The sequence below is a fragment of the Pelodiscus sinensis genome, chromosome 17 (assembly GCF_049634645.1).
Source record: "Pelodiscus sinensis isolate JC-2024 chromosome 17, ASM4963464v1, whole genome shotgun sequence".
In the NCBI taxonomy this organism is placed as follows: Eukaryota; Metazoa; Chordata; order Testudines; family Trionychidae; genus Pelodiscus; species Pelodiscus sinensis.
In genome coordinates, this window is record NC_134727.1 from 28,367,039 (window position 1) to 28,655,396 (window position 288,358).

Sequence of the window (288,358 nt, forward strand, 5' to 3'; positions counted from 1 at the left end):
CCCCGCGGGCGGTGTGTAATACAGCCGGGACAGACTGAACCCTCTGGTTCGGGGCACTTTCGCCTCCTCCTCCCACCATTTTCCCTGGGGCGGCTCATCCCCTCTTTGCAGCTGCCCTCCCCCCCGGCACAGTGGCTGGTGAGTGCTGTACCTGCATGAGCACTGCTCCGACGGTGGATCTCCCCACACCGAACTGGTTCCCGACGGATTGGTAGCTGTCAAGCGTGGAGAGCTTCCAGAGGGAGATGGCCACACGCTTCTGGAAGGGGATGGCGGGCCTCATGCGAGTGTCCCGTCACTGCAGAGCAGGGGCGAGCCACTCACAGAGCTCCAGGAAGGTGTCCCTCTTCATCCTGAAGTTCTGGGTCCACTGTCTGTCTCCCCAGCGCACCAGGACGATGTCCCACCAGTCGCTGCTGGTGTCCAGACGCCAGATGCGGCAGGGCCCGCTGGCATCCGGGCACTGCTGCGGCTCCTCCACGGCCCCCAGGGACGCCAGGTGGAGAGGTAGGGGGCTGACGTGCACCAGGTGGTGCCAGGCAGCCTCCAGCCATTGCTGGCAGGCTTGCAGTAGCAAGTCCAAAAACTGCACCAGAAAGCCCAGGGCGAGCTCTTGCTCCATGTTGCCAACTGCGGCGGCGGCCCCAAAGGGAACCACCGACACAGGCAGGCGCAGAGAAAAACGCTTTGCTGTCCCTCGGCGAGGTAGGCAAGCAAGCGGAAAAGCTGAGAACCGGCTGACCAGAGGGGTCCCTTTAAGCACGAGCATCAGACAGCAGCCACACAAAGCAACTACTGACCTGATGCCCTGCCAGAACTGGTTTCAGCTGCCCTTAAATGCGCCCCAGCGTCCAATCGGTGTGGACGTGCTAGTTTGAATTAGCAAAACGCTAATTCGAACTAGTTTTTAAGTCTAGATGCGCTAATTCAAATTAGCTTAGTTCGAATTAACTAATTCGAACTAAGTTAGTTCGAATTAGTACTGTAGTGTAGACATACCCTCAGATATTATCTGAACAGGCCACATTACAAACCTGCTCATTATTTACTGAACAGTGACTGTGCTAGATTCTGTCCAAACATACAAAAAGTTACTGTCCCTGGTCTTAGGGCTTCCATTCCATATTAATGTAGCAGTTACAGAGTTACACATTTAAAAGTGTAAAGATACGTCTATACTTGCTCCTAGTTCGAGCTAGGGATGCAGATGTAGGAAACCGAAATTGCTAATGAAGCGGGGATTTAAATATCCCGCACTTCATTAGCATGATCTCGCTGGCGCGTTACTTGGCTCAACAGCTGATTCGAACCAGGAAGTGCGCTCCTGGACGCGTTAGTTCGAACCAAGCCCCTTGGTTCGAACAAACATTACTCCTCCAAAAATGAGGAGTAACGTTAGTTTGAACCAAGGTGTTTCATTCGAACTAACGTGTCCAGGAGCGCACTTCCTAGTTTGAATCAGCTGTTGACCGGAGTAACGCGCCGGCGAGATCATACTAATGAAGCATGGGATATTTAAATTCCCCCTTCATTAGCAATTTTGGTTGGCTACATTTGCATCCCTAGCTCGAACTAAGCAACAAGCGTAGACGTACCTTGAGAGGGAGAGACGTATTAGTCTGTAACTAAAAAACTACTAATGGTCCTGTAGTTTTGGTTAGTCTTGCAGAGTATGTCTACACTACAAAGTTAATTCGAACTAACAGATGTTAGTTCGAATTAACTTTGACAGGCGCTACACGAGCGCTCCGCTAGTTCGAACTTAATTCGAACTAGCAGAGCGCTTAGTTCGAACTACGTAAACCTCATTCCACGAGGACTAAGCCTAGTTCAAACTTCCTAGTTCGAATTAAGGGGTGTGTAGCCCCTTAATTCGAACTAGTGGGAGGCTAGCCCTCCCCAGGTTTCCCTGGTGGCCACTCTGGCCAACACCAGGGAAACTCTATTGCCCCCCTCCCGGCCCCGGAGCCCTTAAAGGGACACGGGCTGGCTACGGTGCCCGTGCCAGGTGCAAGCCTGCCAGCACCCAGCTAGCAGACCCTGCACCTGGCACGGCTCGAGCCAGCCACCCGATGCCCCCCAGTCCTCCCCCTCTTCCCGGGACCAGGCTGGCGGCTCCCGGGAGCTTGCCCGGGACCGCAAGAGGCGGGCATCCGCCTGGTTTAGTGCGGACATCGTGGACCTCGTCCACAACCTCCGCACTAGGCACAGGAAAGTGGCCATCTAGGGCAGGAGAGCTGCCAGCCTGGCCACCCAGGAGCAGGTGTGCATGAAAATCAAGGTGGTCCACTGAGACCCCCGACCCTGAGCCCTGAGCTTACAATGGCCATCCTGGGTCAGGCCAAAGGTCTATCTAGCCCAGTAGCCTGTCTGCCGACAGCGGCCAACTCTAGGGACCCTGGAGGGGATGGACCGAAGACAGTGACCAAGCCATTTGTCTCGTGCCATCCCTCTCCAGCCTTCCACAAACCTTGGGCAGGGACACCACTCCTACCCCCGGCTAATACCACTCCATGGACCCAACCTCCATGACTTGATCTCACTTCCCTGTAAACTCTGTTCTAGTTGTAGCCTTCACAGCCTCCTGCAGCAAGGAGTTCCACAGGTTGACTATTTGCTTTGTGAAGAATAACTTTCTGTTGTTAGTTTGAAGCCTGCTACCCATTCCTTTCCTTGGGTGTCCTCTAGTCCTTCTATTACGGGAACTAATGAAGAACTTTTCTTGATGCACCCTCTCCACACCACTCATGCTTTTATAGACCTCTATCCTATCCCCCCTCAGTCTCCTCTTTTCTAAACTGAAAAGTCCCAGTCTCTTTAGCCTCTCTTCATATGGGACCTCTTCCAAACCTCTGATCATTTTAGTTGCCCTCCCCTCTCCCACCCTCTCTCTTCCCCTCTCCCACCTCCTTTTCCCAGTTTCCCCGAGTTTTGTTCAATAAAGAGAGATTCTATTTTTGACCACACGTTTTCTTTATTTTGTACTTCAGGAAGGGGGGCTAGGGAAGGGTAAGTGGAAGGAGGTGAAGGAGGAATGGGGTACGAGCCCCCGATGGGGAGGACTGGGCTGGCTCTGCGGGCTTCTGGGGGTGGAAGCTCTCCTGCAGCCCCGCAATTGCCCCCTCTCCCCAGATGGCAGCCTGCGGCAAGTGCAGCCGATCTGATGGCCGAGTGCTGGCACCCCTGAAAACTGTCTGTCTGGGGTGGGGGTTGGGTCCCTTTAAGCACAGCCCTCGGTTAGCCTGAGGTAGCAGCTCCACGCTCTAAGTCCTCCTCTGATGCCCTACTGGTACTGCTTCCGGCCATCCTTAACCCCGGTTCAGGGTCCACTTAATGTGGACATGCTAGTTCGAATTAGCAAAACGCTAATTCGAACTAGTTTTTTAGTCTGGATCCGTTAGTTCGAATTAGCTTAATTCGAATTAACTAATTCGAACTAAGTTAGTTCGAATTAGTGCTGTAGTGTAGACATACCCTAACATGCTACAGGACCATTTGTGTTTTTTTAGAGTTACATGTTGTGACTCTAAACCACTATTCATCTTTCTGCATGCTGACCTACTGTTACACATTGCAAACTATAGCTGCAAGATGCACAACAACCTGATAAATGTGGTATACATATTTTCATCCCACTTGTTTAACAATAATCTGGGTTGCAGTTAGGTTTAAGAATCAATTAAGGAAATGCCACTTTTTGTGGCTACCCCAGTAAAGCACTAAAAGTTAATAGCTCAAAGAGCACATGTTGTTTAAGTAGTTTTGTCTTAATTTTATTTGCTTTAGACTGCAACATTTTTAGGAGGCTCATAGAAGGAAAGAAATGATTGTTTTTAACACAGTCAGGTGGATAAAAAGGATCAAGAGTAAAAAGTCTTAAATTGCCAAAAGTACTTGAAAATAAGTACATTTATTTCTGTTCTGCCTCAACTTCTTTGTTTATAGCGACGTTTGTATTACCATTGCTCCCACAATACATATTGGTGACTCACAGTGAAAGGTCTATAATAATGTTTAATTGCTCTGACGTCATTCCAGAACCACTATTTATTGTCCAATCCACCACCTTTATAGGCATTTTATTATATAACTGGCAGTGAGAAAGAATCAGTAAAATTATTTGTAAGAGAATCTGAATCAAATAAAATAAGCAACAGAAGAGCATAATGAAGTAGGATGTACCAAGAGCTTATATGCATCCTGCATATGGTGGTACATAACAGAAGGTATGTGAAAATTCATTGACATACTTTGTCATGTGATAGTTGTCAGTAAAATTGATATTTTTCTTCCTCTAGTTCATATTGTCAGTTTGCCCTCAGACCTGTGCTATCATTCCCAATGACCTTCCACTCTCAATTTAGCCTTGCATCACAATCTGATTTTTTTTGCCTTGCCTGTATTGTAAGATAATATGGCTTCCTCTGTATTAGCAAGGGGACATGTAAATTTACAGTGCGACAGAAATTATTTTTAATAGTAATGGCCCCCATTTTCCAATGTACTCAACACTTGTCAAGTCCTATTGTCTCAGTGAGGGTATGTCTATACTACAGCACTAATTCAAACTAACTTAGTTCGAATTAGTTAATTTGAACTAAGCTAATTCGAATTAGCGCATCTAGACTTAAAAACTAGTTCGAATTAGCGTTTTGCTAATTCGAACTAGCATGTCCACACTGAGTGGACCCTGAACCGAGGTTAAGGATGACCGGAAGCAGTGCCGGCAGGGCATCAGATTAGGACTTAGAGCATGGAGCTGCTGTCTCAGGCTAGCCGAGGGCTGTGCTTAAAGGGACCCAACCCCCACCCCGGATAGACAGTTCTCAGGTGTTCCCCGCTTGCAAAGCAATCCTGGCTTGGAGTGCCCTGAGTGCCCACACTCGGCACATCACAGCACTCGGCCATCAGCCCGGCTGCACTTGCCACAGGCTGCCATCCGGAGGGGGGCGTCAATCAAGGGGCTTCAGGAGAGCTTCCACCACGAGGAGTCCGCAGAGCCACCCCAGTCCTCCCCATCAGGGGCTCGTACCCCATTCTTCCCTCACCTCCTTCCACTTACCCCTTCCTAGCCCCCCTTCCTGATGTACAAAATAAAGGACACGTATGTTCAAAAATAGAAACCCTCTTTATTGAACAAAACTCGGGGAGACTGGGAAAAAGAGGTGGGAGAGGGGAAGAGAGAGGGTGGGAGAGGGGAGGGCAACTAAAATGATCAGGGGTTTGGAACAGGTCCCATATGAAGAGAGGCTAAAGAGACTGGGACTTTTCAGCTTATAAAAGAGGAGACTGATGGGGGATATGATAGAGGTCTATAAAAGCATGAGTGGTGTGGAGAGGGTGCATAAAGAACAGTTCTTCATTAGTTCCCATAATATAAGGACTAGAGGACACCAAATGAAATGAATGGGTAGCAGGCTTCAAACTAACAACAGAAAGTTGTTCTTCACAAAGCAAATAGTCAACCTGTGGAATTCCTTGCTGCAGGAGGCTGTGAAGGCTAGAACTAGAACAGAGTTTAAAGAGAAGTTAGATAAATTCATGGAGGCTGGGTCCATGGAGTGGTATTAGCCAGGGGGTAGAAATGGTGTTCCTGGCCTCTGTTTGTGGAAGGCTGGAGATGGATGGCACGAGACAAAAGGCTTGGTCACTGTCTTCGGTCCATCCCCTCCAAGATCCCTAGGGTTGGCCGCTGTTGACAGACAGGCTACTGGGCTAGATGGACCTTTGGTCTGACCCAGTACGACCATTCTAAGCTCAGGGCTCAGGGTCGGGGGTCTCAGTGGACCACCTTGATTTTCATGCACACCTGCTCCTTGGTGGCCAGGCTGGCAGCTATCCTGCCCTAGACGGCCACTTTCCTGTGCCTAGTGCAGAGGTTGTGGATGAGGCCCATTATGTCCGCACTAGACCAGGCAGGCGCCCGCCTCTTGTGGACCTGGGCAGGCTCCCGGGAGCCGCCAGCCTGGTCCCGGGAAGAGGCGGAGGGCTGGGAGGCAGCAGGTGGCTGGCTCGTGCCGTGCCAGGTGCAGGGTCTGCTGGCTGGGTGCTGGCAGGCTTGCACTTGGCACGGGCACCGTAGCCAGCCTGTTCCCCTTTAAGGGCTCCGGGGCCGGGAGGGGGGCAGACAAGTTTCCCTGGTGGTGCCCAGAGTGGCCACCAGGGCAAGCTGGGAAGGGCTAGCCTCCCACTAGTTCGGATTAAGTGGCTACACAGCCCTTAATTCGAACTAGTTAATTCGAACTAGGCTTAGTCCTCATGGAATGAGGTTTACCTTGTTTGAATTAAGCGCTCCGCTAGTTCGAATTAAGTTCGAACTAGCGGTTCGCGTGTGTAGCGTCTATCAAAGTTAGTTCAAACTTACATCTGTTAGTTCGAATAAACTTTGTAGTGTAGACACACCCTGAGAGCTTTGGGGCACCAAGCACTTTTTGAAAATTGGTCAGTTTTTTTAGGTTACCTGAATGGAAGACGCTGGGTGCTGCTCAATAATAATGAGCCCAATCCTGTTGGCTCCTTACTCACTATAAAGACATTCTGAGTACAGAATTTGGGGTTTGATCCAATAATAACCCCAGTAACTTTGGTCAGAATTTGGTTCCAGGTTTTTAGTTGGAATTGGCATTTAGTGAGACTGCTGTGACTGCTCTTTTGCTGAAAGGAACCCTTTCTCATAGCAAATGTTGGCCCTGGACAATAATACTACAGAGAGTATCTAGAGAACGAATGCCAGCCTAGCAGCATTACATAGGCCCCTCCCAAATCACATCCATTTCTCAGCTGTTACCTGCCTTAGGTGTTAGCAAAATCATATTTATTTACTTCGCTATGTTGCTTTAATGAAAAAGCTACTTAAAACAAATAGAAGGACATTTGCAACCAATTACAATATTGCTGATCAGTCAAATTATAAAATTATGGTTAGTTATGGGCCAAACTCTGTGCTCACTTATATTCCTTGCTATCCCACTGAAGCCAACCAAGTTGCGACAGTGTGCAAGTCAATGTGGAATCTGGCTCACTATTCTGTAAATATACCCTTGGGCATATTTAAAATCATGGTTTTAAAGCCTTTATTTCTCTCAACCACAAGCGAAGTTAATACTCCAGCACCAAATTCAGGGTTGATCAAATTGCTAGCAAGCAATCTCTTTAGGGGGAAAACTTGCTTTATAATCTGACTTCTGGAGAGGATTGTAGCAAAATTGCTGCTTTCTCTTCCATGGTAGAGGCACTTCTTTGGTGTTTTAAGCACTGCTCCTTTTTTCTTAATGAATTCTGACATTTCAGCCTTGTTTTGGAATAAAGTACTTAAGAAACCAGGCTCTTCTGAAGCAAAGTTTGATTTAAATTAATTAAAACAGGGAATTTTCTAGTAACCTGAAAACTCTCATACAGGGCTAGAGCCAAGATTACAAGGATTTTTTCACTATGGGATCCACGAGTCACACACTTTTCCCCCAAAAAACAACTATTTATATTGCCTGTCATCTTGTATTTAATTCTTGTTAGTGTTTCTGTGTAGTATTCAACAGCCTGTGTGGTTTGCACCAGTGGTGACTGCATTCTAATGGTACCGGTAGCTCCTGTCTGCTCCTTTTCCACCTCGCCGGCATGTTGTGAGGCTTCATTAGCTAATGGGACATATGTGTTACCCAGTTAGAGTACATCCATTGAGCCCAGTGGGGTTTCACACCTGGGAGAAAAGAATTTGTCTTACTGTGTGAAAAGTGCCTTAAAATGCTCATAATAAAAAATGCTATATATTGTGAAGTGTTATTGGGCCCAATCCTCCCATCTCTTGTCTGTTTTTACTCATCATAGTTATACAATTGGAGCTCCCATTGGGTTTGGCACTGTATGGAGGCACAGAGACATTCTCTGCCTGGAAGGGCTTGTAGTCTAAAGACACACACAAGCAAGGGGTAAGAGATGGGGGTACAAGCAGTGAGGCATTGACATCACTTTGTTAGTTACATGGATTGTAGTGATTGGGTGTGGGTTTTTTTTAATTGAAGGCAGATACAGAGTGTAAGAAAAGGAAAGTACCATGAACAGGGACAGTCACAGCTCACACTTCAGCCATGCTCCAGGCTAGGTTTTCTAGGCAGCCTAGCAGAAGGGAATGTAGAGGAAGGGTTCGAAGCAGGATAAAGCAGTGGCTGTTGGGAATTTATCAGGGAGTTCTTCCCACATAAGGGGCAGCGTGGGGGAGAAGCAGGGAGATGTTTAAGGAAGAAGCTATGGCAGTAAAGGCTGGCAATGCTGTTGGAATCAGGTTGTGGTTGGTGACATGGTATGTTTGTGGTTCAGCTAGGACCGGTAGAGGGACTATGTTCTGAGCTTAAAGGGAATGACAAGAAGCTTGTGTTTGATACAGAGGTAAAAGAGAACCAGTGGCAGGATTCAGTGGGCTGATGAGGTCTTTGAGGGTAACAAGTTTGTAGTCAAGCCCTGAAAAGAGAATGCTGTGACAGTCCAGTTGTGATAAGAATTGGATGAGAGTTTTGGCTGTGTATGCTGAGATACAGGCTGGATTTTAGGGTTGTTGTGTAAGAAAGTGTTGCAAGATTTAGAGAGGTCCTGGACATGTGGATCCAGTGAGAGGGCTGAGTCAAAGAGGGCACTGGATTATGGGCCTGAGAGACTGGGAAGATGGTAGTGTTGTTCACAGTGACAAAGAAAGGTGGAAAGAGGACGATTTGTGGGGAATGATCAATAGCTCAGTTTTGGCCATGCTCACTTCATACAAGGACCTGTTGAGCCCCATGGAGTGGGAATACAAGGCCAGGGTCCTTGCATAATGCCCTTTATCCCTATGTGATCTGCAGGTGTGAAGCCGGGGGGTGGGGCAGGTCAAGCCTTTCTCAGCCTCTACATTAGGGGTCAAACCATGCCAACCCTTGACAGAAGAATTGCAAAGTAAATCTCTCAGTGGTTCCTTTTCCATATATGAGAGTCATCTGGCATTCCTCTGGAATTCATTCTTCAGGGGTGGGAGCTTTGACCCCTTTGGAATAAGTCAATATTCTGTTTCCTAAAACCATAGTTTCTCCCATGATCCATGTGGTTCTCAGGGATGCCTCAGAGGAAAAGACCATCCACACAGAGATCCCTTATCTTTGTTCTGCTGTTCATGTTCCCGATCTCTATTGGAGCTGTGCTTTTAGGGACTTCTCTGGCCACTGCTGCTCCCAGAACCCCAATCTGGGAAGGAAGGTGGTTTTTCATGACATGGAGGGGGGACTGTCTGTGGGTTTGATTCAGGGGAAACCATCTTACACAGATTATCATTCTTTAGCAGGTACATTAGGGTGCTTCCAATTCCCTTTTCTTTCCATTGTATTTGACATTTCTGTTTGACTATTTTTTCCCTGAATTCTTTCAATGAAAGAATATTCACTTTTGTATCATTGTTTTTCTCATGGCTTGTCCCGTGTAATGAAATATTAACAAAAGTGGGTGGCATGCAGGGTTAGAAAAAAAACCCCAAACTTTCCAGTTGGTCCAGTCTTTTACAGTTTGTAAATATGTACAGAAATCTCACACTAACAAGCTTTCTCTTGAGATTTCAAGGGCTTCACGCTACAGTTGTGGAAGAAATACTAAGAGAAAAGTTTTATCCCTTCGGATTCTGGTCAGTACTCAAACCATGATTTGCTGAGGTACGGAGAAAAAATAATAACTAAAAATAGATGTGCAGTAAAACATGACCAAGCCACTGAAAAAGGTTCCATTGATCTTGAATTTTGCAGAAAGGCTGGTTCTTATGTTCAAGCTGCTTTGCCCATTCCTTTTGAAATATAAAATCTAGTGGTGATATCTTCCTAGAAGGCAGTGTGATGAGTAGCTTCAGTATTCAGGCAGGATTCTTCATTGATGTCCTGCTGACTGTAAAAGATAATCAGCTGTTTGCTCTTCTCCAAATCTTTACATCTAGAAATGGAACAAAGATAATTTGTTTCCTTGATTAATGTATTGTGGTTTTTTTGTTTTGATTTTTTGTTTTTGTTTCTAGTGCAGGGAGATGGTGAAGAGATGTGTGTAGCTACGGTGAGGAAATGGGTGGTGTAAATATAGATGCACATTATGTTTATAAATCAAAGCTCAGTGAGTAGAATTCTGCCCCAGTTATATCAGGGTACGTCTACACTACAACGTTAATTCGAACTAACGTAGTTCGAATTAGTTAATTCGAACTAAGGTAATTCGAACTAACGGATCTAGACTAAAAAACTAGTTTGAATTAGCATTTAGTTAATTCGAACTAGCATGTCCACATTAAGTGGACCCTGAACCGGGCTTAAGGATGGCCGGAAGCAGTGCCGGCAGGGCATCAGAGGAGGACTTAGAGCGTGGAGATGCTGTCTCAGGCTAGCAGAGGACTGTACTTAAAGGGTCCCGACCCCCACCCCGGACAGACAGTTCTCAGGGATGCCCCGCTTGCAAAGCAGTCCTGGCTTGGAGTGCCCGGAGTACCCACACTGGGCACATCACAGCACTCGGCCATCAGACCGGCTGCACTTGCCGCAGGCTGCCATCTGGGGAGAGGAGGCAATCGGGGGGCTGCAGGAGAGGTTCCACCCCAAAAGCCCGCAGAGCCAGCCTAGTCCTCCCCATCGGGGGTGTATACCCCATTCCTCCCTCACCTCCTTCCACTTACCCTTCCCTAGCCCCTTTTCTTGATGTACAAAATAAAGGACAATTGTGTTCAAAAATGGAATCTGTCTTTATTGAACAAAACTGGGGGAGACTGGGAAAAGGAGGTGGGAGAGGGGAAGAGAGAGGGTGGGAGAGGGGAGGGCAACTAAAATGATCAGGGGTTGGGAACAGGTCCCATATGAAGAGAGGCTAAAGAGACTGGGACTTCTCAGCTTAGAAAAGAGGAGACGGAGGGAGGACAGGATAGAGGTCTCTAAAAGCAGGAGTTCGGTGGAGAGGGTGCATACAGAAAAGTTCTTCATTAGTTCCCATAAAGAAGGACTAGAGGACACCAAAGGAAAGGAATGGGTAACAGGCTTCAAACTAGTAACAGAAAGTTGTTCTTCACAAAGCACAGAGTCAACCTGTGGAACTCCTTGCTGCAGGAGGCTGTGAAGGCTACAACTAGAACAGAGTTTACAGGGAAGTGAGATCAAGTCATGGAGGTTGGGTCCATGGAGTGCTATTAGCCAGGGGGTAGGAGTGGTGTCCCTGCCCAAGGTTTGTGGAAGGCTGGAGAGGGATGGCACGAGACAAATGGCTTGGTCACTGTCTTCGGTCCATCCCCTCCAAGGTCCCTAGGGTTGGCCGCTGTCGGCAGACAGGCTACTGGGCTAGATGGACCTTTGGTCTAACCCAGTACGGCCATTGTAAGCTCAGGGCTCAGGGTCGGGGGTCTTAGTGGACCACCTTTATTTTCATGCACTCCTGCTCCTGGGTGGCCAGGCTGGCAGCTCTCCTGCCCTAGCCAGCCACGTTCCTGTGCCTAGTGCGGAGATCGTGGATGAGGTACATGATGTCCGCACTAGCCCAGGCGGGTGCCCGCCTCTTGTAGTCCCGGGCAAGCTCCCGGGAGCCGCCAGCCTGGTCCCGGGAAGAGGGGGAGGGCTGGGGGGCATCGGGTGGCTGGCTCGAGCTGTGCCAGGTGCAGGGTCTGCTGGCTGGGTGCTGGCAGGCTTGTACCTGGCACGGGCACCGTAGCCAGCCCATGCCCCTTTAAGGGCTCCGGGGCCGGGAGGGGGGCATAGATTTTCCCTGGTGGTGGCCAGAGTGGCCACCAGGGAAACCTGGGGAGGGCTAGCCTCCCACTAGTTCGAATTAAGGGTCTACACAGCCTTTAATTCGAACAAGTAAATTCGAACTAGGCTTAATCCTCGTGGAATGAGGATTACCTAGTTCGAACTAAGCGCTCCGTTAGTTCGAATTAAATTCGAACTAACGGAGCGCTAGTGTAGCGCCTATGAAAGTTAGTTCGAACTAACATCCGTTAGTTTGAACTAAGTTTGTAGTGTAGACATACCCTCAGGGACCTTGTAGCTTTGTATGGAGAGAAGGTGAAATCCTGACTCCATTGAAATGAATGGCAAAACCCTCATTGGCTTCAGTGGGGCTAAGGATTTCAGTCAGAATGTTTACATTACTGTTGCACTTATTATATACCTACAAGAGAAAAGACTGACTCCCACCAAAATACATTAATTGGCAGCCCCATGAAGCCAGTAGCCTTGCAAGGCTGCCAGCTGGGCTGGAGCAGCTCCCTGTCCATGGAATCCATCTTAATTGGTTAAACGTTATGTAAATGTACTGTTTAACTGGTTAACTGATTAAACGGGATTTTACATCCCTATATTGGAGAACTGTCGTCTGCTGCGATTTCTATAGAAGGCAGCTGTGTGGTTGGCCGAATAATCTTTTGAATCTGGTGTCCTCTAATCGGTGAGGTTGTCCATTGACAATATTTCAGGAGGTCCCATAAACTCAGAGAAGGAGGTTCTTTTCCTCTCAAATGATTTAATGGAGCTTCTGGGAGATCTGAAAGCATTGTTAGAATGATTTCAACAAGGCTAGCATTTGCCCCAAAAGTATTTGCCGCAACAAGGCTAGTATTTGCCGTTGCGATCATATACATCCATTAGACATTGATACTGTATTTTAGTAAGAGTATTTGGCAATTGTGTAATAATTTTCATGCCTAGATTTCAACATGTTTTGCAATGGTAAGTACCTACCAGTTTAGTGCCACTGGTAGTCATGGTTATTATCCTCATTTTACAGATGCTGCAACTGAGGTATACAGGTGAAATGACATGCCAAGGTCACACTGTGACTCAGTGGCAGAGCCTAGAACCTTGATCAATGTTCTGTCCAATGAAATAGACAGCCTCCAATGTTATAATATGGCAAGCCCACTAACAGTTCTGTAAGACAATTATCTGTTGTATAATGCAAGTGGCCAGATTGCTGAGCTTCAATGTGCACTTGTGAATTACATATTTATACCAAAACAAAAGGAAAAACTATGTAGCACTTTAAAGACTATCAGGATGGTTTAATAGGTGATGAGCTTTCGTGGGCCTATGAAAGCTCATCACCTATTAAACCATCTTGTTAGTCTTTAAAGTGCTACCTAGTTTTTCCTTTATTTTTTAAGCAAGATCAGACTAACACGGCTACCTCTCTATTAATATTTATACCAAGAGAGGTATTTCCAAAAGCCTTTGATTCAAAACGTTTGTCCTCCTAACCCAGAAAGACTGTATTTGTATAAGAGGCCAAGTAAAGTGAACAATACCTGCTTCTGCAGAGACATTAAGTGCTAGTATTTTGTGGTCACTTGCTGCTTATCCTGGGCAGGGAAGATGCACCTTCCTCAGAAAGCTAACAATGAAAGCTTTTGTGGTAACATCTGTTCTTTGAAAGTGACAAAGTCGAATCATCTGCAGAAGCAACTGTTCTCCTATCAGACTAAGGGATCTTTCAAAAACAATTAACACTACAGCTTAAAAAAAACACAACTAGAGTCTTCGACCCTCTTTGTATGACTATTCTAGGTCCTTATCTCATCCCTATCAAATTCTAACAGATCAATTTTCTGGAGATTAGTCATGGAGTTAAGGAGGTTTTAATCTTCAAGTTGCTGATTTTAATCCTACCCAAAAGGGCAGTGATCAACAGAAACTGGCTGTTCAATGACAGGGTAAACAGAGTTGGGAGTATTGGCCCAATTCCGGTGGACAGGAGTGCATATTACAAAAACATGACAAATGGCACTCAACTGGGACTCATCTCAACAGTGAGGCTGAAGATGTATTAGTATGGACTTTGAACACCTCCCCACAGGTTGAACCTCCAGGTCTGGGTGAGAATACATTGACTGGGCAATGTGTCGAAGCTCTCAGTGCTCCTGACTGCACCAAAACTACATGCATTTGCAAATATGTACGTGTAGCTAACTGTAACATTGTAAGTCTTTCAGACGTTACCTGAGGAAGTGGGTTACTAACAAAACACTGTGCTAATACAGCTTCTTTATTTACTGTGAGAATCTGAACATCACACTCATTTTCACACCACCTAATATTAACATTCAGGTGTTTGGGTAAACTGGTAACTTAATGCCCCAGGGATTTAATTACCACTACTGTGTAATCAGAACTAAAATGTAGAGAAAGCTGTAGCTTTTAAAATCAACAAGAAATGTCATTCTCTGCAAAGCAGTCACTAAGGAGAAGTTACACAGCGTACTCTTAAATGTTGTGGTTCTTCCTATAACTGAACTTACAAGTCTTCTATTACTAACAATTTTCTTCCAAAGCTCAAATTTTCTTTAGTGATTATCAGACTTCACAATCTCTTGTCACTGTGTTTTAATTTTGCTCTCTCTATAATTTCCATCTTAACATGTGTGGTATTGAATTAAAAGGCATGTGCACTGTTGGAAATGGAATTCCTGATTTTCATGTATTGGCAGAAAGCATTTGTCTGAACTATGGCCTTGGAAAAGAAGCCACAAAAGGCTAAATAGTCGCCTGCCACAAGAAGGTAGAAAGAGCTTGTAGATCTTAGCTAATGGGATCTGGGTCGTGTGACATTGTTCTCTTTTTCTTGGGACACCTTGGATGGTTGTCTGCTGGAGAACTTTAGGGTTAGAACTCTGTAGGTTTAAGGCAAAGGCCAGGAGGGATTTGATTAGCAGACCAGCATGGCACATCATTCCCTGCTGGCTCTGCAGATATCCTACAGAGAATGCTTGAAGTAGCATGAACTCTATTCCATCCCATCCACAACCACAGCTGCTATTCCTCAACCACCTGGGGAACTCAGGAGCATGCATTCAGGGACAGGGCACTAGTGGGGCGACATAGAGAGGGGCCTTCCATTTGCATTCTTTTGTCTCCATAATTATAGTGTTTCCATTCTCCACAAGGGCTATGAGAAAGAAGGCGAATATCCACAGTGCTCAGAGGGTGTACTCCACAATCTCTCCTACCTGCGGGAACAAAGGGTTATACACAGTGCATCTTCTGGAGGAGTTCCCTAGGCCCTTGGCCCATTGCTGGATGAGCCAGCTATAAATTCTTATGTCTTGCAGATCAGAGAGATGACTTGGTTCATATATATTTATGTTTTGTCCATTTCCTAATAAACAAAGGGAGACTTAGCTCTAATATTGTCTGCTCTCTCATTGCCAAAGGAAGGGTTAACTGGTTCCCTGTGTAAAAAACAAACCAAGTTGCATCTCCGCCCCTATCTGTCAGAGGAAATAAGAGAGGCCCTATTAACAGGCCTTGTACAAACAAAGCATTGGCCGGGGCTAGTGCCAGCTATTACCATCCAGTAGCATTGTTTGTTTTTCCATGCGCTTTATCTTACAACTGAAATGAGAGGGCTAAAAGGGACTTCCTGAATGTTGTGTAACATTCAGTGTCTGTCAAGGTGGAAGACAAACAAACTTGACTTTGACCTTAGGAAACTTTTCACAGGCCAGGTTGGTAGATGTCTGCGGGAGTCCAGCCAGGGAGGCTATATGCTTTCTCCCTTAGGCTACGTCTAGACTGCAAGACTTTTTCGAAAGAGGCTTTTCTGAAAGATACTTTCGAAAAAGCTTCTTTTGAAAAAGAGCATCTAGACTGCAATCTCTTCTTTCGAAAAAGTGAGCCGCTTTTTCGAAAGAGAGCACCCCGGCAGTCTGCATGCTCTCTTTCGAAAAAGCCCTGTTTGCATTCAAGAACGCCTTTTTTCAAAAGAGCACTTTCGAAAAAAAGCATTCTTCCTTGTGAAATGAGAAGTACCGCTGTCAAAAGAAAAGCCACGTTCTTTCGATTTAATTTCAAAAGAACGCGGCTGTACTCTAGATGCAGGTGACGTTTTTTCGAAAAAAGGCTACTTTTTTCGAAAAAACCCTGCAGTCTAGACACAGCCTTAATGACTGAAGACTGCAGTGGATCTTCCCTGGCAGCTATACCCTTTCAGAACCAGCTAGGAAGTATGAGATTTGGGTCTTCCTAAATGGACTACTGTTTGCTATTGGTACTGGAGAACCCCAGGAAAGAACTGCAGTAAGAGGAGGCCGATATCTTACCAAGAAAAGAAGGTGACTCCAGTTCACACCTAGGCCAGATCTACTCTAGACCTGGAAGACTGGATTAAGGTACACAACTCCAGCTAGGTAAAATATGTAGCTGGAGTCAGTTTACCTTAAGCTGAGCTTGGCACTGTCTTCACAGAGGGAGGCTGATGGGAGCAAACACTCCTGTCAGCTTCCCTTACTTCTCTCAACTGCGAGGACCAGCACTGACCGAAGCCTTCCTCAGGTCTTAACTAGACCTGCTAAATCGAATGCCAGAAGATCGATCTCCAGCGTGGTAAATGGAGACATGGCCCTAGACAAAGAGACCTAGTTAGGCTCCCCAGCAATGTTCCATCTACATTTTTCCATCCACGTGCAGAATACATTTTGTTATGTGTGCCAAAGCATGTGAAGATGTGCACCATCTATAGAAACACACGCTGCTGGCTGTGGGCAGTGTGGGTGCTTTACTAATCAGGTGGGTGGCATTTGAATCTCTCGTGGATGACCGCTCAAGCACTCAGCTTACAGGGAACACTGCTTCCCAGGGCACCTCTACACTGCATGCTTATTCTAAAATAAACTATTTTGAAATAGAACGTCCACACTCATTGGACGCTGAATCATATATAAGGCCACCCGGAAGCACTTCAGGCAGGGTATCAGGACAGCACTCTCTTTCTGGAGCTGCTGCCTGAAGCTATCTGAGGCTTGAGCTTCATGGGAACCTTCTGTACAGCCTAGTCTCAGGCTCTTCTCCTTTGCCTACCCCATAGAGGGACAGCAATGCCTTTCCTTTGCCTGCTGTGGTTGCCCTTGCAGACACCTCAGCTCTCTAGCCATGGAGCCTGCCTGGCCTGTGAGCAGTTAACGGCTTATATGTCTAAGTGCACTTCCTGCTGCAGTTTCTGCGGACTGCCTTTCAGGCCCTGCAGGAACAGGACCCCCAGCTGTTTGTGGGGCAATACCTCTCTGCTCTTCAGGTGCTGCTCTTGTAGCTTGACCTCACCCTTCCTCCACTGCACATCAGGCACCGCTTCTTGTGGCGACTGGACACCAGCGCAAGCTGGCAGGACAAGATTGTCCTGGAGTGGTGGGATGACCAGTAGTGGCTCCAGCATTTCCGTATGCAGAAGGACACCTTTCTGGAGCTGTGTGAGTGGCTCAGCCCTGCCCACAGGTGATGGGACACCCACATGAGACCTGCCATCCCCCTTGAGAAGCAGGTAACCATTACCATCTGGAAGCTGGACAAGTACCGATCTTTAGGGGACCAGTTCAGCATGGGGAGATCAACTGTCAGGGCCATGGTCATGCAGGTATGGCGCTCTCGTGCTATTGTCCCAGGAGGGGAGTGAACTGTACTGCTAGAGAGGGGCTCCATAGGCAAGGGGGAGAGCGTGATGGTGGTTAGGGGGTGTGGGGGTGTGGAAGCCCCCTATTTGGGAGGGCTACAGAGGAAGGGAAGCTATAGAGTTCTGATGAGTGTGGAGAGTGACCAGCAGGGCACCTGTGGGATTTCCTGGAGGCCTCTTATTTAGAAATAATTCGAACTGCCCCTTTCATATACTTCCTGTTCCGAAATAGCTATTTTGGAATAGGCGTTATTCCTCCTAAAATGAAGGTTACAGAATCTGGAATAAGGCACCTAATATTTTGAAATGATTTCAAAATAATGGGCTTGCTATGTAGACGTTCGCGTAGTTATTTTGAAACAACGCTAGTTATTTCGAAATAACGCTGCTGTGTGGACATGCCCCCAGTGATTAACTAAAGGCTTTAACAATTCTTATTTTGAATCACCAAGTTCACCTCTCCCTCATTGTTACAAACAGCTCCATACAAAGGGAAAGAAGACTGCTTTAGAAACCTTCACTGAGAATCTTCCAAATATTTCCCTGGGTGTTTTCTCTGTGTGGAATAGCACCAAGGATATGGCTAAACTACAAGTTTTTGTCAGAGAAAAGTAGGCAAAATGCGCTCCACATTTTGCGTACCTTTTTCCAATTCTTTTGTTGGAAGAGGCTTTTCCGACATTTGGACCAGTCTAGGTGGGCCAAATGTCGGAAAAAAACCCTCTTTTGAAAGCCCCGTTCTTCCTTGAAGATCGAGGAATACAGGGACTTCTGAAAGATCACGTTTTCTCTTCTGCAAAAAAAAGTGGAAGAGCAAACACATTCTCTGGACGCAGCAGAGTTTTTTTGGGGATACCTCTGGTATCCCCAAAAAAACTCACAGGCTAGCCATACCCAGAGAGGCCAGACTTCGATTTCTCAGCAGCAGAGTGTGTCATTGCCGAGAACAGCAGTAGATGGACCCAAGAGTCAGCAAACTCATTTCATGTAAGATGTTGATTCCACGGGGATGGGCGCATAGCTAGTTAGTTAAACAGAACCTGAGGTAATTGAAATTGTAAGCTGCTGTACTAATGAGCTGTCATAGTCCCTTCAGCTAGGTGGGCCTCTTCCTAGCATTTCTTTTAATATTTATTAGCTGGTATTTTTACACACAGATTTTTAAATAGCTAGTGGCAGTCCTGGCCCAAATCACAGCAAAACAAGTGACGTCTCTCTGGTCTTCGTCTCTGGGGCAACAAGAGGGACCCATATACAAGGACATTTTGCAACTCATGGACCATTCTGGTCTCCCTTTCTTCCTGCAGGACTAGAAAGAGAGGAAACAACACAGTGAGACTGCCTTCTCCCTCTCTGCAAGCATGACCAGAAAGTCTGATTTTACCCGTGCACATGGTTGCACATGCTTGAGCCCTCTTGTCAAGGACCCTGCAGATCATAAGGCCCGCCCGGCTTGTGCATTCCTCTTCTGACTCTTACCTATTCCATTTTGGATTTCTGCTGCTTACACTTGATTATTGTAAATCCCATAGAGATCTGATTGCCACAGGCCCAGCCAGACCAGATAAAAAGCATCCTTCAGGATCCCCAGCACTATCCCAGAAACTTTCCTGACATTAATGCAAGTATGCATGGAGGAGAGCGGGAAGGGGGGAAGAGAATACATTATGGAAATGACAAAGCAGTACTGGGCAAAAAACAGCCACTGCTCTCCACTGCTACAGCAGCCCCAGAAAACAGAAAAAAATGTTTCTACCCTAATTGTGAATACCTGGCTGCTGTAACCAATGGGATATGGGGAGATCTGCACTAGCCAATGCTGGCAGTCCAACAGAACCCATCAGTAACAGGCACCCTAGTGCGCACTAACACTTCTGGAAGCACAGCAGACTGAAAAAAGCTTAGAGCTCTATTTTCACCAGCACATTGTCCAGGTTGGTATGGTACACCAGCCCGTTCAGCTTGCAGTGAATTTGTAGTGTAGCAAGACAGTTCGGGAAAAACCTTCATGGCCTGGTTTTGCTCTTACTCTTAAGCTCCCCATTGTTATTCTAACATTTCCCTTCTCCTCCTTCCCCTCCTCCCTTTGGCAGGACAAAGAAGCCTAGGAGGCTTATCTGCTCTGTCTCCCTGAGTATGAACAGTCTGTGTGCCGAAGTACCTGTCACTATCACATGCCAGGTTTCCTTTGTGTATTTGTTTTTCCCCTCAGCAGTTTGGCTTCAGGCTCTCAGCCCTGCCTCAGGATCTTATGCCAAGGCTGATGCCACCATCTTGGGGCAGGGCAGGATGATATATATACATTGATCAAGGTTCCCATCCCTTCTTTTAGGCCACCTTCCCCCCATCCCTGGCAGCATAGTGTAAACCCCAGAGGACCCTTTTGGAAATTAAATGTGTAACTCGTAGAATCTCATTTTCTTCTGATGATAGAGATAAAATTAACATGAAATCCTCCTCCCACACCTTGGCAGCTGCCACCATCACTGCCCCAAGGCTGGGGAGTGTACAGCCTTTGCTGGGAAGGTGAATCTAGCTTTTGTGACATGGGTGGGGGGTAGGGCTAGTGCAAGTGACACTCGACTACAGTGGATAACCTGCTACCTCGTTCCTCCCCACAAATTGCAACAAACTCGGATTTCCAGGATCCGAGGAGGGGAGCATCTCAAAGTCTGAACCCTGATTTCTCATCTGACAGCACAGAGCACTTCTGTTAGGCCACCAGGCTGAGATCTCATGAGTTGTTGCAGTTCTGCACTAACTGATGGTGACCCTGGACTCACCTCCCAAGGTAGCAGCTAAACTCTCTTTTATCTGGTCATTAGCCCATTTCTCTCCATAATAAGAAAGTCATTAACATTAACTTTAGCTACCAGGTACAATTGATTTGAAAATTATAACCTCCTTAAAGTGTGCATATACTGCGTATCCAGTGTGTTAGAAATCTGACATGTACAAAGTGCCGCATTGATGGTTGTGTGTCTATAGTACGACACATGAGAAGACTTCCAAAATATATGAAACCTAACTTCAGGTATTCCATTGATGGGAGAGTTGAGCAGCACGAATGTTGTTACTCTGGCCCACTTCCTAAAAGTAATTTTGGTTTAATAGCTGATGTGTATCAGGGCCTACACCTTGCCCTGGTGGGGAAATGGACTTGATCTAATAGGCCCTTGTTGTGATATTTTACAAATATAGGGCACAACCTATAAGTCCTCATATTTTTCATGCAGGCCTGACTCACATAAGGACCCACTGACTTCATGTTGCTTTTGTCGAGGGGTTAGTGATATCAAGGTCTTTAGAATCTGGCCCAGATGTATTAACTCTTGAAGTTATATTATACCTCACTGGCAGAGTCTCTATATATAGAAACCATCATCACACTTATCTAGGTGCCAATTCAGCAGAATAACCACCATTGTGCTATCCATGCATGATGGAATTCAGCAGAATGGATTCTTTTTGCTGGTTTTGACAGTGCAATATGTTCATTGCAATAAAGACCGTATCTGGAGAAGGGGGAAGGTTTGGGAGAAGAGATGAGTTCAGTTTTCCCATGATTAGATTAAGCTGCTGATGTGACATCCAGGACTGGAGATATTGGAAGTGCAGACTGAAATGTGAATTTGGATGGAGGGAAATGGTTGAGAATGAAAAGATGGGTATACAGATTTATGAAGCATAAAGAAGGTAGTGGAAATTGCCCAGAGCACAAGGTAGGAGGGGGAGAAGAAGTGGATGCATTAAAAAAGATGCTAAAGGAATGGCCAAAGAGCTAGGAGAAGAACCAGGAGAGGACAGCAGCATCCAAACCAATGGAGTACACGACTTTGAGAAGAGCTTAACTGATTGCCAAAAACAGCAGAGATATCAAGGAGGATGAGGCTGGAGCGGGACCTTAAGATTTTCTCATGAAGAAGTTGTCCTTGAGGAGAGCAGTTGCAGTGAAGTGGAGAAGGTGGAAGCCCAACTGGAGGGAATACAAGATGGAATACCTGCAGAGCTGTAGACAGCGTATTCAGTAAGTTCAGGGATGAAGAGGAAAAGAGAAATGGGGAGAACCAGCATGCTCATACTGTGAGGAGAAGACACCAGGGGAAAGCAAGATATTAAGGAGGAGAGCAAGCCGGGGGGGTTAGGGAGGTCAGGAAGTGGGGAGGGGTGAAATGGAATAGGTCTCAAAATATTTTCCAGAGATGAGTGTCATTATCCCTATTGTACAGATGAACAAGCAGAGTCAGAGAAGATGAGTTAGCAGCAGAGTTAGAAATAGAACTCAGGTATTTTAACTCCCCAACACTATTTCCCTGTACCTTCTGGTGCTCGGTACCTCTCAGAATCAGCCCTCAAAGTGGTACATTCGATAATGGATGTTATTATGTAGGAGCAAAGTTCAACTATAAGGGTACATATACACTGCACGGCTATTTCAGGATATTGAAGGTATCCTGAAATAGCTACACCGTGTCTACACAAGCCACCTGTTATTTTGAAATATTTTTCAAAATAACGGGTGTGTTATTTCAGCATCCTGGGATCCTTTGTTCCAAGAGGGTTAAGGGATGTCTCAGAATAGTGTGTTATTTCGAAATTTGGCACTGTGTAGATGTGTCAAATTTCAAAATAGAATAGAAAAAACATATCTTATTTCGAGTTTAGGGTGCTGTGTAGACGCACCCTAAGAGGGAATCTCTTACAAGCATCTTTTCTTCTAATTCCACATGTAACCACATTCTGCCATACACTAATCCCATAGGGTACGTCTACACTACAACGTTAATTCGAACTAAGCTAATTCGAACTAACGCGTCTAGAACTAAAAACTAGTTCGAATTAGCGTTTTGCTAATTCGAACTAGCAAGTCCACATTGAGTGGACCCTGAACAGGGCTTAAGGATGGCCGGAAGCAGTGCCGGCAGGGCATCAGAGGAGGACTTAGAGCGTGGAGATGCTGTCTCAGGCTAGCCGAGGGCTGCGCTTAAAGGGTCCCGACCCCCACCCCGGACAGACAGTTCTAAGGGGTGCCCCGCTTGCAAAGCAGTCCTGGCTTGGATTGCCCAGAGTACCCACACTGGGCACATCACAGCACTCGGCCATCAGCCCGGCTGCACTTGCCGCAGGCTGCGATCTGGGGAGAGGGGGCAATCGGGGGACTGCAGGAGAGCTTCCACCCCCAGAAGCCTGCAGAGCCAGCCCAGTCCTCCCCATCGGGGGCTCGTACCCCATTCCTCCCTCACCTCCTTCCACTTACCCTTCCCTAGCCCCCCTTCCTGATGTACAAAATAAAGGACAATTGTGTTCAAAAATGGAATCTGTCTTTATTGAACAAAACTGGGGGAGACTGGGAAAAGGAGGTGGGAGAGGGGAATAGAGAGGCTGGGAGAGGGGAGGGCAACTAAAATGATCAGGGGTTGGGAACAGGTCCCATATGAAGAGAGGCTAAAGAGACTGGGACTTTTCAGCTTAGAAAAGAGGAGACGGAGGGGGGACAGGATAGAGGTCTCTAAAAGCAGGGGTTGGGTGGAGAGGGTGCATTCAGAAAAGTTCTTCATGAGTTCCCATAAAGAAGGACTAGAGGACACCAAAGGAAAGGAATGGGTAGCAGGCTTCAAACTAGTAAGAGAAAGTTGTTCTTCTTCCCAAAGCAAATAGTTAACCTGTGGAACTCCTTGCTGCAGGAGGCTGTGAAGGCTACAATTAGAACAGAGTTTAAAGGGACGTGAGATCAAGTCATGGAGGTTGGGTCCATGGAGTAGTCTTAGCCAGGGGGTAGGAGTGGTGTCCCTGCCCAAAGTTTGTGGAAGGCTGGAGAGGGATGGCACGAGACAAATGGCTTGGTCACTGTCTTCGGTCCATCCCCTCCATGGTCTCTAGGGTTGGCCGCTGTCGGCAGACAGGCTACTGGGCTAGATGGACCTTTGGTCTGACCCAGGACGGCCATTGTAAGCTCAGGGCTCAGGGTCGGGGGTCTCAGTGGACCCCCTTGATTTTCATGCACACCTGCTCCTGGGAGGCCAGGCTGGCAGCTCTCCTGCCCTAGATGGCCACTTTCCTGTGCCTAGTGCGGAGATCGTGGACGAGGTCCATGATGTCCGCACTAGCCCAGGAAGGTGCCCGCCTCTTGCGGTCCATGGCAAGCTCCCGGGAGCCGCCAGCCTGGTCCCGGGAAGAGGGGGTGGGCTGGGGGACATCGGGTGGGTGGCTCTGTGCCGTGCCAGGTGCAGGGTCTGCTGGCTGGGTGCTGGCAGGCTTGCACCTGGCACGGGCACCGTAGCCAGCCCGTGCCCCTTTAAGGGGTCCGGGGCCGGGAGGGGGGCATAGAGTTTCCCTGGTGTTGGCCAGAGTGGCCACCAGGGAAACCTGGGGAGGGCTAGCCTCCCACTAGTTCGAATTAAGGGGCTACACACCCCTTAATTCGAACTAGTAAGTTCGAACTATGCTTAATCCTCGTAAAATGAGGTTTTCCTAGTTCGAACTAAACGCTCCGCTAGTTCGATTTAAATTCGAACTAGCGGAGCGCTAGTGTAGCGGCTATGAATGTTAGTTCGAACTAACGTCCGTTAGTTCGAACTAACATTGTAGTGTAGACATACCCATAAAGAGAACTTTTTTTAAATAAAATTCTACGCAGAACATTTTTTTTCTACTGTAAAGACAGTACCCGTTGACTTAAGAAAATCATCTTAAATTGTGGGTGTTTTTTGTAGAACATGTTCAGATTAATCTGAAACAAAAAAATGCTACCTGTTCTTTTCTGGTCCCTGGCAATAGTGCAAGTGAGAATGTGTAGGAATTTAATTCTTTTAGACATGCATCCTGAAAGTGTTACACTTACAATTTTCCTTCAGAGAGCCACATTTTGTTACCAGCTACACCACTGTAAATCCAGAGTAGCAGAAATAAAGACAGCGGAGTTATTCCAAATCACACTATGTAAATGAGGAAGTGGGTCTGGCCCACGAAAGCTCATCATCTAATAAACCATCTTGTTAGTCTTTAAAGTGCTACATAGTCCTGTATTTTGTTTCAGCTACACCAGACTAACACGGCTACATTTCTATCACTATGTAAATGAGATTAGCCAAAATTAATTATTAGCCCTATTCTGAAGTTTTCTGCAGTGCTGCTGTGCACTACTAAACAGCTGTTGAATTTTGCATTTGGGTGACTGCATTTCTTTTGTGAATTAAATGACCCCTATATGTAAGGTAGCATTCCCCACACGTTCTGCACTCAACCAGTTGGCAAACTTTGGTATCACTGCAATGCAAGAAAGAGGGCCTGTGTAAATAATTAGGTTATGTCTACACTACAATGATCCATCGAAAAAAGGTACGCAAATTGCGCTCCGCAATTTGCATACCTTTTTCCTATAGTTTTTTTCAGAAAAGGCTTTTCTGAAATTTGGCCTGTCTACACTGGGCAGAAAAACCACCTCTTTCAGAAGAGCTCTTCTTCCTAATGTGAGGTGGAAGACGGTGCTTCCAAAAGAGCACATCTCCTCTTCCGCTTTTTTTTGCAGAAGAGCAGATGCATTACACGGAGGAGTTTTTTCTAGATACCTCCTGTAGCACGGAAAAACTTGGTAGTGTAGACATAGCCTCAGATGGTGATGATCTTCACATAGTCTGTCGCTCATTTTGGGAGGCATTTTGTGGTCCTTTTGAAAGAATGGCATGTGGGCCTATTTCTGCTCACACTGACTTCTATGGGAAATATGAAGATTGGAACCAGATCTGGATCAGTACTTCTCAGGATTCAGAGAAGTAAGGGATGGGGGTTTGGATCCAACATTTTGTTTATTGTCAACCTCTAATATAAAATATTAATTGTAGGGCTGATTCTCCAGTCCTCAAAGGGCCACATAAGCATATATAAGATTGCACACTAACAACCTGATCCAAACCCCAGTTAAATTAGTGGGAGCTGCAAGATACACAGTACCTTTTGCTATGCATTTACATGATTAAATATGGAGAATGAAAAATCAGTATCAACTCCCACTGGTTTTATCTAAATTCTTAGACCAGGCCATCTCATTTTATTTATGTCCAAACATTTGTTATAATGGAAATAAAGTAACTGTGAGACTCTTTCGGACATGATAATGGTTTTCCATATTGAAAATAAAAGTCCCTACTTCACCATTTATATTCTATAAAAGCTTCACATTTATATTACAACAGGAGACGATTCAAGTGACATTATCTGATAAATATCACATTAGACAGCTGCAATTTACAATGCATATATTTTTAATGGTGCTTCTAACCTAAATTAAATGCTCCTAAAATATGGCACTTATGGAAAACAAATGTGTGTTCTAGCAATTTTGTTGTTCGGGGTACACTATTCTTTAAAAAAAAAAACAGATAACATCTTTATCCTGTCATACAGTAAATTATGCACTTTCGCTTTCCTCTGAGAATTTATTCACTGAAATGGAAATGTCTTTTTTACATGTTCATACCTCCAGAGAAATAGAGTGAAATTGGCTAAGTTAAGTTATATACAGAGCATCTCGAGGGAATCCATATAAAATATGGAATTTCAGCAGTCTTAATACTTGTATTGTTCATGTATCTTAAACTCAAATGGTGCATTGATGGTGGCTCAGATCCTTAATCTTTAACAAAAGTGGGAAAATAACTGCATTCTGTAAAAATACCAGACAAAGCTGGTGTTTACTCATCTACTACTGACATCCCATCCCTCACTTCCAGGAAGTGATATCACAGAAGAAAGGGGGAAAGCACCATTTTTTCCTCATATGCTGTTTTTTGATGTCAAAGAGTAAGGCCTGGTGTATACATTAGACCAGCAGATCAGTTTAAAGTACACAACTCCAGCTACGCTTACCTTAAGCCGCGCTGTGGTGGTGTCCACACAGCAAGAGGCTGATGGGAACTGGTGGGGGCTACCCTCAGCATTTGATTTATGGGCTGTCAGGGCTGATCATCTCTCTGGCACTCTGAGTGCAGAAGATGGGGGCCCGCAAGAAACCCTGAATACCTTGACTCTATAGACTCTGCTTACAAAAAAAAAAAAAAAAAACAAAAAAACCCACCCAGGCTACGTCTAGATTGCATCCCTTTCCTGTAAAAGGGATGCAAATTAGACGTATCACAATGCTAATGAAGCGGGGATTTAAATCTCCCCCGCTTCATTAGCATAAAAATGGCTGCCGCTTTTTTTCGGCAGGGAGCTTTGCTGGAAAAAAGCGCCAGTCTACACGTGGATCTTTGGGAAAATAAAGCCTTTTCTGAAAGATCCCTTATCCCTTATTTTAAGAAGGATAAGGGATCTTTCAGAAAAGGCTTTATTTTCCGAAAAATCTGCGTCTAGACTGGCGCTTTTTTCTGGCAAAGCTCCGTGCTGAAAAAAAGCGGCAGCCATTTTTATGTTAATGAAACGGGGGAGATTTAAATCCCCGCTTCATTAGCAATTGCGATACATCTAATTTGCATCCCTTTTACGAAAAAGGGATGCAATCTAGACATAGCCCCAGAGTCACAGATGCACTGGCTCTGAGAAAAATTTTCTTATTTTCATAATAGCTTAATACGAATTAACTATTTTGAATTAAGTTAACTCAAATTAATGCTGTAGTGTAGACATACCCATAGTGAATGAGGGAGGGAAAGCATAGATTCACACAGAAAAGTTTAACCAAACAACCAAAACTAAGAAAAATGCTGTGATTCTGACTAAATACACATTTTCCCTTTATTTACTCACAATCCCTTCCTGGTTCAGTCCACTTCCATGCTCCGAATTCCTTGGAGGCATGGTAGTTCTGCCTGGGTTTAGTCATTCTGTGTCTCAACTCCGGCCTTAATTTCCCCACACAAAGAAAGCAGGCAATGTATCTTATACCATTCAGATTTCAGCTATGTATCCCCATTGGTTCTTCTGGCCCCCTGCTAACACTCTTGCTACCTGAGTTTAACCCCATAGTCACCAGGTGCTGGCCAGAACTCCTCCTATCCTTTACATGGCTCTACATTAGACCTACTAAATCGAATGCTAGAAGATTGACTGCCAGAGAGTCAACCTTCTTGCTGGTGGAGACATGCCCTTAGGGATGGAGCTTCTTGTATTTCACTTTTATTCCCCCCCCCCATAAGAAGTGACAGCAAGGTGTGTATGTGTGTGTGGGGGGGGGGGGGGGGGATAAAATTGCTAGCTTCCATGGAACTTGGGCCCAGGAGACAGGAGCTGCCTTTGCAAATAAATGGCTCTATAAGAGTTTATTTTTGGAATATGCCCAGGGATGTTCAGGGCCTAGACCAGGATAGCATTCCCTTGCTGGAAGCCGATGTTGGGAAGAAAGAGCTACTTACTTTCCCTTTTGTCCAAGCTTTTAGGCTCAAATACCTTCATTTTTTAATTTTGTTTCTTTTTTTATTTATGTTTCAAACCATGTTTTAAAGATGAGTTGGAATGCTTTATAAAACAAATCCTTATTTTTCATGTTAATTATTATAATTAATAAGACCTTTTATAACTGTTTCTTTGATTGTGTAAACTGCACAGCTGCTCCTAGCACTGTTCATTTTGGAGTCTACAAATGTTTCCTTTATTAGCCAAATGTCGTAAGTGCTGCACTCAGTTGTATTGTAGGGGCTTCCCTCCCCCCATTATATTTTAATTTTAAAAGTTTAAAATGTTTCCAGAAGGTGAGAAGAGGAATAAAACTGGGGTTACAAGAAAAAGTACATTGCAATGGAATCTATTGTGATGCCTAAATTATCCACACAAAGCATAAGGAGATATAACAGCTCTCCAATCACAGCCACAGCTCATAAAGCTGTTCAGCTCTCTCACAATGCTTCTGATTTCCCTAAAATGACTTTTTACACTTGTAGTTTCCTTGAAAACTGTAACTCTTGCAATGCAGGAATCAAAGGAAAGGTTTGCTGCATTTGACTCCAAGGTAAATTTGCTTTCTAATAGAATGCAGCAAGAATGGGAAGAAAAAACGGTTCTTTTATATAAAGACTGTAGGATCTATCTCCCCAGATCATTCTATTATAGCTCATACTAGAAGATAGAAATTATTATTTATTACTAGAAAATTTACCTGGTGTTGCTTGGGTCCTTAATTAAGTTAATGCTTGTTTTTTAGAAATGAAAATGTACATGCTTTCTTTAAATCATTGCTCTGGCATAGGGCAGGGGATGAGGGGTTCAGTATGCAGGCTGCCCCTAGGAAAGAAGACTACCCCAGCTTCTCACTGCAGCTTGGGGCCAGGTGAGAAGCACCTCTCTCCGGCTGCTGCAGCTCCAGCAACCACAGACAGGGGGAGAGGTACATGTTCCCCTGCTGGGGTAGATCCAGTCCTACAAATCTATTATTTTATTTTTTGTTTTTCTGTATCTGTTTATTATCCTGAAAACTTACACTTATCTTAAAAAACAAAAATTGCATAGGCCCAAATCCTCAGCTGTAGCCAAACAGTTGACAAGGCAAATGGGAGAGGGGTACACAAATGGCATTAAGCCACCTTTCTGCTTCCCAATCCAGCTTGCTATGTGCCAGTCCAGTCTCCAGATGTAAATTAGAGCAGTTCTCAGGTGGTTCTAACTTCTGCTGACTGTCAGATCCCCCACAAGGCAAATATAGCAGGCAGGAATCAACAGGATCCTATTGCCTACCCCAGCTGCAAGTTGTGCAATGCCAGAAAAGTTAATATGCCAACTCTGTGTCATCAAGGATCTCTACATTTTGATGACCCTCCAGTGGTCATCAACTCTGGCTTTAGGCCACTTTGTGCTGATGATGTGGAGAGAAATGGGCCCACTTGCAGCTCAGAATCTGAAACTTATTTGTTCATTGCAATGCTTGTCAGGAATTTCAGAGCTCTTAAAAAGTCATAAAGAGGTTGTTTCTGAAGGTCTTGAAAGTGATCTGAAAGTGATTTCCGATGCTATATTGCAATTTCATATTCTGTGAAGAGTGCAAGCTTACTCTTACTGACCTGTTCTGCTGTTGAGTCCAGTGTTAATAGACACTGCAGATTTTAAATCTGATCCACAAGTAGACAAAGTTTGTTCCTCATTTCTCTTCTGTGAGATCAGTCTGCCCCATGATGATTAGTGGTCTTAATCATGGTGACAAGGGTTAGCATATGCAATTGTCATGAGATAATTTAGATGCAGTATTTTATGTCTATTGTCTTTGATGCTGTTAAAATATTTCTGAAATCGTAAAAATGAATGTTCACTAGATATAAATACTGTAATCCAACACTGATGTCAATGGAGTTGTACCTGCTTATGAATGCAGTTAATTTGTTCCAAAGTATATTATTGGGCACCACACACAAATAATTTTGATGGCAATTTCATGGTGCTTTTAGGGACCCATCTTTACTGAACTTAATTTTTGATGCAAATTATATAAAATATCAGAAATATCTTCATGTAAAAATATCATGTTAATTCTAAGTATTTGCTCATCATCTCAGACCTTCAAATCTATAGGGAGTCCACCATTTTTTGCCATTTATTTTGGTGTTGTGCTGCTCTGTTCAGACTTCTGAGTGTCATGCTGACAGATTTAGCTTCTTTCTCTATTGTTCTGTGAAATGTTTCAGTTGCCGTCTTTTTCTCTTCCCAGATGTTGTCCATAGTACCACTAGCATTGGCAATTGTGTTAGTGGATCCTCAAAACATGTCCTAAATCTGTCCATTGTCGTCATCTTAACATTTTTGATTATTTAAATTGGTTTGCTCTACTTAGAATTTCTGATGTTGCAAGAAATACTTTCCAATGAACTCTAAAGACATTTGCTTTGGGATGAGTTGATCTTGTCAATTTTTTGTAGGTTTCTAAGACTTTTCTCTATAAAGAAGGACAGCCATACTGCTGGTGTTAAAAAATCCAATTGTTGACAGTACCAATCATGCTACTTCTTCATATCTAAAACTTGTTTGTTCCTCTCTAAGTTGAAGGTCCACATTCTATGGGCATGTCTAAACTTACTGGAAGATCAACGCTCTGAAGGTCGATCTTTTGGCATTCGATTTAGAAGTTCTAGTATAGCCCCGTAAATCGAACACTGAAGGCAACCCCCGCTGGTGTTCAGTACTCCTCTTTTTGTGATGGGACTGTTGGCTCCCATGGGCCTCCTGCAGTGTGGACGCAGCCAAGGCTCAGCTTAAGGTAAGCCAACTACAGTACTTTGCATAGCTGGAGTTACATACCATAAGCCAGCCTTCTGGGTACAGTGTAGACCTAGGTTAGGTGTTTCTTGAAAAAAATTCCAGGATAATGTTGCACGTGGTTTTCCCAGGCACTGAGCGTCACATGATTCCTCTTCAAATTATTGTAGTCAGTAAGGTCACCCATCTTTGGCAATATCACTATGAGGGTTTTCTTCCATCGGATTGAGTTCTTTTTTTGATTTCATGCTCTAGCCGAAAATACAAGGAAAATCTGCAGGGGTGGTTTTGTTTTTTAGTTATGCAAAAATAAATACTAACAGTGTTTTGGTGAATGAAGAGGAAAGAAAAATGTTGCTTGTTTCTTCCCCAGAGATCATATTTCCTCTTGTTGCAAAAGTGCTTATTTTAACATCAATCATATTAGTCTGTGCTGTGTAGACAACTCTGGGGTTTTTTTTAGAGGATTTGTGCTACATTACTTCTTCTACAATGTTTTTCTTTTTTTACTATTAGATTTATTTCTCTGATAAGCAAATACCAACTGACAACATTCTGTCAAAGATCTTCATAACTGTCACATAAATGTCATTTCATATACATAGGCTATTCAGTTTACATAACATGACATATATAACAATTATATACACAAACTATGTTAAAAAACATTGTAACCTTAATAAAGTGATGAACTCACAAATTAAGAAATGACAGAATTCAAACTGCCTTAACCTTAATTTTATAACCTTAATTCAGCCCCCTGGTGCACACAGAATCAAAGAAATGTAAGACCCGAAGAGACCACGATAGATCATCTAGTTCAGTCCCTTGCACTGAAGCAAACTACAGTTTGCAGGCTGCATCCAGCCCACCAGCCATTTTAATTCGGCCCTTGAGTTCCTGTTTGGGTGCAGAGGTAGGGGGCATGTCATAGTTCTGTGTGGCTCCTAGAAGCAGCATCATGTCCCCCTTCCAGTCAGCTCCAATGCAGAGGGGCATCCAGAGGACGCCATGCACTGCCCTTGCCCCTTGGCTCCCATTGGCTGGGAGTCTCAACTAATGGGAGCTGCATGTGTGGCACCTGCAGATGGGGGACAGAGCACCGAATAGCTTGGCTGCGTCTCCACGTAGGAGCTGGCTAGAAGGGGGACATGCTGCTGCTTCTGGGAACAGCTTGAGGAGATAAGCACTGCCTGGAGTACCCTAGGGTGCCCTGTGCCCCACCCCCCTGCTCAAGCCTTGATTCCCCCTCCTATCCCCTGAACTCCTTGGTCCCAGCACCCTAACCCCCTCATTCCCAGCTCCATCTCAGAGCCTGCATCCCCTGCCCTAGCCCACAGTCTCTTCCTGTACTCAGTTCAAGCCTGGAGCCCCCTCCTTCATCCCAAACCCCCTCATCCCTGGCACTATCCTAGAGCCTGTACCCCCAGCCAGAGCCCTAACTACCTCCTGCAGCCCAACCCCAATTTCGTGAGCAGCCCTCCATACAATTTCCATATCTTGATGTGGTCCTTGAGTCAAAAAGTTTGCCCATGCCTGATCGAGGCCATCACTGACAGGTGTTTGTTCAACCTATTCTTAAACCTCCAGTGACAGATTCCACAACTGCCCTAGGGTATGTCTACACTACAACGTTAATTCAAACTAACTTAGTTCGAATTAGTTAATTCGAACTAAGCTAATTCGAACTAACGGATCTAGACTAAAAAACTAGTTCGAATAAGCGTTTTGCTAATTCGAACTAGCATGTCCACATTAAGTGGACCCTGAACCAGGCTTAAGGATGGCCGGAAGCAGTGCCGGCAGGGCATCAGAGGAGGACTTAGAGCGTGGAGATGCTGTCTCAGGCTAGCAGAGGGCTGCGCTTAAAGGGACCCGACCCCCACCCCGGACAGACAGTTTTCAGGGGTGCCCTGCTTGCAAAGCAGTCCTGGCTTGGAGTGCCCTGAGTGCCCACACTGGGCACATCACAGCACTCGGCCATCAGACCGGCTGCACTTGCCGCAGGCTGCCATCTGGGGAAGGGGGACAATCGGGGGGCTGCAGGAGAGGTTCCACCCCCAGAAGCCCACAGAGCCAGCCCAGTCCTCCCCATCGGGGGCTTGTACCCCATTCCTCCCTCACCTCCTTCCACTTACCCTTCCCTAGCCCCTTTTCTTGATGTACAAAATAAAGGACAATTGTGTTCAAAAATGGAATCTGTCTTTATTGAACAAAACTGGGGGAGACTGGGAAAAGGAGGTGGGAAAGGGGAAGAGAGAGGGTGGGAGAGGGGAGGGCAACTAAAATGATCAGGGGTTGGGAACAGGTCCCATATGAAGAGAGGCTAAAGAGACTGGGACTTTTCAGCTTAGAAAAGAGGAGACGGAGGGGGGACAGGATAGAGGTCTCTAAAAGCAGGAGTTGGGTGGAGAGGGTGCATACAGAAAAGTTCTTCATTAGTTCCCATAAAGAAGGACTAGAGGACACCAAAGGAAAGGAATGGGTAGCAGGCTTCAAAGTAGTAACAGAAAGTTGTTCTTCACAAACCACAGAGTCAACCTGTGGAACTCCTTGCTGCAGGAGTATGTGAAGGCTAGAACTAGAACAGGGTATGTCTACACTACCCCCCTAGTTCGAACTAGGGGGTTGGTGTAGACATACCCACAGAGTTTAAAGGGACGTGAGATCAAGTCATGGAGGTTGGGTCCATGGAGTGCTATTAGCCAGGGGGTAGGAGTGGTGTCCCTGCCCAAGGTTTGTGGAAGGCTGGAGAGGGATGGCACGAGACAAATGGCTTGGTCACTGTCTTCGGTCCATCCCCTCCAAGGTCCCTAGGGTTGGCCGCTGTCGGCAGACAGGCTACTGGGCTAGATGGACCTTTGGTCTGACCCAGGACGGCCATTGTAAGCTCAGGGCTCAGGGATCAGGGCTCAGGGTCGGGTGTCTTAGTGGACCCCCTTGATTTTCATGCACACCTGCTCCTGGGTGGCCAGGCTGGCAGCTCTCCTGCCCTAGACGGCCACTTTCCTGTGCCTAGTGCGGAGATCGTGGACGAAGTCCACGATCTCCGCACTAGCCCAGGCGGGTGCCCGCCTCTTGCGGTCCTGGGCAAGCTCCCGGGAGCCGTCATCCTGGTCCCAGGAAGAGGGGGACGGCTGGGGGGCATCGGGTGGGTGGCTCGAGCCGTGCCAGGTGCAGGGTCTGCTGGCTGGGTGCTGGCAGGCTTGCACCTGGCACGGGTACCGTAGCCAGACCGTGCCCCTTTAAGAGGTCCGGGGCTGGGAGGGGGGCATAGAGTTTCCCTGGTGTTGGCCAGAGTGGCCACCAGGGAAAGCTGGGGAGGGCTAGCCTCCCACTAGTTCGAACTAAGCTTAATCCTCGTAAAATGAGGATTACCTAGTTCGAACTAAGCATTCCGCTAGTTCGAATTAAGTTCGAACTAGCGGAGCGCTAGTGTAGCGCCTATGAAATTTAGTTCAAACTAACGTCCGTTAGTTTGAACTGACTCTGTAGTGTAGACATACCCCTAGCTACTTTACTCCAGCACTTAACCCTTGTAGTCCAGAAGTTTTTCATAACATTTAACGTCAAACTCTCCTGCTGCTTTTTAAGTCTGTTAGGGTATGTCTACACTACCCCGCTAGTTTGAACTAGCGGGGTAATGTAGGCATACCGCACTTGCAAATGAAGCCCGGGATTTGAATTTCCCGGGCTTCATTTGCATAAGCGGGGAGCCGCCATTTTTAAAACCCCACTGGTTCGAACCCCGTGCAGCGCGGCTACACGGGGCTCGCACTAGGTAGTTCGGACTAGGATTCCTATTCCAAACTACCGGTACACCTCGTGGAACGAGGAATCCTAGTCCGAACTACCTAGTGCAAGCCCCGTGTAGCCGCGCTGCACGGGGTTCGAACCAGCGGGGTTTTAAAAATGGCGGCTCCCCGCTTATGCAAATGAAGCCCGGGAAATTCAAATCCCGGGCTTCATTTGCAAGTGCGGTATGCCTACATTACCCTCCTAGTTCGAACTAGGAGGGTAGTGTAGACATACCTTACTTCTTGTCTTCTCCACGGTAGTTAGGAGAAAGGGGGACCCAGACCCTCCCACACCACTGGGTTCCAGCCCAGGGCCCTGTTGGCAGTGGAGGATTCCGCTGCCTGCTTGGCGGGGATGCCGGCCAAAATGCGCCGAGCTCCCGGAGGACAATCCTCCACCCTGGGTTACGTCCTACTGTTCCGGGCACGCTGCTCAGCTCCCGGGGCATTGCTCGGTGGGTCGGGTCCTCCCAGACAGCCCCCCCGTTGGGCAGTCGCTGTGGCTGCTGTGGCTGAAGCTGTTCTGAGCCTCAGGCCTGAGCTCCTTCCCCTATGGAGGTCAGCCCTGACAGGGCTGCTCCAGAGGCTTTTATAGTTTGTCTCCAGTGGGACATGCCCAGCAGGGCTATGGGGGCGGGGCCTTCTCAGCCAGTTGTGGCTTCAGTGCTGGGCTGAGGCGCCCTGTGACACTCCCTTCTAGTCCTGTGGGACTGTTGGCACCACACCATTGAGGATGTGAGGAAGGAAGTGCCCTTAGAAAGTGGCCTCCCTTTTCAAAATACAGCTAAAAGCCTTCAAAGTCCCATCTCTTGGATCATAACATTTGGTTTGAGGTGATTGAAATCAGAACTGTTTTTGGCCTGCTGTGAGTTTAATTCCCACTTTATTTCCATCAGTTCTCTGAATAATTTATTAGAGCTAAAGGTTCATCACTTGCTCTCTGAATTCTTTATGTTTTTGTTGAATTTACCAATTTATCCTTTTGTTCTCTTCATATTACCTGTACAATAGTTTTTCCGGTCAGGGCTATGCATTAAGGATTAAATGCACTGGTGAGGTGGCCATCAACCACACTCAGTATTTAAGCCCCGAGTTGGAGGCCATATGGAGGAGCTATGTGCACAGTAGCCACTTTGCCAGGAGCTCTGCACATATCCTGGGCGCTTCAAAAAGAGTTTGTGCTGACCAGAGGAGGGATCATCAGATCCATATTTAAGTAAATGTGTTGGCTGCAGTGTAAGTGGGGTGAAGTGGCCACTCTTGTAGCACAGAGACTGGAAGAGTAGCCCTGGGACAGGGAGGGTCTGTTTTGCAGCCTAACAGTCTGGTTGTAAGTGGAAAGGTGAATTTAAACTCTACCGCCCACTTACATTTCTGCATAAGCCGATCACTCAGGGTTTATGCAGCTTTGTATTGCATTCCTTTTAATCCCAGATTGTTCCTAGGGTTCTGATTGCCTGTGATTTAGTCTTAAAATGTCCTTAGTGCTTTTTTAACCATGAATCAGTTATGTATCCTGTAAATTTTTATGGTATGTATATTTAGTTTCATATAGTTTAATTGATTTACCGACCATCCACTAGAGCTGGAGCAGCCGCTGCCGCCATGCAGGTGGAGAAGCAGCTGCCACCATGTGGCCCTAGTATCTGGAGCAGCCATTGCTGCCACATGGCTCCAACCCCGGGTGCCGGTGGAGCAGCCACCATGGCCCCGCAGCCCCACACTGTTGACTCATGTTTAACTTGTTGTCCACTATAACTACGCTGACCATCCGTCCCGGAAAATCTGGGACAGTCCCATTTTTAATCTCCTGTCCTGGTGTCCCCATGAAGCACTGAAATGTGCTGAAAAACCCTGAGACTTCAAATGCAACTGCGCGCGGTTTCCCCTCCACCTCCTTCGCTGGGGGAATAGGAGTCAGGGACATTCCCTACTCAATAGAAACAGCAGGAGGCGGTGCCTGTTGGGACACGGGAAAGCAATTGATTTGTGTGTGCGCGTGTGGGGGGAACGCAGGGAGATGGCATGGGGCTCAGCTGGACTACGAAGTGGGGTTCTGTGACGACGCGTTAGGGTTCTCCCGCCTCCTGCACCCCTGTAGTGGCACGAACAGACTCCACCAGCCAGTAGAATAGAGGGAGTTTATTGCCTCTCCAGGATACAGCACAGCACAGATGTAATCTGGTTACAGGGCAGGCCTAGGATGCCTCAGCCCCCCTTAATATGGGGGAGTCTGGGCTCCTAAATCCCAGCTTGTTGCCTAGGCTGCTTCCTCCATGATACCAGACAGAGACTAACCAACTCTCTTCCAGCCCTGCCCCCCCCAGCCAGGGCCGGCATTCCACCTTCCTTTGTTTCTCTCCTTGTGAGGTAGCTGGTCAGACAGGTTGAGAGACCCCTTTTGCATAATGACTCATCCCCTGTTCTGCTGGGCCGTGGTACAGACAGCAGTCAGTGGGGGTTACCACAGCCCCAGCATAGGAACCAGCACGGTACTCCCACTACGTCACAGGTTCCAGGAAAGAGAATATGGGGCTTAGCTGGGCTGCAGAGGAGGGGACAAAGTGCCAGGAACCTGGGCACAGAGCTCAGCTGAGCTGCTGGGGGTGAGGGGAGGCACACAGAAATGGTGTGGGGCTCAGCTGGGCTCAGCTGGGCATGATGGGGGTAGGCACAGGGAATAGACGGGAGGCTCAGCTGAGCTGTCAGGGTGTGTGTGCAGGGAATCGGTGCAGGGTTCAGCTGTGCTGCGGGGGAGGGAGGTGCCAGGAAGTCTAGTGTTGGGGGGGAGGTGGCATCAAGGGGTGTGAAATGACCTCCTCTGGTTCAGAAAAATCCTTCACTTGGGACCAGTCAAGTCCCAAGGATACCAGACCAGGAAGTTCCAACCCCTATTCCAAATCCCCTCCTGCACCCTCCCTCCAGGCCTGACATCCTACCCCCAGTCCATTCCTGCACCCTCCACCTTGACCAGACACTCTACTCCTATCCTGTTCCTGCATCCACCATTGCTCCTGCATCTCCCTCCTGGCCACTCTACTCCCAGCCTGCTTCTGCACCCTACATCCAACCCAGACTTTGCCACCTCTCCCCCTTCTGCACCCCATCTCCCTCAGATCCTGTACCCCATCCTTATCCCATTCACTGGCAGCTCCGTCCCACACACTGAACCCCTCATTTTTGTCCCCACCTCAGAACCTAAGGGGGTCCATAAAATTCATCAGAAAAGTAAATCTTGCCTATAGGAGGTCCTGAAGTTCAGTCCTCCCTGTCCTTTCCCCTAGCCCTGTGGAGTGCCAGAGGAGTGAGGTGTCTGAGCTGGGGGTTTTTGCAGTTTTTTTGTTTCTCACTTGTATGGTCCCCAACTGATTTTTCTGTGTGTCAATGGCCCCCGACCCAAAAAAGGTTGCCTACCCCTGCCATAAATAAAGAAAACATTGAAACCTTTTGTGTTGGACATAAATTAATATTTTACTTTATTTAAAACGAAGTTTGATAAGCTAACATGAGAAAGTTAAAATGCTTAATCTGTTTAATAATTTAAATTAAACTGTTCTCCCTAGCTGCAGCACTAGCAAAATGGCTCAGGCATAATTATGTAATTAACAGTGAGTTTCCATTAGCAACTGGTGGTCCACGGAAAGGTTTACATTGAGCCAAGTGGTACATGGGTCAAAAAGTTTGAGAACCACTGAAATAGAGGCACCCTAGGCCTCTCCACCCAAGAGACCGCTGCAGGCTCCCTACTGTTCCACAAGAGCCCACAGAGAGATTGGGTCTGTTACCCACGCCAGTGAAATAACCATGCCATTCTGGTATGAATGATGGACAGACTCGCTGTTAGTCTTCCTCATCCAATCAGTTAATGATTTAATCAGTGTGTTAAGATGCTATGTGAAAACACTTGGCGCATCCACTGAAAGGCAGGATGTATCATCTCTCTACAGAGAGGGTTGTCATGACTTGTGTCTCTGGTGAACAAGCCCTTTGTGAGCTCTGTGAAGAGATGAGATGTTTTGACTTTCAGTTTCAAGGGATTTGTTCTTCTGTTTTTGGGTTTCGTGTTGCCTAGACCTCAATGGAGTTAGCTGTGATAACTTATTTCTGAATTATACTGACACATAAAGTGAAACCTGTGCTAAAGACCCCACATCCATTGACAAAGAGCTGCTGTCAGAAGAAGTCAATTCAAAGTCTCTCCAATTTTCTTCAAAGATTGCCTCTACCAGGCAGTGGGGCTTTTTCTGATTGGTCCCTTATATTTTTGAAAGATGACTAAATGTTAACTGGAGCTTCTTGGATAATATCAACAGATTGCTTTAGGCCCAATCCTAGCTTAAAATTTAAATTGGATCAGGCCCTTTGTAAGCAGGTTGGGAAGTGGTCTCATTTGGCAATTATTATTAGGTATTATTTACATAATATAGGCATTGCCATCATGGTATTGGCACATACATTTCTCAGTACCTTTACATATAAAATAGCCCAGCCCCATTGATCTTCATGGGAAATGTACCTTTCAACCAGTGGTGGTGAAGTTTTGTGACATGGTCTCCTCCACCTTGTAATTGTTATGGTTACTTCAGTATTGTCATTATAACTTGTGGAAATGGGGGCACTAGATAGTTTTGCAGCAACTTCAAAAAATGCAGTTGCAGTACATCTAATTAGGGATGTAAATTCCCATTCATCAGTTAACCTGTTAATGATAGGTCACATTGGGGCTGCCGCTGGCTCCCAGCCCCCTCCGCAGCATCCCCTGTCCACAGCAAGCTGGACTCCCCACGGTGAGAGGCTGCTCTGGACACTGGCACAGTCCCTGCCTGTGGGACCTTCCAGCTTCTCCATAGACCGGGGCTGCTCTGGACAAGAGCAACCCCTGTATGCAGTAGGCCTCCTGCAGGGCTGAAGCAGCCCCCCCACCTGTAGTAGATGGGAAGCTGCTTCAGCCCCCTCTGATTACCAGTTAATTGGAATCGGTAAGCATCATCTGTTAAGAGGACTAAGGAAGTTGTCCCATGAAATTGTGGGACAGTTCTGGATGATTCCCAGGCCCTGAGTCAAATGCAGCTGCATCCATACTGCAAAGTAACAGGTCTCGGGTCCTGGATCTCCTCTTGAATCAAGGTTGGACCCCCTAGTGCTGCAGTGTCCTGAGACCCTAGGTCTGAGGTCTGGGTTAAGGCAACTGCAGTATAGTTGCACAGGGGTCTCAAACCCATCCCTACTGGTAAAGGACAGTGGGAGGAGTTCTTAGAGGGAAGTCACATGACACCCTTTACTTCTCGTCATGTGTCCATCTTGACTCTAGAAGTTTTACCTCCATCTACTACTCTAGAAGGACTTCCTGTGGCAGGCAGGCGTGATCTAAAGAGTCATGGGCATGGCTAGTAGTGTTAGGGGGCACGGCTAATGTGTCCCTATTTTTGGTTCAGAAAATATGGTCACTGTAACTCTAACCCCTAAATCCCTTTCAGCAGTACCCCTTCCTAGACAATCAGTTCCCATTATGTATGTGTGAAACTGATTGTTCCTTCCTAAATGGAGTACTTTGCATTTTTTCTTATTCAACTTCACCTGTTTACCTCAGACCATTTCTGTAGTTTGTCCAGATCATTTTGAATTTTGACCCTATCCTCCAAAGCACTTGCAACCCCTCCCAGCTTGGCATCATCTGCAGACTTAATAATCGTACTCTTCATGCCATCCTCTAAATCATTGATGTAGGTATTAAAAAGAATCAGTCTCAAAATTGATCCCTGCAGAACCCTACTTGTTATGCCTTTGCAACATGACAGTGAACCACTGATTACTATCTGAGAATGGTTATCCAGCCAGTTATGCACCCACCTTATAGTAGCCCCATCTAGGTTGTATTTCCCTAGTTTATTGATAAGAAGGTCATGCGAGACCGGGTCAAATGCCTCACTAAAGTCTAGGTATACTACATCCACCGCTTTTCCCTTAGCCACAAGGTTTGATGTCCTATCAAGGAAAGCTACTTGATCGGTTTGACATGATTTGTTCTTTACAAATCCATGTTGGCTGTTACCTATCACCTTATTATCTTTCAGATGTTAGCAGATGGACTCCTTAATTACTTGCTCCATTATTTTCCCTGGCACAGAAGTTGGACTTACTGGTCTGTAGTTTCCTGGGTTGTTCTTATTTCCCTTTTTATAGATGGGCACTATATTTGCCCTTTTCCAGTCTTCTGGAATCTCTGAACCTGCATTATGATACAGGTTTTAATTACATATTCACATATTAATTTTCCCATATGGCTTAAGCCTCATTTAGTGCACAGGATGGACAATAATCAATTAATAAGCATTTTTTCGGTATTTTTTTATTCTCATTCAATGTGTAGCCTCAGGCTTTATATACAACACACTATTCAAATCCTGCTCTGAAAACAGAATTATTAATTTCCTCTTTGTCTTTTCTCTGGTACTTATTACTATAGTATCCAAGTGATCTGCAAACATTAATTAATGTAAAACCTCTGCGGTGAGGAGGTAGTAGTATTTCCATTGTGCAGATGGGGAGTAGAGGCAATTAATGTAAAAATGCATCCACTAATTTTGGGTGCCCAATTTGAGATGCCTAGGCACTTAGCAAAGAACACTTAGCATTATATGCTACTTTATATGTTTAAATACAATCTGGGTGCCATGTTTCAGAAAAGATGTGGAGAAATTGGAGAAGGTCCAAAGAAGAGAAGGTCCAAAGAAGAGCAACAAAAATGATTAAAGATCTAAAAACTGAAGGAGGGAAGATTGAAGGAACTAGGTTTGTTTATTCTAGAAAAAAGACTGAGAGGAGACATAATAACAACTTTCAAGTACCTAAAAGGTTGTTACAAGGAGAAGGGAGATACATTATTCTTCTTAAACAAGTGATTATAGGACAAGGTGCAGTGGGCTTAAATTTCAGCAAGGGAGGTTTAGGTTGAACATTAGGGAAAACTTCTTATCTGTCAGGGTGGTTAAGCTCTGGAATAAATTGCCTGGGGAGGTTGTGGAATCTCCATTATTGGAAATTTTTAAGAGCAGGTGAGATCAACACCTGTCAGGGATGGTCTGTAGGATGCTTGGTCCTGCCATGAGGGCAGGGGACTGGATTTGATGGCTGCTTGAGGTTCCTTCCAGTTCTAGTATTCTATAATTCTGTGATTCCCTTGACTTAATTTACAGTGCTTAGTGCCTCTGCAAATCATCTCCCAGATTCTCAAGTTTGGCACTAGAAAATGAGAAACACACAGTTAGGTATTGTCTGTGAAAAGATTTAAATGACTTGCTTAATATCATCCTGTAGTTCTGTAGTAGTAGCAGGGATAGAATACAGTTCTCCAGAGTGGCATTCAACTGTCTTAACTACGAGATCATTCCTTTCTCTTCCTTCCGTCTCCTGCTTCATTCACTACATACTTTCCAACTTCTGCTACAAATGAAGCAGGGTCCTATAGAAAACAGCCTTCTTTACAGCACAGCCCTGCTCCATCCCTAGAGCAGGTGCATCCTGTGCACAGAATAAGGCTGGGATGATGGAAAAATAGTGTTATCACATAATTTTAGACTGGACCATACTACATATGTACAATTGGAACAAATTGAGGTTGCACAGGCAAACTCCAGTCCCTGTCTCACCAGACTCCTTGAATATGTCAACTGCATTTTTCCCATCTCCACTAGCATTTGAATCAGATGGCTTCTTTCTCTACAATGCCTAGGTACCAGCAAGAAAGGGTTGATGAAAATACAAGAGAAACAGGCTCCTTCCTCTTAGTTCTAGTGCTTGGCTCAACACTAACCTGGGCAGCTGGAAACAGTCATTACAAGTGTAAGGAGGGCCTGAATCAATGCCTCCAATACAGTTCATGCTGGATTGGGAAAGAAATCCTGGGTGTGGTTAGGTAAATACTCTTCACTCAGGTTGCTTAGGCCTGCAAGATATTGTTAGAATGGTGTATTGCCCATTTTAACCAATTTGGCTGTTGTGGGGGTCACAATAAATGTTAACAATAAAATGCAGGAATTGTAAGATATGGCCACCAATGCTTGCAGTTATTGTGGGAATGCACAATGCAGAAAAGTCGACTGTTTTTAACTCAGAAGGAGAGATCCTGTCAGTGTAAATACACTTGGATGGACAGAGACTGCTCTTTCAGAGCCCTATAGATGAAGCTAGGGAGGGAGTCAGCAAGCTGCATGCTCTCCAGCCATGAGCTGTAAGACTGGTTCAACCTGTTTCTCCCCACTGTTCCAATGATAGAATTAAAGAAAGGCTCCATAAGGGGTCTTTTTTGTATGTAAATGTACTCCAGTGGATGCTAGAATCTCTTGTGGCTGGACTGTATTTTGGGCCAAGAGCTGAAATCACTGAGGGCTGAAATCACTAGGTTTGGCCCAGAGCCATATCCACCATAAACCAGCTGAAGATTCAGCCAGCAGGGCGGTGATGGTGAAGTGTGAGGAGTGGCCAGCGGAGTGGCAACAGAGAGGGGTGATGAATGGCCAGCAGAGCAGTGCCAGAGAGCAGTGAGCAGGTGGATGGCAAGTGACCAGCAGAGTGAGTGAGATGCCTTCTACTCCCCCTCCCCGCCCGCCCAACTCAGGAGGGGAGGTGAACTCTGCAGATGCACCTGTGAACTCTGGTCTGCCCTGACCAAGGGCAGCGACTGACAGGGGGGGGGGAACGGGACGGGACAGAGAAGGGTTTGGCATGTGAAGGGGACAGCTATATTGCTGGACTTGAGAGCCAGAGAGGAAAAGGACATTGCCCAGCCTACTTGAGCTGGGACGTTTACTTGTGGTTTTGGTTATGAACTCTGTTTGTGGTGTTTTCCTATGGACTTGGTCTGTGGTGTTTTCCTAAATTAATGCCACGTTACTTCCCACCCTTTTTATTAAAGGTTTCTTTTCTACACTCAGACTCTGTGCGTGTGAGTGGGGAAGCATTGCCTCCTACAGGTGCCCAGGGGTGTTGTGTGGGGGCTAGAGACCATTCTGTGTTGAATAGACGGAGAGGAACCCCTAGATATTGAACCTGGCCCTGGCTGCTGCTGGTGTACCTGGCAGAAGGGTTACATAAGGAAAGCTCTTCTGAGCCACCATTGCCCTAGGCTAGAGCATATTCAGTCACTGTGGCTTGGCCACATGATTAATTTGGTCAGTTGCAGTAAGAACTGTGAGGGCATGGTACATGCTCAGGAGGACAAAGTCTTAAGGAGACTTTAGCTGCTAAAATCAAAGAAGTCTCTACTGAGTATGTGCAAACTGCAATTTTGCAAGGTTTAAAATAAGGATGGATTTTCACAGGGATGGCAAAATCACATCCTAGACACAAAAGTTATCCCTGCCCCCACCAAATTTCAGTTCCCTGCTGCAAAGAATGGGGGCATTTCAAATAAAAGATCTCAAGGTATTTTTAATATGTGCAAAACAGTACATTACTATATTTGCTTAATTTTGTTCTTGGATATGCCTCAACTGAATTGGCTGAGCAAAATATATATATATATATATATATATATATATATATATATATATATATATATATATATATATATATATATATCACACTCAGCATGGAAAATTGCATTGCAAATGGTTAAAATTTGACAAAATTATAAGTAACTGAAACCAGGTTCTTATAACAGGAACCTTTTTAATGGGAGGTGCTGCCAGCTCCCACTCAATAAGGTAATAGGCAGTTTTAGGTCTAATCAGTTCAAAAGAATTCTTTCTAGCAGATGATGTTTGAAAGAAGAAAGTGGACTCTATTGTTAAATATACTACAGTATTCTCCAGGAATGGTGTCAACTACTGTTACTTACAACAGAGCTATTGTAGTGTTTTTTGACTGTTCCTGTGGAATACTGGAACATATTTGAATGCTAAGGTACATTTTATACCCTTGTAAAACTAATTCATTTAGTGAAACTTTTCAGTTTAAACTAGCGGTTCTTGAAGTGTGGTCCATGGACCACTAGTAGTCTGTGACCATCTTGCAGGTGGTCCATGGGCTTGGGGCTCACCCCCCTACAGCTGGGGAGCCTATGCTGGTGCTCCAGCCCTGAGCCCCCCTGCAAAGTTGGAGCGCCAGCGATATCTTCCCACTATAGGGAGGGGAGGGAGGCTGGCTGTCGGAATGGCAGTGCAGGAAGCCTCTCTCTGGAGGCTTTCCCCACTGCTCCCATTGGCCAGAATCATGGACAATGGGAGCAGCAGGGGATGGTAACTGGGAGTGGTGGGAGGCACTGAGGCAGGTAAGCACCCCCATCCCCTTCATCCCCAGACCCTGCACCCCCATCACCCTCACACATGCCTTCCCACTGAGACCCTCCACCCGCAGCCTGTTCCAGCACTCTCGCTTCCACCCAGACCTCCCGCCCCCTTCCTGCTCCTGCCAGACCCTCCCTCCCCCAGCACCCTCCTGCACTTTCCCTTCCACCCAGATCCCCCAACCTGCTCCTGCCATCAACCTCCTTCCTGGCCAGATCCTGCCTCTCCCCAGCACCCTCCTGCACTTTCCTTTCCGCCCAGACCCCCCAACCTGCTCCTGCATCAACCTCCCTCCTGACCAGATCCTCCCCCCCTCTTGCGCTTTCCTTTCCACCCAGACCCTTCAACCTGCTCCTGCATCCAATATCCTTCCTGGCCAGACCTCCCCCCTCCAGCTCACTCCTGCACCCTCCTCCCAGTTAGACCTCCCCCCCATCCCTTCCTGCATCCATTTTGTCATCATGGGTGGTTGGCAGGTGGTCCACAGAAAAGTCTGCATTGAGCAGGATGGACCATGGACCAAAAAGTTTGAGAACCACTGGTTTAAACCCATATTTTAATACGCTTTTTTGAAAAACAGCCAATTTTAATTTTCATCCTTCCCTTTTGGAATAGTAAAGCATCTGTAAATTACTTGACAGGATCTGTGAGCAGTCACAGACAAGATGGAATAATGAGGGAGCAGCTACTGTATATGAGAAAACCTAAGCAAACTGCAGTGTTTATTTTGAAGACGTCTCCATTAGAGGGGGGAAAAAAAAACAGCACAAACTGCCTTAAACAACCAGACTGTTTAGGAAGGTTGGGCACCACCTCCCCCCACTTCCTCCCCTCCACCCAAGATTCCTCACTGCATAGAAATAACTGTTCTTCCCACCGAGTAGGTGTCTAGTTCAAGCAGCCAGTGGTGGGTGTGGCCAGCTAGATACTGGCGCTAGGTCCTGCTGCTGCCACCGCCACAGAAAATACAGAGGCAAAGCTGAAGCAATAGCAACAGCCCCTTCGAGAAATCAGTAACCGATTGAAGCACATTGTTTGTGGCTGACAAGGTCAAAGGGAGAACAACCCTGGAGAGCCGCCCGCCCTCCTTCCCTGGAAAACTGTGCAAAGTTTGTGGTGTTTTTAACCCTTTCTGTTTTTGCGGGTGGGGGCGGAGGGTTTGGGGGAAACAGCCCCAAGAAACCAGCCCGAACAGATCCTAGCACCACAATGTTTTATTTTCAAATCCCTCCTCTCCGTTGGCTTTGCTAACCGCCCCCTCCCACCCCGCCTTCGCAGCCTGTAACGGCCCCTCCCCCGCCCCCTTCTCCAGAAGTGATCAAAATAACAAGGGGGTGCAACCCCGTGTGCTAAGGCGGTGGGGTCTCAAATACCCTCATCGCCACCCTCCCAGCTACCCAGCGAAGTTTGTTTGTCAAGAGGAATAACCCTCGGTTGCATTTTTATCCTGATCTTGCCACCCTCCCCCTTCCCCACCCAGCTTGCACTTTCAGGCACTTCTGGGCCATGCACGCCCCCTTTTGCCCCTCCCGCGGGTCTCCTGCAGGATTTTGGGGGGTCCCTCTTTCTGCCTTGCCCAGGCTCTTGTTATTTGCAAGAAACGTCCTTTTGACGCAGGAGAAATGGCAAATTTTAAGTACGTCATTAATATGGCGCCAAAAGATTTTTTTTAAGTATAAGCTTATTTTTTAAGGTTGCAGCAGCAGCCCAGTGTACGCCTGTGCACAGAGCGCGGCGGAGACAGGGGGAGCGAAGCACAGGGGGGGAGAGGAGGTAAAGTGTGTGCGCTCCACGGGGTGAGTGTGCACTGCTGCGGGCGAGTGTGCTGTGTGCGTGTGCGAGGCTGGGGATCATTGCGAAAGCGACCTGATCAGACTTGTACAGCGTGTGCGTGTGTGAGCAACGCGACCCCGCTACAGCTGCTAGTCTCTATCCAGGGCAGAAGAGATGGGGACCCAACGCATCGGGGGGAGGTGAACAGCGGGGGGAGGGGGGGCTGGGTGGGGGGGGGAAAGGCACCACATGCACAAACACAATCAGAGATGGGACCCGTGTCGGCTGCACCTGGACCTGCTGCTGCTCAGGAAGAAACAACAAACAAGAAAAAGAGAAATTGAAGACAGAATTGGGGGGGAGGGAGTAAAATAAGCCTTCTTGAACCTCCTCCTAATTTAAAAAGTCACTTCTCCGGCCCTCCTCTCTGCCTCCCCCCAAAATAAAAGGGCAGCAGCAGAATTTGTTGTGGTTGCAAAGAGATCCTAAGGAAGTCTGGGTTAAAAAAGAAACAGAAACACGCACATAGGGCTCGCTGGATCGTGCACAGAGCGGCCATCTCGGCTGGAAGCAATTCTTTGGGGTTTGCATCCATGGAGTTACTTTGTATCCACTCCTAAGAGGAGGGTGTCATCTTCGGATCCCGCAGGGGGGTTATTCCCCCCGCCCCAGCAATGATACCAGATTGATCGTGCAAAGGGGGTTTCCTGGTCGTTTCAGTCGCTGGAGCATCCCCCCGCCCCTTCCACACTCCTCTTTTGTAACCTGAGGGACAGACTCAACTCTTTGGACCCTCTCCCGGCAAAGGTAAAGGATGAAGGACGATTGCATTTTAGATTGCTTTAATTTGCAGCTGATCTTTATTTTGCATCTCTCCAGCTCTTTCCCCCCGCCCCTCATTTCGCTGGGCTGACTGCTAGGAGGGAAGGTGGCGGTGGGAAGAAATGTGCAGCATTTTACCCAGCTAAATTGCGCATGTTGGCCACTCATGTTTTAAAGAGTAAAGGGGGAAGCAGCAGGAATGTAAACAAGAACTTTTAAAGGGTCGGCGCAAAAGGTTTTTATTTTTTTTCCAAATTAATGACTGCGGCAGATCTCACCCCAAACCACCTCTGGGTTGGGGAGCGGGGGAGCACCACAGTTTATTTTTGCAGCGGGCAAAGCAGTCGGGCACCAGGGTGCAAAGGGATCCGGACGGTTTGGTTGGGGGTGGGGGGAGTGTGCGCGAAGGGAAAAAAAGGGGGGGGGGAGGCTGTGAAAGGTGCCACCGCCACGGAGAGACACGAGTTTCATTTTGTTGATACGCAGCACGTTTGGGAGCCTTGCAATTCTTGGAGCTGGTGCACATGATCTGCTCCTCTCACGTGCTGGGGCTGCCAGGTCCCTGCCAAACCCTGCACGGACCCAAACAATGCGCGGGGGGGTGGGTGTGGAGAGGCAGGCTGCTCTGCCCCCACTGGGGAGGGGGGACGACATTGGATCCCGGGGTGCGCTCTCTGGGCGCCCCGGGGTTGCAGCCCTGCCGTAGCGAGCGGGTGGGGGAGGGCCCGCGGGCGAGGGACGCACGCTGCTGCTGGGGGCACGGGGAGGTTTGGGAATGGAAATGTACAGGCAGCGGGCGGCCGCGGCAGTCCGGCTGCGCGTTGGGGACAGGACTGTAGGGGGCATGGCTGTTGTTTACCTTCTCAAACTCTCACGGTTCCCGGCGGGCTCCTCTGGGGGCGTCTCATCCTCTCCTCCATCTCTGCCTGCCCACCCCCTCGCTCATCCCTCCTGCCTTCCCGCTCCCGTGCATTCCCTCGCGCCCCTCCTGCAGCCTGTTCCTGCTCTCGCTGCACGCCGGGCGTTCTCATCCCCGCTTCTCGCCTGGCAGCTCTTCTGCTGCCTGCCTGCCCTCGCTTGCCTCTCTGGCTGGGATCTCAGCCATTCTCGTGCCTTTTCGCCCGTGCCCCATCTTCCTCAGGCCCCTTGCCTGCGGCTCTCTCTCGCTGGCTCGAATCCCCCCTTCCCCTTCTCTCTCCTGCCCCCTTCACCCCTACCTGTCTCTCACGGCCCCTCTCCTGGCAGGTGCCCTTCTCTCACGCTCAGCCCCTTGCCAACAGCCCCCGCTGTTTGTTTTCTGCAAGGATCACGTCTTTCTTTCAGGGGATGCATTCAGCAGCATTTGAGGAAATCTCTTTAAGCTAGGATGGGAACAAGAAGTCCTGACATTGAGCAAGGGATATCCCCTCTGCTCTCTCCCTTTGCTGCGGGAGAGACGTAGACATCCTCCAAAATGTCCTCAGATGGGCGGGGGAGAGGGGGTGTTTAGACCTGAGCGCCTTAATACATCCCTTCCCCTCCTGCTCTAACACAACCACCCTGCCCCCACCCTTCTCTGTCGCACTATCTCAGTCTCATCTTCACTCTTCCATGGTCCAATCCTTTCTATGTTCCCTCTGGCTGGCTCTGATTCCCACACCCAGTTTCTTCTCAGGGATGCACCCCATGTCTCTAGCGTTCTTCACTGCTACCCACAGTTTCCCACTGGCCTCCTGGTGCCCACACTTTCTGTCCCTGCCAGCATCTCACTGGCCCCCTGGTGTTTACCTGCTTTCATTCTTTCACTGATCTCCTATCTTCCTCTTTCTATTTCACTGGTTTGTCTACGCCCCCATCTGTTTCAGGCTTATTTTTCCGACTTGTTCTCCTCTTTCCCTTCCTCTAGGGGGAAGCAAAACGCATCCGAGATAGCCTCTTCTGCAATGTTTATTTTGCAAAGCAAGTACCCTGGTTCCTTGTATCACATGTGCTCATAGCTTACAGAAATAGGCATGAGCTCAAGAAGGTTTATTTCCCTCTTGAATAACCAAAGTGCTAGGGATCTCGCCAGTGTCTCTGGGGAATCATTTAATGATCAGCATTAGCCTCCTACTTGCACAATCTTGACCATATATTTTACAAATTGATGCATCTCTTTGGTGGAGCAACTAATGGAATTTTAATTTTAGGAAGTGGGTTTACATTTAATTTGGAGCTAATTGCCTTTTCAAATGACAGTGAATCCATCTGTCAACTCCCCTCTTTGAAAGGTGCTATCAGAGTGAAAAAGTGTGGGTAGTTGAGAGCTGCTTCTGCAGGGTGCAAAAGCTACTGAATTTTCAAGCTCAGCTGTAGTTGTGGAAGTCCCCTGTGACTCTTAAGTCCCATTATAATCTTTTGAACAGCCAGTACAAATCTCAAACTACCTAGCAGGATGCTCTTTCCAAATACCAAATCAATTTGTTTCCCCTTACCACCAACTATCATTACAAAGAATGAACTTGCTATTTTAAATCTGGATCCTTCTTACCAATGAGATATTTGGAAATGAGGATTTGGCGCTAAATATCATATGGAGCTCAACCTTTCTCTTAGTGTAAAGAACCTTGGTCTTAGGAACTGTGTTTGATCTTTAAGCATTTATTAGCCATTGAGGTTAAAGTAATTGAGCTAGAAGTGAAAATAATTTGCGAAAAGGTTACAATCATTGTTCGGTAGGAAAGTTCAGGTGGTTTTCTGCAAATTGAGGTTATGTCCAAAATCTGGAGGGTGTAACTGAGTTAAGGATTGTGGGCATGGAAGTGGAATTTAATACAATCCTGATTCTGCTAATAGAGCATTTGGCCCCAAAGTGTCTGAAAGTTGCCTGATGTGTTCCTCAAACTACCAGTTTAGCAAGGACTTGTCCCGTGGGATTTTGTGCATGTTCTGCAAGGTTCTGAGTGCCCTTAACTCCCCTGGACTTCAGTTTTAGTCGAGGGTGCTTAGCAACATATAGGACAGATCCATGATTCTGTGCATATCATCTGGTGCCTATAGGGCCTGAGTTACCTCTCTGATGTCCCTGATGTGTTTAGATATGTGGCAAGAGTTGGCTCATGAGAGGATGAAAATAAAAGTCAGAAAAGGAAAGTAAAATCATAAATATTAGTAAAGAAAAAATCCCCTTCTCGATATGGAAAAAAATGCAAAGCAGAGGAAGTAAGCGGGAGTTGTTTTGTTTTAAATTTAAATGAGATTAAAATTTGCTGCCACAAACTTGCTTAGTGTAGAGAACAAGGACACTTGTCTCTTCCTGAGACACTTTAGATGCCCTTTGCTCTAACACTGAAACTGACTGCAACCCACACAGAAATAAATGGGTCAAATTCACCGCTCCGGATGCAGGGGGGAGCTGTATGACACCACCTATGCCTGTGGGGATGCTGCTGTAGAGGGTGCGTTCATCCCCAAAAAAGGGCAGCATTAAACTCCAACTGAGGCATCTCATTTGAAGTCTGCTCAGGGGAGCCAGCAAGCCAAGACCCATCCTGTTTCAGGCTGTCTACACACACTTTTGCAACTGTGCTAGCTCCAGGCTGCCCATCAAAGCAGGGGTTGTGGGTGGTTTGCAATGCAGAGGGCAGAGGTGGGAAGGCTGTGCAGGAGGGCACCAGAGGGCAATGTTTTTTTCTATAATTAACAATGCACAGTGTTTTTGCTGCAGAGAGAGTAAACCAGAAGGCAGCACATGGGGGACTGATCCTAACTTAAAAATAAGTAATGAACCACAGCTGTCTTTTAAATAGATGCAGTGAAGTGCTGAAATAATAGCAGGGATAATCAGTGGAACAGATTTATGGCACCCCTGGTTCTTAACTTCCCTTTTCCTTCCACGGGCCAGTCCTCCCTGCAGTCATATCCCGCAGACCCTGTCTGTCTCCATCTTGTTCCTGAGCACCCAGCTAGCCAAGATCCTGATCTCTCCCTTCCTCTTCCTCCTTCTCTCCCAACACTCTCTAACATTAAAGGAAGAGTCCCCCTCTGCTTTTCTGTCCCTTAATCCAAGCCTTCCCTTTCCTCTCTCCCAGGAATAATCTCCAGCAGTCTCAAGTCTTTGCTTGCCTGCCCTGACTCCTTTCCTGCACCCAGGGGCAGATGAGGATTTTGCGGGGCCCAGGGCAGCACAATTTCGCGGGGCCCCCCTTTGACACGGCACATGCGCTGGGCTCGGGGCGGCCGTCCCGCTCACCCTGCCCTATATCCGCCACTGCCTGCACCTCCTAGCTGCCTCCTCAGCCAGACTTTACCACCAGGATCTAAAAAGCAGGAGATTGACCATGATCTGCTTGGGTACCAAGACATTCTCAGTTCTCTGGACTGTAAGATTCCTTGGGTTTCAAGGTCAGGGTGCCCCCTAGGGTGGCAACCAGGGAATTGGTGCTCATGCCTGGTGGGTTGATCAGGCATCATGGTTCACATCCAGGTCACTGTGCAAGTGGTAGCTCATGCTTCCTGAGTGGGGCTTAAGCAAACTGTGGCTTAGGCTTCCTGCGTAAGAACCAAACAGATAAATAGCCAATGGCTCATGCAGTCCTGAATGCCGGATTAGTGGTAGGGGGACCTGGGCCTGCCCTACTCTGCCAGATCCCAGCCCAGAGCCCTAGGAGCAGTGAGTAGCCCTGCCGCAGACTAGCCAGGGAAGCGTGAGATTGCTGCCTTGTCTCTTGGTGGCACAGTGGAGTCAACATCTCACTTCCCTGGGCTACTTCCTACTGGCAGGTGGTGGGACTGCTCCCAGGCTGCTGGGCCCTGGTTCCTCTTCTCCAAGTTGAGTGCCTTGCTCTCTGCTTCCTCTCCAGGTCTCCGTCTCCCAGGGGAACGGGTGGCCTTCTCTCAGACCAGTTGAGGGGGACCATCATCTGCCATAACTGTTCGAGGGCTCTGCTGGCACTTCAGTACCCTGGGAAGGACATCATGCTCCTTTTCTGGGCCAGAGTTGAAAGATCTGGCCTTATACTTTCTGCTCTCTTCTACATCCTGAGAGGGGGTGATGGAGCTGGGTCAGCAGTAGGGATGTTAGAATGCATTTACATTGGGAGGGGGAAGGAGGGAGGTGGCTCCCTGGGAGCCAGTGCCTGCAGGGAGCCTGCTTAAAATCCGGCTCCCTGCAAGCACCGACTCCTGCCTGCCCCCACCACCCCTCCTCCGGCTGCTGCCTCTGATAAAGTGGCAGGAGTGCAGGGAGGGGAAGGAGGAGGGGGCTGTGTGTAACGGTGAAGGTTAACCGATGAGCCCATTTACGCGATTACACTATCACATCCCTAGTCAATGGAGCTTCCAAATTGGATTAACTCCCTTTGGGTATGTCTACACTACCCCGCTAGTTCGAACTAGCGGGGTAATGTAGGCATACCGCACTTGCAAATGAAGCCCGGGATTTGAATTTCCCGGGCTTCATTTGCATAAGCCGGGCGCCGCCATTTTTAAATCCCGGCTAGTTCGAACCCCGTGCCGTGCGGCTACACGCGGCACGGAGTAGCTAGTTCGGATTAGGCTTCTAATCCGAACTAGCTGTACTCTTCGTGGAATGAGGGGTACAGCTAGTTCGGATTAGGAAGCCTAATCCGAAGTAGCTACTCCGTGCCGCGTGTAGCCGCGCGGCACGGGGTTCGAACAAGCCGGGATTTAAAAATGGCGGCGCCCGGCTTATGCAAATGAAGCCCGGGAAATTCAAATCCCGGGCTTCATTTGCAAGTGCGGTATGCCTGTATTACCCCGCTAGTTCGAATTAGGAGGGTAGTGTAGACATACCCTACAAGACAGAACCTAGATGATTTACCATCAGAAATAGTGAATTGTGGGGGAGGAATTGGAACCAGTGTGTGTATTTTCTTGTCAGGCTTTAATAATGTTCTGTAGAGGTTTGTTAACCATGTGAAGCTAATTCAGGCCTGGTGCAAGTGGGAAGCAGTGCAACATCCAGTAAAACTTTGGGAGCTGCACTTGGTCATGACTAGGGCTGTTAAATTTAGATTAATTGACTAATCGAATAGTCAATGCAATTTGATAAGGGTGCCTCCGCCTTTGAAGTGTAGCAACAGCCCCAGGGCCTCCATGCGGCGCTGCTGCTTTGAAATGCTGCGGAGAGCCTGACGCCGGGCTTCCTGCGGCATTTCAAAGCAGCAGTGCCGCATGGAGCCCAGGGTACTCCCCAGCTGACCCCGGGTTCCATGCAGCTATGTCACTTTGAACCATCCCCTCATCCCCCCCCCTTGCTACCTCTTTCTGATAGAGGCATCAGGGGGAAGCGACTAGTTGACTAGTGTGTCGACTATCAGATAAGCATTTGCTTATTGGGTAGTCAACTAGTTGTTCACATCCCTAGTCATGTCAGGACTGAATTTGACCTGTGGCCTTTTTGGACAGCAACGCTGCCCTTTAACTGAAAAGTTTGTTCTCTTGTTATCATAAAACAATCTGATACAGCAAATGCAAAAGCCCCATTGGAGTTCTTGAGAGTTTTGTCTGAATAATGACAGAGATCTGTAGAATTTGGCTCCAGAAGTGCAAAGATGAAATTTATATCACAGTCCAAGGAAGATGAATGACCCTGTGAAAGTATAACATCTAAAATCTCTCCCTCCTCTTCTGTGTTTGTTATATCTGTCTAATTCCCTATCAGACATACCTCAAAGCAAAGCAAATACAGGCAGTCCCCAGGTTACGTACAAGATAGGGACTGTAGGTTTGTTCTTAAGTTGAATCTGTATGTAAGTCAGAACTGGCATCCAGATTCAGCCGCTGCTGAAACTGACCAGCGGCTGACTACAGGAAGCCCGAGGCAGAGTTGCTCTGCCCCGGGCTTCCTGGAATCAGCCACTGATCAGTTTCAACAGGCTGAATCTGGACGCCAGTTCTTACATACAGATTCAACTTAAAAACCCCAGGCGTCCCCAAGTCAGCTGCTGCTGAAACTGATCAGCGGCTGATTCCAGGAAGCCGGGGCAGAGCAACTCTGCCTTGGGCTTCCTGTAGTCAGCGCTGGTCAGTTTCAGCAGCGGCTGACTTGGGGACGCCTGGGGCAGAGCAGCTTGGGTGCTGCTGGGTTGCTCCAGTAGCGCCACTCCTCGGCGCTACTGGACCAACCCAGCAGCACCCCAGCTGCTCTGCCCCAGGCATCCTGATTCAGCCGCTGCTGAAACTGACCAGCAGTGGCTGAATCAGGACGCCTGGGGCAGAGCAGCTGGGGTGCTTCTGGGTTGGTCCAGTAGCGCCCAGAGCGGGCTGTGGGACCAACCGGCAGTGCCCCAGCTGCTGTACCACAGGCGTCTGGAGCAAAGCCGCGGAGCACGGGGGCAGCGGGACAGCCCAGACGCGCCGGGGCTGTCCTGCTGCCTGCGTGCTCCGCGGCTTTGCTTCCCGTCTCCCTGGTCTGCTGGTCTCCAGCAGACCAGGGAGACGGGGAGCAAAGCCGCAGAACACACCAGCAGCGGGACAGCCCCGGCGCGTCTGGGCTGCCCGCATGCTCCGCCGCTTTGCTCCCCGTCTCCCTGGTCTGCTGGAGACCAGCAGACCAGGGAGACGGGGAGCAAAGCCTCTGAGGACGCCGGCAGCGGGACAGCCGTGGCGCGTCTGGGCTGTCCGCTGCCCACGTGCTCCCCGGTTTTGCTCCCCGTCTCCCTGGTCTGGGGAGACATGGAGCAAAGCCGCGGAGCACGCGGGCAGCGGACAGCCCAGACGCGCCGCGGCTGTCCCGCTGCCGGCGTCCTCAGAGGCTTTGCTTTCCGTCTCCCTGGTCTGCTGGTCTCCAGCATACCAGGGAGACGGGCAGCAAATCCCGTTCGTAACTGCGGATCCGACATTAGTCGGATCTGCGTAACTCGGGGACTGCCTGTAGTTAATACTGAAGGGAAAACATTCCCCTTTCATTTAAGTCACAAAAATGGAAGTAACTGGGGTTGTTATAGGAAAGTTATAGATTTGGAATAAAGTTTCACAAGTTGCCACCGGGGCCACTGATTTCTATTTGTATTTCTGTTTCTTTATGTTAGTGTCAAACATGGAATTGGTTTCTCATAGCTCCCACTGCAATTTAGCAAGAAAACATAGAATTCAGTGTCTTTTTCACCACTAAATAAGACATCATTAGAGAGGGAAAGCTATGAGCACAAATAAGGTGTTAGGATAAGCATATACCCTTAGTCCCTAAAAAACCAAAACCAAAACCAAAACAAAAAAAATCCCAAAACAAGCCACAAATATATGATAATCAAATAATTTTTATTGGAATTTCCTCTCCAGAGAATGTATTTAGATCCATTAGAGTTTAATAAAAGGGGTCTACTCGTGTCAAGTCAGTATAGGAATTTGTGAATATAGTTTGCTGTATTATTCTGTCTTTCATGTTAAAAAATACCTCTATGGGACAGACCTTTGCAGTCAAAATTATATTAGCATCTTATTTTGTTTGTGCTCCTTAGTGACCTGCTGTAGACGTGATCTTAATAATTGGCTGCTTGGAATGCACTTTTGAGAAAGTAACTGGAGCATTGTTAGACCATGGTCTTGTGCCTAAGTATGAACTGTAAAGCTGAAATCAGAGGGGATGGGATGTCAGGCAGATTTTTGTGCTGTGGCCCCCATGTTCTGAAACATGTGAAGTCTTCTGCTACACTGCTTCATCTACCATATCCCAGAATGCTTTATTCTAGCAAATACCAAATGTTTCATTGCAACCCCAGGTACTTGTGTTGCCACAGTGTGATGGTGTACTTTGGAGACTAGATGCATGGGGATGCTCCAGACCAGAACCTCTTCCCAGGAATTTCTGATGAGCTAAGATGTGCCAGTAGATTTCCCAGAGCATGTGACAGGTGAAGGGATAGTCAAAAAGTATTTCATTTCTGAATGTCCACCAAAGCCTGGGTCAGAGCTAGACTGAGCTTTTAGGAGTATCCAGGGGTATGGCAAGGCTCATAACTACACCACCTGAGATGGACTATTGCTCAGAACTATCTCTGTAAAGCAGGGTTCCTCTGAGCTCCTCATTTGTGGTGGAGGAGGAGTAGATGCAGCATATACTTCCCCCCGCCAAACCTCCACCTCATAGAGAGGGCAGAGCCATGGCTCCTGGAAACTCCCTTCCACATCCTTGCCCACTCCATGCAGGGGGAGTAGTGGGTATTTAGCCTTGTTCCCTCTTCCCACCTCCGCCTATGTGGACCCAGTCTTCAGGGAGTTCCTCTGAGGGTATTCAAGGCAAGTCATGGCACTGCTATCCCCTTACTTCTTAAATATGTAGACCCGTGGCACAATGTAGCCTAGGGGTGGGGAACCTTTTTTGGGTCGGAGGCCACTGACCCACAGAAAAATCAATTGGGGGCCACAAACATGGCCCCTGACTGAAAAGGAGAAAGACGCTCCCCACATTCCCCTCACACACCAGATCTTGGGGGGGAGGGGGGGAAGCTAGTAGATTTTGTGTGCTCCGGCCCTGTGATGGGGTGGGGACTGGAGCACCAGCATGGGCTCCCCAATGCTGGAGAGGGAGCCCTGAGCCTCAGGGGCCAGATCCAGCAAGCTGGGGGCCAGATCTGACTCCTGGGCATGAGGTTCCCCGACCCTGATGTAACCCTTCATTTTCAGTTTAGTTTTGTTGTAGGTCCCAGGGTTAATGTGTCTCAGTCTGACCATTTTAATTGACTTTAGGCTAAAGGGGACTGCCATGTTTATTCATTTAGCACTTATGAACATTTCCCAGCCTGAACCCTGACAATGCTGTACAGGTGACAGTTTCACTTTTTTATGTAGTCCATGCACAAGCAGTTTTACTTTTAGGTGTTCAGGCACCACGGCAGTGTTTTAGTGTTAGAGTTGCAACCACTTCTGGGGGATGTTCATTTGTGTGTAAAAAAACCCCACATCTTTTCTATTTGAATTTTTAAACAAGCATACATAAAAGCCTTTCTAATGGCCTTTGCTTATGTAAAACCTAAGTTCGTGGCAAAATTTGACCTGGCAGTGACCTTTTAAGAGCATTATTTTTTTCTATTTGTTTCTGACTTTGAAAAAGATGCTCTATGCTCCATTAAAGGTGAAATGAAATTAAAACATGAATCACAATTATTATTTAAAGTGTCACGTGTGTGTGGATTTCAAAAATTACTGAGTATGTTTTCAAACCAAGCTGGTTGTGAAAACTTACTTCACATCCCAGGCAAGGCTTGCATCCAGGCTGTTACAGTTCTATTTTCTGTGCTAGAGATGATGACATAATTAAAGAAATGTAAGGAATTTCGCTCCCTGAATTATTACGTAGTATGCCTGAAGGGAGGGTTTAGTAATCTAATCAGCAGGATGAAGTTACTTAGACTCCCTGGAATCACATGTTCAAATTCTGGTAGAGTTGACTCAGCTATTTATTCCTTCAAGACTAATGAATTGAATTCCATGTACTTCACTGCGTAGGGGCTCTCAGACAAGACATTTGAAGCAGCTTTCTTTCTGTTCTGCATAGAAATTAAAAACCCTGCAACATGTTTCCTAAGAGCTGTGACTAGTCCAGTGCCCTTGGCTAAACTTCATCTTCCTTCGCTTGTGCCATACTTCATCCGCTCCCAGATCTGGAGGCATTTCAATAGTGGTATATGTTTACATGACCAGATTCTGCTCAAATTAATGGAATTAATCCAGATTTATGGCAGAATTCTGTATAGCAGAATTTGTGTTAGAAGGTGCGATCCTGGTTCCACTGAAGTCAGTGGCAAAACAATTGACTTATGTAGAGCCAGGAATTTACCTATGCTGTGTAAATCATTTTGGAATGAAAGATGCTGTGTAAATGTAAAATGGTATTATATACTGATCCTGTAATCTTTCTGTATTTAGAATTCACATGAATTTTGATGGGGGAGATGTGTTTGGAATATCTGCATTATTGCCTTATCAGATTAATGTTTTCCCTTCTATAATGGCTTCCATCCAAGGATCTCAAAGCATTTTATGAACACAAATTAAATTTACCCTCCTTTCTCCTGGGGACAGGGGAATCTGAGCCTTATTTACAGGTGAGGAAAATGAGTTACAGAGAAGTTGAGTGACTTGTCTTATGTCACTCAGAAAATCTATAGTACAGTTGGGAATAGGACTGAGGGGCCAAATTTAGTCAGGGTGAAATCAGTGGAGTTTTCAACAGAGTATGCCAGAGAAGAAATTAGTCCTAGTTACCTGATTCCTAGACCTGTGCCTTGACCACATAACCATCCTTCTTTCCTTGGTCAAGGCCTCAGCAGTCAATGATACCATCATGTCTTCCAGGAGAACCTTAGGTGGTTGACACATGCCTTGGTGCTCTACTGGAAATTCCATTGGGTGCTACTAGAATGCTCTGGTTGTCATGGCTTTCTGTTTCATTCTGCTAGCTTATATTTCTTTCAGCTGTATGTAGAATAGCCGTAGGTGTCGGTCAATCAAAAGCCCAATCATTGCACTCCCAAAATCCTGTGTACCAATGAGGACCAATAGGAACCAGTTGAAAAATGTCCAACTGGAATTTCCACTAAGGATAAGAAAACTGCTGTTAAATAACTCTTCAATATCTTTTCCCCCAAGCAAAATCCAATGGCTAGTAAGCACAAGACTGGTTTAATAACATCTGTTTCCTCTTGAATCACTCCAAGTATTGATATTGCCATATTCTCAAGGAACATTTTTAATCATGTTATGACAGAGCAATGTTTTGCCACAACACTGATAGTTAAATGTTTATGTTACTTTGTAGTATTATCCCTTATAATGGTGTGATAAAACATTGCACGCATACTGAGAAATAAAGACATTGATAGGATTTTATATGTTTACTTATTTGTGGATATACTCCAAGGGAAAATGGCCTGCTATGGTCTGCTGTCAAGTGTGGGTTGTTGCTAATAGCTACTCTCATTAAACCATACACACAAAATACATACTAAAGTTTTTATTCTGTTTTTCCTCCTAAGATTTTAGGAAGAAAGGAGGGGGGATGCATTTTAAGTCCTCCTTAGCCTTCTTAGAAAAAATAAATTATTGGGAGGGTTGCCATGACTGTGTGTGTGTGTGTAATATCTGCTCACATTCCATAATAAAATATCTTAGTTTAGTCAATAAGGGTATGTCTACACTACCCCGCTAGTTCGAACTAGCAGGGGTAATGTAGTCATCCACGCTTGCAAATGAAGCCCGGGATTTGAATTTCCCGGGCTTCATTTGCATGAAGCCGGCCGGCGCCATTTTTAAATGCCGGCTAGTTCCACGAGGCGTACAGCTAGTTCGGATTAGAAGCCTAATCCAAACTAGCTACTCGGTGCCGCGTGTAGTCGCGCGGCATGGGGTTCGAACTAGCCGGCATTTAAAAATGGCGCCGGCCGGCTTCATGCAAATGAAGCCCGGGAAATTCAAATCCCGGGCTTCATTTGCAAGTGCGGATGATTATATTACCCCCACTAGTTCGAACTAGCGGGGTAGTGTAGACATACCCTAAGACTTACCACTTTTCTTCTGTAGCTCTAAAAGTTCTGCCCAGAGGAGGGGCAGTACCATTTTCCACATTTTATAGATTGGGAAACTGAGTCACTTAAAAAAAAAGTCTCTTAATCTGGATGGTTCAGTTTTTGTGGGTCCAATATTACACTCCCAGGATCTGATTGTTGGGGCTTTTGAACACTCACAGCTCCCACTGACTTCAGTCAATTCTGTGACTTCTCGAAGGTCACAAAGCAAGTCAGCTGCAGATGAGGGAATATCTAGGGGGCTGATGGCACCCAGAGATTGGATTGCTGAACTGGGCAGTACAGGAGGCCATCCCTTCAAATGTTTGGGGAAATTGCAGTTAGTGCAGGATTTGGCAGCTCAGCTGAGTGCCCAGTTCTGCCCCATCCCCCACAAACAGGTAGGTGAAGAGGGGCAGGAGGGTGGGGCATTGTTTTTCAGACAGACGCCACATTACCCCATGATCTACTCCTACTTCCATTTGATTCCCAGGTGAAGTTTATTGGCTAGTCACTTGGAGACCTCTCCGAGGTTGTGTGAGTCCTCAGCAGTCCTGATGTAGGATGAGTAATAGACCTGGGAGGGGGCTGGGGCAGGGCGTTCTTGGTGAGGGGCTCAGGTCTCTGATTTGCTAGAGACTGGATTTTGTGACCTTTGGGACACAATGCAAGACTCAGGTATTCTCAGGCTTTGCCGGGATGGATGAGGGTTGAGATGGAGGTCTTGATGAAGGTTACATTCGTGTTATAGAAAGGTCAGTAGGAGGTCTGTGTTCTGGAATGTATATTTCAGGTATGTATTAGGCATGTTAAATATCAGTGAATTGAATAGTCAAGTAACCTCATGAATTCTTATCTGTTAGTTGACTAGTCTATAGTCCCCGAGGGCGGGGCCAGCAGCCAGTGTGCTCCAGCCTCACTCCCGAGAAGACCCCTGCCACTCCACACTGCTACCTCTCTATCAGAGACAGCAGCGTGGGGTGCCAGGTGGGAGCTGGTCCGCAAGGGGAGCCAGTTTAAAAACCAGCTCCCCTCACAAGCCAGTTACCTGTCGCCCTGTGCTGTTGCCTGTGATAAAGAGGCAGTGGCGTGGGGTGGCAGCAACCCCAGTCTAGGGGATAGTCTGAGCTCCGAGACCCGGTGTGCCTGGAACTTGCCTGCCCGCCCGGTTCCTAATATGCTTTAAATGCAGAGCCACAGCAGGGGTAGGTCCCAAACCTGTTGCAGCCGCTGGCCACCCTGCTAAAAAATTTACTGGCAAGTGGGGGTGGAGGGGAGGAGGAATGTGTGTAGTCTATAGCATTAACCTGTAAGCTTTTGCTTATTTGTTAATCAACTACACGTTTACATCCCTAGTTTGTATGGAATGCATCTAGGATTTGACAGGCATGTGTGAAGTCTAAGTTGAATGGATATTGTCTGAATGAGCAAGTAAAATGATGAGTCACAGGGTGACCTACTCCCTTTGAAGTCAATTGCAAAACTCCAATTGACAACAGTAGAGCTCAGACTTCACCCGCAGACCCTATTGAAAGTGCATAGATCCATTTCTTAAATCTATTCCCTTCTTCAAACTATAGCTCTCTTGTCATATTCAACAAGTGGTTGCTACTTGCTTCAGTATTTCAGTCCTTAAGTGCATCTTTTCATGGGTTCTCTGTGCTGTAGTGGGGAGCGTTCTTCATAAGTGCATTTGGTTGCCAGACATGAATGGGTATTAGTCGAATTCCCATACAGAGAAAAGTGACAAAAATATGACAACATTCTTGCCTCCTAGCAGCAGACAGACTAGGAAATTTTGCCACCCTTACAGTTTTGTGAAGTAGGGAGTCAGTGTTGTTCTACATTCTTCACCCTCGATATTTCTCTGTCACTAGGGTAAGTATTTGCTAGCATGGTAGGGTTAATGTGATGCATAGATATTCAGAGATACGGTGATGAGTTTCCTGAACAGTAAGTGTAACATTCAATTTCTTTTGTTACAGATGGAAGAGAAACGAAGAAAGTACTCAATCAGCAGTGATAACTCAGACACCACTGACAGTAAGACCTTTAATTCAAGGCTTTGAACAAGATAACTAAAACAATTCACCTCCAGCAGGAAAAGCATTTGAATAATTATTTTGCAAAGAGTTAGGAAAGCTGCATTTACTGGGTAGTGTCAGTACAATAAATTGTGCATTGGGATCCATTTTCAGAAATGCATAACTGATGTACAATGAGTTGATATCAATTTAAATGTCTGGCTGTGGGTGTCTCTTATCTGATAAAAGAGTCCTCCTCCCGTGAGCAGTTTGGGCAAGAGAGCTACAAAGCAGCTCTGATCACAGAACTTCAAATAAAACAAAGCCCTTATTAGACAGGACACTGCAAACTGTTTTCTCACCTTTATTACACTCAGTGTGCCTTCAGCTTCAGATGGAATCATGTTGATGGAAAGTAAAGTTCCTACAGGGTAACTATGTATTGAACACTCCCTGTCGTCTCTGTGGAAATGGATCCCCTTGATTCCTCACCATGAGAGGCGGATTAGATTGGAAAAAGGCATTAAGGCCTCAATTCAGCAAGGCATGTAGGATTATACTTAATTATAAGCATGTGTTTCACTTCATTCCCTATTCAGTAACACATTAAAGCACATGCTTACGTGCTTTGATGAATCGGGGCCTTCAGAAATAACCTTGAGAACTGCAGAATGCCCTCCTCTCCTACTTGCTTCAATGCCATTACCTGCTCCTGGAGAACTGTAGTGTCCCAGAGACCCTATTGTAACCCCTCAGCTGATCTCTACAGATTTCTGTTTGTTTCAGACATAGTACTAGTAGCCCCAGAAACAAATAAGTAGACATGGGCTTTATTGAAGTCTAGGCACCTTGCAGGATCAGACCATTAGAAGGTTGAAGACTAAGGGTACACCTGAGTTATTCTGAAATAGCTTATTTTGAAATAGAGTGTCCACACTACAGTGAAGCCTCAAAATTAGTCTGAGGCAGGCTCTCCTAATATGGATGCACTATCTTGATTTAGAGCCCCAGGAAGCACTGGGGAGAAATTTCTTGGAATGGGACTGGTGAGGAGCTATTTAGAAATAGGAGCAGTGGAGCATCCACACTGAAGCTATTTTGAAATAGATATTTCGGAAGAGGAGTTATTCCTCGTGGAATGAGGTTTACAGAAGTCAGAATAAACTGCCTGTTATTTCAAAATTATTTCGAAATAATATAATTACTGTGAAGAAACTCGCATTGTTATTTTGGAATAATGCTAGTTATTCTGAAATAATGGTGCAGTGTAGATGCACCCTAGGAGATTCTCAGCCACTTACATTAAAGTCATGGCCTGTTAACAATGTTCCCTCTCATTTTTTTCCCACCCGCGTGCAGAATAAATTTTGTTATATGCACTAAGGCATGTGTGGATGTGCACCACCAGTAAAAACACATGCTGTGGGCACTCTCCTAATAGGCTGGGCTGCATTTGAACCTCTCCTGGGTGGCTGCCCAAGCTCACAGCTTACAGGGAACGCTTCCTGTCAGTTCTAAGGATGTTAAGAAGCAGGTAATTGACTAATTGTGTGCTTGATACAGTTTGTATCGAGTACATGATTAGTCGATAAGGGACTCCGCTGCAGCTCCGCAGTTTAAATGTAGTAGGAGCTGGGTGTGCATCAGGGGTAGGAATGGGACATTTAAATCACAGCGCTGCAGCGGGAGTAGACAGGGGACCTGGTGTGAGCTGGGACTCAGCAGTCCCGACTCGCGCTGGGTCCCAGACCATTGAGCCTCTGCCTTTTAAATGTAGTAAGAGCCGGATGGCTCCTGGAGTCGGTGTGAGCTGGGACTGAGCAGTCCTGGCTTGCACTGGCTCTGGGACCGCTGTTGCTCTGCCTCCCTTGCCCCTCCCCCACACCACCGAGACAGTGCTAGGGGGGCAGCGGGGGGGGGGGGGAGAAGTAGTTGAGTAGTGACTTGACTACCCAATAAGCCTCCTTGAGTAGTCTCTCACATCCCTAGTCGATTCTTTTTCCTGTACGATTTTGTCCTTACAAGGGGGGTTTGATGAGCTAGAGGGTAGTTGCAGGTCCCACAGCTATAGCCAGAATAACTGCCCTCCATGGTGGGTATCGTAGGAGGAGGCAGCACCAGTAGGGCTGTACACCAGTGTAGCAGTAGGGCTCCTCTTTTGTAGTCAATACCTTGTATTGACACTGGGGTTTCTATACAATGAGTCAGCGAGCAAAGAGCAGCACTGATTTTGCTTCCTAAACAGGTCCTTGCTGGCACCATGTGCAGTGACATGGTGACATCTAAGTTGCAAAGACTTCACTAGTGGAGGATGAGTGGCCTATCTCTGGAAATGGTTCCTGGAGACAGTAGTGTTGAAAGGCTTGAGGATTATTAAGGATGGGCTGGGAGCATGAGATTCATAGTCCCACAGTTTAGCCTCTGTGAGATCCTGAATGCTGGTAGCAGCCTTTGATTTAACAGCTTATTGAGGGACCTCAAGACCTCTCAGTATGTGCTGAGTAGAACCATTAGTGGCTTTCCCCCAGATCTCAGGATTCAAAGGTTACCTTGTGTTTTTGTCACTCATTTAATTTAAGCCCCAGACTGCAATGTTCCGCCAGACTGTGCTTAGGTCTAGTGTTCTGGATGGCTCAAGGGTTATCAGTAGGGTACAGACCTTTCACTTATAGGTTGCTTATTCAGGTACTGTATAGCCCAGGTGAGTGATGGCTCTACAGTGTCTTTCATGAAGTTGGTTCAGTGAGGTGAGTGTTTTCTGGGAAACAAGTGTCCACACCCTGACATGATTCCTTTTTGGTGTCTTAGCCAAGAGCAGAGTCTATATTGTATCTCATGGAGTTTGCCCCTGCTTATATGGAAGGTCCGTGGCAGGACTGTGGGAGTGATGCTTGCTGTGTTGCCCTTGCCCTTACTGTACCTGGTCTCTGGATATCAGGTCTGTCCAGCTCCCGCTGGAGTCTTTGAAAGTTGGACTGGGCTCATATAGAGCAGTTCAGGCTCCAGGGCTGCTCCTGTCAACAGCACAAACTTCTCAGAACGTAAAAGAAATAAAAAAGCCAGGATTTCTGATCTCGGACTCTGGGTTTTCCCTTCCTTCAGAGGCTAAACTCCAATTTCTCTCCCTTTAATCTCCTAAGATGCAGAGGCTTACTAAACCTAGTAGTGTTAACTAGCTTCTGAGGGTAAGGCATATTTAATCATGGTATTAAACAACACGGACTTATCTCTATTGGACTTTGGTATTTATGCAGCAGGTAATATCTCAGCTGTTGACAAATGCTCTCCTGCAGTGTAATTGTAAACAAAACTATGACCTTTACTATGCCTTTGCCAGAAAAGAGGTGGAAGCCTGGTCTATTATCTTGGTTCAAATGGTTTTAATGCCACATTGCAGTTTGCTTTGAGGCAGGTAAAGTGGGAATTATTGATTTGGTCTCTTCAGTGCAAATTATGGGCCTGATCCTGTAACCCCCGTTCCCTGAGGAAGGCATACTGTTGTGATTAATAACTGCAGTCTTATGCTGTGTCCTGTACCCACATGTTCCCTTAATACACCTTTGGAACTCAAAAGTGGTTTATATGTATATTGAACTCCAAAATTTGGCCTTACATTGCTGCAATGAAAATTAGTATTGTTGTCAGCAGTTGTCACAGTGAAACCTAGTCTGCATTCCGCCTCCTGCAAAAGAAATACAAGAAATAAAAAGGCACAAGACAAACTAACATCTCTTTTCTTGTGTCCTAAAAATCAACACAGCTGAGATTTAGCAAGGCATGGGAAGGAGTTGATTTCAAAGCCAGAATTCCCCACCCAGAATGCCTGAGGGAGAGGCGGCAGGGGTACCTGCTGATATCAGCTGCCACAAAGGAAGTATGTAGGAGAAGGTTTCTCTGAGACAGGGTAGTGAGAATTTGCAAGTGCCAAGGATAAAAACTTGCTGTTGAGACAGCTTGTATTTTATTATATTCTTAACAAGTGACCGGTTATTCTGGGGAGATTTAGGACAGACAATCCTTGAATTATTTAGCACAACAGGGTGTTGGTCTCCCAGGGTTCTTGCACACTTTGATGCACACTCTGGGCCCTACCAGATACAAATAATTGTGATCTTTGAACAAAGGGCTAGATTGTCTGGTGGTGTAAATCAGCATCCCCCGACTTACACCGAGGGACCGAATTGGCTGAATGATACCAGCCTTCGATCTTTAAGCTTTTTTGAAAGCTCTGTGTTAGGTTGTGTATCTGCCAGCTTCTTGCATGGTTTTGTTGTGTTGATATACAATGTAGAGTTGTCCTAGCATGTGCCCATTCAACCATTGGGTTAAGCTATCAATGGCATTTAATTCTTAGTAAACATAAATGACGGTTACCCTGGACCCAGATATAAAAGATCTATTTATAGCGGTATGCGCGTTGCTGTAGATAAGATTGAGGTGTCATGATGATGATATTTACATTTTTGTGTTATTATTTATTACCTAATATGTACAGAATTTATTATTATTTTTTGAGACTTGGTACTGCACAAGACTCAAAATAAGAGAGTCCTTTAATTCATAGTGTAATCCCAGGGTAACGACAGTTTTACCGCTGAAATGTGATGAGAATGTTGTGTTTAGTTTAGGGATGGAATAGTGTAGTTGGTTAACCGATTAACCAACAAGAAAAATAAACTTATAGGTTAATGCCATAGACTACACACCTTGCCCTTCTCCCCTCCCTTTCCCTCCCCCACACCTTGCCAGTAAATTCTTTAGTAGGCTGGCGAGCAGCCCAGCTCAGTCCTGGCTCGCGCCGGGTGCAGGACCTAACCCCTGCTGCGGCTCTGCATTTAAAGTGTATTAGGCAGCCCGGCTCAGTTCTAGTTCGGGTTGAGTCTGGGAGCTCAGCTTCCCCCTGGACAGCAGTGCGGGGCAACAGGCAGCCGGTCCACAAGGGGAGCTGGTTTTTAAACTGGCTCCCCTTGAAGACCAGCTCCCGCCTGGCACACTTGCTGTAGCCTCTGATTCAGAGACAGCAGCGTGGAGTGGCAGGTCGCTCCACAGGAGTAGAGCCAGAGCACCCTGGCTGTCAGTCCCACCCCCAGGGACTATAGAATACAGGCAGTCCCCGGGTTACGTACAAGATAGGCACTGTAGGTTTGTTCTTAAGTTGAATTTGTACGTAACTCGGAACTGGCTCCAGATTCAGCCGCTGCTGCTGAAACTGACCAGGGGCTGACTACAGGAAGCCCGAGGCAGAGTTACTCTGCCCCCAGCTTCCTGGAATCAGCCACTGATCAGTTTCAACAGCGGCTGAATCTGGAGCGTGGGACAGAACAGCTGGGGCGCTGCCGGGTAGGTCCCCCCAGGACCAACCCGGCAGCATCCCAGCTGCTCTACCCCAGGCGTCCACAACAAAAGCCTGGTCTGCTGCGGGGGAGGGGGCGCATTACCTGCGCCCCCCCCCAGAAGACCAGGGAGACCCGGAGCAAAGCCGCCGAGGCGGCTGGGTCCCGCGCCTCCAAGGCTTTGCTCCGGGTGTCTCTGGTCTGCTCAGGGTGTCCCTGGTCTGCTGGGAGGGGTCTCCAGCAGACCAGGGACACCCGGAGCAAAGCCGCAGAGGTGGCGGGGTCCCGCGCCTCCAAGGCTTTGCTCGGGGTGTCCCAGGTCTGCTGGGGACCCCCCCCCAGCAGACCAGGGACACCCGGAGCAGCTTTTCTCGCCCCGGAGGACGTGGTGGCAGGACCACTGCACGTCTGGGTGGTCCCGCCGCCCGCGAGTTCCGGGGCGAGAAGAGCCCCGTTCGTAAGTGCGGATCCGACATAAGTCGGATCCGCGTAACTCGGGGACTGCCTGTAGTTGAGTAACCGATAAAGAATTCATGAGGTTAATCGACTATTCAATTAACCAATATTTAACATCCCTTGTTTTGTTCCCGAGTACAATGTAGGGTAACTTTTCACTAGGTGCAGCTGTGTGCTGAGGGAGTACCTCTCGGCTTGAGCATTAAGAGACATGATTTCTAATTTTGGCGATTTCTTTACAGGTTTATCTGAACATCAGTTTTGCCAATGCTTTGAGCCTTGGCAGCTGAAGTCTAAGTATGGATTTGGGTGCCACTTCATGCACCCAGGTTAAAAAATTTTAGCCCAGAATTGTTATTTTGTCCCCTAAAAAGCTGTCCGATTTCAGAGGTGCTGAGTCATGAGAGCTAGCAAGCCCCTCTTATTTAAGTGAAAAAATAAGTGGTTGAGTGTCTGCCTTTAGGCAGCCGAGTTTCAAAATATTGGTCTGAACGTCTGTGTGCCTCTGTTTCCCTATCTCAGAGGGGGGATAATAATGCTCACGCACATTAGTAAAGCACTTTGGGATTTAAAAATGCTAGATAAGAATTATCTAATTATATTTTGTCTCAGTGTCAGTCCCAGTTCACTCTCACTCCATACAGACTTGATGCTCTTCATGTCAGCAATTGGCTTCAGAAATGCCCAATAATGGAATTGAGATTAGACTGACGAGAAGTTGACTGCCTCTCATTTCTAGTTTCCTGGTCTCCTAATATTTTTTTTTGTTATTTTTGGTCTTTTGTGGTGTGAAGTGGACTTTTAATTCTCATTAGCAGCAGATTGACAGTGCTGGAGCCTGGAGAGCTCTGAGTATCTATAGAGCAGGGGCAGCGCGGAGAACAGTTGTGCTAGGTTACCCCATGCCATCCCACTCCCATGCTTCCACCCTCTACTGGGGGATCACTGGGGAGGATGAGTAGACAGTTGATTCACCATGGCCCCCATTCAGTCCTTAGTCCAGGGTTGGTCACAACGGCCTCCACAGCCGGCTCCAGCCTGCCAAGTGCGCTCCTGGCAGGATGGGAGGAGACTTTGCGTGCTTCCCTGCCCCCAGCCCTAATTGGCCTGGGGGTGGTAGGAGGAGCATGTGAAGTCTCCTCCCACCCAGCGCTTCTGAGCACCGCACGCTCCTTGCAGGATGGGGGCAGGGTGGGAGACTTGGCGTGCTTCCCCCTCCCCCAGGCCAATCAGGGCTTGAGGGTGGGGGCGGCGCGTGAAGTCTCCTCCTGCCCTGCAAGGGGCTCAGCATTTAAGTCAACTGCCAGCTGCTGCTTAGCTGGCAGTTGACTCTAAGCACAGCACTCCTTTGGAGGGCAGGGGCAGGGAGCAAGAGACTTCATGTGTTCCCCCTCTCCAGGCCCTGATTGACCTGGGGACTGCAGGGGGGAACATGCCAAGTCTCCTCCCACTGCCAGGGGTAGGGCTACCTAGAGGGAACCGCCAGCTGTTCAGAACAGCTGGTGGTTTTCTCTGGGGGGGGGGGGGCAATCAGGGTCTGTGGGTGGGGAAGCACAGAAGTGTCCTGACCCTGCCCTGTCTGCCTGAGGCCCCACCCCTTCCGGGGCAGCCTGGGGCCACTTCAGAAATTTCTGATGTGGCCCCCGGGTCAAAAATTATTGCCCACTGTCTCCCAACTGAGTATCCAGCAAGGGGGCCCCTGTTGTGATGGTATTTTTTGTGACACAGATGCCAAAAAAGCTGTGGTCACTTTCTTCTGCGGGTAACTCTTATTTTTGTGTGTCATTTAAGGTCACACGACATCCGTGTCAAGATGCTCCAAAATTCCAAATACAAAATCCAACTGGTCAAGACAGAAGGAGAAGAAGCCCTCTGAGGTTGGTTGCTCCTCTTGTTTCTAATCAGTCCCTACTTCGGTAACATCAGTATTTGTCCAGGTGTAATGAAAACCAGCATAGCCACGGCTAGCAGTAGGCAGAGTTGCTAAAGCCACTTTCCACTTGTTCCTCTGAGAAACTCCATACGTCTGTCAGCATGCGCTCAGCAACAGAGGCACGTTGCTCTTCCCTCTCCCCGCTGGCCCGTTACAGCTGTGACACTCCCTGCACATGTCTATTGAGACTGTTATGACAGCATGGAGTTACGGGGTGAGTCGTGAATAGCTGGGAAGTAGCAGGATGGAGGTGGAGCTGGATAGGGTCCTGTGTCAATAGGGCCCTTCCCTCAGGGATCCATAAAAGTTGAGCTTGCCTTGAGTATATCAGCCAGAAAGCTGGCCTGACAATGGCCTACAAGCATCTCCAGTATGTCGTAGAGATGTAATAGGCTCCTGCCCTGCTCCTGGCTCCTGGGGAGCCAGCTGCTACCTTGTGCTGCTGGCTCTGTATCATGACCCACAGCCTGCGACAGCAGCTGGCTCCCTGGGAGCAGGCTGGGAGCTAGGTGTGAGGCTGGGAGCTGGTATATGCCAGGAGCTGGGTTAAAAGCCGGCTTTTGGCAGGCACCAACTCCTGGAAAGCTAGTGCTTCTAACTATGTAATGGCTGGATTTTTCAGTGGTTTCATGGTAATTTTTTGGCAGTTTCATGGTAATGGTTAATTACTTGCGTTTTAACATCCCTAGTATGTCATGATGCTGCTCTCCTAGTAAAGTGTCCCCTGGATTCTCTGTGAGTAGGTTTGGGTTTTATTACAGTGTATTTATTTGCCCAACTTTCCAGTGATCAGCTGCCTGGCAAGTTAGCCTAAGGCCTTGCAGAAGGAGGCATATCCATCAAGTATTTATATTGCTGTCATATAATTAGCTGCCCCAGTAGACTGTAGAATTTGACAAAGTAAAGTTTGAGTTAATTGGTCACATGGGTCATATACATTAGAAGTCTCTGAGGTCAGAGAGGGAAGTATCCTCAGTTTAACATAGAGATTCCCCTCTTCTGGATAATTAGGGTGTACTGGGGACTATTAAATATGAGCTAATACAGTGGAGGTAATATTTAACCCAGAGGAGGAAATAAAGTTTCATTATTTTCCTTTTCATTCCGCTGCGGGGCACACATGCATTAGGCTGAGGTTGGTGGCATATGGCCTTTTGCCGTGCCATTCCCTTGTTCAACTAATAGGGGATAAAAGACACTGTCCACGTTGCAGCAGAAATTGTGCTAGCTGTAACACCCACTGCTGGCAGGCTTTCAGCACAGTTTCTCTGAGCCGGTTGGAGAGGAGCTAGTTTTTCTCTGAGAACCATGCTGTGATTGTGTTATAATACCATCCTGTAGCATGGAGTGAAGCTGTATCATGTTTTGCCTAGCGTGGTCCTCAGACGTAATTCCCATGGGCATGGAAACTATACTAGCAACAGCTGTGTTGTAGCAACAGCAGCGTTTAAAGCTAGTCATTGCTATCTTGGTTTCATCTGTAGCGTGAACAGAGCTTAAAAGCAGAGCCAGCCTCCCTTTCCATTGGACACAGGTCCATATACAGACTTGTCTCTGAGTTTAGAGAAAGGGGTCTCAAACTTGCAGCCTGGGGGTCAGCCCTGGCCAGAGCAGTTTCGCAATCAGTCTGGGGAGCAGCAGCAAGCTGTGGGGGTGAGGGGCTTGTCCATTCCCATCACCCTCTCCCTGCTCCTTCCCACCACTGACCATCTTCTCCCCCCCTCATTGCACCAAGCGGGGGGCCTGGTACAGGGCAGCAGCAGTAGTCAAGCCTGCTCCCCACTTATCGCTGCAGGGAAATCTGCATGTGTGTGACTGCAACAGTCTTGCTTTTTCCCTCGTGTATAAGTTACTACAGCTTAGGTTCTGTATAGATTCCTTTAGATTTCCTTAACCATCATGTGCCTTACAGCCCCCAGCCTTACACTTCATCTCTCAATTTGGTCCAGTGAGTGCATGATCCTCCATGGCAACCTTAATTTGCATCACAGTGGGTAGATATTTGGGGGTGGTTCTCAAGGGCCTACATTCACTCCCCAGACTGGATGTGCTGGCTCCTCCTCACTGGGACAGATCTAAACAAACTAGTTGACATACGTCTCTATAGCCTGAGTGCTTTAGGCCCTGCTTGTCTAAGTCTATGTCTACAGTGCGGGGTTTTTTCCGGCAGAAGATATGCAAATGGAGCAGTCATTTGCATATCTTGCACTCTCATTTGCATATCCTCTTCCTAGCCTTTCTGCAGACGAGGTTTTGTTGTTAAAAAGCTCTGTGTAGATGGGGCCATTTGTCGGAAAAAAACCCCTTTTGTGCAAGACCCTGTAAACCTCATTTTTTGAGGGATAAGGGATCTTGCGCAAAAGGGCCTTTTTCTGACAAATCGCCCCATCTACACAGGGCTTGTTATCGCAAAAACCTCTTCCACAGGAAGGATCGGAAGAGGATATGCAAATGAGCATGCAAGATATTCAAATGAGCGTTCCATTTGCATATCTTCTGCTTGGAAAATCCCCACAGTGTAGCTGTAGCCTGAGAGACAAGCTGTCTGAAGAGCTGCTGTGGCAGCTGAGGTCAGCGCAGGGACTCTTCAGATAACCCTAGCTTTAAAAATCTGAGGGCTTCTGAGAGGAGGGCTTTTCTCTCTGTGACTCACATGTCTCAAAGTGCCTGAGTTTGTTGATCTTTTAAACCCTTTGCAAGATTTTTCTCAGCTGTCAGAGCAGGCTGATAAAATAGGTTCTCTGTTATGTACATGGTCCTTGAGAGAGAGGTGGCTGGGGACAAAAAGCAAAACAAACAAACCAAAAACCAAAAAGAGGAAACTTGCAGCATTGTGTCCTCCCTGGACACAGTGGCCACATCCTCTAGAACAGCTGTTTCTGCCTACATGTGACACATTTCAAAAGGCATCGGATTAGTTATTTGTGAATTTCCAACCTCTAGAAGATCTAAGATCACAAAGAGTCCACATTGGAACCCCGTTACCACAGCAGTCATTTGAATTACTCATCACAAACCAAAGAGGAAACAAGGGCCGTTTAGCATGGCACTGCAGAGTGGGAAAGCTCTATCATTTTCATGCCACAAGTGCCATATTTCACTGCCCCACCAAATACAGTTCCCTTCTGAAGTGTCATGTGTCAGGAATTCTTCCTTTGCACTAGACAGACACATCTGTTCTTGCTGCTCTATAATGTAAGTTGAAAAGGTTACATTTAGAAGCCAGATAGAATATGATTATCCATGCTGAGCAGTAAGGAAAATAAACCGATGTTCATCCAGTGATAAAGTAATTCACTGGAGATGGGACTGAACCAAACCCCCGGGTTCTAGTACCCCTGGGCTGTGAGGAAGTTCAGACCCAGGGCCAAATATTGCTGCTATCGTAACTGGAACCAAACCCAGCTCTGAGCACCAAAGCACCGTGGGAAAAGTCACACCTGGAGCCATATCCAGCTCTGCAATTCGGCAGGTTCAACAGTTAGTACAGACGAATGGTGTCAGCTTTCATCCCAAACATGGCTGCTTTATGAAATGCCATATACAGGGGTCCGTTCTCAAACTAGTGAAATGTACTCAGCTCTGGAGCACTACCCAGCTATTAAGACAGAAAGTGAAGGAGGATGTCATGTCTCAACTGAAACTGCAGGGGGAATTTTGGGAGGCAGAGTGTCATTACCCAAGTTGTAATTTGGCCACTCGACACTTGTGCTCACAACCCAGCTCTTTCAAAAAGTGTCATGGGAATTTTAACAGTCATTAATGGTCAGAATCTCAGCTATATATTTCTCATCCACCATCTCTAGTAGGCTAGTCCAATCCACACCCACTTGGGGCACTGATTCTTTGGTTTCTGAGGGCATGTCTAGACTATGTGTGGCTTCCAAAAGAAGATACGCAATTTCAGCTCGAATTTGCATATCTTCTTCCGTTTTTTTTCTTGGAAGAGGCTTTTCCGATATATATGGCCCATCTACATGGGGCCAAATATTGGAACCCCCCCTTCGAAAGCCCCTTGTAAACATCCTTTTAGGAGGAATAAGGAGGCTTTTGAAAGATGGGTTTTTTCCGACATTTAGCTCCGTGTAGACGGGCCAAATATCAGAAAAGCCTCTTCCGGGAAAAAAAATGGAAGAAGATATGCAAATTTGACTCTTCTTTTTGGAGCGTCGACTAGTTGACTAGCTGCTTTCATCCCTACTATGGAGTGTTTGCAATCTGAATGTGGATAGCTTGAGCCCATCTCTTGCTGTTAACCTTTATGGCTTTGGCGGGAACCCCTGCTTTTGGGCATGCTACTATGAAAAGATCCTGGAAACCAGTGATTTCATGTTCCTGGGTAAACTCAAGCCTCTTTCAACTCCCCTCTCAAAGCTGTGTTCTTGCTTTACTGTGATTAGGTTGGGGGCTGAGGTGCCATCTGCATTTCCTATGAAAACAAAGGTGTTCGTGTTGCATAGTTATTAGCTAGGTCAGGGGTGATCTTTATTATGAAAGACTCTGTGACAAAGGATTAGCCATACACACGGTAAACCTGATGCACGGCAACTGGAAAAACAAGCTTCTTAGCATGGAAAAGTACTGAGCTGTTTGTAAACATCTGTGGTGCAGGCTCTTGCCAAGGGAGCACACTCATATTTATTAGTGCACATCCTGGACTCTTCTTTGATACAGTACAGACCCTGGGCTTGAGTCTCCATTCCCCTGCACCTTGTAGAGCCATTTACCTCAGGGCAAAGCTTACGGTCACCCTACCCTGCAGAGCAGCTAAGCAGTCATGCCCAGGGAACTGAAGTAGCCCTGCTACAGGTGGGATGGGTCAGATCCATGGGCAACCCTTCCCTTGGTTTGTCCTTGCCCATGCCCCTGCCGCATGTGAGCTGCCGGGCCAGCTGGTTTTCATGCCATGGGTGAACACTTCTCCCCAATCCAGCCCTTGCATTTATATAGCAGAGCCACATTGATTCAGCTGTCAGCAGAACCTTATATCCACGGTGTGATTATCATCCTCAGGCCTCGCTCTATTTAGGTTTTTATGACCTCAGTTAGGCTACGTTAACATTGCATCCCTCTTGCGCAAAAACCGATGCAAATGAAGCATGGATTAGCATATTACTGCACTTCATTTCCATAATTAATTAGGGGCCATTTTTGTGCAAGAGGTTTCTGTGCAAAAAGGAGCCATTTACACAGCTCCTTTTTGCGCAAAACCCCCCTCTTGCACAAGAGCCGTTCTTCCTGAAAAAATGAGGAAGAACAGCTCTTGTGGAAGAGGTATTTTTTGCGCAAAAGGAGCTGTGTAGACTACTCCTTTTTACGCAAAACCTCTTGAGCAAAAACGGCCCCTAATTAATTATGGAAATGAAGTGCGGCAATATGCTAATCCACGCTTCATTTGCATACGCTTTTGCACAAAAGGGATGCAATGTAGATGTAGCCTTAGAGCTCAAGCTTCCTTGAACCCAACACCAGCTTGAGTTAAAGTCAAGTTGTCCTGCCCAGTCCTGAGTATGATGTGTGGGTCTCCCAGTAAGGAGAGGGCCCCCAAAAGATGGGGCCCACTAGAGAATGTGGAGATTTGTCCCTCTCTGCTCTTGCTGCTGCAAGAACGGGGTGGGCAGGGGATGCCTATGGGATGTGGGAGAAAGTTCTCTCTCTCTGTAGAGTAGGAGCTGAAATGGGCCTGGACCACAAGTCTCCAAGCTCTGCTGCATTTGCTCTCTGCACAAAACCTGTGTTGCCTTCAGTTGATGGGTCTGTGTGGCGTTGTGAGATGGATTTAGTTACTGGAAATTCCATGCTGTAAGAAAGATTTCTAGGAAAGCTACCCAGCCAAGTAAGAATGGTCATATTTGCTGAGTCGTGTTAGGAAACGCAGAGGCCTCACTGAGAAATTTGTAAATTGAATCCAACGTCTTTGTCAATCTTCCCAAACCAGTGTGGTTACAACAAATTAATGCCATTGTCTTTTGATTTGCTGAGAAGGATGAAACAAAGATGCCTCCTGTTCCCACTTTAATTTCAGTTGTTCACTGAACCCCTGGCATCCAACAGTTTGAAAAGAAATGAGAGCAGATTAACGGATACCAGATTGGCTTCCAGAGGAACAGATTAAGTCTCTTTTTTCCCCAACAGACAGATAATATTAGTGCTTACAGACACACAGCAGGCATTGCTATATTTCTTAGTGCTGCTGCTGAATATTGCCGCCTCATCTCAATTCAGAGAGAACTAGATAAATGTGACATAATGCAATCGGAAAAGAAGGTCACTGGCTAGAGCAGTGGAGGCAGAAGTGAAGTTGAAATGGACAAGTAAAGTCATTAACTGTCTGGTCACCAGCTGGATGCTGGTGCAAAGGGAACATGCACAGTGGAATAGCATCCTTAGAGCTTCCATTGCTGAAATCACAGCATTGTTTTCTCTTTTAACAAAAGCATTTGTAAATTACATGTGTGATGGATGGGGTCACAGAGATCCCCTTGAGACTGTCCCTGGAGGGGCCGATCTTACCACTGAGAGGCTACGTCTAGACTGCAGGCTTCTTACGCAAGAAGCTTTTATCGGAAGAGATCTTCCACATAAACTTTTTGTGCAAGAGCACATCCACACTGCAGAAGCGCACCGAAAAAGCAATGTGCTTTTGCGAAAGAGTGTCTAGACTGCATGGACGCTCTCTCGAAAGTAAGCTCTGATTGCTATGCACAGAATGGCCACCAGGGCAACCGTGCTTTTTCCTCTTTCCTCTTTTTGCACAAAAAACCCCTCTTCCCCATCCACTCCGTTTTTTCGACTTTTTTGCGCAAACATGCACTTGAGGTGTGGACGCTCCGTGAGTTTTTTCGGAAAAACGACAATTTTTCTGAAAAAACTCTCTGGTATAGACATAGTCAGACTGCCCACCTGCCCCCTGAGCCCCTCTCCCCTGTTCTGCTGAGCCAGAAGCTCTGGTTTCCTCCAGTAAAAGTACAGAGTTGGTGTCACAACCCACAACAAAGCAACACAAACATCAAATCAGTTCAGGTCTGGGAGGGCCTAGTCACAGGGAATGGACACAGTACCCAGGTGCACATCCCAGTGGGACCAGAAGTCCAGATAAATCCATCTTACTCAGTGTAGAAATTTTTCACAAAGCAAGCTCATATGTTCACCCCCTTTAATCAATTAAAGACAGATACACACAGCTGCTGCCCTCCCTCCCCCAGCCCGTAACAATTATTTACACTGGGTTTGATAATAAACAAAAGTTACTTTACTGAGTATAAAAAGTGGGATTTAACTGCAAGTGAGAACAGATAGTTACTAAGCTAAAATAAAACAAAGCCCACCAGCTAAGCCTAATACACTAGGGGTATGTTTGCACAGCATCCTAAACTTGAAATAAGATACGCAATTTGTGCTATGCAAATTGCATATCTTATTTCGATTGTATTTCAAAATAGCGTATTTCGAAATTTGGTGCATCTATACATCGCCAAATTTTTAAATAATGCACTATTTCGAGACATCCCTTAACCCTTGTGGAGCGGGTGTTACAGGGTTGCCGAAATAGCACGCCAGTTATTTCAAAAAATATTTTGTGCGTGTTTCAAAGATGCAGGGTGGCTATTTCGGGATATCTCAGGTATAAATTTCTCACCTTAGTTCTCATTTCAGATAAAGCCCTTCTCAAGCCAGAGCTATTCTTTCTCTGACCCAGGTCCAGCAGCTCCTCTGCATCCCAGTTGTTAGAGTTCTTTTGTTTTCAGGTGTTTTCATGTATCCACTTTTGGAGGGGAGCTGTCTGTGAAGCCAGCAGAAAACAACCTTTATTTGCTTACCATTTTTTATATAGAATTTCCCCAGGACAGGAAGTCTTTGTTCTATTTCTCACCCCCCTGTGGAAAAGTACAAAATTCAAGATGGATTTCAGCATCAGGTGACATGATCACTTGTCTTTGTAGAACCAACCATAGCCTAGGCTTACAGGAAAAGCAAGACTACTCACAGATCATTGTCTTGAATACCGGGCCATAAAGTTCTTTGAATACTGCTAATGACCTTTACTAGCACATCTAGGCTACGTCTAGACTGCATCCCTCTGTCGACAGAGGGATGCATATCAAGCACATAAAAATTGCTAATGAAGCAGGGATTTAAATATTCCGCACCTCATTAGCATAAACATGTCCGCCATTTTTTCTCGAAATGAGATTTACAGGATCTGTCTAAAAAGGCTTTATTTTCGACAGATTGTGTCTGGACTGCCTTTTTTTTAAGAAAAAACTCCCTTTCGAAAAAAAGCAGCGTCCATGTTTATGCTAATGAGGCACGGGATATTTAAATCCCTGCTTCATTAGCAATTTCGATGTGCCTAATCTTCATCTCTCTGTCAACCGAAAGGTGTAGTCTAGACACACCCCTAGATGTATAAATGGGTTTGTACTTCATAATTCTAACTTCACATACAAGAATGATACATGCACACAAATAGAATATATACATTCAGGGGATTACAAGCTGTCCAATGATAGGTTAGATGCCCCATTTTTATGGAACATAGTTGAGTTATGCATATTCATATTCAAAAACTTATTTCCACAAAAATATGGAACACCACAATGTGCTTGCGAAAGTGAGGGGCCAATAGTACTGACTAGAGCCCAGTATAAAATCCTGCAAAACACAACCGATCAAACAGGATGACTTAACTGGTTATATTGGGTTTACTGTAAGAAAACCTTCCCAATGTAGCTCTGTCAGTCCTTTTCCTGTGAGCCTCCTTTCTCTCAGTCTATTCATTGGCCTTCCTACACCATCCTGATGTGCTGCAACCATGGGGAGCTGCCCATTTTTTTCTGCTGGTTGATTTCTTGGTCCCTTACCTGAAACATCCTGCTGTTCCAGGGGTGGACCCCCCACAGCCCTGCCAATGTGCCTCAATTCTAACCCACAGCGCACTGTTAAATGATCTCTCATGTCTGCCTATGGATGGCTTGGAAACCACCTACTTTTAAGTGAGATGAATCAGACTTCCAAACGAAAATGGATTTATCACCAAATGAGAAGATTTTCAGTAAAGTTTGCATTTCGGAAGCCATTGCTCTTGGTGCATTGGCTGTTGCTATGTCTTATATAACATCAGTCGAAACGGTAGTCAGAAAGAACAGAATGTTATACCTAACACCAAAAAAACCCCAACCCCCCAGCAAAAAACCCCTGATAGATTAGTCTCCAAACCCAAAAAGCATCCCCCTGTCCTTCATGCTGTGAACCATTGTTCCACAGTCACAAAAGAAATTGCGACCATCATTCATCGCGCTGTACATACAGCTAAATGGAATATGTGAACTGTAGAGAAACTGTCCACAGTAAATCTTGGTTACTGTGGTGGATAGAAAGACATCAATGAAAAGTTCCAAATTATTAGGTCTACAAAGGGGAAGAGATTCAAACATGAGATTTGAAAAGCAGATAACATCCCTTACATTTCCGCCTGTACTGCACCCTGTCTCACCAGCTTCTGTATTCTGCATGCACTTGATTTTGAATGATGGATACAATTTCCCTCCAGTTTCTTGGCAGTGCTTTGCAGTACAAAGGACTTTGGAGTGGCTTTGATTTATTTCTGCTAAAACTTTTTAGGACAAAAAAAGTTTCGCTTTATAAATTAGGTATGAGTGTTGGGTGCTGTTGTTTCCTACAGTCAGTTTTGAAGCAGTAGCTTACAGTGTCCTAAAGATTTCATGTAGGGCAGGGGGGCGGTTATCATTCTGCTTTGAGTTATGGGAACTGAAGACAGTGGTGCCACATGAACGTAACTGAAGGGGCAGGATTAGGAATACAAATCCCCACTCAGACAGAACTGTTGAGAAGGATTTAAGGATTTGGTCCGATGGTCACTTCACATTTTATTGAGTGAACTGCACATTTCCTGTATGTTCTGCCTTCTCCCTGGCTGATGTATGGACAAGGGACATTTGTCAAGGCTGGATTTCTGTACTAGAATGGCAGCTGGCAAAGGAAGGACATGATAAATGTATTTCAGTGTGAGCCCAATCCCGAATCCAATGATATTAATGGAAGTCTTGCCACTGACTACTGCAGGATACTGGATCACTCCTATAGGCATTAGACACAGCTTATTACTTAGAGAAGGGCAAGAATTCTGCAAATCCATATTCTGGTATTGGAGGCTCAGGTGACTGGATTCCAGGATCTTTCTGACCTAGAGGGCTTAATGCTATGAGATCCTGAGACCTTCATATGAGGTCACTCAATGCATAGTTTTTACAGAGAAAGGCTCCCAAAATCTGGCCCGTAGCACTGCACCTCCATGTAACTGTGTGCATTTTACCTCCCCATGGAATGTGGACCGCTACGCGTCTGGTACAAGTCTGTTCCTAAGAGAATGGAGCTGGAGAAAGAAGTGCTGCACTTGCACTTGCTGATTGCCAGGAGCAGTGGGGTAAATAGATATCACATGCCTCTGGGGCTATTAAATAATAATCATTGTAGAACTGTAGACGTTAGAGATGGAAAAGACCTACTGATACTGTGCATCCTTCTAGGATGTGTTAGGTTAGGCACGTTCTGGTCTCACACAGCATAGCATAATTTAGTGTGCATTCTCACAGCGCAGAGTTCTTACACAATAGTCCCTGGACTCGCTGCAGTTTTAAAAGCTAATTAAAAACCGTGCTAGGCGTGTGTTTCTTTAGTTTAGATTTAAAGACCAAAACAGATTCAGCTCCTTGGATTTCAGCCAGAAGCTGATGTCTCACAAGTGGAGACTAGTTACTAAAGGATCTGGAGCCAATATTTTAAATTGATATTTGGGGCTAACCAGATAAGTGGCAGTTTCATTCCTACGATGCAGTTGTCTTAAAAGGATGGTTCTCAACTAAGAGTTGAAAGGAGGAGCAGAAAGTTAGCAAGACTGGTTAGGCTGCTTTATTTGAATTTTGTGAGCAAAGAGCCTTGAAATCGATCCTTGAAAGTTTTGCAGAAAGCTAGTGAAGAGACTTGAAAATGGAGCCGATGGCAGAGAAAAATGTGAAGCAGTAAAGAAATGGAGCAGAAGTGTTTTGCACTAACTGAACCCTCTGAAAGGCAGCACGTTCTGGGAATCCTACAAGTAACAAATCGGACCAGTCAAGTGTAGATGTGACAAAACCATTGACTATCATCCCCAGGTTTTTCTTGTTTCACTGGGTTTCAGAGGTGATAAAAGGAAGTCCCAGAGGCAGAGAGACAGTGACTTGTCAAAGGACAATCAGAGGCCAGTGTGACACCGAAGCTTTCTGTGTTTTAAATGGGTGTTGTGAGAGCACAGGGGAACTCACTTTCAGGAAATTCAGATGTAAAGAAACCCCATTTGTAGTGAAATGGAACAAAAGGCCCAGATCATTACAATGCATCACAGTGCACACAGCACTGTTCTGCTTGTAGTAACTCTGCTTGCAGCAAGAATTGTTTGCACTTATATACTACTGTCCATCACAGTCTAAGTGCTTCACTAGAATTGGTCCAGATACTCAGCATGGGTAAACCAGCATAGTTCCTTAATGTGCACAGGAGGTTTAACAGGTAGATCGATTTAGGGCTTTAATTCGAAATACCAGGTCCCTGCCACGTGTAGACGCGGGCAGTTAGTCTGGACTTGTAAATTCCCAAAATAAATAAATAAATAAATAAATAAAATGGCGACTGGCCGGGAAGATGCAAATCAAGCGTGGGATATTTAAATCCCGGGCTTGATTTGCAACTTCGAATGGCTACATTAGCCTCCCTAGTTCGAACTAGGGGGCTAGTGTAGACATACCCTTATGGAGTCAGGCCTCTCGTCTTCAGATGGGGAAGGGTTTCTCATCTTAGTTTAAGATCCCCACAAAGATCAAACCACAACTCTCCCTTGAAACAACACATAATTCCTCTGAGCTGGGGCTTCTGCTGTTATCTGGTCAAGTCCTTCCATGGGGGGGTAGGTTCTGCTAAGACTTGGCACTCCTGCATTTTGGAGCCTCTGCCATGTAGGAGTTTTTTTCCTTGATTTCCTCAAAGTTAAAAAAAGGAGATAGATAAATTCATGAACCCATCAATGATCCATCAATGGCTGTTAGCCAAGATGGTTGGGGATGTGTTCCTCTTCTCTGTCAGAAGCTGGGAATGGCTGACAGGGGAGAGATCACTCGATAATTCCCTGTTCAGTTCATTCTCTATGACGCATATGGCACTGGCCACTGTTGGCAGACAGAATACTGGGCTAGATAGACTTTTGGTCTGACCCAGTATGGCCGTTCTTGTGTTCCTTTCTTGGTGAGTCCCCTCCCCTTAGAAGCCTTTGCTTTCTGTGTTCTGGGGGCTGTTCCTTTCCTCAGGCGCCTCTGTTCTGTAGCCCCATCACATTGTCAGGGGACTTCCTTACCTACTTAATTGTTGCCTCACTTCCCCTTGTCAGAGGTATCCTCTGAGGAGTAAGTTCTACAAATAATGATACAGGTTGCACCTCTGAAAACTGGCACTCTTTGGTCTGGCAACATCAATTCTCCTGGACCAGAGAGCCCTGGAGCCTAATGGCAGGAGGGCCATCCAGGGGCAGCAGGGTAGGCAACCAGGCTGGGGGCAGGAATTCTGTAGCTGCCGGTGGCAAGTAAGGCTGGAGCCAGAACCCCCAAGTGGAAGCCAGCGGAGCCAGGGGGGCAAGAGACTGGAGGCAGGGTGTCTACTGGGGTGATAGCCTGCCAGCTGCAGTGGGCTTTGGGGCTGGTGGCAGGGGACCTTCCCTGGTCTGGCAAAGTCTCTCATTCGGGACTGGTCAGATCCTGAGGGTGCTGGACCAGGGAGGTCCAACTTGGGCTTGTCATTATCACTTGTTTATGATGACACCAATGGCGTGCTAGATGCTTACCACATTCGGAGACACTCTCCCCTCAAGACTGGCCATCATGAATGCAGTCAGTCTGGGCTAAGCCAGTGCTGTGGCAGGTTGAGGACATAGCTGGATATGACGGATTGGACTGAAAACCCTGGCCATGCTAATACAAAGTGGCTCTCAAAGATAGCTTGCATACACTAGCAATCAGAGGGTTTATGGAAGAACCAAAAAACACAGCACAAACAGAGCAGGGTGTGCGCGCGGCTGCTCATGAGAGTCCCTGCAACAAGTCCGTGTTTGATAGTGTCCAACGTTGAAACAGCTAAGAAGAGAACAAGAGAAAGTGAATCTGTGCATCTGGTGAAAAGTCATTTCAGCTGTGATTAATTGATCTGAAAGCATTTCTCATGTGAATGGACTTATAAGTGGTATTGTCACTGTGGTCAAACACTTTGGCTGTGTCTAGACTGGCAAGTTTTTCCGCAAAAGCAGCCGATTTTGCAGAAAAACTTGCCAGCTGTCTACACTGGCCACTTGAATTTGCGCAAGAACACTGACGATCTAATGTAAGATTATCAGTGTTCTTGTGCAAATACTATGATGCTCCCGCTCAGGGATAAGCCCTCTTGCGCAAATGTATTTGCGCAAGAGGGCCAGTGTAGACGGGGAGGACTGTTTTGTGCAAAAAAGCCCCGATGGCGAAAATGGCGATCGGAGCTTTCTTGCGCAAAACCGTGTCTAGATTGACACGGATGCTTTTCCGCAAAAAGTGCTTTTGCGAAAAAGCATCCGTGCCAATGTAGACGCTCTTTTCCGCAAATGTTTTTAACGGAAAAACTTTTCCGTTTAAAGCATTTGCGGAAAATCATGCCAGTCTAGACGCAGCCTTTGTGTTAGGTTCCTGGCTGGGCAACTGCAGGAGGCAGGAGCCCAGACTTGATGGGTCAATAGTCTGGTCTGGTTTGATAAGAGTCAGTGTTCTTCCCTGGATAGTGATAGAAATGTAGCCGTATTAGTCTGGTGTAGCTGAAACAAAGAACAGGACTATGTAGCACTTTGAAGACTAACAAAATGGTTTATTAGGTGATGAGCTTTTGTGGGCCAGACCCTGGCCCACGAAAGCTCATCACCTAATAAACCATCTTGTTAGTCTTTAAAGTGCTACATAGTCCTGTTCTTGCTTCCCTGGATAGACGTTGTAAGGACTAGTCAGTAATGACAGCTGATGGGCCAAATCCATTTGTGGTGTTAGTCCACTGACACCATTGCATTTACACTGGGGATTCACCCAGCCTCCTCTTCTAATACCTGAGACAACATTTTCAAAGAAAGGCCCATTTAACAGGCGCAGTAACAACTCCGGAATGTGATGAAGCTTGCTGGTTGCACTTTTGAAATGGCTGAACGGGCACTGGGGTGGGGAGAGTGAACATGTGTCTGCAGAGTTCTCTCTCTCTGCTCATCATGCTAGAGGGATTATTTTTTGGACACTGACTCAAGCCAAGAAACTGCATGCCAAATTGGAGGATTATTGTCTTCTTCAGCATTTAACATGCTCAAAGGTGGAGGCAGCAGGACATCTCTGTAAAGTGGTCATTACAGACCCGGGGCTGGATTTGAATTTAGGGCTGAAAGGCTCCACGCCTTGAGCTCGCTAGTATCCCATAGCTTTAAATCAAAGGTGTAAGGAAAAAGGAGAGAGTATTAGCTAGAGTCAGGAAACTAAGAGGGATCTTTTGCCAGACAATCCCATCTGATTCTTGTCTTTTGTAGTTCAAATCCAGGCTAGAAAAAAATTAGCATTTTGCTGAAACAAGGCACTTGACAAGCCAGAAAATGAGGGTGCTCTAGTCTTTCAAACAGAGCTCAGGTCTGGGTCAGGTGCTCCTGTAGAGAGTATGAAGGTTTGGAAAATGGGATCCAGCTCTGAAATCAACAGGATAAGAAATCTCAGTCATAGGAAGATGTGACATGAGAAAAGGAATCTGTTTGAAACCAGCAGGTGACATTGAACTACCAGCATTTTCCTGCCCCCAGCAAAATGTCCTGCAGCACTGCCCCATGCTTGGCAATGCATCACCATTGAATTAACAATACTCAGCACCAGCTCTTGAGAGAAATGTTACTGGTACCATGATCCATCTCTGGACAGGTCAGCAAGGAGGGATTTAATAGGGAAGTATAATTTTCCAACTGCTGACAGATTTATCTCCCTTTTTATATTTCCTATGGCAACATTTTAAAAGCCCTTTTATTTTTTCTTTCCCTCACATCCTACTGTGAGACACTCTTCATCTCTCACTTTGCAAACCCCGTGAAGCAAATAATGTTTGAAATTGGCATTGGGGTTGTTATTTTTTATGTGCTTTTCTTTTCCGAGGAGCACATTCTCTGTGCTTTCAAGTCTCACAGATATAGATTCCTAACCTCTGTTTCCTCCAGCTCAGAAGTAAAGAAGTGGCAAAGTGACAGGAGAGACACTGAGGGATTTACTAATTCTTTTCCCCTCTTTAATGGTGATGCTGGAGTACACCAAAGACTGCCCTACTAGGTATTTATTTGACTGAGGATGGATCACTTGATTCTGCTCCATCTTCCTGCACCTGAGCTCTGGACAGTCAGGCACCAGAAAAGTTGTTTTGAAATGTGACCCACATTATACAACAGACCTCTCTGTTTCCTTTTCCTTTCTGCTCTTCGTGCTTTGCTGGAACATCTCTACAAAACTTAAGTGAGTAAGTTGAGTTACAGTGTGTATGCTTTGACTGCCAATATGTTTTTAGCACTAGGGTACCAATACATGATAAACTTTTTAACATTATTGTTCAGAAATGTGGGGAAATAATCTTTAATCAGCTAACAAAGAACTGCCAGAGGCAGAGCAAGGCCTATACCCCACTGTAAAAGAGGCCAATGGAAAGTTTCTCAATGTAGCAAGACAACAGAGGTTGACAGAAACCATATATAATGGGAAAATGCCAAGTGACTGAGAGATGCATAGAAGAGCCTTACTGAAGGGCAGCATGTATCCCCATGCAGACAGCCAGCATGTCGTCTGGGTGTGTGATATCAGCACACCAGGAGTGAAGCAGGGACCTCCTGGGCCAAAAGCAGCTGCTGCTACAACTTGAACTAAATAGCCAAGGCTCCCAAGCTGGGCCTGAAGCAGACTCATAGCGTTTATCACTGGTGGGGACCCTGTAACACGCCAGTCATTGGATTATACGTACATCCCATAGGATCTATTTTGAAGACTTACAGGACTTGTGCTGACCCTTTGTGAAACGGTGAATTTTACCCCACTGTGATTTTAAACTTAGTGTGCAGGAGCCTGAAGAGAGGTTAAGGTGCTTTCAAGACTGAGTTGCAGCCCCTCAGTGGAGGAAAAGAAGGAAGGGGAGAGGAGTGAAAAGAGTGTGACCCAATCCTGGTCAGGAGTTGCTGGGATGGCAGCTCTGGAAGCTGACATCGTCTGAAGAGGGATATGGTGATGTGTTGACTGTCCAAGACCGGAGTGCGGGGGGCGCTTAATCTTAATGGGCAGCATGAGGCCTGGGTCACTTGCTGGTTTGAATTAAATGGTGGGTGCTCTATAACCGGATATCTTTAAATCAAGATGTGAGGACTTCAGTCACTCAGACAGAGTATGAGGATGGATATGGCTTTGTGGCCTGTGATATGCCGGAGGGCCAACAAATGACCATGATGGTTCCTTCTGGCATTAAAGTGCATGTATGAGTCTGTGAGTGCTGTGCTGCCCCACAACCTGCCCCAGTCCTGACCTGCAGGGACCACCTCTCAGGGATGAGAGGAGAGTCAGTGCCCAGGGCCTAGAGTCCTAAGCCTTTCTGTGGCAATTGCCAAGAAGAGTTTGGTTCATACTGTTTTAAGAAAACATGACATTATCTAGCTGCTGGGCCTTTAAGATCCGGGAGAGGTTCATTGCAGCTAGCATGGAGCTGAAGGTAGGAATAGACTTGACAGGCAGGAGGCAGTTCCCCTCAGTGCAGAAGATGAATACCACCTACACCCCATGTCTGAAGTGGGGGATTAAATGAGGCATAGGCCCAGTGCCACACCTCAGAGCAAAGGTGAATTTCACCTGCTTTGCTTATCAGGCCGTGGTCCATTTCTTGCCATTTTCTTGTTTTCTTTTCTTTTCCTTTGGATTAGCCTTCAGCACAGAGCGTGATTAGTTTATTGGCAGCAGTGAAGGTAACTTAAACTTTCTTACAGGTACTCTCCCTACCAGCTCTTTAAATAGCTCCCTGCTGGCTTTTGCTGTAGCTCAGCCAGCTCTTGCCAGAGCCGTGCACCAGGCCGCCCTCACTTCCCCCTCCGTTTATTGGGTATCCAAGTATGCCAGTTTTGCTAATGTCTTACTGTAATGCCTGGCAGTAATGCGCCTCCCTTGGACTTCCTTTTGATTCTGTGTTTATTCTTCAGATCTGTTTAAAACATTATCTGCCACTTTCCGGAATGGGTGGCACATAAGAGCTTTGCAAATGGCATATTGAAAGCACACGATGATTTGATTCTGTGTGTGCCTCTCAAGATCACAGCGCCATGGAAATGCCATTCATTTTCATTGGGATGATATTTAATGATGGTATTTATCATATTAAAGCAAGTGTCAAGGCAGAACCAATAATGCAGGGGGGAAAAGCCAGCGGGAAGAAGAAAGATGCCTAACCGCTGTAGCATTGCTAAAGATTCCCAGCCTGAGCTCCGAGAAATGATGGAGCTTGTGGCAATCCCGCATCTCCTGACATGGTTGCTTTTAGAGAAAGAACGTTGGTCCAGGTGTATGAGCTTTATGCTAGAGGAGTGAGGCACCTAAGCACTCTTTTCTGGAAGAGGTATGGCATTCAGAGCTGGTTATAAGGGAGCAGCTAGGCAGAGTGGCACATGCCTTTTAGCAGTTAGTAACAGCACCTGCTGTGATCCGGGTGTGCCCTCCAGATATTGAGAGTAGGTGTCAAAGAAAAGAAAGTCAGGAAAGGGGGAAATTGGGTGATGAGTTACCTCCTCCTCCGCTCCTTTTGTTAGAGGGAGTGTGATGGTGTAGTAAGAAGGTGTTGCCTGCTCCTCCAGATCCACTGATGGAGATTGGAGGTGGTGCGAGAGGAGAGTCAGCCTGGGAGCTGCAGAGCTTGCATGGGAGATGGGGCCACCAAAAGGAGATGGGCCTGATTTGCTAGTGCTTGAGGCTATCCCTGGGGTAAAATTTTCAAACACATTTATGGGTCCAAATGTGCAGATAGGGAGCTTTTCAAAAGCATTTAGGCAGGTTAAATGTCATAAGCCCCTTTGATATCAGTGGCAGACGTTGAACCCGCTGGAGTGTTTTGAAATTGTGGCCCTGGGGCTTTGTCCCCTTCCAGGTAGACAGAGTTCTCTATAAACTGAGATTTTGATTGTGCTACCTCCCAGTTCAGTGAAACACAAGAGGGAGAGAGCTACCCTGGCTGGTACATTTCTGAAGTCACTACAGAGTCGCTATAGTTTGTCTCATGGCTCATGTTGGTTATTAAATTAGAGTTGTAGCTCTTTAAACAGTTCACATTGTTTGAAGAAGCAATTAACATCTTCCAAGCAGATCAGCGGAACTGGTGTTGCTAAGCAGCAGACCTTTAAAGACTATTTGTCAATTTCTGTAGAAGGGAGGAAATAGTAAACAGTCCTATTGAGAGAAAATTGCTTGTTTTCTAGTACACAACTTTCCCTCCACCACCAGGTCCTCAGTTCATCAGTGCCCAATTTATCCTTTATTTAGTTTTCATAAATAATTCAGAAGAGTTTGAGTAGAATAATTGAGTCTTTTCCCAACCCTAATCCCAGACAATTCAAAACAAAAAGACATTTAGATTACAATTTGAGCATATTAGCTGCTGGTAGGTTTCCAGACAACTGATCTGCTTTCCTTTAGAATTTCTGTGGCATTCTATCATTTCTGAAGTGTTCTGCTTTGATAGTTAGTAATTTATGCATTTCCAATTCTTCATGAAAAAAACCCAGGCATCATCATGATAAGTGTTGGCACACTTGCTGCCTTTGAATATGGAGGCTTATCTGTCTTCCAAGAAGGACTAAATAAGCGAAGCAGTACTATTGCAAATCCAGCCTGCAATGTGCCTTATCATCTTTGGGAAACAGATAAAATCATACTTATTTGATTTAAAATTAGAACTAATCTTCTATCCCAATGTGAGTGGAAAAGCCAGAAGGGACAAGTTTGGGAGAAGATTTAGTGCAGGAAGACACAGGCCTGTGATTTGTGTAATACATGGATGAGAAGATGTGCAGAACACTGATTTGCTACTCCTTTTTCAATGGGAAGATCTGTGTTATTGCACTCACAACACCGTATACTTCACTTCAACCCTAGGATCTTGTAATCCATTTGCAAAGTTGTCTCTACCTTTACTCAGACTAGTGACCAAAAGCAGATAAACTGCATGGTGTAGCCTTTCAGTGGAGATACTACCAGGGTGCAAGACAGTCTCCAGGCAGTGAAAGAGCTGTGACCCTTTCATGCAACCATTCAGACTAAGAAAGAATTACATAAATAACCCCAAGTAGCAGCTGTACACAAAGCAAAATGTGTCATTCTTAGTCGGGTGAGGAGCTGTGTCCACAAAGAACGAAGATCCTATCCACACAGCACACACAAAGATAAAATGAGTTCACTTTGTGCTGCAGGAGGAGCAATGAATTTTTAATGCTTTTTATAGTTGCCTTTGTGCTCCTATGCCATAAAAGTTTTCCTGCAGACAGAGAGTGGCACTGCCTACCAGCAAGTTTTCCTGCAGACAGAAAGCATTGGGAGCAAAGCGGCACTGCCTACCAGCAAGCGACACTGATCACCAGTTTTAGGACTACTTTCCTCCATTCAGAGCCTCCTTTCAGTCCACTGTCTGCAAAAAGCCTCCAGATGGCAGGAATGGGGTTTTCTTTAACGCAACAATGACGTATTACTTAGCCATACTCGACTCTGATGATGTTCGGTCCATGAATGACAGCTCGCCTTTGAGGGAGTGTGTTTGACAGGTACTGAGATATGATGATGATATGGACTTATAAATAGAGAAACAAATTGATAAATGAAACTAAGCTTTATTTTCTGAATCCTTACTACAGCCATTAGGGTGATCTATATAATTGGAGAATCCGTTGCTTTTTTTATGTGGGCTCTAAAGAATCTGCAGTTTTTAAGATGTAACATGACCTATAGAGACAACGAACAATCCAACATTTAGTTTTCCATACTGCATGCTTATCTACATCCATCACATAGAGCACAAGACCTGACTGGTCTTCCCATCTCTGCTACAGACTTGTATGACTCAGCAAGTCACTCTGAATCTCTGTACTTCTATATCTTTGATGAGTGCATAACTGGTTGGATAACAGTTGCCAGAGGGTAGTTATTAATGGTTCACAGTCATAACAATTGGGGTTCCACAGGGGTCAGTCTTGGGACCAGTTCTGTTCAATATCAGGCCTGTATGCAGGAATTTCTGTGGGGTGCTTTTTTTGTGGAGTGCAAGGGTGCGAGCGCACCCCACTATGGTCCCCCAAGTAAGTGTGCTCCGGGCAGCCAGGGGAAGGAAGGAGCGGCGCACTGCCCGAACCTCCCTCCCCCATGCTTCAGCCGGCCCGGGGAAGGTTGGGGCTGATTTCCCTCCCTCCTGAGGTAAAATCAGCCCCAGACTTCTGCTGTCCAGCTGGAGCATGAGGGGGGGAGGCTCAGGCAGCGTGCTTCTCCTGCCTTTCTTTGGCTGGCCGGAGCATGCTTGCTTGCGGGACTCTCACCCTTTGCACAACTCCCCTGCATACTGGCCTGATTCATCAGTTCAAATTGCTAACTGGAAATATGCCTGTATTTGAAGCCACATTCAGAAGCTGTTCTCCAGCTTTATTCTGGCTGTGCTCTGGAGAACCACGTCTACCCCCATGCTGGTAGCCGAGGGGCTTCCACAAGCCTTGGTAAGAAGGGGAACTTTGACTTTCAGTTATCTCCCAGAAACACGTTGGCCGAGGTACCGTCTTGGATAAATTGTATTGGACCAATCTAAGTTGGTGAGAAAGACAAGAGTTCTTCAGGTTTGGGAGATATACTCAGAGTCAGTGTCACTGTCAAATAGTGACATGCATCTGACGAAGTGGGTCTTTGCCCACGAAAGCTTATGCTCCAATAAATCTGTTAGTTTATAAGGTGCCACAGGACTTCTCGTTCTTGCAGATTCAGACTAACACAGCTACCCCTCTGATACTGTCAAATAGAAAATGGAACAGATGGTTTTAGCATAAATAGTTAACACATTTTTCAAATGACCACTTAAGGTGAAGTGGCTCCTTAACAACTCCCCAGTCATGTGCTAGTTAAAGGGACCACATATTGTTGTAATGAATCATAAATCCAGAGAGTCTGCTCATATTTTGTAGCATCTAGCAAAGGTATGAATGTAAGTTCCCAGGTGCGTTTTTTTGAAGCTGTTGTGCAGGTTTCCTCTGAGGGCAAGGCCTGAGGGATCCGATACAGAGCGGCGGCTTTGTGAAAAGCGTAGGAGCGTCAGAGGCATTTCCAAGTCTGCTTGGATCCTCTTGCCCTCTCTGAGAAAGCCTCAGCAGGACCTGACATCACCCCGTTGGTCCCCTCACTTCCTATGGGACTTGCATGTGGGACTGAGGTGACAACAGTGAAGGGGGAATCACTCCTCAGAAGTGGGGGTGGATGGGCAGAGGCTGTGGCTGAGCAACAGACCCCGCTAGAGCAGCAGTGGCCCCTCTTGCAGCAACTCCTATGTATCCTGGCAGCAAAGGGCAAGGAGTGGAGCACTCACCTCAGCTGTGGAGAGGGGAGGGAAAAATCTACACTCTTGGGCCCTTCCTGCTACTGCCAGCGGCCCCCCCAGCCAGTCCCACCACCCGTCCTGGGGCACAGCCTGTCTGCCTGGCGGGCAAGGGGCTCTCATGCTATTGCTGCGGTTAGGAGGATACTAAGCTGAGCAACAGCCCCCCTCTCCCCTCACTATGAGACCTTTGAGACCCAGATGGAACGAAGGTCTCAGAGGTCTCCCTGCTTTTGCTGTGTGTAGTTAGTCCATACCAGGGGTGGGCAGTTGTGATCTGGGTTAGGGGACTAGGCCATAGAGATCTGAGCTGTCAACTAGAGCAGGGGATTAGGGGGCAGAGGGTTTCAATTGGGATCTGGAGCAGGGGATTGGGGTGCAGGAGGGGGCAGAGGGTTTGGGTTGTGATCTGGGTTAGGGGAATGGAGTGCATGACCTGGGAGGGGATATGGGTGCAGAAGGAGGGACAGAGGATTTGAGCTCTGACCTGGGGCAGGAGATTGGGGTGTAGGATCTGGGAGGGTATATGGGGGCAGGAGGGGGCAGAGGGTTTGGGTTATGTGGGGTAGCAGGGCAGAGGGGTTGGAGTGCCAGAGGCAGGCTGTAGCTGGGGGACTTACCTGCTTGACTCCCAGCCAGAAGCCTTCTAAAGGAGACCTCCCTGCCTGCCCCACCCCACACTGACTGTAGGGGCCATGTGGTTTTTGAACAGCTACAAGCCTGAGGGGAAGGGGGAAGGGTGGTTCGCAAGCTTCCTGTTAACAACAGGAAGTTCCCAGTGGCCAATGGAAACCGGCCAATGGAATTGTGCTGGGGGCGGGAGCAGTGTGTGAAGGCTCCACTAAATCGAACTCAGAGGGCGCCCCGTCAGCACTGCTACTCCTGCTACTCACAAGAAGTAGGGGAAACTGATGGGACTGTTGACTCCCATCGACCACCTGCTGTGCGGACAGTGTGGAAACACATTTTAAGATACGTTGACTTCAGCTAAGTAATTATGGTAGCTGGAGTTGCGTATCTTAATTTGACCTTCCACTGTAGCAGAGATCAGGCCGTAGCGCATTCTTTTATATGGTGTAAATCCAAAGTAACTCTCTCATGTCAATGGAGTTAGTAGCTCAGGGTAAAACCAGAGTGAGACCATCAGCTCCATAGTCTTCCCTTTCTGCAACAATATTTTTAATTTTATAATTGAATCTTTTATTTTTAAAGCATTAAATATTCCTTATAACTTAGCCTAGTCTTTTTTTAATCTTTCTGTTAATTAAGAGACTAATCAACACAGCACAGTTGAACTCGTGATCTGTTGCACCTCTAAATATCAGATGATACGTAACTTTTATACTGATGGCAGAGGTAATTACTTGGAATAGTTTCTCTATGGGGTTAAGTTGTCAAGAAAGATGATGAGGAGATGTGGAACTTTTTGCTTCTAAATCACCAGTTTAAATCAAGTGATTGGGAGTGGCCAAAATTGCCTTGAGGTAACAGTTCTCTGGCTTATGTGCTGGGATTTGGTGGAGTTAGTCTAGTTATTGTTAGACAGATGTCCATATCCTAATGTCACTGTCACAGTTGGCATTTCCACTGGCAATCTCAGTTTGCCTTCTTACAACAATCCTCAATGAATCCTGTAACTCTGAGTTCTGACTCCGCACTTGTCAGTTGCGGACAGAAAAAATGTAAGGGTGGTTTCCCAAGAGAAAACTAAAATCCCTGGGGGTATGTCTACACTACCCCGCTAGTTCGAACTAGCGGGGTAATGTAGGCATACCGCACTTGCTAATGAAGCCCGGGATTTGAATTTCCCGGGCTTCATTAGCATAAGCGGGGAGCCGCCATTTTTAAATCCCCGCTGCTTCGAACCCCGTGTAGCGCGGCTACACGGGGCTCGAACTGGGTAGTTCGGACTAGGGTGCCTATTCCGAACTACCGGTACACCTCGTTTCACGAGGAGTAACGGTAGTTCGGAATAGGCACCCTAGTCCGAACTACCTAGTTCGAGCCCCGTGTAGCCGCGCTACACGGGGTTCGAAGCAGCGGGGATTTAAAAATGGCGGCTCCCCGCTTATGCTAATGAAGCCCGGGAAATTCAAATCCCGGGCTTCATTAGCAAGTGCGGTATGCATACATTACCCTCCTAGTTCGAACTAGGAGGGTAGTGTAGACATACCCTGGGTGATGCTGCAGACATGTTGGAGCTGGGGTCCTGGTAATTCTGCGTCCATGACAGGTTAGTGTAATTGCACAATCATACTGCAATAAAAAAAGTAATTGGGAGGAAGAAAACATTCTTGAATTTCCACATGAGCTGTGTTTTTCTCAGCAGTGTTTTGTCCTGCGTTTGACTGCTGAGCCAGAAAATTCCTAGGCAGATTCTCATTATTTGCACATCATGAAGGAGTGATGTCATGTTTGTGATTACTTATACAAGCAGGTCTTTGAAGTCAGTATCATCCCCAAGTAGCTGATGTGGGTGGATGGAGCACCAGGAGGAAGAGGCTGAAAGTACTGATTTGACGAGGTCGAGTAGCTGAACGCACACTTCAGTAAGCCAGCAGCGATCTAAAAGGCAGGCAGTGCCTCTGAGACAGACTTCAGACAAAGTTAGCAACTGTTTCAAAGAGAAAAACTTGGCTCTGCATATCTCTTGCTGTTGTCCTGCTTGTTATCAAGTATCAATTTGTTCTTCACCTGAGATTCTCAGAAGGTGAAATTGCTGAAGGCCAGCACAAGATCATGAATCCCACTTAAGCTTTTCAGTTGAGTCTAAGTGGGACCTGGTGTTTGGATCCTCATTTTATAAGGAGTAAAGGTAATTTCGAAAGAAGAGTTTTGTTTCGAAATAACCGCATCTAGACAGCATTTCTTTTTTTGAAATAGGGTATTTCGAAATAGTGCCCGGAAGCGATTATGCAAATGAAGGGTGGGAAATTCAAATCTGCGCTTCATTTGCAATTTTGCTCAGCTACATTTGCGTTCCTCTCTCTAAAAGAGGAATGCAGTGTAGACATACCCAAATAGAATTATTCCTTGTCCTAATGGACTAGCCAGCTGGCAAAATAAAATGTTCAGGTTGATACTGAATCCTGTTTGCTTTATAGCCTTTGGAAATAGCCACTTGGTGCTACTGAGTAACATAAACAGCTTTTCAGTGTGAATGGTGACATTGGGGACTTCAGATCTATCACTAAAAGGGCATATACATACATTGTGTTTTAGCACATGCATTAGAGCAGCAATAGGTTTATTTATTTTTTGTCAGCCTTCATGTTGCTTGGTATTCAAGGATGGAAAACTGTAAGGCCTGTGACATCTTTTTCACATTACTTCTTATGTTTATTTAGCATTTATCTTAATGTTATTTTAATTTTTCAGGCTAGCAGCATCATAAAATATTACTGCAGTGTTCTTAACAATTAATTTATATTGGCACATGGAGACTTCAAGGAACTTGACCTTTCTCAAACCCAGCTTTGCTCTGACTATATAACATGTAGGCTGTTAATTATGTTTTTATTGGAAGATGCAGCCAGACTGGGTCTGGGCAGTTCCATTTAACTCTCTATAAATGTGGCCAAAAATGTCTCCAAACAAATGCAGCAGGGGAAGGTTGCTGCTGCTGTTCAAAGAGGTAGCAATATAGAAAAGGTTGTTTATGTATTTGTATTTAGCTCTAATTGGGTTATCAGCTGAGGCTCTCAGGATTAAATGAACTGACCTAAATACTGAGTCTCAGTTAGGGGTTAATGTCTATTTTCCTATATAGTATCTGATTTGGTTTCCAAAATACCCTCCAGGACATTTGATCTTTGTATTGAAAGTGTGAAGCCATCCTGGAATCATTCATTACAGTTCATGCCAAGCAATAGTTAGTTTGAGAATAAGCACTGAGAACAGATTAAACAGCATCTGAAGAAAACACCTGATCCATCCCAGCCTCACATAAGGTAATGCAGAAGTAGCCTGAGACAGATTGATTAGGGCTTGCTGGTGTCTGGGTATTATTGCTGGTATTGTGGGTTATTATTTGAGTAATAACAGATGGTGGAGAAAAGGAGAAATCATCCATTTTCATTTACAAATGGTTCTTTATTCTCCAAGAGACAGGGTAGCTCTAGTTAAATCGTTGCTGTCAGGCAATCCCCTGGAAGAAAAACCTTATTTACCACAATCTGTTTTATGGAATTATTTTTTCCCCTACAGTGAAACCTCAGTTGGTCCAGGGGCAAAATGGGAAGGGGAGATGAGCAAAATCATTATCCCAGGGCTGGAGAATTCTCCGAGAGGAGGGGCCCAGTTGAGCAGTTTAATGGGTCAGTGAGAATCAGAGTGTGTTCGGCTGCAGGCTCTGGCCATGTAGGCAGGCATGTATACCACCATTTACTTTGATTTTTTTCCTGTTCACTAAACAAGCTATTTTTCCCCAAGACTATAAACAATAGCCATCCCTTTGGGAAGCCAGACAGAATATTAAAGTGTGAAACAGCTTTATAACCTAGTCATTCCTTTGCATTTCCAGCAAACCGGCGTGCTGTTAGTGAGCCCCAAGATGGGCCAGGTATTGTTCTTAACATGTGAGTCCTCCAATAACCGTTAGCAATTAAGACCAACAATTGCAAGCTCGTCAATTTCAGAAGTGTTGCTGACATTTCAAAGAAAACCTTAAAAAGCAGTCTGGTCATATTCTGGAATAAATTTCCATTTTCTTCCTTCGCTTTTTATTACTAGAGATACTGAAAACAGAAGGCCAGAACCCTAGCTGGTGTAAACCGGCATATAAAGATTTATGTCAGCTGAATATCTGGCCCATCTTCATCTACTCCTTTGGGATCTCTGGACAGTAACACTGCAGAGCATTTAGGATAGTCTGATCAAAGCTTCTGATACTTTGTGAGACAGATCCTGGTCTCAGTTACACCAGCGTAAACCCAGAATGTCAGCGATCCTTGCTGCTTTTGGTAGGGGGGGAGGAAGGGGAAGGGAGGATCAGGACAGGAAGAACATGATCTTCCTCCTGGAGAACATGAGGACACCAGCCACCTCAAATGTCTTTCTTGATAGCAAAGCTTATGAGTGGCTCTTGTGACATCTCGGCCCCAAATAGCAGGAATCTCACAAGGTTTCCGCCATGGGACAAAATCTTCTCAGTTGCCAAGTCAGAAGCTAAGTTTGGAATCAGAAATCCAGGGGCAGGTTTCAATACTCAAGCTTCCCAGACCAGAATTCTTAGGAATTTGGATTCATGTGTCCATTGACCCCAAATATGTAACGGGAAGCAGGAGCAGTGACTATCCTAGTTATGGGTACAGACTCTGTTCTCAGCCATTTGCAGCTTTCTGAAATAATCACATTATGGGATGAAATTTCCCAGATTTAGTCTTTTTCCAAAGGTAGTATTTCTTAGGAGTCCAAGGTAAATGAGTCACACAGCTTTTTAATATCCAGGCAATGCAGGGGGAAACCCTCATTAAAAAAAAAGTACATGCAATGTTTTTGAAAAAAGTTGTGGGATTGGAGTGGCTGGAGGTAGAAAGTTTTCCCACACTCTTCCTGCTGTTCTTTTGGGGGCTTGCACCCCAGGTGTTGCTCTCTGGGATTGAAATTAGAGATAACCTCTGAATGATTCCTTACACCTTTTCTCCCCAGGTACACACAGTGAGGGTCAGCTATTTCACCCCCTTATAAACTATTTGTCTTGCCCATTAAGATTTATAATTAACACAGGAGTTTTCCTTTAACGATGCTGAATGTAGCTCAGCCCATTGTTTTTCAGCGTGTCCCTGAATTTCTGTGTTGCAGAGTTCACTGGTAATGCTGTGTTTACTTCTGAAATGGGAGCAAGGTCAGAGTCAAAAAATCTGGCTGTTCTTAAGTTCCTCTGCATTTGCAGGAGCTGCTCTGACTATGTTTTAACACTCACGAGTTTTAGAAAAAAAGACCCAGAGTATTTTGTATGAGAATTGTGTTGTACCCTGAAAGGAGCAGTTTCCAAAGGCAGATCCTAGAAGAATTTTGCTGATTTCTCTGCATTTGTAGCAGATAATAAAAACTAAAACCTGCATGGGAATCGGGGTGACTGGGTGATATTCACTACAATTTTATCTGTATCAGCCATTCAAGAAGAAAGACACCAACATGCCTCTAGAACGTTGAGTGCAATGAAAAAACAAAGTCATTGTATTTTGTGTTGAGCTCAAAGTAGATGTTTGCATGAATATGTTAAATCCACATATCTCCTGGAGGATAATAATACACCCTTTATTTTACCCTTCTTTACATTAGCAATCTTTTCCCCAGCATTGATTGAAGTATAAAGCCTGACTGTCACATGTACCCAATCCACACTCATGTAAAATGGAGTTACTCTTGATTTACACCTGTGTAGGTCAGATAACAGTCATGCCCAATATGTTTACATATCAAGATATTTGCTGCTATTTTAATCTAATCTGACAAATGCTTAACACAGCAGGAGGAAGAGAAAAAAAGAAAGTGAATCCCAGGCTACATCTAGACTGCAGGCTTCTTTTGGAAGAAGCTTTTCCGGAAGAGATCTTCCGAAAAAACTTCTTCCAAAAGAGAGTGTCCACAGTGCAAAAGAGCATTGAAAAAGCAATCTGCTTTTTTGAAAGATAGCGTCCATATTGATTGGACGCTATCTCACATGTAAGATGTGATTACTATGGATGGAGTGGCCACCAGGGCACCTGTACTTTTTCCTCTTTTCTCTTCCTTTGAAAGAACTCCCTCTTCTCCGTCCACACATGCCTTGTTCTAAAAGAGCTCTTCCAGAAAAAGGTTTCTGCCTTGTAGAAAGAGGTTTACCAATGTTGGAAAAAAACCCTCTCTTCTTTTGATTTTTTTTAATGTGATTGCAGGGTGGACGTAAGCGAAGTTTTTTATGAAAAAGCGCCATTTTTCTGAGAAAAAAACCCCTCTGAAGTGATATTCCCTACTCATATAGGCCAGATGTGCTGGTCATCACGATTTGATATTCTAAGTGCATGAAGTCCCATCTGATAGTTACCTGCACCTCCCATGCTGACAGACTTCTGCTCCTGGAGAGCAGAATAGTCTGTAGTTTGTTCCCTCTCTCTCCCCTGCATTCTCTTCTGGTGATTGTGGTCCATGTTCATCTAAACCACCAAGTTCCAGGATCTGAACCTGCTCAGAAACAATGAGACCTCCCCGTGGAAAGACCAGAATTCCCTGGATCGTTTTGTCTCAGCATCTTTAAGCAGAGATGACTCGGCAATCAGTTGCAGTCAGCAACTTCCCCTCTCTGAGAGTGTGAATACCAGGAAAGTAAAATAATGTGAGAGACTCAGGAAATGAAGAGACACTCTGTGAGAGCCGTGGCGTTCAGTCCTGTTCTTTGAGCAGGCCCTCCAAGAGTCTGTCCCCCTAGCACTCGCCCTAAGTGAAGGGGAAGCTGAGCTGAAGATAGGAAATGTTCTTGGAAGCCCTTGCGTTGTAAGTAGGCCCACCGGGGCACGGGAATGACAAAAAGGGCAGTCGCCTCTGGACCTGGTGATTCAAAGGGACTCAGGGATCCTGGCCACGGTTGTTGCTACTGCGGCAGCAGATGTGGTCAGGGCCCCAGGCCCTTTAAATCGCCCCTGGTGCTCTGCACAGTGCACGCCATGCAACTCTCAGGGCTGGGGAGGGAGCACTGCATTCTGGGTAGCGTAGTGGACTGGCTGCCCCTAGTCCCATTCCTTCCACCCTAGGCCCTTCCAGGAGCACAGAGCCGCCCTCCCCCACCTTTATCCACGGGACTGTGTTGGTTGTCGGCTCCCTTGGTTGTAATACAAAGGACCCTCCCTCCAAGTACTTGTGTCAGATTGAGGGGAAATTTGTGTGGGGGAAAACAGAAGTTCTGATGCTATATCCTCATGTGTGACCAGGAATTTACTTGTTCTTCACCTGCCTCAGGTGGGTCCCTCTCTTTTCTCAAGCCTGGCATGACTGTCCTGTTGGGAAATCCCTGAAGACAGCAGAAACACAAACACCAGCTTGCCAGGGGAATGCGAATGCCCCCGTGCAATATCTCATCTCTGCAGAGTCACTTAAGGCCGTCTCATTGTCTTTTGCTGTAGGTTTTTCGTACTGATCTGATAACAGCCATGAAGATCCCTGACTCACACCAGTTGAGTCCAGATGAGTTCTATATACTGGCTGATCCCTGGAGGCAGGAGTGGGAGAAAGGAGTCCAGGTCCCAGCGGGCGCAGAGGCAATACCAGAACCAGTGATTAGGTAAGTGAGCACAGTACTGATTGTGCTGCTAGATGCACACTCTCTTTTCCAGTCCCTGGACAGGATACTTATTTACTTGGCATTTTTCTGCTCGTCTGTTTATTTGAGGAGCTTCCAAAATAATTTGGGCTTCTAGTGCTGTCTAAACTGCAATGTAGAGCAAATAAAGCAGGCAGGCCTGGAGCTGGAACTAGGTGGAAGTGAGCCCTAAGCTGGTAAAACAGCGTCAGTCCCAGGATTCAAATCCAGTGGGAGGGGGCAAATGATCAAATGCAGTAGAACCAGGTGACGCTTCCAATGCAGCAGTAGCCTGTGCTTCTGTGAGGACAGTCAAGGCACTGTGGAAATGTGCAAGAGGAGACAAGTGAAGGGCAAAATCCCTTAGTAAGCAAGTAATATGTATGCGAGAACATAGCCCTCTGGCCAGACAGAAGCCTGGTTTTATAGGCTCTCAGACCTAACGTCATGGTCCTGGAAGGGCACACTGCACTGTACAAGCTTTGGAGCATGCCAGAGGCCATCCATGCAAGTAGCTTAGTTCGGACCATTGCAGAAATCAGCTCTGTAATGGGTGATAAATGTTATGCCACGGGACCCAACATTGCCATTCAATTGATTCCTTCAAACGAATCCTTCTGTATGGCCTGAGAATGTGCTGGTAGCGGGCTGAGGTATTAGCTTGAGGGTGGGATTTGAATTCAGGCTTCCCACCCCTGCCCTTCAGATGTTATGACCGATATGTGAGTGCTCTCCTTTGAATTGAGTCCTCTCTCTCGGATTGCTGGGCATGAGTAAGAGGAGCACTCTCGGGGGATACCAGCTTAGAAGGCTTAGAGGGGATAAAATACACATAAAAATCCATGCACACGTTAGCTTCTTCAGTGATGTATGGGCATGCAGTGTCTGCCGGGGAGAGCAGCACCTGTGCTAGACTCCCACAGGAATCAGTGGAAGCTAGCACTTGGTAAGGGCTGTAAGACTTGGCCCCATAACTTTAACCCACTATCTTTTAGTGCAATCCACTCTGACAGATTGCGCATGTGGGAATAGGACGCTGGGGAGCAGCGCACTTAACCCCTGTGACGAGATTACATAATACATGCTGAACTGCAGGACAACGGGATCATGACTCTTAGCTGGTGGGAGTATTCAAAAGTCCCAGAATTTGGGTCATACGTCTCTTAAAGTACGTCAAACAACTACTCCCTTGGGACTCCGTTGGTACATGTTGTATCCTGCGAAGGGTAATAAATATAGTCAAAAATATTGTTGCAGCGTGATGCAAGAAGGGGGAACAATTTGGTGTTTCCCTCTGGCTAGTAAGGGTAAGAGAAATATTAGTGATAGGAATCTTAAGAAACACCATCAAGAAAAAGTGTCTGGCATGAGGTCTTTCATGACCTAAGCCTACAGTTCAGACAAAGCTAAGCAAATTATATTAAGGATTTGGGGTAGGATCAGGTAAGTTGCAGGGCATGGCTACTGTCCCCACAACCCTCCGGCTTTATTACTGAACACCAAACTCTATTTTTTTCTATTAAAATTGACTTCAGTTCTTCCCTTTGGCATATTATGACACCCAGCTGTCCACATTACCAAAACTTTGGGTAAGTTATCTGCTATATTCCAGCAGGCTGCTGCCAGCAGTGTTTCTACCCCTTGAGCTATTTTCCTTTTTTCTTTTTCTTCCTTTTAAGTTGTATGAATCATTTGGATAAGAATATCAAAGATCTTTGGGTTCCAGGCCTTGAAAATGGTACAAGTTATCCTGGAGTCCCTGTATGTTGTTAATCTTTAAAAAATCAATTTAAAAATGCTTTCACGGAACTCAGCAGGGGGAGATGACTTCAGATTATATGCAGGAAATTCTGCTTTGCTCCTCAAATGATGGAGGAATTTCAGTAAAGTCAATAACTTCGTCTGAAGCACAGTTTGTCCCTCAGTGACAGCTGCTATTGCAGCTGCCGGCCAAAAGTTATGAAGTAAACTTTTGTATGCACATGCCCCCCCTTCCCAAGAGAAAATATAGAAATAAATGAAACTTTAATGAGAAGTCTGAATACATCAAAAGGGAAGTTGTAAAAAGGGACTTCTGAGTTGATTTACTCCCTGAAAAACACCTGTGTGTGGATTCTCTTATTTTAGTCATCTTCGATAGCTAACAATAGTCTGAACCCAGCCTCTTGGACTGAAGGCTGCTTTTGGCTTTATTTCAAGATGAAAAGTGATAGTTTGGCATTGCTTGTGCTGTCAGTGCCCATCTAAAACCAGCCTGAGCTATCATACTAGGATTTCACATTTTTGCAAAATACTTTAGTTTCTAGGCATTTTGTGGGCCATCTTTTGTTTCCTAGCTTTGTGAGCCAAATCATCCTACCCATGCAAGGAGCCAGGGAAAGCCTGGATAGCAATAGAACCTGCCCAGGTGTGCTGCACAGATGGAGAGACTGCACAGAGGCCCTGTGTTCTGTTGTGCACTGGGAAGGATGGTTCTATGGGGTCAGAGGATTGGGTTGGGACAAGTGTGTTGTAGAGCATGGCCATTGTGATCACAGTGACCCATTTACACTATCCTAAGGCCATGTCTCCACTTGCCTCGCTGGAGGTTGATCTTTTGGTGTTTGATTTAGCGGGTCTAGTAAAGACCCGCTAAATCAAATGCTGAGGGCACCCTGTGTCAGCACCAGTACTTCTCACAGCTCTGCCTCTAGGGACTGTTTGAGCATTCACACAGCATTCCCTGTGTTCTGGTTAGATTCCCAATGCCCCACCACCTCATATCATTCCTCTATTCACAGATAGACCCAGCTCCCCTTGTGCATAGGAACCAGGATTTTGCCTTGAGTCACTAAGTGGAAACGGAAACCACTGTTTCCTGTATCGCTAAAGCAGGTGCGGCCATGCTGTCCAAAGCAGCACGTGGTATTTCAGCAGGGCAGCTTGCAACAGCCTTCATCTTCAGTCCTGAGGGAGCAAATGGAAACAGTCTCTCTCTCTCTCTCTTCGTTGAAAATTCCCCAGGAGAGTTCATTTTGACAGGGCCCAATCCACTGTTTCCATGCTGTAATTTTCACCAGTGCAAAGTGAGTGGAATAAAGCATCTTCCTTCCTGAGGTAGCACTGTACACCCTCTATGCACTTCCTTTATCTAGCATTAAGTGACTGTGCCTGGCGCAGGGTTGTGGTGAATCGGGCCCACAGAGGTTAAACGGTGGTAGTGGCAGATTTTCGCTTTTATATCCCACAAGCATCTTTCATTGCACAAAACAGGAAGCACAGCAGATGTATGTGCATGCCCTTCCTCCCCCCAGCTCCCTGTTTGGTACAGTCATTGGGCTAGATGTTTTCCATTTTTTGATGTGTTAGTCACAGCAGTTTGCGCTGCTAGCTATGGGTCAGAACAGGACCCCCTGCCACCTCCTAGACTCATAGACTCATAGACTCATAGACTTTAAGGTCAGAAGGGACCATTATGATCATCTAGTCTGACCCCCTGCACAGTGCAGGCCACAGAATCTCACCCACCCCTCTTAGAATAATCCTCTCACCTATGTCTCAGATATTGAAGCCTTCCAATACTAGCCTGTCTTCCTAGTTTAAGAGTAGCCCAGGAAGGAACATGGCTCCTCTTAAAACTTGTCTTCTCTGGGAGGCCAGGGTGAGACAAGTGCTCTTCACCTTGCTAACTGCACTTTAGAGGATTGAAACGACTAATATTCTCAGGACTCGCAATTTGACTTTTCCCCAGAGTGAGGGCTTAACTTTTCCCCTGTCTATCTCCGTCAGGGGTCGTTAACTGAAAATTGAAATTGCAGTCAGCTCTCTCCCCCAAACATTTTATAGTGCTAATCTCATTTCAGTTCTGAGCATAGGAATAGTGTGTATATTTGCCAGGGCATAAATGCACCATTTAGTATATGTTAGAGAAGAGAGGTTAAAGCGACTGGGACTTTTCAGTTTAGAAAAGAGGAGACTGAGGGGGGATATGATAGAGGTCTATAAAATCATGAGTGGTGTAGAAAGGGCGAATAAAGAAAAATTATTTATTAGTTCCCATAATAGAAGAACTAGAGGACACCAAATGAAGTTAATGGGTAGCAGGTTTAAAAGAAAGTTCTTCTTCACACAGCGTGTAGTCAGCCTGTGGAACTCCTTGCCAGAGGAGGCTGTGAAGGCTAGGACTATAAGGGTATGTCTACACTACAATGTTAGTTCGAACTAACGGACGTTAGTTCGAACTAACATTCATAGCCGCTACACTAGCGCTCCGCTAGTTCGAATTTGAATCGAACTAGCGGAGCGCTTAGTTCGAACTAGGAAAACCTCATTTTACGAGGATTAAGCCTAGTTCAAACTTACTAGTTCGAATTAAGGGGTGTGTAGCCCCTTAATTCGAAATAGTGGGAGGCTAGCCCTCCCCAGGTTCCCTGGTGGCCACTCTGGCCAACACCAGGGAAACTCTATGCCCCCCTCCCGGCCCCGGACCCCTTAAAGGGGCACGGGCTGGCTACGGTGCCCGTGCCAGGTGCAAGCCTGCCAGCACCCAGCCAGCAGACCCTGCACCTGGCACGGCACAGAGCCACCCACCCGATGTCCCCCAGCCCACCCCCTCTTCCCAGGACCAGGCTGGCGGCTCCCGGGAGCTTGCCCTGGACCGCAAGAGGCGGGCATCTTCCTGGGCTAGTGCGGACATCGTGGACCTCGTCCACGATCTCCGCACTAGGCACAGGAAAGTGGCCGTCTAGGGCAGGAGAGCTGCCAGCCTGGCCACCCAGGAGCAGGTGTGCATGAAAATCAAGGGGGTCCACTGAGACCCCCGACCCTGAGCCCTGAGCTTACAGTGGCCGTCCTGGGTCAGACCAAAGGTCCATCTAGCCCAGTAGCCTGTCTGCCGACAGCGGCCAACCCTAGGGACCCTGGAGGGGATGGACCGAAGACAGTGACCAAGCCATTTGTCTCGTGCCATCCCTCTCCAGCCTTCCACAAACTTTGGGCAGGGACACCACTCCTACCCCCTGGCTAAGACTACTCCATGGACCCAACCTCCATGACTTGATCTCACTTCCCTTTCAACTCTGTTCTAGTTGTAGCCTTCACAGCCTCCTGCAGCAAGGAGTTCCACAGGTTAACTATTTGCTTTGTCAAGAACAACAACTTTCTCTTACTAGTTTCAAGCCTGCTACACATTCCTTTCCTTTGGTGTCCTCTAGTCTTCTTTATGGGAACTCATGAAGAACTTTTCTGTATGCACCCTCTCCACCAAACCCCTGCTTTTAGAGACCTCTATCCTGTCCCCGCTCCAACTCCTCTTTTCTAAGCTGAACAGTCCCAGTCTCTGTAGCCTCTCTTCATCTGGGACCTGTTCCCAACCCCTGATCATGTTAGTTGCCCTCCCCCCTCCCAGCCTTTCTCTTCCCCTCTCCCACCTCCTTTTCCCAGTCTCCCCCAGTTTTGTTCAATAAAGACAGAGTCAATGTTGGAAGAAACGGTATCTTTATTTTGTATATCAATAAGAAGGGGGGCTAGGGAAGGGTAAGTGGAAGGAGGTGAGGGAGGAATGGGGTAAGAGCCCCCGATGGGGAGGACTGGGCTGGCTCTGTGGGCTTCTGGGGGTGGAAGCTCTCCTGCAGCCCCCCGATTGCCCCCTCTCCCCAGATGGCAGCCTGCGGCAAGTGCAGCCGGGCTGATGGCCGAGTGGTGTGATGTGCCCAGTGTGGGTACTCCGGGCAATCCAAGCCAGGACTGCTTTGCAAGCGGGGCACCCCTTAGAACTGTCTGTCCGGGGTGGGGGTCGGGACCCTTTAAGCGCAGCCCTCGGCTAGCCTGAGACAGCATCTCCACGCTCTAAGTTCTTCTCTGATGCCCTGCCGGCACTGCTTCCGGCCATCCTTAAGCCCTGTTCAGGGTCCACTCAATGTGGACTTGCTAGTTCGAATTAGCAAAACGCTAATTCGAACTAGTTTTTAGTTCTAGACGCGTTAGTTCGAATTAGCTTAGTTCGAATTAACTAATTCGAACTAAGTTAGTTCGAATTAACGTTGTAGTGTAGACGTACCCTAACAGAGTTTAAAGAGAAGCTAGATAATTTCATGGAGGTTAGGACCATAAAAGGCTATTAGCCAGGGGATAGAAATGGTGTCCCTGGCCTCTGTTTGTCAGAGGCCGGAGAAGGATGGCAGGAGACAAATTACTTGATCATTGTCTTCGGTGCACCCTCTCTGGGGCACCGGGTGCCTGGCCACTGTCGGCAGACAGGCTACTGGGCTAGATGGACCTTTGGTCTGACCCAGTACGGCCGTTCTTATGTTCTTAGGCCCTACAATAAAGCTTTGCTTTTGTTGTCTGAATATTTTTTTTTTCCATTTGAATGAATGATTTAAAGAAGAAATTACAACCGTATCTCAGGGGGCTTGGGGAATCAGGAAGCTGTACCTGTTAAGGAAAAAAGTCCAAATCCAGTTACAGTAATATGGAGCCTATTGGGCACTCTTCTGGCTTTCTAAAAACCTGTGCTCAAGTACACAACATAGAGAGTCTGGTTCTCATTTATGAGGCCATTGGAACAGCTGTAGCAGTGTAAAGAGACTTGAAAACAGGTAACGTTCACCCTTTAACACTCAGAGAAGGGTAAAGTGGCCATTGTATAAAGGAGAATTAGGGCCATAGGTTGTAGCCAGCAAGAAGAGGAATGCTCTGTTTTAACTCAGTTGTGCTAATGCTGTCATTTTGACAGTGATTTGTATGTGAAATTCCTAGAGGGGAGGAGAAGCCTCGCAGAGGTCTGGGTGCTGCGGACTGAGGCAAATGGTGCGTCATAATATATTTAGCAAATCGTACTGCAACCCACAGGAAAACAGATTCCATCTCTGGGGAGCTAGGGCACAGTTAGACAATGAGCAGACAGATATTTTGTGGAAGGGGGGAGGGTTACTTCCTACCCAGCAAGTCAGTCTCTGGCTCCCAAAGGGATTTTATAGCCAGCTACTGCCATTCTTTTCATCTTTCAGCTAGGATTTGCAAAATGAACTCTTCCTACTTGTGCGTTGCCTCTAGGTCTTGCAGATCCAAAGCTGAAAATTAGATTCGGAAACATTTTATTTTCTTGAGCTCTGAAATGTCAAAGCTGTGGGTGAGGTGGAGAGAAACGGATTTGTTTTAAGGGGCACTTGCCCCAGAAAGCAATCATCTGAAATGACTGAAATCAAGAGCCACCTTAAAACAAATGGATTGCTGAAGGTGAGCACTGTGGAGTAGCAGGTGATGTACAGGATCCAGACATAGAGTTGAGCACCGCGAATGGAAGGTGCAGAGCAGAGACTCGTCTTTTGGCTCAGCGGCATGTTGGCTTGGCCCTCACTACTGTCTTGCATAATCCAACGCTGAAACCTGATTAATTCCATTGAATGTTTCAATGTTGTCATTGTCCATCAATTCATCCGCCTTGTCTGACAGTCTGTGAGATCACCTGTCGGGCAGTACTTATCAGGGCTGTTTCCTCTAGCTAGCCGCTTCTAGTTGACCAGTACCTGATAGGGTTTTATTTTGTATAGATGTGTGCCAGAGAGTTGCCCAGAGTTAAAGAGGCCCGGCACAGATCTATAATACCCTTTGAAGCTGAATGAAAACAGAGGAAATGAGCAGTTAAAAGCAAGCTTCCTTGCTGGTCAGCACTGGAATCACAGGATGGCATGCTTTGCTTACTGGGCTCATGCTAGCATTAACCCACAGCTGTACATCTACAGGAATCTGGTAATAATGCCAATACTTTGCCTTTTTATGGAGCCTATAATCCGAAGACCTCACTATACAGCCGTAGAATGTAACTTTGCCACTCCTGTGTGGGTAAACTGAGGCATGGGAGGTTGGGGGGGGCTAAGTGGCTTGCACAATGAGGGTACGTCTACACTTGCTCCCTTGTTCGAGCAAGGGATGCAAATGTAGCCGACCGAAATTGCTAATGAAGCGGGGATTTAAATATCTCATGCTTCATTAGCATAATCTCGCCTGCGCGTTATTCCACTCAACAGCTGATTCAAACCAGGAAGTGTGCTCCGAGGCGTGTTAGTTTGAATCAAACACCTTGGTTCAAACTAACATTACTCCTCATATTTTGGGGTTTGAACTTCCTGGTTCGAATCAGCTGTTGAGTGGAATAACGCGTGGGTGAGATTATGCTAATGAAGCGTGGGATATTTAAATCCCCGCTTCATTAGCAATTTTGGTCGGCTACATTTGCATCTCTAGCTCAAACTAGGGAGCAAGTGTAGACGTACCCAGAGTTAGTAACAGAGCCAGGAATACATCTCAGTAGTTTCAGCTCACAGGGTATGTCTACACTACCCCCCTAGTTCGAACTAGGGGGGGTAATGTAGTCATACGGAGTTGCAAATGAAGCCCGGGATTTGAATTAGGAAGCCTAATCCTAACTAGCTAGTCCGTGCCGCGTGTAGCCGTGCGGCACGGGGTCCGAACTAGCCGACATTTAAAAATGGCGCCGGCCGGCTTTATGCAAATGAAGCCCGGGAAATTCAAATCCCGGGCTTCATTTGCAACTCCGTATGACTACATTACCCCCCCTAGTTCGAACTAGGGGGGTAGTGTAGACATACCCACAGTGCCCTGTGATGTAAGATACGCTGTCTCCTCTATGTAGCTGAGTCAGGGAGTTTTCAGTGCATGGCTTCCCTCAACAGTGCCTGTCATTCTGTTGGTAGGCAGAAAGAGTTTGTTCTTGATGAGTGAACACAATCTATGATGACATGGTTTGAATGCAGGCACTGAGCAAAGTAAAATAAGAGTAGGAGGGCGCAGCCAAGTTAATGGGAATTGCCCACTGTCACCCAGTGAGTCAGAGGCAGAACTGGGAACAGAGCTCATGACTCATGACTCCCTATCCTCTGCTCAAACTACAAGAAAACATATCTCACTGTTGTATGTGCCTGTGGCCCTGTGAAGCCCCCTCCTGTCTGAACAATGAGAATAGAGAAGTGATCAGTGTGATTTGTCCCTGTGGATTTGCAAAGAGATGCAGCCTACCCACATCTGCTGGCCATGTAGGCTGGACTTTTCTCAGTCTGAGATGATGGCTGACTTTTGACTTTGCAGCTGCTTCTCCTGAGGCTCAGCCACAGAAGGGGTAGTGGAGGATTCTGCAGCAGCTTATGTGTCTCTGTAGTAGTGGTGTTGGATTTTTTTCTGTCTGATCCAATTTGGGTTTCTCTTCTGGAGTCTAACAAAGATGTGCCTCCTCTTGGTAAGTCTGGGTTTGGAGTTGCGGGGACACATTCTATAAAGGAACAGACATGATATAGTCTAGCGCTTTCACAAGGAAATACTTGTGTGCCAGTGGTCTCAATACCTGGGCACTCTGGCCTTAAATTTGCCTCCGTTTGTTACACTATCATACATAGATTCCTCTGAAAATCAGGACTAAATCCTGAGGCTTTTAGCTGATCAAAAGTAGGGGTGAAAGTAACTTAAATTTCGTACAGATACTGTACTATCACAACTCTCCCCTTGCCCCGGGAGGGTGCCTCAGTGCAGGGGGGTTTTGCGATACAATATACCTGTAAAAATTTTAAGTTTGGGATGGAATACGGAGGGTTCAGGGCAGAGGGTTGGCGTGTGGGCATGCAGGAGTCAGGACACAGAATTGGGGATGTGTGGAGGTGCAGGAGTCAGGGTTGGGGTACATGAGGAGTTCAGGACATGGGGTTAGGGTGTGGGAGGGATGCAGGAGGCAGATCAGGGGATTGGGAATATTTGTGGAGGTGCAGGAGTCCAGGCCAAAGGCTGGGGGGTGCAGGAGTCAGGGCTGGGGACGTGGGGAGGTGCAGAAGTCAGAGTTGGGCTGTATGAGGGGCTCAGGGCAGGAGGTTGGTGGAGAGGGGGCAGGAGGCAGGGCAGGGGGTGGAGGGAGAGTCTGTAAGGGGCCCTTGAGTCTGCCCTAGGCCCGCTCTTTAAAGAGCTCGCCCCAGGCTGGCTCTTGCCAGAGCAGTGCACCGGGGCGCAACCCCTTACTTTCACCTCGGATCAAAAGATAAAAAAGTCCAAATGGAAGTGGCCTGTATCTGCTTAGGGGATCAGAAACCCTGGAAAAAGTGATGTGGGAAGAAATAAAACTTCTTGGATTGCAGGAGCACCCTGGGCCTCTGTAGGGTCCCAGTGCAGCCATTCCCAACTCTGGCTGTGATGGCCTGACCTCCCTAAGAATCAGTCTGGGTGGCATGCAACTCCTCTTTGCAGGACAGAGGTTCCCATGCAGCTCTTGTGGCCCAGTGGGTGTTCTGCAGTGAGAAGTAAATAAAACTGAGTCGCAGCCTATAAGCTGGGCACTTCTGCAGATGCTCAGGAGAGATTCAAATGCTGCCCAGCTGATTAGCAATGCACCCCCAGCTTAGGTTTTGTGTTTCTACTACACGTGCACATGCCTCAGCGCACATACAATTTATTCCACACATAGATGAAAAAAATATGCACATGGATGGAAAAGATTAGAGGGGACATTGGGAGCAGCATCTGAAATAGACATTTAAAAATCATGGCAACCTGAGAGGTGACTCTATGCCAACAGTTGGTATCAACAGTCATGAAGCCCTTACTCATTTCGGGCACTCAGACAAAATGTCCATTGGATCTACCTTGTACCACACGATTCCCTGTTTGCAGGCTCCCATCAGAGCACTACTTGATAAGCACAAGTGTTGTATTAGCAGTGTGGATGGGGTGTCAGACCTCTGGGGAGTGGTATACCAGGCATCATTGACTGCTGGTGTGACATCATACTTTATTACACCTCCATGGTCAGACCCTGAGCTGGTGAAATTGGTTTCAGTTTTCCTGGGTAGCCTAAGGCAATCTTTGTGAACTGCAGTTTCCTCATATATAAAATGTGCATCATTTGTATACTAATGCAAGAAGTATGGGTAATAAGCAGGAAGGACTAGAAATGCTAGTCAATGAACACAACTATGACATAGTGGGCATCGCAAAGACTTGGTAGGATAACACACAACTGGAATATGGATATTGAAGGATATAACTTGCTCAGGGAAGACAAGCAGGGAAAAAAGGGAGGAGGAAGAGTTTCTTTATATATCAGAAATGTATATGTCTGGGCTGAGGTTGAGATGGAAATAGGAGACAGACTTGTGGAAAGACTCTAGGTAAGGATAAAAGGGGTATAAATAAGGGTAATGTCGTGGCAGGGGTCTAATGAAGACATGGGTGGTTAGTGCAATTAGGTCTGGGGGAGGCAAGCCCCTCAGCCCCACCCTCTCTGCTGAGCACCCCCCCATGGGGAGGGGAAGGAGGCTGGGCAGCAAGCCGAACACACACACCCAGTCTCCCCGGAACAGAGCACTGGGGAGGGAGAAGGCCATGCAGCTCCAGCCTCCCTGGCTCCTGAAGCACAGGGAGGGTCAGTTCTGGGGGCAGCAATGCCTTCCCCCACCTACACTACCAGGCACCCACGACTGAAGATCATCTAACCAGAAAGAAGAGGTGGATAAGGCGTTTTTCGAACAACTAAAAAAATTACCCAAAGCATAGGACTTGGTGTGATAGGGACTTTAACTACCTAAACATCTGTTGGGAAAATAACTCAGCAGGGCACAGATTATCCAACAATTCTTGGAATCTCTTAGAGACCATTTATTTCAGAAGGTGGAGAAAGCTATTAAGGGGAAATTGCTTGAAAATTTGAAAGTGGAAGACAGCTTGAGTAAAAGTGCTCATGAAATGATAGAGTTCATGATTCTAAGGAATGGTAAGAGGGAAAGCAACTCAATAAAGAAAATGGATTTCAAGAAGGCAGACTTTAGCAAACTCAGGGAGCTGATAGGTAACATCTCTTGAGAAGCAAGTCTAAGGGGAAAAACAGTTGAAGTGAGTTGGCAGTTTTTCAAAGAGATATTATTAAGGACACAAGAGCAAACTATTCCACTGTGTAGGAAAGATAGGGAACATTGCAAGATACCACGCTGTCTTAACCAGAAGATCTTCAATTATCTCAAATGCAAAAAAAGAGGTTTACAAAAAATGTAAACCTAGATGAAATTACAAAGGATGAATATAAACAAATAACACAAGCATATAGAGACAAAATTAGAAAGGCCAAGGCACAAAACTAGATTAAATTAGCTAGAAGCATTCCACAAATGCATTAGAAACAAGAGGAAGACCAAAGACAAGGTAAGCCCCTTACTCAATATGAGTGGGAACAATAACAGAAAATATGGAAATAGCAGAAGTGCTAGATAAGGATGTTAAATATCCTTAATTGAATAGTCGAATAGCCTCGTGAATTCTTATCAGTTAGTTGACTCTTTTATAGTCCCTTGGGCAGCCAGTGCTCTCTGGCCTCACTCCCAAGGAGCCCCCTGCCACTCTGTGCTGCTGCCTCTGTATCAGAGCCAACAGTGAGGGGTGCCAGGCGTGAGCTGGTCCTTGAGGGGAGCCAGTTTAAAAACCAGCTCCCCTCGTAGACTGGCTGCCTGTTGCCCTGTGCTGCCCTGGGCTGCTGCCTCTGATAAAGAGGCAGCAGCACGGAATGACAGTAGCCCCTGTCTACAGGGTGTCTGGCACGAGCTGGAACTGAGCTGAGCTGCCTGCCCACCCAGCTCCTAATACACTTTAAATGCAGAGCCGCAGCAGGGGAAGGTCCCGGACCCAACATGAGCCAGGACTGATCCGGGCTGCTGGCCAGCCTGCTAAAAAATTAACTGGCAGCTGGGGGAGAGGAGAGGGAAATGCATGTAGTCTGTGGCATTAACCAATACACTTTTTGCTTAGGGTTAATGGTTAATTGAGTACACTATTACATCCCTAGTGCTAGCTGCCTTTTTTGGTTCAGTTTTATCAAAAAGTTTAGTAGCAGTTTGCTATCTAACTTAATGAATGCCAGTGAAAATGAGGTAGGATCAGGAGCAAAAATAGGGAAAGCACAAATTAAAAATTATTTAGACAAGTTAGATATTTTCAAATTGCCATGGCCTGATAAAATATGTCCTAAGATACTCAAGGAGCTAACTGAGTAGATAGCAATTCCAGAATACTGGAAAGGGGAAAACATAATGCCTATCTATAAAAAGGAAACTAAAGACAACCTGGGGAATTACAGACTAGGGATGTAAGCAACAGTCAACTATCCGATAAGCAAATGCTTATCAGGTAGTCGATTAGGAACTAGACTAGTCGCTTCACCCTCCTTGCTGCCCTCCTTGCTACCTGTTGCCTTAAAAGCCGGTTCCCCCCACCAGCACTGTCTCCACGGTGGGCAAGGGAGGCAGAGTGCAGTGGGGAAAAGGCACGAGCAGGGATTGAAACAGTCCTGCTCATGCCGGACTCACTATTGCTCCTCTCCCTTTGAAATAGAGCTGTCCATGGCTCTTGTACATTTCAAAGGAAGAGGCATAGAGAGGAATCCTCATTGTGCATTTCAAAGAGAGAGGGGCAACGAGATCGTGAGCGCCCCCCGTTATCAACTAATCGAGTAGTCGATGGAAATTCCATCAACTACTCGATTAGCTGATTAATCGAAATGTAACATGTTTATTACTGAAGTTAAGCTGACTGGTTTGTATTTGGAAAGATAATAAAGCCGATAATTAAACAATCTGTTTGCGGGCACCTAGAAGATAATAAGGTGATAAGTAACAGTTGCCATGGATTTGTTAAGAACAAATAGTGTCAAACCCATCTGATAGCTTTCTTTGACAAAGTAACAAACCGTGTGGATAAGGGAGAGAAGTAGTAAATGTAGTAAATCTTTACTTTATCAAGGCTTTTGATATTGTCTTGCATGACCCTCCCATAATCAAACTGAGGAAATACAACCTAGGTGGGGGTACTATATGGTAGGTGTATAACTGGTTGGAAAACTGTTCCTAGACAGTAGTTATCAGTCATTCACAGTCAAGCTGGAAAGCCTGTCAAGTGGGGTCCTGCAGGGTTCAGTACTGGTGCTGGTTCCATTTAATATCTTCAACAATGATATAGATAATGACATGGAGCAGGGCTATTCAACTTTGGAAGCCCCGGAGGCCACAATGATACTCACTGCACATGCCCGAGGGCTGCAACTTAAGCGTGGTTGCATAAACATGCAAATATATATGCAAATATATGCACATAGCTTCTTTCCCACTGACGAGCATGAATACAAAGATTAAGGCAAGACTACACAACACGCAGGCCCCATTTAAGTCAGTTCTGCTGATATTAATAAAATGCAATATTTACCCGATTTCCACCCATAGGACAGCACTTTTCATGAGCAATGACAGTCCAAGAATTTAACTACTAAAATGCATATCAACAGGAGATCATTATATTGACTACTTTTTTGTTTTGGCTCCCACCCGCGGGCCACATGTTGAGCCCCACGTAAACCCAAACCGCTGCAAACAAATGGGCCACATGTTGAGTAGCCCTGACATAGACAGTACACTTATGAAGTATGCAGAAGATACTAAGCTTGGAGAGGTGGCAAATGCTTTGGCAGATAGGATTAAAATTCACAATGATTTGGTAAAAACTGGAGAAATGGTCAGAAGTAAGTAGGATGAAATTAAATAAGGACAAATGTATAGTATTCCATTTAGGAAGGAGCAGTCAGTTACACAGATAAAAAGTGGGAATGATTGCCTAGGAAGAAGTACTGCAGAAAGGGATCTGTGGGTCGTAGTAGATCACAAGCTAAATATGTGAGAGAGGATAACACTATTACAAAACAAAACATAATTCTGGGATGTAGTAGTAGGAGAGTTGTAAGTGAGGGTATGTCTACACTGCAGCACTATTTCGAAATAACGAGTACTATTCTGAAATAACTTAGTCCGCGTCTACATAGCAGGCAGTTATTTCGAAATAGTGTCAAAATACCGTCAAACTGGAAGACTTCTTACTCCGACTCATGTAACCCTCATTGTACGAAAATTTTAAGAACAAGTTAAACACCTATTATAGATATTCTAAATAATAACTTACTCAGGCCTTGAGTGCACGGGACTAGACCTCTCAAGGTCACATCCAATCCTATGATCATGTGATTCTATAATACTTCCCTTCCTCACAGGATTGTTGTGAAGATAATTAATTAGCACATATGAAGTGCTTAGTACTCTGGGAGTGGAGGGGGTCATAATATCTTGCATGGTGAATTGCAAAGGGCTGGTAGAGCTTTGCCTGTGCACATCATTCTGAAGTACATCTGAGAAACCCATAGAATCGTGTGTTGTTTCGGAGAAGCATATTAATGTCAGTGAAAGGCAGGTTGGTTCTCCTATTAGGATATTTTCTCTGGGTTGACAGTGGGCTGCCATGAATTGACTCTGCGAAAAACTCCCATGCACTAGCTTGTTACAGTCAAAAACATCCTCCTTGATTTCAAGATTCAGGACGAATGCAAAGGATCATGAATATAATTAAGAAAATGTTCTTAAAACATGCGTGGTTGTATGTTGTTACCTCACATACCCCTTCAAAAAGGTTGTTTTTATTTATTTATTATATCTTGGATCCATCCATCCATACAACAGAGGAGAACTACACAGTCTGGATCATATTTGATCATAATGATGGTAATGTAAAATTCATACCGAGGTTGAGCTTTTTGCAGCTCTGCCTATGCAGCTTCATTAAGAGTTTTATAAACGATATTTGGCTAATTTCTGACCAGCTGTAGAATCACAGTCATATGCTCTGAAGCTCATAGTATCGGCAGATGTGTGCCTACTGCTTGTCAATTGCAAAACCTTTCTCCATTGTCCTTTAATAGACGGATGCAAATGAGTGTAAATCTGTTTGCATTATTGAAATAATTCTGGGAACATTATCTGGCTTAGATAATTAATTCCAGATGCTTTAATGTTAGTAGCTTGGCTCCAACTGTATGGAGAGGCAACTTTTCTTCTTTTTATATCAAGAAAACATACGCTCCAACTTCTTTGGTTTTGCTAGTAGCAATTCCAAAATATAAATTGCTTCATTAAATTGAAATCAGCAAAATGTTAGCAACTTGCCTCCTCTGTTTTAGAAGAATTAGCATACAGTTTTGCTCTCCAGACATCTACCTGCAGCCTTACAGTATAGGCAGGGGGAGCCCAATGTAGAGTTAATGTGGGTATAGCAGATATGGCATTCATCAGATGAGGCAGGAAACCCGTGATATCTGCCACTGATTTGCGTGTATTTGTATGCCCTTTCTCTGTCTTGTCTGTTTAGATGGTAAATTCTGGAGCAGGAACTGTGTCACCATTGTGTTTGTACAAGGTTGTCCAATCTCAGCTTGCACTTCAAGGATTTACTTCTCTACTTTTAAAAATAAAACAATGTTTTTTACAGATGGCCGGTTGGCTAGTGCTGAAAGCTGGTAGGATATAGGGTTGACATGTTTAATATAAGCAGGACCGGTCAGAGTGTTCTGAATGTAGCTGTTAGAAGGGTCTCACTTTTTTGGAGCACTGAGAAATAGAAGCTCTTGGAGCAAATTCCCATGTGAACCAACTGAACTAACTGGGGCTTTGTTCGCAGTGTTACCATATTTAAGTTCTACCACCTCCACACCAAAAGAGATCAGGGTGGTGAAATGCTTATTTACGATGAAATGTTCAAAGGAGAGTTTGTAGACCCATTACCAGCACCTGCTAAACAAATGACTTAAATATATGACTGACACACATAGGAAAGGGAAGACAGTTTGAAGGCTAATGAGTGGGTCAAAAAGCTTATGCCTTTAGGATTATAGGGATTCTAGCTCTTGTATTTCCTCAATCCCATACTTTAGGAAATCTGCTAAAATGTAGTGGATATTGTAGGTAGCGTGTAATTGAATAGTCATGTAACTGCACAACCTTTTAGAGATTACATGACTATTTGATAGTCCCTGGGGCAGGGCCAGCAGCCAGTGCACTCCTGGCCCCATTCCTGGGGAGCCCCCTGTCACCCCACACTGCTGCCTGTGATACAGAGGCAACAGCACAAGGTGTCAGCAGCCCCTGTCTGTGGGGGTCCCAGCTCCCCATGGACAGAGGCTGCTCTAGCATGCAGTGAGCCCGGGCCCACCCAATCCCCATCCTTCTCCTGCCCTCCACAGCAGCATGGGAGGGGGCAGGCAGCTCCTGCCTGGCCCCCTTGCCTCTATAGGAGGCAGCAAGGGAGGGGCAGGTGGGTCTGCAGAGCCAGCAAATGCAGAGAGACGCTTAAAAGTCAGCTGCCCATGAGTATGGGCTCCTACCTGCTCCCTAACCCTCTGCGTTGTTGCTTCTCTCAGAGGCAGCAGCGCGAGGGGGTGCAGGCAGATCCAGTGCTCATGGAGAGCTTGCTTAAAACCAGCTCCCCACGGGCAGGCTCCTGCCTCCCCCCCACTTGCTGCCTCTATTGATACAGAGGCAGCAAAGTGAGGGGGGGGGGTGTAGTCGACAGGATTAACCGATAAGCCTAAGATTATCAGTTAATTGTGTAGTCGACAACATGCTGACATCGCTAATTGTTAGGCAGCAGAAGAGAGAACTGATCCAACTGGTATTGTAACTGTATTTTATATAATTTTTCTATTTATCCTCCATATAATCAGCAGTTACAGTAAATCACAAACTTTGCCATGTCACCTTATGAGTCATTTTATATTAACTCTCTACAGGGGTGCTTGTTGGGATACTGCTGTTTTTAAAGGACTTGGGGAACAGACTGGCTCAAAGGCTTTGTAATGATATTTACCGCCTTTCAGTTCTAGGTTATTGATATAAGTCTAGCCTAGATAAGCATCAAAAGCCCTTGTTATCTTCTGGGTTTTTGGTTAGAGGGCTGTGTACAAAGGTACTGAGGTCTTTCTGCAGCTCCTCCAGGCAAAAGTTTCCAATGTGGGATAATACGGGCTCAAGAAGTTAAGGTAGATTTCGGCTCCTGTTACCTTGCAGGGCAAGGAAAAAGAAAAGTGAGGTCAGCCCTTTTTATCTAATTGTTCACAAGGATACATGGAATTGCACTCACCAAAGATATAGTCTGTTGCATGTTTTGATTTTACCACAAAGAAGCCAGTTCATTGGCTTTCCTAGTCTTCAGATATGAACATTATAGCACATTCTGGATGGATTTAATGAAACACCTGGCATTGGGTACTATTGGAAACTGAGCTAGGTAGACCTTTGATCTGACCCAGTATGGCCTCTTCCCTCGCCGCTGCCCTGGGGATGCTGAAACACATGCTCATCTCCTCCCTATGATGGTGATGAGGCTCCTCTTTCTCCTCCTTTCTCTGGGGTGGGGACAGGGCCTCAGTGGAGGGGGCAGGGCTGTAGGTGGGACTGGGGGCCTGGCTCCCCCTTGAAACTTCTCAAGTCTTCTCAAATGTTCTGTGGCAGACGATGTGATGGGCACTTCTCCTTTTATAATAGCATAGATTCAGGAAAATACATGTTCTGTTGGTCAAGCCAGTCTATTTCTTCATCCAGTAACTACTTTCCTTGGAACTGGTTGGTATGAGACCTGAGTTATTTTCTGGTCATTGAACAAAAGTTGAGACTTAAATAATGTATTTGTCCAGCTAGCCTCACTCATAGCCTGAACTGTAAATGTGAGAAGGACATGAACATCAGCACTTTGGACTTGATCTAGTCTTCTGAATATCAGGCTTTTTTATATGGTGATAAACTGTTCAGAAGCGAAATTGGAAAAGCTGTCAGGGTTTAACAAGGTGGCTATTTAGTGCCTCCTGTTCACTTGTTTTTCTTTTTTTTAACACGCCAGGGAAGCGTGAATCAGTTTCTGCTTAGAGGATTAGATTGTTCCAAAGGCCTGGAAGCACCCATGCTGGTTACAGATTGTTAATAACAGATATTATAGAGCCAGAAGGGGAAAAGAGAGTATTTTCTCATTGTACCTCTTCATTGAGATTTGGAGATTCAGCTCTGTTTCCATAAAAGGAACAGGATTGGAATACCTATCAATGAACAACTTGTGCCGATATTTGAAGCCCCTATGTCTTGCCTTTAATGCCTGGTAAAGAAATACAGAGATTTTCTTGTAGAGATTTGCAAACCCTAATTGCAAGATGCTTGGTAGTGTAACAAATCCAGGATGAAATGAAGGAATCACTGAAGAGTCAAGTATCAGAGGGGTAGCTGTGTTAGTCTGAATCTGCAAAAGCGATGAGGAGTCCTGTGGCACCTTATACACTAATAGATTTATTGGAGCATAAGCTTTCGTGGGCAGAGACCCACTTCATCAGACAGGCATCTGATGAGGTGGATCTTTGTCCATGAAAGCTTATGATCCAATAAATCTGTTAGGCTATGTCTACACTTGCGGCTTCTTGTGGGAGAAATATGCAAATGAGGCTAAGCGTGGAATATCGCCGAGCCTCATTTGCATACCTAATGAACCGCCATTTTTGCAGAAGAGGCTCTTGTGCCAGAAGGAGCTGTCTACACAGCCCCTTCTTGTGCAAGAAAAACCCTCTTGTGCAATGCCCTTATTCCTGAAAATAATCAGAGTAGTGGCATTGCGCAAGAGGGTTTTTCTTTCGCAAGAAGGGGCAGTGTAGACAGCTCCTTCCAGTGCAAGAGCCTCTTCTGCAAAAATGGCGGCTCATTAGGTATGCAAATGAGGCTCGGCGATATTCCATGCTTAGCCTCATTTGTATATTTCTCCCGAAAGAAGCCGTGGTGTAGACATAGCCTCAGGGTGTGTCTAGACTACAGGGTTTTTTTTTCGAAAAAACTTCCCTTGTGTCTAGACTGCTGCTGTGTTCTTTTGAAAGTAAATCAAAAGAGCGCAGCAGTTTTTTCGACCATGGAAAACCTCATTTTACGAGGAACAACGCCTTTTTTTTGAAAGTGCCCTTTAGAAAAAACGCATTACTGAATGCGAACTGTGCTTTTTCGAAAGAGAGCATCCAGACTGCCTGGGTGCTTTCTTTCGAAAAAAGCGCCTTGCTTTTTCAAAATACTGGCTATAGTTTAAATAAATGCTCTCTTTCGAAAGAGGCTTGTAGTCTAGACCTCCTCGTAGCTACTGAAGGGTCAAAATATCAACTGCAAGCAGAGACCCTTAATTAAGTCAATGGGAGTTTTGCTTGAGTGAAACTGTTTCTACCCTCTTCTTGTACAGAGCTATTGGTTAAACTATCAGGAGAAAGCTATTCCTCCCGGTCGGGGGAAAATTTAGGCCAGTATGTACAACCCTCACTCACATCACTCAGATGAAGAAGAAGAAGAAGAAGAAGAAATAGTGCCATTGGCTTCTTAGGACTGCTTGTATGAGTAAGCAGGGCTTGACAAATTATACAATCTACTTGCCCGTGGCAAGTAGATTGTAACCCGGAAGAGCCGGGTTCGGGTGATCTGCGCATGCGCAGATCGCTGGACAGCGCGGCTGGTGAGCGGGGCTCGCCGCGGTTCGGCGAGCCCTGTGAGTAAGGATTACTCGTGAATGGGAGTTGGCAGATCTGGCAACTTCCTTTGTGCCAGAAATCTACCTGCCTAGCCCTTGCCTTCTAGAAACATACTTGGTGCAGCCTCTGGAATGAATTTACACCACAAGAATGAGCAATTTGGACCAGTTGTCAGACTGAAACTGATAAATATGCAGGTTAGCTTTCGTAATACTTCCCCTAGTCTGGGCTGTTGTCATTAGCTGGGAACTGCGAATATGAAGTTCTGTAAATGTACTAAGACACTTGAATTGAGTGGTTTTTGGGTCAAACAGCCAATCCAGAAATACTACAAATTCTTACTTTTCTGAACAAAACAGTCCCAGGGAAGCCAGCTGAATATGTTGTTTTAACTGATTTTCTTTGTAAAGAAATAGTTTTCTCGCCAAGAGTATGCAGGGGGCATACCACACCATAGTTTTTCTTCCTGGGACCAGCATCACCAAGAACTTCGCTGGGCCATCAAAAATGTTCTTTGGCTGAAAGCACTAAATATTCTTCCAATCTTTCTCTCAAGGAATTCTACTTGCACTCTTTAAAAACAGTATAGCCCAGATTTTGCTGTTAGTTACTCCAGTTACAATTCTCCTAACAATTGCTTGTGATAAAAGTTAAACTAGCACCTCTCGGGTGCTACATATACCCCCTGGGTGTGTCTAGACTACATGCCTCCTTCGACGGAGGCATGTAGATTAGCCAGATCGGAAGAGGGAAATGAAGCCGCGATTAAAATAATCGCGGCTTCATTTAAATTTAAATGGCTGCCCCGATCTGCCGATCAGCTGTTTGTCGGCAGATCGGGGGAGTCTGGACGCGATGCCCCGACAAAGAAGCCTTTCTTCATCGACACAGGTAAGCCTGGTTTCACGAGGCTTACCTGTGTCGATGAAGAAAGGCTTCTTTGTCGGGGCATCGCGTCCAGACTCCCCCGATCTGCCGACAAACAGCTGATCGGCAGATCGGGGCAGCCATTTAAATTTAAATGAAGCCGCGATTATTTTAATCGCGGCTTCATTTCCCTCTTCCGATCTGGCTAATCTACATGCCTCCGTCGAAGGAGGCATGTAGTCTAGACACACCCCCTATGTTGAACTAACCCAGTGCAAAACATCTGTGGTTGACTATAGATAAAAATATTAATGTATATAATCCATTATTAATCTGAAACTTGGTTGCTACACAATTATAGGCCACTGATGCAGCTAATCCAGATGACTTAACTACCATTTTAAAATCAAACCACTGTCAGCTATTTTAAAGTATCTTCTTGGTACAAAGTTCCTTATTTGAGCTGTGAATGAACCCATAGCCTTGGAAGTATAGTTGTGTGACTGATGGTTTTACAGCCCTGAATAGCAGCTATGATAATGTCATATCCAGGTCTGAAGTATGACGCCAATCACCGTAGTGTCGAGGCATGACTAGACTAAGGGTCATGCCGTGTGTAAGTGCCACTGCAGTTGTTGGCATTGATATCATTTCACCATTGTGTATGATTCCATCATTTTCCCTTATGTCACTTGGCAAATCTGCTGTAGGACGCAGTACTGATAAAGTGTAATAAATCTATTATCTTAAATTCATAAGAAGATTGGGCATCTGTTCTGAATGGCCCACCAGATTCTATTTTAGTAAACAGATACAGCCCTAAGAAAATGAAAATCGTCTCTTTAAATTGCAGAATGCTTTTTTTTTTTTTTTTTTAAAGTTCTAGTGTGCTTTAGAAGAATTCCCCCGTGAATAAAGCTGGCAGTAATAACAATATCAGCAGCCACTGAAGGCTGCTGGCAGAGTTATCTTTCCACTGACTTTCCTAAGCTGATTTATTTATGGGCGCTGGACAAGACTAATTTAGTCTGGAATGTAGGTAAAGAGATGATGACTGACTAAAGCCTTTGCTGTAATAAAATTAGGTATTTGCATAAGAGAAGCACTATGTGGGATAATTTATCATTTCTATGTAACACGTTGAAGAGAAACATTCTAGATATAAAAAATAAAATAAAATGCTCAGCTGGGTGAAGCATTCAGGTTTTAGAGATGATTAGCCATGGGAACTCACTGAGTAATTTTTATTAACATGAAGTATCCTCCTGGTCCTCAAGGGTGGTGGAACCCACTTAGTGCTCCTTCAGAAGTGCCTCTCAGGCCTACCTCATGACTAACGGATCCCGGATTGATCACAATTCCCAGACCTTAGTTTAACTGGGATTCTTGGTTGATACCAGATTTTTGAGATTCGGTGCCTACACCTTAGAGCTGGGTATGTACAGGAATAGCTCTAGGGGAAACAGTTCTGTTGCAAAGAGCTCCCAATACATCACCGTGAAACGTAACATAGATGGAAATAAAAGGCAAAAGAAAAAGACGTAGCCATCAAGGGGAAATGGATGAGCCGTCCCCACCCCTCAATGATCAAACAGTACGGACCATAATCAGAGCCCCTTGAAGCAAAGTGGCTTCAGCTCCCAGTGTCCTTGCTGGATTCTGTGTGGCCACTGCCCCGAGAGCCAGAAGCACTATGGATTAATTTAAAGAACAGAAGCTTTATAATAAGGGTGGGGAACCTAAGGCCCAGGGACTAGATGTGGCCCCCGGCTTCCCTGGATCCAGCCCCCAAGGCTCAGGGCTCCCCACCGTCATTGAGACGCCCAGGCTTGCGCTTCAGCCCCCCTTTCACTCCTCGTGGGGCCGGAGCACACAAAATCTACTAGCCTGAGCCCCCCAGGCTCCGGTGTGCAAGGGGAATGTGAGGATTGTCTTTCTCCTTCTCAGTCGGGCTGCAGGGTGGTAGCAGGTCTGGCTGGTGCTGGAGGGGTACTGGTGCTGACTCCCATCTCCCACCCATGGTGAGTCTTCAAGGAGTTTAGAGGAGTCCTGCGCCTCACTGACGAAAGTGCCGTATTCAGTGTTGTGCTGTCAGCTCTTCAGGTGGCGCTGGAACGAGGCACAGGCTCCGCAGCAGGGGAAGCTCAGGGAGTGAGACTTTTCTTCTCCCTTGGGTGGAACCCTACAAGTTGCAGGGTCTGGTGGCTGGCAGGTTGCCACTTCTCTTTTCCTGGTGTACCTGGCTTGTGACTGCCAAGGAGATGGGGTAGCATGTGGCTCCTTTCCTTAGCCCAAACCCTGTGGTCAGGCAGAACCTTTCCCTGCTGCCTCCTTGAAGGCAGCTAGCTTGGGGCGAATTCTTACGTGAGCCTCGAGTGATTCAGATCAGCTGGGATTCTTTCCTTCGGCTCAGTACGGACACAGAGTATCTGCTCTCGCTGTTGGGAAATGAATCACTTTCCTTCCCTTAAAATGTGCTTATCTAGTCTCTGTGTAGCCCCAGGCATGAACACAATTTCTTGGGCTTATGGTTAGTTATCATGGCTGCCCTGCTTCTCCCATTCGTGGCTCAGACAGTGCTTGCTGTGTGGTCACAGGTGTCTGTGACAGGCCATCCTGTGATGTCCTACGGAACTTTCAGTTCCCTTGTGCCTCCTTCTAAGGTCCTTGCACAGGAGTGCCAGGCAGCCTTTCGGCTTCCCAGTTTCTGCTTCTGGGCTATTGTGGGGGCTGCTACTTTAAGCCTCATTGTGATGCAGGTGGTCAGGCTTCCCTAGACTGAGCACCCAATAAACTGGCTGGAGCCTAACGCAAGGTTGAGAGTTGAATCACAATCTGTGAATCATCTCTGTATTGTGCTTCCTTGCATATCCAGTATTCAGTAAGCTCCAGTGACTCAGCTGCCCGGAGTATATTAACCTCTTATCTCTGGAGACAGCAGCCTGTACCAGTCCAGGTTATGGACAATGAGAAGATGATAAAGGAATTATTGCATACCGTGTCTGCTCCACTTTCTGGTCTTTAGCTAAAAAGAATATTTCAGTTCCCAGTTATTTAACTTGATCGTTGCTTTATCCTGCCAACTTCTTCCTTCTTCTAGCAAAAGGGGCATCTTGTATGTGATAAGGAGTTATCACAAGAGCATGTCTGGGCATGTAAGAAATCAGATTGGCTTCTGAATATGAGGAGTATTGGACAGTCATCAAGTAGGAGCATCTGTGACCTAAATTTTGGAGCATTGGGCTAAGAGTCGTGGGCTCCATTCTGAGTCTTCGCTGCATGGGCATGTCACATCACATCTCCGTGCTTCTCTCATTTCACGAAGAAAGCAGCAGCAACGATCCCCCTCCCCATATATAATGTGCTTTGCAAGCTATGGGACACAGAGAATTATCTAAGGATGAATTATAATTGTTAACCTTACCTGCCATCTGTGTTGGCTCCAGTGGTGCATGTAACAGGTATGGCTTCTCTGTGTGGTTTGTGATGAGGAGCTGATAAATATAACCGCAAATGAGAGAAAGAGAGAAGAAAAAGTGTGACTTTGAACTGCAACTGAACTTGACCAGCTTGGGTCTCATTCACTGAACCATCAAACCATCACTTTCTCTCCTGTTTCCTTTGTCCTCCCCTTATTCCCTCTATTAGAAAAGGCTGGTTTCTTCCCTCTTTCGACACAGGGTGATTCAGAGCATTAAAAAATACCATTTTTAAGATGCAGTGCATAGAGTCATCAAATCTGTGTATGTAGGAGGTGGGCACTTAGGTACCTGTAACTCAGTCATTTCAGGGAGTTTGCCCAGATGAAAAGGGAAGCTATAACAGGCCATTTGTACCACACCCTGAGCAGAGCCCTCAGAGGTTTCCTGTTCTAACATCACTTATTAGCGTCTCCCTGAGATGACTCATCTCTGTCTGTCATCCATCATGTCACTGCAACTGCAGGCACAGACTCACTGCTTTAAATGGAAAAAAATGTATCAGCCCACTACGAAGGATATCAGGCCGCAATCTTAATGTGCTGCATGATCTGCTGGCCATGTGATTACCCTAAGCAGACACAGCTACTAACTATGTCTCCCTTTCCAGTGTGACACTAGCACTGGATGTAATCCCTAATCCCCTAGCTGCTCTAGGTCCACAACAGCCCCAGGGTTCAGGGCTCAGGTTGGGAAGCTGGTAGTTCAGGGCTAGGGGGGACGCTGGTGAATTTGTCTCCCTTGTTCTCTCCCAACAACCATCTTCCCTTCTGGCTCAGCATGCTAAGGGTGTGTGGAAGTAGGGCTTCCCGTGGGCTGTTTTGGAGACTGAAAGGAGGCAGATGTGGTCTGGCTGCAGGAACTTTATTCAGGGGGAAGGGGCTGGCTCAGTTCCAAGCCCAGTGAACCAATCAGGTCTGTGTTCTTGAATAACTCTGAACGGACGGATGCCCTCAGGGTGGATGCTCTACATTGCAGCTCCATGAAATGACCCCTTCTGGTGGTCTGTCCCTTAGCTCCTGAGCCCCTTCTCTGGATTCGAAGAGGTGATGTTCTCTTAGGAAAGAACGCCCATTTTAAATGTTGTTGTGTTCTCTGAAGGTGCCAAATGGACATTCCTGGGGATCAAAGTCCATGCCTGATCCCTAGCCCCAGGGGTGAGAGAGTAGTTCATCAACTATGGCACATTCAGCTTATACACGGGGCGTGCGTCTAGACTGGCAAGATTTTGCGCAAAAGCAACTGCTTTTGCACAAAAACTTGCCTCCTGTCTACACTGGCCGCGAGAATTTGTACAAGAACACTGACTTTGTACTGTACAAAATCAGTGGTTCTTGTGCAAATACTCCGACGCTCCCGCTCAGGGCTAAGCCCTCTTACGCAAGTATTCTTGCACAAGAGGGCCAGTGTAGACAGGCAAGTTAATTTCTTGCGCAAGAAAGTCCAATGGCTAAAATGCCCGTCGGAGCTTTCTTGTGCAAGAGAGCGTCTACACTGGCACGGATGCTTTTGCGCAAAAGATGTCTTTTGCGCAAAAGCATCTGTGCCAGTGTAGACGCTCTTTTGCGCAAATACTTTTAACGGAAAAACTTTTCCGTTAAAAGTATTTGCGCAAAATCATGCCAGTGTAGACGCAGCCTGAATGTGTATATTATTATTCAGCCTCTGTCCTCAGACTATTAATGGCAGTGCCAACTGTTGAGAGGTGGGAGACTGTGATGTGTGTATGAGACCCACCACCATCTCATTTCATGTAAGTGACCATCCAGGTTTACCTGTTGGTTGCAGCTGACCTGGGCTGAAGTTGAACCAGTCACAAAAAGCTCTGTAATCCAGAAATCTGAGGCATTCAGTTCTCACCATGTCATGTTGGAAACTTTCCCTTTTCATGTGTGCAAAGTGCTTTAGAACAAACCTTGCTACTTGGATTAGTATTTTCTGGATTGTTTGTGTGGATAATTTTCACCAGCCAGTATCACAGTTAAACATGGAGGTAGAGTAATTGTGCATATAAATGACTAGTTAGACCTCTAAGTCAACATTTTACCACTCACCTACTTGGCATTTCCTGTTCAAACAATCACTACTCTTGGGTATGCGAAATATGTGCACATATTTCTGAATGTCTTAGCTTAGATAGTAGTACAGCTCTTTCAGGAAATCTCTCTCTTCTTACTCAGTTCTCACTCAGGAAAAACCTCCCATGAAAGTGAGAGGGCTTTTACCGGAGTAAGGAATGCAATATCTAGCCATCAAGTTTCATCTCTCTCTCAGATCCATATCTGAGATGAATAAAACAATCACTTTTTAATGGAGTAATGATTTTTTTTAATGCACTGTATTTTACTTAGTCACTTTGAGGCCTTTTCTTTTTTTTTTTATTGTTTTCCTTTTCCTTTCTGGCATTATTTATCCACTGCCCACCCTCCTCTTTTGGTCCATTTTTAAATGATTCCTCTTCCTTCTTCCTAGAGGTATTAATCACCCAGTCCTTGTGTGACTTTTTCCGCTCTTCCCAAGGGTTATGATCTGTTCTCTTATTGTCCCATACCCATCATGCAGAGCCTTTAATGCTCCAAACTATTATGTTATTCATGTGTCTCATCTTCCACGGCAGGTTCATCACTATATAACGTTGCTTTCATCTCCCATTGCTCCCTATGTTAAACATCCAGAAGTTCCTTTCTCGGCTTTTCAAAGCACATTATTGTTGCATCCTGCTGACAGCCTCCTTGTTTACTTAGTTATTAAGCCCTGTACTAGGGACAGGGCAAAGATGCAGCAGTGCAGTGAAAACTTCTGCCTCAGGTGGCTGCAGGCACCACTAGCCAACAAGCTGTGGGGGAACACAGTCTTTGTGCCATTGTTGAAGAGGAAAGGTCCGTATCTCCAGCCAGTGCAAACTGGGGATAGAGCCATGACTCCCACCCATTTGAAGAAGCTGGTGCCAACAACAGCACTTGGCCGGGTGAGTCCTGGACTGTCTAGTTTCTGCTCAGAGGGAGGCTCTTTTCTTACGGTAGTGTGGTGGGATAAACTCAGTGACATGCAAGGAGCCCTATTGATACCAGCAGGGGTTTGAATAGGAGCATAGACTGGGCTTCTACCATAGACTTTGTTGGAAAGCAGTAGTGCTTTGCTTTCGGATACAAAGGCAATAAGTCCTTACCAAAACCATCAGGCACAGTGGTTTGTCCCAGTGGTCTATCCAGTCCAGTGTGTGACCAGTGTTAACGAAGCCTGAAAATAAATACTGTAATTGCTTTCCTTCATAGCGACTCTGAACCTGCTGTTAAAACCCAGAGGAGGACTAAAGCCCAAAATAGGAAGCCCACTAAAAACTCCGTGGGGCAGGAAGACTCCAGATGCTGCATGGGGTTCCTGCTGCGCGGAAAAACAAGGAATTTGGAAAGTTGCTTTTTTTAGCCTCCAACTCTTCTGCTGTTTGGATTACAGAAACCTATCTGAGTTGTTAGACAGTGCCAGCAATCTGAGTCCATTAGCTGTCTGCTCCATAAACGGCACAGGAATGAACTCGTAGCCTTGAGTTTAATGTTTACCTGACTACTTCTGTTTAAACAGAAGAGGTTAAACTCTCTAAACAACCCAATAGAAACTCTTCAACACAGATAAAAGGAAACAGCAACACAGTCAATTAAAGTAATTAAGAGCTTGGCCTTCACTTTCTATCGCAAAACAAAATCAATGTAGGCTCAGAGTGTGTGTCCTCTAGGCAGGCAGCTGGTGGCAGGGGGTGGCTCTTCCTAAGCCAAAATCAGTGTAAGGGCACAGAATAGCAGCCTTCTTGCTTCTGTCCACTAACCCACATTCCTTGGCAAGTTGAATGGGCATTTTGTCAACCTCTAGAAAGCCTGCTCCCTTGGTGTCATCTCCCCCTAATATCAGCTATAAATTGGTTCTCCCTCCTTGAAAACACCACCTCCCAAACAGTAGCACAATAACAGACCATACATATCTCTCTTTGGGGGCAGTATTGACAGAATTATGGTAGTGCTGACCCCAAGCATTCAGGAGTCATGAGTCAGACTCTAAGAACCACTTTGGAGATTCTTTTGAATGTCCTTCAGGATCTTCTCTACAGCCAGGAGACACTGAAAATTTCTTTTTGGCTTTTAAAACTATAGCTGAGAGTCTTACTTAATCACTGGATTCCAGGAGCCTGGCGCTTGAAGAAAAAGACCAAATATTGTGGAGCTCACACTAAAATCAGGATATTGGTCTCACTTGCAGCAGCAGACACCATCCTCATTTGCATTTTTAAACCTCCAGTATTGTTCAGGATTGCACTGTGTTAAATAACCTTTGTTGGTGTCTGAAAGCATAGGGGCATGAAGCAGAATGTCTCTTCCTGATGAAAATTGTGTAGATATCACAAGGGGCTATTATTCTATACTTCTGAGGTGGGGCTTTCCTACTACTTCTTCCCACATTCACACGCCTGTTATAACTCAGGGTTGCTTAATTTGCTAATGGATTTGTCAAATCAGAGTTGGCAGGAGCTGACTTTGGAGCAGTACAAAATACTCCAGGCTAATAATGATGGCTTCTATGATTTTTCCTCTTTCTAGAAAACAGAGATGCATTTCCACTGCAGTGTGTTTGAGCAGCATAAAATCACTTCCCAAGTGAAACAAGGTTATGGCCCACTGCCAGCAAAACCTCCGCCTGCCTATGTAGATCTTCCAGGTTTATAAGTCAGTGGAAATGTGAATGAAGCCGAGTGGCAGCAGTGTGTATCATTTGCCTGATTAATTGCACTGCAAAGAAGTATTATGGCCACCGGCAAGGGAAGTTGATTAGCTTTGGGATCGGTCCCCAAATGGACACATTTAACGCAACAGAGATAACCATGGCAACGTGTCTGGCATTTATGTGCAGGCAGCTTGGGCATCTGAATCAGAGAAGTATAAGACAAAATGGCTGCTTGGTAAAAGTCCGCACATATTTTTAGGAAGCTGTTTTTCTCTTGCATTCTGTTCCTACTCTCTCATTCAAGAAACAAGCATCAGAACCGAAGCAGGGACAGCGCATGGGGAAAGATTTTTCAAAAGGAAGATAGTTTGCGGAGTACAAAGAAATGTTGTTTGTGAAAGACCAGGCAGGACTTAAAAGGAAAGCTCTGCTGGCTGCTTTCAGGAATTTAAACGCAAACGCTCAGAGTGAGAGTGAGGATTTTTAAAATGCAGTGTTTATTGTTATACACTAAGGCATTGCCCTTCCTTCATGTGGCTGGAGAATTTGCTCTGTGAGCCTGATAAGGAAGATGGTCCATCACCTTGACAGGCAAACTTTGGCAACTTAAATCAACTCTTCATTTTCTAATTCTATAAGAACATTTGCCTTGTTCTTTAGATTTATGGCTTTCAGGTCTTCAGTTTTCATTTAGCTTATAGTGGGAGGGGGCCTGAATTGCCATTTTTTTATGTTGTTATAAATGAACGGTGCAGATTTTTCTAATAGGTCACATTACTAAGGCGTTGTGTACTCTTAAAAGTTTAAAGCACAGCCCTTTAAAGGGTGGCCATGGCAAGAGTGCTGGGAGAGGGCACTATGTAAACCACTTCCATGAGAGGAGTAGCTAACAGCCCTGGGAGTGCAGCTCCCAGCACTGTAACCTGGTTCCTACTGGCGCTTTACAGCACTGGACAGTAAATCCTCGCCATTTGTGGTGGATGCATTCCAGGTACCACCATGGATGGTGAAATCCATGAATACAGGGTGTGGCAGCTCCTGGCCACCCTGATGAGCTCCCCATAGCTCCTGAACTCACAGTGGCTGCCAGGAGCCATGAGAAACTCACCACAGGGAGCTCACTGGCAATAGGCTTCCCCCAAGGCTATGTCTCCCTCTAGGCCAAGGAATGGGGTAAAATGGGCAGATGGGAGAGACTTGTGAATATGTGACATCACAAATAGCGATTAAGCAGATCATGAGGATCTTCTTTAACTTGCTATGCAGGGTGTGCGTGTTTTTTCAGTCCCCTGAGCTAGAAAATTACAGCACTGTAAAGTGCCAGTGTAGACTTAGCCTAAATTGAGGACTTTCTTGCTTTCGTTACACCCTTAACCCCAAGCAATGTCTCTGCAGTACCTTATCCCATGCATCTGTGTACTAAAAAACTGTGTGCATCTGTGTACTACGGTGTGTGTACACCCTACAGTCTCAGGTTTCATACTTTGTCCCAGTCACTTTGCCTGCATGCAGCTAAACCCCTAGGAAAACAGCAGATGCAACTGTATTAGCAGACACAGTTTAAAAGTGCAGATACCGTTTCCCTGGTCATTATTTAACCATGTTTTAGATCAGACTTCTGCACATGGTTTTCAAAGGGTCATTCTGAATACAGATGAGCCTGGCAAGCTGCATATGAACTGTGTGAATGGGCACCCTGTTTACACTGGGTTTATTAAAGCTAGCGCTCCCACCGTGGACAAGTGAAATGAGTTATGAGCCCTCTGCTACTTCCCCCCCCCCCCCCCCCCCAAGAAACATTATTGCAAAAATCCATGACTTAATCCAACATATTCGGCAGCCTCCATTAGGAGAAGCCTAGGACTGAGTCTACATGTAGACATAATTGCCTGTTGCTACTAGCAAGGGTGGTCATTGTCAATTCAGACTATAGCGACTGACAGTAGATGCCTGGATTGTTACTTGGCCTCAAGACAAACAGGGCATTTCAGCATCCAGTTCTGTCAGCTGCATCCGTGTTATTGTAAGATTAGCTGCTGGCGCAGGACATAGACAAATGGTCAGGGTGGTTGTGCTGGGAAACAATGCAGCATTTCCTTCCCAAGACACAGCGTCACAAGTGAAAGTGTTTGAGTCACCACCATGAGCTCTCATTTGCACTAGAGCAGAATGCTGGATTATATTCTGATTGAATAGCATTTTGTAATCATTCTGCACATTTCTACAGGAGGTCCAAACCAGTGGTGAGCCTGCGGGCTGCACGTGGCCCATTGGGATTCCGTGTGTGGCTTGCAACACCCCCTCTCTGCTCCCACGCCTCGCGTGCCCTGGGGTCTCCACACTTACCTACTCTTCCTCCTCCCTCCCAGCACTTCTGGAGCACCATGAATTGGCTGATTCATGTCCCATCTCCTCCCCCTCCTTCCCAGAGCTTGAACTCCTGGTTCATGGCACTCTGGAAGTGCTGGGAGGGAGAGGAACAGGGGTGGGACATGCTTGGGAGAGGAGGCAGGGAAGAGGCTGGGCAGGGATTTGATATTGTAAAGTAAGTGTAAATGTTTCTTTTTGTATTATTTGCAGTAAATGACAGTTCTACGGGTTGAATCTCTCATGTCCGGCACCCTCGGGACCTGATTGGTGCTGAACCAGAGAATTTGCAGAGTCAGGGGAGGTCAATGTTATCTAGCAGCATTACCAACACTTCCCCTGCTTACTGGGCCCTTAGAAGATGTTTAGGGGTAAATTAGAGCTAAATAACAGCACAGAACACTGAGAGCCAGGACTGGTGTCTGTAAACAAACTTAATGAGATTGCGGGAGACTTGGCCACGCCCATGATACATGGACATTCCGCTAACTAAAATCGTGCCAGACCACGGATGTTGCCCGAATAGAGAGTGCCGGACTAGAGAGGTTCAGTCTGTATGAATATATGAATGATTAAAGCATTTCTACTTGTTTTAAAATATTCAGAATGCCATATAATAATGTATTTAATCTTATTCTTGGGGTCATGGTTAGTGTACATGACTGATTTCAATCTTGTGGCCCGCTGAGATGAAGGAGGACCACTCATTCGGCCCACTCACTAGCCTTGTTGCCCATTGTTGTCCTAGATCAGGGCTACTCAACTTTGGAAGCCCCAGGGTCCACAGTGATACTCACAGCACATGTCGAGGGCTGCAACTTAAGTGTGGTTGCATATACATGCGAATGTGTATGCAAATATATGCAAATAGCTTCTTTCCCACTGACGAGCATGAATACAAAGATTAAGGCAAGACTACACAACATGTAGGTCCCATTTAAGTCAGTTCTGCTGATATCAACAAAATGCAATATTTACCCGATTTTCACCCATAGGACATCACTTTTAATGAACAATGACAGTCCAGGAATGTAAGTATTAAAACACATATCAACAGAAGACTACTTTATTGACTACTTTTTTTTGGCTCCCACTTGCGGGGCCGCATATTGAGCCCTGTGTAAATTCAAACTGCACTGCAGGCTGCAAACAAACTGACCATGGGCTGCAAGTGGTCCCCTGCCGCATGTTGAGTAGCCCTGTCCTACACAGTGGAGAACATGGTTTCTAACACATTGCTGTCCCAGAAAATCTAAACCTTACCCTCAGTAAATGTGAAGAAAACATTCAATCATCTATAACTGTTCCACTTAAATCTCACAGAAATGCTATTATTACAAGTGATTGGAACAAGTGCCGCATTCTTTTTTGCATCATCTCATATCAAATAGTATTGATCCTGATTGAAGTGGTAGCAATGAGTGTGTGTTCCCATGCAGAAAATCCAGAGTAAGGGTTTTTTGCTTCCCAAGTCTGAGATGCACAGTGCAATGCTATACGGCAGGATATCCAGACTTGGGTGGATTCTGAGTCTTAGGGTTAGGGTTTAGGTGTAAATCTGGTGTAATGCCACCGAGGTCAGAAGAGTTACACTGGCATAAAACCAGCATCAGTTATATTCAGGTTCCCAGTTTGTATCCTGTCTCTGTACATCTAATCGAGCAGAAACTTAACTACACTGCTAAAGTAGACGTTGAGTCCAGGATGAGCTCAGCTAACAATTATTGAATCAGTTTAATTTCACGGTAAGATCTTGATAGCAGAGTTTGTCTCCATGGGTATGTCTACACTACCACCCTACTTCGAACTAGGGTGGTAATGTAGGCAACTGGAGTTGCAAATGAAGCCCGGGATTTGAATTTCCTGGGCTTCATTTGCATAAAGCCTGGGCTTCATTTGCCATTTTTAAATGTCCGAGGAGTAACGGTAGTTTGGACTAGGAAACGTAGTCCGAACTACCTAGTCCGTGCCGCATGTAGCCGCGCGGCACGGAGTCCGCACTAGCGGACATTTAAAAATGGCGGCGCCCGGCTTTATGCAAATGAAGCCTGGGAAATTCAAATCCCAGGCTTCATTTGCAACTCCGGTTGCTTACATTACCACCCTAGTTCAAACTAGGGTGGTAGTGTAGTCATACCCCATGAGACTAATAGGAACAGCTTCACACCAATTACCCAGACATTGCCAAACTCTCTGACAGCCTCAGAATCAGTTCACTACTTGGACAGTCAGTTTAAAAAAAAAACTCACCATCCAACAGCTCTCAGTGTCATCACTGGGAGCTGATGAATCCTGAACACTTTTGAAAATCCTGGCCTTATTGTGCAGAATGTCAGTTATAGAATCACAGAAGAGTAGGACTGAAAGGGTATGTCTACAGATCAAAGCTATTTCAGGATACCAGAGGTATCCTGAAACAGCTACCCTGCGTCTTCACAAGCCACCCGTTATTTTGAAATTTTTTTAAAAAACAAGCCTGCTATTTTGGCATCCCGGTAACCCTCATTCCACAAGGGTTAAGGGATGTCTTGAAATAGCACTTCATTTGAAATTTGGTGCTGGTCAGTTTCAGCAGCGGCTGAATCAGGACGCTTGGGGCAGAGCAGCTGGGGTGCTGCTGGGTTGGTCCAGTAGCGCTGAGGAGCGGTGCTACTGGAGCAACCCAGAAGCACCCCAGCTGCTCTGCCCCAGGCGTCCCCAAGTCAGCCGCTGCTGAAACTGACCAGCGCTGACTACAGGAAGCCCGAGGCAGAGTTGCTCTGCCCCAGGCTTCCTGGAATCAGCCGCTGATCGGTTTCAGCAGCAGCTGACTTGGGGACGCTTGGGGTTCTTAAGTTGAATCTGTATGTAAGTCAGAATTGGCGGTCAGTTTCAGCAGCGGCTGAATCTGGATGCCAGTTCCGACTTACATACGGATTCAACTTAAGAACAAACCTACCCTATCTTGTACGTAACCCGGGGACTGCCTGTACTTGAAAACTGTTATCATGTCCCCTCTGAGTCTTCACTACTCCAGATCCCAATTTTTTCAATCTTCCCTCATAGGCCATGTTTTCTAAACATCTGAGCATTTTTGTTGCTCTTCTCTAAACTTTCTCCAGTTTGTCCACATCTTTCCTGAAGTGTGGCGCCCAGAAGTAGACACAGAACTTCATATGAGACCATATCAGCGTGGAGTAGAGCAGAAGAATTGCTTACATTCCTGCTACTACATCTCATAATAATGAGCTTTTTTTGCAGTGCTACACTGTTGACTGGTGTTTAGCTTGTGATTCACTATAACCCCACAGATGCCTTTTCACAGTACTGCTTCCTAGGCAATCATTTCCCATCTTGCATGTGTGCAATTAATTGTTCTTTCCTAAGTGGAGTACTTTGCATTGATAGAGCAAGGCTTTGGGCATTAGCAGTTCTTATTCCTGACTCTGCAGCTTGTGACACCTTGGTTCAGTTATTTGATTTCTTGGTGCTTCAATTTCCCCGTCTAAAAATAGGTAGGGTGTTGCTTACCTGTTTCAGAGAGGAATTGTGAAGCTTAATTAACAAATATTTGGAAAACCTTTTGGGATTGTAAGAATATAAGTGCTATATATAGTAGATAAAAAGAACCACTGTTATTAGGATGCTGGAGTCCTGCCTAATGAAGGGAAGTTCCGCAATCACATAAGATTTAGAGGTTCTTCTTACAGGAGACACTTTGTATTAATATTTATTTCTTACAATTTTCTTAGTAAGTGTGAGTAAACTGAAGTTGAACAGGAACCTTGGAAACAGTATCATATTGTAATAAATAAATACAATAAGGCTTTTTTTATTTTCCACAATGTGACCAAGTTAGACTTGGTAAGATACGTTCCATAATACCAGTGACTTGTTTTAAACATATCGATTGAGGATAAATTATAGTGCATAATGCTCTGTATCGGTTACATCTTTCCACATTAATAAATATTATCTTAATAATCAGTTAATGTGAAGGAAGCAAACGGTATCTCTTCCATAAAATCCAGTTCATTTTGAAATTAAGGAAATTAATGCTAAAGTTTATATTGAAATGTTGGAGAAACCATAACCTTCCATTGATTGTGACCTTAGCAACCATAGATTCCAGTCTGCACCTTTGGTATTCTGGGGATCTCAAAGCCAAGAGTTAAGTACTATCTTGCATTTTCAAGTTCTTGGTATATAGCTAACACAGCTTAGTCGGGTGATTGTAAGATTGGGTGAATGCTCTCTTCTTTCCAATATCTTAACACTGAGTTCAGCAGCATTGTATTTCAAATTCCTTTTTGCAGAGGGGTACTTTGGATGATATACAGGGCCTATGCATATCAGTGTTTCATTAACACACTGGGGTTTGTGCCTGCCTAATTCCCCACAAAAATGCCAGCACTTTGAACTTGTAACCTCAGCTATCACAGGGCAGCATCATAAGGTATATCTACACCGCGACACTATTTCGAAATAACAAGCACTATTCTGAAATAACTTAGTCCATGTCTACACAGCAGGCAGTTATTTCAAAACAGTGTCAAAATACTGTCAAGCTGGAGGACTTCTTACTCCGACTCCTGTAACCCTCATTGTATGAGGAATAAGGGAAGTCGGAGGAAGAGTGCTCTGTTTTGAAATAAGTGCTGTGTAGATGCTCCTTATTTCAAAATAAGGTACGCAATTGATGTGTGCAGATAAGGTATGCAATTGAGTTACGCCCTGCAGTGTAGACACACCCATATATATTGAAAAAACATCAAGGATTCCTCCAGCCACCATTAGTTTGCACTTGTTTTTCTGTCAGACTTAGTACGTTCTCATGGCTGTCAATACAGTAAATTGCCTATGCAGGCTGTGCCTTTGACAGTCGCACAGAACGTTAATCTTTCACATTTATGCTGGGCTAAAAATAAACCCTTCTTCCTGCTGAGGCTCAAAGGCCAACATTTTGTGCATCACCAACTGGACATGTTTCAAAGTATCACCTGTTGCAGCCGGCAGTTCAGTAAGCAAGTTACATAACTAGGACTAATAAAGGCTGACAGCCTGATTGTGCTGTATATTTCCCTGTATCTGTTCAGGCATTTCTTTGTACCAGTGACATAGGAATAGTCATTGAAATTGGGTATTTTTTTTCCAAAAGAGCATTAAGTTTTCCTAAGGGTCACTATGCTCAGCCTATCTGTTGATTTCCCGTAGACCTGCTGCCTTGCATTGCTAACCAGAAAGGTAGGTTAATGGATAAAGACAGTGTCAGTTCTTACTGGTCCCAGGCAAGTTGCATTAGTGACTCCTATGATCCAGGTGATTGGGTGCTCCTTAACTTAAAGCACTGAAACTCGCCATTGATTTTCATAAGTCTGAGCTTTATTGCTCATGCCTGCATTCTATGAATAGTCATTCATAGAGCCCTCATCCGCAGCAGTCTGCACAAAATGAGTCACGGAGCTCTGCATTGACCATCCACAAATGTGATACCTGTGGCTATACAGCAAATATCTGAAAATCTGCAAGATTCTAGATACAAAATGTGTATCCACATCTGCATCCACAAAAATTGAACCATGGCCATCGACATCTGCAGATGCAGATACCTGCAGATATTAAGTAGATATCCATGGATTTGCAGGGCTCTAGTCATACAGAACATCCCAAAGACCCGAAGACATATCCTAGATTGCACCGTGCTCAGTCTAAAACTTGGGAGGGAATCTCTAAGGGTATGTCTACACTACCCTCCTAATTCGAACTAGGAGGGTAATGTAGGCATACCGCACTTGCAAATGAAGCCCGGGATTTGAATTTCCCGGGCTTCATTTGCATAAGTCGGGCACCGCCATTTTTAAATCCCGGCTAGTTCGAACCCCGTGCCGCGTGGCTACATGCGGCACGGAGTAGCTAGTTCGGATTAGGCTTCTTAATCCGAACTAGCTGTACTCCTCGTGGAATGAGGAGTACAGCTAGTTCGGATTAGGAAGCCTAATCCGAATTAGGTACTCCGTGCCGCATGTAGCCACGCGGCACGGGGTTCGAATTAGCCGGGATTTAAAAATGGCGGTGCCCGACTTATGCAAATGAAGCCCGGGAAATTCAAATCCCGGGCTTCATTTGCAAGTGCGGTATGCCTACATTACCCCGCTAGTTCGAACTAGTGGGGTAGTGTAGACATACCCTAAGGGAATCTCTAATAATCTAGTTTCCAGATTATTACAGTGGCATCTTTCATTGGCTGACAGACAGGGGTTTTCATAGTGCATTGCTTCTTGAAGTCACCCTTTGAATCTTTCCTGGAACTTAGCTTGCATTTTGCTTCTGTAGCAAATAATGACACTTTGCCATTGTAGAGCACTCTTCATCCATAGCTCTCGAGGGACATGTTTACACTGGGGAATTATTTTAAAATAACTCCCCTTATTTCGAAATAACAAGATGAGCATCCACATGATCAAGCCTGTTTTTTCAAAATAATAACTCCTACTTGTGAATAGGAATAAGCTTATTTAGAAATAGTTATTTCAGGAGTTATTATTTTGAAATAACTTATTTCAAATAACCTGGTAGTGTAGATATATCCAGAGTGCTTTACATAGAGGCTTATAGGTCAGTTCACAGATGGAGAAATCAAGGCACAGACCGATTAGGTGGCTTGCACAAGGTCAAGCAGTAAGTCAGTAGACAAAACAAAGAACCCAGGTATCCTGACTCCCATGCTATGGCTCTGTTTACTGAGCCAAATAGTCTCCTCTCTTATTCCTGCAGCTGAAATATTGTGTTCTGATGGCAGTGAATTAAGATACTATTTTGAGACTTGAGAGACCTAGGTTCAGTTCCTTGCTCTGCCAAAGTCTCTCTTTATCACTTGGGCAAGCCACTTTATCTCTCTGTTACTCGGTTCCCCATCTGTATAATGGGTATAATAGCACTGATGCATAGAACTACCAAGAGGGTAAATACTTTAAAGGCTTTGAGGCACTCATATTACAGTAACAGAGGACACATTACTTAAGATAGATGGGGTTCATTAATGTTGTACTGTGTGTAGTCAGTACAGATTTTGGCTCAAAGATTTCTCAGCTGCAGCCCATCTTGAATATAAAGCAATTAGTCATTTCCTGTTTCCCTGTCCCCTTCCTGCCATTCACACCCTCTCAGAGGAGAACCCCTTTCTGCACGTGTTAACTTATCCCTGTCAGTGAACAAGCATAGACTAGAGATGGCCATGCTGGCTTCTTGTTCCAACAACCCCATTCCTGTCCCCTTTATGAGCTGTGCAGGGAATGTGTCTTAGAAGTGTGCATGTCCTTTGAGGGATTCTTTGGCAGCCCCATTTTAAAATCAGTTATAAACACGGAGAGCGGATTTGATTGTCCTTTCATTTACACAAGTGTAACTCCCTGGCTTCTGGGAAGCTGCTCCCAATTCACAGCGAAGTAAGTGAGAGGAGAATCAGGCCCTTAAGTTTGGCATGATCAGAAATATCCCCAGCACAGATGCTTTTTGGAAGGCTGTAATACAATAAAGTCTGTTGCTATGTGCTTGTTTGTTTCCTTGCAGAATGTTTGTATATTGACATTTGTGTCGTGATGTGATATTTCAAGGAGGAAATGTGATCTGTGCAAATATTGCTGCAAGCTTCAGCTCCTGAGTTTGCAGAGAGCTGTCAGAGCTGGCACTGCACTTTGCTTTTCAGTTCTAGCTCTTCCTGCGATTGCAAGTCATTATGTGTGACACTGTTGTCATGTACATGGCAAGTGTGACACGTGATGCTATAAAGTTGCTAAAGTATACAGCGAAATTGACAGTGAGTGTCTGCTCATTTCCCATCCAGGAAGTTAATGGCAGATGAGGCAGCTTCTCTTCTCTGCTCTTCTCCCAGGAGTATTGTGAGCGAGACTTGAGAAGTCATTCTTCCGCTCTACTCTGCACTGATTAGGCCTCAGTTGGAGTATTGTGTCCAGTTGTGGGCACCACATTTAAAGAAAGATGTGGAGAAATTGGAGAAGGTTCAGAGAAGAGCAACAAAAATGATTAAAGGTCTAGAAAACATGACCTAATGCGGGCAGAATAAAAGAACTGGGCTTGTTTAGTTTAAAAAAGAGAAGACTGAGAGGGGACATGAGAGCAGTTTTCGAGCATCTAAAAGAATGTTGCAAGGTGGAGGGAGAAAAAATTGTTCTTTTTGGCCTCTGATGATAGGACAGGAAGCAATGGGCTTAAACTGCAGCAAGAGAGGTTTAAGTTGGACATTAGGAAAAACTTCCTATCTGTCAGGGTGGTTAAATACTGGAATAAATTGCTTAGGGAGGTTGTAGAATCTCTATCGCTGGAGATATTTAAATGCAGCTTGGATAAACATCTATAAGGGTATGTCTACATTACCCTCCTAGTTCGAACTAGGAGGGTAATGTAGGCATACCGCACTTGCAAATGAAGCCCGGGATTTGAATTTCCCGGGCTTCATTTGCATAAACCGGGTGCCGCCATTTTTAAATCCCGGCTCGTTCGAACCCCGTGCCGCGCGGCTACACGCGGCACGGGGTTCGAATGAGCCGGGATTTAAAAATGGCGGCGCCCGGCTTATGCAAATGAAGCCCGGGAAATTCAAATCCCGGGCTTCGTTTGCAAGTGTGGTATGCCTACATTACCCTCCTAGTTCGAACTAGGAGGGTAGTGTAGACATACCCTAAGGGATGATCTGGATCAGGAGTGGGCAATAATTTTTGACTGGGGGCCACTTAAGAAATTTTTGAAGTGGCCCTGGGCTGCCCGAGAAGGGGCAGGGGCAGGACACTTCTGTGATTCCCCACCCATAGACCCTGATTGGTCTGGGGGTGGGGGGGGTGCAAAGTCTCTTCCTCCCCCAAAGAGAACCGCTAGGTAGTCAGAACAGCTGGCAGTTCCCTCTAGGCGCCCCTGGGGAGCAGCAGTGCTTAGAGTCAACCCTAAGCGCTGCATGCCAGAGGGCAGGGTGCAAGAGACTTTGCACACTCCCCTCCCGCCCCCAGGCCAATCAGGACTCCGAGGCAGGCGTGTGCACAAAGCCTCCTCCTCTCTCTCCCTCCCCCTCCCCCCGCAAGGGGCTTGGCACTGAAAGTCAAACACCAGTTGCTGGTAGATATGACTTAAGTGCAGCACTCCCTTGCAGGGTGGGGGCAGGGATGGAGAGATTTCATGTACTCCCCCTCCCCCAAGCCCTGATTCACCTGGGGACAAGGGGGGAGGAGTGCGTAAAGTCTCCTCCCACCACCAGGGGCGTCCCTAGCCCTGATTGGCCTAAGGGCAGGGGAGTGGCATGGCCTCTGAGGGCCGGGTCAACCTGCTTGGGCTGGATCCAGCCCATGGAGGCCCTTTTGCCCACCCCTGATCTAGATGGTGCTTGGCCCTGCCGTGAGGGCAGGAGACGGGACCTGATGACCTCTCCAGGTCCCTTCCAGTTCTAGGATTCTGTGATTCTCTTCATCCTGGTTCTTACTACACAATGTCCAGAATCATTCCGGAAGTGTGATATGTGACCAGTGTTCCCTGTAAACTGTGCACTTCTGCGGCCACTGAGGAGTGATTCAGATGCCACCCAACTGATTAGCAGAGCACCCACAGCTAGATTTTGTTTCTATAGGTGGTGCATATCTGCACGTATCTCGATGCACATACAAATTTTATTCTGCACATGGATGGAAAAGATTAGAGGGAACATAGTATGCGCTTCCTTTCATTGCAAAGCATCCCAAAGAGCCCCACTCACTATATACATGCAGCAGGGCAGCCACCTTCTGCAGTACTATCTACAAGGATTCCTGTGCCATCAGTGTAGTAGATAGCTTGTTTATAGCACATTATGAGCAGTGTGTCACATAGAGGAAGTTTTGGTTAGGACATCCCATCTCTTACAAATGGTGTTCTGGGGTCTTGAACATATACACAGAGCAGACAGAGCCTTGATTTAATGTCGTCTCCAGGAGCAAGATCTGATATTTTCTGCGGTGCTGTAAATTATAAATAATTGTCTCTGATGCTAGGGACATGACAACCACAGTCAGAATCTGGCCCACATTAAACATTGTAATAATCAATGGGGCTGATTCTCTTCTCAGTTACACTGACGTTATGCAAGAGTTAACTTCACTGAATTCAAAAGAAGTCTTTTGTATTTAAGGGAGAACTGGGCACAGATTATTTAGCTGGAAAGGATAAGGAAGTGAAATGACCTTTTTAGAACATGATTCTATAGTTTCAAAGATATTTTGATCTGAGTGACTCCAGGAACACTTGAATAACTCCCTTGTAATAGCTGAGGTGTATTGCAATACAGAACTAGATGTATCACTGGTGGGAATTGGCCTATGGTGATTTAGATCAATGCAAGATATAGCTCATATTCTGACCTTTAATATTTCCAGTTAGATGCTCAAGAATCCAGTCCAAGGCCCATCAAAGTCTGTAGGAGCCTTTCCATGAACTTTACTGTGAATTGGATTGGACCCTGAATTGCAAAGTCTCCCCAAGAAGATCTCCATATGTGTGCATGTGGGCGGGGGGCAAACTAAGAGGAATTCTCAGTGAGTTTCTGCTTGGTAGCCCATCAATTCATCCTGAGGTGCCTCAGGAGTATGTCGCTGTAGCATTATACATTCCTGTGTAGAACTTGTGCAGGTTCAGTGGAAATGGTGTGGAGTATGACAGTGGTTTTCAAACTATAGGTTGCAACCTAGTCCTGGGTTATGGAATGTTGAGCACTAGGTCTCATTGCTGCAGGGGGATCAGGTGACCAATGGGGGTGCTAAGGCAGCTGCCTGCCTGTCCTGGCACTGCAGACAGCACTGTGCCCCAGAAGCAGCCGGCAAGAGGCTGGGCTCCTAGGTGGTGGAGAGAGCGTACTGGGCTCTGTGCACTGCCCCTGCCCCGAGCACTAGCTCCGCACTCCTATTGTCTGAGAACCTGCTGCTGGGTATTTCTGGGGTGCAGCGTGGTCAGTGGTGACAAGAGGCACGAAGTTGCCTTAGCATCCCTGCTGCACTGCTGACTGGGAGCCACTCAAGGTAAGCCCCTCCTGCCCCAGCCCTGCCCCCCCAATCCTCTTCCCAGAGGTGGAGCCCCCTTCTCCACCTCAAAGCTCTCTTCCTCAATCCACACTCTAGTCACATGATGTTGGGTTGCAGTATCAACAATTTTCTGCAGCTGGGTCATGAGAAAAAAAAACACACTTGGAAACCACTGGAGTAGAGGACTACTCATTGTTTCTAGAGAGTGGAACCACTGACCCCATAGTCTCTCTCCACTAGTAGAGGGTGGGCTGCAGAGGCTTCCCCATGTGATGGGTTTGGGATGTGAGAGTTTGGTGTTTGGTGGCTGAGCTGAGGTTTCAAACTCATCTCACCTAAGACAAAGCATTAACCTCACATTCGTTCAGAGGGTGGGTAAAGAGCTCCAACCTTTCATTCTCCCCCAGAGAGGAACAGCTTCAAAATGCAGGACTTGCAGGCAGATTCTGATCTGCTGTAAGGTAGTGATTCAGTGTTATTCAGTGTAAATGAGATTGGTATCTGGCCTGTCATTGTTTCCTAACTGGGGATTTTAAGGTATCATCCCATATCATCCAGATTGCTCACCCACAATTACAGCTGATCAAATGTGGCTGCTTGGCACTCCTCCAGAAAAGCCTTGTCAGTTCAGTGCTTTTTGCAAGAGTGTTGGATCCCTGGGGTGCACGTATGTGATCATTCCCCAAAACAAAGGGCGGGCCTTGTTTTTGCAGAAGACCCCCAGTACAAAATACAATAGGCATGGCCCCATCACCTTCTTGGATTGCTTCCCCCACTTATCTGGTACTGGGGCTGGTGGGATAAGGTGTGATTGGGAATGTGCAGATGAGCCTGTTAGGCTTCAAGCCTTGTCTGCCTGTTAAGGTTGCCAACCCTCCAGGATTGGCCAGGAGCCTTCCAGAATTGGCATCCATTTCCCAGTGAGTATTGAAAGCCATCCTGGAGATTTTAATAGGATAGTTTAAGAAAATGACATTCCATCATGTTGGGGGAGAGGGAAAAAATCTGCCGGAATAGTTTTCAAAGTTGGCAACCCCGCTGGGTAGCTGCTAACCTGCCTAGTCACAGTCCTTTCTGGTTGGCATAGGTCAGCATCTACTCATTATTATGGAAACCGAACCTCACTGAGCAAGACTTGGTTCCTCAGCTCCTTGAGAAGGCAACTCTTCCCTTAACGACCACATTCTTCTGCTTCTAACTTCATAGTGTAAAAATAATAAGAGTTTCATTGGCTTCTCGTCCCCGTCTGATAGCCCTCAAAGTAAATGACTGTAATAGCTGTCATAGCTTGGCTTACCACATCTCATCAGAGTCTGGAGTAGCCTACTTTTCACTTGTGCTTTTTCACATTAGATTTCCCAGCTCTGTACAGAGCAGTTTATATAAAAATCCAGGGTAGCTATTGCTTTCCTGAAATGGCACTTTGTCCACGTGATTATTCTCAGTGATCCTTCAGTGAGCTCCGAGGGGGGAAAAACCCTCTGATATCACAGGGACCAGTGTGAGGAGATTGATGCAGACAGATTTAGCCAGAGGTAGGGTTATTTGTTTGACTTCGGAATCAAAACATGTGGGAGGCTGCTGCCAACAGACATGCAGTAATGCTCGCAAGACAGGAAGAAATAAAGGCACCACATGAAGAGGAAGAATGGCTTAATACTTCATGGTCTGAGAGGAAAGTATTTAATTCCTCGGAAGATAGATTGTTCCCACAGAAACCTAGGCCCAAAGCTTTTGTATTGGTCGTTCCTGATGGCTCTCTTAAAGTCTGGGATTCTGCTGAATGGAGTGTGTGAAGAACAGCTGACTTTTTATTGATAGCAATCACCTACTTTGAAAAAGAATAAGATGTGTCATTAAAAATGAATGGCATGTGATGTCATGTTTATTATTCCTGAAGCCAGTAATAGTAGGAAGCTGATTTAATAGAAGGCAGAAAGTGGCTTAGGCCTCAGCAAGAGGGAGAGCCAAGCTTGGAACTCAAGAGTTTCTGACTCCTGGGCTTGTCTTCAGACCACTGGGCTGCTTTGTAAAACAACTTCAGCTGCTCTGTGTTTACATCCTTGAGGACTGTGGTGCATGTGCTGTAAACACAGGAGAACAGCCTGCTGAACGAATGGCTCCTAAGGCTGTTGGACATGGTGGCAGAAGGGGGGTAAGCCAGCAAGCTCTCTCATGCATTGTGGGGAAAATGCATTCAGTGACAAAGGCAAGTCTATACTGGCACCTAGCAGCACTGTAATTTTCTGGCTCTGGGGTGTGAAAAAATATTCCCTCCCCCATCCCAAGTGCAGCAAGTTACAGTGCTATAAAGTGCCAGTGTGGACCAGGCTACAGCGCTGGGAGCTGTGCTCTGAACACTAGTAACTTCTCCTCTTATGGAAATGGTTTACCACCTAAAACCCCGAGCCCTGGTCTACACTAGGGAGTTATTTCTGAATAACCCCCCTTATTTTGAAATAATAAGCAGAGTGTCCACAGTACCAAGCCTGTTATTTCGAAATAATAGGCTGGTTATTTTGAAATCTGTACTCCTGCTTTCCACGGGGAATAAGCTCAGGACTGGCCTTACCATGAGACAAACTGAGGCGGCCGCTTCAGGTGCCAGACTGTGGGGGGGGGGCGCCACTAGGACCCAGAGTGTAGAAAATTGTGTCTGCTGCTGGTGCATATGTATTCTCTCTGCTCTAGAAGCACAGAGGTGACAGAGCAGTACCATGAGAGGAGTAGAACAGGAAGAAGGCAGAATTGAGACCTTTCAAAGTTCTGGCGCAAGTGTGGGAGCATGGGGGAGTCATTTGAGCTCCCTGCCTCAGGTGCCAAAATGTTGTGGGCCGGCCCTGAATAGTTATTTTCATAGTTATTATTTCAATATAAGTTATTTCAAAATAATTTCCTAGTGTAGACATACATGCCCTGGGAGAGCTCTCACCCAGCACTCATGTCGTGGCTACACTTTGAGTTTAAAGCGCTGCCATGGCTGTGCTTTAAACTTTTAAGTGTAGACAAAGCCTGACACTGCCACAAAGAACTAACAGCTGCTCTCTCTTGTATTATTGTCATGTTGCCTGGGGCTAAGGAATTCCCTGAAGGGAGCAGTAAAAATAAATGAAAGACTTGTGGGACCACCCTGCTTTTAGAGTTAAGGAGAAGCCTTGATATAGCTGGCCTAACACAGTTCAGTGCACTGTGTGGGTTTTTTCATGCCAGAGGCTGCCTCAGACATGTTAGTGTGCCTAGTAGGTTCCAGTGTAACATAGACCTGCCTGAGCCAGGGAAAAGGAATAAATAGAGCTCTAACTGGAGTCGGGTGGCCCCCTGTACATTTGTGCTAACTCTTTATCATTTCAGGATCAAACTTGCAAATAAAAATGTTGCCCATTTGGGGCTCTTTACAAGGATGTTCCCTCTTAATTTTTTCCATCCATGTGCAGAATAAATTTTATGTGCACCGAGGCATGTGTGGAAGTGCACACATGCTGTGGACTGTGGGCGCTCTGCTGTTCAGCTGGGTGGCACCTGAATTAACCCTGAATGGCTGCCCAAGTGCTCATCTTATAGGAAACACTGCTGTACAAACCTTCAATACATTCTGCTCAGACTAAAGTGATGGAGAGTGATTTCTGGGAGAAAAGGAATGTGTGGAATGGCTGTTAATGTTACTTCCTTCCTGTCCGTAGATAGCTGTGTGCAGGGAGTAATGGCATCACAAGCATGGGCAGCTTTCCTTTGCAGAACTAGGTGACTGGGAGCATCATTAAAAAGGGAGAGGGAAGACAAACTAATTGTAGAGCAGTATAGAGAGTTTAAAGCATTAGGAATCAGGATTCCCGGGTTCCACGCACAAGTCTTTCACTGCCTCATCATGTGGACTGGTTTGGACTGATTAGTATGTTCCATGATCTATAAACTGGGCTGTTGTGAGGCTCTGTTCATCCATGGTTGTAGAACACTTGGGGATTCCTAGATGAAAAGCTCTGCAGAGCTACAAACTGTTCTTGTTTGGTGCTAAGATGCCTGTTTAACCGTTTTCTACATATGAAAGCCAGGATTTAGGAAGCATAATGGCACAATAAGGCATTTATAGAGCTGGGCTTCTGAAAGCACAGCGGGCAGAAGAAGGCAAGACCTCCGCCCTGTATTGGCAGGCTTCCTTGGAAAGGAAAGCGCTGTTGAGAAAAGGAAAGTCCCCAGATGATCCCAGCATTTTCAATGGCTGTTGCGAATGCTTATGCAGCAGCTCTCTGAGCATGCAGGTGAGTATGCGGCACAGCGGGCTCTCAAGCTGGAATCCTGTCTCCGTCTCAGAAAGCCTGGTGATTAGGAAGCCAGATGCACAAAGGGGGTTTACTTCATTATGTCACTGAATGGAGCCTATACCTCTCTGTCTGGTTTCTAGCTAAAACAAAGGGACTTTGTGCACATTGAGGGGTTACAGCAACCTAGAGGGAGTTTGGAAAACTTGCTCCTCGTGTGCATCCCCCAAACTCACTCCTTACAGTTGAGTAGCCCAGCCAGCACAAACACATTCAGAGCTGCTTCTGGTGTCAGTCTAGAGTGTGGGCCAAGTTCATTCCTTGTGGGCCAAGTTCATCCAGCGAAGCTCAGTGACTTCAGTGGAGTTACATCTGTGGTATTTTGGACTCGCTACATGTTTCCCAAAATTAAACAGAAAATGCCCCAACCAGCAGATGCACACTTTACTTTCTTTCACCTGTGCTTTGACTATAAGCTCAGTTATCTCAATTCTTTCAGTGTGCAGTCCTGGAGTTGGGCAAATACGCCACTGATTGTAGGGCTCTACTATTACAGCAATCTTCATATATGTTTCAAAATGAACTTACAAATATCCATGCTGTCTCAGCCAGAAGTGTGCATTAGGCTTTATTGCTAATCCGTGGGATTCGCATTCACGTACCTTCTGCACTAATGCTTTCCACTGCTTCTGTGGATCACCAAGCAGTGCAGAAGATCTCTGGGCCTGATCTTGTGTTAAGCTGATGCCCAAAGGACACAACCAAACCTCGGTCCCCACTGTATCATGTGTTCCATTTATACATTTTAGGAGAGAGTTCCTACCCCAAACATTTGAAAGTGTAAATAGACAAGGCAAAGGGCCAAAAAAGGGAAGGATGATTCTTCCTACTTTATACGTGGGAAGCAGAGAGAGAATAAGGGCTTATCTACACAAACCAAAGAGTTTCTGGCAAGCTGCAGGGGAAACTCCACCACAAACTAGTCTTTCCATGCACTCTCTGGACTCTGCTGATCCACATTAACAGTTTCAAAGAGCATTAGATCAAAGTGCATCAACAGATTGTTATTGAGCATCAGCAGGGTCTGCATGGCCAGTTAGCTCATGGCAGGCTAGCGCAGGTAGAGTCACACCCCACCGTGCCACAAGCTAAATGTTTGTCTAGACAAGCCCTAAGTGACTTGCCAAAGCAGTCTGTGATGGAGCTGGGACCTAAACCCTGCTTCAGGAGTTCCAAGTCAGGGCCTTAGCCACCAGACCATCCTTCCGCTCTTAGAGCAATTTCAGATGCTCAAACCCTCTGTGAAGCAAATAACTGGTGTTATCCCTATTTACTGATTGAGAAACAAAAAGATAGAGAGGGTAAGAGACATGCCCAACCTCACGCTGCAATGTAGCGACAGAAATAGAAATGCAGCCCAGGCCCCCAGAATCCTAGTCCCTTGCTCTGCTAAGTAATGCACGTCTCTTGTGGATAGTATTTTATTGCACATTTGGAAAAGCACAGCCTCACCAGTACCTAAAAGCCAAACACTTAGCGAAGTTGAATGTGGATATTTTTCTGTTTTCATGGGGTTTTTTTTTAAACATATCAAAACCATTCTACCCACCCTCCCAAAAAAGCTCGTTTTGGTGTCATGTCCTGTTTACCCTGACACGACCTTCTCTTTCTCATCACATGGCAGTCACCCCACGCAGATTGCAAGCAGTGCATAGTATTTTTTACAGCAGTAATAGCATCCTCTAACTCTTTAAACACCTTCCTTTATCCACCACTTTAAGCAGCTGAGTTGTTTTCCTGGAGGCTCTTTATTCCATTTTATTTTAGGGAAATGAAAATTAGTGATGTGTAATTGCTCATTGGTGGTTTCTTTACCTCTCTTTGGGCTGTCTTGTTGACCATCTGCTTCCCAGCTAGAGGCAATGCCACGGTATGTGGAGGGGAAGCCAATCCATGCCCTGTTTGTGATGTTACAGCTCATGGGACATACTTAAAAAGATGCAGGGCACATGTTCTACTGCATTCATCACTGCTTGTGCAAATACATCACTTAAAAACAACACCTGCAATGGCAAAGATTTCTGTGGGTTGGTAGATAAATGACAAAGATTTAGCATCCTGTCAAAATAGCCAGTAACTCTCAGGGTCTCCCACAATGCCATTGTTCCTTTTAATGGAAAGCAGTTGAGGCTTCAGATGCAATAATAAGGTGATGTCTGAAAAAGAGTTTGCACTTCCCATGGTGCCTATGCAGTACAAGTTTTATCTTGCAAAGGTGCATTCTGTCCCAAGGCTATGTCTATACTGCAGGCTTCTTGTGCAAGAACACGTGTTCTTGCGCAAAAACTTGCAAAGCATCCACACTACAAGCCCATTCTTGCACAAGAAAGTTTACAGTAGATTTGTCAGAAGAGAGAGCTTTTTGTGCAAGAGTTATTCCTCTTCCCATGAGGAATACGCCTTTTTGCGCAAGAGCACTTGCACAAAAAGGCTAGTGTGGATGGGAACCAGGGTTTCTTGTTCAAGAAACCCCTATGGCTAAAATGGCCATCAGAGCTTTCTTGCGCAAGAGAGCACCCACACTGCCATGGACGTTCTTGCACAAAAGCAAATGGCAGTGTGGACGCGCTCTTGCACAAGAACTTTTGCGCAAGAAGCCTCAGTGTAGACATACCCCAAGAGTGTCTTCAGTGTGGGTCACTTGAACGTTGAGATTTGCTGTGAGGTCAGGGATAAAATACATGAGGCTTTGCTTCTGTGCTGAACATTCGGCATTCTTCTCATTTGTGAAGCCATTGGTACATGAATAGGGACCCTGATGTTTACAAAGACACAAACACCAGTGTCAGCACAGGAGAATTTTCTTCCTGTGTGTTAGGCCTAGTCTGCACACAGATTGTGTCACAGTATAACTGTGTCAGGCAGGTGATTTTTTTTTTTATTGAGATCTACTGTAGAAACCCCTAGTGTGAATGCAGTTATAACAGCATCCGAGTGCTTGTACTAGTGGAGCGTATGCCCCTTCTCATGCAAGAATACACTGTACCTATGTATGGACTTTTATACCATGATAACTGCATCCATACAAAGTGGGGTTCATGGCCCTAACGCTAATGATGTAATAAAATGATACAGTTTTTGTGTGTGGGCAGAATCTTTGACTTTTTAAATGTGTTTTGTGTCAGAAAAATCGTCGAGATTTCATAAGCAACCTGTGGTTTTGGGAGCTCATTTTTGGGGGCCCAACCCAGACACTGGATTTTCACTGGGTTGTTGCTCAGCACTGCCTGCATGGGTCAAGTCAGGCCTCCAAATTTGAAGCACCCCAAATCACTTATGAAAATTAAGTTATAAAAATTAGGTATGAAAATTTAGGCATGTGCATAAGAGCCATAATACTGCACGTGCTTACCTTCAAGTATGCAAGTAACCCTGCTGACTTTGATGGGACTGCTCATGATGGGATTACTTAAAGTTAAGCAGATGCATCACTGTTGGTGGAATCAAGACGTCAGTGAGAAACAGTTTGGGGTCAGGTTTCTAATGATAGATTCTTTTTACCTACTGCAGCTCTTTCTCATGCTCTCCTTTTCTTCTAGGATAATGCCCCTGCTAGAGCAGTCTCCTCCACAGGTTTCTCCAAGCAGACTGTCTGTCTCTGAGATTTCGGAGGTCAGCAGGACATGCGCACAAGGAGTGAGCCGCTACGACCTGGATGAGATTGATGCTTGCTGGTTGGAACTTGTGAACATGGAGTTCAGGGAGATGGGTAGGTGTTGCTCTTATTTCTCTGCTTGCCAGGGTGCACACAGAGTTGGTTTTATGCCTTATTAATGATGAAAACAAAAAAGGCTGAAGCCTTCAGTGCTGCTTTCAACCACTAGAGCAGGGGTTCTCAAATGAGGTTGTGGTTTATTAGCCTCAGCAGGTCACGTGTTGGTTACGGCGGGGTCGTGAGCTGTCAGCACCCAGGGTTGCCAATACAAAAAGTAGAGCCACTACAGTAGAGCAAGGGGGTTGATTTACAGAACAGATAGCAGAATCCTGACTCCTGGATTCCACTGCTCCCTTTAAGTCCATGTCCCTCTCCAGCTACCTCTCCATTACTGCTCCCCAAAGCACTGTACTGAAGGTAGTGCCCCTTGGCCAGGAGGGGCAAAGGAAAGGTACCGTAGCAACATCTACTCCTCTTCCCTTGACTCTCACCAAAGTCACAAAGACCCTGCTCAGCTCTCTTCAAACTGACAGATGGAGTCAGAGGAAAGAAACGTCATTATTTCAGGCCAGACATATGCAGCTGAGGAATACTGGTCATGGGATGTCTCTCATTTTCCAGTTGTCTGTACATGACACAGCATGGTTTTGCTAGCGTAACTGTAGTGTTCTATCACTGCACATTGGAATATATTTCAGTTAAACAGAAGTCGGACTGGGAATTGGCCCTTTCATGTTTATGATGTTCTGCTGGGCAAATCTATTAGCACTGAACCAGATGTGGTCTCCTCACCTCAAAAAAGATATTTTGGCCTTGGAAAGGGTTCAGAAAAGGGCAACTAAAATGATTAGGGGTTTGGAACGGGTCCCATATGAGGAGAGGTTAAAGCGACTGGGACTTTTCAGTTTCGAAAAGAGGAGACTGAGGGGGGATATGATAGAGGTCTATAAAATCATGAGTGGTGTGGAGAGGGCTGATAAAGAAAAGTTATTTATTAGTTCCCTAAATAGAAGAACTAGAGGACACCAAATGAAATTAATGGGGAGCAGGTTTAAAACTAATAAAAGAAAGTTCTTCTTCACACAGCGTGTAGTCAACCTGTGGAACTCCTTGCCAGAGGAGGCTGTGAAGGCTAGGACTATAATAGAGTTTAAAGAGAAGCTAGATAATTTCATGGAGGTTAGGTCCATAAAAGGCTATTAGCCAGGGGATAAAATGGTGTCCTTGGCCTCTGTCTGTCAGAGGCTGGAGAGGGATGGCAGGAGACAAACCGCTTGATCATTGTCTTCGGTCCACCCTCTCTGGGGCACCTGGTGCTGGCCACTGTCGGTATATAGGATACTGGGCTAGATGGACCTTTGGTCTGACCCAGTATGGCCGTTCTTATGGGTTGTACAATCCTGGGGAGAACTGATGGAGTCACTTTTCCTCCCTAGTACCATCCTTTCCAACCCTGGCTGGCTAAGGGTTACTGTGTTGTGATTACAACCACTTAGCTAAGAATAGCAGACTACTAGTAATTCAAGTATAAACATTCAGCTTTTCACAACACTGATTGGAATTTACTGACATAAAGTGCTACTCCCAGCAAATGTGGTCTACAAGAGAGAAGGGACTAGCTGAGATATATAAAAATCTTAAAAATAGAATCTTGCATTTCTTATTGGGAAAGACTGGTTCAAACGTACAGTTCATGAGATAAATTCTGCATTGATCTATACCCGTAAGAACCTCTGTATTGTGGTGGGATCACACAGAGCGTAAATCAACACAGAATTTGGCCCTATATTTTTATTGACCTTCTGTTTTCAATGACTCTCTGCTTTTTTCATTGACTAATGTTTTAGTTCTATTTTGCTGTCATTATCGCCATATGTATAAAAAAATTCTAGGAGTACTCTTGGAGCCTGATTAACTATGTTAAACATTCATTGCCTCTCAGTTACTCACAGGCTGTGTCTAGACTGGCAAGTTTTTCCGCAAAAGCAGCTGCTTTTGCGGAAAAACTTGACAGCTGTCTACACTGGCCGCTTGAATTTCCGCAAGAACACTGACTTCCTACTGTCTGAAATCAGTGCTTCTTGCGGAAAAACTATGCTGCTCCCGTTCGGGCAAAAGTCCTTTTGCGCAAAGCTTTTGTGCAAAAGGGCCAGTGTAGACAGCTCAGATTTGTTTTGTGCAAAAAAGCCCCGATCGCGAAAATGGTGATCGGGGCTTTTTTGCGGAAAAGCGCGTCTAGATTGGCACGGATGCTTTTCCGCAAAAAGTGCTTTTGCGGAAAAGCGTCCGTGCCAATCTAGACGCTCTTTTCCGCAAATGCTTTTAACGGAAAACTTTTGCGTTAAAAGAATTTGCGGGAAATCATGCCAGTCTAGACGTAGCCACAGGATATGTCTACACTGTAGAGTTTTTCTGGAAAAACGACCATTTCTCCGGAAAAACTACATTTACGTCCACACTGCTATTGCATTCTTTCGACAGAAAGTCGAAAGAACGCGGGGGAGGCGGGGGTTCTGAGATTGCTCTTTCTACAAGGAAGAAGCCTTTTTCTGAACGAGCTCTTTCGGAAAAAGGCGTGTGTGGAGGGGGAAGAGGGGTATTTTGGAAAGAAGAGGCCTTCAGGAAAAAGCACAGGTGCCCTGGTGGCCACTCCATCCATTGTAATCACAACTTAAATGCAAGATAGCGTCCACATTGATTGGATGCTGTCTTTCAAAAAAACAGATTGCTTTTTCAATGCGCTTTTGCTGTGTGGACGCTCTCTTTCGAAAGAAGTTTTTTCGGAAGATCTCTTCTGGAAAAACTTCTTCCGAAAGAAGCCTGCAGTCTAGACATAGCCATAGACCGTCTAGCCCATGTTAGCAGCTTCAACCCTATAGGTATCACACCCTGGATTTGCCGCAGGTTTTGAAACATTAGTGATTGAGTCCAAGTTTTTGCACTGAGTAAACAGCACAGCCATAGGAATCGTTCCAGTCAGAGCTGCTTTGAAATGTCTGTCTTCAAAAGAACCAAGCTTCCTATTGCTCCAGAGATGAAGTTTCTGTTTCTGAGAAATCACACTGTGCCTCCTTTCTGAATCTGCGGGATATTGTTAGTGTTGTTGCTCTTCACACCCTCTCTCGAGCTTGGTTGCTTTACAAAAGAACTGCTTGTTGCCAATGAGATAGCTGTATCTCTGTTTCCCATTCTATTTTGGAATTGTCTCCAGGGCTCCTACATAGTCAACGGCCAGAGATTCAGCTGCTCCAGGATTCAGTTTGGTTGTGTTAAAACAGATTTGGCTGCTCCAAGACTCAGCTCGATTGCATTAAACTGATTTGGCTGCTCCAGTAACAGTTTGGTTGAGTTAAAACACAGTTTATTGTTTCTTAGAAGCATCACGTTACAAGAACAGTGTCTTAAAGGGTTTTCAGATGTGGTGCTGCCACATTGTTAACTTTCAAAACTGAGATGAGAACACTGGCTTCACAGCTTGGGAAGGGAAGAGAAGTGATGTGCTAGCCGGCACCACAAGCAAACAGGGTCTCTTGCTCGGCCGGAAGTTGCATATTAACTTTAATCTCATATTTTCCAAACTTTAATATTTTAGATTAGATAGATTGTTTTACAAAAACAAATGCAACAAGATATGTTGCTTAATTTCAAAGAAAGAGATTAGGAAGGGGAGCTGCTTGTTGCCATAGTGCACAGTGCAGATATTACTCTCTCTCTAGATATATACAAAAATTTCCTGAGGGATGACAGAGTGACATCATCACATCACTCTGTGTCCTGCAGGACAAATTTTCATCCTGCCACCCTTCTACCCTCATGGTGCCATGTGGCCTCCCCCCGCCTCCTCCCCAGTGCCACGGGCTTGGCCCAGCGCCACCAACCCCCATGGCAGAGGTGGGGATGAGAGACCGGCAGTGGCATGGCCTCAACCCAAGCCCTCCCCGGCATAGGGATATAATAGTGTAGCCCATTAACCAGTAAGCAAAAGCGTGTGGGTTAATGCTGTAGACTACACACATTGCCCTCCTCTCCCCCCCCGCTTGCCAGTACATTTTTTAGCAGGCTGGCCAGCAGCGCAGTTCAGTCCTGGCTTGCGCTGGGTCCAGGACCTACCCCTCCCCCTCTCCCCCCCATTTAAAGTGTATTAGGAGCCAGGCGGGCAAGCAACCTGGCTCAGTTCCAGCTTGTGCTAGGTCCGAGAGCTCAGCTCTCCGCCCCCTGGACAGGGGCTGCTGCCACCCTGCGCTGCTTCCTCTGTTTCAGAGGCAGCAGCACAAGGTGACTGGCAGGTCCTGCCTGGCACCCCTCACTGCGGCCTCTGATTTGGAAGCAGCAGCGCGGAGTGGCAGGGGGCTCCTCAGGAGTGAAGCTGGAGCGCGCTGACTGCCGGACTCACCCCAGGGACTATCGACTAGTTGAGAAACCGATAAGAATTCGTGAGGTTAATCAGCTATTCAATTAACCAATATTTAATATCCCTACCCTGGCAGCTGGGGTGGAGGGTGGGTGCTGAGAGACAAGTGCTGGCGTGGCCCGAGCCCTCCCCAGCGATTGGGGGGTGGCTGAGAGACCAGCACGACCCCAGCCCTCCCTGGCAGCCAGGGGAAGAGCTGGACCTGCCTACCCCCAGGGGGAGGAGGGTTGGCAAGCTTAGCGAGCAGGGAGCACAGCCCCCAGTAGTATCTTATTGTTATTACACTTGTACCTCCTTGATCCAGGTGCCTGTGATCTGGGAACACCCCTGGATTGGATCCCTGCTTGACCCCAGGGCTGGCTTCCCACTGCAGGGGTGGGGGGAAGCCCCTAGCTTTGCAGGCTGTATCCAGACAAGCTGTAGGCCTGTGGGCGTTGCCTGGCAGGGGGAAGATGAAGTGGCTCCACGCACTGCTTCTCCCTCCCCCCCCCCCCCGGGGGGAACGGCAGCACAGCAAAGTGCTTATGTGGAGGCTTTTCCCCCGCCACTCCCAGTCTGTGATTCATGGCCAGGGGAAGCAGTGAGGGGTGGGTCAGGGAGCGGTGGGGCCACATGTGCCCCCAGGAGGAGGGCGCCAGGTAAGCACCCCACCCTCATGACCAGACCTCACACCCTCTTCCACCTCACACATCCTCATTCCCTTTCTCCCTCCCAGAATCCACACCACTATCCCCACCCTGTCCCCGCAACCTCCCTCCCATACTCCGTACCCCACCCCCAATAAAATGTACAGTGCATTAAGGATTTATCTTATGGCATGTTATACATGTTGTTTATAACTCAGGGGTGGGCAAAGGGCCTTCTGTGGGCCGGATCCGGCCTGTGGCCACCCTGCCGCTCCCCCACCCCCACGCTAATAGACCTGAGAGTGGAGTAGCACACGAAGTCTCCTTGCCCCTGCAAGAGTGTGCGGCAGCTACAGAGATACGCCAGCTGTTTTAAAGCAGCCAGCATTTATCTCTAGCTGCCATGCACCTTTGGTCGGGGGGAGAGCTTTGCGTGCTCCCCGCCCCAGGCCAATCAGGGTGGGGAGCACGCAAAGTCTCTCGCGTCCTGTCCCTGCCCTGGTAGGTGCGCAAAGACACACCCGCAGTTTTAAAACAGCCAGTGTGTCTCTCTGTCTGCCGCGTGCTCTCCTGTCCCCAGGCCCTTATTGGCTTGGGGGTGGGGGAATGGCAGGGAGGCCACAGGCTGGATGCAGCCTGCAGAGGGCTCTTTGCCCACCCCTGGGCTAGAGAGAAACCCTGGCTGTTTTAAAACAGCCAGCTCGTCTCTCGAGCCACCATCTCCTACTGCTAGGTGCCTAGAGGGAACTGCCAGCTGTTTTAAATAGGGTTGCCAGGTGTCCAGTTTTGAACTGGACAGTCCAGTATTTGAACTTTCTGTTTGGGAAACAAATTGAGAAAATAGAACTGTCCGGTATTTTCTAAATAAGTTGTAATGTAGATTGTGATGCAATGTCAAGTGTGTCCGGGACTTTTGTTGAAACCATCTTGCAACCCTAGTTTTAAAACATCCTGTATTTCTCTCTAGAGGCGGGGGAGGGAGGGTGAAGACTTCTCGTGCTCTCTCACCCCAAGCTAACTGGGGGAGGGAGGGGACAAGAAGTTTCCTGGCCCTCCCACTTCTGCCTGAGGCCCCTCCCTTTCCCAGGTGGCCTAGGGCCACTTCAGAAATTTCTGAAGTGGGCCCTTTTTAAAAATTATTGCCCACCCCTGCTATAATGGTTTGTACATACAAAAGCTTTCGTAATAGACTTTGTTTACTCTTCATTATGGTGAACTCCCATTATCCAGAAAATCCCATAGGCTGGCATAATCTGTTTCCCAAGGTTGCCGGATGAAAGAATTTCAAGTGTACTAAAGAGGCCTAGAGTGGATCTCCTTCAGAGATCACAGCCCAAGACTTCGTATTGTTGGGGGTCTGTGTAGAGACTGTGAGGTATACCCGCCACATCCCTAAGGAACAAGCCTGCTGCCTCTGCCATGCCTCCAGCCCTTGCTGGACCAGACAATGGGAGAATTGGACTGGCTTGCCAGGGGAAAGAAGTGTTCCAGTGCAGCCCTGATCTAGGACTCAGGAGACTGACTCTGCTATTGACCTTCTCTGTGACCTTGGGCAAGTTGCTTCACTTGCCTGTGTATCTTTGTGCCCTCTGACCCTTTGTCTGTCTCGTTTATTCAGATAGGAAGCTCGTGGGGGCAAGGACTGTCACTTACCATGTGTTTGCACAATGGAGCCCTGACATCACATGAGGCCTCTCAGTGCTGCTGTAGCCCAGATGATAAACAATAAAACTGAATCCACAGATTCCCAATCGCAGTAGTGCAAAGAAACCATGAGGCCAGATCATCAAGACAGTAACGATTGCCTTATTCTTTAATATTCTGGGCAGCGATTTGAAAGCAGTGTCCAGTCTGTGAAAATGATTTCCATGAGCTCCACTGAGAACTAAGGATGTTAAGGAATGGGTATTTTGTACACGATTAGTCGGATAAGGGGAGGCTCTTGCTACATTTAAAATGCTGAGGCGCAGCAGTCCCAGTCCCACACGAGCTGGGACTGCTCGGTCCCAGATTGTGCTGAGTCCAGCAGCCCCTGTTTGCGGATGCCCAGCTGGCCACGGGTGGGGGCTGCTCCGGCAGCAGCTTCTGGGGCTGGCTGCAGCCAGGGGCTGTTGCCGGAGCAGCCCCTGCTCGCACCAAGCCTGGGGAAACCGGCTTTTAAGCTGGCTTCCCCCAGCACCAGCTCCTGTTCCCTCCACCCTTACCGCCTCTCATAGGGTATGTCTACACTACCCCGCTAGTTCAAACTAGCGGGGTAATGTAGGCATACCGCACTTGCAAATGAAGCCCGGGATTTGAATTTCCCAGGCTTCATTTGCATAAGCCGGGCGCCGCCATTTTTAAATCCCGGCTGGTTCGAACCCCATGCCGCGCGGCTACACGCGGCACGAACTAGGTAGTTCGAACTAGGCTTCCTAGTTCGAACTACCGTTACTCCTCATTCCTAGGACATTGCTGGAACAAACTGAGGTTGGTGGAGTTACACTGCGATGAAGTCTGCCTAGCTGGCAAAATTCTGCTGTTCAGTATGATAATGGGCATGTCCCATTGATTGTACAGAATTATGCCTGGAGGAAGAGCTCTTTGCTGGTTGCCGGTTGGTTCTAATAACAGAACCAGCAAAGCATGCAGCCCATGAAACGTAAACTCTGAGGGCTGAGAGCTTCCCCCGGTAAGAGCAGGCCTGTTGATACGTATCAGAGGGACTGGCGACAAGACATTTTCCTTGACGAGAACGTGGTGTTACAACTCGCTCCCCTCACTCACTTTGCTGTGACCGGTTCTGGAACCTGGGGTGTTTCTTCATCAGTCACACCTGGCAGTGGCAATCCCTGGCACTACAGCTAGAGCTGTGCCGACCTTTTGTTATGAAAAGGCTCATGATTTTCAGTCACTTCCAGGCTGAGCTGTAGTCAGACTAGTGACCTGGCAGTGAAAGGCACTGTGGCCAGTCATCACTCCCTTAAGCCATCTAGTTCCTGATAAGGCTCCTATCTTCAAAATAATATGCAGACCTGTATTATCATTGTCTTTCATGGGTCACCCTGGTTTACTCAGCCAGCCTTTGAGTGTAAATGACTGATACACCTCAGTCAGCTGGTGCACGCCTCCTGTGCAGCTCAGAACTTCTCTCAGCTGATTTCTGATACAGTATGGATTCAGTCGCCATTATTTGGGAGAGGCAGCAGAGATTAAATTGAGTGGGAATTATTGAGCCACAGCTCTGCCTCCAGCGGTCTGATTTCCCCTATCACTGCACTTGTCCCTAACGGGTAAAAGCTGATTAAAGGCGCTATCAGTAACTTCCTCCCATTAGACCAATACCTTTTCCCTTGGAAATAGAAACCATCGCACGGCAGATGGAGTGGAGCTTTGGAGAAAGGTACCCAGACATGCATTCAAAGTAGGGGTGTGACACAAAACAATTGATCAGCCAGTCTATTCACTGAACTTCCACAGCTGCGCTCGCTTGTGTGTCTGCTACTTTGTTTCACTGCGTCACTGGATATGATTTTAAACATTGGCATTTTTAAATAATACAATAATTGTTTTTTGGGCCCTGAATCAGATTCTTGTAGATTCAGAAAGGAATATACCAGAGGTGGCTCAACTGTGCTTCATGCGTCTCTTGTACAGTTAAGTGTTGCTCACAGAGCCCTTCTGCCCATCCAGTGGGCTGAGGAGGACAGCTCAGGGTTTCTGCCCTGCAGTGGGCTGGTGGGGTTAGAGCAGCAATGAGCAACTTAGGCTAGTAAGTGCACCGGAGGAGTGGCCCTATTTCATCTCAGTGGGCTGCAAGATTGTTATAACCAGGACAGTCTCCTGCCCTTGCTTTAGCTGCGTGTCACTTTAGCAATACTGTTAGGAAACTACCGGTTAGACCTGACTGGTCCCGAAGGAGAGAATTTGCCGGAATTTTCCCCTGTCACCACCCCCAAGCCCATTGCCTGCTGCTGGCCGGATGCCCCAGCAAGCACCCTGCCTTGCCCCGTTCCCCAGCCTTCCTGGGCTGCTCGCCCAACTGCTGTTGGCTCACTCGGCAGTCTATGCTCCAGCTCTTGCCATGGGCTCTGGCACCGCTTGCCATGAGCTGCCATGGGACTCTGGCCCCAGCCCTGCATTCCCAGAGGCTGCTGCAGGGCCCTGGCTTTGGCCCCATGCTCCAGGGGGCTGCTGTGGGATTCCGGCCCCGTGCTCCCGGAGGCTGCCGCGCAGCTGAGGGCTGCCGCGGCGTTCCAACCCCATGCTGCCATGCTACCCCTAGCTGGGTGGCCAACCCTGTTGCCCCAGCTCCTGGCTGGCCCTCCTGCCATTAGGCTCCCGGGCTCTCTGATCCAAGAGAATCAATGTTTCTGGGCCAGAGTGACGGTTTTCAGAGGTGCAACCTGTAGCAGAATCTGGCAGCCGTGCTCATAGGCAGTGGTAAACAAAATGTCTCAGGGGTCACACACAGAGCCTCTGATGGGCCACAGGTTGTCCACAACTGGGCATGGGGCTTCTGCCCAGTGGGGAGTGGAGTTAAGGAACTTCAGCCCTGAGGTAGACTCCTGATGGGGCTTCAGCCCTGCTTGTTGCTGAAGCCCCTAGCCTCTGCACCCTGCTGCAGAGCAGAAACCCCGATCTTCGGCAGGTGTGCCTGGATCTTGAACCTCTGAAGATTATTGTTTGCAGCTCAGTAAGGGTATGTCTACACTACAAAGTTAATTCGAACTAGGGGAGCACTTAGTTCAAACTAGGTAAACCTCATTCTATGAGGACTAAGCCTAGTTCGAACTTACTAGTTTGAATTAAGGGGTGTGTAGCCCCTTAATTCGAACTAGTGGGAGGCTAGCCCTCCCCAGCTTTCCCTGGTGGCCACTCTGGCCAACACCAGGGAAACTCTATTGCCCCCCTCCCGGCCCCGGACCTCTTAAAGGGGCACGGGCTGGCTATGGTGCCCGTGCCAGGTGCAAGCCTGTCAGCACCCAGCTAGCAGACCCTGTACCTGGCATGGCTCGAGCCAGCCACCCGATGCCCCCCAGCCCTCCCCCTCTTCCCGGGACCAGGCTGGCAGCTCCCAGGAGCTTGCCCAGGACCGCAAGAGGCGGGCACCCGCCTGGTCTAGTGCGGACATCGTGGACCTCGTCCACGACCTCCGCACTAGGCACAGGAAAGCGGCCGTCTAGGGCAGGAGAGCTGCCAGCCTGGCCTCCCAGGAGTAGGTGTGCATAAAAATCAAGGTGGTCCACTGAGACCCCCGACCCTGAGCCCTGAGCTTACAATGGCTGTCCTGGGTCAGACCAAAGGTCCATGTAGCCCAGTAGCCTGTCTGCCGACAGCGGCCAACCCTAGGGACCCTGGAGGGGATGGACCGAAGACAGTGACCAAGCCATTTGTCTTGTGCCATCCCTCTCCAGCCTTCCACAAACTTTGGGCAGGGACACCACTCCTACCCCCTGGCTAATACCACTCCATGGACCCAACCTCCATAACTTTATCTCACGTCTCTTTAAACTCTGTTCTAGTTGTAGCCTTCACAGCCTCCTGCAGCAAGGAGTTCCACAGGTTGACTATTTGTTTTGTGAAGAACAACTTTCTGCTACTAGTTTGAAGCCTGCTACCCATTCCTTTCCTTTGGTGTCCTCTAGTCCTTCTATTATGGGAACTAATGAAGAACTTTTCTTGATGCACCCTCTCCACCCCACTCATGCTTTTATAGACCTCTATCCTATCCCCCCTCAGTCTCCTCTTTTCTAAACTGAAAAGTCCCAGTCTCTTTAGCCTCTCTTCATATGGGACCTCTTCCAAACCTCTGATCATTTTAGTTGCCCTCCCCTCTCCCACTCTCTCTCTCCCCCTCTCCCACCTCCTTTTCCCAGTCTCCCCGAGTTTTGTTCAATAAAGAGAGATTCTATTTTTGACCACACGTTTTCTTTATTTTGTACATCAGGAAGGGGGGCTAGGGAAGGGTAAGTGGAAGGAGGTGAGGGAGGAATGGGGTACAAGCCCCCGATGGGGAGGACGGGGCTGGCTCTGCGGGCTTCTGGGGGTGGAAGCTCTCCTGCAGCCCCCCGATTGCCCCCTCTCCCCAGATGGCAGCCTGCGGCAAGTGCAGCCGGTCTGATGACCGAGTGCTGTGATGTGCCCAGTGTGGGCACTCAGGGTACTCCAAAACAGGACTGCTTTGCAAGCGGGGCACCCCTGAGAACTGTCTGTCCGGTGTGGGGGTCGGGTCCCTTTAAGCACAGCCCTTGGCTAGCCTGAGGCAGCAGCTCCACGCTCTAAGTCCTCATCTGATGCCCTGCCGGCACTGCTTCCGGCCATCCTTATCCCAGTTCAGGGTCCACTTAATGTGGACATGCTAGCTCGAATTAGCAAAACGCTAATTCGAACTAGTTTTTTAGTCTGGATGCGTTAGTTCGAATTAGCTTAGTTCGAATTAACTAATTCGAACTAAGTTAGTTCGAATTAGCACTGTAGTGTAGACATACCCTAAGTTTGGCCACCCCTGGAATATACTGTAGCCAATCTGACAGAGCAGTACTGCTCTCTTTCTTACCCTACGTAATATGGAAGTCAGATTCAACACCTCTGAAGAAGAAAAAAATGTTTTAACATGATTCTAGTCTGTTCAAGTGTTACATCTCAGATGCTCAACTCACTAAGCCACAATCTGTGAGGCTTGTAGTTTGTGGGGTGTTTGCTCTGCGTGATAGCTCATTAAAATGCCATTGTCCTGAGAATACCACTGCTCCTAGAGGGTCCAAAAGCGTAGCGGGTGCCATTTCCTTTGCATCAGACCTTTCATCTGGGGATCTCACAGCCTTTTAGAAACCTTAGGTCTCTCCCCTTGCACAACTTTTATACTAGTGTAATCCCATTTACTTCGGTGGAAGTATTCCTGCTTCACACTGGTGGGTGGGAGTAGAGAATCAATCCCATTGGGTCTCAGAGTAGCCCTGTAAAATAACTCTGGTTTATTATCACCTTGGGGACTTGGTGTTGTCACTCTGGGATAGTAGTGGAATCAAATAAAACCCTCATCTCCTGACATACGGTGCCCTTCACTAACTGCATCCTACTGCTCTGTCGTTGGCTGTCTCCTGGGCCTCTTTTAGACCCTGCTTATACCAGGGTAACTCCATTGACTTCTCTGGCATTAATCCTGATTTACATTAGGGCTCAGACCATTTGGGAGTAGGATGAAGATACCAAGGGGCTTTCTGTCCCCACACTGCAGTCTGTTTCACACATGGTGCTCTTGTTGGGATATGTGGAGGCCCTGTCCTTTTTGTAGCGGGTGCCATTTCCTTTAAATGACAGACTAACTTCCCCCTTTTAATTGCCTTCCCACCATCCTGCAGCCATAAGGGATTGTTAATGTACAAAGGCTCTGACTGGAATCTTCTGCTAGTCATCTACTGTTAATGGCCATAATGGACTATTTACCCCTGTGCAATCCATACGCAGAGCTCCCATGTTGTGTGGTTTCACAGAGCTGTTCAGCTTTGCAGCTGAATCCAGGCTTGCGGTAGTTACTGTTAATCAGTTGAGAGAGCTTATTTTCATTAATAATTCAGGCTGTGTTTGGATTTTTAGTTTAGAGAAACCTTGTCAGTTTGGGGCAATTTTATAACCTATCTGTACTGCAGTCCACATTCATAGGTACTGTGTGCTTCGCTGAGAACATAAGCTCATTGCACAATCAGTTTAAGGGTGGACTTGTTTGATGCTAATAGAAAAACCAGCAAATTCTCCACCACTTCTCATTGTATTAACAGTTTACAAGGGAAGAACGTTTAATGCACAGAGTGGGTGCATATCTACAATGTGGAACTAAGGGTGTGGGAGATGCAGCAGCGCCCCCAGTTTTTGTGGGGGTGCCACCTGCTACCCCGTGTCCAGCATCCTACAGTCCCAACTGCAGCACCCGTGCCCAGGGCTCTGTTTGCGGCCCCACATGCATGGTCCTGGCTTTCTCCGGCCTCACACTTGAGGCTCTGCACTTGGGGTCCTACTGTCGCCAGCCCCATGCCCAAGGTTCAGCTCCTGGCTGCTGCTGACCTCGTGCCTAGGGCTCTAGTCTCACCAGCGCAAATGGAGTCCCAGCCACCAGAGGCTCCTCACCAGGAGTTCTGCTCCCAGCCCTGCACATGGGGTCCCAGCCTTGGCCCCCATAAGCTTCCCCTTCCCCTGTCCAGAGCCATAGCCCCGCTCCTGGCCCCCAGCTCGGAGGGTGAGAGGGATGAACAGGATTTAGGGATGTGTAAGGACCACTGGCTTTCAGCACCCCCACTGTAAAAAATGTTCAAGCGCCACTGGTATGGAAGTATCTTGAGAACACATTTAGGGCCAGATACTGGTCTCAGATGTATCAGTCTGAATTAACTCCATTAGTGTCAATGAGAACAAAGTGTGGCTTTTTGTTATTTAGTAGGCCAGCAGAGCACATGCCACTTTGCAAATGGATATGACTTCTTTTTTTTTATTTCAGTCATTGGGATGGATTATTAATGATGCCAGGCCTCTAAAGGCCTCTGACTGAATTTGTGGCCCCATTGTGATAGGCACTGTGCATGCACATGGGAAGAGGCAGCCCCTGTCCTAAAGAGCTGGCAGTCTAAAAAACAAGGCAGGCAAACTGTGGAAGGGAAAACCAACACACAGTGAGATGAGGTAAATAAATGTCTTACTGGAGAATGACAGAACCAATTAGAGTCCAGGTGGCCTCACTCCAGTGCCCTATCCTCTAGTCAATACTATTTCCTCTTACACCTCTCCTCACAGATGCAATAGATCAATAAAGGCCTGCATGGGCTTATCTGACAGCAGAAATCAGCCTATAGACCTTTATTAGGCTGACTGTTTTATTTCCAGGCTGCCCATTAAAAAAGTTAGAAGGAGGAATCAGTGTCAGATTCTGAGACTATTATTCCGGTTCAGGAGCATCTTACTCCATGAGGAGTCACATTAGTTTCAGCCAGATTACTCATGGAGTAATGTGCGATTGCATGTGAGTGAAGGTGTCAGAATCTGTCCCAGAGATGACAAAAGTTAGGCAGTGTTTCTCCAGGGAAGAAGAAGAAAAAAGAAATGAAAGATGCTTAAAATGATAATCCAACCTAATTTTGTGTGAAAATAACCTTGGCCTTTACGCTTATCTCACCACAGTCTGTTAGGGAATCCAGATGTATTTGCAGGTAGCTGTTTCATAAGCCATTGGCAGAGGTGAAGCACATTTCCCTGAAAATGAAAGCGTTAGATGATCTAACTCTGTGTGGAGGCAGACTACAGGAGCAGCCCTCTACTGTTCCCTTAGCAAATAGGTTAGCAGGTTCTGCAGAGAGCAGTATAAACACAGGTTGTAGCTGGCTTAGTTTTTGGCACAATCAGTTTTTCTGTATGGTTGTTTATCACTTACATAAACCCTTTAAAATAATTGCATCAGTTTCAAACAATATTCAGAGTCTAGCTGCTGCAAGGGATGCAGTAGCTTTAATCAGAAGTGCCCCAGGACAACTCTGCAAGTCAGAAGCATTATTATAGAAAGAGCAGATTATTAAGTGGCTTCTAAAACACTTTGTCATCATCTGAAATTTGAGCAATAATTGATGTCAGTGGGTGGCATAAAGGGTGATAATTAGTTCCTGTAAATCTTTGAAGTGTATTAGCAGGATATGATTATAGAGAATACCTAGAAGTTTTGTTGCACATATTTTGGTCATATGCAGATCGTATGCTTATTTATTTTATTGGTCTCATTGTAGATTGAAGTTCAATTTATAAATGGTTAACATATGATGACTAGATATCATAAGCATGTTGTAGAACATGGGTAATTTGGGTTGTAAATAGTTATGAACACATAAGTGGAAGATTGTATCTACTGTTATAAACCATAGTTATAACCAGTCTATTCACCTAATGGAGTCTATAACAATTGATTAATCAGTTATTAAAACATGTATTAATAATTTGTTCTTTATAAATGCTATCTTAATATAGAATGTGAGCACGTTATGTGTTAATATTTCTGTGCTGTGCATCACAGCACTCTCTTGAGTATTTCTCAGCATCCCCAGCAGGGAAGGAAGTATTGTTACTCCCCTTTTTACAGACAGGGAGCTGAGGTACATAACACTTGTGACTTTCCCACAGTCACATATTAATTTTGCAGCAGAGCCAGGAACAGAACCCAGACCTCTTGAGTCTAGTGAATGACTTCACCACATGAACACGAGGCTACAGTTTTCAAAGCTATCTAGGGTATTAGATGCATAGCTGCCATTGTAATTAATAGTGATTATATATCTAAATCACCTACAGTGCTTTGAAAATCTCATTCTACATCAGCATCATTGCATGGTTGGATCACTTTCAGCATCCCTTGGCTACAAGTTCCATGGGTTGACGAGGCATTGTGTGAAGACGTAATGCCTTATGTTAATTTTAAACATTCTGCCTATTTATTTCATTGGGTGATTCTGATTCCTGCATAATGTGAAGTGATAAATAACCCTTCTTTATTCCCTTTTTCAACATCATTTGTGATTTTAGAGATCTCTGTTATATTCCCCCCTCCCTTAGTTACCTCTTTTCCAAACTGAGCACTCTCATGCTACGTCTACTCTGCGGAACTATTTTAGGATATCTCCGATATCCAGAAATAGCTATTCCGCATCTTTTGAGCACACCCGTTAATTCAAAATATAATGGGCTTACTGTTCCAACATCCCTGTAAAACTCATTCCACGAGAAATAAGGGACATTTCGGAATAGTGATTTATTTTTAAATTAACTTGAAACAATCTACACAATTTGCATAGTTTATTTCAAGCCCCAGATACAGTCTAGACCAGTGGTTCCCAACCTTTTACAGATGGACCCATTTTGACAATGCAGGAAGTCTTGGTGACCCAAGGCAATTCAAAAACGGGGGGAGGTGGAGGGGTAGAGCCACCTAGGGAGACACTTGGCGACTCTTTTGAAATGTAATGGTGACCCATATTTGGGTTGCGACCCATAGGTTGGGAAACCCTGGTGTAGACACACGCTCAGTCTTTTTAGTCTCTCCTTATATGGAAGCTAGACAGCTATTCCATAGTCCTTCTTGCTACCTTTTCCAATTCTTGGATACCTTTTCTGAGATGGGCAGGGCTCGCCGAACCATGGCGAGCCCCGCTCGCCAGCCGCGCTGTCCAGCCATCTGCGCGTGCGCAGATTGCCCGAACCCAGGTCTTCCGGGTTACAATCTACTTGTCCCGGGCGAGTAGATTGTATAATTTGTCGAGCCCTGGAGGTGGGGCAACCAGAACTGCATGCTATCCTCAAGGCGTGGGCATACCTTGGATTAATATAGTGACATTATAATATTTTCTGTTTTATTAACTATCCCTTCCCTAATGGTTCCTAATATTATTGGTTTTTGACTACTTGTTTGTTCATAGCTATTTTATCTCCAGGCATACTCCATAGAATAAAAGGATTTATTGTTTCAGTAAACTTACTTTAGTGAAGAGCAGTTTTGTTGGAAGTAAGTTGCAGTTTTGCAAAAGGTGGCTCCACCTGTCCCACCATATCAAGTACATTCAAACCAGAATGCAGAAAGGTGTAGAATGTATTTTAGCAAAAGAATGTCACTTCTCAACTTTCATCCTATAAGGGAATATAGCTAGTAGTTACACCCATGTCTGAGTAGGCTGAGTAGCCTGAGGAGATATAGGACCAGCCCCGCCCCTGGCATGGAAATGAAGTTAAAGGTCAGGCAGGTAGAGTGTAGAACAGCTAAGCTATACTATGAAGCTAAGCTAATAGTTGATCAAAGTGCATGAGCAGCAAAGAAGACCTTAGAGAGAACTAGAACTAAAACTTAGTTTCTTAGACTAAGCAATATGAATATTTATTGGATCTTGTCATTCCTTGATTCTGACTCGACCTATCATGACCATATTTTATTTCCTCACCCTACGAATTTATGGGTAGTCTAATTCTGTAAGTTAGTTAATTATGAAGCTCAATACTACATGTTAATGAGGATTATCTTGTTACTAAAACCATCCTCTCTGACCCTTTTAGCAGTTTCTTTGCTTTGCTGTTTCTTTTGCGGTTACTGACTGATTCTGGTGTCGGGTGAACCAGCTCAAAATAGGTATAGTTCCTCTATCTGGTTCCCCCAAAGTTGAGGGATACTTGAGCAAGCATTGTATCTGGGGCAGAGGTTGCTTATGCAAACTCCTATAATATGCTTTAGCTGTTCATACAGGATACAGGCCTGTAGGTCTCTACCATTACGGCTTAATACCATGAATACCTATGACACAATACCTACTATATCTATACGAAATATAATGAATACTAACTGGAGTTACCCAGCGTTGCTCGGGAAACCAGAGGAACAAAATGTAGAAAAACAGTAATCCATTATCTTTTTTTGAATGGTAGAAAAGTTGCACTGATTTCTATAGGGATTAAAATATAGGTCCGCGTCATCCCTGGAGGAAGGGGGTGCGACCCTGGATGGAGGGGAGGTTTCACGCAGGAGGGGGTGCCCCAGCTCGCGTCTGGGGCTGCAGGTGCCGCGGGGGGTAGGGTGGGTGCCTGAGCCATTGTGGGGGTCGGGGCACTGTGTGCCAGCACGGGGTGGGGAGAAGGTCGCTTATGTAACCTCGCGGGTGGGAGGAGGCGAGTTCCAGACAGTACTGGGGGCCACAAGCGGCGGGCAAGGTGGGGCAGTCCCTGTAGTGCAGCGCGGTGGGTTATTTTTTGATTTTTACAGATTAAGCTCAGGCCTGATCAGGTCCAAAAGTACCATAAAACCTTCTCCTGGATGAAAGGTTATCCCATGCAAAGTTTGGTTGTGGTAGCTCGTATAGTGTTCAAGTTATTAGCACACAAACTTACCAACATTCTTCTTTATATATTAGATAATAATAAATTAGTATAAATTAACCCAAAAGCATGTTATCTGATATGTCAGGCAAGCAACTTAATCTTATAGGCTGTAGTTCTGAGTTCAGCTCCAGATGGAGCATTGTGAAGTTTTCACATTCTCCCCCCCCCCCCCCATACTTTATGAAATTGATTAATGGCTACAAATATGCATAACATGAAGATGCTTTGGATAAAATACCTCATGTAAGCTATCAATCTTAATGTCACAGTCTGGTGGATCTGTATATCTTATTTTGGTGTATGTATCATTCTTGTATGTAAGGTTAGAAATATGGAGTATGGAATGGCTTATGGTTTTAAATGTGCAAATTAAAGCCATTGAAGGTGTTTCCAGTGCTGGGACACCTCAGTGTTTGGGTAATCACCTCTAAATAGCCTCTTTTGTCCTTTAAGTCTCAGCAGTGGTTGGTCTTAGAAAAATATGTGACCACCCCAACTGGCAGGGTCTGGACAGGTAATTTTCCATGGAAGGGGAGAATGTAGAAACAAAGAATTCCCACCCAAAAGAAGGGCTATTTAACATGCAAAGTTTTCATGCTCTTTGTCTTTGGCTGGCATGTCATCACCAAGAAGTTAACCAGAGACCCCAGGGAAAATGATCTTCCCTGGCTTGGAGGTTTAGCTGAAATAAGAACTGTTTTGGGGTATGTTTGCAATAAGGTTTAGGGTATTAGAACTCACTGTGCGTTTTCTGTTACTTAAAATTTGTAATTTACTTTGATCTGCCTGTTTTCACTTGCAATCACTTAAATCCTATTGTTAATACTTAATAAAATTACTTGTATTGCTGTCAAGCCCAGTGTAAATAATTGTTACTCGGGGGAGCAATCAGTGTGTACATCCTCCTTCATTGTTAAAGGGGACTTACCTGAATGATTTATTTGGAGTTCTGATCCCATTTGGGAAGTGGGTTTCCTGAAGCTGAACCTGAGACTACATTTTCCTCAGACCTGAAGAGTTTCAGTGTTTGTATTGTTTTTTGAGGGGGCAATGATGTCAGCTCTGTACCTTGGCTAGGAGAGACCAGGAGATCTGGCCCAGCAGGACAGGGTGGTGAGAAGTCCCAGAGAGCAAGGAGGCGAGTGTCAGTGGCTTTGTCAGCACTCCGGGAACTGCCCCCCCTCCCCGGGGTCTTCTGTGACTGTACCCCATCACAAGTACCTTTCTCCTACTTCCTTCAGAATCTGACAAAGAAGCTGTGACTGTCCTCGCAGTGAAGGGGTAGTCAAGTTACTTGTGGTTTGGCCTTTAGGGAGTTGTATGAGAACTGGGCCTCTGGTCTCTCCACAGAAACTGGCCGTGTCATCTGAGTCAGCGTGGTAACCACAGCGCTGAGGCTTCCAGGATTTGATGGAGATGAGTCAAGAGGTTAATTCTAGGAAAGGAACATGATGGGATCCTTAGGAATCTACCAATAGCGCAGATGACCCCACAGTTGTGTGGGTAGGGAGAAAATGAGGCTTTTTAGCATAATTCTCTGTCACATGCCCAGAAGGCACGCATAAAAAGAATAGCCTCCTGTTAGGAGCCAGCTCCAAATAACAGGTATATGTTCCCCTTTCCTAAATCATATCTGGAATGGATTATAGTCTCGTAACTCCACCCCATTTCCCTCCAACCCTTCTCTGAGGGCTTGGTTTGGTTGGGTACGTGGTACTCTCTGTCTTCCCCCTGCCCTAAACAGTAGTGTCCCTGTCTGGGAAGAGAGAGGCTATCAGCTTTACCTTTGCTTGTGGACTCCCTAGAAGGATGTGGGAATTATACTTTTCAACTTGGGATGTGAACAGGTAAAGGATTAACTAGTTACCTGGTTACCCAGTAAGCATCACCCCTTACCATGTAATGGTTAATTGGTTCCCTAGAAGCCCATGGCCCTCCACAGGCAGACGGCTACTCCAGGCGCTGCTGGGCTCCCACGTGGGGCCTCCAGCTGTCAGCCAGGGCTGGGAGCGGGAGCCTGGTGGGCTAGGGGCTTCTTCAGCTGGGCTGGAGCCGTCCCCAACCCAGGATCCCGCTTAGTCAGTTAACCGGTCAAACATTAGGTTAACCTAATGTTTAACCAGTTAACTGATTCATTAACGGATACATCCCTGTTTTCAACTTGCATAGCTTCTACAGCATCCTCCCAGGCAGGACTGCACGGGGAGAGGTCGAGACAGTGCCCCCCAGGCTGCTGCTTTCCCCCCTTCAGCACACTACAGTGCTCCAGAGCACTGTGTGCACACGGCATTACCTGGGCCTCCCTGCGCCCCACGTGGGGCAGGAAGGCACCCCTGCGCCTCCCCGGCCACCAGGGTTAGAGCTGGGCCTGACACGCTCTGTGGCCAGGAGCGGGAGGCTTAGGGTTTGGGAGGGGAGAGAAAGGGCCCGGGTTGGTGGGAGGGTGAGAAGGGACCCTGTCTTGTGGGGGAGGGGAAGGGAGCAGGTGGACCTGGGCTGGCAATGGAGGAGGGAGAAGGGGCCCGGGCTGGTGGTGGAGGAAGGGAGAAGGAGCCTGGGCTGGCGGTGGAGGAAGGGAGAAGGAGCCCGGGCTGGCAATGGGGGAGGGAGAAGGGGCCCGGGCTGGTGGTGGAGGAAGGGAGAAGGAGCCTGGGCTGGCAATGGGGGAGGGAGAAGGGGCCCGGGCTGGCGGTGGAGGAAGGGAAAAGGAGCCTGGGCTGGCAATGGGGGAGGGAGAAGGGGCCCGGGCTGGCGGTGGAGGAAGGGAGAAGGAGCCTGGGCTGGCTGTGGGGGAGGGAGAAGGAGCCCGGGTTGGTGGGGAGGAGAAGAGGGAGAAGGAGCCCAGGTTGGCCAGGGGCGGGGGAGAGGGACCTGAACTGGTGGGGTGGAGGGAGAGAGAAGGGACCTGGGCTGGTGCAGCCGCAGCCCAGCACTCTCCGGTGGCCAGGAGGGAGAGCTGCCATTGCCTCACCCCCCCCCCCCCCGCAAGAGGGGGGTTGGCCAGCGCAGCGAGCAGTGGGCACAGCCCCCTAGTGATTCATAAGCCATTAATTGCCGAGTACCCATTAAGTACTGTTGTCATTTCAGTAGACTCTAAGGTATTCTGAATAGAGCTTCGCAAACTAATTCCACATGTAAATGCATCTGTACAGAATATGTTTGTATGTGCCTGATGCCATATAAAAATGAAAAATTTTAAAAAGTGATCAGTTAGTGCTCATTCATTACAGATGTTGCTTGTAAATTTCAAATGCTGTTCAGAGGCTGAAATCTGCTCCTGAGTGCCTGTCCAAGGCTCCCCTGGAATCAGACTCACTTTCAAAGCTAAGTAGGACATTTGGGTTTTAAACGGTGAGATGGGAGAGGTTTGACATCGACATGACCCTTCCTGTGCGTTAGGCGGGCAGTGAAAGGGTATCACTATCAATTAAAAATGCACACACTTCACATAGGGAAATGGGCTGTAACAGACAGGGAAAGAATATACAGTTGCAGGTATAAGAAGTTAGTTTCCACTTGGAGTGTAATGGGCACTCTGCAGACACCAATATGATCCTGCCTCCGGAGTTTGGGGTCAGTTTTAGGTTTCCTATGGAAACCCGCCTTCCCTCTTTCTCCTAATTCATGAATAGCAAACATTTAGCCACACTTTTCATAGTAATGTCTGAGTCCTTGTCAACACTATGGCTGTGTCTACATTGGCACCCCTTTCAAGTAGGAATAAGAAATCCTCCGGAAAAGGGCTTATTTTCCGGAGAATCACGTCTAGACTGGCGCTTTTCTCCAGCTTATCCCCAAGCCGGAAAAAAGCGGCAGCCATGTAAATGCAAATGCCGCGGGGGATATTTAAATCCCCCACAGATTTTGCTATTCAGATGTGTCTAATCTGCATCCCTTTTCCGGAAAGAGGTGCAGTGTAGACACAGCCTATGAGATAAAGGTTAAAGCTGATTTTTGGTCACCGATTTTGCAAAGTCGAAGGTCCATCTTCCCCACTGTGCGCAAGAATTCAACGTAATCCAAAGTAGCGCATCCCCATTAGAGAGATTGCCGTCCACTTTGAGAGCTATGCATTGTGGGTAGCTGTTCCACAGTGCCTGCACTGCTTTGCATTTGGGGTTATACTCCCAGTGCACTCTGGGACCAAAAGTGTGCAGCCAGTGCTTATGGGTTCATGGTGTCAGAGTCCCATAATGCGCTTGTCTACTCCCTCCCCCCTTGCTTGAGCTCAATGGGAAACAGTCTTTTCATGCCTTTTTTTGGTCCATGCAAACATCATAGCAGTGCAAGCATAGCCCCCTTCATGGATCCCATTTTGCATCAAACCATTGTGATGTTGATGTCTACCATGGTGCACCTAATGGTGCAGTATTTCAAGTGTGTAAGGACATCACTACGCCGAAAAGAAGAAGAGGAGGAAACTCCTCCATCTTGGAGTGCCACAGGCATGCTGTACAGGCAAGCCCTTGCTTTGAGCCAATTGGAAACTTAGCCAGAAATAGATCCTCTGAAAACAGTGGAACTCCAGTTGTGGTGCTGTGAGACAAGCACAGACTGGTGGGACCACATAGTGCTGCAGGTGTGGGACGATCAGCAGTGGCTGCAAAACTTCCACATGCACAAGGTCACTTTCATGGAACTTTGTGAATGCCATTCTTCTGGCCTGAAGCGGAGAGACACCCAAATGACACCTGCTCTAATAGTGGAGAAGAGTGTGGCAATTGCCCTGTGGAAGCTTGCAACACCAAACAGCTACTGGTTAATTGGGAATAAATTTGGAGTGGGGAAATCTACAGTGGGTGCTGTTGTTATACAAGTAGCCAAAGCGATCAATACCATTCTGCTACGGAGGGTGGTGACTCTGGGAAATGTGGATACCGTAGTGCAAGCCTGGGCAAAATATGGCCTGCGGACTGAATGCAATCTGCCAAGCCACCGGATCCAACCCACGGACGCTGACAGGAGCCCCAGGCAGGCTCTCTGCTTGTCTTGCCCCACCTGCTCGCTGCTGAGAAATGTGGTATCTTTAAAAACTCTGAGTCTGGAGGGGAGGGTGGAAAGCTTTAGGATCTGTTTCCACCCCCAGCACAATCCCATTGGCTGGTTTCTGGCCAGAAACTGGCCAGTGGGAGTTGACTGTTTCAATAACAGGCAGCCACGAAGCACAAGGGGCTCCAGCGCACTTGGCTGCAGCCTGTGTAGGGGTGGGGCAGGCAGGGAGGCTGATTCAGGAACCAGCTGCTGGCTGGTAAGTCTCCTGGCTGGGGCTTGCCTCTGGCTTCTCAGTCCCTCCCTTCCCCAACCCTCTGCCCCCTACTCCACATACCTAAATCCTCTGCCCCCCCGTACCCAATCCCCACCCAGATCCAGCACCCCAATCCCCCGCCCCAGATCACAGTCCCCTCCTACTCTAGCTCACAATCCAAATCCCTGCACCCCCTCTTGTACCCCAATTCCCTGTCCTAGGTCACAATCCAACCCTCTGCACCCCAGTCCAGTGCCCCAGGTCACAACTGCCTCCTTCACCCAAACTCCCTCCCTTACCCCATACTCCCTTCTGCACCCCACCTCCATCCCAGACCCCACACCTCCTCCATTAATATCATGGAAGAGTGTAGCCCTCTGCAACTTTCCAAATTCTTGGAGTGTCCCCCCCTCCCGTCAAAAATTATTGCCCACCCCGCCATAGTGGATGGCTTTGCCACAGTGGGGTTCCCTAACTGCGATGGAGCGATAGATAGAACACACCATCTTGGCCCCCACCACCATGCCAAGGAGAGCGTAAACCACTAGGGGTTCTTCTCTATGGTGCTGCAGGCACTGGTGGCTCACAGGGACCATTTCACTGACATCAGCATGGGATGGTTGGGAAAGACGCTTGACACGCACATCTTTAGAAAGATGTATGCTGGAACTTGTTTCCCAGACTGAAACATTGGAATCAGAGAGGTGGAAATGCCAATAGTGATCCTTGGCGATTCAGCCTGCCTCTTGTTTCCATGGCTCACAAGCCGTACATGGGCAGCCTAGATCACAGAAAGAAGTAGTTCAACTACAGGCTGAGCAGGTGCAGAATGGTGGTTGAATGTGCTTTTGTGCATTTAAAGGGAAGGTTTAGTATGCTGTGTGCTCCATAATATTTGCGAGAGCAAGGGTGAACATTATCTGGCAGGGTGGGGGCCTGAGGTAAAGCGCCTAGACCAGGGTTTCCCAACCTATGGGTCGGGACCCAAATATGGGTCGCCATTACATTTCAAAAGGGTCGCCACGTGTCTCCCCAGGAGCTAGACACATATTTTTTGAATTGCCCTGGGTCACCAAGTCTTCTTGAATTGTCAAAATGGGTCCCCATCTGGGAAAGGCTGGGTACTGCTGGCCTAGATAGAGAGTTTGAGCAGCCAGACACCAGAGTGATGAGAGCAAATCAGAGAGGCTTTGAAAGTTTTATGAATGGCCAGTTTTGAGAGTCATGCAAGTTGCTTTCAGCCAGGTGCCCCTGCAGTCAGTGAGTTTGCCTGTAATCCCCCGCCCCATCCCTCCCCTGCAATACAAGCAATAAAGAGGCTGTGGTTCAGAGATCATGTGTTTTTATTTAGGGAATACAGGAGGCACAGAAAATAAATCCATGGTGGGACCTGAAGGCAGGGGGATGTCAAAAAAGCAAGGGCAGCCTTTTGCCTCCCGAAGGCCTGGAGGTTGATTGTGAGACTGCCCTTGAGTTCCTCCACTTCTCCCATGTCCTGGGGACCCTGGGGGTGGAGGCTATAGAACTGGGTGAAGAGGGAAAGTTATTTTGCATGGGATGAGAGGGGTCCCTCTTCAGGCTCGCTGCCAGGCACTCCACCACAATCGACAGGGACGAAAATATATTCTTCTGATGCTTTGTTTGCAGTTCCCTGCACACTTTCCTGTTCTGCTGCTTCACTATCCTCTCCTCCTGCTCCATCCACGTCTCCTCTATTCCATTTGCGTCTTAAACATGGCTTCCCTTGTCCGTTTTCACCTGCAGATTTGTGCAAGCTGGATAGCTGCTGAAACCGGGGGAATAAACAGCAATCTACTTGCTTTCCCCTCCTTGTAACAAAAAGTTACAAGGGCACACGTTACAGGAGATACATCGTGGTGCCTAAATTCTAATCTGTTAACATACAGCAAAGGTCTCCCTACAGACAGTGAAGATGTGTTCTGTGCCAGGCCAAAGTTAAGCTTTAAAGCAGCCACTGTGTAGCAGACGCACAACAGAGATCTCAAGGGACCTTATGGACTCACCAGATTTGGAGGCAGGCATGTTAAGGGACCTGTCAGGGTACCGTCCTGCAGCAGGGATGGCGAGGGAAAGGCAGCAGCTCATATGGCTTCCCTCGCCGTGTCTGCCACATCCCGCTTCCCAGAAGAGTGCTACTCTTCCATTCCACAGGAGCCTGCAGGTGGGAGGACAGGAGGGAAGGAGGAAGGGGGGGCCAAAGGCTGAAGCCATGCTAGCAGCAGAGGCAGCAGTTAGCTGACAGCTTCCCCTTCATCCAGGTTGCCATTCAAGATATGAGTCTTCTCCGAATCACATAGAGTGATAAATAGCCGAGGCTGACTGAATGTGGTCGCAAACCTGGGCCTTATGCTGCAATGCTTTGTGCTGCAGGGATGTGATCCCACTTACTGCTGGCTTGGCATGGGAAGGCGTCTTACTGTGGTGGTTGGAATCAGGCAGCCTCCCCAGAAACCTTGTGAGAAAGATCAAAGTGTTCCCATCTGAGAGCTTCCTGGAGATACACAGGGAGGGTTCCTGCTCCACCTCCAGACATGTTACTAAGCTGTTCCGGGCCTCCTGCGCTGTGCAGGCACAGACCTTGTCGCACATCACACCAAGTTGCCTTAACCCATTTGTAGCAAGAAATGGTGAACTCACCAGAAGTGCCCTCCCCGGGATCAGTGCCCAACTGAGAGATGTCCTGGGAGGAGGGGATTGGCTCCAAAGTGATAAAAAGTTCTTGGCTTTTGCTGATCACTGGTTGGCCATTCTCCTCATCCACCACCACATTGTCCTCCATGCTGCTGCTCTGAGTGCCTTGGGCAGACTCCACAGTCGGGCTTGGGACGTTGGTCGGGTCCCCCCCAGGTTCACATGCTGCTGGTCGTAGAAGTGGCATGTTTGTGGCGATGCACTAGACCAGGGGTGTCCAAACTTTTTTCAAAGAGGGCCAGATTTGATGAAGTAAACATGCGTGAGGGCCGACCATTTTGCCTGACATTCTTTGAACCATTAAAATTAAATGCAAATTAACTATTTTATGCAAAGTTTATTGCAAACGGCAAACGACATAACACCAACTATACATGTTGTGTCCAAATATATTTATAACTGATTTAGACCAACTGACATTAACTGAGATTTTACAATGTATTCATCTCAATTGAAAAAAAAACTTGCCTACACTAATGTGAAGGGTGAAACTGAGATCTGGACTGCAGTACATAGGCTAGGTCTGGTTCAAAGGCAGTGGTTTTGATGCGCAAAATGTCACGCAGGTGAGAGTCACTTAGTCTTGTCCTCACGCGGTTCTTGTTACAGTTCATAGCAGAGAATGTCTTCTCACACATATATGTTGAGCCAAACAAGCTCAGCATTTTCTTAGCCAATGTTCGAATCTCTTGAAACCGGCTCTTATCCAGTTGGCGGTAAAAGTTCACAAGAGAGAGCTGTTGGTGACGACTGCGTAACTCGCTGTCACAATGCAGCTCAATGAGCTCGAGCTGCAGCTGATCTGGAGCATCATCGGGGTCAACAGAGAATGGAGAGGAGAAAAGGCTGATCTCCTTTTCAATAGCTGCAAAGTCCTGAAAGCGCCGTTTAAACTCCCCAGCCAGAGATGCAATGTCTGCTGCATACCTGCTCGTTTGCGCACTGATATTGTCCTGTGGAAAACTGTTCATTATTTCCTGCAACGCTGAAAAATGTATGGTATTGGGCTGTGTTTGTGACAACTGCCTTATGAAAAGTTGCAGCTTTGTCCCAAAGGCTTTGAGGTGTGAATAAAGCTGGTTCACCGCTGCATCTTTCCCCTGAAGACTCGTGTTCAGTACATTCAGATGCTTTGTTATGTCAACTAGAAACCCCAAATCAGCCAGCCAAATAGGATCAGATAGTTCTCGCATTGGTTGTCCCTTTGTTTCCAAGAATTCTCCGATTTCCTTTCTGAGAGAGTAGAAATGCTGCAGTGCAGACCCCCGACTGAGCCATCTTACATCGTTGTGATATAAAACATCTTCGTATTCAGCCTGGATGTCCAGTAGAAACTGTTTAAACTGGCGGTGGCACAGGGCTTTAGAGCGAATAAAATTAATAGTCTTTAGCACCGGTTTCATAACATGATCATATTTGAGATGTTTAGCACAGAGAACTTGCTGATGAATGATACAATGGAGTTTAATAGCTTTGCCTCCTTCTTCGATCACCTTGTTACAGATTAGGGTTGATAATCCACTTCGTTCACCAACCATGGCAGGTGCCCCATCAGTAATAATCCCAGTAACTTTGTTCCAAGGCAGTTTCATGTCATCTATGGCGGAACTAACAGAAACAAATAAATCTTTTCCTCTTGTTTGGTCCGTAAGGCTCTGGAGGTCAAGTAGCTCTTCAGTCACATTCATTTCATCGTCCACCCCTCTCATAAAAATCAGCAACTGAGCTGTGTCAGATAGGTCCGTGCTTTCATCACAGGCTATTGAAAAGAAGTCAAAATCCACTCCTTTGGATGTCAACTGTCTCTTAATATCTGATGAAATCTCCTCAATTCTCCGTGCTACAGTGTTACGAGCCAGGCAAATGTTGGCAAACTCTTGCTTCTTCTCGGGACAGATATTCTCAACCATTTTCATAACACATTCTTTGATAAAGTCACCCTCAGCAAAAGATTTGCAATTTTTAGCAATTAACGTTGCCACCTCATAGCTCGCCCTTGTGGCATTTTCATTTGACTCACGGGCTCTTATGAAAAATTTCTGTTGTGACATTAAAACAGCTTCAAGTTGCTTCAACTTTTCACTGCGGTCGTGCCCTGTAAGCTTATCGTATGTGCTATGTCTCGACTGGTAGTGTCTCTTGACATTAAATTCCTTATAAACAGCCACAGTCTCTTGGCATATCAGACAAACACAGTGATTCTCTATTTCAGTGAAGAAATATTCCACTTTCCACCTGTCCTGGAAGCGGCGGCCCTCACTGTCAACTTTCCTTCTCTTATTTACAGTCGCCATTTTTTAAAATTGACCAGAAGGGGAAGGGATCATGTGAGCGCAGTGCCAGAGGTTTAATACACTGCCCAAGTAATACACTGCACTAATACACTGCCCAACAAGAATTCTCTTGCCTTTGTGGCTGTTTGTGGCGAAGTCTCTAATGATGAGCTCCACGTGCCTGAGCCCGCCAGGAAGCTGACAGTGCGCAGGGCCAATCGCAGATACTGAGCTTGAGCAGCTGCGGAGTCCGTCCCTGATCTCAGCAGCTGCGGAGTCCGTCCCTGCACTCTCAGCCCCAAGGTAGAGGGCTTGCAGGGTCAGAGGCGGGTGGAGAGCGCAGGGCACGCTGGCCTCACGGCGGCCCGGGGGCAGGGCGAACCCGTAGCCAAGCGGGGGAGCGGGGCTGTGGACGTGCCCTACATGGTGGACTTTAGGACCGCAGCGGCCGCCATGGACGGCGGCAGAGCGGCCGGAAGCGGCGTCAGTCAGAGGAGTGCCGGGGAGCCAGGAGAGGGGGAGGAAGCGGGGGCTGTCCCTGCACTCTCAGCCCCAAAGCGGAGTGCAGGGGCAGGGTTTGGGACCGTGGCAGCGGCGGCGGCGGCGGCGGCGGCCCGAAGCGGCGCGCTGAGCGCGCCAGTTAGAAAAAGCACCGGGGAGCCAGGAGAAGCGGGGGGCCGTATTAAATCCGACCGCGGGCCGCATTTGGCCCGCGGGCCAGACTTTGGACATGCCTGCACTAGACTGTCTGTTTGCCTCCTTTGTTTTGCTGTAGTATTACCTCAGTTTCTTTATTTTAACACAGCATTGTTGGGTGTCCCTGGAGTATCTTTTGGCCACCAGGCACTTTTGTGATCTTTGCATAGCTCTCGGCATTTCTTTTGCTATTTTGGCACTTCAAGAGGACTCTTCTCCACATGCCTCAGTGAGGTCCAAGATTTCCTGCATGCTCTTTTGCACTCCTGGGACCTGGAGCTCATGGGACTTGAACTCATGGAAGTCATGACCACGTGTGCTGCTCAGATATGCTGCCAACTCTGAGGTGTGCTCACAATGCTGGCCACACGGGAAATGAAAATCAAACTTTCCAGGGGCTTTTCCTGTTCATCTGGAGAGCAGTAGAGGTACAAGTTCTGACCAGAGCGGCCACAGTGGAGCATTGAGGGATTTCTTCCAGAGGCCAAGAAGATCGATTTTTTTCAACGCTGAGTCTCCACTACCATGGTTTTGACCAAGCAAGGTCAAAATTTGCGTTACTCCTTGTGAAAAGCAGGAGTACAGAAATCGACTGCAGTGGCTTTAGCTGCAGAGGGGCTGCTCTCCACACAGCAAGCCAGCTCAAATGGTCAAAGTAAAATTAATGGGAGTAGTAGGAGAGGAGTAGGTTGTGCCATCCTTAAGGATGGCATGTTCCCTTTTGGCACTCCCCTGCTGTGATGCAATTCCCAGCCCAAGCCAGTGGCTAAATCTAAGCTGGCGCATGCGGCATCTTTAAACAGATTGCCAGCGTATTGTGATTGAAATGGTGAAATGATTGCAGCTCACTAAATGCCTGGGAGGCACCAAGTGCCAGATTTGGGCTTTGAAATGATCAGGCATCCATCTGTTGGGTTCACTCACAATAAAACAGGTAATGTCAGGCTTCGTTGCATGTTGTGGCATAACAACGCAAGCCCTTGTAAGGGCCTGATACGGAATGGGGTTGACTGGCTTAGATTGTAGCTCAGATTGACACAGACGTGTAAAATGCCAATCTGAATGTTTGCATCGACTTGTCAAGCCAAAGTAAACTGTGCCAATGGAAGAGCGTGGGAGAAGAAACTAGAAAGCAAGACAATGGCCTGTTTGTTTGCCCACTTCTCCCAGCATGTGCACTCTGTAATTGAGGGCGTTTTTTTCCCTGCATGTTATTGGATCATTAGGACATTGTGCAAACGGAACACATCCTACCAGCTTTAATCAGCAAAACTTCCATGGAAGGCATAAGGAACTTTGCTTGGGGACTAGGGACTGAATCGTGGTCCTGTTGATATTCCTTTAAGTTTTGCCATTTGGCGTCAGTGGGCTCAGAATTTAGGCCTGGGTGAGAATTTCAAGATCTGACTTAGTATTAGCTCACCATACAAAACCTGTGCACTATATAGTCCCTTAACTTTGTAACATGAATATACAGTAATGGTCCAAATCTGTTGTAAACTCCAGTGGCTTGTTACTGTAATTATTGAAAATTGCAGTGTTGGGTTGTGTTTTGATTTGTTAAATAAAGGAACCCTTGTACACTGAAGCATCATCACAAGTCAAGTTTCTCTGCTGCCTTTAGACACAACACAGGTCATCTGATCATTATTATAGATGAAAGTTCAAACCTTCAATTGCTACTTTAGACCTTCAGTGTTTAGTTGGAAATCACCTTTACCCAGCCAATAAAAAATATTCCTGACCTGTGGGTGTTGGTTTTTGTTGTAATTCTGCTTCTCACGCCTCCTGGGAAACATCACATAGACTCTGTGGATGGTTTTTTTTTTTCACTTCACTTTTTCTTTCCTTCGTTACCTGACATGACTAAATGCTGTTTGCAGTCTCCTAATTGTTATGCAAACAACTATGATCTCACAAACAGGTGAGGGGAGACACAACAGAGGAAGATGAATTTCTAAGCAAAAAAAAAAATCTGCATTTCATGAAAATATCCTTATTATTATATGGATGAGCCGCAGGAGTATTAATACAATGTTTTTTTCAGAACCTCCGCAAGAGACACCCTGATCTTGAAGTGATGAAAGTGAACCACCGTTAGGCTGTGTCTAGACTACACCTCTCTGTCAACAGAGATGTAGATTAGGCATGTTGAAATTGCTAATGAAGTGGGGATTTAAATATCCCGCACTTCATTAGCATAAACATGGCCATTGCTTTTTTTTTTAAACGGAGCTTTTTTGAAAAAAACGTCAGTCTAGACCCGGATCTTTCGAAAATACAACCCTTTTTCAAAAGATCCTTTATCCTTCATAAAATGAGGTTTACAGGATCTTTCGCAAAAGGGTTGCATTTTCAAAAGATCCGCGTCTAGATTGCCATTTTGTTTTTGTTTTTTTTCGAAAAAGCTCCATTTTGAAAAAAAGCGGTGGCCATGTTTATGCTAATGAGGCGCAGGATATTTAAATCCCCACTTCATTAGCAATTTCGACGTGCCTTATCTACAGCTCTCTGTCGACAGAGAGGTGTAGTCTAGACACACCCTCACTGTGTAGCTAGACTTTCCATGAGATCGAGAACCATGTTCTGCCATTGATCCGTGAGTTGAACTCTTATTGACTTCAGTGCAATGGCAGGAACTGGCGTAGAAAGAAGCACCTGAAATGGAAGATGGCGAGAGACTGAGTTCATTGGAACACTATTCAGCAATGGCAACATTTCACTGTCACAAGCTACTGCGGTAGCATCCCCATGGGTAGCAATGATTGGCAGTATGGATAAATCACTGCCACCATAGGAAAGTGATATCATCCCCATAGTTGTCACGGAGGGATCAGCCTCTGGTGGCTGTATACTCACCACTAGTTTTCAGTACCGATGCTAGTGCAATGGGAATAAAAAGTGAATCAACGTATACAAGCTAAAACGTCCTCCTGTATCTGACCTTCTGACAGTATTTGTACTGACCAGAAACAAAGAACAATGTTAGTCTCAATTTCAGCCTTCAGCTCCCAATTTACTGTTGTGTTTAATTAGCCTTTGAATGGTCATTTTTCACAGTCTTAACAAATAATGCATTGACTTCGCATTGCCAAATCTTGTCTGAGCCCTTCCTGCAGCAAGCATCTTTGCAAGACTTGTCTCCTTGAACATTTAAACTGTCAGCCCCAATTATCCGCATTGATTCAGCTGAATGGAGATTTTTCCTCTCTGCCAGCAGCAATATTTTGTTACATTCTATGAAACATAAACTGTATCCACCATTAGAAATGGCAGTTTTCTGAATCACAGATCTTCTCATCCTCATGAAATCTGCCTCTTAAGTTAAAGCCTAAAATATCTCCTTTGTGAAGTAACGACTTTTTGCAAAGATTCTCCACAGGGAGGCCTCTGTGTGCTTCATCCCAGCAGGCAAAGTGTCCTAGGGATACCAGGGCTGGTGACCCTTTGTTTTTCAGAAGCGAGATGCGTTTCTTTGTTTGGCACAGCCGCAGTGTCATTCCTCTGCCTCTTGCCTTTCAGAAAAGCCACAGCTGGATGAGATCACTTTGGAGAGAGTGCTGGAGGAGCTAGAAACGATGTGCTACGAGAACATGAACATTGCCATTGAGACGGAGGAGGGCCTGGGTATTGAGTACGATGAGGACGTGGTGTGCGACGTGTGCCGGTCCCCAGAGGGAGAGGACGGCAACGAGATGGTTTTCTGTGACAAGTGCAATGTCTGTGTGCACCAGGTGAGTGACATCTCGTCATCCATGGGCTAGCGCGATGGGGCATAGCTGGCCTTTGACTAGCTAGAACAAACACAGGCTTGTCATTGAAAGTCTGCAGTAGCAAAGCATGGTATTGGCTTGGGCGCCTCTGCCATTCCTGATGTGAGCAGAGTGCTTCACCCCAACTCTGCCCCTGAGGTAAACTTCCAGAGGCCCTCTTAACTGATTGTGCCTGGGTTCTTTGGCCTCTACTCAGGGTTGTACTAGGGATGTAACTGGTTACCTGGTGAGCATTAGCCTTACCGGCATGCTGACCCGGTAACCAGAGGGCTGGGCCCAGCAGGAGCAGTCCTCCACCCGTGGAGGAAAAGCCCGGAGGAGCCTCCTGTCTGCAGCAGCTGGCTGGCAGGATTGTGACCAAAGGGCCCCTTCCTGGAGCTGCCTCCCACCTTGGGACCCTACCCCCAGCCACTCTGCACCAGCCCTCCACAGTTAACATTATAACGTTTGACCAGTTGACGTTTTTAATGGGTGTACATCCTTAGGGTGTACAGTCCCGCATGGGGACAGTTCAGAGCTGCATCAGCCCTTTAATGAGAATACAGAGTACAAAGCAGCATGCTGGCGTGGACACGGATGCTATTGCTTCATTTATGGAAGTGGGTCTCAGCCAGGGGTATCTGCCCCGGGGGTAAGCAGAAGTTTTCCAGGAAGTGCATCCACTCATCTAGATATTTGCCAAGTTTTACAACAAGCTACGTAAAAAACAGCAGTGAAGTCAGTGCAAACTAAAATTTCACAGAGACAGTGAAAACAATGAAGAGTCCTGTGGCACCTTAAAGACTAACAGATTTATTTGGGCATAAGCTTTCACAGGCATGGGTCTTTGCCCTCGAAAGCTGATAGTCTTTAAGGTGCCACAGGACTCCTTGTAGTTTTTGTAGATCCAGAGTCACATGACTACTGCTCTGATAAGAGACAGAGATGTATTTAAACTGTTGTATATTCTATATTAGGGTATGTCTACACTACCCCGCTAGTTCGAACTAGCGGGGTAATGTATGCATACCAAACGTGCAAATGAAGCCCGAGATTTGAATTTCCCGGGCTTCATTTGCATAAGCGGGGAGCCGCCATTCTTAAATCCCCGCTGCTTCAAACCCCGTGCAGCGCGGCTACACGGGGCTCGAACTAGGTAGTTCGGAATAGGAATCCTAGTCCGAACTACCTAGTTCGAGCCTCGTGTAGCCGTGCTACACAGGGTTCGAACCAGCGGGGATTTAAAAATGGCGGCTCCCCGCTTATGCAAATGAAGCCCGGGAAATTCAAATCCCGGGCTTCATTTGCACGTTCGGTATGCATACATTACCCCGCTAGTTCGAACTAGCGGGGTAGTGTAGACATACCCTTAGACTTTCTTGACTTGGGCGGTGGTAAGGCCAAGAGGGGTGTCACGGGATGGGTTTAATGAGGTCCCAAGAGCAGGGCCAGCATGAGTCCTGCAAAGCTGAGATACATGCTGAAGCACAAGCCCTGTTGCCCAGGGCCAAGCAGAGTCCTGAAAAAGGTACAGTAGTGTAGAAAGGCAGAGGGACTGTAGTTTTGCCTAGTCCTTCCCTGGGTCATGCATTAGAACAGGGATGAGCAAGAGGCCGCTAGCAGGCTGGATCCGGCCCACGGCCACCTCGCCAGCGCCCTCACTACACAGCGGCTCACCCGCTGGCTGCTAATTGTGCTGGACGCTGGATGGAGAAGCTTTGTGTGCTGTCCCCGCTCCCTAGCAAAATCTCTCAGCTCCCATTGGCCAGTTTCCAGCCAATAGGAACAGAGAAATTTTGCTAAAAGCAGGGGCAGCGAGCGAACCCTCTTCCCTCCCTCATCCCTGTGCTGGAACAGAGCTACGTGGAGCAGTCAGCCCAGTAGACAGGCATGGAGCCTGTCTCAGGTTCCTACAGGGCTGCTGGCTGGGAACCACCTAGGTGGGCTCCTCCCAGCCAGAGCCTGTCTATGGCACCCCTTCTCCCCCCAGCCCGTCCTCCCAACTTCCTGCCCCAGGTTACCACCCAAATCCTCTGCACTCCTTCTCTTCCCTTCTCCCAGGTCACAACTCCCTCTCAGACTCTGCACCCCCTCCTACACACTTCCCCCAGGACAGAATCTTCTCCTGCACACGTACCCCCACCCGGACCCTGCACCCCAAGCCTCTGTCCCAGATCATAACCCTCTCCTTCACCCCACATTCCCTCCTGCACCCCAGTCCTCCCAAGCTCCCTTCTACATCCCCACCCATTGTCCCAGACCCCACATCCCTTCCATAGAAGTGCAGTCCTTGAACAATTTCCAAAATCTTGGAGTGGCCTCACTCCTGCATTAGGAGGGAAGGTTCCTTGAGCCCTCTGTCTCACATGTTGCCTATGAGCCAAATAGCAGCTGGCTCTGAGCTTTGACTGAGGATGTGACTTCACTTCTCGGAAGACCAAAACTTTAGCGGTTGATCTTTCAGAGTTCGATTTAGTGGGTCTAGTAAAGACCCGCTAAATCAAACGCTGAGGGTGCCCCTGTTGATGCCGGAACTCCTACTTCTCACAAGGGGTAAGGGAAGTGGATGGGAGCATTTCTTCTGTTAACATCCCTCTGTGGAGATAGCGCCAAAGGTCAAATTAAGGAACGTTGACTCCACCTACGCAATTAACGTAGCTTGGAATTGCGTATCTGATTCAACCTTCCATATAAGTAGTCACATCTGCATTTTGGGCATTAATGATCATTAAAGCTCCTGTGGGAACAGTTAGACCAGGCTTAAATAAGTCTCTCTTGGACCTCTTCAAGGCTTTGAGTAAAGATGGAGGAAAACATGAGTAAAGATGTCATGATTTGGGTATGGTGCAGCAAACATCACAAGTACATGATGCACGGTGTGCATCTCTATGTTCATAGAGGGGCGCACTTTGTTGATGACACCGTGCCCAGAACATCTAAAGAGCAAAAGGGGGGGAGTTGTAGACAATGTTTCCTCTAATATTGCCATCCATGTGTGGAATAAATTTAGTTATGTGCACCAAGGCATGTGCAAATGTGCACCACTAGGAAAAACAAACCTAGCTGTGGGCGTTTTGCTAAACAATTGGGCAGCATTGGAATCTCTCATGAGCAGCCGCACAAGCACCCAGCTTACAGGAAAAATTGTTTGTAGACTGCTCACCGAATATTTGTATCTCTGCTTACCTTTCCCCGCCTTGTGTTTGTCTGTACCCATTACTATTTATCATAGGCTGTCCCTTTCTCTAACTTCATTCTGCAGTCTCTTGACTCTTGTTTTGTCCGCTACCTTCACTTTGCAATATTTTCACCCCGCCCTTTCCACTTAATGTGCCAGCTGCCTTTCTGTCTCCCCATTAAATTCTCCCATGGGAGATTTAATGACCATAAGTGCCCAAAATGCAGATGTGGCTACAGAGGGTCTCTTTAATGCATCACTTGAGATCCATCACTTATTGATGGACTGGACAGAGCATTAGTCTGTACATTGGAGGCAACTCTCCTTCATAGGCCAGAAGGGTGGCCTAATAGGTTTCTCCTTGCATCTCTTCCAAAGTGCTAATTTTTTAGCATTGCATTGTGTGTATATGGAACCACCTGACTTCAGTATCATTCTCTTCCGTGGCAGAGTTTATAGTTCTGTTGTCAGATTGGATTGGATTTTTTTTTTTGCCAGAATATTTGTTTTATAGAATTGAGTTTTAACACTCCTAGGAATGTGAATGGGTAACTTAATGCAGACATACAAATGACTGCCCATGATATTATCATATTATCATATTATATTGCATTATTATTATTATCAAGCATCACCCTTATTGAGTAGTGCTTACTGGGTAACAGTTAACCATTACCCAAGAGCAAACACTCTGCCTGTGGCCTGCTGTGGGCAGAGGGCTGTCCTTGCCCTCCCCTTGTCCCCCTCTTGCTGCCTCTTCCAGCCCCACACAAGGCTGCCAACTCCCAGTGCGGAGTTGGAAGCAGCTAGGCTGGAGCAGCCCCTACCTGCGGTGCAGCCTACTACCATTTAATCAGTTAACCAGTTAACTAATAACATGGGATTTTACATCACTAGCACCTACTACTTGCTGCAAGAAAGAAAGAAATGTGATAATCTCTTGGGCAGTCATTTGTATGATTGTATGCATGCCATTTTGTGCAGGCATGAGTGTTGTGAGTGAATGTGTGTGTGCTCACATACTCTAGAGGTGCAAATTTTGCTGCTAAATAAAATCCATATTGAGTCACATTTTTAGAAGTAACTTGAGTTTCTATGGAATGTAGGCTCTTAAGTCACACAGGCACTTTTGAAAATTGTATCCGCTGTCACTTCAAGGGAAAGAAAATTAGTTAGGTCCATAAATATCAGGTCAGTCATCTGATACCGATATTGATTAGCTAGTTTGAGGCATCTGGTGAAAACAAAGGGTACCTCTTTAGATTCCTCTGCATATAGCATTGGTAGTTGTCTCTCTTTAAGGGGTTCTGTTGCTGATCTTCGCTGGCAGGATTTGCATCAGAGCTTCCAGGACTTGGGGGATCTTTTAAGCTATTTGTTGTCAACGTAGGCGGATGTTTTGGATGGCTTTCATCCGTGAATCAGATTCTATAGAATATCAAGATGATTCAGAATTTTCATTACAAACCTATGGTAGAAAATCCAGGCAGGAAATATCACATTTTCCCCGTAAAACTCAGGCGTGGAAGCAGCATGTCTTCCTTGTGCAACCCAGGCATGGAGATTGTGCTTTCCCCATATAACACAGGCTGGGGACAGCACACTTCCCCCATGCAGCACACACATGGAGATAGCATGCCTTCCTGTTCACCCCAGGTGTGCAGATAGTGTGCCATCTCCGTGCAACATGGGTGTGCAGAGAGTATGCCATCTCCATGCCACATGGTGAGGAGAGAGTGTGCTGTCTCCCTGTAACTCAGGCAAGGAGGGCAAGTTCAGGGAGGATTTTGCTCATCAGTGTATATGCCCACTGCCACCTGAAAGCAGAATGTGACAGGTAAGTAACGTGTGTGAGTGGCGCTAGGGGCTTGCTAGGATCCAGTGGGTCTGCTCACATGGGGAAGGGGGGCTTCTTCTATGGGTAGGGGCCACAGTTAGACACTAACAACCCGATTCTGTGCCAATGAAGTAAATCTGAGCCTTGACTTCAGTGGGTTTTGCATCAGGTCTTAAATGATCAGCTAAGTCTCCTGCTACTCTACACTATCTGTGAATTAATTAGTGGCCTAACTCAGACTTTAGGCAACAAGGTTACAGAGTGTGTCCATCAAGGTAATGGGCCAGTGAGTCTATTCCTTCCCCTGTCCCCCTGCAGTCCCCATCACACATTTCTAACCTCTGAATTCTCACACATTCAAACAGGCCAGGATTTCCCCACTCCCCCAGAAAGAAAGGAGTTGTTATCAGGCCCAGCCAAAGAGTTTGCAGGGCCCAAGGTGGCACACTGTGGTTGGCTGCACCATATGGCTCCCAGCCAGGGCAGCGAGCGAGCGAGCAGCCGGCTGGGCAGGCACCAGGCAACGTGGGGCCCTGAAGGCACAGAGCCCAAGGCAACCGCTTTGTTTGCCTTGCCCTAAGGCTGGGCCTGGTTGTCATGTTGGCTTAGCTGTGTTTCCTCTGGAAAGAGCAGCATCTGGTTCCTGCTACATGGCCTGTCATGTCAGACAGGCATGCTGAGCAGATAGGCTGTCTCGCCCCTGGGTAGCTCACCTACCCAGTGCTGATCCTCCCCGCAGAGCGGGTCACCATCATTTTCTGTGCACCGTCAGATTTTATGAACCCTTTAAAAATGAGAGACGTGAAGATAGAATGAGCTGGTCTTGATCTGTGCACCACGGAGTGTTTTTGTGCATTTCCCAGTCAGGCTGATAGCAGGCGGAGATCTTACAGCAGTGCTGCCGTCCACTTTGCAAGGAAAATACATTTTCATTGCAAGATCTTTACAGCTAGCACCTTTTCATATCTCCAAGCAAGAGACAGTGTGAAGTGCATCACTGGCTATTTTGTGCAAGAACACCCCATGCTGCGATGTTCCTGCTGTGCTGTTTACAGAAATGGGAATGTCAGGAGGATGGCCTTTAAAAGCAGTTGAGTGGGGATTCCTCTCTCTTTAAGAGTTTGTTCATCTTACTGTACCTCTGGCCAATGAAATCCAGGCTCTTCAAACACTGCTTCCAAGATGAATGAGCATGAAAGTGAGAAAGAGGATATTGGATTTTCTTAAAAAGCACTGATGCAATTGAAATGACTGACATACTAACCTACAAGCCAGCTACGTGTCTCAATCCACCCGAAGGGAATGCACTGTATCTAGGACACCTTGTAAATTCTGATGCTGCTCAGATTAGAGCGCGGCTCTATCTTTCTGTTAAATGTATGCAGTCCATTGAGTGGGTCAGGTGGAGGACCTGCAAAATCCATTTTCTAGCTTATAGGGGTGGGGCAAGGGTCTGCACAGCATCACCTACTGTCATGGCAGATCAGTGAAATGAATGCTGTCAGTCCTAGCAGAGCTGGTTTTATATTTCCTTTAACCTTTCAGACATCTTATTCAGGGGGCTGCTAATGAGAGGGAGAATCTTTTGCCTCAGATCAGAATAGGACCCGGACTTGGAATGACTGAAAGTTATTGCTATTCTGCTAGCTGTTTGGTAACCTGTGTGAAGTGAGCCTGTGGTCTAAGTCTGATGCCTGCTGGACCGATGTCCTCATTTCAGAGTCTGCTGTCTTGCTTGCCCACTCCATTGATGATCTCAGCTTAGAAATCAAGGCCTGTGAGAGAAGAAGTCTCTCGAGGGCATTAGCCCATTAGCAGAACAACCCTGGGAAGTTTGTGCTGCTGCCGCCAGGCATGATGCAAACATGGTTGGGTATCCAGGCCTTTAATTAAACCACAGGCCATATCTCTAGGGGTCGAGCATTAGGCTAGATAGATAGATAGATAGATAGATAGATAGATAGATAGATAGATAGATAGATTTAATTTAAACCAGTTGTCTGTGATTGATTCATGTCTGCTTTTAATTGTTATGACAATATGCAGAAGCCATGGCATTAAGCCATCTGTATAAAAATATTCAAGTAAATGAATAACTACAGGAGTATATTGGTGGGATGCCCTTCCAGAAGAATATGTGGGATAACTAATGCAACAACTCTTGTGTTTGCATAGGCTTGCTATGGAATCCTAAAGGTTCCCATTGGGAACTGGCTTTGTCGAACCTGTGCCCTTGGAGTTCAGCCCAAGTGTCTGCTTTGCCCGAAGAGAGGGGGAGCCTTGAAACCCACCCGGAGCGGGACAAAATGGGTCCACGTTAGCTGTGCCTTATGGATCCCAGAAGTAAGACTTTGTTCAGCTGTTTTCCAGATGTGGGTGGGATGAGCTTGGATATGGATTATAGTTGGTTGTAGCATGCCCACTTCACCACCATGTACTTTTATTGCTTGTTTCAAGCGTTCAATGGTAAGGAGCAGGTAACCTCAGCTGGCATTTTCAAAGGACCCTAATGAGATTAGGCACCCAAATGTCTTGGAAACAACCTAACTCTGCATATACATAAACCTTTGGAAATCAGTCCTGGTGATTTCCAGCACTCACCTTAGAGCTTTCACTCATTGTCTATGCAGCATTTCCAAGCTGTGCTCATAAAGACTGGGCGAGATAAGAGCAAAGATGCCAAGGCATGGGATAGTAAACCAACAGCAGGTAGAATTGTAGTTGCAGGTACCTACCCTCCTGCTCTCTGTGCCTCCCCTTTCTGCTTGTATCCCCTGGGGAATGTTGTTCTTGTTTATATCACAGCTGTAATGTTAATCTCTCCATATTAATGAGGAATCCTTTCCCAGATGGAACATTTAGGAGTTGTTTTTTAATTGTTACTGAACATACACCCACCTAGCTGATGTAGGTGCACATATAGTGCACACATGGCACTCTGCCTCCCTGCAGGGCAAGTGATTTGGAGGGTGTGTTTTCAAGCAATGCTTTAGTATGGGGGGAAGGTAGCTGCACTACCCCTCCTGGGGCAGCTCAAGTACATGTTGCCCTGCACGCAGGCTGGATTGCTAGGGGATGATTCAGTCCTCTTGCGCACTGCCAGGGGGAGCAGACATGCCCAGCCGCTAGCTGGATGGGGGTCACATAAAAGCAGATATGCCCACTCACCACCTACAACACACCAGAGCTCAGAGGAGGTGAAATTCAGCCCTACTCTCCGTGTTCCTGCCATTTCGTTCATCTTCATATCTGAGTGTTTTCAAACGACTCTCGCCACATCAGCGAATCAGACTTTGCATTATCCCAGGGAAAAAGCATGAGGGTAAATGGTACAGTCCTAGAATCCTAGAACTAGAAGGGACCTCAAGAGGTCATCAAGTCCAGTCCCTGCACTCATGGCAGGACCAAGCACCATCTAGATCAGGGCTACTCAACCTGGGGTGCGCATGCGGCCCGTGGCCCATTTTGTTTGCGGTCTGCAGTGCGATTTGGGTTTACGCAGGGCTCAGCACGCAGCCTACAGGTGGGATCCTTTGAACATGGCCTCTACTGGGAACACACTCTACAATAGCGAGTCAATATAATGCTCTTCTGCCAATATGCGTTTTAGTAGTTAAATTCCTGGACTGTCATTGCTCATTAAAAGTGCTATCCTATGGGTGGAAATTGGGTAAATATTGCATTTTATTGATATCAGCAGAACTGACTTAACAGGGCCTGTGTGTTGTGTAGTCTTGCCTTCATCTTTGTATTCATGCCTGTCAATGTGAAAGAAGCTATTTGCATATATTTGCATATATATTTGCATGTATATGTGACCACACTTAAGATGCGGCCCTCAGCATGTGCTGTGAGTATCATTGTGGCCCCCGGGGCTTCCAAAGTTGAGTAGCCCTGATCTAGATTATCCATAGATGTCTGTCTAACCTGCTCTTAAATATCTCCAGTGATGGAGATTCCACATCCTCCCTAGGCAATTTATTCCCGTGTTTAACCACCCTGACAGTTAGGACGTTTTTCCTAATGTCCAACCTAAACCTTCCTTGCTGCAGTTTAAGCCCATTGCTTCTTGTACTATCCTCAGAGGTTAAGGAGAATAATTTTGCTCCCTCCTCCTTGTAACACCCTTTTAGGTACTTGCAAGCTGCTATCATGTTAACATACGTCCTCTGTGTTGTGACTAGGTTAGCATCGGATGCCCTGAAAAAATGGAACCCATTACCAAGATCTCGCATATCCCAGCAAGCAGATGGGCTTTGTCCTGCAGTCTCTGCAAGGAGTGCACTGGAACATGTATTCAGGTATGTAACGCTGCTTAATAAAGCCAAGGGCCAAGTTTTGCTCTTGAGAGCCCTGTGCATGAACTGGAGGGCAAGATTTGTCTTGTCAGTTTGAGAACAAGCTTTCTTAATCACTGATGGGTAATAAAAGTAACAGGTGGGAGCACAAGGGCCCATCAGTTGCCACCAATTGTTGTTCGTCCTCTTTTAATACATTAAATGCTGCAAGTCTAAATAAACTCTGTTTACCACCATGACGATACCATAGTGACTGTGTAGTTACAGAGACTGAGAATGATACTATTCTAAAATCAGAAACCAGCTGTATTAAGTCTTGGTACCCATGAATTGGAAAGTCCCAATATTTCACATGCCTGTGCGGCTAGAAATGAATCTTTTCCACCATTGGAAAGCCAAAAAGTTTAGCTTTCCAGTGTTCCAAAGAACTACACTTGATTTGAGCCCTACCAGCTCGCGAAATAGAATTTATATACCCCTATTTTGTACCTCTTCTGTAACACCTGAGTGAATCACAGCAAATATCCTATTCCCTACTCTTCCCACAGCAATGCCATGTTCCCTCTAATGCAGTGTTCCCTCTAATCTTTCCCATCTGTTGGTGGATTTTTTTCTATTTATATTTGGAATAAATTTGTAAGTGCACCAATACCTGTGTGAATGTGCGCCACCAATAGAAACCAGACCTAGCTGTGGGCACTTTACCAATCAGCTGGGTAGCATTTAAATGTCCTAAACGGCCTCAAAAGTGCACAACTTGCAGGGAACACTGGACTACACACTTTCATTTTGTGCTGTGGAAAAACACAGCTGTTATAAAAACTTGTGCTAGATGAGGACCCTCATTCTAGGAGATTCTGCACGGACTGTAGAGTCCCTGCTCAGCAGGTGCAGAGAGCTCAGAAGCAGCCGAACAGATGTGGCTCTTCTGTGCCTGGTGGGAGGATCAAGGGTTTGTGGAACATTGCCAACAGGGCAGCACCACTACAACCCTCAGAGCTCAGTCCCATATGGCTCCCTCTGCTTCCCTCTCGGTTTGGTGGGGAGAAGGTGGTGCACTGGTGAGCCAGGGAAAGAGCAGAAGAAGGGCTGGTGCATTTGCTGCTGCCCAGTATCGTTAGCTATCACTTCCCACACTGAGCCAACGTGCAACCTCAGAACTGCAATAGCAGCCATAGAGCAGCTCTCAAGCTCCATGAACTTGGGAAAAGTTCCTTCCTCAGCATGTGCCTGCACCAAGTCTAACTACACAGGCCTGGTGTTGAGGTAGGATTTAGCCCTTAAACATCATCCATAGCAGTCTACTATATATTTGAAAGAGTCTGTCTGTCCGTCTCTCTGTGAGTCGGTTCAATAACGCCTCCTAAACAGTAAGACCTAGGACCACCAAATTTGCTATGCAGCTTCCTCTTATCCTAACTTAAAGCAAGCTCAGGGTAAGGTTGTTCTAGGAAAATGGGATGTGGCTAGAATGGGTTTGCTTCTCAGAAAACCATACAGAAAAGAGACAGACTCACCAGACAGGTGAAAGGGGCTGGCTGGGGACACATGCCCTCTCCTGGACTGCCTCCGCCCCAAGCATCCCAACCCCCAGAGGGACTGAAGGGCTCTCCCCTCCCCCTGAATTCATATGAGAACATTGCTGGCTGTTCACCTTTGTCATAGAGTGAGGGGAAAGTGCACAGGTGGCTGCATTCCTTCCTCTGGCTGAGGAGTGCAGGGGACAGAGTAACCTGGACCTGCCCCAGCCAAGGCACATGCATCCCTCCCCTGACTGTGCCCGACGGAGCTGTAGCATCCATGAAGAGGTGCTTCTCACCTGGCCCCACGCTGCTGTGGTGGAGAGGGCTCTCTCCCTGGGGCAACTCTTCATTTCCTGTCCCACCCTAGAGCAAGGATTTACATGAAGCATGCACATTTTCATTTTATTTTCCAAAAAAGCACAAATTAATTGAGCCCAAGCAACACCAGGTAGATCTTCTAGTGATATCTAAGTGACAGAGTTATAACCGGTGGAGGAACAGTGATATGTCTTATGGATCGAAAGAGCTGCAAGCCTCCACAGTGTTTATGCAATGGCAGTGGTTTGGCTACTTTAAAGGGAGCTATTGAAAAGCAATCCTTTTAGCTTGAAATGAGAGCTCACCATATTTCTTTCAATCGCCAGCATTGACTCACTTCTTTTTTGATGGCTCTGGGTGGGTCTGTTTATTCACCCTGCCAGATGGAGATACTGTGTCATAATGGCAACTGCTTTCAAAGAACGGAAGGGCAGGGAAACGAGTCAAACAGACTTGGCAGCATCAAAAAGAATTCAGATTCTCTGAGACTTCATCCTCTTAGTACAGGCATCACACATTAACTGCGAGCACCTTTGGACTGAACGGATTTGAATTAAAGGTCACCCGAATTGGAACAGAGTTGTATTGTCTCATGCGCTGACAACTGACAGTTTATAAGTCTTCCTGTGATTGCCACTGGAGTGTTTGTCAGTGCCACCATAGCTCTTGCAGAACAGCTCCGTTGAAAGGAAAAGGAATGTGCAGACGGTGCCTTTATTGAAGGATTTAAGGGATGAATAAGCAGCAGATTCACACGTAGAGGTAAATAAGCGTTGTATCCTTTCATCAGAGGAACAAAGGCCTGTGTTTGCAAAGCCCTGATGTTTATGTAATATATTTTTGATCAATGCCTGTTTACACAGGTGAAATCTAACTATCTTTCTCACCACTATCATTTTGTGACAGCTTTAAAAAAAGAAAATCTATTTGCTATAGTACTTAGACCCAGGTCTTCTAAGATATGTGGGTACCTAGATACCATTGATTGAAATGAGTATTTGGATAGTAAAGGTGTGTGCAAGTGAGTTACAGCTGGAGCATTAGAAGATGCTAATTTCAGAGACTTTCAGTGTTAGAGTTATGTCTACATTACAGAGCTTTTTCGGAAAAATGTTTTTCGGAAAAACGTTTTTCGGAAAAATCTTCGGTTACATCCACACTGCAATGGAAAAAAAAAGAAAGAACAGAGGGGTTTTTCTGACATTGGTAAACCTCTTTCTAAGAGGAAGAATCCTTTTTCCGAAAGAGCTCTTTTGGAAAAAGGTGTATGTGGACAGGAAAGAGGGAGTTTTTTCAAAAGAAGAGGACAGAGGAAAAAGCACAGGTGCCCTGGTGGCCACTCCGTCCCTAGTAATCATAGCTTAAATGCAAGATAGCATCCATTCAGTGTGGACGCTCTCTTTCAAAGAAAGCAGATCGCTTTTCTGATGCGCTTTGGCAGTGTGAACGCTCTCTTTCGAAAGACCTTTTTTTGGAAGATTCCTTCCGAAAGAAGCCTGTAGTCTATACGTAGCCTTAGTGGCCAGTTTGACCGGGTTTCCCTGCCCTGCCAAAGTAAGACTCTCAGAGGTGAACTGTGGATGGAGAACTCCTTCATCTTGAACAATCAAGGGGAAGCCGTCTCATTTTCATTGCTTTTCTCTCCTGGTGCATGGAAACAGGATCACATTTTAATAAATGGAGACTTCTTGCCCACGAATTCATATATAGTTACTGCAGTTGCATGTGCGAATGGAGCAAACATTCATGCAGATTGTATCCTAGTCATCTAACTAGGCATGTTCACCCCTGTCTGTGGAATGTACGTGTGCCCCCAGGCTCCATATGTCTAGAGAATTTGCTCCACATAAGCTGGCAGTTGTATCAGCATCATGTTAGGCAACAAAGGGGCTAGTTTGGAAGGAACTTGTTTCCACCTAGCTGATATTAGCTGATATTTCTTCATGCAGATCATTATCTTCTCCTAGTGTTTGCTTTTTTAAAAAACGTGGGCCAGAACTGCATAGCTCCATAAAGCCAATGTCAGTTTATACTAGCTAGGAATATAGCCCTGTCTGCACAGTTTTCCAACCTTCTGTTCTGGGGAAATTATGACTCATAGTGGTTCTTGTGGCTAGACATGAGAATGTGCCAAAAAGAATGCTGTATCCTCTTGGCATTTTCTTATTTACATTGCTGAACCAAAGAACAAAGTGCAAGGAAATGAACTGATTACATATCCCGAAGGTACTGCAAGTCCTGAGAATGCTGTGCACTCTAACCAGTAAGACAAGCTCCAGCTCCCATGGCAGGTGAATTCTGGGATGGGTGGAGTATCGGACACTTATTGGCAGAGATTGTCAGTGCCCTTCTGTGAGAGGGCCAGGTGCCAATTCTCCATAAATTGACAGCAGTTCGGCCTTTTGAAAACATCATCTCTTGATCCTCTTGTCCTTTAGCCTTCCTTCTTTGGTTAAGTGATTTTGAAGGTTACAGGAAAGTGTCATCATCTGCCATTTAAGTAGCTCCTTAACCTTTTTCAGTTCGGTTTTGGCTTGAGTATAGAATAAAAACCTTACTGGTTTCATCAGGAAGTGATAATCCCTTGGCAGTGGATAATGATCAGGTGTCCCTGGGACAGACCTGCTGCATGGATAAGAGACCAATGTCTTTGCAGATTCTGCACCAAGCCAAACTCAGGGAGAAATGAAGACCATTTGATCACTAAAGATTAACATGCATTTACTGGAGCACCACAGCTATGTGTGGGAATGTATTTCCCAAAGTCTGCAGTAGATAAGTCAGTTAGTGTAGACACAAAGGGAACCCTTCCATGTTGAAAACTTACAAAACTATTTTTTGGGGAAAATGGAAATGAGGCCAATGTGTACTCTCCGTGATCCCAGCTGTGATATTCTTCTTGCTGCAGAGGTATTGAACCAATACCCCCGCATGGTGCTAGGACAGTTGTGATGCTGGAAGTGCCTTCTTCCAGAGGAGACCTAACACTACTGCCCAGACTATGGTGCCTTGGCTATACAGGCAGTCCCCGGGTTACATGGATCCAACTTACATCAGATCCCTACTTACAAACGGGGTGAGGCAACCCCGCACTAGCTGCTTTTCCCCCCAGCAGACCAGGGAGACGCGAAGCTAGCGCCCCACCCAGCAGACCAGGAAGACGCAGAGCGGCTTTTCTCAGCAGACACCTCAGCTTGAGAATAAAGGACTGAGGGAAGTGAGGTGTGAGAGAATAAAACTGAGCTCTGGAGAAATGTTTGGCTAGAGTTTCCCCTACAATATGTACCAGTTCCGACTTGCATACAAATTCAACTTAAGAACAAACCTACAGTCCCTATCTTGTACATAATCCGGGGACTGCCTGTATTTCAACTTTAGTAATTTCATTCTCTCTTCCTAATATACCCCCCACTCGGTTCTGTTGGATACTTTACATTTTCATCCCCTTGTGCCCTAACTCTGTTGTGTAGTATTGTGGTGGGCTCTTACACAGCTGACATTCTACAGCGAGGGGTGGCTGGAATTCATCGGTGAATGAAATATTCCCTGTCTCTCATCTCGTGTGCAACTCCATTGGCTTCACTGGATTTGGGATGTACTTGGTCTCTTGTCTCCAAAGTACTTGGAGATATTTGGGTGAAAGGTGCCTGACCCACATACAATAATCTTCAGAGGTTCAAGAGCCAGGCACCCCTACCAGGGCTTGGTGCTTCTGCCCTGCAGCAGGATGGTGCAGGGAGTGCTCCACGAGAGACGCTTTAACTGTCAGAGGGCTGCATGTGCCTCGGGAGCTGCAGTTTTTCTGCCCCTGTGCTTTACAGTAACATTATCACAATGTCCTGTTACTGTCATAAACATTGTGAGATCCAGTGTGCTGCCCCAGCCTTCCGTGCTTCGGCTCATTCAGTGTGTCGGACTGCAGCCTCCCCAGACACAAGCTCATTCCATTGGCATTCTGCGCTCATGAATGATTTGATGGATCAATATGTTTTTATTGCCAATTTATGCAAGGTCCTTAGGTAGCTGCTGCTGAACAGGTAGCTTTCATTGTTGCCCTGTCAGCTGAGCTTGCTAATTATTTTCTATTTGCATTTGGCGCACAGTCTCTGAGAACTGCTGCTTGCCATCTGTCAAAGGAGAAATCGAGGACAAGTGTCATTCCGTTTGTTTTATTTCTAAGGTAGTGCAGGTAATCCTTCCTGCGTAAGGGGCGCTCTGTGGGGTATTGTTCTGGGAAAAGCCACAGGCATTTGAATAATGATATTAATACTGTTAGTGACGTAAATAGGTAAGGAGGACGGCAACACTGAGCAGCCATTTTATTAGTTTGAATGGTTCACTAGAGCCCGTTATGGGTGGCTACTGTTGTTACTGAACAGCAGCTATTTATGCACATAACAGCACAAAGAATTTGGTTTAAAGTGCCCCCAGATGTTACTCCAATATAGATACGATTGACTACCTCAGTAGCTAGAGAGCTCAGTGCAGTAAAGTAGCCACTTTGGCAACTAGACAAGAAAACTCAATCAAGGTCAGTTACAGGTTTCCAGCCTTAAAGTTCCATTAGAGTCAGGACAGTGACTCCATCAAATGACATTGTATCACTTTGTTGTATTTATTCTGTCCCAGTGGCTTTCACAGTAAGCGTACACAGCTTAAGAGACAAAGGACGATATGCTAGCTCTACCAACAAAAATCTGGAGTCTGATGACCAGGCTGGTAGCCTCATAGCACCAACAGAAATAAAGATACTATATTCAGAACTTTGCTGGCACTTCCGTCAGTGATTTGGCAACCAGTAGTCCAGTTTACACTGCATTAGCAACAGTGGTAACCATTAAATCATCCCCATTTACCAATGGCTATCACACAGTGGTATCTGATGTACTGGTGTTGTTTCTCAGTGTAGGTAGAGGGAAACACCATGGTGTCTTAGCAGTGCTCTGTAGTAACGGTGGGTAAATACTCAGTTTTTAGTGGAAGTTGCTGATTTTGATACACAGTGACATTTAAATCTGTTAAGAGGGGGAGACGTGGATTCAAACATGGTTTGGACTGTGGTTCAAGTGGGCCCAGTAATCTCAGTCTAATCCTGAGAGGGTTTTTGATCCCATGATGTCCAAACTCTGAGCTATATGACCACAAGTACCGTAATACAACTGGGAGTCCCTCTCCATCAGAGATGTATGCACAAAATTAATAGCAGGAGTGCTAGCAGTCAGGATGGAGGTAACCCAAAGCCGACCAAAGTCATTGCAAAGCTTTCTGTTGATTTTAATGGGGCTTGGGAAAGCTGTGTGAGAGGTTAACGAGGACACCACTTGCCTGCTCTATGCCTGATGTCTAGTAAGTTGCTTTCATAAGCACCAACAAATGTATAAACAAAGTCAAGGGGAAATATCTAAAGACAGGAATGTTGAAAGCAGGGATCCAAGGGCGATGGGACAGAGATAAAAAACAATAGCGTTTTTGCAGTTTACATACAATTGGAATTTAAAAAAAATTACAATTTGCCCTAAGCCAAACCAAAATGTGCAACATCCCTGTATTTTTGTCATCAGCCTTCAGGAAATATATGTTTTAAGGTGGTGGTTCATGCTGGAACAGCTCACTGTCCCCTCTTGGAAAATGTTTTATAAACTACTAAATGTGGTGTTGACAGTAATAAGCCCCTTGGAATGGCTTGTTATTGCCATTTAACTGGTCATTAGCAGCTGAAATAGACTGATTTCATATGGATTATGGCTTAAATAATTACCTGACACTCTGAGCCATTAAAAAATAGTTAATGAACAGAGGAGGGCTGGGGAGGAGAATGTGCTAAAATGTGTACAGCCCACGTTAGTTGAGAAATACACTTGCTTCAATGGGATCTCACGGTTTAGGTTTTGCTGATTGTGGAATCCAGACTGAGTAATTTAAGTACGAGGGAATTTAGGAAAATTGTTTAACATTTTAATTTCCAATAACTTCGAACAGCAAGTTAACCCCGTTGCCAACTTTAAATGTTCATTTTCACATTGTCTGTTCTAAATCAGCTATGGTTCCATTCCCCCCCCCCTTTCTTTTTTTCTAAAGCTAATTAGAGGGAGTGGAATTACAATAGGAGCTGCTTACTTATTAATGAAGGCACTGTACTCTATAAGCATTAGAAGCTCCTGAGATTCCTGTTTTACCTAAGGACTGTGACCCCTACTGTAGACTTCAGATAAAATTAGCAAGCTAGTCTTTAGAGTTAAAGAAAAGGAAACTAAGGTAATTTAGAGAAAGAAATTACAGTAAGAAACAAATTAATTCTCTATCAGGAGAGGCTCATTTATCCAATTACAGTCATTTGTCTATAATATTGGACCATTGTATTGACAAGAACTGTATTGACTATTTCATTGGATGAACAATCAGAAAATTTTTCTAATAAACGAGAAAGAGGCTGGGTTTATGTGTGGGGTATGAGAGGGTATGTCTACACTACCCCCTAGTTCGAACTAGGGAGGGTAATGTAGTCATATGGAGTTGCAAATGAAGCCTGGGATTTGAATTTCCCGGGCTTCATTTGCAACTCCGTATGACTACATTACCCCCCCTAGTTCGAACTAGGGGGTAGTGTTGACATACTCAGAAGGACTATAGGGATGAGATGGAAAGGAACCAAGTGGAGGTAGCAGGTTGATGAAGATTCTTCTACTTGAAATGAAGGTGACTAGCCTTACACACACAAGATTTGGGAAATATACTCATTGCTCAGCCTGGTGTCTGCTGTCTGTACAGTGTCAAGTGCTTATGGCTTTTCTTTGTCAAGTCGCTGGGTGCCCTGGAGTAACATGCAAAGTGCATTACATACAGCAGGGTGATTTCTTTTATAGGCAGGCTGGGCTTGCACATCTTGTCATTCGTTTGTAATGGTCAAGTGCCACTGCAATCGGTGATGTCATGTGTACCGTGATTTAACAGGAGTGAGCGAGTTTCTTCAGTGTGTCGTGACGGGCAGTGAGTGAAATAACCTGGGTTCCCTGCTTTGTCTTTCTTCCAGTGTTCCATGCCCTCCTGCATCACTGCATTCCACGTCACTTGCGCTTTTGACCACAATCTCGACATGCGAACTATTTTAGCAGAGAATGATGAAGTGAAGTTCAAATCGTTCTGCCTGGAGCACAGCAGTGGGGCCACCAAACCTCCGGACGAGGCACGAGCAGAGGCAGACCAAGCCCAGCTGGACTTAGAAAAGGTCACACTGCGGAAACAGAAGCTCCAGCAGTTGGAAGAGGACTTCTATGAACTTGTAAAGCCCTCTGAGGTAGCTGAGAACCTCGACCTAACTGAGTCGCTGGTGGATTTTATTTATCAGTACTGGAAGCTGAAGAGGAAGGCGAATTGCAACAAGCCGCTGCTGACACCAAAAACTGATGAAGTGGACAACTTGGCTCAGCAAGAGCAGGATGTGTTGTACCGACGCTTAAAGCTCTTCACACATCTCAGGCAAGATCTGGAGAGGGTGAGTAAGACTTCTGGTTTAATGACCTCTTCCAGTGGTGGGCAGCCTGCAGCCTGAGAGCTGCATGTGGCCTATTGGGGTTCTGTGTATAGCCCACAAGAAATGGTGTTTTCCGTTTCCCATGCTCAGGGTTGCCAGATTTTGCTGGATTTTACCTATATAGGGTCTTTTTTTCCTTCCTACCGGTATTACAAAAGTGACACACACACAGAGCCAGAGAACATGAAGTGAGGTTCATGTTGGTTGCTCACAATATTGGGAGAGCCATGTGCTCCTTCTTTATCCAATCAGAGTGCTGCAAGAGTTCAGTCAGCACACCCTGCAAATTCTAGGTACATCAGCAGTTAGCAAAACTATCCCAGGAGACCGTCTTGATTACAACAGTCTTGCAACTCTCTAACATGGAGGGCCACTCATGCGGCCCACTCACTAGCCTTTCACTTACCTACTCTGTTCTACTGGAGCTTCTTTAATATGGGCCAATGTCTGTTGGAAAACGTTGTCTTCATGTCTGTTGACCTAGTTAGATTTCCTTGACAGTCATTTCCCTTCCACTGTTTAGATCCATGGAAAAAACCTCAGTCAGTTACATTTCTGATCTGCTTGTTTGTTATCAGGAGCTAGGATTCTGCAAAACACAGCTTGTTAGCAGGGCAGTACTCATCAGTCATCCCACTTCTTACATTCCCTGTACGAACAGAAGTTGCATGGACCTGGCCCAGTCTATATCCTAATGGCCATATGCATTCATCACTAAACCACCCGTGCAGCCAGACCAGTTCTTGGCATTCTCAGCAAAGAGAACAAAGACTGAATGTGTATGGAGTCCAGACTCAACTCGTTCCTCCAGAGGGGGTCCCCCCCGAACAGAGGAGAGACGTGCTGGCAGTGCAGTGCAGCCAAAACCAACACGGCTACTACCTGTTTGAGGGATGAAAGTCTGGTCCTGCTCTCTTAGAACTCCAGGGGTGCAGGATTAGACCCAAAATAGGAGGTTGGCTACTGTTGGTAAGCCAGCACCTCCCACCAGCATGAGATTCACATTAAAAACAGAACTGTAATTTACATACTTTCTAAAAACAAAACAATAAGGACAGATAAAATGTAGTAATGAGTTACAGGCCCATGAGACTGAGTCTTTCATGGCTTCGTGCAGCTGTCTCTATAGGAGGAAATCAGTAGAGGTCTGCACAAATACAAAATGTGTATCTGCATCTGTATCTGCAAAAATGAGTCACGGATATCCACGTTGATATCCATGGATGCAGATACCCGCAAATATAAAGCAGATATCTGCACATGTGCAGGGTTCTAGGTACAAATTTTGTATCCGCATTCATATCTGAAAAAATGTACTGCAGATAACCACATCCACATCTATGGACATGGATATCTGCGGATTTGCAGGGCTCTAGAAATGGGCCACTTCCTCTGGGAGATCACTGAATGGACAGAGCCTTATGGCACGTGCCACCTAGGGTGTATCACATCAGACTTTGCTAAGGCAGGTTCACTGCACCTCATACCATCCCAGGTACCCTTTGCAGGCTGGTGGGCCCATAGTTTGACCTGTATCTGATGTGAGTTTGCGGAGGGGAGGAAACACCCTGCGGGCTTCTGCCTGTTGGCTTTTTAAGGAAGAATCAGTGTCAGCTAAATTACAGTAACAAATGATTGTGACGGAGCTCTCACACTTCATGCTGCCTGCTCTCCCCTGGTGCGTCTGCTGCTGGCTCAGCTTGTTTATGCAGGCAGCAAAGGGAAATTTATAAGAGATCTGCTCTCTGAAGCACCAGGCTGCCAGCACTCTTAGATTCTTGTAAATTTCACTTTAATGGCTGCATACAGGAATGGAGCTGACAGGAATAGTAGGGGCAGCAGAGATTGTATGAGCAGAGGGCAAGGTGCCAGGAAAAGAGCAGACAAATATAGGAAGGGGAAGCAGCAGTGCAAAATCTGTACCGAAATGACACAGAGTTGCCAGGGGACAGAGGGGGTGCCAAAGCACTGAATGGTTATTGGAAACCATTGTAATAGGAAGGAATAGTGCACAGGAAATAGAATCACAGAGTTATGGGAAAAGCCTATTAGAGCATGGGGTGCATGCCCTGAAAATACAGAATATAGGCCTTCCTGGAGGACATCATAGATGCTATGGTATCTACACAGCTGTGCCAAACTTAAGGCATGGATTATGGGAAGTGCTTATATGATATTGACAGGACGCTGGACAGGGCTAGAGGGAAACTAGGACTTTGTTTCTTCTGCTACAGACCGTCCCACCTCCCTGTATTCCATACTTCTCCTGCTCACACTGCCAACATACAAAGTGCCAGATCCTCTTTTCCTTCAGGCAATGAAACCAGGAGTGCACTCTGCCTGAATCACTCAGCAGAGGAGACAGCTGAGTTCATCTGGGGATTAAACCGGGAGCAGAGAACACTTGCTGGCCACCCCTCAACCACACTTTGCCTTGATCTTCCAGGAGGGAGGAGAAGGAACAAGTTGGGCTCTGTCTGCTTCATAAAACTGGTGTGAGACTTAGTGTTTGTTTAGTACTTTGAGCTCCAGAAAAGACAGGCCCAGTAGAAAAGTAGATTATTAATTATTATTATTTCTAGGACAGGGAATGTGTTCGCCTTGACCAACGTGCTCCCCTGGCGTCCATTATGGCTTCAGGTGTCAGGTGTAGCTATTTTACTAAGAATGGGATTTAAATCAGGTACATTCAGAACGGTTCAAAAGTACTCTCCAGATGCTGTTGTTTTTCAGGAACATTGGGCCCACCGATAAATCGTTGCCTAATTGATGTGAAAGCCAGTCATCCAGAAATGAATTACCATTGAACGCAGCCTAAATTGAGCTGCTTGCTTGGAGGATTTAGATGCCAGCTTCGATCACCCTGGTCTTTCTCTCTGCCTTCATGTAACTCACTTAGGCTATGTCTACACTGCACAGTTATTTTGGAATAAGTTATTCCGGAATAGTTATTCCCGAAGAGCACATCAACACTGCAGGGAAGCCTCAAAAGTAGTCCAAGGCAGGCTTCCCTAATGTAGACGTGCTATCTCGATTTAGAGCCCCAGGAGGAATAACTTAGAATGGCCATGGTGAGGGGCTATTTTGAAATAGCAGAAGTGGAGCATCTCCACACGCCTTATTTTGAAATAGGCATTATTTTTCGTAGAATGATGTTTATGGAAGAATAAGCTATCCGTTATTTCAAAATAACAGAATTGCTATTTAGACGCTTGCATAGTTATTTCAAAATGATGGCCGTTATTCCAAAATAACTTTGCTGTGTAGACACACCCTTATAGGTCCTTCCCCAGGTAGAAGCCTTGCTGGAGGCTGATCTGTCATTTGAATCAAGTGGTGTTTCTATGGAAATATTAAATCTTCTGTCTCCTTTGGAGTATTGTCAAAGTACATCTTCACCTACACTATCTGCTCCTCCCTCTGTTGTTAAACTGCCCTGATGTTTAGATCAGTGTAACATTTTCTGCTGAGCTCCTCATACACACCAGAACCAGGATGTGGCTGGTACAAAATCCCGCTCTTGAGGCTCAGACTGGCATGAAGTAGAGCGACCTTGGGTGCCAGTCAGAATCCTTAATATCATAGCAGGGCAGTAGCCCTAATGTAGAGTCTGAGGTGAGTTTTCCGTTTAATTGCTAGGTTTTCTGCATGTGCTAAAAACCACATACTTATGCAGACTGTCTTGAACACTGCTTCAGGGGGTAGCTGAGGGTATGTCTACACTGCCACCCTAGTTCAAACTAGGGTGGCTAACGTAGGCATTCAAACTTGCAAATGAAGCCCGGGATTTAAATATCCCGGGCTTTATTTGCATGTTTCTGAGCTCCGCCATTTTTAAATGCCCCGTAGTTCAAACTACCTGCTCACGGCTACATGTGGCATGGACTAGGTAGTTCGAATTAAAGCTCCTAATTCGAACTACCATTACTCCTCATTGCAGGTGTACTCCACTGCAATAAATCCCGGGCTTCATTTGCAAGTTTGAATGCCTACATTAACCACCCTAGTTCGAACTACGGTGGCAGTGTAGACATACCCTGAGTTAGTCTGTACGGGTATGTCTACACTACCCTCCTATTTCGAAATAGGAGGGTAATGTAGGCATACCGCAATTGCAAATGAAGCCCGCTGATTTGAATTTCCCGGGCTTCATTTGCATAAGCCGGGCGCCGCCATTTTTAAATCCCGGCTGGTTCGAACCCCGTGCCACGCGGCTACACACGGCACGAACTAGGTAGTTCGAACTAGGCATCCTCATTCCATGAGGAGTAACGGTAGTTCGAACTAGGAAGCCTAGGAATAAGGACCTGAGAATAAGATTTTCTGCATCTTGTAGCATTATTTGCACACACCGGTGGCTAAAACTATGGCCCTGGTCTGCCCCAAACTGATGTCACCCTGTCGGGTTCAGTCTTAGGTGGTGTCCAACAACCACTGGCTGCTTCAGAAAATTAAGATTTTAAAAAGCTATGAGGGTCTAAAGTAGCTTTGCTTTGGGCAGTGTACTGCAAGCTATGAATGTGCCATGAGTTTGGTGCCATGATGAGCAAAGGTGATCTCAGTGGCAGAGATGTTCTTATGGGTGAGGTTGTTAGATCCTGGCTTGTTTGTATTGGAGATGCATATAGAAGAACAGAAAGAGAGACAAGACTAGGGAGAGTGGGCTAGAGAGCCTTGGGATGTAAATTACATGACCTAATGCAGTGGTTCTCAAAGTGTGGTCCATGGACCATTAGTGGTCTGTGACCATCTTGCAGGTGGGCCATGGGCTCGGGGTACACTCCTGCCCCTGTAGCAAGGAGCACGTGCGGGTGCTCCAGCCTCACACCTCCTGCAGCAGGATTGGCTTCCCACTGCAGGAGGGAGCCCTGAGCCGCAGAGGCCAGATCCAGCTCACGGGGGAAAAAGCTCTGCACGCTGCTGCTTCCCTCTCTCCCAGCTGGGGAACAGCAGCACTGGAAACCGCTCAGGGAGGCTTTCCCTGCTGCTCCCATTGGCAGAATCCCAGCCAGATGCCCATCCTCAGTCCCACCTGCACCCAACCTCCCAGCCAGAACCCCCACCCTCAGCCCACTCCTGTGTCCTATCTCCCACCCAGAGCCCTCCCAACCTTAGCCTGCTCCTGCACCTTAGCTCCCACCCATATCCTGCCACCCCCTCCCATCTTACACCCATTTTGTCATCATGAGTGATGGGCTGGTGGTGCATGGAAAGGTTTGCATTGAGCAGGGAGGGTCAGGGGCCAACAAGTTTGAGAACCACTGACCTAGAGGATATTTGCCATCACTTTTAACATCTATATTTCTAAGACTTTTAAATTTCCTTTTCAGCAAATTTCATCTACGGAAATGCCCACTCTTCCCAGAATTCTAACAGGATCTTTTCTTTTTTTTAATCTACTCCTAGTATTGGTTTGTTTAAATCAGCTTCAACCAAAGCTCTACACTTCCCAGGGCGTCAGGTCCGCGTCAGAGATTGGCTGGCAGAGGGAGGAGGGGTGTTCGTGTAAATAGCAGTCTCTGAGCATTGGGCAAATAATGTTTTCTTTCAAAACTACAAAGTCATAGAGAAAAGCTACCACCAAATGTTTTGATTCACAAGTTGCCAGAGGCAGTTGTTTCCCTCATAAAGAAATTTCAGTTTGATGTTTGCTTCAATACAGAACAAAAAGAAGGGCACGTATTAGAACATACAGGATATAAATCACTTCTTTATATTTGCATCTACGATACTAAAAAGAAGAAAAGCTTTCCCTCCGACAGAGTGCTTCCCAGTTGTCCTGAGGTAACGCCAGGGTGCCTAGATGTTTAGATAACCACAGATGAGTTTGTAGCTTACAAAGCAAGGTCCTGCCAGTAAAGCCCATCACGTATTGATACCAGAAAGATGTAATCATATTGGAGGGAGTTCAGAGAAGAGCCACAGGATTGATGAAATGGCTGATTAAAGAGCTAAATATGTATAATATGGCCAAGCAGCGGGAAAAAAAGAGAAAAGAAGAATCACCTAGAAACTGGCCAGGACACAAACCTGCTAGGGGAGGGAATAATTATTTTGGGGGCTTGCTGGGAGATATCACTAGCAATAACAGAATCCAATTGAGAAAGGAAATAGGCTGAATATTGGGAAAACTTCCCGGTAGTGAGATCAATTACTCTGAGGAATGGTTTTCCCAAGAGAAATAACGGATGCCTGGCTGACTGGGACAAACTGTTAGAAAATGAACTGTGGGTAGCAATCAAGCACTTTCAAGAGGATGGTCTAGATAATTTAATAGGTCTTCTCCATTTCTGTGGTTCTGTTACCTCCCTCTCTCCATGTTTAACGATTTATTTTTAATATTGGGAAAAAAAACATGCCATTAGCAAATGGCCATGATTGTCCTCTTGCATTCAGAGCCTTTGAAAAGCATAATAATTGTTTGAGCACAAGGACTCTGCTTCTTTAATTACATCACTTACAAGCAGTTGTTTTGTTTGCATAGTATGTTATTTACAATTCAGATCCTGGAAGCTCACTGTTAGTGTGAAAATTCATGGGCATTAATTCATTGGTAGAGAGCAAGCAAATGCACAGCATTAGGCGAATGTAAATACTTGACCTCTCTGTTACCACAGGCAATGAAGCTTTCAGAAAAAGCTTGTGACACAGTGTGGTAGCCACACTGGGAAAGGTGGAGTGTGGAAGAGATCAGGTTTGATGTGTCACTTAGAGACACAAAGGCTCCTGAACATTTGGGCTGTGTCTAGACTACAGAGGCATGTAGATTAGACAGATCAGCAAAGGCAAATGAAGCCGCGATTTAAATGATCGCAGCTTCATTTACATTTACATGGCTGCCGCGCTGAGCCGACAAACAGCTGATCAGCTGTTTGTCGGCTCGCCGCTAGTCTGGACGTTCCCCCTGTTATTCCTCGTGGAATGATCATTTAAATCGCGGCTTCATTTACCTTTGCTGAACAAACAAATCTACATGCCTCTGCCGACAGAGGCATGTAGTTTAGACGTACCTACACAGCTCCTTCTTGCGCAAAAACCGCCTCTTGCGCAAGAGCCGTTCTTGAGCATCTTTTTCAGGAAGAATGGCTCTTGCGCAAGAGGGGGTTTTTGCACAAGAAGGAGCAGTGCAGATGACTCCTTTTTGTGCAAAAGCCTCTTGTGCAAAAAGCAGCCGCTCATTAATTATGCAAATAAGGCTTGGCGATATTTCATGCTTAGCCTCATTTGCATAAATCTTGCACAAAACCAGCGCAGTGTCGACATAGCCTTACAGTCTAGGTTATCTGTGTTTCATAAAAAGGTCTGCTAAGTGGGAAAAGGAAGGAAGGAAGGAAGGAAGGAAGGAAGGAAGGAAGGAAGGAAGGAAGGAAGGAAGGAAGGAAGGAAGGAAAAAAGAGAATTTATTGGTGTCAGCACAAGTTATTGACAATTTCTTTATGGCCATTTCACTTCAATGTCAGTTCCTGGGAGCTAACTTTTGCTTCCTGGTTTATTACCTTCAGCTTTGCTCCTGAGTCTCTGTCTAGCTGTGGCTTTTGGAAAGTCGGGAGGCTGAGTAAACACTCAGGCTGTGTCTACATTGGCACCCCTTTCCGTAAAAGGGATGCTAATGAGACACTTCGGAATTGCAAATGCTGCGGGGGATTTAAATATCCCCCGCGGCATTTGCATGAACATGGCTGCCGCTTTTTTCCGGCTCGGGGTTTTGCCGGAGAAAAGTGCCAGTCTAGACGGGATCGTGCGGAAAATAAACCCTTTTCCGGAAGATCCCTTATTCCTCATTAGCATCCCTTTTCCGGAAAAAGGTGCCAATGTAGACACAGCCTCACTGTCAAGTCAGATTTGATTCTATTACCATTTTCTGTTTTACAGCAGAGACAGTACCTTTCCTCTACAAAATACTGACCCTCCCCTCCAAGATGTAGCCATGGAGACAGCGTCATGTTGTCACTCCAACCACAAATACTGTAGGCTGACAAAACCTGTAGTGCTTACATTCAGCGCAAGACAAATGTTTGCTGGTATCGCTTGGCAACTGCACCATCTTTCCAAGCTGCCAAGGGAATTTTGATCAGTAACCTCTGCATGTGCATCTGACATTTAACCAGCAGCACAGATGTTCAGCTTACACATTGGGGACCAAATCCTGCCCTCACCAATGGAGCAATGGAAAACGGAGAGGAAGCCTACTGCCTTTTTTGTTTCAGGGATACTGCTGAAAGGTGTCCTTTGCACCCATCGTTTGCCAGTCAGTAGTTTGCAGCTGATGGCAGCTTATATGGGGGTGAACTTGCCACCTGACTCACAGACCCATCGCTCGTGGGGACCTGAGTTGTGGAGCTGTGGCTTTAGGTGTGGCCAGTTTCTGGGTCTCTCATTACACCCAGCAGCAGAGGGCAGGATTGAACCTGGCACTGTCAGAACAAATACTGCATTGAATTCCCCACATACACTGAGCTCATCCGATGTAAATGGAGAGGTCTTGAGTGGGCTGAGACAGCGTATTAGTGAGAGCAGAGCGTGGCTCATTCAGTGCCTGGAAGAACCAGGAAATACGTGGGCGTTGCTGAAGTTGACGTACTTACCGTGGTGTCTTCATGTGTTAAGGTTGGCAGGGACTGCTCTTCTCGTCCTGGTGGAGTACTAGAATTGACAGGAGAGCACTCAGAGTTCCATTTATCATGTCTAAGCAAGCACAATAAATCAATTGCCGGTGGATCGATTGCCGCAGGGTTAACCCACCTGTAGTGACCAGGGCTTGTCCCCTGACAGTGCATGGAAAAATGCTTGAACCATAAACAAAATCTTGTTGGAGGAAATCAGTTATTGTGTACCCTACACTGGACTGGAAGAGCAAACAGATGAGGGCTGCAGAATTTTTCAGTTTGAGGACTGATCCTGAATTCAGGAGTCAGACCTCAGCTGCTGGTGTCCTGGGATTACCCCAATGGGATAGCTGCAAGGAAATAATTTCACTCTTCATCTACTTTTTCTTCCCCTTCCCCTCAGTCTGTGGCTCGCATTGCTTGTCCATAAGCCATAATACAATTCTGACTGGGCACAGGTTTTTCCTTTCCTGTTGAAATTCTTGAAGTGTACAATAGTTAGCATTTCTCGAGAGTGGAGCCGGGAGGTTACAAGAATTGGGACAATTTCGACCTTTTGATGATTGAGCTTATTTCTGAAGCTTTGGCATTAGCACACAGGAGATTTCTCTTTTTGAACAAAGTTCTCCATGTTGGACAAAATACACTAGCAATTAAAGGCAAATATTTTACTCCTATGAATAAACAAAATATAGAATGGGCAAGATTTTTAGCTAGAGTATTTTGGCATAACTCCATCAAAGTCAGTGGAACTAAGCCAGCATACATCAGCTCAGGTTCTAGCCCAATATCCATTCAGTACTTCCATGTATTTCATTTTTTGTGTTCTTGAGCCTGTGTCTAGACTACAGGCTTCTTTTGGAAGAAGCTTTTCTGGAAGAGATCTTCCGAAAAAAACTTCTTCCGAAAGAAAGCGTCCACACAGCAAAAGTGCATTGAAAAAGCGATCTGCTTTTTCGAACGATAGCGTCCGCACTGAATGAACGCTATCTCACATTTAAGCTGTGATTACTATGCATGGAGTGGCCACCAGAGCAGCTGTGCTTTTTCCTCTTTTCTCTTCTTTCGAAAGAACTCCCTCTTCCCCGTCCACACACGCCTTTTTCCAAAAGAGCTCTTTCAGAAAAAAGGCTTCCTCCTCGTAGAAAGAGGATTATCAATGCTGGAAAAAACACTCTGTTCTTTTGATTTACTTTCAGAAGAACACAATTGCAATGTCGACGTAACTCAAGTTTTCTTGGAAAAACGGCCATTTTTCCAACAAAAATCTGCAGTGTAGACATACCCTGAGTCTGTTTTAGAGTAACTGCCAATTTTAAGAGGAGTCCCTGATTTGAGTAGCTCGTTATCCTAGGTGTGCAAATATATGCAGCAGTAACACTACATAGAAGGTAACATCCTGACTTGCTTAAATCATTGGCAAAACTCCCATAGATTTCAGTGGAGCAATGATTACACTTATTAAGCAGATTTAAGTTTTAAAAAGACATCCATAAATGTTTGCTAATAAACTGTGTTCTGTTTGTATTAACCTTTTCCTACATTATAAATAATTTTAATGTATTGTATTTAGATCTTACAACTCATATCGTTTAATTGATTTACATGCATAATTCTCAGATAAATGCATATTTAACTCCTGACAAGTATCGGAGGCCTAGCCGTGTTAGGCTGTATCTGTGAAAATGAGGCAGCTTTATTTGGGCATAAGCTTTCGTGGGTCTAAACCACTTTGTCAGATGCTTGGAATCACTTTGTCACTCGTGCAACTAATGAAGTGGTTTTGGTTCACAGAAGCTGATGTCCAAATAAATCTGTGAGTCTTCAAGGTGCCACAGGACTCCTAGTTATTTAGCTCCTATTATTGTCATGGAGGGTAACTTCTTCATTGCCTAATCCTTCAGCCCAAACTCATGCAAAACTCCTCTTGATTTTAGTAGAACTAGGGTGACTATATTTCCCCCACATGTGGGGCTGGCCTAAGCCATTCGCCTAGGGCAACCCACCCCACCCTGTGCAGAGCTGGTAGCTCTGTTCACTTGAGCCTGTCTTTCTCCGGCACAGGGCTGGTCTCACTGGCCTCTTCCCACACCCCCAAACAAGACACGTGCCCACTTTTGACAGAAAAGTTGGGATGGCCAGGACAGGGCATACAAAGGGGCTGTCCCAGGCAGAACAGGACATATTGTCACCCTAAATAGAGGTTGAACCTATGGATCAAAACTGCAGCATTGAACTCAGGGGACAATATACCACTTAGTCTTTGGGTCTGTACAGTTCCTATACCAGTTATGACCCAGATCCATAGCTAGTGCCAGTCAGTGATTGACATTAGCTGAGAACCTGTCCTGATAGTTGGATACTCTCATCATTTTTTGCCTGCCAAACCTTTACTGTGGTCCTTACATATCCACATATAATAAAATATTTTGCATAGAGAACTCTACAGACATTAATTCCTTCCTTTTGTCTGTCACAATAGTCATCACACTAAATCAGGCAAATCTGTGGACCACAGTGGTTGCAAAACTCATTCCCCAAACTGGGTAAGTTGGTAGTGTAATTTACCCCTCCCCACCTCTCCTTGAGTCTTGGGCACATCTGAACTAGACTATCATCCAGCTGAGCATGAGGTGAACAGACAAATGAGGAGAAAAAGAAGAGTGTGTGCAATGGTACATGGTGGAGTCCTGGTGCATGATTAAGATTCCTAGGCACTGCTGTAAAACACACAACAGAAACAGTAATACTTATTATTATTATTTATTATTATTAATTAATAATGATTTATGGGAGCAGCAGAAAAGACGCAGCATCCCGAGAGCAACCTTTTGTCAGCTGACTCTTCAGTAGCATTGCGGAGCAGCTGGGGTTCTCTCAGAGTCCACGCACAAAGTGGAAACTCTTTCTGATGTTTCTGCAGGTTAGAAATCTCTGCTACATGGTGACAAGGAGGGAGAAAATGAAACACTCCATTTGCAAACTTCAAGAGCAGATCTTCCATCTTCAAATGCAGCTCATCAAGAAGGATCTTTATCCAGGTAGGTACTTCTGCTAATGGCTTTGGGAGTACTTGTTATCACCTATGCTTTCAGTTCCACCATACAGTAGGAAACGTGCAGCTCCAAACCCACAGAGGTGGAAGCAAAAGCATCACCAGATTAGGGCTTTCCTTTTTTTTTTTTATGGTGATAACCATATGGTTGAGCTATCATGTGGAAATGACTTGTGAGTTTACGACCTGTGTAGGGTAGGCTTGTGACGGCACAGGACTGGGGCTTAGTTCAAGCCTCAGTTCACCATAGACTCATTGTGCTACCATGGACAAGTCATTTAGGCCTTCGTTCTGCCCTCTCATAAAAGTCAGCCAGGGTACGTCTACACTGCAAAGCTGGTATCCCGAAATAGATACCCCACGTCTTTTGAATGTGTCCGCTATTGTGAAATATAGCGGACCCGCCATTTTGGCATCCCTGTAAACCTCATTCCATGAGGGATAAGGGGTGTCTTGAAATGGTGTGTTATTTTTAAATTTGGCACTGTGTAGACGTGCCAAATTTCAAAATAGCCTATTTTGAAATAGAATCAAATAAGATACGCAATTTGCATAGTGCAAATTGCGTGTCTTATTTCGAGCTAAGGGTGCACTGTAGACGCACCTTTAAAAGTTGTTCCACCCGTTAAGTGAGGGCAGAATACCCCAGCTAGCTCTGGGCAAGCTGCATCGTACAAACAGTGTAGATATGGCAGCATGAACAGCAGGAGGGGACTAGCCACTCTGAACATGATCCGACCCATGATTCTAGATATGAGTTCGGGGCAGCAAGCCCCTCCTACTGGTCTCACTGCCACTGCTATGCTTCTGCTTTTAACATGTTATCTTGATCAGAGCTAGCATGGGCTATCTGCTCAAGCTGGAATTTACACCTTACCTCTGAAGTATATGCATGCCCTCAGTTTCCCCAACTGCAAAATACCTCCTTCTCCTTTCTCGTTTTGATATCGACAGGGGATCAAGCACTGTACATATTGAGTATTCTGATTATTAGTGTTTCATTAAGAAAAGGGGAATGTACATTTCATAGCCTGGGTCTGCTGAAAGCCTCTGCTGATGACTTTCACTGACCCGGTACAAAGTAGATCTGTTATCCCCTCTGAGTAGTAAATCCTACTCATTTTGCTGGATAGTTAAATTAAGACGTCAGTCTGGCTGTGGAGCACATTGTTCCTTTCCACCTCCTCCTCATCCTGTTTGGGTGATGATTGCAAATCATGGGCGCACAACTAGAGAGGTGGGTGTTTTTAGTTGTGGCATATGGCTCACTGGCATGTCTTAGTAGCAGTTGCATTGGCTTCTTTACAGTTGCCTCTGGCGCTGTTAAGAATCAAAGGTTAAGCCACGGGTGGGATATCTTTTGCTCCTTGATGCCACCTCCTTTTAACACCAATTCCCAGTAATTCACTCAGCCACATGGATCTATTAGCAGAGAACATCATACATACAGTACGAGATGCACTTGGCAGCATTTTATTAAATAGCAAATACAGAATTAATTTTTTTTTAAAGCATGCAATGATTGAGCCCACATCTCCTACATCCCTCTTCCTTTTTTCCAGTGGCAGCACAAGACTCAAAAACCAAGGCTGCATAACAGTTTTTCTAGAAACAGCATCTAGCTCTGCAGCAAGATTCCTCTGCCAGTTGTTCGTGGCTTTGGAATTGCTTCTGAAGCCACCCCATGTTTGGCATTTCTGAGAAAATGTCTGGACTACACTTTCCCTTACAAAAATTTCCTTTGACTCAGAGTTTGAGTCTGAGAAATGTAGTGTTGAAAAGTTTGTGACTTTGATTCCATGCAAATTCTTCTTGCTAGCCTGACCCAGGCTGCTTTATAGCACAGAGAGGAAGGTCCAGTAATCATGTACAATAGGGTCTAGCCACAGATGGGCTCAAGCCACAAAATATTTGATACTGGTTGAGTCTGACCATCCAGGACACTGAGTACCTTCAGTGGAAGTTTCTGGTGTTCAGTACTTCTCAGGATAAGAGCTACCCTTTGGATCCAGATCCAAACTATTCAGAGTTGTGGGAACATTGTGTCCTGAGACTTTGATTGGGGCCTATGTTCATGCTGAGCATTTGCTGATCCCACTGGGCAGATTTTGACTTTTTGTTTTTACTGAAAGACACTTTACTCTACAAGTGATCATATTGCAGTTAGAGGAGCTATCTATTGATGGTGTGAATAAGAGTAGACAAATCATAGAAATCATAGGGTTAGAAGGAACCACGAGGGTCATCCAGTCTAAGGCCCTGCCAACATGCAGGGTATGTTGTGACTAAACCATCAAATATAGACAGTATCCAGCCTTCTTTTGGAAACCTCCAATGAAGAAGTTTCCACGACCTCGCGAGGCAGGCTGTTCATAGTCCTACTGTCCTCACAGTTAGGAAGTTTTTCCAGAGATTTAATCCAGCTTGTTGACTTTGAGTTGTGAGTCCTAAGCATCCCCCTAAAATTAGGTGTGCTTCTACAAAGCTTAGGGTGTGCTGACCAACGGGGTTGCTTTGAACCCTTACCTACCTTGAAAATAACAAGATTCCCATGGGACAGCAGCATTTGAAGTCCCAATAAGAAGTGCTCTGAATTACTTGAAGGAATGAGGAGTCTTACAGCTATAAAATTGCAAGTGTTAAAGCGTGCATCGGAGCAGTAGGTATTGTTTGCTTAAATAAATGGGAATGATTTTCAAATGGACACTTGATCATGATTTTATTTCCATGGAGGAAATCAAGGTAAACTTCTTTGTAAACCATCATGAACTACAGAACTCCACAGCTTTGTTCAGTAAAGGGGAATAAAGCATAGTATCAAAATGAAGCTCTCGTAAGTGTGTTGGATAAATCAGTGGAAGTAGCTTCCCTCAAGAGAGAGCAAGTGTTGTAGATAGGGTGGATTATAGTACAGGGAGTATTGGGGTACAAAGTTGTCAGTTTCTGAGACATATTTGATTATTTACGTACTTTTCTATTGCATTGGCTCTTACTGCACACATTAGCTTGGACATCTGTGTGCTACCCTGAGACCTGCAGGACTTGGCTTTGTTTTTCACCATAGGACAGGCCTTTTTTTGTGTTACGAGCCAAATAAGTGGAGTTGCTTTATGTGGCAGTAACTAGCCTCCATTTTGTTATGGTACAAGAGAGGCACTGTTTTAAGGCCCAATGCTATCAAATGCTGTTGGCCTCCCTGAATTAGTGAGCACTCTCAACTTCTGTCAATTTCTGTGGTTCTTGAAGATGCTCAGCGTTTGGCAGGATCAAGCTCTTAGATAATTTGTTGTTACATTTTACCGTACTGAATGTGGAAAAGGAAATTTTTCTCCTAAAATTTCCTCACCAGTATTTTCTCCCCTCTGACACTTGATTTCATTGCCCTACATAGCAAGAATTTTGGGGGAAAGCAAGAAATCTGTATCACTCTTCCTGATTGAGTGAAGTTACTAATTATTATGATGAATGGCATGTAATCAACACAACCTAGTGAAGTTACCCCAGATGTGCATTTGTACACTATATTTTTGGAAGGGTCATCTTCTAAAACTCAGGGAGGATTGTTTTCCCACTGATGAATGATCGTTTAGGCAAGACATTCTTATTCAAGCTGTTAGGAATTGCCAATGCATATCTCATATATGTCTTGCATTAAATGTTAAGTAGACTCCCGGCTGTAAAATGTGGCTGTTATTTTGTCAGGCTCCTTTTGAAAAGATACCATTCATATTTCTGTTTAGAACCACTGTGATGTCTAAACAAAGTCATATTTTTGTGTGTAAGTCAAGTGAAAAATGAGTCTGTTTGGAACTTTCCCCTGTCTTCTGGAGTTACTTGGCAGGAATATAACATATATCAATCTTTCTTGCTTGCTTTCTGTCCATTGCTCACGAAAGGTCCTGGATTGGCGGTCCTGGAAATGTAAATCTTCTCTTAAGCCAGACCCACAGATGTTCTCAGTAAGGATCTTAAATATCAGTTAATTGAATAGTTGAGTAACCTCATGAATTTGTATCAGTTAATCGACTAGTCTATAGTCCCCGTGGGCGGTGCCAGCAGCCACTGTATCAGAGGCAGCAGCGCAGGGTGCCAGGTGGGAGCTGGTCCACAAGGGGAGCCGGTTTAAAAACAAGTTCCCCTCACGAGCCAGCTACCTGTCACCCTATGCTGCTGTTTCTGAGAAAGAGGGAGCAGTGCGGGTGGCAACAGTCCCTGTCTGAGCTCCCGGATCCGGCGTGAGCCAGAACTGAGCTGGGCTGCTTGCCCACCTAACTCCTAATACACTTTAAATGCAGAGCCGCAGCAAGGGTAGGTCTCAGACCCGTTGCAAGCCAGGACTGAAGCCAGGTGCTGGCCAGCCTACTAAAGAATTTACTGGCAGGGAGGGGGCGAGGGAAATGCGTGTAGTCTATAGCATTAACCTATAAACTTTTGCTTATCGGTTAATTGGTTAATCGACTGTACTATTACATCCCTAGTTCTCAGTCAGCTGTAATGCAAATGCCACTACTACATTTCAACCTAGAGCAAGGGTCTCAAATGTATGGCCATGAGTATGAGACCTCTGACCTAGAGAGACTGCCTCTAGGGAGAGAGCAGAGTTCAGTCTCCATGGCCCACCCAGCTCGCAGCCTCTCTGCAAAGGCTAGCAATTCTGTTGATGGTTTATAGAAAGCCGATACCTTCCACCGGTAACAGCATAGACCCCTTAAAATTATTTCTCAGTTATCATTTTACAGCTGTCTCATGATCACAACTTTTGTTCAGTGCCAACTTGGGTCAGCTTCAAGTTAATTATCAGAAAGCTAGAAATCACATTTCAAATTCCTCCAGCCATCCAGGTGCATACATTTGCTTTTAGGGCCCTGCTCTTTCCCCACTGAAGATATCAGGAGATTTAGCATGAGCTGCTGCAGGAAAAAAAATTGGGCCCTTAATGAATATGTAAAAAGCTTTGAGTAGCTCACCAGGTAATACAAACTGTTCTTTTCAGAGAGCACATCTTAATCCTGTTCACCCAGGAGGAATAAATCCAGTACATATGCAAAACCATTTAGTATAAATTGATGTTTAGTTGAATGTCCAAATAGCTGTGATATATAGTTTTGGTTTTCAATAGCCAGGTTTCAGTAGCCAAGTGTCTGCTACTCCATTTAGTTAGATTTTATACCATATTTAGAAGTTTGTTTTTTTCATTGCTATACAGTGCAAGCAAAAGTAGTTGTTATATCCAAAAGATCAAATAAAGACTGACCTGCTTAAAAGTGCTGCCAATAAGATCTTTGACAAACTTGTTTTGTGACTTTATACCAGCAGTGGGAGAGTAGTTGTGCATTTGCTTGTACAGTATAGTATACGTTGCAAATTTGCATTATACAACAAGATGTAAAGTTTGGAACTGCCTCATTCTTTTGGGGTGTTTATATGTAGGGGTTTGGTTTCTAAGCACTGTATTTGCTGAACTGAAATCTTGGTGCCCAAAGGCCTTGATCCAGCAAAGCACTTAAGCATGTGCTTAATTTCAAGTAAATGAGCAGTCCGGTGATTTCACCGGAACTGCTTGTGTTTAAAGTTCAATTTGTGCTTAAATGCTTTACTGGATCAAAGCCCAAGTTTCTTCTTTATACAGTCTCTGGGACTGAAAACCTTTCTTTAAGCTAGAATGGTCTAGTGTCCACTTGCCCAAAATGCTGGTACACTTGTCTCCTGCAGAGTTCTTGACCCAGGTTTGCATTATGGTTACCAACTCTTCCAGTCAGACAGATTACGCACCATTTGCGACAGTGGCGTCCAGTCCAGGAAAGTTGGCAAGCGTAATTAGCACTGGATCCTGCGATTGTTTCACCAAAGGTGACTAGCAAGGATTCTTTAAGTTCTTAATATCATCCTTATCTCAGTGCTCTGGAATGCACCAAGTTCCCTGGTGACATGAGCTCACATTTCTTTTTTTTCTTTTTTAAACAGAACAAACTGGGAAGAGAGCAAAAGGAAAGAAAAGTGACCCCAAAAGAAAAGGAAGAGACAGTAGAAAAAGTAGTCCCGAGAAAAAGGAAAAAAGGAAATCGGGGAATGAATCAGTCTTGGGACAGCTGGGTAAGTTTACGTAGCTCTGAAATATACTGACTGCAGAAGCCAGAGCCATAGAGTTAAAGGAATTCCAAAAGCTACATTTATTCTGGTGGGTAGAGACAAGGCTGTCCTTAGCCATACACAGAGTATGCAGCTGCGTAGAGCCTCCAAATATTTGGGGCACCACTGGGTCTTAAAATCCACCCATCCACCTTTTCCTATCCCTGTTCTATGACTCTGCTTCCTCCAGAGAGGATCTAGTTCACTTAAAAGTGAAACCCCCTGCCAAACCTATTAGCAGAATTTAGAACCTGTGAAGAGCCATTCAAGTGGTAATGAAGCCATGTAGTAGGCATTTGCAAACTCCAGGTATATACTGTCAGTTTCTGAATTTACTGTGCTTGTCTACAGAGCTTTAGTTTAAAAGTTGCATTAGTGTGTTGTGAAGACCCCTTGATATTATAAATGGAGCCTATTGTTTGCAGACTGTCAGCTAGTAGCACAAAAGCTTGTGAAGTGTTCAGCTAACAGGGTGAAAGGGTTTTAACTCCAGCTGGAAGAAGGCATTAGAATATTGCACTGCAAAATAGTGATTTTACTTCCTGGCAATGTCATCTGACTTCTCCACCTGTTCCTTCCCTGCATAGTGTGTAACATGCGTCCTGCTGCTGCTTGTGAGCAAACTGCATGGGCCATGTGTTTTAGTTCAGTGCCTGCTGCACTATGCCTCTGTGCACCTCCAAGACAGGAATTATTTATTCTAGGTGGCTGCTGCAGGCAGTCTCAGACCAGCTAGGAGATGGATACACAATGACATTGCTTTCTCAGCACTCCTTCCCATCTTTTTCCATGACAGAAGCATAAAGGGCCTGCCTGTGAACTTCCAACCCTGGGTTTAGTAGACCAATGCACAAACCACTGAGCTATCCTTCCTCCTCAAAAGAAAAGTTGTAGGAGAAAACAAACAGGATTTTATATGAACAGAAAAGGCAAGAGAAGGACATACATAGGCCTCTCTTCTTCCCTGCTCTAACCCCTTTCTCCTGTCCAGAAGTTCCTGCGATTCTGTGCATTAAGTGGATATGTAGCACATGAGCAAGCCCCCTCCCTCCCATCAATTATAACCCTCAGCTACATAGCAGATGGAAAGCCCTGAAGAAAAAGGGCTTTTCCTACAATTCCCCTAGCAATTCTACTTTCTGGTGTTGATTAATTGACATTTTAATCCCCCCTTGCCTCAGATTACTGTGAGAAGGTGCAGAAACTTAATTTGAGCACCAGCAAGGGGTTAATTCTTTGTTCAGCTCTCCCACAGGTGTGATGTCATAGCCCTTGGACTGGCGGCCCAATCAGCAACTTAGAGGAAAACCTGAGAACACTATAAAACAGCTCCCTGATCCTGGAAAGGGAAAGAACTTCTGGATGGGGGAGGGAGGTTAGAGCAGGGTAGAAGAGAGGCCTATGTATGTCCTTCTCTTGCCTTTTCTGTTCATATAAAATCCTGTTTGTTTTTTCTTACAACTTTTTAACTCTGGAGTCTTAATGGAAGACTCTTACTTAGGAAGGACATTTTCTGTTACTATTTAGATCAGCTGCCCCATTCTACTAGCCTACAGCCCTCCCTTGAGACAGCTTAGGTAGTGCTTTGACAATTGTGATATTTTAGTTATTGTCTGCAGCACTGGTTCTCTCCTTTCTCTCTCTTCCCCTCCCCTCCCCCCCAGCATATCCTACACCTACAGCAGCAAGTGCTTTAAATCAAAATAGTTAATTCTGTGCTTGGCAGAAGTGTTTTCTTACTCCGTGTGAAATGGAGATCCTGGGCCATGTGTCCTGCCCATTTTTAAAAAAGGGGGTTGACATTTTAAAACAGTGAATGATACAATCCTCCCCAGGAGAATAACAGCCTAAAGACATGATCACTGGGTGGGGTGGGGTGGGGTGGGGTGGGGTACCTCAGGCCCAGCTTGCCTGGGTCCAGCACCAGAGGTTGAGGGCTCCCCCAGCATTGGGGAGCCTGTGGTGGTGCTCCAGCCCCCTTTCTGCCCCCACTGTGGGCTGAGGCACACAAAATCTACTAGCCTAGGTCCCCATCGGCTCATGTGTGTGAGGGGAACGTGAGGAGTGTCTTTCTCCTTCTCAGTCAGGGTTCACAGTGAGGGTTTTTTATTTGTGTGTAGCCCTGACTGATATTTCTGTGGGTCAGTGGCCCCTGACACAAAAAAGGTTCCCCACCCCTGACTTAGTGCCTAGCACAGTCTCTCCCCAGGCCATCTGTGGTTTCCTTTTTGAAAAGAGGAAAACATTTTGCATATAAAAATCTGCCCTTTTTTAAAAATAGGACTAATGTTTTTATTATTCTTTCCTATTTATTGAGAGCAAATCAAGACACTTTCAAACCCTTGCTGTGTAACTATCAGAAACCAAACAGTCATTACAACAATGAGCTTTTCTTTGGAGACATTGTGCAGGATCATAGACATCAGAGCTCTCTGTTTAACAGGGTGTTACCATAGTACACAGTGAGGATCACTGCAACTGCTGACATGAACGAGACCAGTTTTTAAAGTAGAATTCCAGTGGGTTTCAAGCATAGCAAGTAGAACAGGCACACACCTGTGCTATTTGGATATCTTCTTTTTCCTCTCTGCCAGTGCAGAAGTGTCCCCTCCCATACATTTTAAAGACACTCCTTTATCTACTTTGAAAAGTTCTAAGTAGTGGTGACCTCTTCCACTTCCTGAGAGACGATCATACTCAGGCAAAGCTCAGTACTAGGAAATTTTTCAACCAGAGTTTTCCCTCTTTTACTTCTAGTTCATCCTCTTTGTGCTACTCCAAATAATTCCTCTCCACTATTCACAGCTTTCACGTATGATGGTTCAAATGCCTGCTGCCATCACTTACTGAATCATGCACATTTAGCTGCTTGAAACACATGTTAGTCCCTCCAACCCACTGATTGTTCTTGCTCCAGTTTTGCCTGTCCCTTTTGTACCTATTGAATGCAGCATACCAGGTGTCCCGTGAGAAAATCCATCTAAAGAAACAGTGGCAGGATATGACCAAAGGCAAAAGAACTATAGCATGGACTTTACTAGTTGTGATTTTGAAGCTCAGTAGGTACATGTTGCATAGACCTGATTTTTTACAGCACAGACTGTTATCACACTTTCGCTTTACTCTAAGGAATTAAATGGTATAATCCAATAATTGAGTCCAGATGCAATAATCGTCTCTTTAAGGATTTATCAAATTCTTAGGAGCAGATAAAATTGGTCCAGTTTGCTACAGTAATATGAACATGAAAAGTATCAGGTTAAGAATAGGATTGGCTCCAGTGTTATTTCAGAGCAGTTGGGAATAGATTAAAACTTCTCTCTGTAATGGCACTTATCACAGCCTGTCTTTAGAAATCTGGCAAACTCCTACATCAATGCCCATAACAACAGTAGACCAAACCATCAGATTCTTACGCGGTTCTTAGCCCAAATGTCCACTGACATCAACGTGTTTAGCCAAGTGAGGGTTCTGGTTCAGCTCAACATTTGAACCCTCAAAACCAACATGAAATGCTGTTAGCGCTGTTCCTGTTTTGTTGTGGCTGTATACCTGCATGTTAAGACAATCAGCCTTTTTACATTTGAGGAAGGTTTCTGTACTCACATTTGCTTAATTCATGCTCAGAAGGCACTTATGCAAAGCATCTGAATGACAGACAACCAAAATGAATGGTCCAAGGCAGATACTTATTGGAGGAAGCTGACACTGCATCCACTATTGACCTGTTGACATACTGAACATTGGATGTTATCTTACGGCTTAGTGGATTGCATACCAGCATGACCAGTTGATCCCTCCTTTATACTCTGCTCCATAAAGGGGACAGTCCAGTAAATTAATACTAAATACATCTACAATACTTAAAGGAAACTTTTCTTTACGCAGTATATAATCAAACTTCAAAATGTGCTGCAACAGATGGGAAAGAAGCAGTTAATATATGTACATTTTGTCAAGGAGTCCCTCGTTTTTATTACCATTAATAATTACCATCACCATTATCACCTGAAGTAAAGTAGGCTTGTCATTTACCCACATATTACATGATGTAGGGTGCATTAGAATAGACATTGGCACCCCTCCATGTTTGCTGAATACTAAAGAATTGTTTCAGATTCCTTGCTTCCATTTAGAGTTTTGATACTGCATTGATACCTCTTACCATCAAAGCACAAACCGAATGATTCTGACTTCTCAGACTTGGCTTTTTTTATTTTTACAGGTTTGTCAACTTCCTTTCCCATAGATGGGACCTTCTTCAATAGCTGGTTGGCCCAATCAGTTCAGATTACCACTGAGAACATGACCATGAGTGAGTGGTCCTTGAACAATGGCCATCATGAAGACAACACTCCGGGCCTTTCAGAGGAGCTTTTACAAGATGAAGAGACCTTGTTAAGTTTTATGATGGATCATTCTCTGAAGTCCCCATTTAAGCATAGTGATGGAACAAAGAAAGTTAAAAACAAAACGAGAATGAACACTAAGAAAAAACTGTCCAGGAACGACTTGAACACAATCTTCAAGAGTCACCAAGAAGAGAATTCCAATCAGTGGACTAACAACAACATGACTAACTTATCAGATGACACCACAAAGCCCTTTGCCCATGATTCAAGAGCTAGCAAATCAGAGAAAGGAATGGTGAAACTTCACATCGACCGCAAAGGGGCCAGTGAAATAAAAAAGACAGCTAAGAAGGGATCTTCGCACCCTCTCCCAAAAGCAAATGATTCTCATGCCTCATTGTGTCTGAGAAGCTCCTTAAGCAATGACGAGGAGACAGTGAATTGTGCTCAGTGTGAGTCCAGTTCTCTGACTAAAGTGCCTGACTCAGTAGGTAGTCCGAAAACGGTAGTGAAGTTCAAGTTACCAAAGGAGAGCAGAGGGACTAGGAGGTCACAGATCCAGAAGCCCGACACTGTTAATGGGCCTCCAGTCAGTGAAAGGTCAAAGGTCATCTTGCATCATTTTGACAATGAGACTGATGGCTACTTTTCTGATGCAGAAATGAGCGACTCCGACACAGAATCCGGTAATGGCAGAGTGCAACATAACCAGTTAGATTCAGGAAATGAGGATATTGTCAGAATGAGTATTTTGGCATCGTAACTCCACCAGATATACCAACTGTGACAGTTTGATGAGGCCTAAACCCAGTTACAACTGCCATGTTCAATTTCTTCCTGGTATCATGACAAAGAGGTTTTTTTTAATATGTATATATAGTTTAAAATTCAGCACTGTTGTCTTTCTCTTCTCTATATGCCTGAGATACAGCTTAAGCGTCACACCAACATAGATTACTGTAACAGTAGCTGTCCCTTCTTAGTTAACTTGCATATCCCTATTAAAAAGAAATGCAAGCATGCGCATTAAGGGACTTATGCTTGCAGGCAATGAACAAGACTTCCTAGATTCTTAATAAAGAGGTTTGATTTTGCCAGTATCCGTTGTTTCTGCAGGGATGACAGTTTTATGGGCATTATTTAAAGTCAGACAAATTTCATTCTCTGCCTGGGATTATTTGCCCCTGTGTGTCAGGGTATTGGGGTACTGTGATAGCCACTGACACACACACACGACTTACTGAAAAAATCACTGTCTTGTATCTGCGTGTGTGTGCGTGTGCGCACAAGGTAGTAAAATAAGCGATACTAAAAAAAATATTTTTTTTAAAAAAAAAGCACAAAAAGCTTATTTGAAGAAAGCACTTATGGGTAGAGGAAAACAACATTCTATTTATATTTTATTAAATCCTTTATTTTTTTTCTCACCTTTCCAGTTTGATCAGAATCCGTCCAGGGGCCAAGAACCACGATTTAGCCCTGCCACTACTACAGTCGGCAGCACTGTAAACAGTCTTCAAAGGCTTTCAGTAGATAGAAGAGACACATATCCGTGTCAGAGCTGCAGTGCTCCACAAATATTCCTCCTGAGTAGCTATGGGTATTTATTGATGTAATGTAAACCTCAGAGGGCCTTTGAATCCTTTAAGGTTATTTGAAAATGTTAAGTGATTTACTCAGGTTCATTGATCAGAATTTACCAAAACATTTGGGCCAAGATGGAACGGGAAAGGGGGGGGGGGGGGGCGGGATTTCTTCCAAAACAGGAGGGTTGTAAAATATCAAATCAGTTTGGCAAAAGAACTTATTCCAGCACATCATCTTTATTCACTGGGATTGTGTTCAGCTGTGCTGGGAGCTGTACATTAGAGCCCAGCAGGTGGCTATTTTAAATCTCGCTTCCATCCTGCCCTGCAACACACACTCCCGACCACTTCCACAAGTAGGGCAGTGGGCCCCGTGGGCTCCTGGTCCCACTGCAGGGCTCCTGTACATGTAAACTCACCATGCACAAGAGTGGACAATTGACCTTCAGCCTCCATGCATTGTCCTTTAGAGGCAATTAAATGATTTGCCTTTCTCATTTTGTTGTTCTACTCAATACTGTTACTAAAATGATACATCCGTCCCTCCCCATCCTTTTTCGTTCTTTGAATCCTAGTTACAAGCTGTTGACTTGATGTAGGAGGGTGATTCACAAAAGCTGACATTATAAATATTATAATAATTTAATGCATAAAATGTCCCCTATAAGCCTTAAATGTTGTTTAAAAGCCTGTGCTACCTATGAGTCAGGCAAATTTCCATGTTTGCACTTAATTGCACCATTATTTCAGTTTTGGCTTCAAAGGTCACAGTTAAGTCATGCTACATGTTTTATTGGAGTGACCCCAGTGTGAGCTCAGGGAACAAAAAAACAAAAAACAAAAAAAATTGAATTCACTGAAACTTTTTTCTGTTGTTGTTTTTTAAAAATAAAAAAAACCTGGGACACTTCTGTAACTGGTAAAACCCATCACTTTAAACAAACAAACACAGAAAAGGATGAGTCAGTCAAATAATTTTGTGTATGCCAAAGAATATTTTGACAATAAAGCAGCACAGCCAGAAACCGGAAACTTGTCATTTGGGAAAATTGCAAGTTATTTAGCAACAAAGGACTAGAGACACATTCATGACACAAAACTGAGGTGTTAGCTTCCAAGCTTGCTGACGGGGATGCTTCTGTCACTGAAGCTGCATCCTACCGTTTTGATTTCTGATGCTTTTTGCTCCTTTGACCTTGAGCTTTCTTTTAAATTCCGTTAACTTTGAAAATTGACTATCTTGGCGTTTTAAAGTAAATTGTCTTTACTGGCCTTCAAAAATCCTTCTTCTCAACTATTATCAACTTAGTATCAGATTGGAGTGAAATTAATACAAAATTGGCTAATCTCAAGAAATCAACTCTAAAACCAAACATACCTGGGTGTTCTCCTCATTTGATATATTTTATACAAATTATTATTTAAAAAAGGAACCACCTAAAACCTGGTTATAAATTAGCATAATCTGAGGCTGGAAACTAAAGTCTGCTCATTAATTAAGGCTCAGTATGTTCAGATATTGTTAAATACAGTAAATAGGACTTAGTTTATCTTATCAGGCTTGCTAGCTTTAGCTACCGTATCCTAGTATGAGAGTCATAACAATAATCAATATGCTGCCTTTCAATGAATCTTGCTTCCGTGTGCTTCACTTCAACAATGGTAAAAAACCAGACACAAATCTCACCGTGCACAGCTTCACTCATTAGCTTCTGCATTCCTTGCTTGCTCAGTACAGGAGAGCAAAAGGGAATAGACTTTAAAGAACAACCAAACGACAGTGGCACCATGTTTCTGTTGACTCCAACGCAGCACTGTGATCCACTCCATTGTTACTGTGATCAGGAAGTAGTTCAAAACCAAAAAAGAAAAAAAGAAAAAAAAAAGAATCCCCCAAAACAGTTGAAAACAGCCACCAGACATTAGGGCATTGTGATTTTGATCAGGGATTAAAATTACACAGAGGGGGGCCAAATATGGAAATGAACAGAGAACAGCTTATCAGAATTACTGGGAGAGAAGACTCCAAAAGAGGGTTTACCAGGCAGTACAGAAGGTGTGCACACTCTGTGAGAGTTCTCAGTTCTGTATGTAGATGCTGAACCCTTTGTCTTTTGACTTGAGTTAACTGTTGATATTTTGTATAATTGCTGTGGGGTTTATTTGAGTGGATTCTTTCATTTATTAGAACCAGTAATAACAATCCCTTGAGTGTCCTGGTTTAACAGAAGAGCGCTGGGAATAAATCTAGGGTAAAGCATGTTCTCAGCTGGACCCATACTGCACCTTTGGCATCCACGGAGTTGCATGGGCCCCATATTCTACTCCATAAATGAGGTGGGGTCCACACTAAGATAGGCTTACCAGAAGGTGTTTTGCTCAAGACAGCTAGAAAATCTTCAGACCTCCACTGGCCGCCTGCTACTGCTTCCTGGGGTGTGAGGGCTAACAGCAGGCTGGCTAACAATGAAAGAGATGACCAGGAAAGGGGAATGAGCTTCCAGGAGAGGAAAGGTAGGACAGAGGACTTCACTGTGGGCTGAAGGCCAGATCTAACCCCACTTCCAATCCGGACCAAGGCCATTTCACAGCCACTCCAGTGGCCTCACCAAAGCCCCGAAAACTTAGCTACTATTCAGTCATTAGGCACCTGGTTCCTAAGAAACACTCCACGTGTCCTTTGCTCCTATGCTCCTACCACCAACTTATTTCATACCAGAAATGTTAATAATTAAGGAAAGAAAAATGTACAAGGAAAATATTTTTGATGTATTGTAAATGTATTTTGAAATGAACAGAAAGAAAAAGTATAATGGTTTATTTTATTAAACGAATGTTTGTCTTTAAGATGATATATAACTGCAGGTGTTGACATTTGCACTGTAAAAGGGACCTGTTTCCTTTGAAAAGCACCACCACACTTGTGGGTTAATGTGATAATGCACATAGCTCTGATCAACACTCATTTCTAATTCATAGAGAACAACCCAAATTAGTGTTAAAGCATTGGTGCCCAGTGGAGTTTCTTGAAGACAGTTTGGAGATCACACTTTAATTTTTCACCCCATATATTTTTGCTTTTTTTGGGCTAGCTGTATTTGGGATATTTTTCATGTTTATTTTTTAAATGTCTAATATTTGGAAGACCTTTCCCTCAAAGCACAATAGCAAATTAGCCTTTTTAACATGAGCGAGAACAGAAGATTTCTCGCACATTTTGCATTCTTAGTATTTTCATGAACCCGTCATTATGTTATCCACATCAGCCTAAGGACTAGCAACTGGCCATAAAGGAACTTCTCTGTCTGTTGCCAGGGCAGTGTGTTAATTTTGGTTGTTCTTTAAGGAAATTCCCATGTACTTTGCTCCATTCCACACACGAAACAGACCCGCTTCACATCAGTTACAGGAAACGATATGAATGTCACAGGAGGAGAAATCCTTCTGTTTTCTTTGTTTCAAAGAACGTGATGTGCCATTTGTTAATATAAAAGAGAAATATTGAAATATATTGAAAAGAGCAATTTTAAATTATTTTTGGCTTATGTTGCAATATTTATTTTCTTGTATTAGAAATTCCTTTGTAGAGAAAAAATGTATTTTTCATTAATGCAAAAACCTATTTCTCCTTTTTGTACATTTTCCATGTTAGTTAATCCTTAAAGCAATATAATGTATCAAACTTGTTCCGTGTGAGACTGTATTATGCATGCTGTTTGTGTTGCCTTGCAGTAGCTCTGTCTGCCATTATTTTCATCATGTTTAGATTTAGTGTATGCTTTAATACACATTGGGACCATGGCCCATTGCTTATGAAAAAAACTTTGCATTCCTCAATGTGTTGGCAAATGCAGTCAATAAAGCAGTGTTTTATGTGTACATTTTTGTTTTGAGTATTGTCTAGGCAACAGGTTCAAGTGTAGCAAATTCACCTTGGTATCAAAGGACCCAAGTCTTCCAAGTGGCTTCCTACCTTAGTAACGAGAAGAGTTTGGTTTGTACTACAGATATGACATTCATTTGTTTCTGTTAAGGTTGGTTCACTTCTAGGTCCCTAATAGCATAATATGTAACTGCTCAGCTCTTTGAAAGAGCAATAGATTTCCATCACCCCACATAAGTTAACCATTAGCATTCGATTGGAATGTGTCAGCTTTGTAATTTATTGCTTTGGGGAGAGGACTTAAAAAAGGCTTTATCAATGTTTGGAGGTGATGTGGGATCTGTTTGTGTCCATTCTGAACAAACTTTATTTACTGTAGTGTCTTGCAGGCAAATATATCCCAAAATGTTTTGGAGATTATAGTAATAGAAGCAGGAGACAGTATTAAAGAAGCAGTGGAAAAGAAATGTCAGCTGAGATTTGAAGAGACAATTGTGAGATGGAAGCATATGAGGAAACAGTTCTGAATGACAGGAGTTGCAGAGAAGAAGGTTCTCAAATGAGGGGTAATTTCACACTAAAGGAACAATATCATACTCCATTTGCTATTCACAGCAATAAAACCCAAGAGAATTTATAAAATGAGGATTTTCTCTTGCGTTCCATTTGGGTTTCAAATAATAGCGATACAACGACAACTCCCAACAAGAAAAAAAAGGCTAAAATTACATAAATAGTATTTGGACTTATGGGAAGAATTCATCTTCAAACAATCAAGCCTCTACTGAGTGTATAAAGAAATTGCATCAGTGAGGGTGAGAAATATGACTAGCAGTGAAAGAATTATTTTCCATATATTTGTCATTTCTGAAAAAAATGCTGCAACTCTCATGCGGCACATACACAACTCAGAGAACAATTATGGTAAACAAACAGATATCAGAAATGGAGCTCCGTTAAGCATGGCTCCTACTCAGCTCCTGCTTTCTTATCTACCTACCTATCTATGTGGGCCATGTTCCTCAGCACAGTGAGTAAAAATGCCAGCACTCACAACGCCCATTGATTTCTGCTGGGCTGTGGTATCGGAGACCCTCTAAACATTAGGGCCAGTCTGTCTTAAACTGGGCATTCCAAAACCTAGGCACCCAAAATTAGTGAACACTTAAAATGGTGGTCATACTAAATGCATGTGCTCCCATGTCAGCAACAGGCTTGTGTTGTAGGGATACCAGTAACTTAGAGCTAAAAGCCCTGCCATGCCCCTGGTGACTTATAATACTACCACATCCCAGCTGATCTCAGTTATCAGAGTAGTACCTAGGAAAAGTGGTCTCACAAAAATCTTGACTCCCCGCCCCCCATCCCCCCAGTAGGTATTGCTGTATGGAGCAAAACCAAAACCTGTAACTGAATACCAGGGTAAACAACAAAGAATAGATGCAATAGAGCCCATGTGTCTATCAAAGCTATGTGTGTGCACAGCCAAGTTCTGACAAACTGTAGCTTCCACATGCAATTGCAATAAGCTAGTCTACAGTCCACAAAGACATGGATAACTGACCTTATGGTGCTCTCTAAAAGGAAATAAAAATACCCACCAAATAACAGGTGGATAAAGATATGCCTTGCCAACATTTGGGATCTGGGAATATCTCCTATGACAGACCCAGGGCAGCTGGCTACAATAGTTCAGTGGGGTGCAGACATACCAGGAGCTGGGTGAATGGTTTTCTGTTTCCTGCATAAACTGCCAGAGACTGGCCATACACTCAAGACAGGCAAGAACCTGAGGTTAAGTCTAGGTTGCCTGAAGCAGCAGACTAATTAGGCACCCTAGGCCAATTAAGGCCTGCTGGGCTACTTTAAAAGGTTTCCCCTAAGGTAATGGAGGGGGAAGGAGATGAGTGAAGGACTGAGAGGAGGAAGTGTTTTGCTGGAGAGATGGGGATTGCAAAAAGGAAAGAGTGTTTGTGCTGAAGCAGGAAAGATTTGCTCAGGTACCAGGGAGACGTTACTAGGGGAGCATTTGGGGAAGCGGCCCAACGGAAAAGCTGCTGTATTGAGGTTAGGGGAGAAACCCTGACAATTGCTGCCACCTAGGGTTCCTGAGCCAGAACTCAGAGTAGTGGATGGGCATGGAATCCTCCCAACCCCCCTCATGCTACTAAAAAAGTCTGTTCCTGGAAAGAAAGGCCAGGTTTACAGGGGGATTTCGTCCCAATCCTTTGACTTTGCCAGTGATGAAGATGGCTCAGTAAGCTGTGACCGTGGCCTCTAGAAAAGATATGAAGCAGTGCAGAGGTCACAGTGAGACTCTGAGGCATACAATAACTGCCTAGAAATGCAGGACCCCTTGGGCACGGCTGAAGCTTTGCCACACTCCATTGTGCAAAATATTGCCCAGGTGGGCAAATTCCCATCAGCCGAGAGGGATCCCCTGATGGGATCGCTACCTTGATGTGGTTGGGGGCTTGCGTGTCTCAGGGATCCTCAGAGCTACGCCAGCGGGAGCTTAGTCCTCCTGGTAGGGCCATCCAAGCCGGACAAAAAGCAATTCCCTGGTCTTCCAGGTTGGAGGTTGGGTGATGGGCTAACAACTCATCCCCGTAAAAAAAATTGTTACGGAAACCTCTACATTGTTCAAAAGCAAAACCATCTCAGTCCAGGGAAGACCAAGGGCTCCTCAGCGGAGGCTTATGACAAACAACAGTCAAACCCAGAAGGACCCTGTCGTACCGATGACCCTTAGTCGACCCCAGACTCCCCTGGGGAGTAAGCTGCATTCACATAAGAAATGCATGATGATTGGCACGTGGAATGTAAGAATGCTGAGAGAACAAGGGAGATGTGCACGAGTGGCAAAAGAAATGCAAACATACAAACTCCATCCTAGGCATTTGTGAGGCCAGATGGAATACCTTTCGGGAGAGTAGGCTGCAGTCAGGAGAGACCTTATTATATTCAGGAAAAGAGAAGGAAGATGACATCCATGAAGCAGGAGTAGTTCTTCTGTTGTCCAAAGAAGCCACCAGAAGTTTGATAGAGTGGGAGCCAGTATCAGAGTGTCTGATCAGAGCCAGATTTGAACCCCGATTCCATCATATGGTATGTCTAGACTACAGCATTTTGTCGACAGAAGTTTTGTTGACAGATACTGTCGACAAAGCTTCTGTCGACAAAGAGCGTCTAGACTACATCCAGTTCTGTTGACAAAGCAAGCTGCTTTGTCAACATACCAGTGTGGACACAAAGGAGAGTGTAGATGCAATAATGCCTTCTGTCGACAGAACTCTGTCGACAAAAGACGTTATTCCTCGTAGAATGAGGTATACATACGTCGACAAAACTGCTGAGTTTTGTCGACGTTATGTCGACATAACTCAAAGGCAGTGTGGACGCAGGTATAGTTTTGTCGACAAAAGTCCACTTTTGTCGACAAAACCCTGTAGTCTAGACACACCCATAATGTGCTATGATCCAACTAATGCAGTGGAAGAAGAACAGTTTTATACACAACTGCAATCGGTGCTTGACACGATATTTAGACACGATATGCTGATCCTGATGGAAGACATGAATGCCAAGGCAGGCAGTGACAACACCGGTAGGGAAAAAGAAATGGGAACACATGGTTTAGGCCAGATGAATGAAAATGGTGAACTCCTTGTGGACATGTGTGAACTTTAATGAACTTGTAACTGGAGGCACAATTTTTCCACACAAAAATTGCCATAGAGTAACTTGGGTATCGCCTGACAATCGTACACAAAACCAAATCAACCACTTTGCAGTCCGAAGGAGATGGCGGAGATCTCTAGAAGATGTGCATGCTAGGTGTGGAGCAGACATCAGATCAGACCACCACTTAGTAGTTGCTAAACTTAAAATGAAACTTGCGGCAAGAAAACAACAGCCCAACACAAGAACCAGATTCCATATGGGGAAGCTGAGGATACAAGAAATGAAAGAAGCCTTGCAGATTACCTTGAGCAACCGCTTTGAGGTACTTCAAAGCAAGGAAGGAGCAGAACAAACTGCGGAGGGTGTCTGGAGCTTAATGAAGGAAGCTATAGTGGAAACATGTGATGTGGTGTTAGGGCACCCTTCCATTAACTGGAAGGAATGGATCACAGATCAGACATGGAGAATGATCAAAGAACAGAAGGCACTCAAACAACAAGTCAACCAAGCAAAACCAAGAGGCCAGAAACAAGCTGCATCATCCAGATACCATGAAATCGCTGGGGAAGTAAAGAAAAGTCTCTGCAGGAATAAGAGAAATTTCATCAATGAGGTTGCAGAAAAAGCAGAGGCAGGGGACTTGAAAACCCTGTAAAACAACTCGAGTCTTGAGCGGAAGGAAGAGAAACCCAACCAGACCGGTTAAAAACAAAGATGGTCACCTAGTTACCTCAGTGGATGAGCAGCTAGCCAGAAGGAAGGAGCATTTTGAAGAAGTGTTTAATAGACCACCAAATCCACTACCGCTAAAAGCAGGAGAACCCCTAGACATCAACACTGGGACAATTACAAAAGGGGAAGTCTACAAGGCAATAAGGAACCTAAAGAATGGCAAGGCAGTGGGACCTGATAATATTAAAAGAAGCATTAAAAGAAGGAGCTGCTATAGCAGACCAGCTACACAGTTTGCTAAATCTGATAGGGTATGTCTACACTACAGCACTAATTCGAACTCACTTAATTCGAATTAGTTAATTAGAACTAAGCTAATTCGAACTAGAGCATCTAGACCTAAAAACTAGTTCGAATTAGCATTTTGCTAATTCAAACTAGCATGTCCACATTGAGTGGACCCTGAACCGAGGAAGCAGTGCCGGCAGGGCATCAGATGAGGACTTAGAGCGTGGAGCTGCTGTCTCAGGCTAGTCGAGGGCTGTGCTTAAAGGGACCCAACCCCCACCCCGGACAGATAGTTCTCAGGGGTTCCCCGCTCACTTGTCTAACTCGATGAGGGACAGCAAAGCAGTCCTGGCTTGGAGTGCCCTGAGTGCCCACATTCGGCACATCACACCACTTGGCCATCAGCCCGGCTGCACTTGCTGCAGGCTGCCATCTGGGCGGGGGGGTCAATTGGGGGACTGCAGGAGAGCTTCCACCCCGAGGATCCCGCAGAGTCACCCCAGTCCTCCCCATCAGGGGCTCGTACCCCATTCCTCCCTCACCTGCTTCCACTTACCCCTCCCTAGCCCCCCTTCCTGATGTACAAAATAAAGGACACGTGTGTTCAAAAACAGAAACTCTCTGTATTGAACAAAACTCGGGGAGACTGGGAAAAGGAGGTGGGAGAGGGGAAGAGAGAGGGTGGCAGAGGGGAGGGCAACTAAAATGATCAGGGGTTTGGAACAGGTCCCATATGAAGAGAGGCTAAAGAGACTGGGACTTTTCAGCTTAGAAAAGAGGAGACTGAGGGGGGATAAGATAGAGGTCTCTAAAAGCATGAGTGGTGTGGAGAGGGTGCATAAAGAAAAGTTCTTCATTAGTTCCCATAATAGAAGGACTAGAGGACACCAAATGAAATGAATGGGTAGCAGGCTTCAAACTAATAACAGAAAGTTGTTCTTCACAAAGCAAATAGTCAACCTGTGGAACTCCTTGCTGCAGGAGGCTGTGAAGGCTACAACTAGAACAAAGTTTAAAGAGAAGTGAGATAAATTCATGGAGGCTGGGTCCATGGAGTGGTATTAGCCAGGGGATAGAAATGGTATCCCTGGCCTCTGTTTTGGAAGGCTGGAGATGGATGGCACGAGACAAATGGCTTGGTCATTGTCTTCGGTCCATCCCCTCCGGGATAGCTGGTGTTGGCCGCTGTCGGCAGACAGGCTACTGGGCTAGATGGACCTTTGGTCTGATCCAGTACGACTGTTCTAAGCTCAGGGCTCAGGGTCGGGGGTCTCACTGGACCACCTTGATTTTCATGCAAACCGGCTCCTGGGTGGCCAGGCTGGCAGCTATCCTGCCCTAGACGTCCACTTTCCTGTGCCTAGTGTGGAGGTTGTGGATGAGGTCCACGATGTCCGCACTAGACCAGGTGGGCACCCGCCTCTTGTGGCCCTGGGCAGGCTCCTGGGAGCCTCCAGCCTGGTCCCGGGAAGAGGCGGAGGGCTGGGTGGCAGCGGGTGGCTGGTTCGTGCCGTGCCAGGTGCAGGGTCTGCTGGCTGGGTGCTGGCAGGCTTGCACCTGGCATGGCCACCGTAGCCAGACCATGCCCCTTTAAGGGCTCCGGGGCCGGGAGGGGGGCAGAAGAGTTTCCCTGGTGGTGCCCAGAGTGGCCACCAGGGCAAGCTGGGGAGGGCTAGCCTCCCACTAGTTCGAATTAAGTGGCTACACAGCCCTTAATTCGAACTACTTAATTCGAACTAGGTGTTAGTCCTCGTGGAATGAGGTTTACCTAGTTCGAATTAAGCGCTCCTCTAGTTCGAATTAAGTTCGAACTAGCGGTTTGTATGTGTAGCACCTATCAAAGTTAGTTCGAACTAACGTCTGTTAGTTCGAATTAACTTTGTAGTGTAGACATACCCATATGGACAAGAGAAGAGATTCCAAAGGACTGGAAAAAAGGGCTGCTATTGAAATTCCCTAAATCCGGTGATCTGTTACTGTGTGAAAAGTGGAGGGGGATTACCCTCCTGTCCATCCCAAGCAAAGTATTAACCAGAGTCATCCTGGAACGAATGAAAGATGCCATAGACCACAAACTACGATAAGAACAGGCAGGTTTTAGGAAAGGACGATCTTGCACAGACCAGATAGTAACACTTCAGATCATCGTAGAACGATGCACTGAATGCCAAATACCACTCTATATCAGTTTCATAAACTTTATGAAAGCCTTTGACAGTATGGACAGACAGTCCGTCTGAACCATCATGCAACATTACAGGGTTCTAGGCAAAATAATTATCATCATCAAGAAACTGTATGAAGAATACTCTTGCCAAGTCATCCATGATGGTAAATTTTCGAAAAAATTCCAGGTCAGAACAGGTGTATACCAAGGCGTCCTTCTTTCTCCATTACTCTTCTTGGTTGTCCTAGACTGGGTCACAAAAACAGCATATGGCCATCACCTACAGCCCCCAGCTAAAACCTCTCCAATGTATCATTAGTGATCTACAACCCATCCTGGACAATGATCCCTCGCTTTCACAGGCCTTGGGAGGTAGGCCGGTCCTTGCCCACAAACAACCCGCCAACCTGAAGCATATTCTCACCAGCAACTACACACCGCACCATAATAACTCGAACTCAGGAACCAATCCTTGCAACAAACCTCGGTGCCAACTCTGCCCACATATATACACCAGCAACACCATCACAGGACCTAACCAGATCAGCCATACTGTCACTGGTACATTCTCCTGCACATCTACCAACGTAATATATGCCATCATGTGCCAACCATGCCCCACTGCTATATACATTGGCCAAACTGGACAGTCCCTACGTAAAAGAATCAATGGACACAAATCTGATATTAGGAATGGCAACATACAAAAACCTGTAGGAGAACACTTCAATCTCCCTGGACACACAATTGCAGATCTAAAAGTAGCCATCCTGCAGCAAAAAAACTTCAAGACCAGACTTCAAAGAGAAACTGCTGAGCTACAGTTCATCTGCAAGTTTGACACAATCAACTCTGGATTAAACAAAGACTGTGAATGGCTAGCTAACTACAAAAGCAGCTTCTCCTCTCTTGGAATTCACACCTCCAGATCAGCTACTAGAAGTGGGCCTCATCCTCCTTGATTGGATCCACCTCGTCATCTCCAGCCTGATTCTGACCTGCATATTTATACCTGCCTCTGGATATTTCCACTACATGCATCTGACGAAGTGGGTCTTTGCCTACGAAAGCTTATGCTCCTACACTGCAGTTAGTCTATAAGGTGCCACAGGACTCCTTGCAGCAAAAACAGCATATGTTGACTCAGGAAGGGGACTCCAATGGACTCAAACTAGGAAACTTGAAGATCTAGAGTTTGCAGACGACTTAGCCATGCTTGCAGATAAATTAGAGCATATGTAAGAGAAGACGGATGCCCCACAGGAAACAGCTGAGCGAGTGGGTTTCAAGATTAGTCAAGAGAAGACCAAGTTGATGTGCATTAACAACAGACAGGAAGGTGAAATTACAATAGAAGGAAAAGCAGTGCAAGAGGCTGACCAGTTTATATACTTGGGGAGTGTTATCAGCAAGAATGGGGCAACTGAGGACATCAGTGCGAGAATACGAAAGGCGCAACAAGCCTTTGCCATACTACGACCAGTCTGGGGTACAAGAGCCATTTCAACAAGAACAAAACTACGTATTTTCACTTCCAATGTGAAATCAGTGCTGTTGTATGGCTTGGAGGTGTGGCGCATTGTCCAGAGCAACGCTAAGAGAATTCAGACATTTGTCAATAAATGCCTTAGACATGTTCTCCAGCTAACGTGGTACAATAGAATGCCAAAGGAAACCTTGTGGACCAAAACAAATCAGAAACCAATAGAGGTTCAGATTAAGAAGAGAAAATGGCGATGGGCAGGCCACATCCTGCGTAAGGACTGTGAGGAACGTATCATGAGACAAGTGTTAGAATGGAATCCAAAGGGGAAAAAGAAAAGGGGACATCCCAAACAAACATGGGGTTTGTCTACACTACAGCGCTAATTCGAACTAACGGATCCAGACTAAAAAACTAGTTTGAATTAGCGTTTTGCTAATTCAAACTAGCATGTCAACATTAAGTGGACCCTGAAGCGGGGTTAAGGATGGCCGGAAGCAGTGCCGGCAGGGCATCAGATGAGGACTTAGAGCGTGGAGCTGCTGCCTCAGGCTAGCCGAGGGCTGTGCTTAAAGGGACCTGACACCCACCCCGGACAGATAGTTCTCAGGGGTGCTACGCTTGCAAAGCAGTCCTGACTTGGAGTGCCCTGAGTGCCCACACTGGGCACATCACAGCACTCGGCCATCAGACCGGCTGCCATCTGGGGAGAGAGGGCAATCGGGGGGGCTGCAGGAGAGCTTCCACCCCCAGAAGCCTGCAGAGCCAGCCCAGTCCTCCCCATCGGGGGCTTGTACCCCATTCCTCCCTCACCTCCTTCCACTTACCCTTCCCTAGCCCCCCTTCCTGATGTACAAAATAAAGAAAACGTGTGGTCAAAAATAGAATCTCTCTTTATTGAACAAAACTGGGGGAGACTGGGAAAAGGAGGTGGGAGAGGGGAAGAGAGAGGGTGGAAGAGGGGAGGACAACTAAAATGATCAGGGGTTTGGAACAGGTCCCATATGAAGAGAGGCTAAAGAGACTGGGACTTTTAAGTTTAGAAAAGAGGAGACTGAGGGGGATATGATAGAGGTCTATAAAAGCATGAGTGGGGTGGAGAGGGTGCATCAAGGAAAGTTCTTCATTAGTTCCCATAATAAAAGGACTAGAGGACACCAAAGGAAAGGAATGGGTAGCAGGCTTCAAACTAGTAACAGAAAGTTCTTCTTCACAAAGCAAATAGTCAACCTGTGGAACTCCTTGCTGCAGGAGGCTGTGAAGGCTACAACTAGAACAGAGTTTAAAGAGAAGTGAGATCAAGTCATGGAGGTTGGGTTCATGGAGTGGTATTAGCCAGGGGGTAGGAGTGGTGTCCCTGCCCAAAGTTTGTGGAAGGCTGGAGAGGGATGGCACGAGACAAATGGCTTGGTCACTGTCTTCGGTCCTTCCCTCCAGGGTCCCTACAGTTGGCCGCTGTCAGCAGATAGGCTACTGGGCTAGATGGACCTTTGGTCTGACCCAGTACGGCTGTTCTAAGCTCAGGGCTCAGGGTCGGGGGTCTCAGTGGACCACCTTGATTTTCATGCACACCTGCTCCTGGGTGGCCAGGATGGCAGCTCTCCTGCCCTAGACAGCCACTTTCCTGTGCCTAGTGCGGAGGTCATGAATGAGGTCCATGATGTCCGCACTAGACCAGGCGGGTGCCCGCCTCTTGCGGTCCCGGGAAAGCTCCCGGGAGCTGCCAGCCTGGTCTCGGGAAGAGGGGGAGGGCTGGGGGGCATCGGGTGGCTGGCTCGAGCCGTACCAGGTGCAGGGTCTGCTAGCTGGGTGCTGGCAGGCTTGCACCTGGCACAGGCACCATAGCCAACCCGTGCCCCTTTAAGGGGTCTGGGGCTGGGAGGGGTGCAGAAGAGTTTCCCTGGTGTTGGCCAGAGTGGCCACCAGGGCAAGCTGGGGAGGGCTAGCCTCCCACTAGTTCGAATTAAGGGGCTACACACCCTTTAATTCAAACTAGTAAGTTCGAAATAGGTTTAGTCCTCGTGGAATGAGGTTTACCTAGTTCGAACTAAGCGCTCCGCTAGTTCGAATTAAGTTCGAACTAGCGGAGCGCTAGTGTAGCGCCTATCAAATTTAATTCGAACTAATGTCCGTTAGTTCAAATTAACTTTGTAGTGTAGACATACCCATGGTGATGAAGCTTCCTGGACGAAGTAAAAGTAGCTGGCTTAATGTGGGATCAAATCAAGACTATCGCTAAGACTCGCTAGAGATGGAGAATGACTGTGGAGGCCCTGTGCTCCATTAGGAGCCCAAAGGACTAATAGATAGAATAGACAGAGGCAGACACCACTGCTGGTCAAAGTCAGATTGCAGTGAAGGGCAGTAAGGTTGTTGTAAAGGGAGACAATATTTAGTAACCACTACACTGATGACTGAGGACAAAAATATGCTTGTAATGTTCTGCCAGCCAGTAGTGGAAGGACCAACAGGCTATAAAGCAAAAGCCTTTAGACAACTCACCCTGGTCAGACTAATGACATAGGACCGGTTTCCTTTGTTTCAAGATAGTTGTTTGTCACACTTTGCCAGTCAGAGGTTAGGGACACATAGGCTACGTCTAGACTACAAGCCTCTTTCAAAAGAGAGTGTCTAGACTACAAGCAGATTTTTCGAAAAAGCGAGCCACTTTTTCAAAAGAGAGGCTAGATGCTCTCTTTCGAAAAAGCACAGTTTGCATTCAATAGCGCATTTTTTTCGAAAGATTACTTGCGAAAAAAGGCGTTATTACTCATAAAATGAGGTTTACCATGATCGAAAAAACTTCCACGTTCTTTTGATTTACTTTCAAAAGAACGCAGCTGCAGTCTAGATGCAGGTGACGTTTTTTCGAAAAAAGGCTACGTTTTTCGGGAAAAAAACCTGTAGTCTAGATACACCCATAGAATCATAGAGCTGGAAGAGATCTCAGGAGGTCATCAAGTAAAGCCCTCTGCCCAAGGCAGGACCACTCCCAACTAAATCATCCTAGCCAGGGTTTTGTCAACCCGAGACTTAAAAACCTCTAGGTATGGAGATTCCACCACCTCTCTAAGTAACCCATTCCAGTACACATCAGGTCTCATAGACAAAAGCAATTTTAAAAACAGACCAACGGACTAACCAATAGCTTTGTGGAGTAGCCCGATATAGCACCAGCATGGATTCATACTACTCAGCCAGTATTACGGCGTGATAGAAAAGCAGTCATGATGAGTGTTGCAAAGTGGCCTTTAGTCCACATAAAAAAATCACATCCCAGCATGAACTGGAAAATACCTTCATGTGCTTCTGCATACCACTGAGATGCAGGAGTTCAGTTCTGAGACTCTGATTTGAAAGGCATAAATATCAAAGAGCAGCAAGGAATTGTACCAGATGGAAAAAGGGGAGTGGAGAGGGCCCAAAAGGAGCAATAAGATGAAACTGCCTGGTGTATAGGAATTTGACTAGCATCCTCCTAAATAGTTTGTGAGCCCTATTGTGGCCCCTCGTGACTTCTGTTTCATAAGCTACCTGAATCCTGCCAGAGCATCAGTACATACATGTGGCTAAGCCTTGGATGTAATACCTATGTTTAGCAAGCAGGTATTTGCACCCTCTTGCGTTTGTGTGGTTCTTTCATATTATCTTACTGGAAGACATACCCCGCATTTCCCAGGTCCTTTAGGACAAGGGTCTGGAAGTGTGGGGGTGTGCAGGAGTCTCTCCTCAAGCCTCTGGCTGGCAGGGGCCTTTTCTCCCCAATCCCCTGGTGTGGCCAAAGCCCAGGAGGAGAAGGGTTTTGGGCAAGGGGGCTACTTACCTGGTCTGGTGGCAGGCAAGAAGGCAGAGCCCCAGCCTTGCTATCTACTCTCTTGGTGGTGTGGCTGCCCCCAGCGGTCTCTCCGCACGATAGCTCTCTCCTGCAGGCTCACTGCCCCCTTTGGCCTCTCTCAGTATTGCGTCCTTCCTCTCTCTGCCCCTCCTTTCCATGTTATGGAAGAGAGACGCATTCCTGGCATTTCCTGTTTTTTCCAGCACAACCAAACCCTGGCTTCACTTTTAGTTAGGATAAGAGGAAGATGCATACCAAATTCGGTGGTCCTAGCTCCTACCGTTTAGGAGGAGTTCTTGAACAAACAGACTCCAGACGGACAGATGTTTCTAAAATATGTAGATAGATGTAGCACAAAGAACAGAGGACACAAGCATCGCCAAGCAAAATATAGGCAGAGAGTCAGCAAAAGGTCCAAATGATGAGAGCTATACAACTGCCAAATAGTCTCCCAAGGAAAGTGATGGGGACTGTCACTTGGGACACTGACATTAAATTCCACAAAACGTTCAATAATACAGGGCACATTCAGGCATTGAGCATAGAAAGTAAATCTCATGTTGCATGATTCTTCGGGCATTTGTTCCCAGTGAGAACACCATTTTTTAGTGCACATGTAACTGCTACCCTTTTTACATGTTGAATGCATGCCATGTATAAACCACTACCTTTTTATTCTAAATTGTGTAACAAAATATTTCTTGTGGGAGAAGGCAGTATTTACTTAAACATTTTTAAAACTAACGTTACCACTTCATTGTAAATGTCACTGGGAATAAATAAGGGGTTTAAAACTGGGCTAATGGATTTATTTTCATCTGAATAACTGATCTAAGTATTATAAGTTGAAGTAGTCTAAACTCCAACTTCTGCCCGCTGACTGTTAACTGTCTGTTTTTCATTGCAGCTTTTTTAAACCCATATTCATTTTGTATACAATTCCGCATTTGAAAAATTAACTGTCTCTGTATTACCAGAAAGACCTTAAAGCAGGGTGGACAATAATTTTTAAAAGGGGGCCACTTCATACATTTCTGAAGTGGACCCGGGCAGCCCCAGAAGAGGTGTGGCCAAGGGCGGAAGGGGCAGAGCCATGAGACTTTTCACGCTCCCCCCCACAAACTCTGATTGGCCTAGGGGGTGGGAGAGAAACAGCCAGTGTTTCCCTCTAGCCTCCATGCACCTTTGGCGGTGGGGGGGAGACTTCATGCACTCCCCCATCCCCAGGTTTCAATTGGCCTGGAAGCAGGGTAGTGTCAGGGTAACCATGGACTGGATCCACCAGCTTGGTGGACCGAATTTGGCCCATGAAGGCCCCTTTGCCCATTCCTGCCTTAAAGCCTAGTTAATAGACTTGTTTTGCTCAATGTATTGTCAAAACGATTACTTAAACGAATGCGAGTATTTTTTTTCCCTATTCTGTCTTTAGCTAATGCATTTGATCACGAACACAGAAGGCTCCAATCATGAAATTGCAGACCTAAATTTGGGTCTTTTTTGTTTGTTATGAAAATATGGAGGAGGGAGAAGGAGAGGGACAGGACTAAGAATCTAAAATGCCACCTTATTATATTTTGTTATAAACAAAAGATCAGGTTATTGCAAAGTAAGGATTTTATTTCGTTAGTCATTTGTTGCTCACCATTGCCCGAGGCTGCTCTGTTATGAATTTTCAAATACTATTGACTTTCCAACAAACCACTTCATGTGCCATTGTGATACACTCTGTTAACATCCAGCACTAGCACCTTTGTTCTTTTAGGGTTGTTCTTTAATGAGTTTGTCATCTGCTCTATGCAGGAGAATATTAAAGAATTAGATTTCAAAAGAAAAGAGTCAAACACCAAATAATGAGTGTTCTTTCTTTCTTTCTTTCTTTCTTTCTTTCTTTCTTTCTTTCTTTCTTTCTTTCTTTCACTTTGAAAACATTAGCTACCAATTATTATTATTATTATATTTAGAAAACTGAACATTGAGATAATTTTCCAGAAAACTTAAACACCATGGCTCTGTCTACACTGGGCCACTTATTCCGGAAAATCAGCCGCTTTTCTGGAATAAGCTGCGAGCTGTCTACACTGGCCCTTGAATTTCCGGAAAAGCTACGACGCTCTACTGTACAAAATCAGCCGCTATTCCGGAAAAACTATTCTGCTCCCGCACGGGCATAAGTCCTTATTCCGGAACACTGTTCCGGAAAAGGGCTAGTGTAGACAGCCCAGTAGTCTTTTCCGGAAAAAAAGCCCCGATCGCGAAAATGGCTATCGGGGCTCTTTTCCGGAAAAGCGCGTCTACATTGGTCACAGACGCTTTTCCGGAAAAAGGGCTTTTCCGGAAAAGCAGCCTGCCAATGTAGACGCTCCTTTTCTGGAAAAACTGAAAACGGAATAGTATTCCATTTTAAGCAGTTCCGGAAATTCATGCCAGTGTAGACACAGCCCATGGCTGTGTCTACACTGGGCCACTTATTCCGGAAAAGCAGCCGCTTTTCCGGAATAACTTGCCAGCTGTCTACACTGGCCGCTTGCTTTTCCAGAAAAGCAATGACAATCTACTGTAAGATTGTCAGTGCTTTTCCGGAAAAACTATGCTGCTCCCGTTCGGGCAAAAGTCCTTTTCCGGAAAAACTGTTCCGGAAAAGGGCCAGTGTAGACAGCACAGTAGTCTTTTCCGCAAAAAAGCCCCGATCATGAAAATGACGATCAGGGCTTTTTTCCGGAAAAGCGCGTCTACATTGGCCACGGACGCTTTTCCGGAAAAAGTGCTTGTCCGGAAAAGCATCCTGCCAATGTAGACGCGCTTTTTCTGGAAATACTTATAATGGAAAACTGTTACGTTTTAAGCATTTCCGGAAAAGGGTGCCAGTGTAGACGTAGCCCATGTATTTAGCAGAAGAGCTGTGCAGAGTGGATTTGCTTGTACAAAGGGTGCATCCCAGGTGGTCCATAACTGAGCTAAGCCTCCCCTTCCTCCCCCATGAGGTGGGGGAGGGGAGCCCAAGCTCCCCCCAACCCGGCTGGGGGAACGGCAGTGAGGTTTTCCCCACTGCTGCCATTGGCCGGTGCTACCTGAGCAGCGATCTCGGCGGCACCCAGTGGGGAAGCAGAATCCCGCATGCCGCACCGTTGCTGGGAGCCCACTAGTGCCATCACTGGTCTCCAGCCCCTCCTGAGGGGAACCAGCTCCACTAGACGAGAGATCGGCATCTGCCTCCCTGTGCTGCACCATGGCGTCTGCCTGCGGGCCTTGCTGCCTCCTGGAACTGCCCGGCAGAGGTGCCGCACCGGCTGCTGGAGAAGCCCTGGAAGCAGCAGGGCTGGTGCTGTCGCACTGTGGGGTTGGGGAAGCATCCAGAGGAGCCCAGACGCCTTTACCCCATGGGACCTGCCTATCCCGCCTTCTGCTCAGCAGTGCAGGCAGCTGCATTTCTGAGGTGGGGAGGGCTGCTCTGTAGGCAGCCACACAGACCAGGGCTCCTCCAGAAGCCAGGCAAGGGGGCTGCCTGTCTCCTCAGGAGGTCAGAGGGGTGCAGCCAGAAGGAGCAGAGTCACTAGGGGACTCTGTCCCCCACCTTCACCGAAGAGCTGGTGTAAACAGAGAAACGTTGCTGTGTTGCACTGTGCCCAGTGCACCCCACCCCTGGCTTGCTCTGTACCACTGCAAAAACGATGTGGAATCTCAGGATTTCCTGTGCTGACAAGATACCATTTGGGTTGCCATAAACCACAAAGCCAGTGCAGAGGACAGAGGAGCCCCCCAACACAGAAACAGGTAGCAATTCTAAACATTTGGCTTTCTGTTTAGAAACAACAGCCTGTAGCATTGTGCTACTTCTGGTAGCAATATATTATAGGAGCAGTGCCTGCTACTGGTAGCACACTCTTACAACGGAGCAGCTCTCTACAAACTACTGGACAAGGGGGGCACGACGCCAGATAATCATCCCCCCCCCAACTCCAATCCCCCTCACTCACCCCCTCGCCCCGCCAAGACCCTACACTCCCAGCTTGCTTCTTCTCCCTCCTGGCCACACTCTGCACCCTCCCTTGCTCCTGCATCCCCCTTCTAGCCAGACACTCTACCCCAGCCCTCTCCTGCACCCTCCTTTGCTCCTGCACCTCCCCCATGGCCAGATACCTACCCCCACCCTGCTCCTGCATCCATCATTGCTCCTGCACCCTCTCTCCTAGCCACACACTGCACCCTTCCTTATTCTTGCTCCTCCCCCCCAGCCAGACACCCTACTGCCAGCCTGCTTCTGCACCCTATTTCCCACCCATGCCTTGCACCCTCACCCCCTCCTGCACTCCACCTCCCACCTAGATCCTGCACCCCCATCCCTATCCCACTCACTGGCAGCCCTGAACCCCAGAATCTCAGTCCTCCCTGTCCCTTCCCCTCACCCTGTGGGGACTGGAGTGCCAGAGGAGTGAGGTGTCTCAATTGGGGGGCCACTGAGCAAGAGGTTGAGGGGTTTTGGAGGAGTTTTTTTGCTTCTTGTGTGGTCCTCAACTGATTTTTCTGTGGGTCAGTAGCCCCAACCCAAAAAAGGTTCCCCACCCCTGTCATAAATAAAGAAAACATTGAAACCTTTTTTTGTTGGACATAAATTAATATTTTACTTTATTGAAAATGAAGTCTGATAAACTAACATGAGAGTTAAAATGTTTAATCTGTTTAATAATTTAAATTAAACCATTCTCCCTAGCTGCAGCACTGGCAAAATGGCTCGGGCATAATTATGTAATTAATGGTGAGTTTCCATTAGCAACTGGTGGTCCACGGAAAGATTTGCATTGAGCCAGGTGGTCCATAGACCAAAAAGTTTGAGAACCACTACTATAGAGGCATATCTTCTTCCATTCAATGGTTAACTTTTGACAAGACGCAGAAGAGTGAATAATGATGCTGGGATGTAGCAACATGCATAATGCTGGATGTGTCATCTTTCAGACAAGGTCAAGTGCTTGTAGACAAGGCTCGGCCAAAAAAATGTAGCATTTGTAGCAGAGGTGAAAGGAAGCGGGAGCGCTTTGGTGCACAGCTCTGGCAAGAGCTGGCTGAGCTGCAGCAAAAGCCAGCAGGGAGCTATTTAAAGATCTGGCAGGGACCCAGGTTCCAATAGGACAGTACCTGTAAGAAATTTTAAGTTACTTTCACTGCTGATTTGTAGAGAAGGAATATCTTTATAGAGAAGGAATACCTAGGAAAGTAGTGGAGTCTCCATCCCTAGAGGTGTTTAAGTCCCGGCTTGACAAAGCCCTGGCTGGGTTGATTTAATTGGGATTGGTCCTGCCTTCAGCTGGGGGCTGGACTTGATGGCCTTCTAAGGTCTCTTCCAGTTCTATGATTCTATGATCTTTGGTTTTAGCCCCAGGAATTGCCTTATGGTGGAAAATATGTAAAATTCCATCCTCTTTTTGTGGAAACTACTAGAAACTGGTTTGCTTCATGAGATACAACCCCAATCACATAGGAAGGGAAACAAACTAAAATGAGATGGCAAAGCACAGTTAAGTTAAACATTCACATGAGAAATCAATGCAAAGAAAAGCCTTACATGTAAATCAGTAAAATCAAGAAGGTAAGATTGCAACTCAAAAACTTCTTTCTTCCAATGCTCCCTACTACAAGCAACACCCAATCAAATGAATACATAGTTGCATAAAAATGCATTAAATAATATGCATGAGGCAACAATATCTGCTCATAGACTTTACATTAGCCTTTACTTAAAAAAAAACCAAATAGTCTGGTAGCACTTTAAAGACTAACAAAACATGTAGATGGTATCATGAGCTCTCATGAGCACAGCCCACTTCTTCAGATGACCAGAGTGTTGGAAGTCCAGAGCCAGTGGAAGGGAGGAGACAAAAAGAGGCAGTGGGTATATAAATATCAAAGGGAAAACCAAGCTGGTATGTAACCTAAAGACTGGATAGTTAAAGGAAGCAGATAAGGATCATTAGTTAGCATTTAGAGAGGAAGAGTACTAACACCAGAATCTACACAGACAAAGAACCACTGGCACCTTCATTGTTTGAAAGACTGATAATGTCCCAACCATCTGGTATCTCGATTCAAACTATTGGCATGAGAATTAAACATGTGAATGAATAGTAGTTCCAACCCTTCCCTGTGTATTTGGCTTGTGAAATTGGTCTGTAGCAAAACAGCAACTTTGAAGATCTCTTAATGAGTGACCAGACAGATTAAAGCGTTCACCAACTGGTTTCTGTATGTTCCCTTTACGGATATCAGATTTGTGTTCATTGATTCTTTCCCATAGAGACTGTCCAGTTTGTCCAATATACATTGCAGTGGGCCATTGCTGAAATTTGATGGCATGGATCACATTACCGGATGTGCAGTTAAATGAGCCTCTGATCTGGTGGCTTATGTGGTTGGCTTTACATTAGCCTTTACATTAGCCTTCACACAAGCGCTGAAGAAGGAAATTACCGATTGAACCTCCCTACTCTGGCACTCTCTGGTCTGGCAACATCCGTGGTCCAGCATGATTTTAGTTAACCAGCTGTCCACTTATCATGGGTGTGGCCAAGTTTCCCATGGCCTCAAAGTTTCTTTACAAGCCACCAGTCCTGACTCTTAGTGTTCTGTGCTGTTATTTAGCTCTAATTTACCTCTAAATGTCTTCTAAGAGCCCTGTGAGCAGTGGAAGTATTGGTAATGTTGCTAGACAACATTGACTTCCTGTGGCTCGGCAACTTCTTTGGTTTGGCCTGGTCAGGTTCAAGGGTGCTGGATAGAGAGGTTCAACCTTTACTGACATTTACCTCTAAAAATACATGTTGAACCTCTGAAATCTGGGATTCTCTGATCCGGCAACATCCATGATTCTATTTCTCAGAGTGAGGACATGAATATGCACATTACATCCTGAACTCAAAGTCAGGTGAAAGAAGATATGATTGGGAAGCATGTAGTAGAGCTTCTTGCGGAAATACTATTCTGCTCCCGTTCAGGCAAAGGTCCCGCAAAAAAGCAAAAATGGCGATTGGGGCTTTTGTGGAAAAGCGCGTCTAGATTGGCGGAAAAGCGTCCGTGCCAATCTACATGCTCTGTTCCGAAAATGCTTTTAACAGAACATTTTTCCGTTAGCATGATTTTCCGGAAATGCTTTTAATGTAGACGCAGCCAGTAGGTTTTGTGAAAGCCCAGTTGAAAGAAAGCCCATCCCAAATGTATGGAAGAATTTAGGATTTATCCTTGTTACTTTTAAGCCTGATAGTCTGTTCAAATCTTGAATGAGCGATGGACTGCCATTAAACTTTTTATGCACTTTTTATAGGAAGATATATATGGGATGGGCACCAGGGCTGTGACTGTCCAGCAGTCAACAAGGAAGAGAAGGAATTAAGGGTGGATAACCAGACTACATTCCAATTCAGTGAGAACATTTAGTGAGAGCAATCCCATACCTGAGACAACAGAAAGCGTAACCCAGCAGAAATGGCTCAGCTCTTTATTTCTGCTTCCCTTTACTACAGCCACCTACTGGTTTAAAAAAAAAGAAAGAAAAGACACCTTCTAAAGTAAACATTCTGCTGTATTTAATATTCACATGCAAATCAAAGAGCTGAAGAGTCTACCATCATAATGTGAGTTGGTCGTGGGCCCAAGGAAATAACAATAAAGTTACATTTTGCCAGACTGGGATGAAATATTGGGTATTCCTGTTGTAAACATGAATAATGGTCATAGAACAACTGCCATTCTACTGAAATGTTGCTTTTTGTTAAGTGATAACATCTAGCAGCGGTTATATGGTGCCACTAGGAGCAAGAAGCTAAATTCACACATGCAAAAGATAATCAGCCAGCCCCTTCATTACTATCTATTGTTCAATCAGATCTCAGGAAATTAGCTGTGTGAGGCCTGTGAGTATCTAGGAAAAATGTCCACTTGTCATTATTCTCAGCTCTTATAAGGCAAGAGCCCCATTAAAGATAGCCCAAGGAAATCCCAGGGTATGTCTACACTAGAAAGTTAGTTCGAACTAACGGACGTTAGTTCGAACTAACTTTCCTATGCGCTACACTAGCGCTCCGCTAGTTCGAATTTGAATCGAACTAGCGGAGCGCTTAGTTCGAACTAGGTAAACCTCATTTTACGAGGACTAACGCCTAGTTCGAACTAGCTAGTTCGAACTAAGGGCTGTGTAGCCCTTTAGTTCGAACTAGTGGGAGGCTAGCCCTCCCCAGGTTTCCCTGGTGGCCACTCTGGCCAACACCAGGGAAACTCTATGCCCCCCTCCCGGCCCCGGACCCCTTAAAGGGGCACGGGCTGGCTACGGTGCCCGTGCCAGGTGCAAGCCTGCCAGCACCCAGCTAGCAGACCCTGCACCTGGCACGGCACAGAGCCACCCACCCGATGCCCCCCAGCCCACCCCCTCTTGCCGGGACCAGGCTGGCGGCTCCCGGGAGCTTGCCCTGGACCGCAAGAGGCGGGCACCTTCCTGGGCTAGTGCGGACATCGTGGACCTCGTCCACGATCTCCGCACTAGGCACAGGAAAGTGGCCGTCTAGGGCAGGAGAGCTGCCAGCCTGGCCACCCAGGACCAGGTGTGCATGAAAATCAAGGGGGTCCACTGAGACCCCCGACACTGAGCCCTGAGCTTACAATGGCCGTCCTGGGTCAGACCAAAGGTCCATCTAGCCCAGTAGCCTGTCTGCCCACAGCGGCCAACCCTAGGGACCCTGGAGGGGATGGACCGAAGACAATGACCAAGCCATTTGTCTCGTGCCATCCCTCTCCAGCCTTCCACAAACTTTGGGCAGGGACACCACTCCTACCCTCTGGCTAATAGGACTCCATGGACCCAACCTCCATGACTTGATCTCACTTCCCTTTCAACTCTGTTCTAGTTGTAGCCTTCACAGCCTCCTGCAGCAAGGAGTTCCACAGGTTAACTATTTGCTTTGTCAAGAACAACTTTCTCTTACTAGTTTCAAGCCTGCTACCCATTCCTTTCCTTTGGTGTCCTCTAGTCCTTCTTTATGGGAACTCATGAAGAACTTTTCTGAATGCACCCTCTCCACCCAACCCCTGCTTTTACAGACCTCTATCCTGTCCCCCCTCCGTCTCCTCTTTTCTAAGCTGAACAGTCCCAGTCTCTGTAGCCTCTCTTCATCTGGGACCTGTTCCCAACCCCTGATCATGTTAGTTGCCCTCCCCTCTCCCAGCCTTTCTCTTCCCCTCTCCCACCTCCTTTTCCCAGTCTCCCCCAGTTTTTTTCAATAAAGACAGAGTCAATGTTGGAAGAAACGTTATCTTTATTTTGTACATCAAGAAGAAGGGGGGCTAGGGAAGGGCAAGTGGAAGGAGGTGAGGGAGGAATGGGGTACGAGCCCCCGATGGGGAGGACTGGGCTGGCTCTGCGGGCTTCTGGGGGTGGAAGCTCTCCTGCAGCCCCCCAATTACTCCCTCTCCCCAGATGGCAGCCTGCGGCAAGTGCAGCCGGGCTGATGGCCGAGTGGTGTGATGTGCCCAGTGTGGGCACTCAGGGCACTCCAAGCCAGAACTTCTTTGCAAGCGGGGCACCCCTTAGAACTGTGTGTCCGGGGTGGGGGTCGGGACCCTTTAAGCGCAGCCCTCGGCTAGCCTGAGACAGTATCTCCATGCTCTAAGTCCTCCTTTTATGCCCTGCCGGCACTGCTTCCGGCCATCATTAAGCCCTGTTCAGAGTCCACTCAATGTGGACTTACTAGTTCGAACTAGCAAAACGCTAGTTCGAACTAGTTTTTAGTTCTAGATGCGTTAGTTCGAACTAGCTTAGTTCGAATTAACTAATTCGAACTAAGTTAGTTCGAACTAGCGCTGTAGTGTAGACGTACCCCCAGTGATTTAGATAGCTGTAGACACCCAGCACACCTTCAGTAAACCAAACGGTCACTACAATTGTTGTGTAATGTATTTGCTGAGGAAGAATCATAGACAAACATTACTATCACCACAAAAATCTTCAAAGCCTGTTCTGTGTTCACCCCTTTCCTAACTGTAAATCAGACTTTAAAAAAAAACAATGAGGAGTCCTGTGGCACCTGAGGGCTTGTTTACACTATGGAGAAGATCAAACCTCCGAAGGTCGATCTTCTAGCTTCGAATTAGGGGCTCTAGCGTAGACCTCCAAAATGAATAGTGAGGGCAGCGCCGTGCTGGCATCCTGAATTCCCCACTGTGTGAAGAGTATGAGAACATGCTCCCAGCGATCTCCTACAGTCTAGACACCATGGCAGCTCGGTTTATGGTAAGCTGAATTCAGCTACACATTTTGCGTAGCTGGATGACATTCCTTAAGTTGACCTGCCTGTTCTAATGTACACCAGGCCTTAGATACTAACAGATTAATTAGGGCATACGCTTTCGTGGGTAACTCAGACTGACGCAACTGATAGAGAGCGGCCATTTTACTCCTAATCCCTGATTGGAAGGCCGGTCTTCTGACATATTTTGAGATAAAGGAAGTGATAGTCAGGGGACAAGCACATGAAATAGGCCTAAGGCTTTCAGAAGGCTTTTAAGAGCAAACTCATGAGGCTAACTCATATAAAAGACACAGGCAGCATGATTGCTGGCCTTTCTGTAAGATGGCCTTTCTGTAAGATGATTTTCTGTAAGATGATTTTCCACCCTTGTCGCCCCAACATCATTCACATCATCATCTCTAGAGTTTGGCTGCAGGTTTCCTAGTGGGTACCATTATCATAACAATGTTTTACTTGTCAAGTCATGTTATGGACGAACTATTCTTCTGTTAAAAACAAAGCAAAGCACCAAGCAGGTAGCATTGCCATGCAATTCAATACCTGGGAATTTGTCTGTGGACAGCAGCCCAGTAGATTCTGTAAAATACTGTGCTGATTCCTGTTTAGTCCCAATTAGCATAAAGAGGCATTTTAGTTCAGTCCTTCAGTGCAATTGCAAAATAAATGTTAGACTATCTCTATAAGTTTTGCATAAGTATTGTAAGTGCCAGCATAAATACTAATGGAGCAAATATGGCTGTGTGTCAGTAAATCACCAGTGAAGGCTATGAAGATGAATTAATTTAGCTGTGACTTATCTTGAAGAATTGCAGTTAGATCTCCTTTTATTGTGTTTGATTAAATACTAATGGCATAACTTAATTTTCTCTAACCATTAAAAACTGGTAGTACAGTACTTCTGCATAAATGCCTTTAATTTGATGAGTGTGTATTTAATATTTAGTCATCCAAGGATAATATATTTAAGAGAGCTAGTTTGTCTACTAAAAATAATTTCTTCCTCCTGGATTTCCATGTAGGTTTCTGAAATTATGTATGTGTCTGCTGAGATCGCAACAGATGACTATAAAACAAACAAACAAACAAATAATCCCCAAACAAGGAAAAAATCCCTTTTCATCCACAGAGAAGACCCTGAATGAAGCAGATGTGTTTCATAAGCATTCTTGTGCTAATCCAGCCAATTCTGCCGGTAACTACTGGAAGAAATATTGTTATGAATACATACTAGGGTTTAATGGTAATTCTGAATCTTACCTCTTGCCAACGTTTTTAATGGCCTCTCACCAAACTTTTTCTCTCTCACTAGAATGCAGAGGTTAAATACAGAACTCACATGGGCGACGGGGACAATTAAATGGTACACATCAGTTTACCAAGAAAAAATGATGAGGATACAGGAATTAATTTTGGAAGCAGTTCACATTCTTTGAGGGGAATTTTGTCTTTCACTCCATAACAACACCTCCTTATAGCATGGGTTATCCACAGACCTGGAGACAGTGTGTCAGGGAAACCTGCCAGTGCCTATGGCTCGCAATGGAATCATCTTCAGATGGAAAACAGCATTCTTTGCTTTCCATTGCTATTTGTACAGAGCGATTCAGCAAATTCACTCTTGCCAGTTCTGCTGATCACCTGCAAGAAGGCCTGAAGATATCTCTCAGGAGGAATTAGCCTTGGACTTTATTCACAAAGTGGGGAGAGGAAGCATGTAAATGGCAAACAATTAAAGATGGATTAAAAGAAAATGGCATCCAGGAGTACAAGGCATCCCATCAACAGTTTAATTACTTGACAGAGCTAGAGGCAATTGCAAAGCAGCCAACACAACTGACAACTGGAAGTGCCAAGGATCCAGATGCCTTTATTGGAAAAATAACTTCTCTGCCTTGGCAGCTGGGTTCCTTTATTTCCATTCAATCAGGAGGGAAAGGAGGGACCCAGTTTATTTAGCAGCCTCACACCACCTTTGCCTTGTTGGACGAATTAACAGTAGCGTATGGCCAAAATATTGTAGTGAAATAGTAGCCACCTCAGAAAGAGCCACACAGAGGCAGATTCAGATCTCAGGGCTTGTCCTCACTACCTGGTGGATTGATACTACAGCGATTGATCCACGAGCAGTTGATTTATCATGTCTGCTTATGTAATCCAGGCACTTAATAGGGAGCTATCAATTTAAGAGACCCCTGGAGGGAGGGACGATTGAGTTGAGTGTTACTGTTGTTGGGCAGTGAAGTCTAGCCCACCTAAGGTTACATATTGGCGTCCAAACAGATAGGGACTTGAGGATTGCTCAGAGCTCACCTCTTAATTATTTTGAGGAATATTGTAGTTAGTTATAAAATATTATTGATGTTATATACTTCATTTTAATATGACAATGGAAACTTGAAAGCAGTTAGGGTTAGATCCCTATAGGACCATTTTGGTCAGTGATGTGTCCTCTGTTGACAGAAGAGCAGAAATTAAGAGAGTTATTAGAATCTTTGGTCATGTGACTAATATGAGGAGGAAAAGAAAGAAGAATATGAGACTCGGTTATATTTATGGGAATGGCCCAAGCTTTTCCTTTCAAATGGGGTCTTGTATCGGAAAGTCCAGCAGAGAGGAGAGGATATAGACCAGCTAGTCATCCCCTACACACATCAGGATCGAGCATTAGCAGGTATCCATGATGAAAAGGGTCATCTTGGGACTGAGAGAACTCTGGAATTAGCTAGAGACCGATTTTATTGACCCAGAATGACCAAGGCAGTAGAAAGGAAATGTCAAGAGTGTGAGTGCTGTATTAGAAGAAAAGCTTGAGTGGAAAAAGCTGCTGAGCTTGTGAACATTAAAGTATATGCTCCTATGGAATTGGTATGCATAGACTTTTTAACATTAGAGCCAGATGCTTCAGGCATTAAGAATATTCTTGTGGTAACTGATCACTTCACTAAGTATGCTCAGGCTTATCCAACGAAAGATCAGACAGCCAGAACTGTAGCAAGTGTGCTCTGGGAGAATTTTCTCGCTCACTATGGGTTTCCCCGACGAATCCACAATGATCAGGGTGCCAGAAGTGAATCAGAATTGATTATTGAGTTAAGTAATATTGCTGGAGTAAAATCACGTACAACTCCTCATCACCCAAGAAGGAATCCAGTGGAGAGGTTTAATCATACTTTACTAAATACGTTAGGTACTCTAAAAGATCCTAAGAAAACCAACTGGAGGAAGTATGTCAAACCATTAGTTCATGCATAGAACTGGACCAGAAATGACACAACAGGACATGCTCCATATTTTTTGATGTTTGGGAGGCAACCTATACTACCTATTGATTTGGGTTTTGGGATTAAAGCCAGAAAGCAAGAAATAACTCATCAGGAATATGTAAGAGATTTACGACATAGGCGTCGTTATGCATAGGACTTCACTGCTAAAGAAAGTGAAAAAAACCCAATTAGCCAACAAATTAAGATGGGATGCTAAAATAATTACCGTAAATTAGTGTATATAACCTGTGGGTCATGCACATTTTTACAAACCCTGCTCTCCCCCCCCTCCCCGGCATGGTATACATGTCCACGGGGTATACAAGTTTATTTTTACTCTCAAGCAGCTCCCCTGCCTGGAGGAGGGTGGGTTGTGCCTGGCTGCAACTGCGCGGGGCCTGGGCGTGAGTGCAGTGAATGAATGAATGCAGGACCCGTAGGCTATACACGATCGTGGGTAATCTAAGGGTTTTTTTACACAAAAAAGAAAAACCGCAGGTTATACATGGGTGCGTGTTATACACGGTTGTGGGTTATATTCTCTAAACTACGGTATGTCAACCACAGAACCAGGAGATAGAGTTCTAGTATGCAACCTGAGTCTTAGAGGAAAGCAGAAGCTTGCAGATAGATGAGAGCCAGTAGTACATGTGGTACTAGAGCAGCTAAAAGATGATATCCCTGTTTATAAGGTACAGGCAGACTCTAGAGATGGTCCCATTTGAATTCTTCATAGGGACATTTTAAGACCATGTGGATATATTTCTGCTCATGAATCAATAGAAGACAATCAGTTAGAGCCCCTTTGAGTGGTAGAACTAGACAGAAAACTACTGAAATGGTCACTCAGATGGAGAATGAAGATGAATCCATTCTTGATTTGATCCAGGAGTCCGATCAAGAAAAACCCTCTGGCAAGAGAGTTTGATCCAAACTGAAGTGTTCATTTTGAGGAAACTGAAGTGAAAGAGACATGAAATGGGGAGAATTCACCAGATGTGGTCTCCACAGAAGATGGTTTGAATCCTTCTGTTGCTCCAACCACTGCTGAAGCACCAGTAGAACCTCGCAGGACTGGTGGAATTAGAACTCGTCCTAAGAACAATGATTATGTTCTTGACTTCCTCATTATTCTAAAAACAACAGACTCACAGTTGATACAAGCCTATTGTACATACCTGTCCTCATTACTTGCCTGTGCAGAACAACAAAAGCAAGATATTTTGGATTGTGATTCAGGTGCACTGCTGGGACAGCAGTGATTTAAGCAGGGGAGAATGTAAACCATGTACTTAATAGGGAGCTATCTCTTTAAGAGACCCCCCTGGTGGGAGGTAGGAGTGAATTGAGTGTTACTGTTGCTGGGCAGTGAAGTCTAGTGCACCCAAGGTTACACTTAAACACAATAAATTGACCCTCCTGTCAACTCAGATATGCCACCGGGATAAGAAGAGTAGCTGGAGTCGATAGGAGAGCAGCCCTTGTTGACCTTACTGCACAGAAGACACCATGATACGTACATCGACTTCAGCTACGCTGTTTGTGAAGCTGAAGTTGCATAGGTTATACCCATAGTAGGAGAGATGGGTTAGTGTAGACAAGGCCTTAGTTACAGTGTTGTGATTGAGGAGTAATTCCACTGATTACACCACCAAGGCTGGTGTAACGGTATCTTGGATAAGTATTTGGGATAGAAATGCTCCTACAATACAGTTGCAAGAATGCTATACCATATTTCCTCATGCAGAGTCCTAGCAAATAACAAGAATCAACTCTCTCTGACTTTCACTTCTCCTTGGGGTAGGACGGGACACATATCAAAGCACTTCTGGATTCTTAATCTATTTCCTGACAGATATTATAGCAGTGGCATGCTCTCTGCAGTGATGTCAGATGTCTAAAGGGGAAGATGGCACAGATGGTTGGTTCTCCTAGAACAAACACACAAAAGCCAACTGCACCCAACCACTTTTTCAATGAAGGCAAATATTTTTTCAGGTACCAACCAGCCTGCATATCATATCCAGCTCTCCTGAGACTGTAGCCTGCAGAGGTGAGCTTCCCTGCTCTCCTGTCCCCGCCCCCCCGACAGTCCTCTGTGCAGAGGGACTGGCCGCCAGACCTAATGCTGGACTGCCCAGCACTGGAGGCGCCGTGTCACTGGGGGAGGTGGCCCTGTGCCAGTGCACGGTATGTTTCATTGTAAATCTGCAGTGGTGGCCCGTCCATAGGTGCGAACTAGGCAGTTACTTAGGGCACCAAATTAAACAGCCGTTGAGGGATTTGGAGGCGGAGGCGCCAAATGTATGTTTCGCCTAGGGCGCCAGTTGCTGGCAGCTTGTCTAGGGCCTCTCCTGTAAAATCTACCCCTGCAAAATACACAATTTTTTAAAAATAGCAATGGGTGTTAAATATTTAGACTTAATGAAGACATAATAATTAATAAAAATGTGTGCTTATCTTTTCAGCAATAAATTATAATACTATTACCAACTACAGAGGAAAAAGACACTATATAAGGCCAGAGGTTAAAATACTGCTGTTGAGAATCTGCCTTGCCACTAGATTAAAATCATCTGATAAATAAAATGGAATTGTCCTTGGAAGTCAATCAAATTAAGCCACAGAATAGTCCATAGTCAGAGAGTTGTAACTACTGCCAAAGGACAATGTGCAAGATAACTACTCTCAAAGCCTCCCTGAGGAAATCCAACTGGAGTCAAATGAGACGTTGATACCCAAGCGGTTTGTTACTACTCATTGAAGATTATCCATCGTGCAGTGCTAGTGTTGCACATGCAATGCTCAGATTCTTTAGAGCAGGATGTAGAGCCAGGAACCAGAGTCAGATCTGATTCGCTTGCCCACTAGTATAGGTTTTATATGTCTACCAAATTCTCGTGGTGTCTCAAAAACTGTTACAGTGGTGATGAAAGCAGGCTTCCAAAGCAGATACCATAAATTATCATGAAATGCCACATGGAAACTGACAGCATTCCCCTGTACATGGAGCAACATTTTCTCACTCATCTACACAGAATCTTGGGATGCTTCACTGAATGTGGTGTGCTAAAAATGGCCAGGATTATTGTACATGTTTCCTTCAATACATTTGGCATGGGAACCATCCCTGCACTTCAATTTGTCATTAGAAAAGAGCAGAGCCGACAGCCACCACAGGCCCGTGGGCAAGGTGGTGTAGGGGAGTGACTTTGGACTTCCAGAAGGGGTGGGTGGAGATGAGGGTAGCTGGTCCTCAGTGTTGCCCAGAGTACAGTGTTGTCTTCTCCCCCAACCCCCCCGCCAATCTCTTAGTGCTGCTCAGCGCTCAAAGCCTGGTGCTCCAGCGGCGATTTAAAGAGCCCAAGGCTCCTTTCAAACTGAGCCCCAGACCCTGGAGCAATTGCCCCGTTGGTGGGCGTGTTAGAAAATATTGACCTACAAGGGCTTTGAGACAGGGCAATTTAGGGACATGAAACATGCTTAACTAAGCAACAATTTTCTGTCAATCTTTGGACCAATTGCAACTACACTGAGTAACAAGCACAACACGATGAGGACAGTGGTGTCCTCTTGTGTAGGTTCTGCAGCTGCTCCACTTCTTCCGCTGCTGAGATCTGACACAGGACAGACAGAGGATGCAGATAAATGGGGAATAATTAGACAAAAGAGGCTGGTATCCTCTAGTTAACTGCACAGGTATTTTCTTCTGGAAATTAGTTCAACTGAAGGAGCAATCTCTAAAACTCCTAGGAGAAGTTAATGATGCCACAGGAAGGTAAGGCTTTTCAGTGCTACCATGTGTAAACCTTTTTCATGTTTCCAGTTCTCTGTCCATTCTCCCCTGTATTTACTCTTCCTTTCTCTAGTCTCCTCCATTTCTTCGTGTTCTTAACTTCTGACTCCATAGCTTTCCACCTCCCCTCTCCATTGCTATCCACTGCATGCTGCTTTTGACTCAGTAGAGGAGCATGTGGAAGATGGTTGGATTTGAAGCTCTGGACTTAGAAATGGGCTGAAAACAAAACACCATAGTGGGAGAGCCACTGAATCTGCTTAAACTCTGGATCCACATAAATGTTCCAAACTTGCAGGCTGAATCAGTCTCCATGCACTTAAGTGGATGCACTTACCAATAGCTCAGGGTCACTTGTCAGGCAAGAATCTTACAAAGTTGCAAACGGTGCATTAAAAACGGCCAGTAAAACCCTAGAAAATGCTTTTTCAAGATATCACAAATAATGCTACCAATTGCACAAAAAGAATGGCAGCAAAAGATATAAATACCTAACCTTATGAACCCAACAGGACCAATAATGCAATTTCAAAAGAGAGAAATCAGTCCTTTTTGCAGCTCCTAGTCTCTATACCTGAGGGATTATGGCAAAGTTCAGAGGATAAAATGAAACAGCAGAGATACCAATCCTTTTCACTAAATGTTGCCTGCAGATACTTTCAAGTCTGGAAGCTATCACTGAACAAATGAGCCCTCCAGTACACCTAGTGCTCAGTGTTTCATAGCCAGTGAGATTAATGGTTGTCACCAGAGACTGCCCAAGATAATCTGCTGCTCTCTGCAAAACTTCAGGCTGCTGAAGACAGGCCTGAGACAGCAGATTTGGCCCAGCGATCCCTTTGGAGGGAGAGGCAGCCAGGCCAAATTTGAACTGACAAGTCATGACACAAGAGGACTACTTGGGGTCACTACTTTGAGTCAGCAACTCTTGTCAGGCCTGGCAGACTCTTAACACGTTGCCGTCATAATGTGTAAGGAAAGTCATGCAAGGTGTCGGAGGAAACTGGTAATGGCCAGTGGATCATTGATATCATTGTAGAATGCAGATATTCGCACTCTATGAGGAATCAGGGATATTTACTCATATTAAACTTTAAAATCTGCCACCAAAAGGAGTGAAAGGTTTTCGTTCAGATAGGATGGAAGGCGGCTAGCTCCCTGCCTTTAATGTAAATTAAGGGTGGTGAAATCAACACAAAAGAAGCCCTATTTGCATGCAACTCAACTGGAAAAGCTAAATCAGCTGTTGCCAACCCGTGGCTCGCAAGCCGCATGCGGCTCTTGCCCCCCAAAAGTGAGGCTCGCGAAGCCGCGCCTGCACCTCCCCCAAATGGCCTTCGCCCTTCGGCTTCCCTGTGCTTACTGGGTTGGAGCTGCATTATTTTAAAAATGGAGCCCAAGATAGTGGCCGTTTTAAAGGGACAGCTTCCTTTTTTTTAATTCACACAGTTCTGGTGTGGCTCTTCATTTTTTCTGCTGCTGTTTTGGCTCTCGTTGTTAAATGGGTTGGCCACCCCTGAGCTAGATTGTTTGGGGGATGTTTAATCAGCAGGAAAGACCAAGGCCACAAGGCTTGCCTTGTCTGGGGCTGGGTGTCAAAAAACAAACTTTTGGGAAATGTAAATAAAAAAGACATTTTAGTATCTATTCGTTGAGGAAACTACCTGTAGGGTGTAGTGGAGGGTGGATCATGAAAAGCTGGATCTGGAATGACTGAATACCAGCAAGCGCTATAGGAAATGTTTTAGGAAAGAAACTGTTTTAGATAAGGTTTATTTGCCAAAGTTAAGTCCTAGCCTCGTAGAAAAGTGGTAGCTTTTTGTTTTGTTTGTAATCATTTTCTGTTGCTATTATCTTTGCTTAGTATGACTTAAATCTCTGTTCTTTATTAATAAACCTATTTTCAGTTTTACAGTAAGTTCTTCCCGCTTTTGTAATTCTAATGTGTGAGTCCTAACCAAGGGCATGTCTACATTAGGAAGTTATTTTGAAATAACAAAATTTGAAATAATAACTCCTGAAATAACAAAATCAAAATAGCATGTTCCCACTATGACCTCGAAATTAGACTGAGGCAGACTCTGTTATTGTGGAAAAGCTTCAGCGGGTAGCTGAGTTAGTCTGTACAGGATAAATTTTAAAAACAACAAATAGTCTGGTAGCACTTTAAAGACTAAGAAAACATGTAGATGGTATCATGAGTTTTTGTGGGCACAGCCCACTTCTTCAGATGGATGCACTACCTCAGCTTAGAGCCCAAGGAAGCACTGGGGAGTAATTACTTTGAATGTCTCTGGGGAGTCGTTATTTTGAAATAGCCGCAGTGGAGCAGCCACACTACCGCTATTTTGAAATAACTTATTTCAAAATAAGCATTATTCCCTGAGGAAAGTAGAAGCTATTATTTCAAAATAACTAGCCTCTTATTTCTAAATAATGGGCTTAGTAGGGTGGATGCTCTGCTTATTATTTTGAAATAACTCCCTAGTGTAGATCAAGGCCAAAGTATCAGGCAGGTGTGTCTATTTGGAGACAGGCTGTGACCAGAGAGGCCAGCTAAGGTTACTTAATTAGGGCCAAGCTGCAAAGAATGACGGAGCCACTCCCTGAAGCTGGTGGCTATTCAAGTATTAAGATTCACCAAGAGTATTGGCTAAAAGATCAGTATCATAGCCCTCCTGAACACAGTTCTGAGGGCAGATTTCATAATAGAGTTGATGAGCTTTATAGCGGCAAATAGTTCTTACAGAATCAGTCCAGATTTATACCGTTCAATGTCCATTCTAGGGGTCCAAGGATATCCTGGGATCACAGATCTTGAGCTTGAGCTTGAGCTTGTGGCTTGAGCTTTCAACATTGAGCATCCAAGCAGATATGAAATAAAGAAAGGATCAGGTCCAAGATATCTTTATACAAATCTAGGCTTCTCTTTATCTCTTTAAGTAAGTAAGCAAACAAATGGTGATCCTGAAGACTTTATATATATATACACAGAGAGAGAGAGAGAGAGAGAGAGAGAGAGAGAGAGAGGAACTTTCGTGGGCACACCCCACTTCTTCAATCTTCCCTTTTGCTCCACTCATCTGAAGAAGTGGGTAGTGCCCATGAAAGCTCATGATTATATGTTAGTCTCTAAGGTGCTATAGGACCACTCTTTTTTTTGAGTAGGGGTACGCCTACACTTGCTCCCTAATTCGAACTGGGGATGCAAATGTAGCCGACCCAAATTGCTAATGAAGAGGGAATTTAAATATCCTGTGCTTCATTAGCATAATCTCGCCCATGCGCTATTCCGCTCTCCAGCTGATTCGAACCAGGAAGTGCGCTCCGGGACGTGTTAGTTGGAACCAAGAGGTTTGATTCGAATTAACGTTACTCCTCAATTGCCCCTCTACTATCATAAACAGGTGATTAGCAATATACTTCAAAGAAAATTCAATATACTGTTATTACTAAACAGTTCATTTAAATATTAATATCACCTTTTGATCTCTCAGTTGACAGAATATTACATAAGACAGGAATCATTTGATTACATTGTTAACCTCTAACAATATATATGGAAAAGCTTCAGAGGGGTAGCGAAGTTAGTCTGTAAATGGGAAAACTTAAAAAATAATGAATAGTCTGGCAGCACCTTAAAGAATAATAAAACATGTAGATGGTATCATGAGCTTTCATGGGTGCAACCCACTTCTTCAGATGACTGGAGTATTAAAAGTGCAGATCCAAGAATAAATAAAGGAAAGCGGGGAAGGGAGAAAAGTGTGTGTGTGGGGGGAGGGGGAATGTAGAAAAAAAAGAAGAAATAGTGAATTAGATGGTTCAAGTTACACAAAGCTACTAAGAACAATTTGCACCTCTATAAGTCATTAGGATGCGGAAGGTAGTGTGCGAGCCAGTGGATATTTTTATTCATTCCTCCCTGATAGGAATCAGACTTGTAAATGAAGTTATGTTCCAACCCTTCCCTGTGTATTTGGCTTGTGGAATTGGCCTGAAAGAACACTCTTACTTTGAGATCCACTAATGAGTGCGCAGGCAGGTTAAAGTGTTCTCCAACAGGTTTCTGTGTGTTGCCTTTTTGGATATCTGATTTGTGTCCATTAATTCTTTCCCATAGAGACTGTTCAGTTTGGCCAATATATATGGCAATGGGGCATTGCTGGCATTTGATGGCATAGATCACATTAGTGGATGTTCAGTTAAATATATATGCAAATACACACAAACAGCAAACATTAGCTTTCAGTAGGTTCCTAAAGGTTGACTTTGGGTAATTTATACTTTCCAAGCCATGGCCCACAGCAGCCATGGTCATTTTTGAGAGTGTCCAGTGATAGGGGCTCTTCTGCTGGGGGCTGAAAGAAGGGGGTACATCAAACGATCCCTGCAAAGCAAAGTAAAGGCTTGGCAGAGCTTTAGAGAAGATTGTTTGATTGGCCAACAGACTGGGGTGTCAGGGGAGCTGTCACCCCATTTAACTCTTTTTTTGCTAAGGCAAAGGGCTAACAAGGTCACCCATAGTTCTGGATGACCCCCCAAAAAGCGTCACCGTAGTGTTGCAAACTGGAGCATGGAGTCACAATGCCACTCAAATCTTTGCTGCCCTAGGCATCTGCCTACTTCACCTACAGTTAGGGTGGTCCTGGGTTGTTACAGCCTGGAAGATGTCTTGTGGCCTATGTTAAAGGAGATGATGATCCTAGTCCACTTACTAGGGAACCTTTTGGCAGAAAGCACCCTCAGAAGTGGTGCAGTGCAAATTATTTCCCTCACAGAGAGTCTGAGCAGGAATGAGGATGGCTGAATGGGTCACCTACACTAATCTACTCTCTCAAGCACTGGAGCAGAAGTGTGGGTGAAAGAGGAGTTCCGTTTCCATGGTACGATCACTCCGGTGTTTAATGCCCTCAGTTTCGCAGCTAGCACTTATGGGCATGAATCTACAGGAATCCATCATACCCACTACACACTTATCTTTCATCAACAACAACAATCTGTGAGCTGACATTGTGCCTTTAAGACAGATTGTCAGGGCTGTTCTCCACTCTGGCATTCCGAAGCTGGGGGCCCACAAAGACCTTAAATACCTTGCCTCTAGGCTCTGCTCACAAAACTCCCCCAGAATCACAGATACACTGGTTCTGAGAAATAAACAAAAGCTGCCACCATCAAGTGATTTAACCATGAAAAAACAGGAGGGAGCACTTGAATTCCTCCCTGAGGGGTATCCCAAGCTCTTTTGCCACAAAAGAACTTAAAAAACAAAAAGAGAAAACCAAGCTACATCCTCTGGTAGCTGACCACTCAGTCTAGGCAGACAGATATGCACACACAACTCCCTATTCCTTTTCAGGACACAAGAATCAAATCATCTCCTTAAAAAGGTGATTTTTATTAACAAAACAAAAGATATACTTGTTAAAGCATACTTGATTGCTAGGTGCTGCAGAGAAACTAAGTAACACAAATTAAAACACAGTGAGAATCTCTGGGAACAACTCTTGGGGTACGTCTACACTACAGCGCTAATTCGAACTAACTTAGTTCGAATTAGTTAATTCGAACTAAGCTAATTTGAACTAACGCGTCTAGAACTAAAAACTAGTTCGAATTAGCATTTTGCTAATTCGAACTAGCATGTCCACATTGAGTGGACCCTGAACAGGGCTTAAGGATGGCCGGAAGCAGTGCCGGCAGGGCATCAGAGGAGGACTTAGAGCGTGGAGCTGCTGTCTCAGGCTAGCCGAGGGCTGCGCTTAAAGGGACCCGACCCCCACCCCGGACAGACAGTTCTCAGGGGTGCCCCACTTGCAAAGCAGTCCTGGCTTGGAGTGCCCGGAGTACCCACACTGGGCACATCACACCACTCGGCCATCAGCCCGGCTGCACTTGCCGCAGGCTGCCATCTGGGGAGAGGGGGCAATTGGGGGACTGCAGGAGAGCTTCCACCCCCAGAAGCCCACAGAGCCAGCTCAGTCCTCCCCATCGGGGGCTCGTACCCCATTCCTCCCTCACCTCCTTCCACTTACCCCTCCCTAGCCCCCCTTCCTGATGTACAAAATAAAGATAACGTTTCTTCCAACATTGACTCTGTCTTTATTGAACAAAACTGGGGGAGACTGGGAAAAGGAGGTGGGAGAGGGGAAGAGAAAGGCTGGGAGAGGGGAGGGCAACTAACATGATCAGGGGTTGGGAACAGGTCTCAGATGAAGAAAGGCTACAGAGACTGGGACTGTTCAGCTTAGAAAAGAGGAGATGGAGCGGGGACAGGATAGAGGTCTCTAAAAGCAGGGGTTGGGTGGAGAGGGTGCATTCAGAAAAGTTCTTCATGAGTTCCCATAAAGAAGGACTAGAGGACACCAAAGGAAAGGAATGGGTAGCAGGCTTCAAACTAGTAAGAGAAAGTTGTTCTTCTTCCCAAAGCAAATAGTTAACCTGTGGAACTCCTTGCTTCAGGAGGCTGTGAAGGCTACAACTAGAACAGAGTTTAAAGGAAAGTGAGATCAAGTCATGGAGGTTGGGTCCATGGAGTAGTCTTAGCCAGGGGGTAGGAGTGGTGTCCCTGCCCAAAGTTTGTGGAAGACTGGAGAGGGATGGCACGAGACAAATGGCTTGGTCACTGTCTTCGGTCCATCCTCTCCAGGGTCCGTAGGGTTGGCCGCTGTCGGCAGACAGGCTACTGGGTTAGATGGGCCTTTGGTCTGACCCAGGACGGCCATTGTAAGCTCAGGGCTCAGGGTCGGGGGTCTCAGTGGACCCCCTTGATTATCATGCACACCTGCTCCTGGGTGGCCAGGCTGGCAGCTCTCCTGCCCTAGCCAGCCACTTTCCTGTGCCTAGTGCGGAGATCGTGGACGAGGTCCACGATGTCCGCACTAGACCAGGAAGGTGCCCGCCTCTTGCGGTCCCGGGCAAGCTCCCGGGAGCCGCCAGCCTGGTCCCGGGAAGAGGGGGTGGGCTGGGGGACATCGGGTGGGTGGCTCTGTGCCGTGCCAGGTTCAGGGTCTGCTGGCTGGGTGCTGGCAGGCTTGCACCTGGCACGGACACCGTAGCCAGCCCGTGCCCCTTTAAGAGGTCCGGGGCCAGGAGGGGGCAATAGATTTTCCCTGGTGTTGGCCAGAGTGGCCACCAGGGAAACCTGGGGAGGGCTAGCCTCCCACTAGTTCGAATTAAGGGGCTACACACCCCTTAATTCGAACTAGTAAGTTCGAACTAGGCTTAATCCTCGTAAAATGAGGTTTTCCTAGTTCGAACTAAGCGCTCCGCTAGTTCGATTCAAATTCGAACTAGCGGAGCGCTAGTGTAGCGGCTATGAATGTTAGTTCGAACTAACGTCCGTTAGTTCGAACTAACATTGTAGTGTAGACATACCCTTAGATAGTGCATGGGAGAGGAGAAGCATAGAGTCACACAGAGCAGTTCAAACCAAACCACAAAAATAAAGAAAAATACCCTGATCATGACTAAATAAACTTTTCCCCTTAATTTACTCATAATTCTTCCTGATTCAATCTGTGTTCATGCTCTGAATTCCTTGGAGACATGGTAGTCCTGCCTGGGTTTAAATCAGGGCTACTCAACACGTGACCCATGAGCCACATGCAGCCCGTGGCCTGTTTGCGGCCCCCTGTGTAGTTTGGATTTACGTGGGGCTCAACATGTGGCCTGCAGATGGGAGGCAAAACAAAAAAGTAGTCAATATAATGGTCTTCTGTTGATAGGCATTTTATTAGTTAAATTCCTGGACTGTCATTGCTCATTAAAAATGCTGTCATATGGATGGAAATCGGGTAAATATTGTATTTTATTAATATCAGCAGAACTGACTTAAATGGGCCTGTGTGTTGTGTAGGAGGTGCCGGGAATGCCAGGGCATTATGGAAAGTGCTTTGTATTCATGCCCATCAGTGTGTGAGAAGCTATTTGCATATATATTTGCATGTATATGCAACCACATTTAAGTTGAGGCTCTCAGCATGTGCTGTGTGTATCATTGTGGCCCCTGGGGCTTCCAAAGTTGAGTAGCCCTGGTTTAAATCATTCTGTCTCTCTCAACTTCTGGCTTAATTTCCCCACACAAAGAAAGCAGGCAAGGTATCGCATACAATTCAAATTTCTGCACCATATTCCCATTGGTTCTTCTGGCTCCCTGCCAACACCCTTGCTAGCTAGCTGAGTAAACCCGTTAGTCACTGGGTGCTGGCCAGCACTCTTCCTATCCATCACACAGGGGGATGCTAGAGTAAAGAGGTCAAATAAAGGTCCAAGGAATTGTCTTGGATTCCTTGTATCTGTGTTTATCAGCACAGCAAGGAAGTGGCTGAAATTTGCTGAGCTTCTAAGAGTTCTGTTACTCCTCTGAGTTCAACTGAGTGTGGATTTTACCAGTCTCTCTGTGTCCATTTGTTTGACTACAACTGTGAACCCTGCTTGTATAAATACACCATCCAGAGGGAGCACTGGAAATAGATGAGCTAAAAAAGCTCGAGCCTATAACAAATAAGAGAAAGGAACTTCATGATTAGTTCTGGCAGTGTGGGGAAAGATCTATCTACTTTATATTTGAGAGTATCTGTCTGTTCAAGAACTCCTCCTATATGGTAAGAACTAGGACCATCAAATTCAGTACACAGCTTTCTCTCATAACTTAAAGCAAACTAAGGGTTTGGTTGTGTAGGAAAGTGGGATGTGTCTGGAATGGGTTTGCTTCTCAGAAAACCAAACAGAAAAGAGACAGAATCAGCAAGCAAGTGAAAAGGGATGGCTGGGGGCATGCCCCCCATCCGGGACTACCCCACCTCTAAGCTTCTCATCCCCTAGGTGCCCTGTAGGGAGGGCAGGGGGACTGACGGTCCCCCTCCCTGATTAGTACAGGATCATTACTGGCTGTTCCCCTTCATCAGGGAACAGAAGGAAAGTGCACAGTTTGCAGCATTCATCACTCTGGCTGGGGAGGGCAGGTGGCAGATGAACCTAGATCTGCCCCAGCTGGGCACCCCGCTGTGCCCACTGGAGCTGCGGCAGCTATAGAGAGGCATTTCTCACCTGGCCTCAAGTTGCAGCAGTAAAACAGGACTGGGATAGTTCTGTCTCCCCAGAGCAGCCTTTATACTAAACTCCTCATCCCCAGCTCCACCCCAGAGAGAGGATTTAAATGAAGAAAAACAAAAATGAGTTGTGCTAATTTACCTGAGCAATGGTGGGTAAATCTTCTAGTTATAACTGAAGCAGAGAATGACAGAAAGCAGGAGCACGTGCACACTGAGATAAGCAGTAAATACCTTCAAGGGGTAGCCGAGTTAGTTTGTAACTGGAAAAACTTAAAAAACAATGAATAGTCTAGTAGCACATTAAAGACTAACAAAACATGTAGATGGTATTTTCAGCTTTCATCTACATGTTTGGTTAGTCTTTAAGGTGCTGTTAGACTAGGATTGCCAGGTGTCCGGTATTCACCCGGGCAGTCTGGTATCTTCGGCTCCTGTCCAGTAAAAAAATTCAGAGAATACCTAAAATGTTCAGTATTTTCTGAATTTTCCCCGGCCAGGAGGCGAAAATGCCGGGCACCTGGCAACCCTACAAACACTCAGCGCCCGGCCTCCCCCATGCTTACCTGGTTCCCCAAGGCTGCCAGCACAAACTGGCTGTCAGCCAAAAGACCTAGAGGAAGCAATGCTTTCCTCTGGATCTTATTGCTCAACCACTCCCCTGTTCCTATCCCTGCACTTAAAGGGGACATGCTGTTTTATTTTAATTTTTTTTGGGGGGGGGGGGGGCTTAAGTCCTTGGTGTCCTTTCTTTTTGCTCAACAACTTTCCCTTCAACATAATTTTTTCCTGGTGTCTTTTTTGGTGGGTGGGTGGGTGGGTTTTCAGTATTTTTGTTTCAACCATCTGGCAACCCTATGCTAGACTATTCATTGTTTTTTAAGTTTTTCCAGTAAATACCTTGTCAGCTTCAGCATCTAGTAAACAATAACATCATACCTTAAGGAATATGTAAAGCTTTTCTCTCAAATATCTGGAAATGCTTTATAAAAATTAATAACAGCTTCTGCTCCCTGTGAAGTGGGGGAATATTACTATGCCAATTTTACAGAGCTGTTTTTTAAATCTAGAATGTATAATTTTTGTTTCGAAATTCAACAAAATCAGTTATCCCATCCTTACTGGAAATCTTAAATATGGTGAATAACAGAAGCAAAGCTTTTCAGAAATAACTAGTGATTTTGGAAGTTTCAGACACGTTGAATGGGCCTGATTTTCAGAAAGTATGGACAATTTGCAGGCATCTTTATAATGTAGTAAACTGGGAACCCAAAAATGGGGGTAACCAGATTCACTAGTTATTTTTGAAAATCTTAGGCAATGTTTTATATAGCCTAAAAATAAACTTTAGTTTGAAGTTTAACTCTTTTCTAGCACCAGCACCTATTTAAGTAGTCAGTGGCACATACCAAGAGGGGAATCGTGTATGGCTGTCTGAAAAATGGGCACAAGTCTATCTATATAATATTCTCAAACACTAGCAGCAGTTTCAAATGTTAAACTTCACTTTATTTACAACCAGAAGATTTTACCTGGAGTTCCTTGGCTCCTTATTTCAATTAATTTTTTTTTTTTTTTTTTTAAAGAAAATGAAAATGTATGTGTCATTTAAATCATTGCTCTGGAGTGGAGCTGGGGATGAGGTATGTAGTATGCAGGCTGCCCTGGGGAGATAGAATGATTCCAGCCCTGTCTCATAATGGCTGCTTGGGGCTAGGTGAGAAATGCCTCTCCATGGTTGCTGCAGCTCCAGTGGACACTGCTGGGGGAGGTGCATGTTCCCCAGCTGGGGCAGGCCCAGATTTGTGTTCCCCCTGCGCTCCCCAGCCAGAGTGAGGAATGCAGCAAACTGTGCGTTTTTCCCTTGCTCCCTGATGAAGGGGAACAGCCAGCAATGTTGCTATACGAATTTGGGAGAGGGGAGGGGCTCAGCCCTTCCTACAGAGCTCCTGGGGGTGGGAGATTCAGGGCTAGGGCAGTCCTGGATGGGAAGCCCCAGCCAACCCTTTTCACCTGCCTGGTGATTCTTTTCTATACGGTTTTATAAGAAGCAATCCCATTCCAGGCACATCCCATTTTCCTGGCGGAGCCAAACCCTTACGTTGTTTTAAGTTAGGATAAGAGGAAGCTGCATAGCAAATTTGGTGGTCCTAGCTCTTACCATTTAGGAGGAGTTCTTGAACAGACAGACAGACAGACAGACAGACAGACAGACAGACAGAAGACTCCCTCAAATATATAGCAGAGATACATGGAAAGCAGAATATACAGGCTGAGTCTGTCAATGCACATACACACACATGTACATGTTTCTTACACTCTCATACACATATATCCATTATACTAAACATAGAGTGGCTGGGTTTTAACTTTGCACAGTCAAACCCCTCTTGCAATGCATCAGAGAATGAAATAAAATTAATCATTTGAATCAAGAGGTGCCAAAATAGTGCCCTGGCTTCTGGCTTCCTAATCTGCCCTAGCACAAAGCTCAGCACTGCAGTCCCACAGAGAGGTGTCTGTGTGTGGCTCTGCACATGGCAGCTATTCAACTCTGCAACAGCTGACGCAGCAGTCTCTTGTTTCCATTCCTTTCCCTGTTGCCATGAGTCAAGAGGAATGAGGCAGGGTGGGGTGAAGTAGCTAATCACAAATTTAAAGAGCTTTTTGTCTAAATGAGCGTTGGATCTGAACAGCAAGTGGGGAGGCATGCAAAGAGTTAGCCCATGACTAGGGCAGCATGATGTGTTTGCAATAAAGAGCAGCAGTCCTGGGTCATTTGTATCCCAGCATCTCAGTCTGGAATGAGTGTGCAACCCACAAGCCAAAAAAGTTTGGCCATTCATGATTAAAGGATATCGTAATCCTCCTCTGCATGCTTTCCAGGAGCCTAGTTAACGCTTGACTGATATTTTCTATAGACTGACTAGTGCCAAACTCCCAACAATTACTAAGCTACTGGTGGGGCTCTCTCTTGCACCTTTTATCTGTGGTCTCCTCTGAGTATGTGGAATGAATTTGGAATCCCTTGTGATATAACGTATCCTTTTGTGTCTGTTTGTTTTTGTCATATTGAGGTCATATTTACTCAAATGGCAACATGCACGTCTTAGTCACTGTTTTTCTTTGTTGCCTTTAGTTCACAATGGTGTAAGAATGGTTCTGGTCTGTATCTTTAATACTGGGTCACTGTTTAATGTATCATTAATAATACTTGCTCACCAAATCTGGACAAGAGTTGTAAAATCCATTGTTGCAGGGCAGAATAGCATCCAGGATTATTTTAGTTTATTACCCATTTGTGGAATTTTGTTGGTTACACAGTTGGATCCAAACCAAAACCTCTGCTCTGAATACTCCCATACTTTGGGGAAGTTTGTATCCAAATCCAGAACAAAATTTCTCAGCCATCTCTGTAAATGGGCCAGGCTGAAACTTCTGACCAGGACATTGCCAGTCTTCAGGAAAGTGCCGAGCCTGCCTTCATAGCTCATTCCTAGAATGGGCTGAACAGAACCCCCAGGTTGAAATGGTCCATATACATTTTTAGAACCAGTTTGGCCTCATCTTGCCACTCATTTTAAAAATTCTAATACAGTTGTGATTTAAGGCATCTCATATTGAATGTCACTTGAGGAGAACACTTTGGGTACGTCTAAACTACATGGCTCCATCGACGGAGCCATGTAGATTTTTTTGTTTGGCAAAGGGAAATGAAGCTGCGATTTAAATAATCGTGGCTTCATTTAAATTTACATGTTTGTCGGCTCAGCGCGCTGGTCTGGACGCCCCCCTGTCGAAATGAAAGCCTTTTATCGACATCCCCGGTAAACCTCATCCTATGAGGCATAACGGGGATGTCGATAAAAGACTTTCAGGTTGCCGCGGAGCGTCCAGACTAGCGTGCTGAGCCGACAAACCGCTGATCAGTTGTTTGTCGGCTCAGCGCGGCAGCCATGTAAATTTAAATGAAGCTGCGATTATTTAAATCGCGGCTTCATTTCCCTTTGCCTATCTGTCTAATCTACATGCCTCCATCGATGGAGGCATGTAGTCTAGACACACCCTTGGTGCCTGTGCTAAAACTTTTGAAAGAGAAAATATCTCTGGAGACATTCTGTTAGTACCTGGGTGAGTGATGACAACGTTATTCCTCTTTTCACCTTGGGCACTAACCCAGCATTTGTTTCAGTTTGGCTGATGCCCTGAACATTTTATTTGTGATCCTTGGAATTCAGCATGGCAGTTTCCATTCCCGTTGAACTCCACTGGCCTCTTCCTGACACGAATCTTCTCTTCCCCAGGAAGATGCATTGTAGCCATGCCAGGTCTTCGGCAATAAATGAAAACCAGAACAAAACTACAACTAGGGCCTTTTTTCTTGGAACACAAACAAACCTCAAGGGACAATGTCTGCTATTTTGATGAAGGTGTCCAAAGGTGATGTGTATTGGTTTATATGATGAAGCATCTATGTATAAATCTCCTACACAAAACTGAGACCCTGTCTAATTGTGGTGATTAAAGATGCACTAGATCATAGGTTCCCAAACTGGAGGACATGCCGCCTTGGGTGGGGGCGTGAAGAAATTCCAGGGGGGGATGCGAGGCGACCCAGCCCCCCATCTATCCTCCCCCACCCCCAGAAAAAAATTTTCTGTCTGGTAAAAAAAAAATCAGAAAATACCAGACATATGAAATATCTGCTATTTTCTGTTTTTCTTGGCTCAGACATCTGCTGGAACATGTGCAGCTTGGGCTAGCTAGGGTGGGGGAAGGATGGAGCGTCCTGGGTAGACTTCAAAATGGCCACCTTAAGAGGGCAATGCCTGCTCTGCTCTTAAAAGGGCAATCTTTTTTTTTTTTTTTTTGGTCAACAACTTTTCCTCTGGAGTACCGGCATCTTTTTTTTACACTGGTCCCGGGAGTTAAAAGAGTTGTGACTGTTTTTAGGCCCAGGTTAGTTCCTTTTTTTTTTTTTCTTTTTTGCTCAGCAAGTTTTGCTGCTACTTTGGGGGGGAAGGAGGGATCGTGAGGGTTTCTCAAAAATCAAAAAGGGGGCGTGATGCTGAAAAGTTTGGGAACCATTACACTAGATGGAACTTTTTCTAAAGAGTAGAATTATTAGCTTCAGTGTCCTAGTCAAATTCCTATGCAGCTATTTATTTTTTCCTTAGTACAAATTTTACTTCAAGCTTCCACTGTATTCAGGCCTGCTAATGGGAGGGGGACAAAAGAGGGCAACTGCCCCTGGTCTGGTGATTCCATTGGGCCCAGGGCTCCCAGCTATGGCTACTGCAGCTGCGGTGTCAGCAGAGCCCTGAGTCCTTTGAATCATTGCTGGAGCCCAGCACAGAGTCCTGGGCAGTATGCTCTGGACAGCACTGGGGAGGCAGTCTGGGTGGCTGCCCTGCCCTCCTCTTCTGCCTGAAGCCCCGCGCCTTCCAAGAACATGGAAGAACATGGAGCCAGATCTCCTCCTCCCCCCCACCATCGGCTTGCCTGACTAGATTCAGTGCATACGGCTGTATTTCGGTTGCCCTTCTAACAGTGGTGAGATGAAATCATTATGCTATGAGCAACCCCACAATAACAAACCAGAGAGCATAGCTCCTCAACTGAGGATCAACCCAATGCGCACAGCCCAATATTGATGAGCAGCCTTGCAACTTCTAAACAAACGTGGGTAACTCCCACTCTTAAGATCAACCCTACAATAGCAAATCAATGACCACAGCTTAAAATGAGGTGCTGGGCTGGCCATTCTCCCCCCCTGGGAATTTCACCATTCGCTTCAAAGGGAGAAAAATTAGGGCAACTCGGGGGGCTTTTGAAAATCTCCCCTCCCTGGGTGCAAAGGCCTACAATTATTAACCTCTGGGCACAAATAGCCCTAATAGTCAGCTCTGCAATAACAAAACAACGTACACGGCCTACATTTCACAAGGAATCCAACGATTAACTACATTGCATAAGTCACTTTATAGTAACAAGCCCCTTTCCATCTCAGATGAAAACAAATTGGGGAGGAAAGAGGTTTCCATTTCCAACTTTCTAGGGGGTAGTTTCCTTTTTTGTACTTACTAGTCAGACTTTAAGCCTTTCACAAGGGGCTCTGGCTCCGATGTGCTTTTGTCATTTGATAAGGTTAAACACTTTACATTTTTTGTTTAAGACAAGCTCAAATTTTTCTATGTAATTCACATATTTTAAAGTTCTGCAAGGGTAATAGAGATGTGAAGTTCAAATGTACTCTTCTGTGTTTTAAGTAGGAGACACATTCATACTTGTATATTTTATCCTCTCTTACCTAATAGTTATATGTTGAATAATTCCTTATCTAATCACACCAGCTTATCTTTGATATACAGCTCTACAGATGTGACATAGCAGGATTACTGCCTTTGAAGCATCTGTAACAACAGAAGGATGAAAGATGTCAACACCCGTGTGGGATTCACCCAAGGCAAATACGCACTGAATACTCAGCGTTGTTTTAAGCAGAGACCAGAAATAATGGATTGCCTCCCATCTGAAGAGCATATTTAACATCTGCAAGGAAAAATGGGTTGCTTCTGTTTGCCTGTTGCTCTGGGGTGGGCACAGCTTGGCTTCTGTAGGTTAGAGAAATAACACAAACAGATCTAGAGGAGTCAAAACCATATGCAGAAAAGAATAGTGAAATTCAACTTGGAAAACACAGTATAAAATACCTCTTGATTGAAATACATATACCTTACTGCAAAGGAGAAATGCTGAATGAGACCTATAGCTGGCAGTGGGCAGCAAATAAGCTTTGATTTTGCAATATAGAAAGGGCCATTAAATATTAGGCTAAATACACAAAGGCATAAAATAAGGAGCAAATCCTTTTCTTCATATCTCAAGTATACCTGCACCTGGAAGGCTGCATTTGGTCTGTTGAGTTAAAAGGTGTAATCACTATGATGAAGAGGAATTCCTTAGCATGATACAACACATGGAATAGTAGGAAAACTTCCCAATAGCAGGACAGACATTTCTCAAGGGGAATTGTAAATGATCCATTATTTGGCATATTTTAAAAAAGGACTGGACAAAAAACTAAAAATATCACACTCCTGCAGGAAGATGGAGTGGCTGAGCTAACATCTCTCTGCTTCTGGGGTACTGGTAAGCAAAAGTGCAGTTTTTATTTCTGTGTGTACAAACTGAAGATACTCAATACAAACAAAGGGAAACTGAGTCAGCCTTTTGCATTGTTTAGTTTTACCCTGTTCTGGCTGACCAAAGCTCAGAAATGACCTCTTTTTCCTCCTTTCCCGCCCCCAAGTTCCCAAGGCAGTGCAGGCTCTGTGCAGCCCAGCATATGTGTGAATACCCTCCGTAAAGATAGTGCAGACTTTGGCCGTGTCCACACTCAGGGGTTCTTTCGAAAAAAGTAGCCTTTTTTCGAAAGAACTTCCCCTGCGTCCAGACTCAAGCCGCGTTCTTTCAAAATTAAATCGAAAGAACGCGGCTTTTCTTTCGACGGCGGTAAACCTCGTTTCACGAGGAAGAACGCCTTTTTCGAGGGAGATCCGTCGAAAGAACGTGAGTCTGGACGGGGGGAGCCCTTTCTTTCGAAATTATTGGCCTCCAGGAACAAGCCCTGGTGGACAATCTGGGCCATGGGTTGCACGTCTGTGGTTCCTGGCTGCAGCCATTCCTTAAAGGGACAGGCGCACCCTCACAGCCACTTGTTGCAGACAAGGAGCCAGAGCACACGGCGACCTTGCTGCAGCATGTCACAGCCCCAAGAGCGTCCTGGCCCTTCCTCCGAGCCTTCTGGGGACCCAGCCAAGGGCTCCAAGCGCCGGGCACCATCCTGGTCCGGCGCAGAGATAAAGAGCCTGCTGGAGCTGTGGGGAGAGGAGGAGGCCTTACAGGCCCTCAAAAGCCGGCGGCGAAACGCTGACATTTATGGCCGCATGGCTGAAGCCCTGGCCCAGAAGGGCCACTACCCCCGCACCCAGGACCAGGTGTGCTCCAAAGTGAAGGAGCTGCGGCAGGGCTACGCCAAAGCCAGGGAGGAGAGCTCCCGTTCTGGGGCAGCCCCCCACTACTGCCCCTACTACTCAGAGCTGGACCAGATCCTGGGTGGCAGTGCAGAAGCACGCACACCACGGAGGTTCGTGCAGTCCGGACTGGCAGAACCGGTGGTGGACGCTCCAGAGCGGGAGCTACAGCAGTCTGGAGACGGGGACATGGGCCCAGAGGAGGAGGACACCGAGGAGACGGCGACCCTCACCCTGGAGCCAGTCACCCAGACCTCTGAGGCCTCCCAGACGTCATCTGGCGCGGGAGAGGAAGCAGCAGGTGAGTACAGTGAGTTTGTGTCACACCCGGGGGGGGGGGGAGGTAGGTGGGTGGGTGCACAGTGGGTGATGCACAAGGGAAACCTGTCATGCTCAGGCTGATGCCCAGGTCTCACACACACACACACACACACACACAGTGTGACCTTCAGAATGTCTGCTTCCCCTGTCTCAAGGGAGAGGGCATGCCCTTTTGGACAGCTGTTGCACACATGACTGATTGTGATAGAAATGTAGCCGTGTTACTCTGATCTGAGGAAGTGGGTCTGGCCCTGGAAAGCTCATCCCCTAATAAACCATCCTGTTAGTATTGTAAGTGCTACAGAGTCCAGTTTATAGGACTGATTGTGTCTTCTTCTTTTCCTCCACAGCCGGACCAGCCGTGGAAGAGGGCCGCAGCACCCCAGCCCCACCTCCATCTCCATCTCCACCTCGGAGACATGGGAGCCGCAGACACAGGCGTGTCTACGCCGACATCCTCCGGCAGCACGTCGAGGCTGTGCAGGAGCAGAACGCCATCCTGCTACAGAGGGCGGAGGCAGAGGAGCGGTGGCGTGATCGGCTCATGAATGAGCTGGTCCTGCAGCGCACGGTGCTGTACGCCACCCTGAGGGAGGTCAGCAGCTTGCCTGCTGCTGTGCCTGGTCCTGCTCCTCCAGCACCCCATGACCCCACCCCACCAAACCCCCCTTCCACAACAGCAGCCCTTTCCCCCCTTGGACCTCCCTCTCCCCCAGCCCCCCCAGCTCCCAAGCCCCTCTCTCCTCCTGGCCCTCCTCTCCCCCAGGCTTCCACGTCCCAAGAGCCCCCCAGCAGCCAGCCAACCAACAGGTGCATCACCCGATCCCGTAGCCGGGGAGCACCCCAAACACGAGGCCCAGCCAGGAAAGGGAAATCTGCCAAGCCCCGTTCAACCTGATCCCCTTCCCCCCTCCAGGTTTCCAGTCCCCTTCCCCCCTCCAGGTTTCAATCACCCCCATCACCCCACTTATTAAGCACAAACAAAGGGTTAAAGGAACTGTTTGTTTATTGTATATAATTTGGCAACAACAAAAATGAAAATTTTTTTTGTTATTTTGCCACATTGTTTGATAATATGTACAAAATTATAAATAAGTAAAGAGAACATTTTATTTTGAAACACACCCTGGTGTAAGTGATGTGTCCAAACTGGGTCAGGAGATGGGTTGTGGAGGGAAGCTTCTATTGGGGGCCAGGGCCCAGTCCCCAGGCAGAAGCCCCTCAGTGCACTCAGTGGCCTCCACTGGAGAATTGCTCCCGGAGGGCCTCCCGGATGCCAACTGCAGACCGGTGAGCCTGGCGGATGGCAGCTGTCCGGGGCTGGGCAAAGAGCCTCTCCTGGGCATCAGCAGCTCTCCCCCACCCTGGTAGGAAGGCCTCCCCTTTCCTCTCCACGAGGTTATGGAGGACGCAACACGCGGCCACCACCTCGGGGATGTTGGTCTCCCCCATGTCGAGGCGTGTGAGCAAGCACCGGAATCTGCCCTTTAAACGGCCAAACGCACATTCAACCTGGTTGCGAGCCCGGTTAAGGCGAGCATTAAACTGCTCCTTGCTCGCATCCAGCTGGCCGGTGTAGGGCTTCATCAGCCACGGCATCAGGGGATAGGCGGCATCAGCCACTATGCACACCGGCATGTGCACATCCCCAACCGCAAACTGGCGATGGGGGAAAAATGTTCCTGCCTGAAGCCTCCGGTACAGGTACGAGTTCCTGAAGATGCGGGCATTGTGTGCCCGCCCTGACCACCCAACACAAATGTCCGAAAACTGGCCACGATGGTCGACCAGGGCCTGGAGGACCATAGAAAAGTAGCCCTTTCGATTGATGAATTGGGCTGCTCGATGGGGCGGTGCACGGATGGCAATGTGTGTCCCATCGAGCGCTCCTCCACAATTGGGGAAGCCGAGGGCATCAAAGCCGGCCATGACGCTGTCCAGATCCGGTAGACAGATGAGCCTGTTGAGCAGCTCCGAATTGATGGCCCTCACCACCTGCAGAATGAGACAGACAACAAAGTGTTAGAAGGGGTGCCTTATGTCTTAGGAGGAGAACCCACCGCCCACCTTCCCTCTCAAACAAACAGCCCGGGAATCCCCTCCTCAGAACCCCCCCCCCCCAATTCAGGGTGACTGGAGGAGCTCCCTCCCACTCTCACTCCCACTCCACTTGGCCCTTCCTGACAGTCTCCCTTCCCCCCACCCCAAACTGTGACTGTCCCCAGACAATGACTTACCTCCATCAAGACGGCCCCGACAGTAGATCTCCCCACTCCAAATTGGTGTCCCACGGAGCGGTAGCTGTCGGGGGTTGCCAGCTTCCAGAGGGCAATGGCGACCCTCTTTTCCAGGGGGATGGCGGGCCGCAGGTGGGTGTCTTGCCATTGCAGAGCAGGGGCGAGCCAGGTACACAGCTCCTGGAAAGTGGTCTTTCTCATGCGGAAGTTCCGTAGCCAGTCTTGGTCATCCCAGATCTCCATCACAAGCCGGTCCCACCAGTCAGAGCTGGTGTCAAACCTCCAAACACGCCTGTCCACGAAAAAGTTTGGAGGCAAGGGCAGTGTGGCTGCCGGACGGGGGAACCCCTCGTCCCTCTGGTCTGGGTCCAGCTCGGGAAGGAGCCTCATGATTGTCTCACGAAGATGCAGCAACAGCTGCAGTATGGTGGTGTGGGGCCCTCGCCTGCCCAGGGGCAGCTCTGGCTCCATGCCACAAATAAGGGTCTGCAAGCAGAAAAACCTCAAAAGAAAAAAGCTGCTGGGGTGTCCCAGGAAGCTGAGCACTCCAAAGCAGCACTGCAATGCCTTGCAAAATTCCTCAAGGGACAGCAAAGGCAGCTGCAGGAGCAGAGCAATGGGTGTTCAGGAGTGTCCCTCTCACCACGCGTCTCTGCAAAGGGCAGGCAGGCAGCACCCGGAAGGAAATGCTGCCCCCATGCCCTGGCAGAAGCAGTTCCGGGTGGCTTTCAATTTCGAAAGAGCGTCCGGCAGTCTGGACGCTCTTTTTCGAAATAGCGGATCTATCTTTCGAAAGAAGCCTGCAGTCTAGACACAGCCTTTGTTGCCTGAGGGAAGCCAGTCTGACATTTTATAGTTCAAGCTCTGTATAAATCCAGTATGTTTTCTCCAAAACCATCTGGCATTTCTATCGACAGAGACAGAGGGCCTGATCCTCAGATAGTTGTAACTTGGTGCAGCAATCGATTTACATTAATTTACCCCAGCCAACGATCTGACCCAAGTCTTGTATTCAACAGTGGAATCTGGGAATGGGGACTTGCTGTACTAGACCAGGGGAGGTGACAGCCTGCGCAGGCCTCTGGACGAGGTGGGGAGGGACGACTCCACACTCCTGGAAGAGGCGGGACCTTGGGCAGAAGTGGAGGGGCCAGGGGCACTCTTCAGAGCCACATGGCGCATGTGGCTCAGTGCTCGGCAGCAATTTAAAGGGTCAAGGGCTCTGGCCATTGTTGCTCCTTTAATAGTAGTAGTAGGCCCCGGTGCAACTGTCTTCTTTGCTCCGCCCCTCCCCCACGCCCTCCTGTCAGCGGGCCTGAGCTAGACAAAGTAACTTTTGGTCCTGGCAAGTGCACTCCTGTTCTCCCCATCACATCCAGGGCTGATTAAAGCAGGATCCTCATGGTCAGTGGAGACCTTGGAGAGACCAGGAGGCAGTGGGAGAGGTAAAGTAAGAGGCAGAGACAGCAAACAGCTGTGCATTGCGCCAACAGCCACATGACCCCCTGCAAATGAGGATGCAGGGCACTGTGGGCAGAGGGCACTGCGATGACCCCGTTCTGTAGATTAACGGGGGCTTGGAGGATGTGAGTCAGCTCCTCTAACCAGCACTAAATTCACATGAAAAATGTAAAACTCATCCAGCGTTCGGTGTGCAAGCCAAGCTATTGAGTCCTCCCAAGAATTTGCCTGCTATATATGCTGCCCCCACCCCCAAGATGGGAGCTGTGACAGGAACACTTCCACTTGGTGTCCATCCAAACCCGGCCTTTCTTTCTGCACCTGGATCCTTTCCAGACAGAAGCTTGGGGAGCGGGGGGCGGGAGTGGCCATTTCTTTCTTCTTGGTACTGTTGTGCCTTGTACAATCCCACTGTGTCATTTGTCACTCATGCCTTACACTGTGACTTGGCTACTTACAGAACAGTCCATGGTATTGTCTCTTCACTGCCCTTTCATTTTCACATACCCATTGGATTGCTGCAGGCTGCAATATCCCAGAACAACGAACCCAACAGGGCCTCTTCTGTCATTCATTGCTTGTTTAATGCTATTCACAGTCCTTTATCGACTCTTTTAATACCGGGTTTCAGTTTTACTGCAGAGTGACTTTTCTTGGACCAGAAAGAGATATAGGCTGGAGTTTAAAGGTACATGCTGTTCAGATGACTAGATCTTAAAAGGCACCAGTAAGTCAGCCCTGGTTAACTCCGCTGACTCCATGATGTTTTACCTGCCACTAGGCTGAGTTTGGCCTGGGACTGGACAATGACCATGATCTAAACTTGGTTTCATTTAGACACAAGCCTGCCAATGACAGTGTGGGGAAGCAAAGAGGCAATTTCCCCAGGGCCCAGCGATTCAAAGGGGCTGGAGCTTTGGGTGCCATCTTCACTACAGCGGCAGCAGCAGCGGCCAGAGCCCCGGGCCCTTTCAATTGCCACTGGAGCACTGGGCAGCCCTGAGAGTGGCCTGAAGGTGGCACTCATTGCAGTGCACTCCAGACAGGGCTGAGGGCTGGCTGCCCCAGCCCCTCCCCTTCTGCCTGATGTTAACCAAAACGTTAGCCTATTAAACAGACATGAGAAGATGTGTGCCTGGTCCTAAAGCAGAAGGATTCAGCAGAACAACCAAATGGTTGTTCTCTAGGAGAAATGCCTCTTCAGCCAGCAAAAGTCCCCAGGGAAGGCTTTCAGAAGGACAGTGGCAGCATTTACATGCATGGGATTTTGAAAAAAAATCCTCAGCATAAGATCCGACCTTCTCCAGCTTTAGGGGTCACCACTTGGGGTGTACAGTGAAACCAGCCACCAAATCCCTTTTATTTTAGAGAGATTTGAATGCTGGCGCACATGGGAATCCATTGTGAATTCAGTGTGCTGCCATTCATTCACGCCCTGTGCTGGCTATCTGTGCTGGCCAGCAGAAACTGTGAGCAGAGCAGGCCTGAGGTGAGCCCCAGCCTTTGGAGAAAGAAGGTGTGACACACTGTTTCTTCTAATGATGACCGCGGTTTGATGGTTTGGGCCTACACCTAAAGCTATGCTATTGAGAGGTGTGAACAATTCACTCTCCCCAGAGATGTGGTAGGTTAGCTGATCTGAGCTCCCACTGAGACCTCGCTAGATAGTTAGAAAAATTCTTCCATCAACCTAGCTACTGCCTTGCAAGGGGCTGGATTCATGACAGTGATGGAAAACGCCTTCCATTTCTGTGGCAAATATCTACATTCCTCCAGCAGTGTAGCTGCAGCTGTGCTGCTATAGCACTTGGAGTGTACACAGACAATGAAGATACATGCAGCCCTCATCTCTGGCAGGGAGAGCCGCTGAGACACAGATTTTTAGTGCTATAGGCTGCAGTAATTGTTCTGACTTCAGTAGAGAGATTCCAGATTTCAGATCAGAATCTGGTCCAGAGCCTTTGATATCAATGCAAGGAACCTGCGTTCATCATCAGTACTTACATGGGATATGCTGGGATATACAGTCTCTGGCTATACCCTGTCTGAATGTGATCTGGGTATATAGACCATCCATGATAATATTCTGTCTGTGGCAATACAAAAAGGTTCCTTAGAGCTCAGAGACCCTATGTGTAATCCACACACCTGGGCTGTGTCAAGACTAGCAAGTTTTTCCGCAAAATCATCTGATTTTGCGGAAAAACTTGCCAGCTGTCTACACTGGCCGCTTGAATTTCCGGAAAAGCACTGATGATCTCATGTAAAATCATCAGTGCTTTTCCGGAAATACTATGCTGCTCCCGTTCAGGCAAAAGTCTTTTTCCGAAAGACCTTTGTGCAAAAGGGCCAGTGTAGACAGCATAGTACTGTTTTCCGCAAAAAAGTCCCGATCGCGAAAATAGCGATCAGGGCTTTTTTGCGGAAAAGCGCGTCTAGATTGGCCACGGACGCTTTTCCACAAAAAGTGCTTTTGCAGAAAAGTATCCTGCCAATCTAGACGCGATTTTTCTGAAAATGCTTTTAACAGAAAACTTTTCCGTTAAAAGCATTTCCGGAAAATCATGCCAGTGTAGACGTAGCCCTACTGGGTGTGGGTCACTTTCCCCTGTAGCGTCACTTAGATCAGTTACAGAGACAGAATTAGCTTGCTCTGGCCTTACCTGCAAGTCAGCTGGCTTCAAGTTGACGCTAACGCAGTAAGCTCCAGAGGTCCCAGGTTTGGTTCTGTGTGTTGCTGCTATATATGCATGGGGAAAGTACTTGTTACCTGATTTTGAAATCATTAGGTTTAAAGCAGAACTAACTTAACTGAAATCAATAGATGTAAATGGGTGTAGAATTGGGGTAAGGAAGCAGCAATTCAGGGCCTTATTTTACCAAGATGGCAAGAAGGAACAAAGGAAGGAACTGGGGGGGAAATTCCAAGTCATTGTTTAAATATTCCATTGACATAAAGTTGTCACTGTGCACATACATGAGAATAAACTGTTTCATAGCTCAGTAATATTATGAACCTGGATAACTAAGTGTCCTAATATATCTTAAACTAATAACCACGGTGAAAGCACAAACAATTTAATATCATGATAGTGCACAGCGCTTCCTTTCCAATTTGCCATTTTGACCTAAATTATAATTAACAGCCATGACTGTTGTTTTAAAACAGGCCCTCATATTTCACTTACATTTTTCTTCATAGTTCCCTAGGAAATTGAATTACCCTGAGAGGAGCCTAGTGGCACTGATGCATCTCTCTTAGTTCACAACGTAGAATCGTAGATTGTGGAGAGACAGTGCATCTGGATGTTTGTATTTATCTAAGCTTAAATGTAATTAGACTGCTTTGAGACATATTTTTAACCATTTCCCTTATGCTTTTCCTCTGAGCCAGTCAATCCTTTTGACGCTGCTACCTTAAAAGCGAAAATTTTGTAAGTGACCTGCTGAGAGAGAAAATTGGACTCGAAAACAAGTTTCTCACAGCTTCTGTCAGTTCTTGTCCATGAGTCAGCAGCAAATGGCTGTATAAACACTGCTGCTCCTCTACTACTCTCTCCCAAGCAGCTCCAGATCCTCCTCACCACTGCCTGGAAGGTTAATGCACAGACACACTATTCTTGGGCAGCAATAACACGCTGCCAGTCAGCAAAGCAAGGACAATCTCACCTTCTGCCTAAATTGTCCTGTCATCTAGCACTAGGAAGGTAGGTAGCTACTTTCAAATCCACGTGGCCACACTGGCAAATGGACTTCCCCTCAAACTAAAAGGCATTTGGTGCAAGGTCACTCCAAGTCTGATTTTCCTCAGGCTGTGTGAGACTGTCCAGATAGGATTTCCATGGTTGAATTAGAAAAATAGCATGTGTTAGGACTTACAGGGGAAGATGTGACAGGGCATTACTGATGTCTTGCCACTGGGGTACTGTACTCAAATTTTAAAGGTGACCTGCAATGGGGTAAATAATGGGTTGCTGCACTTTGGGATGTCTTGATGATGAATTAGTGAGGCCTAAACTTTTCTTTAAAATATTTTCCACTTGTTTTTATATTAGAAATTTAAGACCTATCTAGCCTACAATATGCCAGGGTGGCTGGAGAATGGGTTTAACTATTACCCCCTCAGAAAGCAAGTGAATGAGAGCTGAGAGACTGAGAAGGGAAAAGATTTTTAGTCAGGCTGTGTAAAAGGTTTTGTTTGACTTTGGAAAAACCCCATTTGACGTCTGTGATTCAGGAAGATTCTGGAGAAAGCACATGTTTGCTGATGATTCCAGGGCCCTTTCCTGGAACCAAACTGCTGGAGTACATAAGAATACTGGATAGATTCTCCAGCAAAACCAGGGAAGATCCAACCATGGTCCCTGATTCTTTAAGGTAAAAAACAAGCAGGAAAAAAAAACGTGTTTAAACAAGCAGGAAATCCTATGAGTCTTTCTTTGTACTAATAAAGAACCTCAAAAAAAGCCCACGGGCAGATTTTCAAGAATCCTTTGCATCCTTTCAAGGTACTGTTAATGGGATGCAAAAACAAGCCTTCAGTGACCATATGGTTATACCTTTGTGTTCCTATTTTACTTCTGAAAAACAAAGTTTAATAAGCGCACACATATCTACATGCTCAATCTTTGATTTTTCTCTCGGACTGTGTCTAGACTGGCAAGTTTTTCTGCAAAAGCGGTTGCTTTTGCGGAAAAACTTGCCAGCTGTCTACACTGGCCGCTTGCTTTTCCAGAAAAGCAATGACGATCTACTGTAAAATTGTCAGTGTTTTTCCGGAAAAACTATGCTGCTCCCATTTGGGCAAAAGTCCTTTTCCGGAAAAACTGTTCCGGAAAAGGGCCAGTGTAGACAGCACAGTAGTCTTTTCCGCAAAAAAGCCCCGATCGCGAAAATGACGATCGGGGCTTTTTTTCCAGAAAAGCACGTATACATTGGCCACGGACGCTTTTCCGGAAGAAGTGCTTTTCCAGAAAAGCATCCTGCCAATGTAGACGCGCTTTTTCCGGAAATACTTATAAAGGAAAACTGTTCCGTTTTAAGCATTTCCGGAAAAGGGTGCCAGTGTAGACGTAGTCTCAGAGATTAAATCCTTAATTTTTATCATTCTAGTGCGTGCACATGAATTGTCTGCTGTGACCACACTGGCTAGAGATGATTCACACATTATGTGTTGTTGCACCTTGTGTTCTATATTGCACTGGTCTTGAATTAGTCAGTCTGTCATTCTCTACAATAAAAACAATGAGTAGCCCTGTGGCACCTTAGAGACTAACCAAAATATATAGTATCGTGAGCTTTCGTGGGCAAAACCCACCTCAGGTGATGAGCTGGAAAATTCTCTACATTGAAACATGTTTTGTCTGGATTGAAACTACTGGTGTAGACCAGAGTTTCTCCTTGGAAACCTTTCCTGCATTTAATAAGGATCAATAGTTTGTTAAGGAAATCCAAGTAAGTGTTTTGTGATCCTTCCATACATGAGCTTTAGTTATTTGAGATCTGAAAATACCAGGCTAGACCCAATGTGGCTATTCTTATGTATATGGACCTAAGCAGTGCAGGACCTATGTGTTAAAGATGTGACGCTCAGGAGTCCTGGTAAGAGACAGCTTTTTGTTTTCTGGCCCCAGACATATGGCATGATCAGAATGACAAAAGATTCTTCCCTTGGCAGGGGTCATTATTCAGTGGCTACTGTTAAACCCCGTAACTTGATCACATGGAGCTATGGGTAGCTCACAGATTGTTAACAGCAGCACTTGCAGCAGAGTTCCTGTCTTTGCCCATTAGTTTCAGAATCATAACCCCAGCAATTACTGTGTTGAGCCTCAATTTGGGAGTGTCATCACCTCAGAGAAAAGGGAGCAGCCAAAAGGGAAAGGTGTGGTCTTATTTACCTTGCCATGGCGTGACACCCAAACCCAGTCAGTCCCCATCCTCATAATGGTTTTACGCTAGCTGCACCCTAACAAGGATGGAAGGATGAACAGATGCTGAAGTATCGTTCACACAGAATAAGTCTGCCCCATTAGTCTTTCCTTCTTACTTGGAACTGATTGATCTGCTCCATTCCCAGTCCAAAACAGTTCTTATCAAAGTCTCCTCCATGGCCTGGGCAACAGCACGTCCTCCCACACAACTTGCAGCCAGTAAACTGATACACGGCGTCCCTGCTATATGGCCAACATCCATTCAAAAAACCGAGTGATAGCAATAGTGGACTCCAGTGTTCCCTGTTAGCTGAGCACTTGGGCGGCCACCCTGGAGAGATTCAGGTGCTGCCCAGCTGATTAGCAGAGTTCCCACAGTGGTCATAGCTGGTCCAGTATGTTTCTCTGGTGGTGCACATCCTTACAAGCCTTGGTATACATAAAAATTATTCCACACAAGGATGGAAAAAAATTAGACTAGGGAAAATTGGTGGAAGCAACTATATAAATGGGGTGCTGGTGTTTTCACCATTGCACTGTGTAGGCCTAAGGAAGTGTATGAGGTGGCCTTATGGGTAAAAGACTGTCAATTACTTATCTTTAATCAAATACAGATGGACAGTATGTGTACAATATCCCTCATTTAGGAGAAGGCAAAGAACTGACCTCTTTAAAACCTTGGCAAATATCTGTCTGGTATTTCATCTAAGAAGTATTCTTGCAAGCAACAGAGTCATGCAACCATAGATGGTCACAAGACACCCTCTGAAAAACCATTCTCCAGAATAAGTCCCTATATATATTGCTGTAAGTTGTACTAGCTTGTAATGGCCCCCAAGGGGTTATTATACCAGCCCAGGACAACAGGGATTGACAGCACACACACTATACTGCATCCTACAGGCTTACCTCTCACATGCTCCTGTGCCAGGGGTTATAAGATGGTGGCATATGGCCAATCTAGCCAGCTTGATGCTAGCCAGGGATTTCTCTCTGCTGGGAGAATCCTCAGCTGCCTGGCTGGGGTTACTTTATAGTCTCTTTCTGCCATTGCGGCACCACAAAGGAGTCATAGTGTTGATCAGGGGCATCCCTGTGCTCTGGCTTCTGAAATCCCTTTTGTCCCCTCAGACTGAAACAGAAATATGTGCACTCTTGCAAATGTAGGTGTCAGTCCATCTGTCTGCTCCACATGTAGGGCTAGTAATTCAGGCCAGGCATTAGAATTGCAGTAAAATTGTTTGCCGTACAAATGGAGACATTTTCCTCATCAGCTAAGGGCAGGAACCCACACCCAAGATCTGCACTTGGAGAAATTTGGATCTGAATCTCTGCTACATCTGAACATCGCTTTTATCTGCAATGAGCCTAGCCAAGCCAAGACCCCAGTCTGAACCCTCCTCTAGAAAGGTAGGGAAATTAGCTACAGAATAGGGTCTGAATGCATCCTTGCAGGCCCATCTCTGCTCCTTGCAGACATGTCCATTCAACCGCAGACTGTGCGCTAAAGGCAGCTCGAGTCTGTGATTCATGCTAAAGGCCTGAATCAGGCACATGAAGTCACAGACTCTTCTCCCCTGTGCCTAGGGCAGGCCATCTTGGCCAAGGAACCTCTGCCCACTCACACACACCCCTACATAGGGGAGATCCTCCAAGGGCTAAACCCAGTGGATTTCGGACTACTTTGTGCCAGGGCACTGCACAGACAGACTAGGTCAGGGCTCATGTTTGCATAGATCATGGGGTAAATACCTCCTCCTCTGCCAGGGTGCTTTTTTAAAATGTTGTTTCTTTAAAGAAAATCTGTTAATCTTTAAGGTGGCACAAGACTCCTCCTTGTTTTTGCTGAAACAGACTAACACAGGCTCTCCCTCCAACACATGGGGAAAAAATGTTGCTAGAACACAGATCGAGCCCCTCCCCAAAGCAAACAGGGGTCTCAGAACAGAGAGGAGCTGAAACCTTGTGCGTAGTTCTCAGCGTCCTGTTCTCACTGCCATGACTATTTGTTTCCGCTCCTGTTAGTTTATTGATAACAGTGCTGGGCCAATATCAGCTGTCTTTCCTTCCGCCTGCAGCGTCTCATCCTGGGGAGTTCTGACGGCTGTGCAGTCTGCCTGACAGACGGGAGCTCATCAACAGTTTGTTTTGGTAACAGACGCACAAGCCCACATTGGACGCCAATAACAGAAACAACATTCAGTCAGCCCCTAGTTGGTGGCTCATTCAGGGAGTGGGATCCACATCTGCAGATCCTGCAGCTGTGCCACACCCTCTTTCTACTTGTGCATCTCCACAGCAGGGCTTAACTTGAAATAAGCTACACAAATTGAGCTATGTCAAGGAGGAGTGAGGAATGAAAGCCACAGCTTTGATGTCCAAGACTGATGCTCAGGATCTTGGGAATGAATAATACAAAAGTGACTGCTTATCAACTCTGTCTGCCTCCTGAGATGCCCTGCATGAATATTAATACATATACCACTAGATATATCGCACCTCTTATTGAAAGATCTTAGGGTATGTCTACACTACAGCACTAATTCGAACTAACTATATTTGAATTAGTTAATTCGAACTAAGCTAATTCGAACTAGTGCATGTAGACCTAAAAACTAATTCGAATTAGCGTTTTGCCTGTGTAGCGCCTACGAAAGTTAATTCGAACTAACGGCTGT

At 46.0% G+C, this 288,358-nt stretch overlaps 1 protein-coding gene across 6 annotated transcripts; it reads left to right on the top strand.

Moving 5' to 3' along the window:
• The first annotated feature begins 45,594 nt into the window (after positions 1 to 45,594).
• Positions 45,595 to 229,158, top strand: JADE2 (jade family PHD finger 2). Of its 6 annotated transcripts, XM_006116053.4 has the most exons (13): positions 46,660 to 47,242; positions 61,728 to 61,785; positions 69,347 to 69,432; positions 99,302 to 99,459; positions 150,166 to 150,335; positions 182,637 to 182,848; positions 190,057 to 190,224; positions 192,066 to 192,182; positions 201,051 to 201,512; positions 213,081 to 213,198; positions 219,177 to 219,305; positions 223,567 to 224,379; positions 225,130 to 229,158. In XM_006116053.4, exons 2-13 carry the CDS (start codon positions 61,728 to 61,730, stop codon positions 225,132 to 225,134), a joined length of 2,496 nt encoding a protein of 831 aa, XP_006116115.1. In that variant the 5' UTR covers positions 46,660 to 47,242; the 3' UTR covers positions 225,135 to 229,158. The 6 variants fall into 6 exon arrangements, with proteins under 6 accessions (XP_014425488.1, XP_006116115.1, XP_006116114.1 ...); XM_014570002.3 differs by lacking the exon at positions 46,660 to 47,242 and adding an exon at positions 45,595 to 45,771 and having other exon boundaries at positions 223,567 to 229,158; XM_006116052.4 differs by having other exon boundaries at positions 223,567 to 229,158.
• Positions 229,159 to 288,358: the final 59,200 nt, after the last annotated feature.

Bases quoted from the DNA above. Each gene is read 5' to 3' on its own strand.
- JADE2 (XM_014570002.3), top strand. From the start codon at position 61,728: ATGGAAGAGAAACGAAGAAAGTACTCAATCAGCAGTGATAACTCAGAC. The intron at 69,433-99,301 runs GTTGGTTGCTCC...CTTTTGCTGTAG, and splicing joins AGGAGAAGAAGCCCTCTGAG to GTTTTTCGTACTGATCTGAT. The intron at 190,225-192,065 runs GTAAGACTTTGT...TGTTGTGACTAG, and splicing joins GTGCCTTATGGATCCCAGAA to GTTAGCATCGGATGCCCTGA.